Here is a 288,358-nt window from a genome sequence, read left to right on the forward strand (position 1 = left end):
ATCTACGAGGCCTGGCGCGCTGTGAGCCCGAGTGCGTGAGGGGCCCGTCGGCTGCGGGAGCCCCCCAGCCGGGACATGAAAGGAAAAAAAAAGGGCGGCCAGAGTACGGGGATCGACCGAAGGGCTCGAATATTTCATATTCCTGCTAGCTGTCAAGTCCAAAAGCAACAACCCGCCTCCCGCCGGCTGTTTGCAAAGGGCAGCAGCGTGTGTGCGCGTGAGGGGCCGGAGCGCACCGTGCACCGCGGCCGGGAGAAGGGAAGAGGGCCGTAAATTTGCACTTGTAATCAATCAATAATTAACTAATAACAGAACGTGGGCCGAGCGGGCCTGGCAGGACGGCGGCGGGAGCGACCGGATCCCGTGAAGGTGGCTCCCGTGCCTCTCCCATCACCCCACACCCCCATCCCCGAGCTGTTCCGTCCCCATTGCTCTCTCTCCGGGGCCGGTCCCACCTCCCCAACCCCGCTTTCCCATAGACTTTGTACCGGCGGCCAAAATTCCCTCGGGTAAAACCTTGCAAAACCTGCCACGAGCTCCGTTGCCCGGCGAGGGAGGGAGGGAGGGAGGGAGGGAGGGAGGGCAATTCTTCCCTCCCCTCTCCCCATCTCCCCACGGGACCCCCATCCCCGTTGGTTGTCCCCGTGTTCCCCACCCAGGGTCCCCTCGGGGCCGCCCCGCACTGCCCCGGCTGCCCAAGAGATGGCGCCGCCGCCCCGCCGGACCCCCCCGGCGCCGAGCCCCCCCCACCCAGCGCCGGGTCGCCTGCATCAGCCATAAAACCATTGAGGATATCAAGACAGGCGCCAGGTGAGTAATAGACAGGATAATCCAGAGAGATTGCTCGCTGTTTACCTCCATCCACAAGCGCCACAAGAGTTACTCATTAACGTTACTATATACAAATAAGATACACAAGAGATAAAGCCATTTGCAAGTCAGAGTTACACCTGCGGTACACGGATTTCTTGCAAGGGCATGGGGAGGGGGAGGTCAGCGTTAGGACCGTGGAAGGGGGGGATGAATCAATCAGGCCGCACCCCCAGAGCCTAAAACACAACAGTGAGCTCCGGTCCGCCTGCAAAGCGGCTACCTGGTGCCTGCAAAGGGAGGAGGAGGCGGCTGTGTTGCTCAGGATCAGCGCTGAGTTTCCTCTCCGACTCCCAGAATCTATCTCCACTCCCTCCCCCCCCACACCCCCTCACACACACACACCACAACAGCCCTCCCTGTGCGAGAGATTGCGGGGGGACAAGCAGCAGGGGAGGGAAAACAAACAGGCGTTCGTGAAACCGAATGAATGAAAAGAACGATACGGAGGGGGGATAATAGTGTGGAGCTGAAATGCGCCTCTTTGCCGGCTCTAAGGGGAGAAAGTTAAACCACGAAACTGCGGGGTGATCGTACGCCCACGGCGGTTGGTAGGGCCGCTGTGCTCCCCACTCAGGGCCGGCAACCCCGGGGACAGCAGAGGATCTGGGTGACAAGCGACATCCATCTCGTGGGGGTGCAGCCCAGAGCCTGTTTGTTTGAATTGTTGTTGTTGCTTTGTTTTTGCCAGCCCCGACGCCACCTCTCCGTCCATAAAAGCCCCACCTCGCTCCGAGGCACACCGGCACACCGTGGCATTTCCCCAGCCCTCACCTTGGGCAGGCTGGGAAGTGAGGAGAGGGAGCAAAAAACCTGGGGATGGGAGAGATAAAAATTCCGCTCAATTCAAACCCCCGGCGACCTGGCCGATGGTGTGTCCCGGGATTCAAATACACCCCTTAAAATGGGAATAATCCCCCCGAAAGCGAAGGATACGAAATGAACAGGGAAAAGTGCTCGAGGTGCGCGGGAGGGTCCCGCTGGGTGCCCGGCCGATGTGCTCAGCATCCCGTGACCCCTGGAGCTCAGGGGTAGGGACCCCCCCCCTCCCCCGGCAGCCGCTCCCAATCGGAGGTGGGGAAATGTCCCTTTCTGCCGGAATTTGCCCCAAAAACGAGCGGGGCTGGCCGGGCGAGGCGTCTGGGAGCTGCAGCCGGGGGTCCCCCCCGCCCCGCACGGTTGGGCCCGTCGGAGCTGCTTTGAAAATAAGGGGGAAAAAGCTCCGTGGCCGAGTTCCCCCTGAGCACTTATTTCTCTCGCAGGCACGGGACCCAGAGGCCGCGGGCCGAGGGGCAGGCAGAGCATAAAACAGGATCCGGGCTGGAAGTACATCCTTATAATATTTATTACTGGCGGAGGATGAATCACTTTCCAATATACGGGCCACTAACTGTTGAAGGGGGGGAAATCTCTTTAACGAGGAGGAATATATATGTTGTGCTTAGGGATGTGCTCACGGGCTGGCAGCGCTGCAGGCGGGGGCTGCCAGCTCCTCTCTCTGCTCCCGGTGACCGCCCAGCCCACGTCCCCCCCAGCATCACTCCGCTCCAGAGCTTATTCTCAACGTATCCTCAGCCCCACAGCACAAAGTGGCGAACCCCAGGAGAACCCCCCCGACCCCCGGCCAGGTGCTGACTGGAAGGATCCATCCCCTGCTCGGACAGCGCCGTAACCCCAGCGGTTCGGGAACTCTTTACCTGGAAACTTTTGAGGGAGGGTTCTGCATTAAATTTTAACCGATCTATTCTCCGATTCTTCACTTTTGTTTTATTAATTTATGACAGATAAAAGCATCGCTGAGCCGTTCTCATTAACTTTTCAAACGCCACTTAATCTCGTTCCATTAAAAGAGGTGACTTAGTACCCTCTGGATCCGCTTTAAAAGAAGTGTGTTGGGGGGGGGGAGATGGAAAGGTACATTAAGTAGCTTGCTTAAACCGCGGGTTTCCCCGGCCGAATCGTGCGGGATCCTTCCCCGATAAGCTCCGGGGATTGAGAGGGGACAGCGGGGGGGGTCACAGCGCTCGGTTCCCGCTGCCGGGCAGGTGGGGTGAAGGCACAGCACGGGACGCCCAGCACGTTTCAATAAAAATTTATTTGAAACTTCGGCGAGTTTTTAAAAGAGAGAGAAAAAAGGAAAAAAAAAAAAAAAAAAAGGAAAAAAAAAAATACAGAAAGAAAAAATACAGGAAAAAGAAAAAAAAAAAACTTCTCGACATCGATATCGCACAAAATATCCCTTCATTTTTTTTTCCTTTGAACCAACACCTGACTTTCAAGCCAAAAAGATATGCACCCACTCAAACAAAGACAACAGCAAGCACAGTAGTAAAACTTCATTGCGTTTCGTGGTGGTTGTTATTTTCTCCCTTTGACACACCAAGGAAATGGGAAAGAATAACGCAAAGTGAAGAAATTCCTCCAGCCATCATCTTTTCTTTTGCCCGAGCCGCCTGCAGAAGCCCGTTGTCGCGAATGAACGTATAGAAAACCCTTTTTTTTTGTTGTTTGTTTTTTTCCTCCCGTGGTAGAAATTTGAATCGGAAAGTAGCACTTGAACACCGGGGAGAACGAGGATTGAAAAAGCCATAGCGCGGCACGTCGCGGTTTCTCTCGCTGTTCTCTCATTGCGAGCTCTTTGATGAACGCTGTTTGCTGCCCCTCTGCCTCTTCCAGCCGCGGCTCTTTGCGAGGGGTGAACAGCAAGCGGGGAGCTGAGCTCGGAACCCGCAGGTTCGGCCCGGGCTGCTCTGAGTCGGGGTTGGGATGCGGGGGGGGGAGGGGGGGGAGGTAAAGGAGAACCGACTTGAAATGAAAAGAGAAGAAAACAAAAGACAGCTGCAGCCGTATTTACAGAGATATGTACAACGTCAATAAATTAAAGTTTAATTTCGAGTATTCATATTCCACGTATTTACAAGAGTTATCAAATAATTACATAAATACTTTGCTTTAATAATAGTGTCCGCTTTTTTTCTTCTTCTCAGCGTGTTTAAACCTTGTTATTGCATATACAATGAAAGAGGGAAAGCTGTGATAAATCTACAGTCGAGCTACAGAGGTTTTTAGATAAAATAAATCCATTTCTTTTTTTTCTTTCCAGCTACACTTCTTATTGTTGTTGCTACGGGGAGGGTCTTTAAGGGAGAGGGAAGAGGGTCTTCTTTTCGTTTTTATTATTATTATCATTATCATTATTATTATTATTATTTTGTCCCTGGGATTCGAAACGAGCATCAGAAATAAACAACGAAAACCCAACGAAATAAAAACGTAACCCCCCCCTAAAAAAGCAGACTACTACGGAACATGCAAAAAAAGCCACAGAGTGGCTCTCAGACATCACGATAATATTTTAAACACACAGCTTCCCTTAATATCGACGCAGAGGGCTGTCGCTACCAACCCGCCCCGGAAACAACTGGCGAATCACCGATATGAGAGTTGCTTATACAGTTTTCTTTAGGAAAAAAAAAAAAAATCGCTTTGCTCACTTTCTTTTATTTATACGTCCGTTCGGTGTTTTGCTTCGCTGTATTTCAGGCGGTTTTTTTTTTCCTTTTTTTTTCCTTTTTTTTTTTTTTTTTTTTTTCTATTATCATTATTATTATTTTTTTTTTTTTAGACAGTGAAGAAAAGAAGGGGGGAGGTGGGACACGCATTCCGGCGGCCCCTCGGTGAGGCAGCCCCCGGTTCGGCTCCCAGCCCGGCCCTTCCCCGCCCCCCCCCACCCCTCCCCCAGCTCGACACTTTTTGCTGATCAGCGCCCACAAGACGCCGGGCGATTTATATTAAAAATAAAACTTAAAAAAAAAAAAAACCAACAACAATAAAATAAAAAGGGGAAAGAGGGGAGGATAGGAGGGGGGGCTGAAAGGCTTGGCGGGATGGAGGATGTGGTTTCTTTCAAACAAAGTGCATTGCGAGACTGGTTTGAAATGAGCTGGCGGCTACGGGGAGCCGCTGCGGGATCTGTCCTGCTTGGGGTCGAGGCCGCTGACCAGGCGCTGGATATTCTGCAGTTCGCTGGTGGCCGCCTCCTTGTCGGCTCCCAGCTTTGGGGACAGGGATACGGAGCCGGAGGAGAGTGTGGAGGAGCGGCTGGTGAGGTCCGAGGCGGAGTCCAGAGGCACGGCGCCGGGGCTGGAGGCCAGAGCGCTGCCTTTGGTCTCTCCGGAGGTCGCGGCCAGGGCCCCTGGCAGCGCGGTGGTGAGGAGGCTGCTGCCGTCGGGCAGGGGCACTGGCAACGGGTAGGGGCTGTAGCGGAGCCGGGGCCGCACGGCGTTGAGGAAGGGATGCCGGTGCACAGAACTGGAGGCCGCGCTGGAAGCCGCCGCCGCCGCCGCCATGTAGGTGTAAGGGTAGGGGAAGAGGCTGCCGAAGGGAGACATGGCCAAGCCCTACGGGAGGGGGAGGAGGGAGAGAAAAAGTGTTAGCAGCGCGTGCCCGCTTTCTGCCCCCTTCTCCCCTCCACAACGTGAACCACAAAACCGGGCACGTCCCCCACTGCGGACCCCCGGATCCTCGAAGGCTCAGCCTCGTCCCGCACCGAGGCTGCCCGGGGAAGCACTGAGCCCAGAGTGAGGCACAAGGAGCTGGGGGGGTTCCAGCTGGGCCACTCCTCACCGGCGAGGCTTCCCCAAAGCCTCACACTCCCTTCCCCCCCCCGACCCAACTCCTTATGCAGCGAGGGGAGGTGCCCCGCTTGCTTCGGAGGGGCACTGGGGAACCTGCGGCGGAAAGAACCTGCCCACTTGGGGCCGTCGGGACGTACCTGAGAGGCCAGGACGTGCTGCTGCAGGTGGAAGGGCAGAGCGGCTGTGGATGCTCCCGAGAGTCCCTGGGCCGCCGCCGTGGCCATCACCGTGCTGTCCAGTCCCGAGCCGCCGGCGGAAGCCCCCGACACTGTGGCGAGCAGCGGCCCCATGCCCGCGGCCATGCCGGAGAAAGCCCCCCCCATAGCGAACTGCCCGGGGTGCAGCAGCAGCGGATGCCCGTTCCCCAGAGGGTTGAAGAACTGCTGGCCGGCCAGAGCGGGGGGAAACCCCAGGTTCTGCAAATGTCCCTGGCTCAGATGCGCCGTGCTGTCGGTCTGGACCGTGAGGGGGGCGAAGGGCTCTTTGCCCAGCAGCCGGTTCTCGTCTACTTTAGGGCCGTCCCGGAGGGGGCTTTTCAGTTCCTCGCCACTCAAGCCTCCCCCTCGGCTGCTGGAGGAGATGGTGGCCGGGCTATGCCGGGAGTCCGGGGGGGCTTTTTCCGTCCTCTCCCGGCTCCGGCTCGTCGCCGAGTCGCTGGGGAAGAAGTGACTTTTGGAGGGGCTGCCCCCCTTTTCCCGGGGGTCGTCACACGCGGCCGCACCGGAGCTGGCCGGCGCGGGGGTGGTGGCCGTGGTCGTGCTGATTTTGCCCGACTCGCTGGCTTCTAGCAAAGGGTCGTCTTTGCTGTCGGCATCGCTGTCACCCTCGCTGGGACAGAGATCTGCAAGACAAAGGCGGCCCGGGGCTGGGAGCCGGCACGGCGCGTCCCTAACCCCCGCCGGACTGCGGCAGGGTGCGGACGCTCTCTGGCTGGCTGGTAATTCCAATGACAAAGCTGGGGATCACTTCTTAAGAGAAAAATACGTCCACCCCATCCCCGCCCCGGCTCCCAGTGGGAAACGAGCATTGGTGTCAGCGCACAGACTCCGCACAGCCCGAGGACCCGAGGCCTGCGGTACCGCTCACCCCGGGGGCGGCAAACCCCGCCCGCCCGCCCCGTCGGGGTTCGTCTCCTATCAACTTTTCCGAACTTTGGAGCCCTTTCGACGGTAGAAAGTTGTAGCCTTTCCCCTCCTCGGCCTCCGTCGAGCTGAGGACCCCCCTTATCCTCCTCCCCGAAACGCTTCTCCGGATTCCTCTGCACTTCATCTCCTAATTTCAGCGCCCCAGGTGCGAAGATCTGGTTTGCTTTTCGGGTCCCCTCCCAGCTCCCCTCCCCTCGGCTCGGCAGGACTTTAAACAAACGAGTAAAGCAACAACAAAAAAGAGGTTGTTTCCTCCTCCCTCTGCTCTCCCCCCCCATCCCCTCCCCCCCCCCCCCCCCCATTGGATTAATACATGTGAAAGAGCTGCAGACAGCTTCCAACCCCGCACGGAGAGAAAGAGAGGGGGACTTTTCTATAACAAAGTTCGGGACTGTATCCAGGGGAAAGATCCTTCCTCTAATAACAGATTCAGGGAGGAATATTAATGGAGTGACTCCAGTTTTGAACTTTTGCCCCGTGGTCTGTCTTTGCTCCCTTGACTCGGAGCTGGCTCCTTTCTGAAGCGTGGAGGGGAGGAAGGAGCAGGAGAGGGGCCGGCAGAGAGGGAGGAGGGGGGGGAAGAGGGAGAAGGACAGAGGAGAGGGGAAGAGGGAAAGGGAAGAAAGTGCAAGCAGAAAAGAGAAAGAAGGAAGGAGGGGGAAAAGAGAAAAAGAAGGAGACTGGGAAAGACAAAGCAAAAGAAAGAACAAGAGTGGGAGAAAGGAATGGGAGAAGAGAAAGAAAAGGGAGAAGAGAGAAAGGAAAGAGAAAGCCGAGGGGAGGCAGGAGGAGGGCTGTGGCCATGGCACAGCGATGCACGCCGAGCTCCGTGCCCCCGAGCAGAACTTGGCTGTCCCTACTGCCCCTATAGGGCCGGGGCTCAGCGCTCACCTTTGAGGGCGGAGGTGCCGACGGCGGGCACGGCGGGGCAGGAGGACTGGGCGAAGCACTTGAAGGCTGTCTGCTCGTTGGACGATTCGTCCGAAGTGGGATTTTCTTTTTTCTGCCTCTCGTCGTACACCCGCATGGACTGCAGAGTCAGCTGCTTCCTGCCGGGCACACGGAGCTGCTGGGAGAGCGGCACCCTGCCCCCCCATCCCAGACCCCCAACACCCCATAGAGATCTCCTCTAAGGGGATCTCATATCCTTAAGGGAGCCCATGGGTGGGTGAGTGGGGGGACAGGGGCCGGGGGCTCGGGGGAATGCGCTGCTCTCAGGCAGAGCCAAGAGCTTGGCTGCTAATGAGAGGAGATTTCTTGGAAGCTGTTAGCAGCAATCCCGAGTACGGCAGATATTAAAGAATAGGAAGGGGGGCTGAGGGGGGGAGAGGGGGGTGGCAGAGGGAATTGTTCCCTGGAGATTAGCTTTTAAAACGCGAGGATGTTCCAGAGATATGAGCCATCTTAATGGTTGCTAAGATTGCTAGGAAGTGGTTATTTTGTTAGGCACTTTATGTAATCTTTTCACCAACAATTAACCCGGAGTAAAATCTATTTATATTTAGAGAGAAATTAGAAATCATTTCCGTCCTGTGGCTCCAGCATTGGCTTTATTTTCACACTGACGGACAAGAGGAGCTGGCATGTGTGCATGTGTGGTATGCTGGGTTCAGTGGTGGGCATGCAGAAAGGCCTCTTGTTTAACATTACAACCCCCCTTCTCCCTCTTTTTTTTTTTTTTTTTAATTTTTTTTTTTTTTAAGAAAGAAAAGGAACAGATATATTTATTCATTATCTAAAACTGATTGCAAATGGCTAAAATATCCTGTCTGCTGTAACAAAACAAAACGAAGACTTATTCCACATCGAGTGGGGGGGGGGGAGGGGGGAAGAAAGAAAAAAAGATCCCTTTCTCTATTTTGGCCAATATTTTAAAAAAAATAAAAAAAATAATGTGCACTATTCAAAGCTGTCTATCGGTGTTATTTCCATATTCCCGAGGTCCTATCAAAGCAGTTTGTTTTCACGTTTCTCCTCCACGCCTTTCAGGAGAGTCAGTAAGAAAATGCTGGGGGAGATCAGAGCTGCCCTCCCTTCTCACAGCTCCATCCCATCCACAGTGTGTGGGGGTGCGATATTCCTGCCAGAACTTAAAGGAAAACTCATTGCTTCAGTGGCATTCACCACCTTTCCCCTTCATCTGCAGCCATCACTTTCTTGCCGGCCCTCCCGTGCGATGCAAAAAGTAAACGGGGAAAGCACGGAGGAACTCACATGCAATCGGTTTGGCGTTATTAACGACGAGATCCTTATTAATTTTGGCGGGGGGAAGTGTGGTTTGGAGGAAACGCGAGGTGATTTTGACCTCTGGTCATGTTCTGAGCCTTGCACACGAAAACCAAACGAGGCGCCCATATATAATGTTTCCAGACTCACCTTTTTTCCCTCCTTCCATTCCCAGTGTCACGAAAACCTTTGGCAAAGGGGTTGTTGTCAATTTTTAATTGAGTGATCTACAGGGAAAGAAAAAAAGAAATCCAAAAGCGGGGTTGGGGCAGAAAGGAGATTTGATAAAAGAATGACCGACACGACCTCCTCCTCCCCACTTCCCACTGCCCAGGCAGCAGCACCCGATGCACAGGGTGGGATTTGGAGGTGAATCCTTGCATTTTGGGGCTGGCCGTTGAGTCGGGCAGTGGTGGCATTGAAAGAGCCCCACATCGCCGCCGCCGCATTGGAATTCAGTTAGCCGTGCAACGCGATCCATGCGAGTTATGCCTGCGCTTAAACTCTTTAAATGCCATAATTAAACCGCAAAGGAATCATGCCCACCCCCTCGCTATAATAAAATACTTCGTATAATCGCATTATGCCCCGCGCGTGTGCATGTGTTGGGGCTCTGGGGGTGCCAGGACCGGGCTGATTTGGGCTGGCAGGGATTTCAGCAGTCGTTTGGGGGATTCTATGGGATCTGGGCTTGCTCCACAATTTCCAGTTCAGGAGGAGAGTGGGATCCAGTGAGCAAACAGCTTTGGACCCTGAGCAGCACCGGCTCCCAGGTTCCCCCCTCCAACTCTTCCCACACACGTAGACAGGAGAGAGCAGTGAAAACCCTCAGCAGAAGAGGTGAGACCCTCAACTATGCGATCTGGGCAGTGCTCCTGACCTCCATTCCCCAACCCCCCCACGATATCAGAGCATTTGGCCAGAGCTGCTGCTCCATGCTTCCAGCTGTGGGATGGGCCGGACAGCCCCATGTGTAACTCCCTAAGCAAAGACTGCTCTGCACGTGTTCACCTTCCTTTTTCTTGTGAAAAGGTGAGCAAAGCGAGAGCAGTGTGTGCAGAGCACTGCCAGAGAGGGGATATGAGGAAAGGAAGGATGCAGCCCCTCCTTATGCCTGGCTCTGGGCCGTGGGGGATGGCAGCGGACAGAGAGACGGAGCGAGCGGGGTCTGCACAGCTCTGCTCTTCAGGCACATGCACACCAAGTTCTAATTTATAGACAGCAAAATAAGAGCCCCTTCTTGGCTCTTTCACTTCCTTCCACTTGACTTAATTATCGTAAATTCGCCTTTTGCCAGGCTCCCAAATGTACCACCTTCGTTGAGAGCAACAATAAAGTGGCAGAAATGTGAAGGCAGCGTCTGCAGCGCTGCAAACTTTCTCGCCCTGTCTCTGTGAGACCTTCCAGCTCAATTCGAGCGAGATACTCCTCTCTGATCAGAGCATATTTCTGCACCACAAAAAATAATAAAACACTGCAGGATGAAAAAAAATATCATAATATAATAATAATAGGAACCAGACGTGCGCTCCAGCCTTATTGCCAATTGCTGTTAAAGGAGCTAAAACAGCACAAAGGCCAGGAAGAATTACAAAATCTCCAGCCACGCTGCTCTCCCCCCCGTCTTTCGACACACGGATCAGATTCTTTTTCTGATGCGTCTTAGATTAAATCCACACTGAAAGCAGCGATCCCCACCCCATCCTGCCCCGTTTCCCCACACCGGGGAGCAGAAAAAAAAAATGTATATCCAAAGCACCCCCCCCCTTACACACACGCACACAGCCTTCCTTTTAATTGCTCTGCCCGGGGTCGGCTGCGGGAGAGTGCCTTCTCCCCTCCCCCAGTGCCGTCCCGAAGTCGGAGCGGGAGGATTTGGGGGAAACGAGCTAGGGTAGAGGGAAGCGGGACGAGCCCGGTGATTTTTAAGGGAACAATGCAGAGTAAAAGCTCTCTGAAAAGCCAAAACACGTAAAACAAATCCTTTCTTAATCTCCTTACCTTATCATTCTGGTATGCGGTCACTGCGATGAATTCAGTCTCCGGGAACACGTAGGTCCGGAACGTGCTGTAGGGAAGCTTGAGAATATCGTTCGCTCGGACGATGTGGAAGCGGGGCTGGTACTTATGCATGGAGTTTAAAATGGTCTGCGGTGCGGAGCGGCCGGGGGGGTAGGGTGGGGGGAAAAAGAACAGGGTGAGAGCCAGCAGCACCCGCTCGCGCTGCCCCATGCTTTCTCCTCATTTGCGAACCCCGAGCGCACCGCAAACACACGCACACGCCGCGCAGCATCCAGCACAAAGCACTGACAGCTCCAACTCTCCCGCTGGACGCCAGAGGAGATCTCCCGCGGGGGGGAGGAGGGGGGAGGGTTTCTGCGGGGGTTATTTGGGCTTCGGACGCAACGGCTTTAGATTTCAAGGCGAACCAAAAGAAAATAAAAATAAAGCGGAGACAGCAGCTACAATAGCAACGCCACCACGAGCGCCTTGGTCAGGTCTAATTGCTCGCCTCAATCCACTTAAGGCCTTCTGCGAGAGGCAAGAGCGGATCGTCTAATCGAATCATGGGCAGCGAATGCAATCTTCGGCGCATTAGAGATCCCCCGACCGCGGCCACCGCCGCAGCCCCGGCTCCAGACTTTCCCAGGAATAGAAAGAAATGGCGAGGAGCGGCGGGCACTTATCAGCAGTTTGTTTGATTTCACTCGCAGGGGGAGCTTTTTATCTCTGCACACCCAGTAAATGTAAAGGAGTGGATAGACATGAATGGGCAACTTGACCTTTGCTTTTGGTTCCTGTTTATTTTCACTCTGGCTTGCTTTACGTTATCCAGATTAATATATATTTAAATGTTTGCATACTTAGGCCTTTAAGCCCTTTATACACATATGCATATCATTTTCCTATGCTTAAAAAGTGTGATCGTCTCTATTAAAAATATATTACATATATGTATATATATCAAGCCAACGCAGCTCTGAGATATATCGAGTTGCACTATGCTGGAAACGTATCTCTAAAGTTTATTCTGAACGGTACGGATTGGGTGTTTGGAAAGCTTACAGAATAAACTCGCTTGTTTAATCCTGACCTCGGCAACAGAAAAAGAAAGGAACATTTTAACCGGACACAAACACACCAGCCGGCTGCATGCAGGGGCTGTTTATTCCCCATTTTCCACACGTTTGGTGCCCAAATTGCAGTGCCTGGGAAAGCTCAGGGCCGGGCACTGCAGGGGAACACTGCTTGGGGAGAGAGGAAAAGGACTCACAAATCCGTGCTTGTCGGAGATGTTGTTAGTGAGCTTCAGCTTGTGAAAGGTGACGACTTTGGACATCCATTGTTCTCCAGTGGCCGGGCTGTCCGGGTGGATGTACATTCTCTTTGGCATTTCAGGGTCAGCTTTGCCAGCTACCATCCACCGGGAATTATGGAATTTGTACCTACAGTCGTCAGCCGCCACAATATCCATCAATAAAATGTACTTGGCCTTTTTATCCAGTCCAGTGCATCTCACTTTAAACGGAGGAAACATTCTCCTACGGGCAGAGAAGGGGAGATAAAGAAAAGACGAGACGAAAGGGAAAAAAAGAAGAAGAAGAATCACAGTGTTGCAGTGAGCACCTAAAGCTTGGTGGCCCTCGTCCCTCAGAAGCAGAAATCTGCCCCCGCCCCCAATGCAAAGATTTCTCCAACGCTCCCAAGTTGCAGGAGAACGCCGTCCCTCGGGTGGGACACAGAACGTACCCCTGGTGGGCACCCACCTCTCCGTTCCTAAACAGCAAAGCCTCGTTCAGCCCTCTCGGATCTCTCATTATCTATAGATATATTTCCCTCTGTTAAACAATAGGAGCGGATCGCGCTCCAATTAAAAATATTCCTCACTTCTATGACCGGCTCCGTCGTTAGAGAGCAGAAGGGGGGCTTTTTTAATTAATCAAAGAGGAGAGGAGCCCACGGTGAGAGCTGCGAGGTCCCAGCGGCTGCTCACACCTCTGTACAGAGGCTCCCTGAGAACCGCGCTCCCCTCTGCTCCCAAGTCCGGCTCCAAACTGCAACAGGATACCACAAATTTGCTGTTTATTATATCGAGCGGTTGGCATTCAGCAAGCCCAACTTAAAAGGAAACACATGACTTTGCAACACGTAAGAGCGCCTAACATTCGCCGAGGCTTTCGAGCAAAACTTTCGGCCACAATTAAGAGAGAAAACTTGGGGAAGGCAGCGAAGCGGGCTGTTTGTTTTTTCCCCCTGCTGATCTCGGGGCTTTTTTTCCCTAAGCCCTCAGCCTGCAGCCGGCGCTGTGCGGGGCTGAAGCCGCAGCACGGCGACCCGAGGCGGCTCTCAGGAGCGGTTTCTCCCCCGGCCGCTCTCCTTGCAGACGGCACGCCGCTCGTTTGCTGCCTTCCCCAGTGCGCTTTACAAACACGGCCGAGAGAGAAGGGTTCGCTCGCTGCGTGGCATCACATCCATAGGTAGAGTTATAAAAGAGCACAGACAATTAGGAGCGAATATAGAGAGGGATTTCAGATGTGTAAACCTATAAAATGCTGAAATGCGGAGCGCGATACGCGCCGTGTGCGTTCATTCATTCGCACGTGAAGGTTATATAAATACATGGACACGCAGCGCGCTCCTGCAGGAGCTGCAAACCCTTCCTTACAGCAGCGCGGGTGCTTTTCGCCGCTTTTTCTGCATTTCCAGACATAATTACTCAGCAGAAATGCATGCCTGTATCACGGCAGAGACACAGGCACAAGCAAGGCAGCTGATAAACAGAATCTCCCTGCCCTCCTGCAGCTACCACCTCACCAGCAGAGAGACGTCGCTACAAATATTTTTTGCTACATTTCCCCTTCTCTCCATGAAAGAAGAAATACCGCGTGCAGCAAGGCTGCAATCAGGCCGGCGCCTTTTCCAGCCCCAAATTATTTTCTTTCTGCTCCCAGAAAGTATTAAGCTGCTGAACCATGAAGAGCCCCTCTCGCCCCCTGTGCACGCACCGAGAGCGGCCGGTTCGTGGTTCAATAGTTGAGCCTTTCCCCGGAGTGCTCTGCCCGCAGCGGGGCTTAGCAGTTGCCTCGCACTTCTCCTAATTCCTGATGAAATGAGCTCGATGGAGACAGTGCCGAATAAAGCCCTGCTCCGGAGCAGGCTGCCGGTGCAAAGACCGAGGGGGTAGGGAGCCCGAAAACCCAAGCACGACCCCCGCCCCACACCTACCTTCCCGATTTGGTGATCACCATCTCCGTGCCTCTTTTATGGAATTGTTCCCAAAGCTCTTTGGCTTCCAGGTGCACTTTCGGGTCGTCTTCTACTTCTTCTTCTGGCTCCAGAGTTTTTAAAGGCCTCAGATGGGCTGCTGCCTGGTGGCCCAGGGAAGAAAAAGGGATAGCAGTCTCTGCAGCCCCCACTAGCTGATCCATAATGGGCTTAGCCAGGGCCCCGGGGAGGGAAAGGGCGGCCGCCCCGTTGGGGGGCAAAGCCAGGGCCGGGAAGAAGGGGGGCTGATGTCCCAGCACGGCGCTCATGGCAAAGTCCGGTGCCCGGTGAGGTAAAAAAGGATGATAAGCCATGCTTGTCCCAGGGATCACTGGATCTCTCATCGGTATATTCATTCACTCCACTCCTCGATTTTCCTACTCCTGGAGTAGTCCTGGAGTGGTTTCTAACAGCACATCATGAAGAAGAAAAATTAAGATAATAACAATAACAACGAGAAACCACCAAAAAGAAAAAAAAAATAAGGTGGGGGGAAACAAGCTCTAAACAGCACAGTACATGGGGGAGAGGCAGAACTTCTACAGCCTACAACTTCCCGAGCCGGGACACATCCTCGGCCCTCGGGACAACAGGATAACAGGATTGTTCATTATTCGTCTTGCTTTCTGTGTTGTTGTTCTCCCTCTGCGGCTTTTTTCCCCGAGTTGAAGTCCTTGCGCTTGAAAAGCAGTGCCGAAGAAGGGGAGAAAAAAATCCACCGGAGTCGCTGCGTGCTCCCGTTGCCGCGGAAGGGCTGGACAAGCCGAGATCCTTTTTTTCCTCTTCTTCTTTTTTTCTCGTGCTCTCAGTCCCTCTTCTCTTCTTCCGTCGCGGAGGGTGGCGGCTAGAAGCCGGGATCGCTTTTTGGGTCGGCTGTGTTCCCCCCCTCCCCCCCACCCCTCCACCTTTCCTCCGTACGGGCAGGCTGCAGAGCAGAGGCTGGGGAGGGAGGGAAAACAGGGAGAAGCGAACAAACCCACCCCCCCTCGCCGAGCGGGGAAGGCTCCTCAGCAACCTTCAGGCAGCGGCAGCAGCAAAACTTGTAGGGAAATCTCGTTTCCGCCTCGCCTTCCCCCGCTCCGAGCAGGAGCTGGTCACAGTGCCCTGATTTCCATCAGGATCTCTTCTTTCTTTCACCCTCCTCCTATTTTTTTTTTCCTTCCCCTTCTCTTTCTCTTTCACTCTGCCTTAAAAAAAAAAAAAAAAAAAAAAAAAAAAAGTGAAAATAAATCTGGAAGAATGATACTCTTGTCTCCTCTCCAGCAACGCTCCAGCAAAGGAGAGAGGGAGGAAGAGAGAGGGAAAGAGAGAAAAAGGAGGAGAAGGGGGGGAGAAAGAGAGAAAGAGAAGGAGAGAGGAGAGGGAGAGAAGGAGCCTCTCAGCTCTGAGAATTCCCTGTGAGTCTGTGCTCTGCGTGCACCAGATTGTATGGATGTGTTGTGGGTTACAAGGGAGCTGGAGCCTCCTTGATTGGCTCTTTGACGCTTTCGGACCAATTGTGTGGCTCCATAGGCGTGGTTTTGACAGGTCGAGTGGAAGGGGGACAGAGCCGAGTTATAAAAAGAAGGTGTCGGAAACTGTAACGCTGCAGCAAAGCATCACTAGTACTCCGTGCCGTGTGAATATGTCAACATGATCAGAGGGGAGGGAGCAGGCGGCACCGGGCCGGGCGGCCGGGAGCCGCCTCTAGGGGGGGTTCTCGGGGCCGCCTCGCCCCCCGCCCGGCCCCTCCGTGCCCGGAGAGCGGCCCCGGCCCCGGCGAGATGGCAGCTGGGCGCTGCCGGCGCTCGGTAGGAGCTCCCGCCGCTGCGGCTCCCGGCAGCGCTGGGGAGGCGGCGGGGGCGGATCGGGTAGGGGGGGTGGGGAATTGAGGCGGCCTCCAGGCAGGGTGAACAGGGGGTCCAGCCCCGGGTGCCCCCAGTACACCTCAGCCACACCGAGCGGAGGTCTGGCCCGGCCCGCGGGAGTGGCCGGTGGGGGGAGGCGGCCGCGGGAACCTCGGTGTGCTCCCCCCACCAAGTCCCCCGAAAAGCCCCGGGGCTCCGGATCCCCTCGGGCCGCACACCCGTCCCCACTGCGTCGCTCCTTTCGCCGGTTCCCGCTGCCCCTCCGCCGCCGACTCGGTGCCCCCCCTTTCTCCCCCTCCGGAAAGTCGCTGCCTTTTAATGCAGAAAACAGCTCCAGGCCTGACCTCGGGCCGTTCCCCTCCCGACCCCCCCGTATCCGGGACCGAGACCAGGGGTGGGAAGCGGCTCGGGGACGGCAAGGCTGTGCGCTTCGGCCCGGCCGCGGTGCTAGCGGGGTGATGGCTACGAGCAGCCGGGGGCCGCGCTCCGCTCAGCCCCAGCTCGGCGGTTGCTGATCGCCTACGGACGATAAAGCGCTTTCCCCCACACCATCCCCAATTGGGAGGGGCTGAAAAAATTGAAAAATAAAATAGAATTTAAAATTAAAAAAAAAAAATTAAAAAGGGGATTATTTCTTTCTGTGCAGATGGGAGGAGTGCGGCCGCTCGGCTGGCCCCGGCGCCGAGAGGGTTAACGCTCCCACACCCCTCCTCTTCCATGAGGTGCACGGGGAGGAGACGGGAAGTGCGGCTTTCCCCGCGGCCGGGCCGCGGTGCGGGGCAGCGGCGGGCGGGGGGCCCAGGCCCGATTCCCCCTCTCGGTCCCTCTCCCTGCGGGGCAGCCCCCACGCGTGGGTCCCCGTCTGCCCCGATCCGCTTGCCGAGTTTCTGGGAAATGTGTTCCCGGGGCGGGGAGTGGGGGGGTGGGTGACAGTGCGGGGCCAGCAAGACGGGTCTAGTGCGAATGTCAGTGTGTGCGGGGAGTGTGTGTCCGTGGGTGCGCGTCCGCGGGTGGCCGTGCGTGTCGGGTGGGGGCGTGGGTGCGCAGGGCACGCGCGTTTCGGGCGGTGCCAGGAGGTGCCTGATCTCCCCGCTCCCCACGTCGTGCCTTAAAAGAGGGGTTGATAATCCTGCGGGAGGGGAGCTGGGAGAGCTGCCTGCGCGCAGATGGGAGCGGAACCTCTAAAGTGATTAGCTCTTCTAGCATTGCATTTTTGACGCACATGGTTAAGAGCGCTTGGCGCCAGCTTGGTGAAGTCCCTGTAGTAACCAGCGTCTAGGATCGCTTTGCGTTCACCAAAATATCTCCCCTTCGGTCGGGGGTGGGGGTGGAAAGAAGGGAGGAGGAGGGAGGGAAGGAAGCGGGAGTAATGCATTCAAAGAAGATGTAGGGAAAAGACAAGGGCGGGGGTGGGGGGGAGCGTGATGTATTTCAAGGAACTAGAGCTTAGCTGCCCGCGCAGCGTTCGCCTCGGCTGCGGAGCGGAGGGAGCGAGAATTCTCGAGAGCTCTGCTCGGAACCGGGGCCTGGGCTCCCGCCTGCAGCCGCAACGGGAACCCCAGAACCTTCCCCTGGCGGAACCCATAACAAACGCCCGAATAAGCTGTTGTACGTTGGCGGAACGGCTCGGAGAAACTTGGCCGCAATTTGCCCCAAGCAGGCCGCAGCTGTCTGCCAGGGACCGGGAGGTGCCCTCGGGCTCTCGCAGGACAAGCGCAGCCGCTCCCAGAGCCGCCTCGCCCCGCTCCCCGCGCCCGCCCCGCCGGTACGCGCCCTCGGGGCCGCGGTGGAGGCCGGAGCCGTTGGTGCCCTCCGCGCCCGCCCCGCACTTTGCGCAGAGCTCGACACCCACCCGCGCGGCGGCCCGCGGTTGGAAATGAAGCGTTTGCCGCTTATGATTTCCAATGTCAGCGTCTGGCTGATGGCGTGCAAACTTCCGCCAGTTCCGAGTGACCTCCCCGACGAAGCCCCCTGGAGACTCGTATTATGAAGGGAGGCTGCACTAATCTAAGATCAAAAGCGGGAAGGTGCGAACAGTCTTTGTCTCCCTTCGGCCGCCTCGTTCCCCCTCCTGTGTGTGATAAATCTACCCTGGCGCCGACTGCGCGCTGGATGATTAATTTGCAAGCAAACAAAAGGGGACCTGATGGCCAGCCATCTTAGTTAAATATTGGCCAGTGGTTCCAGCTACTTGTTAGCCGCCTCTTTGCCAGAAATAAATAAATAAGCGACGCGCGGAAATAAATAAATAAGGAAGTCAGCAAAAACGGAGAGCGAAAGGGGAGGAAAGAGAGTAAGGCAAAAAAAAAAAAAAAAAAAGATCAGAGCGAAGGGCCGGGAGCCGAGCGGAGGTGGGAACGGGTCTGTGGGGGCTGTGGTGGGGGGAGGCCGGGTGATAGCACGCTGAGATAGCCGCCTGCCCCCGGCCCGTCTGCAGGCCGCGCTGTACCAAGGCCGACACTATCTTGGAGCTTCAAAGAGCTATGAAAGGTCCCCGCTGGCTCCCCGGGCCGCGGCTCTCTAATCTCGGAGCGCAGGAGCCAAAGGCCGGGTCGGGGGGAGCGGCTTGCCGGGTCCGCAGCACCCCCGGCCACTTCCCGAGCCGGGAACATCACTGCTTTTTCCCTGGTTCAGTGCAGGCCGGAGGGAAAGCAGAGTTATCTTGGCTGCTGAGCGGCTGCGAGAACTCCGTTCGCTCAGATTTCGCCCTCCTAAGCAACTTTTTAGCGTTTGCACGAGAGATAGGGGTGTGTGGTAAGCCTCTCCCGGTAGCCCGAAGAGCCAGCTGGAGGGAGAAGGCAGGAGGAAAAGAATGGCAGCGCGACTGCAGAGCCCACACGTCCTCTCCCAAGCCTGCGGGAGCCGCTCCAAGGCGTGTGTGCGTGCTGTGAGCACCGTATGCGTGTGCAGGGGAGGCTGCGTGGGTGTGCGCGCCCCGGGGAGGGGGGGGCCGTGAGCTGAGTGCACCGCAAATCCGTGATCCAGCAGCGAAAGCCGGGGAGTCTCCTTGCACCCCCTGCGTGCCGGGCTGACAGAAGTGCTCGTGGGTGCTGTGCAGGAGGGAGCGGCCAGCACGCATCGCAGCCCCGCACACCGCACCGGTGGGACTTTCCGTCCTGCGTTTCCTTATGGCACTGCAGGTCTGAGCATCCCTCTCCTCTCAGGCACCTCCATCTCCTCCAGCCGCAGCCTCCGCTCGGCCCCCAGCCCTCGGAAAGCAACACGCAGCCGCGGTCGAGCTATGTTTATCCCAAATAAAATGCAGTGGGCTCGTTTACTTTGGCAGCTTTGCCGTAAATACTCGGGGGGCGGCGATGACGCGCTTATTCCGAGCTCTGCTCCTCCAGAGAAAGGTGTCAGGAGCTGAGGCTGGTGCTGGCACTGCTCCGTCCCTGAGCGGCACTGCAGGCCTCGGGCACAATGAAACGGGTCCCTGTAGGGCGAGTCTGTACACTCAGACCTCATGAACTGCTGCGGGGGAGGGAAGGGGGTCACCGCGGCAGCTCTTTGCCTTCCCTTCGGCAGAGCTCTTCCTGCAGTCGCCGGCTGAATTTTAGCTAAAGCCTAACCTGAACGCTTTGTAAAATAACCTGTCCGAGTCCAAGGGAGTATGGCGAGGGATTAGAAATACAAGCAGGAAAAAAAAAACCAAAACAACAAAAACGAACCCGATGCACATTTCTCTTTGGCCGGGCCACCGGTCCTCTTTCCTGAGGCTTACAGGACTGGACGGAGCTGGAGACAATTTTATACACACCTCCCCGGGGCACCAGAAAAAATACAAGTGAAGAGCGTGGTTGGAGAAAGGTTCTCATCCTCCAGCTGTCTCTGGGGTGTGTCCTTGTGGGAAAGACTGCAGTGTCCCGGCACGGCCCGGCACAGCATAGCGCTGCCCGGCCCAGCTCGGCACTGTCCGGCCTGGCACACGGCCTGGCTCCTGTTCACTGCCAGCTCAACAGCCAGCAGGGACACCAGGGTCCTGTATAATTTTGGAGCCCTCCCAAACAACATAACCACATCCTTGCAGCAGGACCCGCTGTCACTTGGTCCCCATCCCCAAACAGCTCTGACGCTCTCCAGCCCCATCCATTTTGCCACGGATGGGAGAAGAAAACGAGAGGGCACTCAGAGGCGAATCCCCACCCCAGAGCACCCCCCCCACCCCCGAACCCGGGCTGCTCCCCCAGCCTTGATCCTGCAGTGTGCTCTTAGCAGAGGCGCAATGAAAGCCCCGCTCCCCCCCCCCCCCCCCCCCCCTCCGATCCTTCTGCTCCCACCACCGCTGGCTAAGCAGAAATTGTAAATAGAGTTCGCTATTTGGATAAAGATTTTTTTTTTTTTTTAATAGCCAGGCGTATACATACAGTTTGCCGCTCAGGAAGTAGAACTAATTGTCGTTTCCTACAGTCAAACAGATCTATCTTTTCAATGCTGTCTTTGTGTGTCTGCATGCGAGAGAGAAAAAGGGAACGAGTGGATACGTTTATTCAATTATTTAAACACACAAACAACACAACAACAATCCCGAGGAGGGACGAGCCTTCCCGAAGGAGCCCTCCAGCTCTCCAGATGCGGCATTCCCCCTTCACCCCCGCCCGCTCCCTGCAGACCCAGTAGAACAAGGCACCCGGCGAGAGAAACTGATTTTATCTGCTTTGACCATCGGCCGTGTTCTTTAACAACCCAGCCCCGGCGCTGGAACCTTGCCCACCTCCCCCGGGGTCTGATCCGACCCCCCGCCCCCGGGCACCCCCGAGGCACCGGCGGGCGCCGGCTGCAGTGGAGCAAGGAGGGAAACCGGGAGCCTCCGGCACCGGCGCTGCCACACTTCGCTCCCATTTTCTTCGAGATGCCAAGGAGCCACCCGGCGATCGATTGATACCTCGGCCCGGGGGAGAAAGGAGGAGGGGGGGAGGGGGGAGAACCAGCTGTTGCAAAAGGACATGGTAAATCTAATAGGAGCTACTGTCAATAGAGAAATGACAGAGAAGAAGAATTGGCTTCTTAAAGTCTGCTGAACTAACACTCATCATGTAGCCGCGGACACGTATTCTCAATCGGAGCCTGGTATCCATTACTATTTTCCTTACTAGGTTTCAATTAAAGAGAGATCTAACCCCCCCACCCCCACGCACGCCCCCCGGCAGGAGATAAATGACAGGCGAGGGGAGGCATCGGACACGTCCTGTCTGCACGACACGTTTGTCACCAAAGCCGAGCTGCCGCCGTGCCCCAGCCAACTCCTCCGGCCGGCCAGGTCTCGCTGCCTGCGGTGATCGCGGTGCGACGGCCCCAAGAGTCGCCCTTCTCGCCGTCTATCTCCGCTCCCCATTTTCCTTTTTTTGTTTTCCCATTTTGTTTAACCCCTCTCGTCTCCGTCAGGGCGGAGAAGCTCCGAACTGAGCGGCTGCGGGTGGCTGCTCTCGCAGGGGATCCTTGGGGTGACACCGCCGCAGTAACTGCGTGTCACTTGTTCCCTCTCGAACGGAAGTTTGCGCCGAGAAGCGCAAACTTCTCGGCACCGAAAACACACACACGCGAAACAATTTAAAAACCTGCCGATTTCCTAGTGGAGGAGGGAAGAGCTTCATTTATTTCCAGTGCCCATCTGAGGGGCTTTGGGGGCACTTGGGAACAGTTTTTCCTCCTCTGCCTGACCCCAGGTATCTGCCCGAAGCCTCAGCGCATCCATCAGGGGGCTGCGAAAGGCACCGAAATGCGCCAGCCCGGCCCTGGAAAACTTAGAGATGGCAGAGAATTTCCCCGCACAACTTGGTCACCGCGGCCAGCCTAAAAGTGACACCCGACGTGCAGGGGAGGGAGGGAGAAGGAGCTGCGGGCTGGATCCCAGCACTGCTCCAAAAGGTGATACTGGACGAGGAAAGTCCTCTCATGCTCCCCCATCTCTTTCCAGCTCTCGGTGCTGCCAGAGGACAAATCCCTGGGGCCAGCAGCCCGACCCCAGCACTTCGCTGCCTTCGGGGCTTCGGGAAGCCCGGTCCCTTCTGCATGTCGGGGAAAAGCTCATTTCTCTCTGCAGACATAGAGATGGGACCCAGCGAAACCCTCCAGAGACGGTCTCCGTGGGGAGCAGAACGAGCTGGGAACGTTTTTTATAAAAGGGCTCTTCTCCGTCTTTAGGGCGTGGGAGGTTTTTTGCAGCGCCGTTTTATTTTAGTTTAGAATTTTGCACAAACTTTAGATTGATTTCCGGAAAGTGCAAATGCTCACACATGGGAAAAGTGAATAAACTGGTCCTTCGAGGTCACCCGAGAGGGGGAGACGGGATCTGTACCCCCTTCCAAAATAAAATAAAATAAAAGTAACAGAAGGGGAAAGATCCCATGCTTTTATAGTTTAAAACTACTTGAAATGATTTGCTTTTAATGGCACACTTGGCTGCAGGAAGGAGAGGCTCTGCTTTCGATCTCGCGCTTGCTCCTCGCTTTCCTGTAGGTGTGTGCAGACATACTTGTGTTTTGCAGCCCCCACCTGATGGCTCTCCCCGTCACCCACCCTTCCCGGACCCGCAGCACGTCGCAGGCCACGCTCTCCCGCCGCTGTGTCTTCTGCCGGGATCCAGAAGCACGGACACAGCCGACTCCTAACCCGGCGTTTCTCCGGAGCAGCGGGGGTGTTGTGAACACTTATTAAACCCAGATGATCCGAGAGTTGGGGCATACGGAAAAGATTTCCAATTAAAGCCGAGAGCAGCCAGCTTCGCGTCGCAGGTGTAAACAATATTTGTGCAGCTCTCGCCCCCCATCCCGTAGCGGATCCTTCCCCCCGCTGGATCCCGCAGGGAGGAGAGGGAAAGGGACCGCTTCTCGTTCCGGGCCCCACTCGCCCCTGGCCGGGCTCCCCACATCGCTCGGTGCGCATTCGGGCGGCTCTGTGCCTGCAGCCCCTGGCCCCGAACATCCACCCCTCCGCTCACCTGTTGCTGCAGCCGCTTCCGTAAAGGCAGGGACTAAAAGGAGAATACAATAGCTCCGGTCTCGGAAAGCGGCGGCGGTGTAAAGCGTTGCGGTGACACGGGAGGTGGGGTGGGACGGCACGCGGGGACAGTGGGCATCACCGCGGGCTGCTGGGTACGCGCTCCCGCTTGGAAAAGTGCTTTCTTACAACTTTGATGCCGGATTTAGAGGAATCTGGGAGCTCAAATGCAGCTGGGAGTATGTTTCCCAGTTCGCCGAGAGCGTTCGGGTTCACGAAGCACCTCGGAGGCCGTGGGAGCGGACCCCGAACAGCTCCTGCCTCGTTAGCGAGACCGGGCACGCTCGCTTCGGAAGTTCCAGTTTAAATAACGGAGAAAGCACTCACGTATGCTTAATTCACGCTTTCTTTAAATACCATTATGACAATTGTCTCGATCCGAGGTCAGGGAAAAATCCTGTTCGGTGGAGACAAGAGGCCGACAGAGTGGCAGGGTGGCTTTGGGAGCGAATCGGTGGAAGCGCCGTGCGGGCAGCTCACCTCCCGCAAAGCAAGGGCGCGGTTGGTGCCCGCCGCTCTTGGAGCCGCTCGCCCTGCCCCGGGGCAGGTTATGGGAGGCACAGACCGCACAGCCCCTGACCGTCCATCCCCGGCAGCGAAGTGAGCAGAGCGGATTGCGAAAGACCGCGCGCACTGGGATGTGGAGGGGGGTCGAGAGGGAGGGTGGAAGGAAGAAAACAGAAGAAAAGCCCGTCCCAAAGAGCTGAAGTGGGCAGAGTATTACATGTACAAACATCCAAACAAGATTGGAGCGGTACAAAGCGTCGGAAAATCCAGAGCAGCCACATAAAAAGAAAAGTTAAGTAGGAAGTGGTGTAAAAGCGTTGTCGTTTATTTCGCCTTCCCTTCCAGATGTTCTGCATAAAGCCCTATCTGCAGGGAGGAGGGAGCGCGCCCGGCAGAACCGAGCTGATGGAGCGGGTGCCGGGGGCTGCCCGGGGCTGCTCGGAGCTGCGGCCACCGGATGGCGCAGCCACCGCCCGCTGTCACCTGCGGGACCCGCGTTCACCTGCGGGTGGCCCCGGGCCCTCCCAAGTGCTGTCGGGGTAGCAGAGGTTGGTGCGGGCACGGTGCAGCACCGGCCCGGCCCCGGCGTTTTTGCACCGGGTTACGGGACCGAGGGACTCGGGGAGTTCGGCTGCAGGCAATAGGAGTTTGGCCGTCAGGCTCTGCTGCATAGGGTAGGGAGGAAACCCCTGAGCTCCGAAGCTCGTCTCGAGAGAGTAATAACGCGTTGGGGAGAGAGAAATGCGGAGCAGGGTTTAAAGGCTGGAAAGGGAAAGATCGAGCTTTGTGGAACAGCTGTGCTGAAAGTATCCGCGGAGCCCCTTGAACTTAGGGCTAGAGGGAGGTGGGTGAGAACTAATATCTCAGGTGACATAAGAAGGGAGCAAACATCCTGCCAAAACTGCGTCTCGTCCTGCGCCGCCCCCTCTCCCTAAATACAGCGTCCACCCCCCTGCCAATTCTCAAGCAAATAAATCCAAAGGCAGGTCTCGCTGTCACCGGCCAGCAAGAAAAAATTAAAAACTCGCTTTTCATGAGCGCTGCCCGTCCTGGCAAGAGCAGGGAAGCAGCCCAGAGCCCCGCACAGGTGCCTTCAGGTGCACTCTCTTTCTCGCTAACGAATTTGCAATCCCAGCCCGCAAGAAAGCGCTAAGGACAGTAGCAGAGTTTAAGCTCAGAGAAAAGCTTGTTTGCTGCTTTATTAGTGTTGAGTCTACTCTAATTACGAGAAATCGCTGCTGTCAGTCCGAAACGGCGTGTTGTCTTGTGCTTGTAAAATACATTTCAAATAACTCTTCTCTGTCTATAAAATACAGTGGGCGGAATATAAATAAACCGCTGTCCATTTGTTTAATGCTATTTTAGCCAAATTGACTGGCCGGATTGGAATTCGACATAAAAGCTTTAAGTTTGCAAAACATCCGCACTGCAACGTCTGGGAGACAGGGCTCGCTCTGCAGCGCGATGGGCACGTTAACTGCATTAAAACCTCTCCATACATTTTCTAGCTTTTGCTTTTCTTTCCCTTTCGCAGCACATCCACCCGCTCTCCCCGCCTCCGGGCGCCCGCGCCTGTTTTTCTCCAAATGAAGTATTTTACGTGATCGATGGAAGGAGTCATTTGGCCCATAATTAGGTCAATAAAATCAATGTTTATTCCTCGGATGGCCTGAAAGCTAATAAATTCCTCTTTTATATTCTCTCCCTCCGAAGATTAGAAACGAGCTGCCCGGCCCCAGCGTCGGAGCGGAGCGCGGAGTCATCCCCGATCAGCGACCATCGCCCCGCACCCGGCGGCCTCAGAAATCCCCCCCCGAAGGCTGAGCCCCTTCTGCACCCACCCACTCCACCCCGGTGCTGTTTGTTTTCCAGCTCGGGACGTTTCACAGAGAATTCAGATTTGCTCTAAATCCCCTCCAACGCGCGCTCCCCGCCTGTCTCGCAGATCACTTCATTTCACTTGATTCCCTTTGGAGTCCCTAAGGGAAAAAAAAAAGAAAAGAGAGAGAAGGAGCGAGGCTTTTCACGAACACCAAAGGGATGTTTGGAGACGACTTGGAGAAATCCTATTAGAGATCGGGAAGGCGAGGCTTTTTAAAAAGGTGGAAAAAGGAAAGCCACATTTTTTTATTATTTTGAACTCAGTAACAGCGAATGAAAAGCAACCCGGTCCTAATCAGATCAATATAGAGACACACAAATCTTTGCAAAGGTTCAGCAGTTTACAGTGGGTTCCAGACCTTTGACATACATTGCGGATTAATTGGGCACTGTTAAGGGGGGGGGGGGGGGGGGGTAGTATGGGGGTGGGGAAGTGGGATTCCAGTTAATTAGTCGAGAAATGAATAAAAACTAAACATTATCGGAATTGTCTGCGGGTCCCGGTTTGTTAGTGGGGATTTGGGGATCAGCTTTTGTGCGCCGTAAATTGGATCTGAGTAGCGTGGTGCTGTCTTACACTGCCGTTTTGTGAACTGGCGACAGCTCGAGTCCATGGGAAAACTTAAAGGGAACCTGGGGCCGGTCACGGAGCCTCATTATCTCATGTCGGATACCATCTTTAGGGGAGAGCGTGTAATCAGCGGTGGCACACCACCAGCCCCTCGCAACCTGCGCGAAGCCCACCTCCTTCCGCACACGCCCCGCGGCCGGGAAATGCCGGCCCGGACCCATATGCAAAGAAACCGACCCCAGCCCGGTGGGGGGAGGCCGCACTCCGAGCTGGGAGGCCAAGAGCCCCCCTGCAGCCACCCCTGTGCTCGTAGCTAAAGGCTCGGTCTCCGCGTTGCTTCCTAGGGTTGACCCCCGCCCCGCAGGAGCCGGGCCCCGCATTCTTGGACGGGGAGGGCTGGCGGCCGCTGCTGAACGGCCGTGTTCTGCCAGTCGGTGCCTCCCCGGGCGGGGGTTAGCGGGGCCCTGCCGTGCTGTCAGTTCCGCTGGAAGGAGGCAGACAGGGAGTTTCCCTTCGTTCTCAGCGAGGTAAATTCCCAAGCAGCCGCCCGCCCTCCGCAGCCTGCCCCGAAGGTTCTCGGTTGGCAGGAAGGGGAAAGAAGGGGAAAAAAAAACAACCAAAAAGCGATGGAAAAGAACGGGAGAGCCGGGAGTAGCTTCTCTCGGCCGCCGAAGTGGATTCTTTACGGGGGAAACACCTCGAGCACTGAACTGAAAGTACCCCCGGCACCTCTTCCCTCCGGCCGCACATCCCCCCACCCCCCGGAGCGTTGCCGGGGAGCAGAGAGGGGGAGCCCTCAGCCCACAGGAACTCCCCCGGCTGGGTCTCCCAGCTCACAATTGGTGCTGGGACAACCGAGAGGACGGACGGCCGGGACCGACAAAACCTCCGCTTCTCGTTCCCGCAGCTTTTTGGTGGGGAACAGAGCGGAACGCATCCACGCCCTGCCCCGGAGATCCGCCGCCTTTCCAGGGCTCTGCTGTCGGGCAGGAGACACCCTCGGCGACACCCGGGGCAGCACCGCGGCCGGCCGGGCAGCAGCTCGTCCTGAGCCAGTAATTGGGCGGGCTTAAAATCAACCCCATTAACAAGCCTGCTGTCCTCCTCACCCCACCCCCGCGTGTGAAACATTGTCATTAGGCGTCTAATATCTCCGGCGCTTCCAGGGGGGAATGGGAAGAGGTTGCTTGGGGAAAATAAAAAAGAAAAAGAAACAAAAAAAAACCCCTCAACAACAATAGAAAGTGTGTGAACTCCCAGCGCTCATATGCGCAGCACAATGCAAAGCGGGTTAATATCAGTTAGCAGCTCTGCAGTGACCTGTAAAGTTGCCTCTTTGGAAAGATTCTTGATGTATTACTTAACATGGCTACACAGTTATCTGTCTCGGCATTAATGCGTCCATTAAATCACTGTTGAGTAGCATCAACCTACTCCCGAGTCTTTCCGTCCCCTGGGAATATGGTTTCTAAACAGGATCAAACATGTGATGCTGACAAGTCATGAGATAAGTTATAATTAATTAGAGTTTGCTACATCCACAGAATGGGTACTTGGGGGAGTGGGGCCGGACTGGGCCATTAAGGACCTCAGCCAGGAGGGAAGATCTATAATATCGAGTTGGGAAACAGAAGAAGTAATAATCAAAGGTGGCCGAAGAAAACTGCAAACCTTTAGCTTTCAGAACTCAGTCGAGATTAAAGTTGTTTTTGATGTGAAACACACCATCCCCTACTTAATGAAAACCATGGGGAGATTGATGCTGAGGATGGCTTCTTAAAGCGGGACAGAAAGCCTCGCTCCAGATTGGAAGACAAAAATCCCCAGCATGATTGGCAAAGGAAGGGGAGAAAAAGCTGACATGAGGGACCTGCCTGCAGAAAAACCATTTCCAGGGGTTGTGACCCCCCTGACACCCACTTTTTCTTAGATGTCCCCATGCTGGAAGCTGCTGAGACCTGGCAGATCAGCAGCTCCTACTGCCCTGGGTTGCGGCCAGCCTCCTGCCCTCCGGGCCTTTCTGCTGCGAATGACAGTTAAAAATCAAACTGCTAACAAGTGGATTTTGGTCTGAGCCACAACAGCCCTTATTTGCTTTGCTTTGACAAACAGTTGGAGCGGGGTGCTTTCAGGCTGGCTGTAAAAGCCCTGCTCTGAGGGGGAAGCAGAGAATGGAGGTTTTTCGGCGTCTTTTCATGCCCCTCTCTGAGTCAAAGCAATGGCTGTGTTTATTTGCTTGCTTTCTGCAATAAATGGTAGCCCTTCAGGTGAGAAGATGTTGGAAGGGTGGAATGACAGGACAGATTTACACCTGTCCTTACAGCTTACTCTGACAATCTCTATAGCCTACAGAAATGACCAGTGGTGCCGCATAGTCTGGGGAAGCCAGCAGGTTCACTCTGTTTTTTTTTCGTTGATTCTTCTCCTTTTTTTTTCTTTTCCTCTCCTGATTCTTATTCCCTTTCCCTTTTTCTTTATGGCATGGAATGAAGTGGAGAGAGATCTTCCTGATAGTGACAGTCTCCCAGCTTCCCATTGCCTCAGGAAGACAAACATCACAGCGGTCCCTGCAAGCCCCTTCTTGGCACTTGAGTTGTGATGAGCACTCTGCAGCCACCACCCCACAGCCTCCCCACCTGTGCAGCTGCCAGCTTCCCCTAAACCTCAGCTGGCCCCTTCCAGCAAGAAGGCAGAAGGGAGATAACCCCCCTTATGTGCTTCCCACAGCGATCCCACCTCGATGACAGAGGCTGTCCAGATGCCTCTGGAATCTGTCTAGACCTGGCTGCCATCTTCATCTGAGGAGAGGACAAAGGCTGCATTCTGAACCCACCAAGAGCCTGTTGCCACTTCCTAGTGTCTGCTGAAAACCTTCCTCAAATCCAGCTCTCAAGTGTGGCGTCTGCTGGAGCCGGGGCCACTCAGCCCTGTGTTCAGCACTCCTGGGTGAAGGGTTGGCTGCCACCACTCATCCTGAGGGCAATGGGGATGTAGTTGAGGGTTCTGTTCCCTTTAGAGAGAGGTGGAATGAATTTTGATAGCCCCTACCCCAAAACATCTTTTGAGCAAGTGCACAGCCCAGAATCTCATCATCCAAACACTGCTGAGCAGGGCCAGTGTGTGTTCTTTTCCAGCCTGGGCACCTAAATGAGCCAGATATAAAGGTGGCATGATGCTGCAGCATAGAATGAGCTCTCTCAATGGATACCATGGCGCCCACATTCTCCAGGACAGAGCAGCAAAGTGTTCGAACATGAGGTGCACCGACATAGGATGCCATGCAGAGTGACTGCCAAGTCCTAAGCAGCCCTAATGGGCATCTGTACCTGAAGTTTGATAGGTGTCATGTTCTGCTCATGGTCTCCAGCTGTGATACCTTTGCCACTGTAAGCAGTTGAGCCAAAACCACCCATTCTCACTCTCTCTCTCTCTCACACACACACACAAGAGAAATTTTCTCGTTTCCCCCCATCCCCGTACCTCTTCTGTGGCCCATTCCAATGATGATTTCCCAATGACATGAAGTCAAGCAGTTTCAACAGAGAAGACAGAGAATGCCTGATGGGAGGACTCACCTTCCCGGGGGCTAGGAAAGTGTAGAAAACCTGTCCCAAGTGAAGCAAGCACGGGGATTTGCAAACAGGTCCCTCTGCTCACAGCCACAGCCCTAAGCTCTGGGCTTGGGTTATGGCCAGAGGCAAGCACTCGAGATTCCTCTAAAATCTTTGGGAACACCTAAGGGTACGGCACTTCTGAAAATCTCTTTAGGCTTCTTCAGATGCCCAGAGAGAGATTTTGCAGCTTGCTTTCTCTTAATAGCTGAGTTTTGATTCTCTGGTCAGAGAAATAGGTGTGCCTACAGTGCACGTCGTTAATGTACAGCAATCATGAGATAATCTCCTCTTCCACAGTACAACTCACCTCAGTGAAGAAAATGGATGAAGATATCAGGAAGAAAGCGGGGTGAAGGAGATGGAGTTAAACCTTCTATAGCCTAGAAGAACCAGAGGTGACTTTCTATGCTGCATCGCTTTCTGGAAGCTGAGGCTTACTGGGAGGATTCTGCCAATGGAAATAGTGCAGGAAGCGATGAGGCCAAGAATATCCTTCAGCAACTTTCAGAAAATGATTTGGGAGGATTTTTGTTTTTCCATCACTTTTTTTTTTTTTTTTTTTTTGGATGCAGTTTTTGCTGGCTATGCACAACAAGCAAAACAAAGGTGAGAGCCAATGCTCAGATAACAGTGCAGAGGGCAGCAGAGCAGGGATGCGGCTGGTTTATAATCTGCAGCATGAATGCTTGGGCTCAGCAATCTGCACAGGACTCCTTTGTGGAGGAAAAGCCTCTCAGGGGAGATGAAGAGATGTTCTTTGGAATTGGTGGGATGAAGAAGAGGATGGAATAAAATCCTATGTTGAATCATGCCTTTTCCAGCCACTCTAAAGGGCTGACATTCAATGTCAGGGTCAAGGATGAGGCTCTGAGCACCTGACTGAGCTGTAGATGTCCCTGTTCATTGCAGGGGTGTTAGACTAGATGGTCTTTAAGAGTCCCTTCCAATTTAAACAATTCTATGATTCTGTTCTATGGTTTAAAGGGAAGCATACAGATGTATTACCATGCAGGGTTAGGCATTGCAGTGCATCCCCCTCTTCATGCAGGCACTTTCACAGACATCACTGGCTGGAATTTTAGGCAGTGCATGAATTCTGCCCATGTTTGGAGATCTCATTGCTTTAACATTGCTTTACACAATGTGGATGCTGCCTTTTGGACAAACCCCATCCTCCCATGTGCTGGGATGACTGGAGGTGCTGGAGTTCATGCCAGAGGTGTTTGCTGACAGCAGGCTTCGTTCAGTGAGAGATGCCTAGTGGGACAACCTACTCCCCACCTCTCTTCACCAAGGCTTGCATTTGCTTTCCTCCTGGTGGAGATGCACTTTTTCCCAACGTGGATTTCCCAGATGGGAACAGGAGCCTGTTCTGTCCTCCTGCTTGTGGCAGTGCTGCTCCCCACTGCAGAGCACACACCACACACCTGAGGCATGCCAGCAGTGCTGTGTGTGCTGCATGTCCCCAAGGCACAGCCTGTCTGCATATATTCAATGGCTGGGAAATGTGGATGCTTTCTACCTAGGCATAATTTCCCAGCATGGAAAAGGGTGTGCTCAGAAACCTCAGACATTTTATATGCCTAACCAAGACTTGCCACGATCAGATACTTTGTCCAGCCAAAGAAGTCCTGGAGATGGAGCACATGGCTGGGAAACATCAGATTTGAAAGAAGTTGAGGACACTCAGAAGACACTTCTGAATGTGCAGTTTTTCTTGCATGACACACAGGGTCACTCTTGTCAACAAATATCCTATTTTAATATTTCATTAAATTTTCATGTTGTACTTCAAGTCCGTGATACAGGCACAGTCAACAAAGCTAAAAATCAATTAATAAGTCCCTAAGCTAATACCCAGTGAGAGGGAGGGAAAGGCTCCCATCAATTTCTCCAGACTTCAGGTCAAGCCCTGAGTGTACAAAGATCAAAAGAGGCAGAGATGAGCATTGCGCAGTCATCGGCGTCGAAGGGCTGTGTGAGGAGATGGGCACAAAATGCCCCCCTGCCTTTTCAGTTGCCCTTTTTGCAGTGAAGCAGCCAGATTTCTTTGTCGTAAAGAAAGGAAATGGTGAAAGAAGTTGTCTGTACTTTCCCCCAAAGTGACAGCTTTCCCAGGGGTGTGTGCGTGCCTTGCACACACACATCTGAGTGCACACATCACTCCTGAGTTCCCAGGAGGATGAGTGACAGGCAAATTGCCTTGCAGCCCTTGCGCTTTGCACATTTCCCCTGCCAGGTCTGTGCTGAGAACAGGTGGCTTTCACACCTAGCACATACTTCTTCTGGCTGAGTGTTAGCAGTGAAATCAAACCCTTTCCTTTGACCTAGGAATTTTGATGGGAGAGGGAAGGGTGTCTTGTTTGAGGAGGTGTGGCACTTCTTTCTGCGGAAGCATTTATCATTTCTCTGCTGAAAAAGAGGCCAATAACCCATACCCCATGCCTGTTATTACTCTGTGAATTCAAAAGTGTCTCGTTTTTAATGGGCCCTTTAGCAACAATGCAGACAACTCATCATTTATCATTTCGTGCTGACACCTTCCTTGATGCACAACGCTCCTGAGTGGCACTTCTCAAAGAGGTTCCAGCTTTGTGGGGTCTTGTATCTTTTCCTACAGCTGAGCATGGGAGGGCCTGAGGCATGAGTTATGGCTTTGCCTGGGAAAGAGTGACAGCACTGGATGGGCTGTGCTCCTCTCTGTGGTGTCTCCAGCACCAGGTACAGCACAGGGGGGGTGAAAGTGGCTTATGAGGGCAAGGAGAGTTGTGGGATGGGGCAACCCTGCTCCTTCCTGCCTTCTGGCACCGCGCTGCAGCCACATGGAGTGGGGACACCCCTGCTCAGCCCAGGCCTGACCCCAATGACTTCCCTTCCTCCTGAAATGAAGGAGAAGCCAAGGGGTGAATCACAGCTCTGACCTACAATTTGGAGCTTGCCTTTTTTCCCAGGGCTTTAAGGAAATCTCGTGTTAAATCCATAACCGAGTCCTAAGGGAGACAGGCAAAACATCCTCTGTCACAGCTGACCTCCTTTCTCTCTATCTGAGAAGATGTTTTTCAAGGAACTAAGCCAAAAACTCAGCTTAGGGAAGTGAGCAGCGTGGCTCTGCTGGGCAGGCACTGCCTCAGAACCATCCCCTATGCAAATCTCTGCCCCACGACCAGCAGCCGTACTGTGCGCCGTGCTCCCTCCTCCTCCTAGCCGGGTTTGTGCAAATACAGTCTGGCTACAAATCCATTAGCAATGGCCTTAAATGACAACAGCTGATTTTGACGCTCACACAGTAAATCTTCCATTTTCCCTCGGAGGATTTGGCAGCGCAACGTTGATTTTCTTTTCAAAACCTTGCCTGGCAAACGTTTCCCTATCTCATAGGGAAACACAACGCTCTGTAATTACTGGGGCCAGAGTCTTTCATTCAAGTGCCTTAAGGACTTTGAAGCATGAAGAATTTTGACTCGGGGCCCCCTGAGGCAAGAACCCAAGGGTTACTTTGCCCAATTTACTTATGAGCAAACTGAGGCACAGCATAGAGGAACCTCTAATTTTTGTGAGTTTGTTCATTCAGTGTTCCTCATTTTCCACACTCACAACTCAAAAATGCCCTAAGGGTTTCAGTATTCAGGACTGCTGAGCAGCCAAATATTTGGCGGAAGGATTTTGCGGCACTCCAGAAAGTCAACTCCGTCATCTTCTAAACCACCCACTCAGAGAAAATCAGGGCATCCAAAACTGGTGGTTTGTAATGCTCTTCTGATAACAGGGCGTGCAATTGCCGAGCCCCAAATCCCAACCGTTCTGCACATTCAACGAAGAGATACCCAGAGGGGGAAATGAAAGCAGGTAATGTCTTCCCCCACTTCTGCCCCACAGCTCAGTGTGTGGGCAATGAGTGAGCAGAAGGCAGATGTTCCCAAACAGCTTCCTAAACATGGACCTTAGTGACATCCATGATGGCCCTTTCTGGGTGCTGTCCCCCATGTGAAGCCTCAGACATCTGAGCAGAAATGTGTGCTTGTTGTAATACCACCTTGGTCCCTCCTCCCTTGTCCTTCGTCATCAATTTTCACAAAAATCTTAGGGAACTTCCATCCTTTGGTTAACTTTGACTGAAACCACTGCTTCTATTTGAAGTACTGGGGAAGGGGGTGGAGGGGCAGGGCAAAGGCACTTAGATCTCCTTTTCTTAGCAGCTGTCATAAGAAAAGGGACTGATAGTGCATTATCCACATGCAGCCAGAGAAGAAGTCACAGGAAAGAATCAATCAAAGAAGGAAAGGAGATTCAGATATTCAAGGAAGAGATTGCTGTGTTGACTTATGATTTTTCCTCCAGGATCTGATTGCAAAAGGCACCGTGCAAACACACAGTGAGAGACAATTTCCTGCACTAGATATATTAAAATCTAAGCTGCTGAGACAGAAAGAGTGTGGGAGGGAAAATAGGAGGGTTAAAGAGAATTGAACTGACTCACCCTGGGTTACCTATCTGGTCAAGAGCAGAGACAGCGAGAAATAATCTGAGTCTGCAGAGTGCCAGTGCAATGCTCTATTCTTCAGACAGGTTTGCCACCACCCAACCCTTTTCTTTGTTCCTATCACCAAGCACAAGGACCACCTCATGTCAGTTAGGAAGGAGACAGAGGGTAGCAAGTGGAGAAATACCAAGACAGGATTGTTGCGGCCATCAGAGAATGCCAAACACTTCTGAGTGTAAAGAGTCTGTTTCCAGAAAAAAACCCAACGCAGTGTCACATGCCCATGGGCATCGGCAGGGTCTGCTCCACCTCATCCATTTCTGGTGCTGGGTAGAGAAGGGAGGAGCTGTGAGATCCATCAAGGCCATACTCCCACCGGGGGAGCAGGAACACATGATCCCAGGCCAGGGATTGGGATGTGTCGGGGAGGATGAGAGAGGGGTGATAAAAAGAGAATAATGCCAGAAGAGTGAGGTAGATTAACCACCCGGAGTACAGGAAGAGAGAGCGGAATCTGGCCCTACTCAAGGTGAATTAAAGCTTCCTTGTCCCCACGACCCCCTGAAAGAGTTAACAAAATAGTAGGAAAAGGAGAACAGAGATTCTAATTTATGGAGAGGTTCAAAGGGCTTTTGATAAAGCCCTTCAGTAGAGTCTCTGAAGGAAATTTTATAATCATGGGGTTGGGAGATAAAGCGCTGTCATAGATTAAAAACTTGTTGAGACAGAAAACAGAAGAGAAAGAAATAAATGGCAAATGACCAGCATGGAAATAATTTAGGAGAGGTGTCCCCAGGATGAATTTGGAAAGTGGTTAACTGTAAGCATGACTGTATGACTAACAGCAATTAGACCTGGTGGAATAATAAACAGAACTGTACCAACAACCCCAGCCCGCGTCCATTGCCTGCATGTGCTGCAGGGAAGAGTCCAATCGACACCAACCTGTCTGCCTTTCTTGGTCACTTCAGGTGCAAAAAAAAAGTCCTTATTTCCATACATTCAGCAGAAAAGTGAGAAACGAGGCGTCCCAATGACAGCCCTCTGTGCCCACGCTCCCCCTGCACGCAGTCGGCCCAGCGGCGCTGGCAGGGAGTACCTGGCAGCGGGAAAGCGGAGGAGCAGGATTTTTTTTTGCTTTCGATTGCAATAAATTTTTCTGAGGTTCCCTCCCCCTCGCTTCACCGACCGCCTTTCAGGATCCTGTACAGGCCGTGACACACAGGAGCCAGCAAGCACTGTGTTTGTTTGGTAACTAAATTGTCTGGCCAAGTTGGGCCTGAGCTGAGAACACCTGCAAATGCCAGAGGGACCTGAGAGGGCAATGCAGCGGGGGCTTTCTGCAGTCCCAGCCCCTGCTGTCCATGGAAAAACAGCAGTGAGGTGGTGAAACACTGCAAACAGCCTTAACTGAGTCACGTGGGCTCAGAATAATTTGGAAACAAATGAACATTTATGCATTTTAGTAGGCAATGGCAAGGCTGGCTGCAGTTCCTACAGTGTATGGTGGAGAGGTGGGCACACAGCACTTGTGTCCCTGGGGGTCAGGGCAGCTGCTCCCTTTGGTGCTTTGAAAGACCCAGGCTGGGAGTGAGGAGGCAGTTGCATGCATCCTGCTTGCACAAGATGGCTGGGTGCCTGGCCCGTCCAGCCCCTCTGCTGTTTCTTACCCAGTGCACCCGCGATGACGGCTCTTTTATGACAGAATGATTTCAGTGACCCTAAACACAACGTGCCTTACAGCTGTAATTCTGGGACTCCTTGAGCATGAATCATATGATGCATAGAGCTGATAGTAAGAGCAGAGGCATTTGCTTCCAGACAGAGGGACAGAGTCAGCCTCCATCTGGCCCAACCAGTGTTGCCACTGCTCCCGCACCTTCTCCCAGGCACTGTGTCAGAGCAGGGCCAGCTCCCCGCTCCCTGCTTGCTATGTAAGCTGCAGGATGTCTGGGGAATCAGTGCTGATGATGAGGGCTCGAGGCATTCCAGTCCATGGTCTGTTGCAAAATCTCATGACCTCGTGTGGGCAAGGCCACAAAATTCACTTGTTCGGCTTCATTCTCAGCCTTTCATCACGATTGATGGGGAGGAGAAAGGGGAAAAAAAGGAACAACACAAAGAATCAGAAACAAAAATTATAGCATAGAGGATGGATCTTGCAGGGAGGGCTATCTCACTGCCCATCCCTCCTGGCAGTGCTGCAGGGGATGCAGTGGCTGTGAGTTGTCACTGTGAGCAATTCAAAGGCTGTGGGGTGGACTCAGGGTGGCCCTTGTGGGCTGTGGGGCACAAGGGAGCAGGAAGGGAGTGGGAGGAACAGACCAGGAAGGATCACTGCTACTGGGATCCCCCCTCAGCATCAGCCAGGGGTTTGTGGTGGTGGGAGAAGCATACATCGCTTCCTCTTATTTTCTTATTTTCTTATTTTCTTATTTTCTTATTTTCTTATTTTCTTATTTTCTTATTTTCTTATTTTCCTTTTATTTTCTTATTTTTCTTTTTTTTTTCCTTTTCTTTTTATCTTTCTTTTTCCTTTTTCTTCTTTCCCTTTTTTTCCCTTATCTATCTATCTATCTATCTATCTATCTATCTATTTTTGTTCTAATTTTTATATCACCACCCTTTCTCTTATTCTTTTCCAAACCTGCCAGGTTCAAACCCACCTATCCAGGCTTTCCAGAACAAAAGCAGCTGAGGAGACCCTGGGACAGAGACATGAGGATCAAGGACTGAGAACAGGGAGGACATGAAGCAGGCACAGGTGCCTTCCCACAGGCAGACAGTGCATTTCCACAAGACCCAACAGCAAGTGGCATCCTTCCACTGACTTCAAAGAAACAATGCTGCCCAGGGTCAGAATCATTTTCCTCTAGCAAATACTCATGGCACTTTTTTCAGCCATGCCGATGAGAAGCAGTGCTGTCCCCACCACCTCCTACTCCCTGACGCATCTCCAACACTTTGCTTCTGTTTTATTTATGTAGCCTCACTCAAAAGGTCATGGGCACAAAAAAATACACCAATTTTACTATTTGTAGGTCATGAGATTTCACAGGTATGAGTGTCCTTTTATAGCGTATAAGCAAACAGCTAGGAACATATTTTGATTACCCTTTAAATCTTGCAATAAAGGTGTTAAAAGGAAAGAGTGTTTTTATGTGCCATGTCAGGGTGTAATCTACTCCATATCTCACACGCACACTCTTCCAGCAGAGTGCAGTTGTTTCAAGTCTGCCTCCAATTTTTTTTTTTTTTTTAAGCAGCACTTGTATAACCAGCAGAGGAAAAGCAGAGAACCATATCTGTGACAGGCTTTTTAAAGCAGCAGCTTGGCATTGTTGCTGTGCTGCCCCAAGGAGCAATGTGTGACGCTGCTCCTGCCTTCCCTTGGGAGGTGATAAGAAAGTTCGGGCTCCAGTTACCAACAGTGACTGTGAACTCCACAGATTGAGCCCTTGGCTAAAAACCCTAAGAAAATCTAGAAATCTAAAAATCTAAAAAGCTGCATGTTGCTTCCCATTGTCAGAGGCTTGGCTATACTTTATGGGGCAGGAACTGTGTATCTCAGCACAGCATACAGCCCCATGCTTAGCCCCACATACAGTGCAGGAAGAGGATTAAGGTCCTTCAGCCAGAATCAGAGGAGATGAAGCACTAAGCTCAGTGACAGAAAATACTCAGGGGTTAAGTCTAGGCTTGGTCTCCCTTTCACTGAGAGCTCTAGCAAAACTGGCATGAGGAAACAGAATATTCCTTTTCCCTTTGGCTATCTGCTGTGGAGTTAGGGAAGGATACCCTCTAATCCCATTCCTACAAGAGAGACCCCCTCCTCAAGTCTGCCAACAGCCCCTTGTACAACACAATTGCTGTGACTGCCAAATGACTCTTGGTGAGGTCATACATTTGCATCCATCACATCCATCTCACCCATTGCACCCAACCCATCCATTGCAGCCATCTCATCCATCTTGTCCATCTCATCCATTGAACTCATCCCATCCATGGCATCCATCACATCCATCCAGCCCATCTCAACCATTGCACCCATCCAATCCATCGCACTCATCCATTCACTGCAGCTCTTAAGACCAAAGCCATTTGTAGACCTGTAAGGTGATGCTCTTGTTCCCTCACAAGCTTTATGTTCACAGAGCCACAACTTGGTTGCTGACCACTCCAAAAACAAACGGCAACTTTCCTAAAAAGGAGAGCTCAAACAAACAATTATCACCTCCCCCTGCTTCTGGATACCAGCGGTGCAGAATGAGCCTGCTGCTCCCTGCTTCTGTGTGGTCTCCCTTATAGACAGGCGAACATAAAGGACTAAGTCCCTGAAACTTAACGAGTTACTGCTCGTTAGCTGAACCACATTAACTGTCTTGTGTGCGCACTCCCCATGGATAGTTGGAGCAAATTCTTTTCAGGAATTGGCTAGGACAGCATCTTCCAGCCCAAGTCTGAGACTGGTGTTAAGAGGTTTGAGAAAGGCACCTGGAAACCAAACTGCTTGTCACCAGGGCTAAACCACCGCTGGGATCCAAAGAAAAAAAAAGCATTAGAGGGCTGGCAAGGCAGGGTGAGAGCATGCCAAGAGCATGCCCTTAGCTGGTTAATGCCGATAAGTGGTAGCTCACAGTGCCTAATTACATGCAACTACCTGTCCGTGCTTTTATTCACGGGTGTGACGAGTTCCTCGAGATAGAGCCGATTGCAGCAGCTGCTCTCTGCTCCACTCATGCAGGGTGCCAAGCACTCAGAGGGAGCCTGGTGCAAAAAGAAGCAAACGAGCAAGCAGTTAAAACGCCCATTCTGAGAAAAGTTTATATACCTGCAGAACCACTGAAGGCCTAGAATTTGTCTGCTCTGGAGGGAGGAGAACTGCTTTCCAGCTCTTTTGATTTGTCTACTTCAGAGTGCTGCTCATTGAGATGCCTTTCAAGCATTTTTTAAGTGAGTAAGAAGAGAAAATCCATGAGGGAGAAAGGGAAGGAGGAGTCAGAGAATCATAGAATCATAGAATGGCCTGGGTTGAAAAGGACCACAGTGATCATCTAGTTCCAACCCCCTGCTATGTGCAGGTCGCCAACCAGCAGACCAGGCTGCCCAGGGCCACATCCAGCCTGGCCTTGAATGCCTGCAGGGATGGGGCATCCACAACCTCCTTGGGCAACCTGTTCCAGTGCATCATCACCCTCTGTTTGAAAAACTTCCTCCTAATATCTAAACCAAACCTCCCGTCTCAGTGTAAAACCATTCCCCGTTGTCCTATCACTATTCACCCTCATAAACAACCGTTCTCCCTCCTGTTTATATGCTCCCTTCAAATACTGGAAGGTCACAATGAGATCTCCTCGTAGCCTTCTCTTCTCCAAAAGGAGAGGTCTGCTCTGGGTGACTTCCATTGGGAATGGGAAGAGCAGGTGCCTGGGCAGAGGTGAGCAGGCGGCAGGCTGCAGCGTGTCCGCATGGCCCTGTGTCAGCAGCCCCATAATTACACCTCTTTCCTGGACATGTGCACAAAGGCAGAGCTCCAGGCAGAAAGCTGCAGCAAACTGTGTGGTGGCATCGCTGTGCCAAACAAGATGCCTTAGTACTGGAAAGAGTGAGAAATGAGCTGTGCAAAGTGAAGCACTGAATGCATCACCAATGCCCTCCCTGCTCACCCTGGGCTGTGTGTCCCCGTGAAGGAAACCCTGAACAGGTGAACATGGGCTTGAAGCCTCTTGGTGTACTTCATGGGGGTCTGAGACACGAGAGCGGACACTTCAGACCACGCTTCTGCTCAGAGGATTCAGTTTTACCATCATTCTCCACTAGCAAAACTTCTCCAAAACCTCTAGGCTGCTGAATTCTCATGCAGGATGCCTGAGTTTGGGTCTCTTGTCCTCTGTAAAGTACTGCAGCTCTATTTCAGGGCTGGAAATTTTGCCTGAAATCCAAGCAGACTTTATGATTCATTTATGTTGCCAGCTCTTTTATTTTTAATAACTCCTGAGATCAACAAAGCAATGATGTTTTCAGAAAAGGTTTGTACAATCTGTCCAAATGTTCAAACACTGATATAGAAATACTCCAAGAAAAGAAGGCCCTGCCTGCTGTCATTACAAGAAACACATTTGCTATTGTACTATTGGCAGAAAACCCCCACTGGTGATCGCTAGAAGTAAATATCATTTTTTATTTGCAGTTTTTCTGGGCCTTTCTGTAAGTCATCTGTCTAATGAACTCACCCCAAGTAGTGCTTCCAACTGCTGCCACACTATCATTTATACTGCTGGACTACTAATTTGATTTTCATTGGGGGAGGGGAAGAAGATGGAGGGACAGTGACGGTTTTACTAAATTGCTTCACTTTGGATAATACTCATCCTCTGGCCACTTCAGATTTATATCTGCCACTGACAATTCCAGTTCCTTGCAAATTAAAGAAAGAAAAATACCCCAATGCAGGACTGAGGGATGTCAGACAGGGCTCAGTGAAGAAAGCTCAGCAGAGCATCTCCTGCACACAGGCTGCTCCATGCCATCTGAAAGGCACATTTCAGGGTGCAGCCACACCGCTGGCCTGGGGGAAAGCACAGGGAAAGAGCAGGTTTCTCCCACTGCATCCCTGTGGGACAGGTCCTGCTGCAGGTGCTTGGCCGCAGGGCCCTTCCTCTTCGTCAGCTCCTTTGGGGCTACCGGAGGGGACCCTAAGTCTCTTCCCCCCACAGCCTAACCATGGGGCTGTCCCACCCCGGGCAATGCTGACTGGGATGGTGCTGAGCAGATACTGTGCTGCGTTCCAGCTTTGGAGGAAAGGAGGAGAGAGAAAAACCCAACCAAGGTGCCATTAAAGTTAATTGTTTTTACTGCTGGTTTAACAGTGTCTTGTAAATCTTTTTATGACCCAGGAACACCAGTGAGGCCTAAACTGCATTGGGAAGGGTGACAGAAGGAGGATGGAAGGAGCACGGTGTCTGTTGCCTCCCCTTCTGGCTCCTTTGGTGATGCGAGGTCCTGGGATGTGACACCCAAAACAGAGTCTTGGTAGCACAAAAGAAGACAGAATAAAGCCCCAAATAATCCATCCAGATCCTCCCTACCAACTCCAGCAGAAGCCTTGGCCAGGCCCACTGAAGTTCGTTTCTGTCGAAACCCTGTGAAAAGGCTGCAGGAACTCATGTATTCCACACCACTGCTGCCATGAGCACGGAGCAGGGACACCTTGATAAGGTCCCTGTAGAGCATGGAAAACCCCTTTGATCTGGTATACTTGCGAGGAGAAAGCTAATCCCATGTTGTGATATAAGTACCAGATGCTTCTTGGAAGAATTATACTGGGGCATAGGGTTAATGCTTGAGCTTTTCTTTAAAGTGTCCTGTGGATTATTCCCTGATTAAAAGGATTGTTCTCCAAATGGCTGCAGTGTCAGCCTGACTGTTATTGTTGTTGTTGATGCATGGGATGGGTGAAAGGACAGTGGGTGCAGGGTGTTGGGATTTATTTCAGCCCTCAATAACCTTTTGCCCCCCTCTGCCTGACCCCTCACAGCTCACCGGGAAAGGGGTGCCAAGGGATTTTTTTTTCCATCTTCTACAAGTGCAACGCAGTGCACATCCAACCATCCTCAGAGCCTCCACTCCCTGCAGTCCTGGGGCACACAGTGGGCACTGCCAGGCTGTGGGGCTGGGGGCAGCCCTGGTTGGCTCCTGATGCAAAGAGAGAAGGACTTGGACCTGGGAACATCCAAATATTTTAAAGCATGACTGTATCGGGCTGGGCAGGGAAGGAAATGGCAGCTTTTGAAAAACAGGGAAAAAGCAACTCCTAAGGAGCACGACGATGGGATGCAGGGATCTCCCCAAAACCAGTCCCCAGCTCCCTCACCAAGGAACTAGCAGAAGTACTTAGGGTCAGGGAGTACCACTCCTCTCTCCTCTTGAGGGACATGAAAATTACCCCTGAGGAATGAAGTTTAGGGAGCATCCCATTACTACTCTGCTCCCTTATTTAAAGGGCTGAGCTCACCCACAACCCGAACTGACCACTCTAACTAACCTAGGGCAGATCCATCTCCCTGGTGCAGGCTGGAGGCTGTACCCAAAGCCTTGAAACTGATTTCAGGGGCTGGTGGGCAGCCGTGGCTGGGCTCTGTAGCCCCTCTGCCCTTGTTGTCCCTTCTAAGGGCTGCTCCATGGTGGAGATTCTTCTAAAGGATGGGGTTTCCTCTCCTAAAGAGTGGGGATTCCACTCCTAAAAGGTGGAGATTCTTTTTCTGAATGATGGAGAGTCTTTTTCTAAAGATTCTCTCCTGAAAGGTAATTATTCGACATTGAAAAGATGACAATTGCTCTTCTAAAGGATAGGTTACCCCTCTCCTAAAGGGTGGTTTTTCCACTCCTAAAAGATGAGTAGCCCTTTCCTAAAGGAGAGCTAATCCTCTCCTGAAGGATGGATACTCCTCTCCTGAAGGATGGTTGTTCTCTCCCAAGGAATGGCCACTCCTCTCTTAAAAGATGACTACTCCACTCCTACGAGATGGGTATACCTCTACCAAAGGATGTCTGATCCTCTTCCGAAGGCTCACTGCTCATCTCTCAAGGGCTGATAGCTCATCCCCCAAAGGCTGACTGCTCATCTCCCAAGGGCTGACTGCTCCTCTCCCTCTGCCCCAGCTCGCTGCCGGCAACCTGCAGCCCTGGACCCGGCCCGGACGGTTTCCCGGAGCGCTGCACTCCGCCCGCAGGGACCGCACCCGGCGGGGAGCCTCGGGCAGCTCCACGGCTCTGTTGAGTCCCAGCTGCTTCCCTGCTTCCGAAACTCGTTCCGTCTGCATCGGTGTTTTCGCGTCCTCTAAGCGCCCAGGGCAAGCACACCGCCCTTATCTGCCTTAGTCTGCATAACAATCTGTTTTATGCATTAAGCACTGTACAGCCACGTACCGGAGAGCTGCAGGGAGGAACCGAGCGGCCCGGCTCCCCGTTTTTGCCATTTTCTGCCCTGCAATAACTCCTGCATTTCCTCCGTCTATCCTTCACATGCTCTCTCGAGGGCTCTCACGGCTTTTGCTCTCTGCCTTTTGAGGGTTTCGAGTTGTGTAAGAACATCAAGCAGGAGACGAGAAGACATAGTAAAACCCGTGAGAAGAGGGGTGAATAGTAAGGCCTGATAAAGAGGGGAAAAAACCCCAGCAGAACCCTGCCGAGCCCGGCACGGAGCTTCTCCAGCTCAGCAAAGAAGGGACGTTTTTTCCACATTAAGTGTCGGGAAGGCAAAACCAGGGTCCATAACAGGGAAATTATAAAAGGAAGTAAATCCATCAAAGCAAATGCAATTGGGAATACAATTAGGCAGAGGGCTGAAAGAACACAAAAGGAGCGGAGCTCGGAGGGGCTCTGCCGCTGATTGACAATGTGCAGGCTGTGAGGGAGCGGGCAGCGGGGAAGGAGGGGGTGGAGGGGAAAAAAAAGTCCCGACAAATGCGATTTTGTGGGAGGCTCTGGGCGAGCACCGAAAATCGATAGCGACTGAAAGTGGGAAGAAAAGGCTGCTCGGCTTCCCCGCTCCGAGTGGGTCTGGGGGCGGTTTGAAGGGAAAAGCGGCTTTCTCTGCATACTGGCGGAGAAATAGCGCTGGGGGCAGCGGGGACAGCCCCGGCTGCAGCTCCCCAGAGGGTCCGAGCTCCAGATATGCCACCTCCATTCTCACAACCCAGCCCGTTCCAGCCGCAGCGTTCCCCGTTTTCAACGCCCCAAATCCTTCTTCTTTCCCACAGCTTCCCCCCGGCCCGGGTAGGCAGCAGGCAGGGTGCGTTCTGTCCCACACTCCCGGCATTGAGGCGAAAAGCTGCTGAGAAGGAAGAGGGGAAGAACCCAAACCCTCCAAATCGCGGAGGCAACGCTTATCCCAGTTTGCCCGGTTTCTTCGGTGAGGGGGAGGGAAGAGGAGGCAGGAAGGGCTGGAGGGTCGGTGGTGAGAAAAGTGAAAACATTTTATGCGCTTAGATCTCTCCCCAAAAGCCCAATTTTCTTTTGTTCGTAATGCAGCCTATAGCACAGCTTTGGAAACTTGCGGAAACTATTTATGTACCTGTGTGGGGCTATTTATACAGCCTCTAATTAACGCATACACGCACTCAGAGCCTTACAAGGCATATATTGTTCAGCTCTTTCTTAAAAACAATGGATCTCTCGTCAGAATTTCCTATTCGCTATGCTTCAACACATCCTCGTTTCCACTGAGGGAGAAGAAACGTGTCGGGGTAATCAGCGCTTTTCAGCAGCAGTGATTATTTTCGATAGGGGTAAAAAAATAAAGAAAGGAAAACGAGCAAATGCAGTATAAACACGCAATTATATCGCAAGAGTTTTGCACAAATGAAGCTAATGAGTAAAAAAAAATATATTTGTACTTAAAGGCTTTGCCCCCTCACTGAACCAGATTAACAGTATTTGTTGCTTTTCTAACTATAACAAAACTGCAGTAATGAAAAATAATCTTGACATCGTTTAACTTCCTTAAGGTCTCTTTCCCCCGCAGACGCTCTGAAAGCTATTAAAGAGATGAGACGAGGTTGTATTGAACTGTTACAACGCTCACTTTAATCAAAATTAGACGGAATCGCTTAAAATAGTAATTAAGGCAAGCTCCTGTTGTTTTTTTCTCTTTTTCCCCTCTAATTGGTTCCTAGCATCAGCAAACTTCAGCATTACCAGTTCCTTCCCAGCGCCGGGAGTTTGGGATGGACACCGAAAGTTTGGTGGACACGGAGGATTTGACCACCCTGCAATAGGAAGGCGCTGGGGAGGTTTGGGGTTTTGAGAAGGGTCGCGGTTTTGGAGATCCTCGAGATTTTGGGAAGCCTCGGGACTCCCTCGCTCCCTCTCCAGCAGAAGCGGCTGCCCGACCCCAGCTCCTCCGCCCCAGAAGTGACACACAGTGTAGCGGCAATGACTTCGGGTCCCACAGGAGCTCCTGCTGCCATCTCCCACTGCATGGAGCCCGGCAGGATCCGGGAGCAGCGGATCCACACCGCGCCCCGCAGCGCCGTGTCAGCAGCTCGAAGCGGACTAGGGAGGCTTGGGTTTATTTTTTTTAGGGTAGAAATCACAGAATCATTAAGATTCCTAAGACCCCTAGGATCGTGTAGTTCAAACATGAGGAAGGAAGAGGGGCGAAGGACTGACGGCAGCACAGAAACCTTGCTCAGGTGGCTGGGTTTGGAGAGGGCTTCCTGCAAATCCCAATGGTTTGATGGGGCTGCCCGGGGCACTGTGACACGGCCGGGGCGGCCCCACGGAGTGGTAACCGAACTTCCGAGCGCATCATCGGGGGAAGCAGCCGCCGCCGGAGTTGCCGCTCTCCGCAGCCGAACTGGGCACAACAGGGAGCTCGTGGGCAAAGGTAGTTCCGCCCCTCCCCCCCCCACCCCCCCATGCCCCCTCCACCCTGCTCCAGATCCCCTTTCTCCGAGGAAAAAGTCATAAGGTAACCACGGTTGGCTGTAACCTAAGACCTGAGGATGGCGGCGAGATTTATTTTTACACTAAGAGCTGCTCGAAGCTGCAAACGTGACTCCCGGTGAGATTTGCGAGAGAGGCACGTGTAGTCATCTCTAGCAACACATCTCAGCCCGAAATGGTGCTGACGCACACATACACACTTGTAGTGCCCCGTGCAGTCCCCAAGGCACACACACACCCGGACGCAGCACCCAAGGTATTAAAAGAAATTTAAGCTCCAGCCTTGAAACCGATCTTTCTTTCCCCGGATCACACTTTTGATCTAATTTGTTTCTCTGTCCAAATGACTTGGCTCAGCCTTCCCCCTGAAAATTCGGTGTACAGTTGACATCAATCATGTCTCAGTCTAGGGAGGGATAAGGATAGAATATCAGAGAGGTGACCATGCATGCCACATGATTCAAATCATCTCAGCATTGATTAATTGGGTTCAATCTGAGTTTCAGAATCATAACAACTGTTGTTCCCCTTCACATAACATCAACAGGGCCTTTAAAGCAGAGTATCCATTTACTCCAAGGCATGTGATGCATTAAGACCATCATCTTCTATTAAACCTTAAAGGCTGGATGGATTTTAGACAAACTCAATTAGCTCAAGATGGTTCTGCAGTGATTAGACACTGTTACCCCTTCCTCTTCATCAGGGATTTTTCTACCCCCTCTACGTCGCAATGTAAAGGGCAAAGTATTTTGACATATGGAAGATGCATGCATGCCTCGAGACCATTCTGGTGCCGCTCTGATTGTGCAGGTAACCTGCTGAAACAAAGGCAAATCCCTCTACGACTCAGAGAGGAAATACCTCTTACAGCATGACCTACTGGACTCAAGGAAAAACTGTGTGTATATCAGAGTTGGGGCACAAGATGAAGCAGGAGCAGCTAGAAAACAATGTGATTTGGAGTTGGCCAGGAGAAGATTGCATCCCAAGCTCAGCAGATGGGAAGAGCCAGCCAATGATCCAAGTCCCCTATAAACTGAATGTCCAGGACTTACAACTCCACCACCCAGCGATAAGTTGAGTTTGGGTTAGGTAATTTCTCATCTATTAACTAAAGCTAAACCAGGACAGAAACACTGTCTGGGCAGGCAGGGGTTGAGCAGGGATGGAGACTACTTCTACCATTCCATATGTTAAGAAAGATGAGCCGTATTTGTGTGTGTTTGATTCTTATCTACCAGCTGGGATCACTCACTCGGGTTGTAAGTGAAATAATAATGATTAAAGAAAAGCATGCATGCCTTGTAATGTTGCAAGCATGGGTCTCCACATCACATACATTCAGCCACGATTGAGGAATGACCTATCACAAACGCAGCCCTGAGCAATCAGAGGAATATCATTTCTAATTACTGTTTTGCAAGCTGAAACCCTATTAAGTACTTCCCTGTTGTGCCTATTATGACTGGGTCTACACTAAGAACAAAAGCGGCCTTTTTTTAATCGTTCCACTTTGCGTGGGAGCACATCACTGTGCCTCTGCTCAGGGACTGCTTCATTTTTCTCTATCCTTACTCCTCCAGAAAGGCCCCCACCTCAAGCTTAAGTTGGCCTCTTGAATGTGAGGCACATGTATTCTCAAGCAGCAAAGTTCTGCAATCACGCTATTGGGAGAGCTTGAAGAGAAGTTTAAGTCTTTACTGACACAAACTGTTCTGCTATGAGCATGCCAGCCATGAAAATGGAGATATGATTTTCACACAATATTATCGGGACCCATGGGACATCCCATGACTGCACCCCAGGGGGGAACCCAGCATGGATCCCTCTCTGGCACCGCCCAGAAGCTGCCACCGATGTGAGTGATGTTGCAATATGTGAAGGTGATAGAACATGAACTAATATGTGAAATGCAGAGCTCTGTGTTGTTTACATGCAGCCCAAATGAGCAGAAACTTCTAGCTTTCTTGCTTTCTAGCTAGAGTGACTGAGTAACATCCTTTTATGCCTCAGTGTATTGGGAAAAGACAAATATCAACATTTGGGATGTGTGTGGATGTGAAAGAAAAACTAGCAGAGATTCCTATTTCAGTCCCTGCACCTGGGACAGGAGGACAGGGTTGTGCCAGCAATCCCAATGGGTCTGTTATGGAGCAACGGAGCAGCAGCAGCCCTCTGCTATGGGGTAAATGAAAAGAGAAGGGTCTGCTCACCTGGAGAAGAGGTGAAGAGGCCCTTCAGTGCACTGTGACACACATCAGTGCCTGCGCAGAGCATTTCCTCACAGGGCGTTCTTTTTCTCTCTTTCCTCATCTCATTATTAATCATCTGTCCCTCCTATGGATCCTACATGGATTCTCAGATTGGAAACCAGTGCTGGCTGCAGTCTGAGAGCAGCATTGGTACCTGGGGACCGGCAGCAGCAGGGGGAGCAGAGCAGCACCTTGGTGCAGTCCTTGGGGGGCACACCCATGCTCCATTCCATGGGGATACGGTTGCTATACATCCACCCCCTGCATGCTGCAAGGAGTGATACGTAGCCGGGCATCCACCAGGAAGCTCTGGGTGGGTGCTGTTCCAGGTTTCCTCTGAGCCCCCATTCATTCAGTGCTCACTGAGTGAGCTATGCCAAGAATGCGCTGGGCTCAGGTCCCAGATGGGGAAGGGGGGGAGCATGCAGCAGTGCTTCTCCCCCAGCTCCCCCAAGCACGCTTCTTTCCCTGCCTCCAGCCAACATCCCCTATGTGATCCGACAAGTTTCTCTAATAAAAATATAGATGTGACTTTATTTAAAGTGAGCGCAGTGAATGTCCTATGGATAATGCGTAATTAATAACAGAAAAAATAGCGTTTCCCCTGTTATTAAATCAAGGCCTCCCGTGCCCTCTCACCCCCATATAAGTGTCTCTGGTTTTATGACAGCACTGGACAAAGTTATCGCGTGTCTGCATGCACACATCTTCACGAGCAAGGGGCTTACCTCACTATTGCTGGAGTTGGTTTAGGGATTTTCCTCCTTTAAGATTAAAAAAAAGAAATGCCTGCAGTAGTTTGTATGACGCTTGGCCCCCAAATGAACTCAATCAGTGCACAAAAGTAATCTGCTTTCATCAAGAGCTGATTCTGCCCTCAGCCTCAGTGCAACACTATCTATTTACACGTGCACACTTGCCACTTTTCGGCTCCCTTGTGCATTTCCAGGCTTAGATGGATGCTCCAGGAATGCATCAATGTTTAGACATATATTTGTGGCACACGAAGAGAAAACAAAGCTGAATCCCCTGGAAGAGGTCTTTTATTTATTTATTTATTATTTATTTTTTATTGTAATGCTGTAAAATCCTTACTCCTTCTCTGTCTGCTTTCCTTGCTTTAACACTTGCAAATGCTCAGCCCCCAGCTATTGCTGCTATTTGGGAGAGAGATACAAGGGAAAATTAGCGAGTTTGGACATGAAAGTACATCACAATGTTCAAGAAATTAATAAATTTGAGTCCAGCCTGGTTCCTCCATAGTCCCCCTTCCTGCTGATTCCCAGTAACGCTTTCCATCCCCAGAGGTCACTAGACTCATCTGCTGCATGTTTCTCTTCTGATTCATTATGTTTGATGGTTGCTCCTCCAGCTCTCAGCTTGGCACAGCCCTCAGAGCAGTGGAAGCTGCACTGGCCCCAATGCAGTAATTCTGAAGCCCTGTGTCCATATCAGGTCATGAGGATAAGCAGCCTGCTCTCCTGGCTCAGAGACGCTCCTTCTGATCAGCAGCAGTGGGGATGAAAACCTCAGGTCCTGTCCTGCTCTGCCCCCTGTCCCCCCAGACCCATCAGTGGTGTGTGCACCCCATGCAGAGGGGACCCCCTTCTATCCCATGCTTCTTTATTTGCTTCATTCCACAAGCAACTAAATCTGTGCTCAGCCCGGAGCTGTGCCTCTCCCAAACTCTTTTCTCTTTGTCATTCCTTGCAGTGCTAAAAGAAGTGTGAATGTTAGATTTTTCCAACGTTTTCCTTTAAGGAAAAGGGGAACTGCTCACCTTACGCACACAGCAACGAGCCTGACCCATCCTACTCCTGCACTCTGAGTGCATAGAAAAGTGCAGGGAAAATTGTTTCCCTTCTGCAAGTGGGAGGGGAATGCCATCACACAAGCAGATACATCCTCATTCTCATCCATAAATACACCTGCAAAGCTCCTCCAGCTCTGGAAATATGAAGCCCTGTGTTTTGCTGGTGCAAACCATCCATTGCAAGGCAGGTTCGAGGATGCTCGGTGCCCTGGGTCCTGCTCCCAGAATAAGGGATATTCAGCTTTGGATGGAGATCCCACTTGAAGGGGAGATTTCTCAAAAGCAGCTGCATGGCTGAACAACAAGCTTTCCTCTGTCAGTCCTCCTGCATTTCAGGAGGGTGAATGGTCCTGAAAGCTCCCAGACCCAGGCAGTGAAGGCTGGAGCTGAGTAGTGCTGTCTGGTGGTACCCAACTGGCTTGGTGCTTGGCTTGAAGAAGTTGCAATGGGACCAAGGAGTCAGGGATGGTCCTCCAAATAGCACCATGCAGCTCATGGGAATGGGGCAACATGGAGTGTGCCTGTTCACATGGTGCCCCACCAAAATCTGCCATTTATACACTGTTTTAACAACTCTTTGCAGGATGAAGGCATGAATGGCTGCAGCTGTTTTGAAGAAGGCAGAAACTGGGAAATTTTCTATCTTCCAAGTCACCATCAAGTCCTCAACATCCTAAAAAAAATTTGCAGAGCAGCAAAACAAACCACACATGCACACACACAGAGCCAGAGCCTTTCCAAGAACACAAATACTTTCAAGTTCAACAAAATGTTTCATCTCAGTGCGCTGTGCACACGCTTTCATCTGGTTTCAGAGTCTCTTATTCAGTTTCTTCTCTATGGATTCCCTTCCAAAAAAATGAAATAAAAAGTAGCTTTCTCAGTCTGAAAAGATTCAAATAAGGCATTTTGCAATTCAAATAAACTCCCCATCTCTCCCTCTGTTTCTTCTTCTTCTTCTTCTTCTTCTTTTTTTTTTTTTTATATCAAGTATTGCAATCAGCAGTGCATTTTGTGAAGAACAATCCTGCTTACATTAAAATAGTGTTTTCTGTTTCCCCACTGCCACCAAGACCCCTCTACCAATCCATGTTCCTATCCAACAACTGCAAGCACACGCACCCAACACAACCAACCCACTCTGTTTACTGATAAATATTTATTCAGCTATTTACTGAGAAAACATGAAAGCTGTGTGTATTTCCAGTATCGGCGCAGCAGGGCGTTCCTTCCAGCTGCAGAATGCCCTGCTGCTGCTTCTCTCTGGCTTTAGGTGCCCTCCTTAGTTCTGATGTATGTTGGCTAGTGAGGGAGGGGGTTTGTCTGCATAAGACTGCGCGGCGCTGTCTCATTTGCTAATATGATGGGCACTTACTGGAAAACAAGATGTCTAAATAGAGCTCTGCTGCCACTTATTATATCAAAGCTGTGGTTTCTTATGTAGGTAGGGAACCAGTTACAGCAACAGATCCCCCAAAATATTCTAACAATGCAAATAGAAATTATAAAGAAAGAAGAAGCGTTCCTGAACTAATGACAGGAATGTTCCTAAAGAAATTAGGCCCAGACATTTGAAAATCTCATACCTGCAAAGATTTGTCCATGTACTTAGGCTTAGCTTCACTTTTCCTGCAGTAGAAAGCAAAAATTCATGAGCGCGTCAAGAAGCAGATCGAGTAGTCAAGCCAATTTAGAAGAAACTAATCCATCACTGCTCAAAAATCACTGCGTGGAAATAAGCAGATATCCTGGTCAAAATAACACAGAGTTTTGCAAGAAAGGCTTTTTTTTTTTTTTGCTTGCATGTTTGTGCCCAGCTATGAAGTTCTGCAAAACCAGAGGAAATGCTCCTGAATTAGAATGAAAGTGGTCGCCTTGGGGTTTCTTCTGTACTTTTTGGGGATACAAAACAGATAAATAAAATTATGAGGTGGCACCTGAAAGCCCACTCAATTGCAGAGGAATGTAAACAGGTTGCTTTGCTGGTTTCCACTGTTGATTTCAGAGAGCCGGGACGGAGACTCAGAAAATGGCTCCGCCGCCTCGACAGAGTTCCAATAATAGATGGTGCAGGCAGATACTTCATCATCCCCAAACCAGGGCTGGCTGTGCCAGACACAAAGCCCTTGGCTCACGGCAGGACACAGTTAAGCTCCTGCTCAGCCTGCAGGCGGCATGCAGCTCCCGGCTCCCCGGGGAGGGGCTGAGTGGGGCTGTTCCATGACAACCACCTCGTGGAAATGCTTTTTCCTCCTTCCTGACTGATCTTTGAGCTTCAAATGCTCTGTTTGCACCTTGCTGTGCCTTTGCCAACTCCACTGCAGTGCTCAGCTGCCTGGTGCCTCAGTGTTACACTCTCTCAACTTCGTGTACCAACACCTCTCCCATTGTATCCTTTCCTGGTCCCAACAAGATTCGTGGTCTCCATGTACTCCATCAGTCTCCTAATTCCTGCTAGAGCTGAAGGAAGAGCTTTGCTGGGTCTGAAGTCCACTCCCTCTTAGGGACACAGATCCCCTGGCCATGGTGACCTGGCTGTACGATGTCAGTGCTCAGCTATGCTCCCACATGCTGGCAAACCTTTGGGTTCCCTGTGTATTGACATCATCTCCTAGAGCCACAGTAATGGGGTTAAGGGAACTGTGTGCCTCATTATTCAGCTGGAGCTCTGCTAGGGTGTCAGGGCAGCACTGCTCCTTTGAGATGTGTGCTGTGGGGTCCCATCTGTCAAGAGCACCCATGGCCTTGTGCCCATGTCTCATCCCTTGTCCCTGGGTTGATGTCCTACTGGCTACAGTCTTGGAATGGATCTGGATGAGCTGAGGTGAATGCTTCAGCTAGCACACATCTGCCTGGCTTGAAATGAATTTGGGAAAGCCTCAGCTTCACTGCCAACACCCCACTGCAAAGCCAAGTGAGCAGCAGAAGCATTCACGTAACGATTCCCAAATTACAACAGTATGGGAAAAGGGAGGGAGCCCTGACCTTAGCACATGGGAGCCCAAATCTCTGCACTCTCTCTGCTCTTAATACTGCAGCTGAGCAGATGAACTGTGGTGCTCCCCTCCTAGCCTCAGCTAAACCAATGCAGCTCTGTGTTTCCAACAGGCAGGATTTATTCCAGGACCCAAATCTTTGCCATTTCAAAAAGGTGAAAAATACGAGCAAAAAAATCCCAATCCCACTCATAAATACCTCTGCTCTGCACCATGTGAGCCAAGCAGACAGAAGCGTGACATTGCTGTAGCGAAATATTCTGGGAAACAACTGATGTGGGAGCAGGATCAAGAAAAATAAGCCGTCCCGAGCCATCCTAGCGGCATCCCGGCTGGCAGCCCGGCTGGTGACACTTGTCCATGGGCTGTCAGAGCCGCTGGTGTGCACCTGAATGGGTGCCAGTGGGGATGCAGTGGGGATGTGGACTCTGTTGGAGCTGTCACAATCTTCGTCAGATGGATGAGTGGTGGAAGAAGAAGCAAAATGAAGGGGAGAGTGGGATTCAGAAGCTCAGAACCCTTCAGTTGCCCCTGGAGAACAGCACAAATGACCTCTCCTCTTCACACCAGATGCTCTGTTGACCTAGACAAAGTGAGCACTGCCACACATTCTCCTCTGTGGGACTTGGAGGCTATTTTGACAGTACAATTGGAAGGCACAAAAGCGCAAAGCAAAGCTTTCAGCATCTCTGGTGCAGAGGGGAAGGGCACTCTCGCTCACTCCGGCATCACGTAGAGGATGGCAAGGGAGCCAAAAGCACCTCTGCTTCCCTGCCTCCCTCTGGTTTCGCTGTTAATATTTGGGATTTCTTTGAAATTATTCATGGAGCTGCCTGGGGATTTTGCCTCCCAGGAGCAGTCGTAATAGGATTAGGTGGCTGCGTTGCTTGTACTGAGTTATTCTCCTTGCTCTTGGAGTGAAAACAGCCTTGTTTATTCCGCTTCCTTTTCCAGCCAGCTCCACAGCTGATGACAAGCTTTGCACTGGCGTTCACTGGGACTGCTGGTGGAGGCAGGCATGGAGCAGTGGCTCCTTGGGATTGCACTAGCTGCTCACTCGCACGCTCCCAGCCCAACAAGACTCTGCATGCAGGGGGACGGGGTGTTCCATGGATCAGGGGGATTTTTAATAATAATAATAATAATAATATTACATCCCTCTGCAACACCTAGAAGACAAACAAACAGACCAAGCAATGCGGCCTGCTGCAGGTTTCAGTTCTGCTCAGACTTGGCTGGCCATGTAATCACACGCTCCCATGCTCATATAAAACCTTGCCTAAGCAGTGAGAAACCCTTGTTCAGGGCCTGATTGCAATGAATTAGCAAGTGTCATTAAGAAATGCCATCTCCCAAAGCCAGCGTGGCCAGTAAGTCTCCCTTTGTCATTCATCCCAAGGAGCTGTGGTTAAAGCAACAAATACAACAGTGGGTATTTTGCTAAGGTAAAATAAAACATAGCACAGTCTCTGGCATATCTTCCTATCGTATATGTAAGGGTGGAGCCTGAAAAGTGAAAGTCCTGAGATCAGTGTTGTTATGGGCAGGTTGTCCACAGCACCTCAGCACATGGGAGCTGCATGCAGGAGCAGCGCCGCTTGATCTGCAGCACCTACATTTGGGAGTGCAGTGTGACCATATGGCACCGTGCCAGTAGAAGGGAAGAAAAAGCACCAAACTAAAGTGGAAATCTCTGTTAAAAAAAAAAACAAAAAACATTGAGAGCAGTGCAAGTGGTACTGCCCCTCTGGCAGTCCACTCTCATGCTGTTCTCCTGACTCTTAGCAGCTAGCATAGTTACCTTCTGCACCCTTCTGTCCAAAGCAGCATCAACATCCCTTCTGAAAGGACTATTTGGGAAGAAATGAAACCTGCACTGGAAACTCCCAAAGCTCCCAGTCAGCATCACTTGCTGCCATCTCCTCGGGCCGAGAGCAGGAGGACAGGCTGGTGATTCTCCCACAAAGCCACTGGCAGTGCTCCCTCCTGACAGCTTGTCTCCTTCCCAAATTCCCTAAGCTGTGGTTTGCAATGTTTTGCTTTTCAAACACTCTCAGAAGACATTGGGGTGATGAAAGCCCTACAGAGAGCTCTCAGTGCGCACAAAACCCATAAAAGATGCTGTCCCCCTCAGTACTCCACCGTGCACCCCACTCCCCTTCCCACTTTTCAACCCCTCTCCAGCACCTGGAGTCTTCCCACACTGCCTCCAGCCTCTGGCCTCACTCACAACACAGTACCAGAGACCACAGTTTTATTTCAGCCTTCTTAAGACCACAAGAAATAGGAAGGAGAGAGAGAAAGAAAAAAAAAAGAAGAAAGGAAATCAGGAAAAATTGCAGCAGTTCTTGTAACTAAATCTGTTGGAGTTGCAAGTGTGGTAAATGAGGCTCTTTGGACGCCTCTGCTCTGCCTTTAGCAGCTGCTGTAATAAACTTCCCAGAAAGTATTGGCTTCACAAAAGTGTTACTAGAAACCCTAGCAGCAATCTCACAGAGAAGCAGCAAACCAGGGAGATAAGCCCTGCTACAATAAAGAGAGATTTAAACTCGGTTTCCTCGATACGAGAGAAAAAATAAAGCTTGCCCTTTGCATTTTAAGGGGGGGGGAAGTGAAAGGAGGTGAGATCTAATTACGATGTCTTGAAATTCCTTCTACGTAAAGTTTCTTAAAGAGCTGCCAAAAAAGCAAACTCTCCGAGATTGCATTTTAGGTGCCGCTCTCAGCTGAAGTGCATGCGGCTTTGCCCTGAGATGACAAAACATTTAATTACAGCGATCCCAATGCCTTCCACATTTGGAAACTGGATTCTTGACACACATAATGTACCCCATGCTGACATGACTATTTGGCAAAAGCCGAGCCTGTGATCTCACATTAATTGCTACACAAATATACTTATTGTGGGCATGGGTTTTATACGGCTGAAGCCTCCATTTGCACATGTTCACAATAAAAACACTTCCCCCTACCCCCCCAGTAACGGTTAATGTTTTTGGGGGGGGGGGTTTTTTCTTTTTTTTTCCTGAGATGCAGTTTTAACGGCATGAGAAATGTCTGTAGTCTTCCATTATCCCTTTGTTCTCTTCATTTCTCACTTTACATGTATTTTTATAAGCCTTTTAAACCCAAGTCTCCCAGTTCTTAATTCTTCTCTCTCTTTACTTTTGTTTTTATTGTAGGGCATCAAGAGTAACAGAAAGATTTTGCTGGATTAAAGACACTGCTGTCACTTGAAAGCCATTCCTCTGATAGTGATCTTATAGGATCCCACCATTTCTTCCATCTCGGGCCTCCTGCAGGAGGTGGGGGGATGGGGACGTGCTTCCCCCTGTCCTCATAGCACTGGAGGTGGCAGCTCCCACTCCACAGGTGGAGCTGCCACAGCCATTTGGGCTCTGCCCCTTCCAATCATGCTAAATGCAACAGTTAACCCCACACAGATGCTGGGACAATTTTTTCCCACAAATTGGAGTTTCTTTTCCTTTTTTAAAATCCCAGTGGAGAACCCAGTGTTGCAAAATATAGATTTTGTTTGGGAGCAGAGGAGAGAGTCCCCACTCCAATGGCCCCTTGGAATGGGAATTGCGTAAAGCGGTGATTGGAAACAAGGAGGGGAAAGAAAAAAACTGTTTCATTTCAATAAGGCAAAAGTGTCTCCCTCGAACAACAGGATGTCTTCTGTAAACACCAGGCGACCACAGCTGTCAGGGATAGGAGGGCTGTGTGAAAGAGTCTCATTTTGTTGCAGCTGAAATGGGGCAGCCAGCCCCTCCTCTGCCCTACCCTGCCAGGAGCCCACCTACTAGGGAGAACCTTTTTACTTTAATGGAAGTTCCTTCTCCAAAGGGCAAGTATTCCTCTAAAAAGGTTGCAGGCGCTTCCCCCCCACGCACATATATGGTGCTGCCAAGTCATAATTTTAACAGCAAATCCTTTTATTTGCTTTTTTTTTTTTTTTTTTTTTGCCTTAAATCACAAGCACTTGGGGTTTATTCCGTGTATGGGAAGCAGCTTTCCTGATGGGAGCGAGTTTTCACACGCGATGTTTGTGTGGTTCAAGCTTATCCCAGCAGAGCAGCAGTGCATGGGCAGGAAGAGCCTCACGGAATGATCTTGTTCCCTCTGGACACTCGGGGTCCCTCCTCCTCCAGCCAGTGCTGGAGCAGCTCATGCCGCACTGATAGCATCTGCAGCATGAAACCTTGCATCTCATCTATGGCACCCACGGCCCACGGTTGCGGCGCAATGCTGGGATTTAGAGCAAGGAATTATCTTTTTGCTATGGCTTATTTAAAGTGTTTTAGATAAACGAGGCGGGCAGCAACCAGCCCCGCTGGAAGGAGGTTCAGGCGAGGGCACGCGCGTGTGCTATTTGTTTGACCGTAGGGTTTTGGGGTTGCAAAGCCAGACATTAAGCTGGCTGAAAGGCCAGCCCTGTGAAGCATTTGGAGCTGGCAAAGTTTGCTTCTGATTTATGTGGCGCAACAGCTCCGGCCCTGGGATGCATCTATAACATTCGTTCCATCTGTCGTCGGTGGGGATTCCGCTCTGTGCTGGCAGCGCTCAATCCCAGACCTGCTGCAGTCAGTGTGGGGGAGGATAGGGGCAAGAGGGGAGGCAGCGGCAGCCCCCATTGGTGCTAATGGCTTCACAGAGGGCCTCAAGTTCCTCAGATTCCTCCAGGCATCTTCACTGCAGTGTTAATCTTTGGCAGCCCATTTGGGAGCAGAAGGGGAAGAGTGGTTTTCAATGGGACTTCAGAATGGATGTTCAACAATGGCCTTGTTTTGTGCCCTCTATTCTTACTTATACTGAAACGCCCTCACAAGCACTAACAAAGGATAAAGATCCGGAAAACCACTGCAGTCCTCTTGGTTTCCTACCTCTGTGTTTCTTTTAGGCATATCACACACCAACTCCCTTCCAGGCAGCTAAAGACCCTGGTAATGTGCATTATCTTCTGAAGCTATGTGCAATTCAGCCTGAGCAGTGCTTATCTCAGGCACAACAAAACACCAGAATCTGTTCTCCAATCCGGCATGGCCAGGGCTGAAGGCAGTGCTGGGGAAACCCCACACTGACAGAACTGAGTGCTGAGTGCTGTGCCATCATTCACATCAAGCACATGAAGCCTCTCCAGCAGATAGAGACTGCTCCTCCTGATCACCTCAACATTTGGGAAGGCTGTGGACAGCCCCTCCACAAACCAGTGCAGCTGTGCAGCAGTCAGGGTGAACCCCCCCCAGCGAAACGCTGATGATGCGATTCCCCTCCGAACTTTGCCTTATGGTTCCTCGCCATTCCAACGCCTCCTACATCCACAAAAAGCTGGAATTTCCTGCCAGCTCAGTGGTGCAATTTCAAATGCTTTTTGGTTTTAGACTGCGCCCTTTAATCTCCAGCCAGCTGGGCCCGTGCGTTAGAGTGAAGCCTGAAAGCTTTGGAGCTTTGGGCAGTTAGTTTTCCAAGGATCTCACCTGTGGGTGGAATGGTTTGCTGCAGCTCTGCATTAAATTAGGAAGAAATGCGTGCACAAAACCATGTGTCTGGGCTGCCCTGCCCCAGGGGAACGCCGCAGGCCAGCCCTATGGCCCAATGCCCCGCACTGGGGACTCCTTGTGCCACCATGGGCACGGGGCAAACAATGTCCCCAGCACCTCGATCAGTGAGGGCCAGAACTCAAATCTCATGAATTAACCTCACGTAGGTATCTGGAAGACAACCTAAATGATAACATCCACCATCTCCATTTTCCTCCCAGTATACAAATGAGCTCTTTTCCCCAATTCCCCATGAGATCTGTGTAGAAAACTACTCCATCTGTGCTGTGCTGCCTGCACATAGGGGATGCTCACAGAGATGAGGCTGAGGTGAGCAGCTCCTCATTTCTTCAGGTCCTGGACATCTTCTGCAGCCTGAGGAGCAGGGAGCAGATGCCAAGTCACTTTGCTTTGATGCTGTTCGTAAATCAGTGCTGGTTCCATCAGCTGAGGAGCTGCTCAAGGAACACAAATGACCAACACCAACATATGCACCTACCGGTGCCACATCATCAGCATTTGAAAATTGACCTCAGGCAGATAAGCCAAGAAAGACACGTGACCCAGAGGAGAGGGGGTATGATGGAGCCCTGGTACCCTGCTCACTCCAGCATTTAAGAAAAAAAACCTGTTTACACAAAGAGATCTGTCAAGAATCACAGCAAATTGGACAAGGAGCTGAATACGTAAAAGACAAAACCATCACTGAAAATAAATTCAATTATTCGTTTTTGCTTAGAGAAGCAACAAAGTTTTTGACGTGTTTGTTATTCGGTCTGTCATTAGAGCTGAAAGATGTCTCAATAATGTTAAAGTTACATTTTTAATATCCACTCTCCTCCGAGCAGTTTGCATATTTTCCACTACGTTAGCTGATCAAGCCATTAGTTACAGTTACTTAAAAATAAATGAGCTTTATATATTCCTTCCTCTGTGCTCCCCATTGTGTAGCTAAACAGCAGAGGGGGGAGCAGGGAAGGAAGGTATTTAGTTTGCAATGAAACAACCCAACAGTAATGGTTAAATGCTCAAGTTCAGCTGTGCAAAATGAGTACACCTGAGGAGAAAAAGCAGAAGCATCTCTCATCAGGCAAGGAACTGATAAGCCTAAACAGCGGCAAAGCAGGCGGAATGAAAAACATATTTGTACAAGAAACTACAGTGGGGAGGCTTATGGCAGCTGAACGAATCCAGCAAGAATGGAGGCAGAGTGGAATTTCGTCGAGTGTGTTGATCCGCATTTACTTGCCAAACTGAGTTTTAACTACAGCTATTCCTTCTGCTCTTTACCCTAATCCTCCCTCCTCCCCATTAGAAAATACCATCAAGTCAGTCCATTCTCGTGAAAAGGTTTCTGTTTTTACTCCTTAAAGATGCAGGTAGTATTCATTCTTCCATCTCCTCTTTTCCAAAATTCAGCCATAAAAAAAACCTCAAAGCAAAACCAGCAGTTTATGTTTTGACTGCTGAAAAACAGAATCTGAAAGCAATTTCACTGTTAATTAAGACTGCAAAAGTGGCAGACCTTCTTCCATGCAGGCAATGAAATCAGCACATCATCTCAGCTATCTGTGAACTGCACAAAAGCACTGGAGAACTCTTCGGGTAGAGAAAAATACCAGCATGGCAGGAAAAAAAAAGGCACATTACACTCATAGACCATTGGACAGTGCTCACTTAGTCTGGATTTGTTTGTGGGATCCAAACTCATCCAACACGTTGACCACCGAGTCACAAGCATCAGCCGTCACACCCAGTCTGCAGCTACTGTCCTCAACCAGCAGACATCCCACTGAGATGGAGTCAGCTACACCAGGCTGCTCTTATCATAGCTTTACCAGAGAAATTAAGAAAAAAGTCCTGCTGCCATGTGTAACCTTATAATTCTGGTCTCTCACAGCCCTGCTTTGTAATAATGAAATTTTAGAGCTAACCATCTTTATAGCCCATAAAGAAGTGCCATCCCTCCTGGTGACATCCTCAGCTCATGTCATGCCACTTCAGTTTTCCCAAGGTTCTCTTCTGCTCCACTCCATGATCTGGGCTTCCCAAAACCCACAGTCAGCAGTGACCCGCAAGCATCTCCATCAACCACCCATTTTCTCATCAGCTTTAACCAACAACTGCTTATGGAAAGAAATTCCAGAGAAGAAAACATCTCGCCAGAGCTGCTAAAATCCTGTAGGCTGATGGCGATCCAGACTCTGCCTGGGAAGTGTATGGGCTTTCACCTGCTCCTGGAGCACATTCTGCTGTCACATGTCACACAACAGCTGGGGGTTCCCTATTTGATCTTTGTCAAAGAAGATGCTGTGACTTTCAATACGAATCTGGAGGACTGGGTCCTAGCAGTGCTATGTTGCACCTCCTGAAGGTGTGCAATTACAGACCTTGGGAGGCCCTTATTTGTAGGGGGAGCTCTTGGCCTTTTTGAGAGCATCACCCCTGCATGTAGTCCTGTGCTTGAGTACATTCTGGCTTTGATGTTCGGCTTTTAGAACAAATAAAGCCTAGGTTTCTGGAGGACCTTTTCCCTAGTGATGCAGGACGTTTTGCAACACCTGTACATTGGGCACTCGTCTCCTTCCAGGTACATCCCAGCACATAACTCAGCTACTAAGCTCCCAGGAAGCTGCAGACACACTGCCCAACCCTTATGAGAACACTAGGGAGTCCAGAATGCCATACTGGGTTCTGACTGAATGTTCCAGGCCCAAGGGGACAGTCTGGGGGGTCAGCCCAGTTTAGGAAGAGCGCAAAGATCCCACGCATGCGTCCTTCATCCCAACCGCACCCTCGGTGCTGGGGTGTGAGAATGCTCCATCCCCTCCAGCTACAGGGGAATTCCCAAGCAGATGGTTAAACTGGATTTCCAGCTTCTCTGCAGGAGCAGAATGGGGGAACTCGCCAGGGCAGAGGCACAGGGCCAGCTCATGGTGCCCAGTGCGCTGAGCTAGTGACAGCTCCGCTGGTCACTGGGGTTTCAGTAGCTACAGTTGAACTCTTCCCTTGATATTTGCAGAGCACCTTGAGACCTACAAGCCTGTCATTTGCACAGAAATATCATACGAATAATGCAATGCATTATGGAAATGTGGCACATTCTGGCTGGGAGGCTCACGCGCTCCTTCTAGGAACTGAATTTCCCTAGAGCCCCTGGGGAAGTGGGAACCCAACCCTCTCAGACCATGGTTCCCGTACTTCTGGGGCTCCGGTTCCTTCCAGGCAGGAGCCTCAGGCAGCAGAAAGCAGGTGGCTGAACACAGAGCCAATAATGTCAAAAGAAATAAAGTCACTTGTTTCTTGCTGTCACTCCCAGGTTACTGCAGTGTTGACTCTCAAGAGTGGGAGAAAGAAAGAAGAACAGAAAATATGTGGACAGAGAAAATCAGACACCTGAGAGAGGACGTCAGTGACGTGCCCCTTGCTGTGCTGATGGCTGGGAGAGGTCTGGGATTTGGGAGTGTGTCCTGGACAGTGGTGCCAGCAGGGAAGAAATATCTGAGACCTCCTTTCCTGTCTAGCCTTGCAAGTCCCCTCACATGCAGGTCTCCAGCAGCTGCTCCTTTCCTTGGTGGCAGGAAGGATAAGAAGAAAAGAACACATAAAGCCATTATGAAAGTTCTTTCTCCCCAGGGTGGCTGCATTTTCACAGCTTTACAGACTTATATGGACCCTGTGATGAAGAATCAGAAGACTGGTCCTCCTGCTGGCTCTGCCCCCGGCCTCAATATACAGACCTGGACCCAGATTTTCCTTTTTCCCCTTCCCCATCTCTAAATCCATAGATCAGATTAGATTTGTCCCTTTGAGACCACCAAGATGGGTGGAAAGAAGGAGGTGAAGCACTGATGTGCACCTCACTCTTCGTTTCTGCATCAGCTTGATTCCTACACCTCATGGCAACATTCCCAGCCATCTTCTCAGGAGCACCCATCACTGGAACCGGCCACACTTCCAGCTCCCCACTATTTTTTTCATAGGGACATCTGGAAAGACTATTGGAAATGTTCTCTTGAGCCCCCAGGGCTTTCTGCCTCTATTCTCAGCACTGAATTCTGGCTCAGAAAGCTTTTCTCACAATATTTTCCATGTTCAGTGTGTATAAGGGTATAAATATGTAGCACAGAGAGCAGCGATGTCTAAGAGAACCGTCAGGGCTGTTTGAAAAAGTTGAAAAGTTGAGGGGCTTGCTGCCTCCTTCCAATCTGTTTGCCCAGGCCAGTCAGTGGTGAGCATCCAAATGCACTGCACAGTCCACACTGAGTTAAGACGGTTGCACCTTCTAAGAGCAAATCACTGGGGGTTCTTCACATCTGTGGAAGAGAGCACCCACACGCAGCTCTGAACCTCAGGGCTATTGCTTAGCCTTTGATTTCCTCCTGTACTGAACAACCAAGCGAGGACGATCCCAATCTGCCACCAGCCCTGGGGCTGCATTGTCACTGGGGTCAGGGTGCGATATTGATTCCTGTTGGTGGAGCTTTGCAGCTCAGTGTAGCTGAGAATCTGGCCACTTATGACTTAAATAGTTTTCTGAAATGTGTCCAACAGGAAATCCTAAATCAAAAACACTCCGTGTTTCATGGAGATGCCTCTCCCTCAGATCCAAACCCAACTTAAAGTTTTGCAACTTTTTCCATTTTAGGAATGAACGGCTTTCTGCTCCTATCTTCCTCTCTTCCCAAACAAATAATCAAGTACACAAGAGCCGCAAACAGGCTGACTCTGAAGGCAGCATGTTTAAAGCTGGTCAGCTGCATTCTGACCAGCTGACAGCAGAGGCCATGGCTGGGACAGCCAAACAGGCGCTGCTCCAGCTGCAAACAAATGAGGCAACACCTTCAGAGAAGGAATAGGATTTGTGGAAGTGGCCACGATTCAACTTGGAGTTCCCTGCTGCTCTTCCAGCACTGGCAGCTGGTGAAGGCCAGATTCTCATCAGGAGTAAACTGGCCACATTGCTTTGCCTTCCCCAGGTTTGGACCTACATGCACCTATATGCACCATGAGGACATGGTGCAACCTAGTTAATGTTTGGGCTTTCCTCTGCTATCTCCCCGTTATCACTTTCATCTAGAAATAGCAGGATTATATGAGAGAGAGAGAGAAGGAACAACATCCAAAATTTGTCTTTGTCCAGAAATGATTTCCTGGAACTTAAGTCTTTTTTTTTTTTTTTTTTTTTCCTGAAAGGAGATAAAGTTGTTCATTGTTTGTCTTGGCTGCCTGCAAGCTCATGCTGCTGAGAGCAGCCTTTGATCACAGGGCTATTGGGAGGCTGACCCCTGACAGCCAACCCACTCCCTGCTCTTTCAGTCTCACCAGCCCAGGCCTGACTTCCTCTTTCATAAAATGCCATTAAAAAAAATACACACACATTATCCAACAGCCCTCACAGCAGCTTAGGGATCCTGATCTAGCCAGCTCAGACAGCTCCAACATGAGAAACCTCAGCGATTCCTGTGACGGGATGGGGATGGAGGCAGCTCACGGTTGCCGCTGTCCTGCCCTGAACACGGCAGTTCCAGCCAAGTTGTGAGATGACAAAGCGTGCATAAGAGCGTGTGGAGCCAACATGCTCTTTAGAAGGAGCAAACTCAGTCCTGCCAGATGCTGCTGCGAGACAAGAGTTTGTTTTGTGCCCTTTTTTTTTTTCTTCCTTTTTTTTTTCTTTTCCTCCACTGAGGAGTTTTTGGACATTTGCACAGGGTTTGTGTGATCTGGTCAGAGCTCCAGCTCTAGCTGGTTTGCTGCACAGCCAGAGCATTTTTACAGCATGCGCTGCCCAACCACAGCGGCTATATGCAAAAAGCACATTCCCTTCTGACACCTAGCAGGGATTTTTTCTACGTAAGCCAATCTGCGATGTGACTCATTGCTCCCACGCTTCATGGAAGTAGCAGGCTTGGTTTATTTGTGCATTCCCAGGCAAGGAGAACCATATTCCCAGAGCACTGGATTTGCAAAGCTTGTGTAGACGATCTGAAGCATGAGCATGATCAAGCTGTGCTTTCCAGCAATTCCATAGGGGTGTGAGAGCCCAAGTCCTATCCTTCTCTGCAGTGCATCTGCCTGAGAGGCTACAAAGTTCACACTTGGAAATAGGAAAAGTAGGGTTTTTTAAGAAAGATGACGCACAGATCTCTGATACTTTTCTTTCTACCAGTATGAACTAGTGGGTTCTGAAAGCTGGGGTGGTAGAATTGGCATTAGCTGGATTTATTAGACATCTCCTTCATGAAAATCTAGAAGACTTAGATAATATCCTTATCTCCTACAGATTCCTTCTACCTGTTGACATCAGAGTCAAGCTTTCACTTTCTTTGCTCTTGAATTCTTGTATCACATTTGAGTGCCAACAGTCCAAAGTCAGTGCCATTCATATGTGCAGCAGCACAACTACATTGGCTTAAAAAGCAGAAAGTTCCTTTTGTGCAGAAATATGGGGTTGCCAAGCTACTGTTAGACCAGGCTCAGAAACATGACAGGTTTAACTTACACTCAGTAGTGTCTGATAAATTAGCTTTGAAAATTATCAGACAACATTCAGACTAACATCTTGCTGTTGTTGCTGGTCATGTGGTATAATGTTAACCTCCAGTTTGTGTGGTCTGAACAGACGCAATTGTCAACAAATTATTTCCAGTTCACAATAACAATACCAGGGCATAGGAGGGAGCTACGTGGCAGGTCTACAGATTCTCAAAAACCTTGAAGCAGGGAGAAAATCTAGCTTGGCTCTAACAACAAGACTTTCCTTTCTAACCCAATCACCTACAAAACCTGGACAGAGTGGCTAGGACAACCTGTTTGTGTGAGATGAAACTGTTGTTTCATTTTCATCTGGGAAGAAGGGGGGAGCATAGTTATAATCACACGAACCGTGTTTAGTTCTGCTGCTGTTTGAGCAACCTGGTTGTAGGAAATACATTGGATGGGGCTCACATGTTCACAGACCCAATTCCAGTGATCATAGTCACACATTTTCCTACATACAGCAAAAACTCTTCCCAGGCCCTCTAGGGAGACCATAAAAGCCACAAAACCTGCAACATACCACAGCAGAGCTCTAAAAGTATCAGCAGTGTCCTAAGCAGATGCATATTACATAAAGATGCCCAGAATGATGAAATACAAATGTGAACGCACGCCTTTCCAGCTTTCCCTCTGCCCCCAAACCCAGCAATTTGTCTCTGTCCTAGGCTACGTGCCCAAACCCCCCAGTATGAGAAGGCTAAATGTTAGCTATGGGATAAGCAAGCTACATGAATCGTTGGGATGTCACAGCCTCAGTGCCGCCTCTTGGAAATCAAAGCAGCAATCCTGAATTTTGTTACTCTTTAAGACTGGGTGCATAATTCCAGTTAAGGGTGAGACACACCCAAAATCCAAACAAAATAAATGCACATGAAGGGTCTGGCCATGGGGACGCTGTGTCTGGGGTTTTCATAAACACATGTTTTTCTTGTTAGCCGCTTACCAGCGTATGAAACAACACATCTGAAAAGTGCCAATAATGCTCCTCAAAACTCATCCTGGGTTACGCTGCTGCAACAATACACCTGTGTGCCACTCCATGCAATAATGCCACCGAAGTCCCCTGGAATGACCACAAAATTGGAACATTTATATTAAACAGAACTCAAACCCTGGCATTCCCTTGCTCCACACCCAGCAGCACCTTCCCCATCCTACATTCCTGCAGGACAGAGAGCTGAAGCCCGAGGGAGGGAGGGATGAGCTCCGCTGCAGGAGACCTCACAGCTGCAAGGACCAAATGGCAGCTCCCAAAATAAGCAGCATCAGAACAAGACACAATGGCAAACACACCAAGTTGGAAACTGCCTAAAATAGCCACAAGGACATTTGGGGAGAAGTATTCATTTTAACCACACTATCCTTTAGAAATTTACACTTTATGACTGTGCATATAAATTGCTCATGTTTTAAGAGACCAGGGCTTTGAGCTTCCTTCAGAAACTTTGGAAACTATTATTCTGTTCTGTCCACAGCAACAATCACTCACAACTGCACTGTTAGTCAGACAGTTTGACATCATTTGCCTTCTTCTTAAAAAGAAAGCATCTCTGCCCAGTACTACTAGTAAACTGAATTGTGCCCCTCTTATCACCTTAAAGATCAGGGCCATGGACACCAGATGGGACAGCCTTCGGGGGCTTGGATGACACTGTTGTGCTTAGTGTAGCAGTTCCTTGACCAGCAGTGGGATGCAGAAAGCCCAGAGACAGAAGGATGTAGAGCTGTGGCAGAAACTGAGCAAATCATACAATCATAGAATGTCTTGGTTTGGAAGGGACCCCAAGGATCATCAAGTTCCAACTCCCCTGCCACAGGCAGGGCTACCAGCCTCTAGATCTGGTATTATCTCAGGTTGCTCAGGGCCCCATCCTTGAACACTGCTAGGAATGGAGCATCCACAACCTCTCTGGGTAGCCTTTTCCAGCACCTCACCACTCTCTCTGTAAAGAACTTCCCCCTGACATTCAATCTACTCTTCCCATCTTGAGCTTAAAACCATCCCCCCTTGACCTAACAAAGAAATGTCCTTCAAAGATCCAGACCTGAAGTCTGTCTTTACTACCTGGCAGTTGAGTTTATGCAACATTCTGCTAGAAGAATTTAATGTCATCTGTATGAGACATCCTTCATCCCTTCCCTCCAACTTCCGAATGTCTGTGTTCCTGGTCCTGCCACTGGATCTACCACAGAGATGCTGGATGGCCAAAAAGAAACCACTGTATTGCTTTCTCATCTGGAAAACAGAGGCACTGATCTCAAAATCCTAAAGGAAATAGTGATGCAAGCAGATTGAGAAAGAGATAGCACCGAATCAGCGTTTTGAGATGCTACATGGTTATGACACAAAGCAGCAGGATGTCAATGTGATTTTAAAATGATGGAAAATACATTGACAGAAGCCTTTTAAAGTGTAACCGAGAAGAAAAGGGATAGAAAACCCAACCAGCTTCACAGAGGGGAAAACTGGGAATGCTCCCTCCTGCATGCCCTCCCTCCTAAGCAAAACAAAACTAGGAGCCAACTACAAGATGGACCTGTTGCTTCAAATCTGAATGGAAAAATCCAGGCAACTCTCCCATGGCATTCGTGCACCAGAGGTTAAGAATGAGGGGCGAAGCAGAAAGGGGAGATGGAAGATAAGTTACTTAGATTCCGATCTCCCCATTTCCTCTGCTTCTTAAGAACTGGGTCACATTATAAACTTATGCAAATGTGTTTACTTTACATTTTATTTTGGTCTTAGCTGTGCAGTTGTCAGCCTGTATCAACATGTCAGTCTGTTTGTGCAAACAATCGTTCCTTCGTGGAACCGTTTCAGTAAAAACAGACAAAATGTTATGACATACAAAAGAACTTCTTAAACATGACAATAAAGGAAAAGACATAGAAAAGGATTTTCCCTAGCAATTACACAGCTTAAAACATAAGAAATCACTCAGTGCATTTGCAGGGTGGGCGCGAGCAAAGAGATGTGGAGCTCATCAGCGCTGCCCATGTGCAATCTGTGCCACCTAATGAGAGCTTCTCCATCTCTTCCCCATGCAGCATCTCCAGATGTCAAAGAGAAGTGGAACTGTCCTTCTGCAGTGGTCAGCAGTGGTCACTAAGGCTGGAGAAATATCAGTGCCCCGAGTCTCTTGCAGAGGATGTGAGGACACAGGAGGGCTGGAGATGGGGCAGCAGAGGGACGGCAGCTGCAGGGAACAGGGGACAGTGCTGGGCCGAGATGCCAGCACTGTGTTTGTCCTGGTGCCAGTTCTCAGCTGCTCTGCTTCTCCAGTGATGTGGCAACATCTGCCCTGCACTGCTGTATTTGCCTTGCGGTGTAACACACTGCACCACGTGATGCGTTCTCAGAATACGAAAAAAAACTGGACTAGCTCCTTACACAGTTTGCCCAAATGAGAGCAGGACTGAGGTCATGCAGGGAAGTGAATCTGTTTCTTTTGAATTTTTTCCCGCTTGGAAGCACTGGTTTGGTTTGTCAGAGGCATCTGCTGATATTTTCTTGCAGGGAAATAGAAACAGCGGAGACTCAACCCCAGGTCAAGTACTGACATTGAATGGCTCTTGAGCATCAGTGATTGCATTGTGCAGGTCGAAAAGCCCAGCACAGAGCTGCAGTGCGTGGCTCTGCTTGGCGAGCCAAAGTCTCTTCTTTCAGAGCTGCACCGCTGCTACCACAAAGCAGATTTCACACGTTCCCCACAAGGCGAAGCACACCACGCTGTGGTAATGCCATGATTTAGGAGAAAAAGCCACTTCCCTGCAGACTCCACAGCTCTTGGTGCAAACCCCAACACATGGAGCTGCAGACACTGAGACCCACTATCAGAGCCCACAAGGACCCACCCAGGTGCCTGGCACTGGCCTCGCTCTTGATGCAAGACTCACCTATGACTAAGGCAAGGCACACAGATGCCTTCAGCTAGGAAACACTGATTGAGGCCTCTCTGTTACCTTAGGTGCTCTCAAAATCTTCCAACAAATAATTAAAAGCATTGTCAGCACGAAAGCACCCCTGTCTGAGACAGGAAGCATGCTGACGGCACCTCGGAGCTTACCTCGTCACTGTGGATCTGCCCTGGGCACCTGGCACCGATGGGATCACGCAGCCCCAGCTCTGCTCCCCACGCACTGGGAACCTCCTGCTCTGTTCCTCTGGAGCCTACAGAGGGCATTGTGGGAAGGCAGAGGATTCCCAAATAATCTGTCTCTCAACGCGCTGGTTGTTGGGTGGGCAGTTTGGGTGAGGTCTTTCTTGGAGCTGCTGGAGCCTTTGGGGGTAATTCTCCTGGCCGAGGAGGTGGCCTGTTGGCTCGGTAACAACATGGAGGTGAGTGGCTCCTGCAAGGCTGCAGTGAAACAGACCTAAAACATGAAGAGAAAAAGGTTTTATCCCTCCCCTGCCAGGCAGCCTGTGTCTTTGTTGCACAGGATTTCAGTTAATGTAATGAGAGTGGTAAGGGCACGGAGTCTAGCTTATACAAAGGCTGCAATCTTGTTATTGTTAGCGGGCTGAAGCTGCCTGGGGTCAAGAATCACTAATTAATTACTAAATGAAATGTAGCTTTCAGGGTTCAGGTCTTCCTGCTCTGCGCACGCGGCACAGAAGAGCAGGGCTGACTGGCTCAGTGTGTGGCAGTGCCCAGCCAGCCCAGCTCCCTCTCCTATCCCCTCCTGCCCCTGTCCTGCTGCCAGCTGCAGCACCTGCACTGACAAACCAGCTCCTGCATCTGCTGGGACAGATCCAAATGTATCTGTAGTGACTCATTCTGCATGGCTGGGGCTGCCGGAGAGCTCCCCTCCATGCGGTAACTCCACCTTTTCTTATTTCTGTACCATCTGGAGAACACTGTAGGTTGTCTTGCGCCTATTTGACAGCCTGTCTGGGTTTCCAGAGCAGGGGTACCATTTTGTAAAGCTTGTTTCTGGTACCCCAGATCTTCTCTGAATAGTAAAGTGGAGAAGCTCACTTTTAAGGGTTTGTGACCTTGATATCTACTCACCCTCTTCACGTCTATCTCTTTGTAGGAAGATTTGGACCCTGGCATTTGTAGAAATCACAATGTATGGTTTCTTGTCCCCTGCTACAGATATTCACATCACTCACAGGATGACATGGCACACCAGGGTGTGTCCAGGGCTCATCCACAAGGGTAGCTGCTCAGAAAGAACTGTAAGCTGTTCACTCCTCTGCTCTCTTATTTGAAACTTCCATAAGCTTCTGTGAGCAATGTGAGCTTCCAAAGACCAAAACCAAAGCATGTTTATGCATTTGGGTCCAAGAGCCTGCTGAAATTTCAGTAGTCCAGACTCTCAGGGCTTCTCTCTGCAGAGCCCATACAGCTGCTTTTGGAACTGGAGCTGTTACTGGTGGTTGTGTTCCCAGCCCATTAGAGGAAGGAGGTCTTGGCTTTTGACAAAAGAATTTTTTATCACAAGAATCTAAATTAGAAAATTAGGACAAGACTTCAAAGTTACTGATAAAAGGAATCTCGTGACCTAATGTCACTTGACTTTTGGGGCTTCGTATTTCCACAGTGAGAATATCTTCAATATGTTTTGGGAGAAAAGCTGTTCTTTTTTCCAAAATAAAGTTCTCGGAAGAACAGTAACACTTCTCAAAATATTCTCATCTCTTCAAGCATAATTTAAAATCTTCAGCGAATTTCGGTGGAGTTTCTTATCAGGCTGGAGTTACCAGATATTAAAGTCAATGGAAGTGCCTTCATGGGGCAGCTGGAAATAGGAATATCTTCATTTCCCACCAAGGGCCAGAAAAGTAGATGCAATCCTCTCCATTCATCTTCCCACCTTATTCTCTGCCTAGGGCTCTACTGTGCCCTGAAGATGCAACACAGACAATATGTGAATATCAAGCTATCCTTTGTTTTGATAGTCTACTGTCCCTATTTCCCTGCACTATAACACAACTTCCAAGCCGTGAAAAGCTTTGTTTCATCCTGAGAAACTAAGTGTGTTTGCAACTTGATCTTCGCTCATCAAATACAGGTTTTGGCAGAGTGAGAGGACATGGGCACACTGCAGGTGGCTTGCAGGTCACACCAAGGCAGGTACTACTGCATCTTCACTGCATCTGTGTCAGTGATAGCTAGTATAGATTTGCCTTGAGGTCTTTCAGGAAATATAACCTTCGACTCTCGTCCCAGCTCACACAGCAGGTTTCAGAGTGCACTAAAGGTTTAGATGCCATGTATTCACATATAAAGAAGGGCCTTTTCTATGGGTCCCTTTACCAGCTTTCCCACTCTAACTGGCCACTGCAGCAGCCAGAGAGGAATCTGTGATTAGCCACTAACAGCTACAATGTCAGATTTGCCTCCGTGGCCAAAAGGAGCCATCAAGGTTTTCTGAGCTGTGGCTGTGTAACTCCCATCCCTTTGGAAGGGCAAGCAATCTTGCGTCTCTGAGTTACAAATGAAACTGTTGCTTAGCCCAGACTGGGGCAAGAACCATTAAAGCTAACAGATACGCCATAAGGGAGCTGCATTCAGCATCAGCCATGTTAAAAACAACAGGAACGTCTCCAAGGAATGATCTTGTAACGTATTTTAAAAGTAGAGAGCAAAATGCAAAATAATTCTTAAAATATTCAGCCTTAGGTGTGTTGGAAGGAAGATGTAGCCATTTTCTGACATTAACTAGCCTAAGTTGTGCACTGTTCCGGCTCCACTACTTTTTCTAAGCCTGTAGATTATTTAATATCAAAGGGGAAGGCTTCAGCCTAACTGAGAAACTGCAGGAATTCAGAGTGACCTGAAGGGAATTACAAGAATGCTGCTCGCTGATCAGATTAAAGGGAGAAGTGGCGGGGCTCCCAAGGGTCTTCTTATTCAGCCCCTGCTGCTTACAATGCTAGGCTTTGTCTCTGATTTCTGCTCTTTAAAATGATTCGAGTTACTGCCCTGGAAACACCACTGCCTCAAGAGGCTCGTCTCCATCCTGAGTTTGCTGGGATGGCAGGAACACCTGGCCAAAGAGAGACGGGCTGGATGCTCAGGTGCCAGCCCCAGCACATGGCTTGCTTCCTGTTGCCTACGATAACATCTAAACGCCGGTAAGCTCTTTTCTAAAGGATCAATGGCATTGTAAACCATTCATTCACCCTCCACAGGTCCAAAGCTGCAAAACATGCTACAGAGAAGGAAGATATCTCCAATCTCTTTTGCAAGTCTGTGGTATTTCTGTACTTGCAATCTTGGCTGGCCTCAAGGGTGGACTTTAGCAAGAGTAGAGATGCACAGCCCTCTCTTCATTTGGGTATTTGCTCTCTCTTTTTTTAGAGTCAAACTCTCTTGTTGTACCTTCTTCACTGCTGCTTGAGGAGAATGTGGTCCTTGAGAACTACCTCCTGAAAGGCTTCACAAAAACATGCAACACAATTAGGAAGTTAAAGACAAGTCTGGTCAGTGGTGCTCATCCTGGATCACGTTGGCTCAGTAGGTGTGAGGACAGAAGAAAGATGCTCCACCAAGCAGTAACATTGCAGACAGGCTGCTAGCACAGTTACTGTTCATGTGTCAGAAGCTATGGAAAGAGCCCGGAATGGCAGAGGTTGGTTTGTCGGAGAATTACACATATCAGTTTGAACACTTCCCTCTGACTCTTTCAGAACTCCAAATCACATTTTTTTTTCCTTTTAACACTGAGGGCCTTTTAGCACTTTTGTCAGGATGTCCAGCAGTCAGTTCTACCTTAACAGCAACGTCTAATAAACAGTTCCACTCTGCATCTACAGACCAACACCTCTTACTCATGCCTCCAATTATTTAAGAAGGTAACTATGCACTTCTGATCATTTTTCTTCTGAAAAGCCAATCTGAGATCCAAAAATGCTCCAACTGAAGGGAAACTCCTCAGATCTTACTGTATGACACAGATGTCCATGACTCACTTCTATTCCTAAGCATCTACCAAAGGCAGGGCGTGTTAAGCCAAATCCATCTCTCAGCTCCGGTGATGCTACTTCAGCAGGCTAAATGTGAGTCACTGAGATCACTGCCAAAGACCACATGAGGAGGAAGTGCGCCGAATTCGCTCACAGCTCTCTTTCATGTGATCCAATATATTTAGGTAGCATCTTTTGGTGGAGAGGCCTTTGATCTCTGACATTTCTGCCCTGTTTCCACGGTGACAAGTTCACCCTCTGTGTTCATGAATGAACCCCATTGTGCTCCTCCCATCGTCTTCCTCCCCAAATTACCCGTACCTGCTAATGCCAGCAAAGTGAGGCCATCTGCACAACTTCCACCTACCTCAAAAGATTAACTGCAGAAATCTACCTTTCCCCTCCGCTCCTGGAAAACAAAATAACTTAATGACTCAGAACAATCCCCTGAAGGAGACCAGGTAATTCTAGGGTTCATCACCGGGACACCCAGCTTTGCCAGCCTCCCCCTCCCCCTTTCACATGGGGATGGCTCCCAGTGAGAAGTGGGACTTCATCATTACCCACCGTGAAACCCAAGAGGGGCATGGGCAAAATCAAAGGGGAGCTGTAGGTGAAAAGGAGGCAGAAGGGTGCCTCCAGGGCCCCCTTTCATGCCCCCCCCCGCCCGACCCACCAGTCAAGGCTCCCGAGCAGGAACAGAGACGCCATTCAGGACAAATCTGGATGTTATCCCAGGGCACCGGGGACACAAGTAAAGGGAAAGTTTTGACAGGTGAAATGACCTTAATATAATTAGCCCTGCCAGCCCCTCCTTCCTCTGCCTCCTTCACCTTGCCATGAAAACGGTAGTCTTTTAATGAGACCCTTTTTTCCCCTGTAATACAATACTGTGGCTTCTCCACTCTTCTGCTTGCACGTTTCACACGGGACATGCATGGTCTCCTCTGCCTGCACTCCCCCCACCCGTGTGCAGCTAGATGGACATCGAGAGATATTGCCATTGATCCTCCTGCTGCTGCTGGGTCGGGTTGTTTTGTTAGAGAAAAGGCTGAAAGGAACCCCGGTAATAGAATGATTTGGCCTGCAAGTCAAATCCCCCTTGATGAACAATCAGACACAAATGTCAATAACAATTAGATTGGCTAAGGGCTCCAGTCACTTAGGACTTCAGTTTTCTGTCTACAGTGCTCGAAATGAAACCCTCAGCACTGTGATCTCCAAATCAGGTTTGGCATCAGGAATGAAAAGACATCAACAATAATATTATTAAAAGGCTGATGGCAGAATAAGAGCAAAAGACAGACAATGGGGTGTGTGTGCGTGCACATGTGCGCGTACCAAGAGAAGGGAAATAAAAAAGTGAGAGCTGATGTTAAAATCCATTAAGATATGAAATCAGTCCTGCCCAAAAGAACCTGAGGGCCTAGCCTCTCCTCCCAACAAGTTTTGTTCCTCTGGGCTTTCAAATTTCCACCTCCTCCTGTCCAAAATATCAAGCATGGGAAGCAAACGGAGGGAAGCAAGCCCTTAAGTGCAGGCTGTATTTTTTCCTGTTCCTAAATTGTAAATATACAGCAGAGGCAAGAAGTGCCCAATCTAATTAGGAGCAGTTGAGAAGTATGGAGACAGGGTCCTCCCAACGGGAATGCTGCAGGTTAAAGAGGTTAAAAAGAGGAATGTTCTGCCTAATGAGGGGAATTTACCATTATGAGCACACTTCCCACTGGTGAGGCATGGGAAGAAGCCATTATAACATGGAAGATGTGGTTCCACAGCAAGAGCAGGCATATGCTTAGTCCCAGTGACAACAAACAATGAATGAGATGTTTTATGTTTGCAGCTTAGCTCAAAACACCTCTCAGGAGGTTCAGGAGCTGCACTGAAGCCACTGCCCTAAGGTCAGAGCAGCCTGTTTTGTGTGCCTCCTCTGCGTGTTTGGGCTCCGCGAGGTGGCTGTGCCAAACCACCAGCACCACGCTCCTTCTGCATGGGGTGACTGCCCAGACCACTTTGTCACATCAGCAAAAAGAGATGGTTTTATGCCAAGGCACCAGTTTGGGAACCAGTGCAGCTAACATCTGGGCATGTAGCGCTATCTCTCCTAGCAAGGCACTGTTCCATAGGAAGAAATATTTCACACCTTGTCTCACTGTACACAAGTTGGAGCTGCGCAGCAGCAGGTGAGAAAGGAGACAAGAAATGCTGTGTGCTGAATATTCCCAGCTTTGAGCCAGGAGAGCCTTCATCCCCAATCCCTGTATGTCAGAGCATGGACTGGGGTCCAGCTGCTCTCCTGGCCACCTTCCTGTGTCCTTGGCCAGGCACAGCACTGCACCCACCATAGCTGTCCCACTCCCTGTGCTACCCCGATCTCACTGTCTTTGCAGCCTGTGATGAGTGCTCTGCTATCAGTCTCCTCTTAGAAACCAGAGATGGAAAGAGTGCTGCTCAGCCAGGCAGATCTTTGGATCTCCAGCTCAGATTAGGCACTTGCCTCCCATGAATGCCCAACAGGACAACATGCCTGAAGCCCTGGGCCAGACATCCTGCCCTGGGGTGACATGGCAGCCCTTGGCAGTGCACAGCTCCCAGCCTTGCTCTAAGCTTTCAGAGTGCTTTGGCATCTCCTGCTATTTCTGCAGCAGATGAAACAGAAGTGCACAACCATAGAAAAGCCCCAGAGCCTTAGGAAGAAACATTGCAAAAGACCTAAAAAACAGAAAATGCAAACCTGTGCTGAGCAAGTAGTGTGGCAGCAGTACTGGGCATCACTGTATGCCACTGGCACCACTCTGCCACCAATTGTCCCCATGGGGACAGTGGCCAGCCAGGTCCCCAGCCTGGTCTCCAGCTCCAAGAGGCCCCAGGGAAGGGACAGACGGAGATAGACTGCTGGGACACATCTGTCTCCACATGGCTGTGGATGTATATGCCCATTCATGTGGTGAAGGGGCAGGGGGAGTGCAGCATCCTTGCATGCTTTGGGATTGCGGCAGCCAGGGACAGGACAGCCACCAACATGCAGGACTCCCTTCTCCCACCAGGGCAAAAAGAGCGTGCATGCTCACTTCTGCATAAAAGAGCTCTGCCCCCTTCACTTACCCTGCAGAATGGCCATGGCCCAAGAAAGTTAGCAATGAGTTCTTGGGAAGTGGCTGTGACTGCAAAAATAAAGTATTCATTATTGCTAAAAACTTTTTTCATCTTTGAGGGGAAAACACATACCACATGATTTCCAAAGAGGAGCTGGTCTGGTTTACAAATACAGTACATTAATAGCTTTGTAAACATTTATTCAGTATGACAGCTGACTGCAACATGTGGCATTAATTAGAAGACTCAGCAATGTAGCATATTAAGAGCTAAGTTAAATCTGAATTAGCTGGGTTTGTTGAGACTAAACACCCGTGGGGGAAGTCCTCGGATCTAATACATTATGACTCACTTGACACGGGAGACCCACAGGCCCGATTCCCAATACACTGGGGGGCCCTTATTCATACTCCATCTCCACACGAGAGCTGCAAACTCTCAAGATACCATAGATCAGAGGGTGTTGATGCTGGGATGTTGCGACAGAATGGGGCGCATGACTCCCTGGCTCCCAGCTGCCCCAACCTTCCCAAGGAGGTAACAGCAGAGAGGCTACAAGCTCGTTCCTCCTTTCCAAACTCAAATAGCAGAGCACAGACCAAAACGATTTTATAACCCCTTGGGCTTGAGGATGTTGCTCAACACTGCCATGAAGTTATCTCCCAGTGCAGGGATGACACAGCCTGTGCCATCTGATGGAGCAGCAGCCAGGGAACTCTGCATTCCCAGGATGTGCTCAGCTCGCATCCTGAGCTCACTGTCCGCCATAGCCCCACACTTGCCTTTTGGCTCAGAGTGTGGAAGCACCTTTGGGCTCTGCTTTGCCTCAGCAGGGTTTTGGGGAGACATGATTAGGAGCTGCAAGGGAGGCCCAAGGAGATGGGAAATCCTTTGTTGTTCTTGGTTTCCCCTCCAGCATGTACTGCAGCTCCGGTCACTGCTGCCCTTTGTTCCCTTGGCTGGCCTCAAGGGTGGGTGTCCCCATCTCACCAGAAAGTGGCAAGAAACACCAGCCTTGCTATCAGCCCTGCAGAGCTGTCACCAGAACTGAGTACAAGTGGTAAAACATTGAAATGAGCATGAATGGTGGCCTGCAAGCACAGCAAGGTTGGTGGAAGTTACTTCAGCTGCAAGAGGGGCCAGCCAAATCACAGAAGCCTAAATGGGCAAATGCTACCCATTAGAGAATTTCTACCTTTCAGGTCCATTCTTATGTCATTTGCGTTACTTCAAAGCAGGGCAGCTTGCCGGTAGCAACTGAACAGAATTAATTCCAAGACTGGAAGGAAGTTATCCATCTTCTATCAAAGAAAGAAGGGGATTACATAGCCAAGCAGAGTAATCAACACAGACCAGAGTGTGTGCTACCATGTCCCAGCTGACCCATGATCACAAACGCACAAAATCCTGGTGCAAATGCACAGGTTGCCCTACTGTGATGGATATTTAGGACAAATGCAGGATAAGCATCTTGGTTTGCATTCAGCCCCAGCAAGAAGATGCTTTGTGAATTAAGACCTTAGAGCCCTTCATAGTCCTCGCTCAGAACAGACTGCAACATCCCTTTGCAAGGGTCCAATGGGCTGGTGGATCTTGAATTTTGGACCTGAGCTGGAATCTGAAGCAACAGAGGCAGCGGGGTCTCTCCTACCAACCTCATGCAAAGCTGCCATGGGGTGGGCAATGGGCAGCTGCCTTGAGGGCTAATGGCTTTACAGTCCACAAGTGATACCTGGGCAGTGTAACACAAAAGCAAACACAGGTGTTACTAACCTCCTCACAACCTGTGCCCGGTTAGCAATACTGCACCCAGCACCCCTCCCATCTGCACCCCTACCCGGAACATGGACAAGATAGACGCATGACCCAGCATGTAGCTCAAGTGCCACTTTATTGCTGTGCAACACTCTGTTATATACCGTGACACGCAACTGCCCCGTGACCCGTGATCCATTAAGCACCACCCAGAACCACCCCCTATAGCTACCACCCACCTTAGCCCAAGTACCACCCCCACCGAGTACCACCCACAATAGGGACTGGTCGCAATTAGCTGGAGCACAGGACCCCAGCCCAAGCTACAGGTTCAATGAGGAAGACTAGGAGGGTGAGAAGTGATGACAGACAAGCCTGTGTCTCACCAGCAATGTATCTGATCTGGCAGCCCCACCAAAGCACAGACATATTGAGCAATGCAGCTATGAAACATCCAGAGCAAGTCTGTTTCCACCTCACAGCATTAAAGCAATTTTTTTTTTTTGCCCTGGGCTCCCTTTGTTGGATGCCTAAAAACTTCGTTTGATTAGAAGCACATATGAAAGTACCTTCAAAGGTGCTGAGTCCACGCATCCTCTATTGAGTCAAACTCATGGTATTAGAGCTGGATGAACCATCTCAAAAGCAATAACATTATTATCCATGGCAGTTCCAGCTCCCCAGATACAATACTACTAATGCTAATTGCCAAAAGCAAATAAAATAAATCTCTGCATGGTTCTGTCTTCTTCATTTCCTTGGATCAGATGCTACCACTCTTATCCAAGTCTCTCCTCCTTCATCCTTTCACACACAATTTTATTCACCATAGATCTGCCAAAAGGAGAGTAAAACTACTAATGTGTGACAGTGACAGCTATTTCTATAATTTAAGCCTCTCTGTTCTTATTAATGTTGCATCAAGGTATGCTCTCCATTGGCCCTCAACAATTGTTTTTGAACTGGGTCAAAACCAAGAGTGAATAACAGTGAGAAATAAAGTAAAAAAAAAAAAAAAAAAAAAAAAAAAAAAAAAAGAATTAATTACCAAATAAATCATAACACTGTGTTTCTTTTATTTTCTCAATTTCAACATGAAATAACAGAAAGATCTGGTCAAAAGTTGAATATTTGTAGGGAAAAATAAATCAGAGACATCCACATTTCAAATAATTGGCTTGGTTTCAAACTGGCGTGAAAAGCCCAAGCTCTCAGACTGTGGGAGAGATGAAAACTGATGACATTTTGTTGCAATTTTTTTTTCTTCAGAATAATTTCTTTCAATCAGAACTGATTAATTTCACTTCAGCATTTCAAGCAGGGTTCAGATCTTTATACTATAAATATTGTTTTCTTTATGCTATAAATAATGTGCGGTACAATGGAGGAAAGAATTAAGGCAAGAGGAAGCTTTTCAAGATCCCCAAAAAGAAATATTCTGATATAATTCTAATTCTTTCCAGTAAATTTTTTATCGGAAAAAACTCCCAACTGCTGCTATAACAGTGATTAGTAGAACTAACAAACACCAATAATAATACTCTTTACACGGCAATTTCAAAGCCATCTAGGTCTTGCACACTAATAAAGTCTTCTCTAAAGTAAAGTAAAACAGAATTGCCAACTTGTGACTTTAACACAAATCTCTGAATTTACTTAAAGGCCTCAACTCCAGGAAACAAGCAATTATGTGAGAGTCTCAGCACTCATTAAAGGAAAATAAATAAATTTAAAAAAAAGCAAGTTTCTTTGCTATTGCAAGGAAAAACTTGAGAGGGTGACTCAAGTACATCCCAAATGCACAAAATCCAGAAGCCAAATAAACAGATTCCTTACTTTTAAAATCTTATTAGCTTTTGATGCTTATCTCCTGGTTTTGGGCCATTTTGTGCTGACAGATGTGAATACTGAAACTTAATAAAACTCTTCAGAACATTTCCCTTCTACTCCCTATTCCTTTTTCCAGAACAGAATTTGAGGTCTAAACTGCGGTTCCCATGGAAAGGTATTTTTAGAAATCCAGTCATTTCCCAACATTTTTCGGAACCAAGAATTAAAAATTAAGAACATCAGGGGGATAAAGCCAATTTCAAGGTTCTATCCAATGGCTCAGAACACATCTCGCTGAAGAGCAAACCCTCCAGCTGCAATTATGTGCCTAATAATGCTGTTCTGCATGACACTTCCTCACCGAGACCTGAAATCAAGGCCAGTTCACAACAGGACAGTGACTACATGGGACCATTGCTTTCCTTCAGGAGGAACAAAGCAGCTCTGGTGACTTACGGAGACACAGTGTGAGATAACAGCATGCTGAATGTACTTCCTTTTCAGCACGGGTTCCTTTGACACGGAGAAGAAAGCTCCTGTAATGCCCAAAGTTAGGCACGGTGAATCCTACAGGAAACTCTTACACGTCCCTTGAGATGGATGCCTACCTCTCTGATCAGTCTGGAGAATGGCATTTATTTTGTAACTGAATGTAGACAAAGCAAACTTCATACAAGCTGACAAATAGGAAGAGGAAAACAGAATATGAACATTCACATTTTTCCCTTAGTAATGCTCAGCACTTAGAGCTTGAGGAGTGCCACAGAAATGGGTAGAAAGTGATATAGGAAAAGCATATGTGCATCACCAAATTGTCATTTGCTTTACTATTCTAAATGCAGAGATATCAAACCAACTGATAACATTGCAAGGTTACCAGCAATGCTCGCAGTGAGATCCTCTCCCTATTGAATGGTTTGCCAAGCCTGCTGTTACTTTGTTCTTTCAGTCACAAGGGTGTATCCAAGCTTTAGAGCATTGCTAGGACAACCAGAACCTCATTCAATGGCATCTTTCACCAAGACCTTTGCGCTGTGAATGCTCCAGCAGTGAGCACTGCTCTGCCAGCACAGAGGGGACTTGGGACAAGCTTACACGCTTGTGCCACCACATTCATTCCATCCACCCATGTCCTGGGAGAGGAGCGAGTTCTGGGCGCAGTGCTGTGCTAACAACTCCTCCATGTGGGAGTTAATGTTCTCCCTTAAATATCCCCATATGACATCTCCCTTCCCATTGAAGAAAAAAGCTTAAATACAGCTTGACACAATTCTTTACCAGTCATCAAGCTCAGTGCTGGCCTACTACTCTGGTTCTTATGAAGTCCAGGGACCTGAAGGTTAACCAGCTTCCTAAATTTCTCAGCCTCTCTCTGCCTTCCATCACCTCTGAGCACCAGCAAACCACCAGCATGATGCAAAGGATGTCCTTCCCATATAAGCATTGTTGCCCATCATGAGTACAGCTCCCACTCCTTGGTACTCAGAGAGGTAATAGATTCAGTATTTCCTATTTTGATGGTCTTTAACACTAGTGTGAATCTAAAGATGGGAGCCAGAAAAATGTTATGATCCTCAGATCACAGAAGATTCAAAACCTAGAGAGTTGGGAGGTCTGGTTCCAATCTTCAGTTTAACACCAGGGTGCAACTTCAGGCAAGCCTGGGCTTCTCTTTCCTCCTTTGATTGTTTTCACTGTAAGCTCTTTGGGGCAGGAACTGTGTCCCATTGTGTTGTTACAGGGTGTAGAACAATGGGCTCCTGACCTCAGCTGGGGAATCAAGAGATTACGAGAATTATTTAGAGGAAATCTGCGGTTAAACAAGGAATTGGAATCAGACCTCAAGTCCCCGTCAAGTGCCAGTACCATATGACTATCCTTTTTTACCCTTCTTTAAAAAATAGAGACTTAATGCACATTTATTGTTGCCCAACATTGGCCATTTTTCACACGTCTGCTCGCCCGCCTACATCTGAGCGCTGCGCTGTGCCGCACGCTGGGTCAGCCTCTCGCTCAGTGGCGGTGCCATCACACTGCTCTGCTTCTGATAAAAGCATCTATCTGGTGGAAGGAAGCGCAAAAAGGAAATCAAAAGGAAGCGCAAGGGCTCGCTGCGCTTGTGTGTGCGCATGGGATTCTTCAGCTGTACGTAGGAAATTAGTTCCAGCCAGGGTGAGCTCTGTGTGGTCTCACTAGCCATCCAAGTCAAACTCCAGTTCACCCCGGCTGCCAAGTGGAGCTGGGGAAGAGAAAGAGGTTCAAGACAACGTGGAAAAGGAACAAAGCAGCCAAATAGAGTGAGCTGTTGGTATTTTTCTCCAATTTTTTTTTTTTCTTTTTTTTTATTTTTCCCCCTCCCTTCCTGTGCCTCTATTTTTTTAAACAAACCACCTGGATTTTAAGATCTCCAGAATCCCATTAAAGGGCTTTTACTCCTTCATGAATTGGATGCGTTTGATGAAAAGGGGCAAGGGGACAGAAGTGTGTCTGCCTGCGGGAGGGAGAGAGGAGGGGGAGATAATGGGGCATAGGAGGCCCTAATTCCTTCTGTCTCCCTGCCGGTAATAGCGCTGGATGTAAACACTGCTCTGGTGAATGTTGGAGAGTGATTACAGGAGAGCTGGGGAAGGAGGAAGCATTTTGAAACCACAAGTAGGAAAGCAGCTCTTTGATGGAGGGTTAGGCAGATCTTTTTTCTCCGTGCCCTTCTCCCTTGCAGAGCAGCCCCCCTCTCCCTCCACGCTCTACCTTCTGTAAACACAGCGGCAGAAATTAGACGTGGTCCAATCTGTTAAATGTTTGAAGACAAAGTGGGCTTGGCAGCAGCTCTCACTCCATTGGATACAAAAGAAGAGGTTAATAACACTGTAATGGGCTCTTCTGGTCCTTTCCCAGCTGCTGAGAGGAAGGAGCCGCATGCTGTGGATGCAGAAGTGCCACTGAGCAGGAAAAACGTTGGGAAATGAAGACTGCAAGCACCACCCAAGTACTGGTGGCTGAGCCAGCAGCAGCTCCAGGGTGTCCATTGACATGGAAAGACCAGAGATGAGCTTAGTGGGGAAGAATTGAGGTTCATCCAAGTTGGTTGAATGGGAACATTATCAAAATCCTACACCCAGATGAGTTCCTGGAGTCTGGTGCTCACTTCTGGCCTGGGAGACACTTGGGTATTCCAACTGCTTTGCTCTGCTTTGCTTTTCCTCATGGCAAGGCAACAGGAGGCAATTATTGCTCTGGAAAGAACTTGTGATCAGTGGCTGAGAAAAGCTGGAAATCACTGTTCCAGCTGTCTGCAAATGCATGGTTCTGCCCATGGGGTCATCCGTCAGCATGAACTGGTTGGTCATCTGCGCTCATACAGGAGGTTTCTGCGCTCCTAAACATCAGAGATGCTCCTGCAATCCCCACCTGTCCTTGAGGGGAAGGGCAGAAAGGACAGAATATGGTCTCTCTTTTCAGGAGCTATAGAAGATTTAGGACAACACCTCCCTCCTTAGCATTTAGTCCTGCAATGACTGCTTGTTGCTTTACTCCTGCTGATCAGAGACAGCAGGAGCTCACAGTGCATCCCAAATATAGTGTTTGCTTTCCAGTATTCAGCAGAGAGCACTTTACCCTCCATGAGCCAAGTCTATTCCTGGCAAAGGCCAGTGATATTACAAGATTGAGGATGAATTCAGGCTTCGGATTCTTACTAAGCACTCCAGAGACTTTAATGAGATATAAATGCCCCCATTCTATACAAATCCCAAAGGTATTGGGTATCTAACTCTGCCAACCTCCACCAAAAATTTGTTCATGAACCTCAGATGGTGATTCAGCTCTAATCAGTTTTTAACTGAATATATTCCTTAGCTGGAAGAGATCATGATGGTCCTTTAATTAAATCTCCTGCTTAATATATCCAGCCCCCCGATACCTAATACTTTTTGCCCCAGGCTCACAGTGTTTCCTTGCACGACAGCATCCCCATGAAAGCCTTCATTTAAACAACTGTAAATAATGAAGAGTACACATCCTGTGCTAAACATGCATGCTTTACAAGCTGCAATACACCGGGCAGATTTGTTACATGTAGAGTCATAGCTATAAAAAGGTCATTATGTTTCTATTGTTTATTCATGTAAGTTTGCTTAACATATATATTTATGTATACATTGATAAATATGCATATATATAAAGCAAACACATATATATTTATATACATACATAAAAGACAAACCAACAGCTATTTATAACCACTCTTCTGTTACGTCTCCTTCAATGCAAAAATGTATGCATTAACTACAGGAACTGACCAAAATGAAAACTGGTAAAGAAAACAAGTCTTTCAAACAAGGTGGCACAACCCCAGTTCTTCTAGGCACCTACCCAGCACTCATTCTTCCCATTACTTTCCCTCTCTAGCACTGTTCTCAAGATCTTTGGTCCATACACCTGCGATAGTTGAGACTGTAGGCTATAATTAGAGACTCTCAGCTTTAGTGCAGTTATATCCTATTTTGTGACCATCACAGCCCTCGGGTTCAGTGCTGCCTTTGGGTGTCTGCCATCTAAAGAATAAATGAGCTACCATTAAATCATTTTTGAATAATTTCTCTGGCACTTTGTTTCAGTTTTCATTTCTACAAAGGTTTTATCTGTTGTAGGCTCAGCAATAATGTGACTAAGTGATGAAGAAACACAGTCCTATGCACTGATGATTCCCGACCTTTCCTTTCCTCCACTTCCCCCTTCCCCTACACCATATAGCACTGTTTCTTTGAACAGGATGGAAATAAGAGATAGTAATATTGAATATTATCTATTATTCCCTCCTTCTTCTGCCTGTTTCTGGTATCTGAATAAACCTTTGGAAGGTTTATTCCCATCACCAAAACTAGAAGAATCATATCAATGATTATCACAAACACTGACAGTGAAACAGATGGGACAAGGCTCTCTATCACCAAAAGTTTTCACATCAGTGCAATCTTACAAGAAGGTCTGGTCCCACTTCAGAGAAGTTTTCCCTCCTGATGAACTGGGATTTTCTTCCCCACTCCCAGTCCCTGAATGTATAGTTTCCCACCCTGGGAACTACCGACCCTGTGTTTCTGAGCCCTCCTCGCAGCATTGGTACAGTGGAACACCACTCTGTTGGGCAGAAATGGTAAGACAGCCACAGGGGCAGATGGAATGACACAAAACAGACTACAAAAGTTGAGGAAGAGAAGGGCAAAAGCAGTTACAATATCAGAGCATAGTGATTTGGAGCCGTTCAGTGCTATGCACCTTTAAAGTCACAGTATGCCATGGCCTTAGCTCTTGTTCCTGATGCCAGAGCCATGTGGAAAGAGAGATGCTCTCCCTCTGCTCCAGGATTTGCAGCAGTAGCAGCAGCAAAGAAGTGGGGCAGGAGCCAGCAGGAGGTTTGCTGCCATTGCTACCACACATACCATACTTCTACCACCCTCCATCATGCCACTTTGCTTTACCTTTTCCTGTCAAAAGCTGGCATGCAGTCTAATGCTACTTTTGTTAATGAACAATCATGATTTAGCCATAAAACAATAAGTGGCGCCATGAGCTCATTAGACATTAACAACACTCTGAAGTTCAAGCATGTTATCTCCAGCAGAAAATTACAGGGAGCGCTTATCATTTGGGGAAAGCTGAGCTGTGGGCTCCTGGGAGGGTTCAAATGTCATCTGTGGATGAGGAGGGCGAGAGGCAGAGTAACTGGAGATGATCAATCACAAAAAGGCAATAACTGAAAACTTAAGAAGATATGAAAGCACATTAGTTCCCACAAACGGCTGAGGATTAAACCCAAGCATAGTTATAGCCAGGAGCACATAGCCAGCCAAGGTACTATTGAGGCGTGATGTTATTACTTCCAAGGGATACCATTAAAATTCTGTTTACAAACCTAATGTGCCAGGGAATGGGTCAAGGAAAGAATTATTAGCAACAAAGCTATTTGATCTCTTTTATGATCCAGTGAGTCATATCACTCTGTACACTAGAAGGTGAATAATGAAAACCTCAAGACTGTTGATTTATACATGTGTCCAGAATCCTGTGTTCTTTAACCTCAGATGCCCTCTTAAGTGTGATTCATCCTAAATCAAATGGAAGGTTGGGTGCTATCATCCACATACTCTCCTCCCACACACTAATTGAAATGGTGATTGACATCATGGTAAAATAAAATACCAGTGCCCAGTGATGGATGGCCAGGGCGGAGAATAGGGTCAAGATACAAGAGTTGCAGATATAACTGTCTTCCTCCCCATATGGGATGGTCCTAGTTTCACCTAACACTCCCTCTGGAATGCTAGACCCAGAGTCACTGAATAATTTAGGCTGGAAGGGACCTCTGGAGGTCATCTGTCCATCTGGACATACTTTAGTGCGGCAGATCTGAGTGGATATAAAAGCCTTTCTTTTCATGTCTCTCACTGCTGTAGCTTCACCAAGGGCATGTAACCATGATCCCAACTGGCTCAGAAATTGCATCAGAAAACTGCAGAACCCCAACAAGTCAAATAAAGAGATGTTTCTTAATGACATGCTAGTCTTAGTGATATCCTGACACAAGCCATGTGGGTTTCCAACAGAAATCCTCCTCTTTATTTCAGGTCATTCTTTCAGCTTCTCAACAGTCCACTGTTGGGCAAGCCTGGTTTTGAGGTTCCCAGAGGAAACCTAAAACTCCTAGCAGGACATTTTGGCTTTAAGAAAGATAGACTGCTCTTCCACCAGAGCAGCCCAGATCTCCAGGGTAAGCCTTGAAAGAGGCTGCAGAGCTCGTCCTCATCCCTAGAATGTTTTAATGATCTAGCTTTTTCCATCATGAACTGTCTGGGCCCAAGGCAAATCATGTTGCATGTGGGACTGGGGGAACATCTGAAGAAGTTCAAAATATAACTTCATTTCAGCATTGAAAATTAAATAAAAACAGGGGGAAACAATCTTGTTTGTGTGTGCTAATAAGAAAATATTTGGCAATCATTCCAAATTTCAAGCAAAACATCACTGAAACAGTTATGGTTTTTCCACTGGTGGATAAATACCATCCAGAACCTGGCCATAGTCTCATCAAACTTCTTTGCAGCATCTATGAGATTTCAGAATTAGCACTTTGTACGTATCATCCATTAGCGCCCAACTAGGGTGCAAAAGTAATCTTCCTACAAAATAATATATTCTCTGAACTTCACATATTTGGAATGAGGAATTCAAAGAATATTTTCTGTCATTTCCCTGCCTATGCAAATAGTTACCGTAGAGATCTCCCCAGGTTTTGGAAATAGAAACCACTTAGTTCAAATTTCTACTCCTCTTCAGAGGTCAGTGTCTCACTAAATGTAAGCACATTCGGTAGAAAGCTTTTATTTCTGAGGAGAAACATGAAGGGTGTAAGAATCTGTTGTTGCCATTGTGAAAGTAAATATTGTGGCTCAAGACTAGGAAAAAGAAAAAGCTGATTTTCTTGGAACATTCTTATTTTCTAACAACATAACATCAAAAAGTTCAATATTCTTGAAATGTTGTATCTTGCAAATTTTCTTCTCTGCGCATCTCCAAGGTATTTGGGACAATCCAAGAAAATATCACTGAAACAATCTGAGGGCAACCAGAGGCCTTACGTTTTCCAGTACGTACATACTTCTGCCCTCCCCCCCTTTCTAATAGTTTCTAATAGTTTCACAAATACCTGGACTTATGTCTAACCCTGGAGGTTTTGAAGCACTTCCAAAATGTATGGCATAACCATGTGTATTTCTGGGCCTTGATCAACTGCTTTGCTGTCCAGCAGAGAAAATATCGCAGGTCATTAGTGGTTTTCTAGTCTGTCTTGCATTATTGTATCCATTTTGTCTGTTTGTCACAGTGCTTACTAAGGGTGTAAAGCAGTTTCGGACACCAAGCAGGATTCTTTTCTGCAGATCTGAGCTCTTTGTAGGAGATACCAACAAAAACCCCAAACAGACTCACAGGATTTGCTAATACCCAAGCTCTGGTATCTATCCAAGATGCATGTTTTTCTTGTGACGAGTGAATGCAATGAATCTTGACATGGTGTACCTTATATTTTTCATTATAATGCAAAATTTTGTTGTTATTTTTTCCACAACTGAAGCCAGGAAGAAAGAGAAGCTGGGATGACAGAGCAAGGCCATGATTAGACTTTAGCAGTGTTAAGAAAGCTATGCAACCAAACTGAGAGATCTTTTGCATTGGCACTGCTTTGAATTTGCTTTTCAAACCTACATAATCCTTGACATTTTTCCCTTTGATAAGCAACTTTCACAAATGCAGAACAGAAGCAGAAATGTGGATTAGAGGGATAAGAGCTGCACTAAACACCACTTTTGAAGAAGGTGCTAATACACAGAGAACAAATAACTGAAGTCTATCAAAGATCAGGAATGATGCTCTACATTCTATACACTGTATCCAGTTATGACAGGATTGGAACAAATATAATCTTTTCACTTTGAAAATTTTGATCAGGATCCAAAGTATACATCTTCTTGGGCTTATCTTGGCACCATGTCACCAAAATGATGAGGTCAATCTATTCCAATTCATACAGATACATAAATCTACATTTTAGACAGCAGGTTTGAAAATGAGCTGATCTACACAAATATATAACCTGTTCATGAAAACATTCTACTGAGCTGGCCCAATATTGCATATGACCTTTGCAGTTTCAAACAGTACAGTGAGAAATGTGTGTACAGCAGAAATTTAAGCAACAATCAATCTGGGATCTCAAAGTTTTTTGGATTAAAGCTTACTCACAGATTGCTTCTGCATAGGAATCCTACATTACAAGTTAGATTCAGAGAACTGTCAGGTATGCCAATCTTGTTCTGGGTGTAGTTTTCTCTAATATCATGAAAATTAGGCCTATTAGTTCTTGTCTGTTGCCAAACCTGGCCAATTAAAGTCTGCTATCTTTACAACATCTCTTAAAATTTGGCAATTCTTCATAGCGTCCAGCATAATCCCAAAATTTCCACATTCAATGAGAAGCAAAAGTCCTGTAGTTCCAGTTAACAGTATTTGACACCAGCCTGCTATCTTCTTTCTGTTTGGTAGAAATATACATACATGGAATTTAGATATTTGTTTTTACTTTTTGGCTACCTAGCCACAAGCATAACTGCCATGTGTAGTAGTTAACAACTACTGTATGTGTAAAACCATTGAAAACTGGGTTTTGGATTTAACCTGCATATAATACCATTGGTCACTGCAAGTCACAAATTATGTGATTTCAGCAGAAGGATTAGCACCATCAGTTCTAACAAGCCACTTTGTTTTCAAGTACGATCTAAAAATTTACAGTGCCTGGAATTGCAATGATTAAGTGGAAAACAGAGTTGGATATATCAGATATAAATAACTTCTAATTTACTACTTATATCCAGTAACCAATCATTAACTATCCAAAGTCCTTTGGTCTTCATTTATCTCACACTAGAATATTTAAATGAACAACAACATAAAAAGATACATCACTGATGTTACAGTACTGGAAAATCAATGACAGATATGAGGGTAGTCACTAACTCCCAGCCTTAGGTGTCCTGTTTCCAATTCTGGCTATGTTGGGGAAAATTAAGAGAAATGCCAGAGAAATGACACAAAACTGAAAAATAAAACCAGACCTACAGAACAAGAATCTTCAACTTTTTCTGATGCAGAAAGCCCAAACTCACATATCCAATTTCAGAAAATTCATTAATCCCATTCCCATGAGTAAAGCCTGGTCACATACCTATAGACCAAGACCCCAGACTAAGAACGCAGCTGGTTTACAAGAGCTGAAGAGCAGTAATTATCTTTAAAGAGCAAAGATCTGAAGAGATGCATTGGTTTTTGATGACTTTTAAAATGAAAATGTCAGAATATTTGTTATACTTCCATATTATTTGCCACGATAAAGAAGCTCATGCAAATAATTCCACTGAGAAAGCATTTTGTTAATAGGGTTTTTAAATTGCTCTGCAGGACTCGATGAGTTTAGCATTTTATTCCTACTGGGAACAATCACTTCCTCCCTCTCAAAATGCAGAATTTCTGAGGGCGTAGAAATTCTCTTTGGTATCTTCTGTACTGCAGATGGCTACAAGGAGGTCTTTGACATCATTTTTTAAGGTTCTCTTTGCAGTTCAGGTCACTTAAGTAACTATAGTTCTACCACCTCTTTTTTTTCCTCACAGAAATGGGTCAGAGTGGAAGTCAATAATTCAGCTTTTATGCCCTTCCTCAAAAAGTTCTTCCTTTTTCCTTACAAAAAGTTTAAAATTTACATGCACCGAGGATTTTACTTATGTCATAGTTTGGGTCAGTTTTAATCCAAATTCACCTACCTCAAGCTGTGACCTCCCCAAAACAGGCCAATCCACCTGGAAAAATTAATACTTCTCTCTTTCTTTCCACATTAAAGTAATGAAATAAAATAATCAGATGCTGGAATGCGTCTTGGCATGAACAACAAACACAGACAGCTAGCTTTATTAGCTGCTTCTCTGGAATAAAGCTCCCATGGCCCTACAAATATTTACTAATATGCACTGTGAATGACCTCAGATCTTCCAGGCCAGGCCAGGGCAAAAGCTCATTTAAACATCTTTATAACTCACTTTATACTTCACTTCATGACTTGCAGGGAAGGATGAAAAAACATTCCCATTGCCTGGGAAGCCAATGGAAGGAAGAACGATGCATTGCAAGCGGGGACCACAGTACCTCACAGACAGGCTGCCACAGCACATGGGTTACACTCAGATTGTAGTGTTTAACAGTCCACTCTATTTTGAGACAGGGAAATGCATGGGATCCCTGCAGAACCCAGTGCAGAACTGCATGATTCTCAATCTTGGAACTGTCAGTGTTGGGGGAAAAAATCGATATAACCTGCTCTGGGGATAGGGATGATCCTTTGGGTTAAAGTGCTCAGCAGTGTAGAAAAGATGTCTTGACATTTCAGTAGCAGAATTCTGTTGTCAGAATACCTCTGGCAACAACTGGATGGCCTAGCTCAGCTGACCCTCACTGCAGAAGGGATCATACATTCAAAATTAGTGGGTTACTAAAAAGTGAGTAGGTAACAGAGAAGTGTCAAACTAGTTACTCTCATGGGAATTGTCAGCTCCACTTTCCCATTGTCCTGAAACTTTGTGTTGAGCAGCTAACAGAGATCTACACTATTAGAGACAAAATCTGTTTTGTCCTGTACTGGGAGAAGTCCCAAATGGAGCAATGGGCTTCCACCAGCCACATGCTTGCACAGCATCTGACCAGCCAGAACTCCACAGCAAATAGGGCAAGACTGAGGGAGGAGGGCTGCAGCAACAGAAAATGAAGAGAGAAAAAATAATTTAAATATAGCTCATCCAAGACAGGAGGGAAAAGATGACCCAAAGGTAAACAAGAGTTGTATCATGGGAAACAGAAAGGAGTTAAATGTGTAGATAGAGGCAGATGACCGAGGTGCAGGGCAAAGGTGGGTTTCTTTAAAGAGCAGAGGTCTTCTGAACTCTGTTCTCATCTAAATCAATCAGCAGTTTCAGAGAGATGTCAGCCAGTGCTGGGAAGTCCTGCAAGAGTGTCCCCTGATTGAAAGGGGCAATTGGGGAAGTACCAACTCCTGCTCTGGCCATAGGGAAAATAGGTGGAGGTGTTTCCTAACCTACTACATTCCTCACCACTAGATGTCAAAAACACTTTGCAAAAGCACTCAAATATTCGTGCCTCCACCACAGATAGACAAGACTACTCCAGTTTCTCCAAGTTCATTCTGCAAACCCATGTTCAAGACCAAATCCAGTGCTCTGACCAAAAGAAGTGTATGCGGGACCATGGATGGCGTCTTGGAGTAAGGGGTCACTTAGCAAACCAATTCACTAAACAATGAAGCCTAGTGAGGGCTTATGATGTTTCAGATGGGTAGTCAAGCCTTGAAAGCAGAACACTGCAGAGCGCAAACCTTGAAAGTTTCTCTCATATAAAATCAAATTGACTAGGCCTGATGAACAGAGTGCCTTACTTATACTCCAGTAACTCCTTTCATTCAAAGGCATGACTTTCAGTGATGTCAGGACAAAAAAGAGTAATTGCAAGTCTCACAGTCTCTGGAGAGAGGTTTGGAAATTTTCTCTTTGAAGACTCCTCATAAATGAAGCCTTAAAATTCCATTTTTCCCCCCAATTCTCAATCTGATGCATAAATATTATTTAAAAAAATCCAACACTTGCACAAATAAAAATATAAATGCATTCTGTGTTCTCTCCCACACCCCATTCTTCCTCCCTCCTCTTTCCTCATTGTTTGTTCAACAGGATGTTGGCTTTGCTGTGAGGTACACCAAGCCATCTGTCAAAAACATGGAAACAGTTAACAACGCGCACACACAGAGGCTGGAACGACATGTTACAGAGCCTATTTGAGGTCAGAATTAGAGACCATGCCTTGAGAGAGCAATCCAAGCCCCAAAGCTGCGTCTACTTAAACCAAATTATAGCTTTTTCCCTTCTTACAAAGAGAATGTCACTTTTCTTAAGTGGTAGCTCTCCTGGGATACACAAGAGCTGGCAGTACAATGTTCTGAGAGGATCACAGGAAGGCCTGGCACATCCAGGAGCAACTGAAGTAGCATGGTTTGCTAGAACTCAGAAGCAGTTGTTCTGCATACATGAAGATACCAGGGGAATGAGAAGGACATAGGAACATTTTTGGAAGTTTATACTGAAAAGAACGGATAATAATAATAAATTATCACAGAATTTTAATCTCTAGTGACCTCTTTAAAACCTTCCACCTGAAGTTAGATGAGCTCTTTGTAGAGTCTTGCTCTTGGTCAATGTTTCAGCTGATGCCTGTGAACATCAGAGACTCTCAGGAGATCTTGCACTGCTCTCAAGTTGGGGAAGATGGATCTGCCTGAAATGAGTGGTTTGAAGCCACATCTTGATTCACTACCCCCTCCAAAGGGTTACAGAAGGGAAAATATCTACTTCAGAACTGCAGTCTTGCATTAGGTTGATTTGGTTGGCAGGACGTTCAAGAACACTGTATTCTCAATCCCAGGCTGAAATACCACATCTAGAGAGGGATGAGTGGATTGTTCCACAGCCTTTCAGTCCTCTGGCATGCTGAGGCCATCCAGTAGAGCTTCTAAGCAGCAAGGTTGCACAAAGAAATATGATTCTCAGGTAAGAAGAGACCCCAGCTCATTCTGTGGCGGAAGAGAGGAGCCAGATGCTAAAGCCAACACCACTCATGACACTGGAGCGAAGACGTACAGGTCAAAAGCTCCATAAACCATTACCAGGAAAACACACAACTGGAAACAAGTGACAGTAAAAATTGCAACATTTAGAGATCAAAAACCTTAAATCATCATAATTTCTTCAATTTAAAAATACAGGATGAATTGAAGTTAAAATGTTCTGCAGCACATTTACATCAACTCATTGTTTTCCAAGCACGTCCCTAATTTATTTCACAGCACAAGTCTGAGAAAGCATTTATAATTTACCACTAAACACAGATGGAAGACGTGGTTTTTATAAAACCGCACTTACAAAGGTTGCTCTCTCCTAAAAATGCTATCAACAAAAACCTGACAGCAATAGAAAATGCAAGTGGCTTTAACTCTAGACATCACTGAGAACCATGATTACCCTTTGAAAAAAGTGTCCCCTAGGAAGTAAGACAAAGAAATGTCAGAGCCAATAGTACCAAGTGCTGATCTTCAGGTCAAGTTTTGTTTGAAATCACTATTACAGTCCAAATTGTGATAAAGGAGTTAAACCTTTTTGTTTCCCTCAGCTTCAAAAAGCTGGTCTGAACAGTTGGCGATCTGTAGAAGGGTTGAAACACCCTGGGCACCTCAAGTCGCCCTCAAGCCCAAGTTCCCCAGTTTTGAGGGCTCCTCACAGATACCCACACACTACCCAGACCCTCACACATCAGCATACCCTCAGCATACATCAGTGATAAAGGAAAACAAGGTGGTTCTTCAGCTACTAGCACTGAATGGAATTAGCTGAAACAGCATAGCAAACGAAAATACAACTGAAATGTACATCAGCATGTGAGGGCTAAATAAAGCCAGCTTCTTTACTTCTGGGTCCCACTCAGTTTTCAACCACTGAAAATGAAAACCTTGCCCTTTCTAAGAAGTTAGACTGCTCTGACAACAATTTATCAAAAGTCTCAAAGAGTTGTTTGTTGATTATTTCCCTCCACAAAATTCTAGATTGCTCTTGACTGGTTTACAGAGCACTTCTGTATTTGAAGAAGGAAAAAAGCTCATTTTGATCCTAATGGCTTGTCTGGTACCTGGCCAGGATGTATGTTGAGTGCTATCTGGTTCAGGTTTTTGCCCTTACAGTGAGAGACATGACAGACTTTTTAGGGTCCATATATCATAATAACATAACGGTAGATTTACCCCAAAACCAAGAAGCCAAATGGACCACAAAAAATATATCAGAATTTTACACATTTGGGTCAGTACTAAGGAACAGTATGGCCCATTTATATTCTTCAGTGCTTCCCAAGAAGCGCACCAAGTCTTACACCTACACAAGTCAATGGGGAACAGGGTCAGACTCCAAGGCAAGCTCAGTGTGGATGTAGCCCATACTCTGCTCCTGAATCTACATCTGGGCTTCACATTTTTCCCTTCTATCCAGAATGGCATAAATGCAATAACAAAGGTCACATTTTTAGTATGAGCGTAGTGAAGGAGGCTCTGCTTAACACCCAGCACTAGCCCAGCTTTGGTAGCTGCCTGGCATTATCTTGTCTACTGGCCTTTGTTTGATGAAATCGGAAGACTTCCAAGATATGGAATGCCAAACCACCAAGTTATTATCTTTCTCATGTACCCTTCCAGGCACTTCCACATGCCCCAGGAGGATGGCAGCAGTTACAGGACATTCATTTGTCATTTTTGTCATTTGTTTTTTTCCTCCAGTGTCTCCCCTGTCTCTATCTAATCAGGGGGATGTTTCCTGTCTTTGTTCTCAACCATTCATCCTACGGGAATGATTATTATCATCAAACAGTATTAAAATAGAAAGCCTGGGGCCAGCACCCAATTAGCATGGAGTTAGGGAAGAAAGCAATGGAACAGACCAGGAGCAGCACAAATGGCAAAGAATGGATGGTTTAGGTGCCATTCAAACACAACATCACCCATCTTCAGAAATAAATCTGGGCTTCAAAGCCAGCATGGACAAGTTTAAAATCAGTACATTTCACATACATCTGGCACATCATCAATAGGGTTCGAAAATGACACAACTGCCAGTCCCTCCAACAATTTAAACCTTAGGCTGCCTGGAAAAGAACTCCAGGTCTCAGAGCATGGGAAATTGGTCAAGTTTCCTTTGTGCATCAAAACCCTGCTTCTAGGAAGCAATGTCAATTCTCTCCCAAAGGAACAGTATGATAATGGTTAGGTCCTCAGGGTGAACGAGTTATTTTAAGTCTAGGGTCCATATTAGAAAAAGACTACTTCTACAACCCCCTACATACTCTTCATTGTTATAGTTAGAAAAAGTTCATACTTGTACTTAGTTTACATGTATCAGTGAAGGACAAGTGGCTAATTGGAAGACCTTTCCAGGTTGTAGGGAGTTGTGGGTAAGATACAACCAAAATTTTGACTGACTGATTAATTTTTTCCTCAGAAATTGTCCCTTCTATATATTAAAAAAGTGTATATTCTTGAGATAATAAAAGACATCATTATGATATTGTTTTTTATTTTTGCAGAAAAACAAATCAACTCACAAAACCAAACTTGCTTTACCTTGATTTCTGATTAAAAAGAAGAGTCAGTAAATTAAAGACAAAATATTAACTATTTGAAGTAGGAAATGAACATTTTACCATTCTAATTTGAATGGTAAATTAGAACAAGGTCAGTCTTTTAAACCTTTTCAAATTAGAATTTTTCCAATCTTTTACAAAGCAGTTTTCATGTAAGCCACCCAGGGCAGTATAGAGGAAGATTTCCCCTGTACTCGGCACTGGTGAGGTCTCTTCTTGAGTACTGTGTTCAGTTTTGAACACCTCAGTACAGAAAGGACATTGAGGTGCTGGAGCAAGTCCAAAGAAGGGCAACAAGGCTTGTGAGGGGCTTGGAAAATATCGCATACGAGGAGAGACTGAAGGAACTGGGGCTGTTTAGTCTGGGGAAAAGAAGGCCGAGGGGAGACCTTATTACTCTCTTCCAATACCTGAAAGGTGATTGCAGCGAGAGCAGGGTTGGTCTCTTCTCACTGGTGACAAGTGACAGGACGAGGGGAAATGGCCTTAAGTTGTGCCAGGATAGGCTTAGGTTGGATATCAGGAAAAACTTTACAGAAAGAGTGGTTAAGCACTCCCAGGGAGGTGGTTGAATCGCCATCCCTGAATGTGTTTAAAAGCCATTTGGATGGGGTGCTCAGGGACATGATTTATCAAAGGGTTGTTAGAGTTAGGGTAGTATGGTCAGGTTGCAGTTGGACTTGATGATCTTTAAGGTCTTTTCCAACCTGAGCAATTCTATGATTTTATGATTCTATGATTCTAAGAGCTAGCAAAGCCCAGCACTGTTCCTGCCTCCCCAGCCAGGTTTTCTCATCACCTGCAAACACAAATCCACCTGATGACAGAGTTGATGGGATGATGTTCTTCCACCACTCTCTGCATTAGCACAAGTTGACACAAGTGCCAGGTCATACACATACATAGGGACAGGTGCAAGGTTGTGCCATCGCTCCTCCTCACTCAAAGTATCTCTGGTTTGAACCTTACTCTGGTCCCTAGTTTCTTCACTTGCTACATATACAAAAAACTACCCCGAGTTGGGACAGTGTTCTGACTTTCTGCATTGCTGTGCCATTATTAATTTAATTGCTATAACTTGTTTCAGGAGGAAAATTCCAAGCACTGGCCTCCAAGAAGTAGAGAAATTGAGAGCTGAGGTTTTGGCTCACCACTTTACTGCCCAGTGGAAAAGGACAGAGTCAGGTTTAAAGACACATTCATAAATTTAAAGTTTGGGTTTGTAATTATTGTCAGTCTATGTGTTTTAATTTTCCATTTTTCCTACTTTTTAACTGTTGAGTAGTAAGAAAAGCTGTAGTGGTTTAAAGGACAAGTCTGTGAAATCACATTTTTCTTCTTTTTTTTTTCTTGCTCATCTTTATACAGCCTGGCGCCAAACTTTACATTGGTGTAAATCATGGAGTTGATGGGAACTTTGCTCATTTATATCCAATAAGCATCCAGTCTCCAGTATCTCCAGATAAAGATCTTGTTGTGTTTAATGCTGCATAAACACACAGGATGATGCGTTCCCTGTTTTTAAGAAGTTTGTTTAACTTTTTGTGTCTCATCTTTAGTTACAATAGCAAACAACGGGAGGGAAGGGTGGAGAGAGGGTGAGATAGCAGCAATGAGATCATGCAGCACAGAATCCGGTAAACTCAAGGGTGAGAAGTCTTTCAAACAAAACTATCTCTGCAAAATCAATGGGGGGAAAAAAAAAGAGGCTAAATTAAGCCTTCATTCTATTTAAAACCCGTATACAGCATCTCACATAATTGCATTACATAAACACAACTGTGTTATATTTACAGTTCAAAACAAAACAAAAAACCCTCAGTTGTAAGACAAAGTCCCACCCTGCTATGGCATTTGCATGCTGAAGGAGCACATCCACAAGTGAGATGTGTCACGCTTGCGGATGTCCATGTCCTGCTGCCCCTCCAAGACCAAGAGCCCTGCTGCAGGACAGCAAGCCCCAGGCACCAGGTACAACCAGTGCCAAAATACAAAAACACCCATCAACAACGTGGTACAAAGCACTGGCCTGTGAACAAACCAAACCACGGGCAACTTGCTCAAGCCATTTCACAGTTTCCAGCCCTTCTGCAAACGGCTCTGGATGTTTCCACAGGAAAATCACCAGCCATCCCCCAGCCAAATTCTTCACTGCCCACTGGAACATCTGCTTACCAGAGTCATCCAGCCTCGCCTGTCACTGCTTTCTGAGTCACACGGGAGGCCCATACCAGTTGCTCTGCAGGGGTTGCACAGAATTCAAGTGTACAGTGGAGTGGGAACATTCAACACCCAACAGCCTGTGGATGCCAAATTATGGCCACTGATACAGCTCCCACAGAGTCCTTTGGATTCAGTGGCAGGGCTGGAGGGCACTTTGCAAAAGTTTCCCAAGGTGGAAGGAATTGTGGTCCTGCTGTTGTGCAACACGTGAAGTCATCAGTGGTTGTATCGAAATAAACCTTGACCAACGTGATGCAACAGCCTTGGAACAGATTTTGGTGTAAATGCTTGCCCTGCAGGGCACAAAAACATTCATCTCCTTGGGTAGCGGTGTAGCAGGGAATCCACAAAGCCCTATTTCTCCATTTCTCTGTTCTGGTTTTCCTCTCCACCTAACTTGCAGATCAGGATTCCTCCAGGTGTTCTTCTAACTCACCTTACAGCTGTCACTGCACTAACACTGGTGCCAGCTGGACTCCTGGAGGACTTTCACACCTTCCTACTTCCTATCTCTGGATCACTTGTCCTCACTTCTGCTTCTATGAAGTTCTGATGTGCCTTGATCCACAAGTGAACTAAGATTTACCAAAAATATTTAAATAAGACCTTAATCTTGTGAATACCTAGGACAATTCATTGCAAGCATCATATTAGCTCCCCAGTTTTTTTTTTTTTAAAAAAAGAAAAAGTAAATAAACCATCTTTTCTTCTTTTTCTCATTCACAGTTCCATTCAGCCCCAGTCCACTCCCTTCCTTGGAGTGCATGGGACCTCAGTGTAACAGTTGTGTTCACTTCTTTCCAGTTTGCCTCTACCATTTCTACTTGAATGAGGTATTTTGCAGCTGATGCTCAGCTCCAGCTGTTTCTAGGCATAAGAGGTGGCTAATGGGATCAGGGACCGACCTTGGCACACCAGGCATGTAAGCATTTAATTCTGCCACCCGATTTATAACCTAGCAGACACTCCTGTGGTGATACCACTTTGCATCTACAATGCAGCCACCAATGCGGAGGTGATAGACACTGCTTTTTAAAAAGACATCAGCTCCTCAGGGAAAAGAGGGAATCCAATTATAAAGAAAATTAATTTCTTTTTTGCCATCATTATCCTCAATCTGAAAGAAATCTCAGACAGAATGACTAATCAGGCTCCAGCCAGCACAACCTCAGCTGCTGGCAGGGAGAAGCAGGTGAAAGCAGAGCCAAGCAGCCACAGGTCCCTCCATCAAACACGGGGATGCTGCTGGAGAAGGGGATTGCAAACTGTTGGAGGAAAGGTGGGGAGTTGAACGCCTCTAAACACCAAAAACAGAACAGAAAAAATCAACAGAAGGGATTCCTTGTAGTCACATGACTTTAGAAATATATTCTAATATATTCCTGCAACATCAGCTGGTGGGAGATGGTGTAACCTGCAGCTAGAAGCAGCAGAGAGAGGAGCCCAGTTTGGAGGAGGGATGGATGGATAGCTAGGGCCTGTGGGTGCTGTGCACATGCTGGGCACATGTTGGTGCACATGCTGGGCAGCAAGCTCTGAGGAGTGCCACTTTCTCCTTGACTTTAGGCTCTGGCTAAATAAAGCTGCATTGTTTTGTATCAGGTTCTGCTCCCGCAGCCCTGCTGGGGCTGAGAAACAAAGGGGATTTCATGCAGGACAAAAGGGGCCTGTTCTACCTAATGAGGACCAGTTGAGAGGTATGGAGACAGCACCCTCTCAGCATCAGCCCTGGGGCTGCGAACAACTGCTGTCCCGCGGCTAATGAAGAGCAGTTGAGAGGTGCAAGTGGTGTGAACAGTCCGGCTGGGGCAGTAGGGCCAGCCCCGTGGGACGGCAGCCCGGTCAGGGCCGGACCAGTGCAAGGAGCCTGATGGGTTCATCTGTCACCGCACTGGCTGCTGACCTGGGGCCCCAGCCTCGCTCCCTGACCTCTGGGCACGACCTCCCCACTGAGGCGTGGGTGCCCGTGCAGGAGCTCTCTATTGACTACCTGTCAGAGGGCACCTGCTTAAGGAATCCCATTGAAATTAAAGTCAGAAAATGAGTCACGAGGGACTGGTTGAGCTGGGAAGCTAGCATTAGTCCCTGGTTGGTAAACCAATCTCCTTAATTATCTGTCAGAAGAATATCTCTTGCTTTTTTTCTCTTTTCTTTTTCCCCTTCCCCCCCACTGCTCTCTTCCCAGTCATCTCTTCTCTTTCACTCATTATCTTAATTTCACATTAACTGAAGGGATTAAAAGCACCTTGTGAGGGAAGGGGGGCAGGCAGAGATTGAAGAAAGAAAAAAGATTCCAGGCTTCCAAACGGAGCCTTTGGGGAACTGAGCCGAGCAGCAATGTCACGAGCCATGGGACTGCTTCCACCCTGGTGATCTGTGTTGGGATATCATGGATGTGGGATGCTGCACTCCGCTGTGCTTTCATATACAGCCCATATCTAGCATAAAAGAAAACAAACCCACAACGGAGCAGGGAAACCAAGCCCTGTTTAAGGGAGGACGTGTAGCTGGTGCTTATTTCCCCACCCTTCTCCCCTGCAGTGTAATTTCATGCAGCTACTGAGGTGTCTCCAAAGCTTGTGGGTGTTTCTCCTCTTGGGCACACTGCAAAAAATTTGCTGTTACAAAGCCCATGGAGATGCTCTCTGCTGCCAGCTAGGCTGGGTCTCACTGTGGCACTCCTTGCACCGGTGATGCTGAAGCTCTATGGACGAGATAGGCTCCTAAGATCTCCCTGAATGGAGATCTGTACTGCATAACATTGCATTACTTCTGCTTTACTCTGATAACATTAGGAAAGGCACAGGAGTGTCATGGTTTGCCAGACTTGGGTGTCTTTTCTTTACTCTCCTTCGCTTTGATGGGACAAAGGTGGGAGTGCTGCTACTCCCCACCATGCAGCAGGGCTGCATAGAGCAGAGAAAAGCCCAGGGTGGGTTTATCTCCTGCAGCTGCCCCCTATGTCCAGCACCTTAGTTCTGCTGACACACAAAGCACATCAGTGGGTCACAGCTGAGGGTCCTCCCTCTAACTCTCTTAAGCCAGCACATCCCACCCTCAATAAGTTCAGTTAGTGTTATGGCCCAAAGTTCATTAAATACATTACTGATGGGACTGATGATAACACTGCACTTCTTTGAGAAACAATATTTTCTTTATGGTTTTTTTTTTGGAAGGGAAGGCAAGGTTAATGATACTCACCCGCCCAACCTCCAAGGAAGCCATCCTAAAGCCACCACACCACTTCAATTTCAGAAAACTCCAGCAGAGCCAGCCAGAATTTGACTGTAGAGCTGAGCAATGATCTCCCACAAGCAACAGGAGTATCTGATCCAAAATCCTTTCCTGAAAAGCTGAATGGGAATCACCTCTCTTTTGGCTGCTTGTGGTACCCAGCGGAACATCCTGATGCATCCCATCAGGATGCCAGGGCCAGCACTAAGAAGCTCTTGCTCTAGAAAGACAATTGTTCATTATGCTCTGAAACTTCTTAATTACAACAATAGCAGACAAATCCCAAATCCCCAAAACAACAACCCCCTAATCTGGGATGTAATTTGTTCCCAGCTCAAGCAGTTGCTCTAAGAAGTGAGGCCAGGTGGGCTCGAGTGCCTCCCCCAAAGGATCATGTCCAAGGGTTTATGGCAGAGATAGCTAGCAGGGAATTTTCACATGGGTCTAGGTTTCAACATGAAAAACTTTGCCTTGTACTGCTCCTAAACCCTTAAAAGGACAGGACTGCATTTCAATTTTGTTCACAAATCTGGCTGTAACCCATTACCCTGTTAAAAGGCCAAAGATTTAATAGTATATAACTCTGTAGCTAGTCCCATTGGATTCCCTGGGATTAGTTTTGCAGCCAAATACTTGCATTAAGTGTGAATAAAGACATCAAACTACAGCCTTACGTGTCAATGATTCATTGTCAGAATTCCTAGAAGAGAAGAAACCCACACAACAGCCTCATAGCTGTGAAGTGACCTAATAACATGTTGTCACACAGATAGGAAAACTGCACCCACGGAGAGAAGAGAAAAAGTATATTATCTAGTGGGGAAGTCACTGGAAGCAGAGCTGAGCTCACCCCAGAACAGTTGGTTTAAGCAGAACTATGACTCTTCTCCTTTGCCCCTAGCACCACCACCAAAAATAAATGTTGGATGCATCCCAGAGCCAGTGCTCCCCTCACACCTGAGGTCAGGTATATCTGGTCACTCTACAGTGAACCCAGGAAGTTAGTTTTGGCTGCTGTTTTATTGGGTGAAAACATTTGCTCACAGTCAAATGATAAGGAAGGCTTGATGCAATGGGCAAAAAGGACAAGGAAGAAAACAGTGGTAAAAAGACATTTTTAACATATTTTCTCCCGGTCATCTTCCAGGAAACTGATAAAACTGTTTTCAGATGTAGTTTTTATTCAAAATGCAACCACATATCTTTTGGTTGAGTAGAACAAAGACTGTAGCACAGGGATGGAGGGAAGGCAGCTTGCCCTGCTTAATGGCCCACAGCCGTGAGAAGGCATTGTAACTGCAGCAGGAAAAGAAAGCAGCACAATTCCCATTTCCCATCCCCACTGGTACCTATGAGGGAGCTGAAGCGTCTCCAAAGAACTGTCTGTGCTTGCAAGGGTCTGTGGTTTTACTAGAGGTACCTGCTGAGAAACACTGTTAGCTTAGCTGGGAACAAATGTCATGAATGCAAGAGCATACACGTACAATTCAGTGTCATAAATGGGAAAAATCATCCTCTGGGCTTCAGCCTGCAACATCAACGGGCCTGAAAACCAAACTCTGAGCAAAGATAACATCCCACCTTAGTGTAAAGACCTTTTGCCTTTTCCTCCCAGTTCAGTCTCCCTTTTTTTCCCCCATTAAGGACTTTGCTTTATCCTCCAATGGAAATTTCATGCATTTTAAACAGCACTATTGAAAAGAAACCCCTTGAAGTGGAGCATTAGGACAACAAAATGGAGCATCAGCATTACCCCTGGGACACTGAGCAGGCCCAAAATGTCAGTAAGTGGGGAGGAAGCCGTGCTCCTCTAAGCTTTGAAAGCATCTTTGTTTCAAATGCTTCTCTGAGGATTAAAACCCAAGAAAACCTCATTTGCTGCAGTCAAAGGCAGCTTTCCTGAGGCACATTTTGGAGTTTTCAGCACCTCCCATTCTTGGGCACTGTGGCAGGGCACAAAGCAAGGCTTCCTGGCTGTCTGAATTTCTAGTGTGACAAAACTCACTTAGATCCCCATTTGGAAAAAAACAGCCAAATTCTTAAAAGCTTTCTACAAAGTAAAAAGTCCCAAAGAGTTTTCATTGGTGAAAACCATGGAGTGCTTTCCTGGGAAGAAAAGTATATCTTTTCTGTTCTGGTAAAATGAAAGTTCTGCTGTGAATGGGAACAACTCAGCTGCTGAGAACTAAACAGAGGAAAGGGAATCAGCTTCTTCTCTGTGCTTTAGGTCACCATGGCTCAAAGTGTTGCCTTGCCTCCAATCACCCCGCAAAGCCAAGGACCTGGCTAATCAGTTCCTTTGGTAGGAGGCAGGCGGTTCCCACCTGTCCCCATTAAGTAAGGGTCTGTTACACCTGGCATTTCAGTATCACTGCAGCACCAGAAGTTTATTTACTCCACAAGAGAAACCATAGTGAAGTGAGATGATAGTGCTGAAATTAAGATTCTAGTCCATTGATGCAAGAACCTTCCGATGGGAAGAGAGCAGGTTTACTGGGTACATGCTCAGATTTGTGCTGCATTTTGCCATACAAACACTGACAAACCTCAGAGGATACCTCTGGAAGAGATCCAAACCTGTGGGCTGGCTCCCATTCCTGCAGGCTCGGATGGGGCAGGGCCACCTTTTGCCTCTTTTTTTTTAACCAGCCTGCATAGAGACATTCTGTACCACAGTAGTGAAATCAGTGCCTTAGAAACGAGTCAACACACACAAAAAACAAGAAACCAGCAGCAACACCTCTTCCTTGAATGCACAGGAGTGAGAAGCAAATGCCAGCAGGCCAAGCTAAGGGTAAGAAACCATGCTGAGGTGGACAGTTCCTCAAAGTAAAGTTTCTACTGAGCCTTCAGGCTAGGTGACAGCTTGGTACAAACCACAAGTCAGAAATAGCAAAGCTGTAAGTTTTACATGTCATAAGGAAAACAAGTGTAGTTGATACCACATGTGAGCAAAGCAGCTGAACTAACGATGTCTCAGCCTACTTACAGTGTGAAGTTTCCAGATCATGTGGGTTGGGTTTCCTGCCCTTCATGTTGCAGCTGAACTACTTTTACAAATGTAACAAGCCAGAATCATCTCTTGTGCTCATCAGAGGATACATAGCAAATTCAGCTTTTGGCTACGCAGCCCAAGCTGTTAGTTCAGGCTGCAGAGAGAAGCTACCAGGGAAACCCCTGATGCAGTAGGAGGTGAGTAGGAACTCACTGCAGATGGTCAATCTCTTCTGTCCAAGACTACAATGCTCAACACCTCCAGAGTCTGAGTTCTGGGAAAGACTTTTGCAGAGATCCATCTCCTGCCCCAGCCACGCACATGCACACTTCTTGACTTCGCTTTAGCCCTGCAACCAGATAGACAAACACCATGTTACCATGCTACACTGGGACATCTCTGATCCTTGCTCAGAGGCTGCGAGAACAGCTCTCTGCCTCTGGTACATCAAATATAAGAACTCACATGCCTTCCTCCAAGAACAGCCCGCTTCTCCCAGAACAGCAGAGACATGGATCCTGCTCCAAACTGGCAAGCAGTGGCTCAGAGATGAAGCCCCAGGTATCATTGCAAGACCTTTCTGCCAGGCCCAGAGATACAAAGGCACAGAAATACAAGGAAGAAACAGGTCCAGATCACCAGTGTTTTATTTGAGAAAAAGGGAAGAGAGGGATTCCTGTTTAAGCACTTGAAGGATGCCCCAAGGTGCTGAAGCCCTGAGGTTCGAGTTCCATCACTAGATGTCCATCTGCAACACTCCCTCTTCTCTTTTTCTTTTCCCAGACTGCTCAGTCATCTCAGAAATGGAATGAATCATTCATGTTAAAACACTGACTGGAGTTTAAAGTGAACTCACTATGTAATGGATCCCCTTTCCCTCCTGGTTGGCCGATCCGTGCTGCTGCTGAGCAGCTGCCGCACTCCATCTGCGGGGCAGAACTTTGGGGTGAGCGAAGAGTCCTTCTGGTGCCTGTGCTTTGGCAAAGCACTCAAATGCATTCCCAGGTTTAGGCAGGTGCTAAAATTCCACCAAAAAGATGTTGAATCAAGGCCACAGAGGGTCCTGCAGATATCTCCAATGCAGTGGCTAAGTACTTACGAGGTAATGGTTAAATGAAATTGTGGAATTTTTCTTTTCTTTTTCTTTTTTTTTTTTTTTTTGGTTTTTCTATACTTGGTGCCAAATGATTGCTGGGATCCTTAGCGAAAAAATAACAAAAAACCACAACAGGACGTGTTCCAAATCAGCCACACAGCACAGCAAATAAATTCAAACACACAGGACTACTCCCTTCAACACTATAAATAATAAAAACAATATACCTAGGCTATAGAAACAAAACCAAGTAAGAAACAAACATGTCTCGAGCCACGGGTTGATCCATATATCTGAGTATCCATCATCCCTCAGTTTCTCTGTCTATTTTGGCATGTGGCATTAACCAGATTTTTAGAGACAACCTTTAATTTGTTCACTCTAAAGCAAGCCTGTCTTGCCAGAGACTTAACAGATGATATACTCTGGCTCCAAGGAGTCAGCGCTCCAGAGCCTTTGAGCTCCAGATCCGGGACAAAGCAGGGCTAAGCACAGCACGTAATACTTCCACTGCTCCCTTTCGGTCTCTTAGACCCATGGAGTTATTTACTACCTGGTCTGGCTGCTGGGAAGACTGGGGAGGGATTGGAGTCTCCTGCGAGAACCCTCTGGGTCTGTGGTATCCCCCGGGCTATCTTCTGGATTAAGGAGTTTCCATTGTGTTTTTCTGGGGGAGATGGTGGCTGAGATTAACAGGGAAAACATTTTCACAAAGCTCAGCTGCCTCCCATGACTCAATGCATGGCCCTGACCAGTCCTGTGTACCCCACCAAGGTACCAACAAGCACTCAGCAATGTGCTCTGTTGCAGTGCTTGGAGACGCCGGGCTTCCCAGAGCCCACCCCTCCTCCTGACCCCTGGTCTGATGGAGGCTTTGTTCTGCTCACTAGGCAGGAGACGAACTCTTCGATCCGTACACGGAGATGGAGAGCAAGAACACAACGTCCACCCCAAAGCCCCAGCCCTGGGAGGCATCTGTCCTGGCCCAAGATCAAAGGCTCCATTCCATTTTTATCCACTGCCCTGCCCCACCTTACAACTGCAGTGCATCCAAGCATGTTTTCCCATCATTTCATTGTGTGCCAAAGGATAAACAAAGCCACCCCCTCAGTCAGAGGGAAGGATGCATTCTTGAGAACTGCAAACCGTCCTCCGCAGATAAGTGCCTTTCCCACTGTGGGCTGCGACAGCTACTGTAAACCTTGACTGAGCCAGTTTTCCTGAGCTTACATGACACTACAGCATGCCAAAGAAGATGGATGGCTTTATTTTTGTTAAGAACAAACCTACAGATGTTGGGTTTAACCAATAGAAGGAAAAAAAAAAAAAAAGCTCTGTGAGTGATCGCTATGCAGTGGGAGGGGAAGAAAGAGCAGTCCAGAGATACATACAGACAAGTAATATATACAAAGTGCTTAAAAATAATGCCAGTGGGAGCTGACATCATTCGTTTACTAACGGTCTGCTTGTGCGTGGCTTTGTATAACTGAGGGGAGGGCAGCAGGACACATGGGGCCTCACCCCACAGTGCTGGTCCATGGATCCTGCAGAGGGACAGGTCATTAGGGCTGTACCTGTTCTTCCTGTAGAGGGCCCAGGAACCCTCCTGTTAGGGGCAGGGATGGACATCCCCATATGGAGGGTGTGAAGGTTGCTTCATCTTGCGTGGGGACCACAGCCAGCCCTAGTGCTTTGTCGTCTCTGAGGTTCTTCATCCTATCACCGCCACCCACAGCAATGTTGAGCGAAACCAGAAAAATATTCATTAGAAGTTGTCATGTTCCAAAATTGTGTCCTAATTATGATGTCTCCAAGAGCACAAAATGGCAAAATAATGTATCCCGTAAGTGACTGGTTTTTTTTTAGGCTTCATCTGAGCAGCTGTTTTCAGATCCGTGATGGAAAGAGAGGGCACATATCCTGGCTGAGGGAGAAGTGAAGAGCATCGATGGTCCAAATCCATTACGGGACCTGAATCAGGGCCAAGGTCCTGCACTTTTCGTTTTGGAATATGCACGCTTTCATTTGTTCTCTCTGTACCTCAGTTTCCCCAGCTGGAAATGGAGATGAGTGCGCAGCCCTACGCTGGAGTCATGTTGCAGATGCATTAATGAAGTAACGCCTGTAAAATGCTTTCCAGGTTCTACTTTGAACCTCTTTGGGGAGAGGCAGAAAGCCAGTGACATCATTTTAAATGAAGTCCAATGCCATAATGTCTTCGATCTGTTTGCAAAACATAAATCTCACACACATCATAGCTTTGACTGCTGACGGGTGAGCATCAGGCAAGGAGGTTCTTGCCACAAAGCATCATTCCTTTTGTATCTCAGTGAGAATAGAAGATGTCTACACAACACCATCACTCTCAGCTACCCTGCTGCCTTCCCACCTTACGAGTTCCTCACGTGTTACGTACACCAGGATCTCACCTGACAAAGCTCCCCCTAGAAGCAAGTAGGCTGTGATTCCATCTCATGGCCTCCTCCAGCCATTGGACTGGCCAGCAGCCAGGCGTTACAGCGTGTTTGTGTGCATCAGCTCCAGGTACCTGGCTGTCAGGAAATGGAGTGAGACCATCCGCTTATTGTACATAAGCCATCAAATGGTAACAACTCTCAGTCACTGGTATTGACTTGAGCTGCAGTTGAAAAGGCACTGGTGAGATGAAAGGCTCTGTATCCCATTACTAATCCCCAGAGCTATCCAGTCCCCCAAATTTGGTAGAAGTTTTAAGTTTCACCATGAAATGTTCATAAAATGAAATGCACATTTTTTGCCAGCTCTGCTTATTCCTATCCAAGCATTTCCTCACACTCTCTCCCTAGGAGCATTAGCAGCAAAGTCTCTGCTGCTGCTGGATGCCATTCTTTCTCTTTGGCCTCTCCGGATACCAGGGCTGCCTACAGCACAGGATGACCCTCTTACCTATCTCAGAAGGCTTTCAGGAAGACACAGTCTTTCTTCAAGTACAGGGGGTTGCAGACAGATTCAGATCCATCACCTGCAGAAGCACAGGGTTGGGCTCTTGCTGCCCTCAGCATCTTCTCCCGCAGAATATCACCATGCCTGTGATGGTGGTCGCCTCTGCCATGCAAGCAGCTTGTCCCGACTGCATGCATTGGGCGTTTGGGAATTTTGCTGAGATTTTGGAGGCCTGTGCCATGCAGCTGGACCCCAGCAGAAGGCTGGGAACAATGTAGGAACATGCAGAAATATTCATGTCCCACTGGAAGGCCTTTTTTATCCTTTCCCCAGATCTGAGCCACCCCCAAAGAGGAAGGCAAACACAATGCTTATTAGCAGCAGGGAAATCTCTCACACATTTTCTTCAGCTACAGACCAGAGAGCAAAGCCCATTTATATCGCTCACATGCTGCAGAGCATCTTCACACCCGTGCAAAGGCTGCTTCTAAATAAGAAACAGCCTCACTAAATATGGACATTGCAGAAACCAAGCTAGTTTGGGATATTATTGCTTAAGAGAACAACCTCTTCCCAGGGAGATAATGAAGAGCAAAACAGCCACAGGAAGGGGAGCAGTTGTACCAGAACCGGATGAGTACCACTCTATCCGCTGGGAGACTTTTGGCAGCACGATGTCCTCCCTTGAGGAAGGGTGAGAGGCCTGCTGACAGTCGTTCAGCAAAGCGCTGTGGTCACTTGGGAGAATTCTGCACATGCTCCAGCAGTGCGTCATTGCCCACAGGCACGTCCTGGTCCTTCAGCTCTTCCCTGCAGACCTGTAGCTGCTGAACTGCAGAGCCAGACCAGAGCGGGGCTTTCTATGAAGGAACCCCTTGACAGTGCTCACCAGCTAAAATAACTCCTTTCTTTTCCTCCACGTCTCTCTCTTTAAATTTATTATTGGCTGATGTTGTGTCCAGAGACACTGACCTCATGGTTAAGAACACCTACAAATTATAGTGTTTTGGGTTGCCTGCATGAAGTGTGCAAAGCTGATGACAGTGCTGAACAGAAGCTGCAAGGCTGATCACCAGCACATGCATGCAGCCTGATGCACCTCTGGGAAAAACTCCCTGCCCACCTTCCTGCAACTCCACATATATTTCTTTGCCATGTCTGGAGGCAGACCTCACAATGAGGAAGCTGCAGAACAGACCAGGTCTGACTTGACTCCAAAGGAACCCATCTCTTCCACACTGGGGGTGTGATTTTCCTCTGGATCAGCTGATTGATGCAGCTTGCCTTGTGGCACCAGGGACAGAACAAAGGATGCAGTGGAATCAAGGGAAGGGTAGCTGCCTATGGGAACTCTGGGTTGAAAGCAATGGAAAACAAAATGCTTGGTGTGTCATCTCACATCTAGCCAAAACTGTCTGAAATCTGTCCTTCTAAGTCTTGCTTTTCTCATTAACCCCCTTCTTCTATTGGCATGAGCACGCAACAAGCTAAGCATCCACCCAAGGATGGATCCACCACCATCAGAAAGGCTGTTTCTCTTTAAAATCAACAACCTTGGAGTAAAGTCCCAATTCTGTAACGCTTTAGACAGATATTTATTACAACAACTTTCTACCTAACTCACTACCAAAGAAGCCAAGAATGCTCTCTGCATTCATAGCAAAGATGCTTAGAGCAGCACTGTTCAACTGGAGACTCATGGCTATTTCCAAACTTGGGGAGTTGTTGGGAATACAAGAAAAACTGTTCAGAGCAGAAGCTGTGGAGCAAGATAAACAGCAGGGAGTCTTGTGGCTCCTCGCAGAAAAGCTGAGGCTCAATGACATTGCTTGCAGTGGTAAGCCCAGCGTATCCCATCATACTCCCCCTTCTTCCTCCATCCCAAATCACTCCCAAATCCTGATCACCCCTCAACTGTGCCAATCCAACTGCTCATGGAGCCACATGGTGAATCAGCTGAGGGAGCTGATCCTGAAAAAAATACCAAACAGTAACTTTGCAAAAAAAAAAAAAAAAAAAAAAAAAAGGAGAAAAAGAGAGAAAAAAAGTGTTCAGTAAGAAGGGACCTTAACAAGAACTGTAAAAATCCATGGAGGCAAACTGGATTTTTAAAGGGTAACTCAGTATTGCAACTACTGCCCTCACATCTGTTTACTGTTATCCCAGCACAAGCGAGGTTCCGGATACCGGCACTACAGGGGCTGAGGCATAATAATGCATGGCACTTGGCTTTTCTGCTCCTATTAGAGCTGATTACAACTGTCTGAATTTCAGTGCTGTGGATCATTCTGGGGGCAGGGGGGAGAATATAAGAAGGAGGCTTTCAGACTGTTAAAAGACTCGGAAAAAGTTCTCACAAACAGCTTTCAAATGTCTCCTTCAAATACCTTGCAGCTCTCTTTTCTCCCCTGATTATCCAAGGGGGTTATCTTAAGGGAGTAATGCTGTGCTCATAAAACCCCACACCACTCCATGCTGATCTGTACAGGTAAAGGGAAACATTCGGCAATTGGAGAGGAAGCAAAGGGAGAGGAATGGAGCTTGCAGACAAATCACCAAAACGCGGCTTTTTAGAAAGTACATTTTTCTTTGCATGAAAGAACTTGATATAAACATAAACCTCTGCCCCTCAACTCCTCCTCTCCATTTCCCTGACACAGTCATTACTTCTCCACAATAAAAATGCCAGATTTATGCAGTAATATGGCAAACAACAGCTGAAATTTATGTTTCAGAGGATAAACTCTTCTCGTACTGAAGATCCAGTCTTGCTCAGGTAATGGTCCATAACTACTGTCCTGTCCCAGGCAGTCCTCATCATACTAGGCAAACCTCCCTGCTGCTCGAAGCTGGCAGCTGGAATCTGGTTGTGGAAAGACAAGAGTGGAGAAGCAGAAGTAGTGAATTTCTGTGCTGTGGGACACTTTCAATTAACCCAGTTTGATCTCCAAGTTTTCGTGGTCATGCTGAACAAGATCATGTTTGCGTTTCCCAAATGACTAGGAAGGGAAAGTTGATTTGTTCTTTTCTTTCTGAGCTCAAAGGGTTTACCACGGAAACCTACAGCTACAATGCAAACATCACGCAGGCAGAGCAAAGGAACAAGCCCCCAAACACCACCACACATCTCCCACAACAAACAGTGGTTGACAGGAAGCCACAACAACGGGAGGGAGAGAGCCGTGGTGGTCTGCACAGTTACATGATAACCAAGAAATCAGAACATGGGAATGCGATGACCACAACAAACAAGCAGCCAAGGACTCAACAAGCACAAGAACAAACCCATCGTCACACATCACAGGCAGAGATGATGGCTACCGCCTGCAAGCAGCCCCATCACTTATAAGCACATTGAGCCACAGTCAGCCAAACCCACAGCATATCCCAGCACAAACTGTTCCCAGTAACTGATCCCAATTGACTAGTTGAGAAACCATCCAATCCTATGACAAAATTAAACTGAGTTTCTAAGACATTGAAAATCATTAGCCTATAAAAGTGGAAAAACACATGGGATATGACAGAAAACACTTCATGTGATCATCTGCATTTCACCAGGGTACTTGGCCATGAATGACAGCAGCTAGTCTAGGAAATTAGGGACACATCAGTCTAAATGGAGATATGCTCCTTGATGTCAGCCTATGTGCTTTTAAAGGAGAAATGAGTGACACAGTCAGCTGGGGAAACTCCTTAAGAAGGCAAAGACACAACTGTCAGAAGAATGATTAGATACACAAAGGTTGTATTAAAGACTAAATTTGCATTCTTCTTTTTTCTTTTTTTTTTTTTTTTTTTTTTGGTTAGGACTTTGACTTTTATCAAAACTGATATCTGTAGTCTAGTAATTTCTGATCCCACACAAAAAAAATGCAAAATCTTTTCTCTGGCAATCAAAACAACCAAAAAGGTGAAAACGGTCCTGTGTTAAGTGGTGGGCTCAAAGACAAGTCCCTGTTATAGGGAGAAAAGCAGTTTACCCTGTGTCAAGCTCGGGCAGTACAGTGAGGTTTGACTGCCCCATTCCCTTGGGGCTGCAACCCAGCAGGTCACGCCTGGCAGGAGAAACACCAGCCCCTTGCAGAAGGTGTGTTGGGCAAGTCTTTGGCTCACTTGCTCTACAGACAGAGGTTAACAAAACTATAATGCAAGCTTATCAAGGCAGCCTGATATAAAGTGGACAATGCCTTGCCATCTTCTTGGTGCTACTTGATCTGGCAATGATGTAGCTCAGACAAGAACTCAGAGTGCTGAAAGTCCAGAACTACAAATAAGAGGGCAAATTCCTTCTCCTAAATGAGATTTTCAGATGGTTTGAGGCTAAATTAGCTGATGATGTGTGTACATTTTGTAATCTAAGTCATCTGAGGGGGGGGAAATTGAGGTAGGTAAGTCAGGATTTAGACACATCTCTACATCTCTTATTGGCTGGACTTGACAGTCTAGTTGAACCACGTGCCCCAACAGCTTGGAAAGAGATCCCAGTAATGAGGGGTAAGTCTGTAAAGCAGGCAAAATCAGAGGTTTGAGACCAAGCTTGAGGTTAAGGTCCATGCTTGTTCCATCTCAAAATTCCACCAGAAAAGCCAGAATTATGTACCCTCAGAAACAAATCCCTCAAAGGCCCTCTGATACTTCTCCTTTTTGAGGAAACAGTGCCAGAGCAGAATAATCCACTTGATTTGCCTTGACATCTACAGAAGGCTGCATCCTACAGCATCCTAAATAGACCCCATTCCCCACATGCATACAAGGGGAGTCCAGATTGACCAGCTTATGCACAGAATCCTCAGCACAGACATTTGTGCACCTTCAGATGATGTGCCCCCAGCACAGCATGTAAGAAACTTGAAGATTTTTGCATATAATTGCTACTGCTCCTATTTAATGGCATTTTGCCTGATTTCAGTCTTTACAGTAATTCTCAGCACAACGCTATCGGGACATGGCAGGATCTGGTCCAGTGCCCTTTTTCAGCCGATTAAAGAAAGACTCAAATGACAAGATCCTAGCATGCACCTACTTGGGGTGCAACCTATTCCCTTTTTTTTTTTTTGATTAAATAATGATGCAGAGCAGAATGAGGGAAAAATCTCTCTTCCAGCATCTTTATCTGAGCTTTTGGAATGCGCTATTTTTAGACGTCCTCCTGCCACTTGCAGCTTCATAATATAAATGATTGCTCTGGGCATCTTGAAGTAAAACAAATTAATTTAGTTAAAAAAAAAAAAAAGAAAAAAAAAAGTGATTTCCAGTGACTTAGTAACAGCACTTGACAGTCAAATAACTCAAGGCTTGGAGTCCCTGAGTGCCCATTGACACAGAAGTCAGAGCTGGCTTCCAGCACATGAGAACTCTGAAAGGCACAGAATGCCATAAAAACATGTTTTTCAAACAAAATAAATGACATCCTGTAATGCAAAAAGCAGTTTTAAAACTTGCACACATCTGCCCCATTCCTCCTCTCGCTCTCACACTCTGTCTCCCTTCCACATAATCTATTTATTTCTCCCACTGGTCTCAGGATGTTTTGTTTCTTGTTTATCTACAAGCATGTCCACTTATAGCTCTGGGAGACTCTGTGATTAGACCTGTGTGAATTTCTTTAGGACTATTTGCATGGAAAAGACAAGTTTTCCAGGACTATAATATATTACAAACGCCTTTTGATACAGCTAGTTTGATATTTTTATTTACTTCCAATGCTCAAGCCAACAAATTAAAGTTTCAACACTTTCAGGAATCATTTCAATTTGAAAAGACTCCTCTATATGTTTTTTTTTTTCATTGCATTAAGTAGTATTGCAACATTAACACAATTGCCACTGTGGAAGACAAACACAAAATCACTCTCTTCGGAGTTTTTGAGCTCTCATTATACATTAATCACTGGTCTTTTTTTTTTTTTTTTTTTTTTTAAATAATCTATTTTGTTTGGGGTTTTCGTTTTGTGTTTGCTGCTGTCCTGTCACAAAACAGGTGCTGAGCGCACTGGTGCTACGCTCTGAATTTATCTAAGAATGGGCAGAAGAATGAAAGCTCATGAAGAACGCAGGGCAGCATCCTGTCCTTTGGACACTTCTTGCACTGCTATAAGCACTAATCCCCCCAGAACCAAAGCAACACAAGAGCTCAGCTGGAAGCACTGAGACTTGGATTGTTGCTTCAGCACATCTATACTTGTGCAAGGTGGAGACCAGCACTCTGCAACCACTCCAAGCACCAGTACAGCCTGCAGCCCAAGAGCAGCTGTGCTGAGCAGGAGGCACGGCCTGCAGGGACGTCAGGCTCGACATGAGCCAGCAGCACATCCTCAGCACAGCCAAGGCAAACCATTTATCCAAAAAAAAAACATGGCCAGCAGATCAAAGAACATTGTTATCCACCTCCACTGAGCACTGGTGGAACCCTATCTGGCCTGCAGCCTCCAGCTAAGGTTTTGCCTGCTCACAGAAGGCTCCAGCCTAACAATACCTCTGCAATTTCACTATCTTTTCATTCGGTCAAATGCTGCCCACTGCAGAACTGACACAAAGCTCAGCAATGACAGCAGTGACACACCAGAGGGACAGAGGCCAGGCTCCAAATGTGGGGAGCAGGAGCAGAGAGGAACAACAACAACAACAAAACAGGAAACAAAGAATGTATGATTGAAAATGATGTTTCAATTAGTGCTGGTAACTAGCAACTGCGTGACATGCATCGAGCACATGGGCTCTGCACGCAGCTGCGAGCATGGCACGAGGAGAGATGCAAGTCAGCAAGCAGCATGGCCAGGAGCGCAACCATGGCTCCAGGGGACACAAGCCTCCCACTGCCCTTCTGAGGCTTGCTGACTGCACCAGGAGATGTATACATACGTGGCTGCATGTGCAGCTGCCAACTGTGCATGGAGTGGATTCCACTGTAACCTCCCTGTCTTGCCCCTTCCTGAAAGAAATTGGGAAATTTTGAAACAAGGGGTTCTTGGTTGCTGAGGGCAATGATTATCGTTCCCTTTCATTCTGTCATACTTGTGGACTAATGCCAAGTCAACACAGATCCTCCTAATTTAAACACCACTGGATTGGGGGCTTTGAGATCTTCCATGAGACAGCGTGTTGCTGGGTGGGGAATAAACAACAACAACCAGACACAGTAAGGACAGACTGTGGACTTTTAATTTTAATTGAAGATTGGGTAACTTCAACCAAATCCCCAGCTGGCAGAAAAGGAGAGAAGCACATGTGCATTTTATCAAAGAGGTGTCTATTTTCCCTTGGCCTTCAAAACGTCATCAGAACAACAGAAGTCCCTCCAATTCAAAACCTCCATTTCTGCACGTCTCTGATGCAACTGTCCCTTCTGGCATTACAAATCAGTTTTGCTCCTACACACAGATACATACAGATGTTATCTATCTGTCACATATACTATGCGTCTAAACACACACGATATTCTCTTTCTTCTCTTTTTCACTGGGAAAGAGATAACAGGTAGGCAGACAGACCAACACATGTAGAATATTAGCTATAGGTCCTGTAAAGCTTATCTTATCAGCTTTATTTAAACCTCTACTCACAGCCTTCTGCTGCCGAAATCTTTAATTCGGAAAATGTGGCGCTGCATGGGGAACCCTGACATGTGCCGAAGAACCGAGCAGCAGTGCTATCAGCTCCCTGCCGCCTCCCTGCCCAAACCACAGCCGCCTGCCCCTCGAAATCCAGAGGCAAAATGAAAGGTTGAAAGGGAAAAGAAACGGCTTGGGATAAAATGGGAAGTTTTAGATCTCACAGGAGGAATGCTGCCGAAAATGAGAACCATTTGAAAGCTCTGGGGGTTATAAAGTGGAATTCCCACTCATACAGTACACAAGAGTTATTAAGTGTGTATATGAGACTCCTGTTTTACTTCATGTACATGATTATTTTATACAGGGAAGTTTGGAAAGAATTATAGACTGAGCCTGAGGCCAAGCCAAGAAGCAAGATGAGCAGCAGCAGCAGCTAAAGGAGAAAGGTTGAGCTGGCAGTGGAGAAGCAGCCGGCCAGACAAGGGTTATTTATAGTGCCTGGAGCATGAGAATGTTAATTGAAATCAATCAGTGGCCATGAGGACACTAAGTTGGAGTGTCAAGCTAGAGCAATTAAAAAGCCCATCTCACGGGATGAGCATGCTCTGACTTTTTTTTTCCATGGGATAGAGATTAAATAACCATTTACTAGAGAGCGAGGAAGATGCAAGGTGGGAGTACTGCACATATATAAGGCAGGAAATCAAAGCACCACTGTTGTTTAAAATACCCACTGGAAGCACCAACAACTCTGCTTTCCCTTGTCAAGTATTTCTATCAGGGAAAATGGTGGACTTGATGAAGTAGCACATAGGAAAATGGCCAATCTGCCAAAAAATAGAGGAAAAAAACTGCTTTAGAGTGTATTCAGTTCACCTTCCCTCTTTGGCAACATGGCCATTTGGCCACTCTGACATCCGACCTGTGTCAAAGAACAGCAGTTTCCTGTTATGACTTAATTATGCCACGATTAAGAGAAAGATGGATTTAAAAAAATGAAGCAGGGGCACTGCGGTGCCCTACATCGTGCCAGGGAGAACAATATTTTGCTATTCAAACAAAAGACCTTAAACTGAGCTCTGTGAGGAGGAGATCGCGCAGTGAAGGGCTGTGCAGCAGCCGGGTGGCGGTACCACTGGTCCAGCCGGATGCCAGGCAGTTGAAGGAAAAGAAGAAAATCAGCATCTTTAGTCCTGATACAGTTATTGTGGAAGAACCAGGTGTCAAAAACAGCTTCAGCATCAGGCAAGTGAACCAGGGCAAGTGAAAAGCGAATCGATATGTATTTTAATTGCACTGTTTCAGTTGTTGACAGAACGCTTCCCACGTCTTCACCTTCAGCGAGGCAAGGAGAGCACTCTGTTAGCTCTCAGATAAGCCACGTGTGTGCTTTGTGTCCTTTTATTTATCAGGGAGATAAGCTCCAATTGACGAGGTTACAAATATTGGGAAATCCACAAAGTGCATTTTAAGTGCTGCTGGGAGGGGGAGGATAGAGGCTTGGCAATGCTGCACATTTGGTGGGAAGGAGCAGGAAAGACTTTTCTCTCTTTGGAACACCTGGCAAATTAGCTGCTGGAATCCTGAGGGAGGATTCCTAAAAACAAAGTGCACTCCATGCCTTGGAGAGAAATCTCTGAGATACCTTTTGTCAGTTATTCACTGAAGAAGTCCTACAGTCGTAAAGCACCATTCATTCATACAAAAATAAATGGCGAACACTTCCTTTTCCCCCAGGATTTTTATTTTTTAATTCTTAAAGAACATTTCTGTACCTGAAAATGGCATTTCCAACCCTTTCAGTGTGCAGGAAAAAAAAAGATTAAAACTCAAAATGGTTCCAGCTCCATTCCTGGAATGCTAATTCTCTACACACGATCGCGTTTCCTTTGAACCAGGACCTCACGCAGGAAGAAAAGCTGCCTCCAGAACCTGCTCTCCTTGCCTTCCCCGAGCTGATACCAGGAACACAGCCGGCCCTGAGTCCCTGGGAATGCGAGGCCTTGGCTGTGACAATCACCTCTGGATTGTGTCTCCAGCACAGCTGGATCTGCACATGCCAGACCTCAGCCCTGGCCAACAGTTTGTACATAATTAACCCTCCTGATGTTGCAACTTGAAGGAAGTTCAGCTGACTGTTGGCAGTAAAACACCCAGAATCTGCTGACACCAACAAATTACACAGTGAAGAAAGCTTTGGGATTTTAGGTTCGGCAACAAAGGACGATTCTTTTCTTCCACCCACACTTTGGAATTTAGATGATGCTGTTGACTCAGTTGCATTTCTCCTGCTCATCAGAGGAGGCTCACACAGGGAGCATTCACCAAGGTGCTTTCGCTAAACTAGCAGGTGCACTGACCGCTTAATAAAGCAAATGCAGCAGATGCAAAGGTGGGGCTCAGCTTCTCAGCTCTTCGCTAGAAAAGTGCCATAACAGGTATTTCTGTATCAAACAGCAACCAGATCAAGAGTAACAACAGAGTGCAGTCTGGCATTGCTTGTGCAAGGATTCCTAGGACTGAGTCAGCAAAAGAGTTTGCAGCAACAAGAATAACTTGTGTGTTGCAGCTCAGCCTGCTCCTTAAGAAAAGCCTATTTGCTGGAGATAAGTACGCGCATGTACCTACGTGCATGAGAAAGAAGAAAACCTCTTTGACAGAGGCTTCTGTAATTAAGTTGGGGTTTGTTTTACCATGGCACCCCCACCTGCTACCCTCTTGGCCACACAAGTTGCTAGATGTTCTGTTGACTCTAGGCGTTTCCACTTTTTTCATAAGCAGGCTAAATTATGAAGGAATTTTCGTATGAAAATCTTTCATTTGAAGAGATTTCCAGTACTGCAGGGACAGTGAAGTTTGCTGTTTATAGACAGAATATGGGCTCATGTGATTTTGAGGGCATATAAAATAACAAGCGTGTTATTCCATATATGTAAATAGGAGGCAATGTGGATTAAGGGGAGAAAAGCAATACAGAGCAAGTAAAAAGCAGAGAAATTGCTTGACCTACTGGGAACAGTGAGATCACAAGCGTGTTGATTTCAGACCAATTCACTTTTCTGAGTCCTTGAACTGTGTTTGTTTTACATCAAAGACCAATGAATTGGCACAGAGGCAGAGGAATGGAGCTGCCTCTTCATTGCTTCTTCATGAGCATCCTGCAGATGTTCACCAGGGCACCATTTACCAGCAGCACATTTAGCATTTCTCACTTGTGTGTGTACAGTGTGTGTACAGTGAAAAAGACAAGCCAAAATCTCTCATCATGGATTCCTAGGATCATCTGATTAAAATTCTGCTATCAAATGGTGGACTTTGCCCTGGTCTTTCTGATACTCCTCCAGCTTTGGATCAGGAGTTTAATTAAGGTCACCACACCACAGATGTCCTTGCACATGTCCTTTTTTTTTTTTTTTTTCTTCTTTCTTTTTTTTTTTTCTTTTTTCTCCCAGAGACAAAAATCAATCTCAGCAAAGACAGGAGTATCAGGATATTGGTTCGTGCAGCAGCTCTAACTAAGCACCCAGATATCTGGAAACACCACAATGAACATGGAGCGGATCCAGCCTTTGGCACATGCCAGACTGCCAGATCCAAAACACATGCACCGCACTGTTAGACCATGTCTGCAGCCAGCAGGTCTTAGTTGGATTTATTATACTCTGACACATCTGCCTATATGATTCCATCCAGGAAACCAAGGCAGAAATTTGCAGGCACTGGGGTTCATCACTGCTGTTCTCAGTGACTCAGTGCTGATGGATGAGGATATTTAGGGAGATTCTAATGAGGGAATTCACCTGCCAGCATGTTTTCCAAAATTTACTTTCAGGGAAAGATGTTATCTTGCAAACAAACACACACTGACACTTTCAGACACACACTCCTGATTGCACAAGCTGAACTCTGTGCTGTGCTATCAGTACTCTTATGTATTTTGCAGCAACAACATATAAACATTTCCAGCAAAATAGCCTTCATTTAAGTTTGTTTGCCAGGTGACTCTCCCTCCTTCCCTGTATGGATTTCTGAGAAAATTGCATTTAAACAGGAGAAGAAAAGCACTGGTACACTGCAACTTTCCTCCCTCAGCAGTGCAAAAACTCAGCTCAGGATTCAACACCCATTTACAGCAGGGGAATGGTAGGAGTCCTTGGAAAATCACAGGCTCAAAGAAAGGTGCCTGAGGCAGCTGTTCAACCTCTCTTTGAGATGCACTTGTTCTAGGATGTCCTTCCCCTACCTTGGCACTAAAATAGGTCTTTTCAAAGCCTTTTCGACTACTGTACTGGTTTTATGCCACGTATTTTCAGGTGCTTGGGTGTACTCCAGTGCACCCGTGCTGTTTAAATATTGTAAGATATATTGTTTTATATTGTAAAAGCTACCAGCAACCTTACTGCACTCAGATTACCTGCTGACACCCAGCCTGGGCATAGCCTGTTTTGCTGCCCTTGTAGTTGAGCTCACACTAAGGAGAAGGTTGATCTCAAGGTTTTCCCCCTTGCTGGCGTACTCCAAACTCATCATATGCCCATGTTCTGGGGGCAAGTTGTGCTCAGAGCACACACAGTCAGCTTGGTCTGAGCAGAAGTCAGGTACATCCTCAGAGTGACTGTACAAATTTAACTCTGCAATACACTCTCAGAGATGTTATTGGTTGCAAGTAAAGGTTCTGAACATGATCAGAAACTGCAGGGCAGATCCTTACCCTCCCTCACAGATTATTTATACGCTCACCCCCTGGTACATAGGATAGGGCTACTTGTGTGAGCCTCCCAGGTGAATCTCTACTAAGCAATGCCTTGGAAACCAAAGGAGTTCAAGCTCCAAAAATCACCTCTTGATACCATCAGTGGCCCCGCCATGGGCCTCTTCACCCAACTGTACCCATCTGAGCAAGGTGCAACCCCTGTTGTATCTTTGACACTCCTGTCCCAGCTCTTAAATCTGAGCCCTCAATGCTGTTGGCTGAAAGGAAAAGGCTCCCAGCAGCACAAGCAGAGAAATCTGAACCAACTATGGTGTTCTGCCTGCATTCATCCCATGCCTCTCCATCTGCCCTGCCAAAACCAGCAGGTTCTCTCACAGAAATGCAGACCACAGTGGAGCTATGCCAAAGATAGTCCTTTGCATATATAAGTTCTAAGTACAGCTAAATATCAGTCCTCAAGTTAGATCCCTGGTGAAAACGGCACATCGCTTGCCATGAGAAATGGTAGGCTTGGCCTTCTGAATTTCTTTTTCTTTTTTTTTTTTTTTTTGCTTAAGAATCCCTAGAATGGCAAACAGCTCCCAGATCTGGCTAGCTAGCATACCACAGCAGTGCCCCAAATGTTTCCTATGAGGTCATTTATTGCTCTATAAGGCTTTGGAAACAAGCAATGACAGAGAAAAAGTGGCAGATGAAGGTTATAGACTGCAACAACCCTTTTATTGGGAAACTCTGCCCCAACATCACAGAGGGAGTGGAAGCGACAGTGACTGCTGCAGACACAGTCCTCCAGGGTCACTAGTGCTTGCCCGAGCTCTGAAGCAATCAAATGCCCAAGAACAGTGCCAAGACTTACTGCAAAATAGATGTGATAACCATCTGCAAGGCATCCTTGTGGATGCTATTTCACAATGCCTGACTAGCAGCTCTCTTGAGCAAGGTACAATACCAGAAATACCCAACAGTGTCAGGGCAAAATGCTGCACACCTTTCTTAGAGTACAGATGAAATACAACATAGGTCTTCTGCTCTGACTGGCGGAACACTTCTGGGGCTCTCAAGTCTCCCAGAAACACACTGTTGGTCTGGTTATTATTTACCTCATTGCGGAGGACCTTTTACTCAGAGCAGCACAAAGGCAGCAGAGCCCTTCCCATGGCTGCCCAGTTCAGCCTACCAGAAGGCTGGAGGCTGTGGGGCCTGTCCCTGCCCTGGCCCTGTGCTCTCCTGAGCTTTTCCCCCTTCTGTCTCCAAGCCACCAAACAGCAGGATCGAACCTCATGCTAGGGAACAACTGGGTGACCCTTTCTAGGGATAAATCCCTGAATTTTATGCCCGAAGGACAATTCCTTTCTCTCTCCCCACAGTTCCCTCCCACTTCCTCCCTCCTCCCTGAAAGAAAGATGAACGACTTTGCTGGAGGAAAGGGTGAAATTTCATCCTGGATCAAAACCATGAGCAGAATACCCATGTGACTGCTCGCAGAATGTGTTTTGCATGCAAATATCATACATGCAAAGTGAAAATGAGTCATTTCACAGCCGCTCTGGCTCTAGGCACTGAGTGACTTCTCCTCAGTGACTCCTGCACTTGTCTGCTTCCCCTCATTCACCAGCTCCGTCCCTGTCATCCCCGGCTCCGGTGGTTTCTTAGGCCTTTTTGCCTGCTTAGGCTTCACTCATTCCAGAGTGAATATTAGGTGGGAAGGAAGCAGGGTGGTTTAATTAATTAATTATTTACTTAAGCTGTTAGTTTTGATTTACGTTCTGGTTTTCACAGCTTTGAGGTTTTCACTCACTGCTTTTGCCATCGGCTTCAGTCACCGTGTTGGCTCCCTAAATCCAGAGAGGCCAGCTGAGTTTTCAAAACACAGTGGTGGTATTTGTATTGGCTGCTGAGCTTGCTTGGGCAAGGACATGGCTTGGCTTTCTCTCCCCGTGCACATGAGCTGATTTCTTTCATTATGGCTTTTATTGTTTGCTTTCAAGATCTAGGTATGGGGAAAATCAATATAGGAACAATCAAAATCAGGAGAAAAAAACTGGGCTCCTTTCCCCCCTTCCCCCCTCTATCACCCCCTTTGTCATTAGCTGATCGCACAGACTTGGAAAGCAAGGGCAGGATGAACCCTCTGCACTCCATGTTGGCACATGGAGGAGAGGGGAAGATGGAGGTTTTGGCTGCCTGGATGGAAAAAAAAATCCCTTCCCACAGATGAGCTATTCACACTTTGGATTAATTCTGGCAAAAGCCACCTAGGAGCTCCTTCAGTGATAATAATGGGTCTGAAAAGATCAGAGTGGACCTTGGGGCTGTGAAGAAGATTCCTGCTGAAGGTTTGCATGAGTCAAGATGCATGCGAGATGTGGAGGGGAGGGAAAAGCATAATGAGAAAGAAAAAACACACATGTTTTTTAAAAAATTACAAACCTGCAAGCCAATACTAAATCCCACTTCTCTTAAATCAAACAGTAGCTAAAATAGCAAAAGAGAGCCCCGGTTTCACTTGGAAAAGCAAAGCTTTAAAATCACCCGGCCATTTTTCTGGCAGCAATGCAAATCCAAAAGCCAGCAACTAGCACAAAGAACAAGAACGGACTGTAAAAATGAGCGACAAGACCTTGGATCTCAAGCAGGCGTCCAGCTAGTCTGTACAAATGGAGCGGTTCAGAGCAGCCATCACATTCAACCGAGAAGCTGAAACTATTTGTCTGCTGTTTACCTCCCCACCCCATATCCCCCCCGCCTTTCTTCCCAATTCTTCCCCACCACTGACCTCCTCCTCCTGCCCTCCCCACCAATCAGCCAAGCTTGCCAGCACAGGGGTTACAGCATGACATAATTGCAACATGCATAAACAACATTTGCCATTAAGGGATACTTTTAATGAGAAACAGAGCTGCGAAGGGGAAGCATCAAAGTGGCTCACGGAAGGAAACCGCCTGGAACAAAATCCTACTTGATGCCCCAATTAATATGTTCCCTAATTCTATTTCCTGCACTTGTGGTCCCGCAGCCTCCTTGCTTTAATTTCTTTGGGAGGATGGAGAGGAAGGAACCTGGAAATGCAGCGTCTTCATGGCTGACTTGATGTGCAGGCAATGCGCATATTAGAACAAATTAGAGAATTAAAAAATAACCGACGACAGACTGAGGAAATGTCATCCCCAGGATAATAGTATTAATTGAGACCTGGGTTTTGCAGGCCAGGCCAGCTTTCGAAAAAAAACAAAGCCGAAAGCTGGAGTAATATGACTGGATTAATTACACTGGGAGGTATTTTACTCTGCCCAGCTTCGATCTTTAACTCAGCAACACTGTTGTGTGTTACTGCGGCATCCTCTTGGCACAAAGGCAAATGTGTTTTCGGCTCTCAGACATGGCAGGAGGGAGCTCTGCAGGGCTTCTGTGCTAAAGGCTATGCAGGTCCATTTGTAGCGGAGCCTTAACCAAACTTGGATGCATCCTAACTGACACGGAGACAACGCCTTTTGCAGATCTGCCGTGTTACGAACAAAGCACAGCTGAGCACCTTATGTTTTCCTGACCTTGAGCTTGGCTCCAAAGAAAAGGGTAGAGTATACTGTTTACATTAGCATTTAACATATGTATTTGTACACAGCTGACACTCTGTAGTCAGAAATGAACTCTGTCGACACATCAGATGTCACTACAGCAGGTATGTCCAATGATTCCTGACTCATGAGCCACAGAGATATATTGAGAGTAAAAGAGAGAAAGAAAACAGTTCCTGTTGATAAAACGCTCAACAGCTGAGCATGGAAGAGGGAGCAAAAGAAACAGGAATACCCTTATGAAAGGAGAGACCTGGGAAGATGAACCATGTGGTGAACATCTCTGCTTAACCTTCACCAACAGCTTGAAGATAAACAGAGTCAAGACTCAGCAGTGATGTAAGCCTTTCCTTTTTTTTTTCCCTGATTCCTATGGAGACAAGACTAGAGTGATCAGGGTTTGTCCGCCCACAGTTACCTCATCATCTCTGAGCCAACAGATCTTTATTTAGTTGGAATACTTGGTTTTTCAGGAGGGTAGAAAACTCAGAGTTATGTAGTTCTGACAAATATTGCACATACAGGAAGCCAGGTGGAAAAGAGCTCCCATAGAGGTCCAGAAAAGGAGAAAATGAAACCCTTAGCAGCCACCAGAGAATCCTACAAGAGAGAAATTCACAGCAATTCAGATTTCATTACTTTGCTCATTGAACAATTCCTTTTAAAGGGCTCTGCCTTTTTCTGCAAGTCTAAGCTATAACTTAGAGCAGCCAAAATTATCACAAAGATGAATATTGCCTTTGAAATTCTAGCAGGAAGTGGACGAAAATCTTCTGAGAAATCTCACACAGAAGCTTGCTTTCTGCAGAACTTCAGTCATCACATGAAGTGCAAGCAGACTGCATGAGTTTAGATTAAATTCCTACTTATGATCACTGAAATAAAAAACACCCTCTTCCACCTGTGAAACACAGCACAAGTGACAACCAGCTTGCAGGAGATCCCCTAATCATTTATTAGATAGAATAAAGAGTAATTTGACAGAGACTGGGCTCAAAAGAGACGTGACTCAAAACCCTCATTAACATTTCCAGTTTTGGTCTCAGCATTGTGAGGAAGAGGATCTGGGGAAGTCACAGTCCCCCACATCCCAGGGATATCATAATCTGTGGGAAGTTGTAGGACAAAGAGAAATTAAAAAAAAAAAAAGAAAGAAAGAAAAAAAGAAAAAAAAAGAAAGGAGAGAAAAAAAGCCGGAACCAAAGAGCTGGAGGAGCAAGCTTCTCCTGGTTTGCAGCTGTTGAGAAGTTCCAAGTAGACATCAAAAGCTCTGCTCACACATTGCACTGCCCGGTCTCCATCCCAGCTGATACCGTAGCACAGCCATTGAGAAGTTAATGGACTGTTGGGTATGGTAACATGGTAACACACCTGCCAGCCTGCCTTGTGCTCTTCAGGTCTTATGCACTGGACACAAAGCTGCATCTCCTCTTCTCCTGGGTTTGATTCATGAGGTTTGACTTCTGCTCCCAGGCTCTCTCACCAGAGGTGCGGGAATGGAGAGGCTCTGGCAGCTTTCAGTATGTGCTAAGAATTTCACAGAAACAGCCCCAAATCTGCATCAGACTCTGGATGACTGGATGGCATGTGCACTGCAGACAAGCAGCCCTTACTTCTCTCATTCTGATTTTACTCATTTGAGATTTGTTAGGGAGACCAAAGCATTTGTTTATGGATACAAAAGACAATGACAGCTGGCTTAAATTTTTGGCATGAGAAGTGTTTTATGTTGAAACCAGTCCTTTCCCATTTTCAAAAACAAAATTTTTAGCCAAAATTTCTTTTTACTGTCGGCATTTTCCAAAGTCTGCTGGATTCTTTTGGTATAATTTATCAGTATCTTTACTGAACGTATTCAAACTGTTATCATAACAAGAGTGTACTTTTAACTCCTTGCCACAGCCGCTGTTTTCGGAAAACGAAGTTCACTGTAATCAAAGATACAGAAGCTGATTACTAAAATTAGTTTGCTAAAGCTATTTGAGAAAGGATTGAGATTTAAGAACATTTCAAATCTTGTGAGCTAGAAACAATCTGAAGTTACAGCTTTTAAAATATTTGTGATAAAATCTGTCACCAGCTTTAACTGGAAACTTGTTTTGCAACAAGGACCTTTTCTCCTTGTGGAGTTACACATTTTCACCTCTTTCACATTGAAACAGATTGAAACTAAATTTCGAAGTGTATTCCACAATGTAGGCTCAGGTCTTTACAAGGAATCTCAGAATATGACAATGAGAATTAGCATAAAGAGAAAAAAAAAAAACAAAACTTCCTGAAACTTTGCAGACTCTGTTACCCAGAAATCATTTCAAAATGGTGTTATTATATACTGAATTCACTAGAAGCATTGGACTCCTCACTTACTGAGAATATATTTAACATATGGGAAACCATTAAAATGCTTCATAATGAAACAAGAACCTACACAACCTTTCCTCTTGGTTCAGGTTGAGCTCAGGACTATCACAACATGCAGTGGATCCCACAGTGGCTGCAGACATACAATGCTCCTCAGAGATACCACCTGTCTGCATGTATGTATGTTCTGCAGAGCTTTCTCCATCTTTCTCCATTTTTTAAGATGCTTGGGCAGTTTCTTGTTCCTGGACAGGCTGTTAGTACTGAAGTCAATGTCCTGAGCAAATGCAGAGAAGTACTAATTGCTGGCTTAGGTCCTAGCATGGTCAATACAAACAAGATAGGGCGAATTTTGAATATAAGTGGACTTAAATTTGGAAGAAAATGGGTGATCTGAAACACCTAGGAGAAACAGCAGATTTTCACCACAGTTTTCAGATGAACATAAAACTATGGGCAATTCAACCATTTCTGTCATAATACAGACCTAAGCAACATTAAAACTTAGTACTTTCAAGCAACTTTTCCAAGTCTGAGGATTTGAAAATGTAATTCATCGTAAGGCAATGGGAGAAATATTATGACACTTTTTATACAAGTCCTGCTGCCATTCTGACAGTCTCCAAATCCACCCATTCATCTAAAGAGAAGCATCAGCAAGTTAAAGGCTCTGGGTATAGGAAATCAGGTCATGAAGGAGAATAAAAATATAGATGCTTCTAACGCTACATCAGCATTTTTCTTAGGTGATTTTCCTGTACCTTGCCTATTGCTTGACACATCATTACCTGGTAATAGGTCTCTCAGCTCTGGGTGGGAACCAGTGGAAAGAGGTGCTGGGAACTTAAGGACCATGGCAAGTCGTGGGCTTAATAAAACCAGAGATGCATGTCTGGAAAAGGTAGAGCAGACATATAGAATTGCAAAAGAGGCCCTTGCTCACATGAACTGGGGCTCAGCCCTGCAAAACTGTCGAATACCTCCTGCAATGAGTGGGAGTTAGAGGTGCTTGCATGACTTTACCGGATCAGTTGCTCATTCATTGCTCGACTCCTGGTTTTACTATTCTCCTTAATGGACTCAACTTCCTCTCTTTTCCCTGTATGAGTGTGTTGAAAGGATCGGACCTCCACACGGGCTGACTCAATTGGAAAACACTCCATTATAATTCACAGGGAACTCTCTCATCTGCTGTCTGTGACACCTTCCCACAGAGGATGTGCTTTGTACTGTCCTGCATGGATAAAAAATATTGCAAAACAAAACAAGGACAATCATTTTCCTTGTTTAGATTTCATTGGAGCTGCCAGAAAATCCAGCTGGTTGAAACATATTACATGTGTTTTGCAACTATTTTCCTTAAAGTTTTCTTTTGTAAAACCTCTTGAATGTTTCTTTTGCACACACAAAGAAAAATAACGCCAACGGTTCTTAAGAGAATTTTTGCAACTTCTCTTTCTAAACTTTTACTTCAGAAAAGAAAACTCAAAAACTTCGAACAACTCAGGGTTTACTTTCTTCTGCAGATTTTTGTTTTGAGTGAAGGTCAGAGCCTTTTAAATGTTTTCACCCTTCACTGAACAAACTTTTGATACCAATATCCATCCACATATGAATGCATGAAACTGTTCGCTTTATCTGGGTTGCAGTCTTCCAAGACATCAAACCCTCAGCTGAGAAATGGATGCAGCTACCCTGCTTTAGTTTTAGAGCAAGCAGTGACCCCGCCTGGCTTGGCAGTTCATGGAGAGAAATGCATGCCTTGAGGGACACGAAGGGCAATTTCCCCCCAAGTCACTTGCTTCTCTTCAGGGGCACATGTGGGAGCTGCTGCTGACTGGGTGACACATAGCTGCCTACTACCAGAGAAGCCAAGCCTGCCAGTCCCGTTAAATGTTTCTGGCACTCAGACAACCCAATATTCAATGATTAAAGAGCTTGCCTTGTTCTTTCTTTCCTCGAGACAGAAATTAGCCACCTGAGGTTTCCTCATTGCTCTCCACAACCCCAAAACAATCAGAAGGCAAATTTCCAACCTCATAACCCAGACTTTGGGAGTCACTCCCTAATCTCCCTGGTTTATCAGCCACATCATGAGATTACATCATGGCCTGGTCTCACCCAGCCTAGAGCCAGCCAGCGGGCAGCCACACTACCATTTAGGATTGCTTGTTGCTCTGTTTCTAAGGAATAAATTGAGCCTCTAGCATATGCAATGAGGCTGAGCAATGGCTGGTTAATTTTCATTTTCATTTTATTTTTAATAACCAGCTCATATCCTTTCCTCTCTGTCCCTCCTCCCCAGCATGGGCTGACTGCTACAGTAGCAGAATTGTACCTTCTCTGGGTGCTTTCACTTTCAGACAGGATTAACATGGCTTCTTAGAAATCATTAATATTACCAGAAGTGAATCTGCAAAATACGATAATTCAAGTCCAACCGGTTTAATTTGGAAAAACATCAAGAAGATGCAAGTTATCAGATTCTACTACATCTGAAACACTACTCCAAGTGCAGGAGCTCAGCTGCTTTAACTTGGCCTCAATAATTTACAGGAAATATTGTGCCTCCTCCCTAGTTCCTCCCCACCTTTAGAACACAGCGTTTACGTATAAGGTAAAAGTGCATCTCAGATGTATGTTTTTAAAGCCACTTCACCTGTAAGAGCTCAGCTTTGCTAAGAGCTCTGCATAAATACATTTTGTCTGGTAAACCTGGCAAGTCAATGACAGCACATTTCTCAATATCAACAGGCACAATCCTTCCTTGCTAGAAAGCAACATAGCTCGTACAAGATTCCCAGTATCTGTCAAAATTACTTCCAAGTCATAATGCCATGCCTGGAGATGCTAACAGATCCCCTTTGAATTTCCTGTTTCAGACTGGACCCTCCTTTTGGACTGCCCTTGTCATTCATGTATTTCAGCTGCCAGCTGCTGGAAGCAAAGACTGGGAGTGCGCCCACTGCCCAAAATTTTGCAGGTGACTTCGCCTTAGCTAGTGCATCTGTGAAATTACAGGGAAATGAGACGTCTCAGTCCGACATGACTCAGTTTTCCAATCTGAGCTCACTTTCTTCCTCCACCACCTTGCAAGGCTTTGTTGGGAAGAGAAGGGATGAGCAGAAATGAAGTTGTATACGTTTCCAGTTGTATACGAATTCCAGCCTTCTTTCATGGTGTTTCAGAGTGCTGAAAGACCTCAGAAAGCTATCACACACAGCACAGCCCAGTGCCGGAGTCACTTCTGCAGCTCAGCCCTCGGCTCCCCAGCTCAGGAACTTGGCTCACCAGCCGTTTCATTACATGTGAATGGCTTTTGCATTACCAGATATCAGGCCTGTTTCTCCACCTCCCAGCCCCCCCAACACCCCATGTACCACCCCTGTCACTTCCTGCAAGCAACAACACAAGCCTGGCTTCAACCCTCCAATTTGTCTGTTTAGTGTCTTCATACAGGAGGTAGAAAATGAAAGAAAGGCTGGGGGAAGGGGATGGGATGACTGAATGAGTAACTTGTCTCTTTAATTTCTCTGCGTGCCCCCCCATGCATCCCCTGGGGACACAAGCTTCAAAGTGAGCTACAAATATTTACTAATTCTATTAACAGGATACAAATTGTTTTCAGGGGAGCATCAACCACACAGACCCGTGTCAGTCCCCTCCTGATCACAGACCCCCGGCGCACACCCCCACACTGTGCAGCCACATGCGCTCCATGGCCGGCCGCTCCTTCCCGCCCCCCCAATTTTTCCTAAGTTCAAGATGAGTTGAAGGGTCAAAAAGGCAAAGGGTGTTTCAGAAGTTTAGCAGACAGCATTTGGTAAAGAGAAGGCAGCGAAGGGCGGGAGGGGGCGGGGGGAGAGGAGAGAGGAGAAATCTGGCATGCATTAGGCTGAACAGTTCCAAACATCCATCCTCCACAGACTTGTTACTTTCTTTCTTTCTCACAAGAGGTTTTTTTTCTTTCTTTCATAATTTGTGGTTTATTTAAGATTTTTTTTTTCCATATCAGCCAACAACTGTATTGTAATCTCCTTCTCCCACTCTCTTATTGTGCCTGCTTGCTTCCAAAAGCTCACTTGCAATATTCGACAACTCTCCTAGTGAAGCTCTCAGACACATCCTACATGTGCTACCAAGTAGCTGCAAGGACTTCAAAACAGTTGCCGGAAACCAGAAAGGTGAATAAAATGCTCTACTGTGGATGAGCAAGGTGCACAATGTGCTTAGATGCTCTGTTCCCAGCAGAACTGGGGAGGGGAGGCACAGTGCTTGCATCTGGGCTCATCAAGAGCATCCCAGCATTCAGATGTAATGCCACTGGTGAGCTCTCTAGAAAGGAGAGCAACACTCACTGCTTTAGTCAAAGGCTGCAGTTGCTGTTACAGAGTTCAATGGAGTATAATTAGAGCTAATACCAGCTAAGCCTTCGGCTCCACAAAGTCTTCCAGGATGTAATTTTCCACAGGACTTAAATGTTGACCCATATCTCGTTATGTTTTATGAGCTTCAAATAAGAGCAGCACAGGCTACATATTCAGAAGAAATAATACTTCCCAAATGTCCAGCTACCTAAAGCAGATCCATCTGGTTGGCTGGACAGATGACCAAAGCACTCCCAAGGATGTCAGGATGCCATCAGTTGGGGCTGTTGCATGAAACATCTGACCTCTGGACACTGCGTTCTCCACCTGAAAAATTATGGACAGGACAGCACTGTGGACAAAGTGGACACTGGAGAAAGGCATGGGAAGTGACTTGTAGAAGATATGTCCCTTTGCTACTACCAGACTGCCAGGTGGGACGCAGGGGAGATCATTCTCTTCCCACTGAACTGATGTCATGGGGAGGAGAAGGCTGTGCATCACTTTATTTTTTAACCTTTTCTGGCATGCCAAATATTTTCACTTTTGTTCTGGGTCAAAGAGTGCTGAGGATGCAGCAGAGTGTTCAGCATATTGTGGAGGAGCTGTTGAAGGACCTGCCTTCTGCCAACCAGATGTGAGAGATAGAAGCTGTGGCACATGGGTTTGACAAAGAACAAACAACCTGACCAAAGACCCCTCCAGTACCACTTCAAATCTTGTTTCTTTTCTTCTCATGGGACATGAACCTGTCAGTCCTCCAGAATATTTTCTACAGCCAGAGAACAAATAGATAAAATCTTATGTTTTACTGGAAATCTCTCCTCTCTTCAAAAAAGAGAACTCCCCCAACTTTTGGAGGGAGGAAAGGAAAGGGCACATGCACTGTGTGGATGATGAAAGGGAGAGCACTGCATCCTGTTGTACATCACCCAACTTCAGTCACACGTATTTGAAGTCACGTTGCCCCTGTCTTATCACTGAGAGAAATAGGTACCTACAAAGGGCAATTTAAACCTCAGGTGGATTGAAGTGCCCTTTGGCACTAAGCAGTTCAATAGTGCCTGAAATTAGCCAGGATGAATCTGGGCCTTAATCAGCAAATGGACTTTTCATTCCATGAGAAGTGTCAAGATTGCAAATTATTTTTCTTCCAAATGAGAACCAGAAAAACCCCACCAACATTTCACTTTTCCCATGATTTATATTTAAATTCGTTTGAGCTAATCAAAATATATATTTTCAGCCCCGTCAAAACATTCCAATTTAATTTTACACATCTTTAATTTGTCTAAATATAAACTACATTTTAAAAATTAAAATTCCAGTCGTCCCTCCCCCGCAAAGAGAAAGAACAAACTCCCTTAATTTGGAACTACTGAAGTTGGACTTCAGATGTTTTTTTCCCCTCTTATATTATTTAAAACAAGAACATCTGAAAATGTAACCATTTGCCCATAGAAAAATAATCAGTTTTCCATCAAGGTGATGAGTTATTGGAGAAAAAACAGATACAGTGGCATTTTCCTAATCACTTACAATGGGCAAGACTTAATTACCCTATAGAGGAAGATAAGTCAAGGGCTGGATGGGGCTTTGATGAATGTCAGTTAACCCCAGCCCAGGATACAGAGAAGCTGAACACTTTCCTAGCTGCATGTGGTGAGCTACCTACGTTCCTCCTAATATGTGCTATCGTGTTTGACTGTTACTTGAGCAACGTGGACCTGTTAGGAATATCAGTCTACATTAGAAGTCTTCTAACATACAGTTTAAGTGGGAAGGAGGGAGGAGAGGAAAAAAAATCTAGCACCAAATTAGTTCTCTGATTGTTTTCAAATGTTCAAAATGTCAATCTCCTGGCAACACCTGCACATGGCACATAGACCTTGGCTTTCTGGAGTCCCTGTAGCATCTTTTCGAGTAATCTACAGAATAGAAGGATGTGGCCTTGGAAAAAACCTCCTAAGTGCATAAACAGCTGTGGCCACATTTCCTATGTCTGACATCTCAAGGTTGCTGAAGGAGGGGAGAATGAGGACAAACAAGGCTCTGTAATAGATTCACCACAAAAAAGTATTATTCATGTATTAGTTATTCTTTAAAGAGCACAACAACTAAATTTGTAGAAAGATTTTAGTTGCTTTTTGGTAGTTTTTTTGCTATAGCAGTGGGGTAGAATATCTCCATGCTGCCTACTTACAAACATTTTTGGTACCTGGATATAAATGATATATGGATATTTGGGTAGATAAAGTTATGGATGTGTTAAAACACAGTAGTAGAAACATTCTCGTTCATACAAGTGGACTTATGAAACGTTAATATGACCACAAAAGTCAAACTCATTACGAAAGTGAGAGCATTATGCTAACAGCAGATAGTCCCAAAATTAAACTAGAACAGCTTCAGTTATGATCATATCTACACCATCTGTACCACTTGACAACATACCAGTACAACTGAGGCAGCAAATCATTTCCAATTGGAACCAAGCAGTCTCTCTCTCGGACGGATCCGATGACAGCACTCACCTGTGAGGTGGTGCAGTGGATTCAAGGATCTGGAGCAGTGATTAGTGGTCTGGTTAGCTCATCACAGAACTGGAAGACATGAATGCTGGTCCAAGGAGGGCTGTCTGTGCAATGCATGCTAGCACTGAGCACAAGTCTGTGAGGGGCTGGGGGTTCACAAAGACCAGTGTGATGTCCAAAGCCACAGGCTGCAGGGATGAATATTGGCAGGTGGGCAAGGATGGCACCAGAAATAATGCCTTTGGCTGACACAAAAGCAATCCGCCTGCTAAGAGCGATCTCAGTCACTGACTCTTAAATTTGAATTGCTACACTCTAGAAATCCAAGCCCTGCACTCCTCATGCTATCAAAGAAAGATAACACTGAACCTAGGATGCAGATCAGAAGTACAGATGTGAATAAGTCACTTAAAGAAGGCAGCTTTGAACACTGCTGAGCACTCAGTCAGGGACTGAAGAGCTGCAGGGGCTGTGGCAGGTGAAGCCAGCTGTTGTGGAAAATGAGCAGAGCGTGAGGGGCTCTCCATCTATTCCCCTTGCTGGGCTCAACTCTCCATAATCCTTAAAAAGGGAGGAAACAAAACAAAACAAAGCCTCTCTGCATCAGCCTGTTTTGGCCATACATCCTCTCCACTGCAATGGCACTCAGACCATCGCAGCAATCCAATGAAGTGTTGCTGTAATTAAGGTTTAATGGAGCTGCAAGGCTATGTCATAGCAAAGAGCCTTATAACAGAGGTGGAATGCAATTTACTACCCACCAGGTATAGAGCAATAAATCTGCAATATTTATTGGCAAGAGAGAGAAATGTGATCCAGAATTCCATATGCTGGGTTGGGGGAGGAGATGAACACCACTTCCAAGGGGAAAACTTCCTCTGCTACTCTGCTGATACATCCTATAACAGCATTTACGTGTAGCCATTCCAGAAGATCCTAAAGCAACCTCCAGACTGAATACATGCAGCACCAACCTGGCTGCTTCAAGGGCAGGGAGTGGCAGCTCCCTGTCCCATGGTACCCTGTCAGTCATGGAGGAAAGGGAGCACAACAGCCAGCACATCTGGCCAGCCCTGCATTCTTGCAATATGAGCCCCAGGATAATGTGAACACAAAAACCTTGGGGCCAACTCTACAGCTGGTGTAAGCTAGCAAAGGCATACTGATTTGCACCCACTGAGTGGCCGGCCTGGGGTTCCCCTCCACAACTTCTCTTGTGGGTATGCAGTAAACTGCATGTTATTCAATTTATTGTCCTCAGAAGGGGGAAAGGCTGAGCAAGCTGTAGAGCTGAGCCTGCTGTTCCCAAGGAAAATTCCTAGCCTGCTTCTTGAGGCCATTGAACTATCCCTTCTGATACTGAGACCAACTCCGGGGAAACCTCTGTGGAACCCCTAGAGCAAAAATTTGGGTCAAATCACACTGCAGTGGCATACAGAGTGCAATGGCACTAGGGAAGTGGTGGGATGAAGAGGCACTGACCTATTCTTGAAGCACAGAGATTCCGAAGCAGTAAATAGAGAAGATCCATGTTTCTCAAAAGTCAGACACTGCACAAACAATGACTGTGCTTTCCAGCTTACACAATACACATTTCTCTCCATTAATTTGTTTTTAAGCCAAGATGAAGGGATGGGGATGCCTGTGTGCAAATGGGGCACAATACATTTTTCATTGTCTGGAATTGGATGGTCAAATGTCAATAGCTGAGAAATGCTACATTAGACAAAAACAAAATACAGAACTACTTCCAGGTGGAAAAATAACCAGAAAAAACTCCACAGCATCATAGTCCTAAAAGGCGGTGAGTACCTGTGCTAGAGACAGTGAGAATGACAAATTTCTAGTCCCTCCCATGGGACTGAATTAGTTGTTTCCTATGTGTCCAATAGACATTTTCTTTCTGAGCAAAACAACTAGCAGGTGGCTAGTCCTGCCTTCTGAATTGGCTGTGGCAGATGCAGGGCTGTGCTGAAGGGGAAGCTAGAGTTTCACGTCCCTTAATTCCCTGCTAGCTAACTGGGTTGTCGGAGGGTCACCAACATTTGTTTTTCTGCATGTGTGAGTGTGTCAGAGACAGAGCAATGGACAAGAGGGAGTTTCCCAGCAAGATTAATCCTTTACCAGAACTGGCTGTGTCCCAAGAGTGACTCTTGGAAATGCTGGCATAAATTGGCAATTAATATTGTTGCTTCAATGGAGTTACTTGGGAAGCAACTGTTTGGCCCAGTGGGTGCTGATCCCATGGCTTATGCTCTCATTTTCCCCCTCTGAATTTTCCACATGGATTTCTTACTCATTTCTACAGTTCAAATGTTTAGGGAACAGAACTACTTCACTCTATTGGAGTGATTCCCATCGAAGACCTCAGAGAAGACGCCTTGGCAGCAGCACAACTCATACCTGGTACCAGCTGTTGTACCTTCATGATGACGTTAGTGCTCTGGCTCTTTGCAGGCAGGAGGAGAGTGAGGTGACAGGGCCAGGGGTCCCTTTATGTGGTTTCAGCATTTTAGCATGAGTGCATTGCAGACTCTGGCAGCATTTCAATGTAGCGTTCAAGTTCACTGAAGACGTGCCAAGATGATAACCTTGGCCATATCTGCTGAGGCAAAGGTTTCAAAGGCTCTTCATGAGTCTGACTTCACGTTGAAAAAGCCCATCATTTATTGTCTTAGGGAAAAAGCCTTATTACCAGCGGGGAGTGCACTTCAGATGGGTAACCCTAAGAAACTGTAAATCTACCCAGTATGCAGACTCTTGTTCTAAGAGGTGTTGCATTAGCAAGCAGCTTTTCAGTCCACTTGGCATGGCAGCATGCCTCTGTGTTGTTGGCAGACGTCCCCCAGCCTGCAGGGGCTAGACAAATTACAGAGCTGGGCAATCACCAGCCACATGAAATGTGGCCACAAGAGAAAGTAATGGATTCTGCACCTGGGAAGGACAAACTCTGGCTATACACACAGACTGGTGGGTGAGACACTGGAGCAGCCCCCTTGAAAGCAATCTGGGAGTCTTGGTCAACAACAAGTTGAACATGAGTGTATCCAGGCAGCCAGGAAGGCCTACTGTATCCTGAGATGCATCAAGCATGGCATTACCAGTTGTGTGAGAGAAGTGATTATCCCTCTCTACACCGCATTGGTGTGGCCTCACCCTGAGTAATGTGAGCAGTTCTGTGCACCAAAGTACAAAAAGGACATAAAACTACTAAAGAACACCCAAAGGAGGTCTACAAAGATGGTGAAGGGTCTGAAGGAATGACTGAAGTCCCTTGGCTTGTTCAGCATAAAGAGGAAACTAAGGGGGAGACCTCACAGTGGTCTATGGCTTCCTCATGGGGTGGAGCAGAGGGGCAAATGCTGATCTCCTCCCCTTGGTGACCAGTGATAGAACCTCAGGGAACAGCACGGAGCTGTGCCAGGGGAGGGTCAGGCTGCATATCAGGAAAAAATTCTTCACCAGATGGTAGTTGGGCACTGTTACAGGCTCCTTAGGGAAATGGTCGCAGCACCAAGCTTGCCAGGGTTCAAGAAGTGTCTGGACAGTGCTTTCAGACATGTAGTCTGATTTATGGGTGGTCCTGTGTGGAGCCAGGAGTTGGACTTGATGATCCTTCCAACTCTGGATATTCTATGATTCTATGGTTCTACCATCCTATCCTGCTCTGCCCTTGCTGCCAGTTCCAAGGGCTAATTACCATTACAAGGTTAATTTCAGCCTTCAGACCCCTAGGACTTCAAGTCTAACACTGGACTGCCTGTAGTGGGCAGCCCAAAGACTCAATTTTTTCATCTAGATGATGGATAGGACCCGCTCTGGGCCAAACATTCTCCCACCTCTGCAGCTCCCACTCCACTTCTGCAGCTCCCACTCCACTTCTGGCTGTACAGCACCAAGGGCTAACCCTCCTGAAATGAGCCCTTTCTGCTCAGAGAAAAGCCCCATCTCTGGCTGAGGGCAGACAACTCCTCCTTCCCGAGGGCCCTCTGAAGCTGCATGCTGCCTAAGCATAGCAAAGATTTTGTTGTTGTTTTTTGTTTTCCCCTCCTTCTCACTGCCTACAGAGCCAAAGGGCCTGTTTGTTTTCCTTTTAGTTATCAGAAAGGTTTATTTGCGATTGCTTGAGAGGGGAAAAAAACCCTCTGTAGCCACAGGCAGACAAGCTCAGTGCTCAGGAACATAATGGCTGGAGCCTGCAGGCCCATATGCTCGCCATCCTGCGAGGTGGAAGGCCAGCTCCGATCATCTCCAGCTGCTCAGGATACAATTGATCAGGTATGGCTGAATGTCAGAAAATGGGGTCAGGTTGGCTGGGGGCTGCAGCGGGCAGGGGAATGGGCAAGGAGCTATTTAAAGCGTGTGGCAGAACTGGGAATGTTCCTCTTTGGAGATGTCAGGGCTGCAAACACAGACACATACACAGTCCCCGAAGGGAGGGAGGGAGGTTATATTTTCCCTGTCAGCTGCTATAGCATCTTCTGAGCTCCATGAGAGAATGGACTAAGCTTTCATACTGCATTGAATAATTCCTGCATTTTTAGGTTCCTATTTCCTCCTCCCCAATGAATTAAGACCTAGGAATTCAGCTTGTTTGTTGTTTCTTTTGTTACCGAATATCCATGAAAAGCTCAATGTCCCTGGGAACTAATTAGGTATTAACCCTGCATTATTGCTGCATATCAACCATGGAAACATGCCATTTAGATAAATCTCCTTGAAACATGGAAATACTGAGTGATCAGGTGGAATGGCTAAATAATAAGTTAAAAAATATCGGGTTTCTGACACAGGGAAGGAAATAAAGAAGGAAGTATTTCTAGTGAAACAACTACGTGGTATTCTTGTACACAATTTCTATGAAGTGACGAGACAAAATTAGCAGATAGGAACAAAACTGTTTGCAAAAAAACCCAGTAAGGTCTAAGCTACCACTAGGAATAGTCTGGGAGAGATGTGGGTGGGTTTCGGAGCTATACAGGGTCCTACTCCAGCCTAACATGTACATTTTCCAGTTGTTTTGTGCTTAGCACCTCACCCTAACCTCCATGTATTTGTGATGGACAGTTTTGGAAGATCATCAGGTCAAAGACTGGACCGTTAGTGACATTAGGTTTTGTGCAGGCAGTGATTTTGTATTTCACAGGATCTCTACACACTGCAACCTTTCACAGCCCACTATCACTTGATGCAGAAGCACAGACCGCTAATAGCATGAGATGAATAAGTGAGTACGTATCTATTTTTTATTACTCAAGCCATTTCAAGAATTCTCATAATTAACTCTGAATACTTTTTCATCTGTTTTCCCTCAAAAATCTTCCCATTTGACTTAAAACCCTTATTTGCGGTCCAAGCAGCAGCACACTTAATCAGACTGAACAAGGCACATCGGCTCTGAAGATGCCTTAAAGCATCTGAAGAATCTGAAACCAAGACGTAGGAAATAGGATTGCTCTCACGCAGCCTTTCCTTGACTCAAACAGCGCCCCTCTCCTAGTCTGTAGTAGAAACAGCAGAGATCCCGACCCCAGTGGCAGGGGATCCAGCACCCCCAATTTGGGTGTTTCTACACCATAGACAAACAATGACTCAAGGCAACACACTATGAACCAAAATGTTTTGATTTGATGAGACAAACTCAAGAGCTGTTTAGACTTCAGCTGACCAGACTCACATGGATGTTTCCTTTTCAGCTTCCCCTGTTTACCCTCATGCCTGCCATCATTCTGTTTGGTGATGGCAGCCAAATACATTCCCTTCTCCTTGCCTCCAAATCCCTTCCTTGAACCTCAGAGTCCCAGTTCTTCTAGATCATCTCCTGCTGCTTGCTTACAGGAAGACAATACAACAGGACTCTGGATGTCTTTGGGAAATCCCACATGTGGCTTTAACAATAAATTATTATTTTAGTGGTTTGCTTTCAAGTTGTTGTACAAGTACTTCCTACAACCCACTAAGGAAGTAAAAAGCCTCATTTCAATTGGTAAGGGACTTAAAGAATTCAGTGGGCCTTGCCAAAATGCCCTTGTCTACCTATTCCAATAAAATAATCCTGCCCTGATCACAGCTACACCCAGCCTGCAAGTTCCCTTACACAAAGCACTCTTGAGAGCTCGCAGTGGGAGGTCTATTCTCACATCAAATTAAAGCCAGACAGAATCAATTAAAGCAAAAAGGATGGGTTCTACTGAGATGACAGAAGGCATTTGGGGCAAATGCTCACAGCTGAATGAGGAAGAGGTGCCATTGATCAAGCTTTCTTGCTCCTCCATGAAAGCTTATGAAACAATACACCTTCTCCAGAGGACTGGTGACCACTGGTTGTAATGTTTTGTGGTGCCTCATGATGCTGAATAGCAAGAAGAGTAAAGTTTAAGACAAATAGAAAAGGATATGAATGGAACATCAAAAATTATCAGAGGAGGGGCTTTTAGACTCTCCCTTCTGTTATTCAGAGGTGAGTAATTCCAGTGCAGGCCCTGAGATAAGAACAGTGAATTCACAAAAAATGCCCACCAAACTCACAGATGGATTTCATTCCTAGGTAAGACTCATTCTCCACAAGATCTGTGTATTTACACTTACTCCGATAGCCCCCCATAAATGCTCTCTGATGACCCAAAGCCATTCCCCTGGTCTTGCCTGAAGCCAGCCCTGCCTGCAGTGGCTACAGCAGAGCACTTCAGCCAACACCTTCATCAATAGTTGCTGGCTTTGTAACTCTAACTTCCTCCCAGCCATACCCTTCTCTTCCTCATCTGGTGTGTTCAGCCTACAAATTGTTCAACTTGTTACCTGCAAGGGAGATCAGGGATCAGCTGGGTGCTGAACATCTCTCAGCTTGGGGCACCTTTAGTCAATTCCAGCTTTCTCCACCCCCAAGAAAGGTGTTAGTTGGAACAGGAAAAGAACAAGAGAAATAAATTTTCTTTAGAGAGATGCTGACACAGGCCCCAGTTAGTGAAGGAAGATTTTTCGGTGCTGTTTCCCTCCCTCTTCACTGTAAATTCCCCAGTGTTCTAACAACAACCCCCTAATTCTCAGACATCCAGGAGGGTCAAATGCCTCTGCAAGATCCTGAGATTCCCCAGCTTCTATTGAGAGCAAGTGAGCAGCATTAGCTCTTCTGAGTTTGCCTTGCTGGGCTGATTTGTGGTGTGAACACACACTAATTAGCCATTTAACTTAGGAACTAAGACTCCCAAGAGAAAAAGATTTCAGAAGGGAATTCGGAGCTCTTCAGACTGAAATCATCATCGAGTGCCTAATGTAACTGTTCTGCTTCTCCTTTTCAAAACTTCTTTCCCTTCATCTGACTATTAAAATAGGCACAATGAATGTTGCACATCTTTGCCAAACAATGGGTGGTGTATCCTCTCTTGAAGTCACTTGTGTAAATTCACAACACATTTTGTCTTCTGGATTTGGGTAGGGAAAAGGAAGATGTCTGTACAAGAGATAAGCAACAAGAGATACTTTATGCCTCTTACACAATGGTTGGCAACTCATAGAATATGGTTAAAAACTCTAAGTCTACCAGCATGTAAAGCAACTCTTAAAGATTAAAGATTCTCTGAACACCAGGCTTGAACTAGGTTGATGATCAAATCTTAGTTTATATCTCAATCCAAGCAACAAATTGGAGTCTGCATTTTAAAACAAGTCTTATGTTAACCGAACATTCACAATCATAAAAAAATCTCTTCAAACAACCCCTATGGAGTGCTATTGTTGGCCTCTTTGCTTATGTACATCCAGAGACTGAAAAGGCTGTATTTATGGTATTACCAATTCCAGCATTGCCAGGCCAACCAACTTGAGCTTAGCACAATACTTTCCCCACATTGTTCCCTTCCTGACAGAAAAGACAAGAGACTTTGTGCATGGTTTGGAAAGCTTCCAACTAGTTTAGCAGGACCCTGTTAAGTGATTTAATTCTCTGAAAAGATATAGGCTGTGCAATTTTTGGCTTTACATAAGATAATAGCCCAACTTACTAACTGTAAAATAAAACGTACTGGGCATGCTAGTGTACTGGAGGAAGCCCCAGCGTGGGATTTGGGAGACTTGCAGCAGGATTCAGATCACCCAATCAAGTACCTAAAGCATGACTTTGTTCAAACACCCAGAATATCCACTCTGAAGTGTTTCCTATTTCAGAAGGTCCAAGATCTCATCAACACCTATTTCAGCATGCAATACCCTCCCATGCAGCTTCTGGGTATGCAGATTACAGACATAACCCTTTTTCTGCTCCAGTCCAGATCCAGACAGTCATCCACAGTTCCTCACCAGCTTAAGTGCTCTTACAAGATTCCCAGCTCAGCAGAAGACCACACCATGATGCTTATGGATGCATCCAGTTCTCAGTTAATTCTAAAACTGCCTAGGCACCCTCATGCCATTGTTTTTGGGCAAACATCTACATCAGGTGCTGCAACGCCTAAGGCAGGCATGTAAACTAGGTATTACAGTATGAGGTTGGGCTTCCAATCCTGAATTTGAAACTGTCCTGCAAGATGATTTTGAAGACACTTCATCTCTGAGTGCCTCTCTTCAAAATGTTAAGACAGGTAACATTCACAGTGTATTGGAAGTAAGACAGCAATTAGTTCTAGGTGCTTGTGAATAAAACACGCTTTACTTAAGACACTAAGAGACTCCATAAATGGGCTGCTAACTGAATCTGAAGACCTACATGATACCAGATAATTTGGCTAAGTTATATGATAGTATTAGAAGGTAAAACCAAGCAGATGTCTTGGTTGCTATTGTGACTCTACAGAAATAAATTCTTGTTACCAGTAAACAATAGCCCTTCCACTTCTAACAAGAGAACCTGTCTTTAGTCTGCCACAAAACAAACAAACATACAGACAAAACCCTGTTAAAATCTTTTTTGATGTTGCTTCAAGCAAAGTATGAAAAACCTGCCTTGATGACAGCTCTCCCCGTCTTTGGAGCCAAGCTCTGCAGACAGCCAATATCATGTGCGTCCACATATGATGGATCTTACTTGGGCATGAAATTTTCATTAGTTCTTGAGCAGTGCACAGATGCAGGGTTTGACCAATCTAATGAGCTAACACATACCACTGCCTGGCTGGTTATAGCTGCAAAAAAAAAAAAAAAAAAAAAAAAAAGCTAAGAAAGAAATCTGATTGATCCTGTATACCACTCTTGGTATATTTTTCCACCTTACGCTATAACAGCATTACCAGATCTCCTTTCCAGTTCTAGAACAGAGAAGAGAATGCTGCAGGCCAGTAACTTGAGAAGATCTTTGTTTCCCTCTATAATTCCTCTAGACACAATAAAAATGATTTTTTATGTTTTTTAATGAGAAGTGACTCTGATTTGTTCTTCAGTAGGACAACTTCTAGAGGAAGTCCCGAAAAGACATAAAGCAAGGGTGTTTGTTTTTGTTTTCTGAATAGAAACTGCCAGAAAAATCCTCAAGCTCTCTAATACATGGGAAATCTTAAGTAATCAGTATCTCTTAGAACTCTGAGCTGGAATTAAAGACCATAGAAAAGACTCTTCAGAGTACAGTAAACTGGCAGTTGACTTCATCTCACCTATTCCTCCTCTTCAGTATGGTGCCCATAGGAGCTGAAATTCTGAAAAGAACCCATTAAAACTAAGTTCTTCCTTCTGTGTGTTCTTACCCCAAGCATACCACTATGCATAACAGAAAAAGGATAGCACCCACTCCCAAGAAATTAAATCTCTGGATAGCCTCTGAAACGTTTGAATGTCATATTAATGTATCTTATACTCTTAGTCCCTGATCTCCCAGCATTACCAAGAAGGTAGTAACAGCAGACAATACAAGAATACACAGAACACTTTTTAAAGTTCCTCTTGTGTCATAGCTCTGGACACCAGAAAATTCCTGAGAAAGAAAATATTCACATATCAATGAAAGGAAAAATAAAGTCATCATCACCTCAAGATGGGAAGAATTTCAGCTGACATAAAGATAAAAGTAACCCATAGATTGAAAAAGAGCAAGTTTTGTCTCAATAACATTTGAACAAAAACACTTGTACTTGAAATATCCAAACCAGGGGCATGTTTCCCAGCGAGGAATCCTGTCTGTCACTGATATATAAAGGTCCAGGGCTTTCTCCTCTAAAGACTAACATTCAGACGATGATCCAATATACAACAGTCCAGTTTCATTGCACAAGTCTTCACACAGCTGGACCAACAGCCCCCTCAGCGGCAAATCACAGAAAGAAAGGCTCTGAGTTCCGTGAGTACTTTGCAGCTCCTTGCAGAACACGCATTTCCATGCTGACAAGCACTGCCTGCGATCTGCAGGAGCGACTCTCTTTCTTTTGCCCACGAAACCGCCCGTTTGCCCCGGCCCGCGTCGCGCAGCCACGCAGGACCATGGACAGCAGTCCCGCGGCGTGGCACGGCGCTCGGCCGCCCGGCCCCGGACCCCGGCACCTGGCAGCTCCCAGCCATTCCAGAACCAATTCTGTTCATCCTGAGGTGCTGCAGTCCTCCGGTGAGCACACGTTAGTGCAAGGAATATCATTAAATGGAAAGTATAAGAAAGATGGAGGTGCTTTTTTTTTTTTTTTTTTTTTTTTTTTTAATGTGGTCTGATAGCCATAGGAGGAGGACTGATTTTAAACTAAAAGAAGGGAGACTGAATTTAGATGTTAGGGGGAAATTCTTTACTCAGAGGGCTGTGAGAGAAGTGTGGGTACCCCATCCCTGGTGGTGCCTAAGGTTACATTGAATAAGACACAGGAAAGCCATTCATGCCTTGTGAATTCACAAAACAAGCAAGAAACATTGTGACAGTGCCTCATTTGTGTATCAACTATTTTATACAACTGCATTTATAACTGTGTCACACTGGGTGTATATATCCTTCTATAAGGAAAGAAGAGATGGTATCTTATCTCTGCCTTATTACAATATCAATGTCGTTTTACTGAGGACTAATTATGAATTCTCTCACTTACAAATTTGCACAGCAGACTGTAAGTGGACTATCAGCCAAATTTAACTAGCTGCCAGCAGCCACTCAGACAAAGAACACATTACTAAGAGTCTACAAGACCAGTGCTCCTATAAGGTTTCATTCTCATTCAACATCCAAAGTTCAACTTGGAAGATGAGGAAAATGAGAGAAATGGCTAGTGACAGTAAGCCTTGATGGGGTCATGGGCTTTGCAACAGCTTCAGCATACAGGCGGGTGAAAACATCACTCACAAAGTAAAGGGACAGAGGAAAGAAATGAAAAAGGGGCAGGGGAGGGGAGGGAAGGAAAGAAAAAGGGAAGGTTGATGGACAGTTGGACTTGTTGAGGGTGAAATCAATTAAAGTGCATCAAATCCAGAATTCATGCTTTTTCAAAGTGACAAATATGTGCTGGAAACTGAGAAAGACGAAGGGAAAATAATGTCTTTGACCTCCCAGAGACCGGCTGTTCCTTCCGTCAGAGGAGCCAAAAGTGAAGTGAGATGCGTTCATGATAAATTGTAACAGCCAGGCAGCCACCTTAAAAAAGAACGAGGTGAAAAGGTTACAGAAGGGACCCAAAATGCAAAGAATTCAACCAAACATCAAGATAAATCAACTCAGGCCCTTGTGTATGCGTGCCCAGCCTTCACAGAGCTGCTGCAGCTCATCTCAATTTGTTAGTCTTACTTAAAGTGTAAGAGACACGCACAAACACTGCTTGTTTACCAAAGCTTTTGTAAACAGTGTTCCAAAAGATTGATTCAGTGAAGGCTGAGGCCTTTCCTAGCCAAAGGATGCACTGACCACTTGACCTGTCATTCTCTCTGTGGCAACTGCTAAACAGCTAGAGAAGGTCTTCAGCACACACAAACACCTGCATTCTGCTCTATTCAGATGAGTTTTGGGTAAAAGTTTTTAATGAGCTAGAGACCTCACTCCTAAAAAGAAAGGAAAGCAAATATTCTCAAAGCTTCAGAAAGGGAAATCTTGGTGTATGCCTTATTTTCTCTCACATTTACAGATAATTTTCTAGTTCTCAGCTTCAAAGCACAATAGAAATGTTAGTCTGGATGCTTTGCAACTTTAGATCTTTTCACTTGCTGGCAATCAAGTGCAATTCAGTACACTTGTTCACATAAGGCAGGATATACTCAATACAACTCCCTTTCAGATGCTCATACTCTTCCAGACTTCTTGAAATTTTAGTAATAGCAATTGATATTTCCATGATATCTTTGATTAAAAGTGACCCAAGCTACCCTGGCCCAAGCCAGTTAGATCTTTGTAGAGGTCACTGAAGAAGGCATGTGTGCTCTCCTTTCTTGGTCTGTTGCTGGCACTGAGGGGACCACAATAGGCAGTTCACAACAGTCCAGATACCATCAGTTGAGCCTCTTAACAAAGAGTTGACTGCTCTGTGGATGGTCATGCTTGTGTAGTCTAAGCGTGGGAGATGCAGGAGATTCCCAGTTGCACTGGGGAATTTCTGTTGCCTGGGATTCAAGCTGGCATCAAGAGCTTATTGCTGCAAACACTGGCACCAAGGGGAAGGAAGCTTGTATTGACACGGTGGCTGTGAGGAAGATTAGCTATCTAGTCCTAGCTGGCATCCTCACAACTCTGCCTTCAGAAAGCACTGGTCATCTCGCCAGCTCCTCCTGACAGATGCCCACCCCACTGTTGCATTCCTTTTTACGACAACCCTCTCTGGACAGTCCCTTCCCTGAAACAGCATGATTCTCTCAGGGAGACACGAGTTCACATCAACAAATTCTTCCCGACACTGCCCTGAAGCACTTTCGCTGTGATCAGCTATTCAGAGTGATGGGACACACTAGTTAGATCTCTCTGTGTGTTTATCAATCCCTTCTCAGCCATTTTCCTCTGTAAATCCGTCAAACCTCTTTTTTCAAGTTCTGTGGGAACAGTTAGGAGCTATCTCCTCAGAGGTGCCTACCCTGCCACTTGGATTTCATTCTCCTCTGGAGGAGATGGCTGCCAGCAGCCAGAGGACTGACCCATGCAGTGCAGGCACAACAGCAGTGCTGTTACTGCCAGTGTTCCTGGAGTGGATGGGTCCTCATGAAAAACCCTTAGGATATCTGCTGCTCCTGTGCAGGAGTCAGAGGAGGCTACTCTTCACCTGGGACAAAGGGAGAATGGAAAAAGCACAGGGAGGAAGTCAAGGGAGTGGGAATTCTGTAATCCTTCAAATCAGACACAAGCACCTTGTTCCAAGTTGAACCAGGATACAAATCAAACTGCTCCACAGGACAACAGGATTTTACAGGATTTCAAGGACACAAGACCTACAAGTACATTTACCTTTTCATGCATATCAATATTTCAACTCTCCATTGCTATGATCCTTAGCCAGTATGATGCAAGACATTTAAATGGTACCAAATCAAGAAAAGAATCAAGTACATTGCTACAACAAGTATAAGTAAAGCTACATACACCACCAGGAGATTTAGGCCTTGTAAAATTCCTTTTATTCCTCCAGGAAACTTGCAGCCTTAAAAGATGTGCATCTTCCCTTTTCAGTAGGGACTATTAGATGGTGTTTGCCTTATATTAATGCTCACAGCCTTCGTGGATGGCAGTGAATTGCCAGGCAGTCTAATTCATCATACATGCTGTCCCATGAAACTAGAGTATGCAGCCTATATACAGTTTGATTGTGCAGATCTAGGTCAGCATCCTGCATCCTGACAAACGTCAGATGAGAACACTTATTTCTCCTTTCACACTTGTCATCAGCCGGGCTGGTTATCAGCCCCATTTGCAGCCGTGGAATGAGGCCCAAAGCTGCAAAGTGACTTGCCTCAGGCTACTTTGCAAGCCAGTGCCTTTGGGAATCAAGCCCATGGAAGCAGCCTCCAGGTCCTCAATGCCACCACCCAAAGCCATTCCACATCCATAGGAATAACTCACAGGGCAGCTGGGAAGTTATACACAGTGGAGGGCCAATAAATGCCATTTGTAGAGATCAGCACTTAGATTTCCTAATCGTCTACCTGGTGAGTATACCACCATGCATCTCATGGCCTGTATAGCTTTCCTCATGATAACAAAAAGACTAGAATTTAGGGCAACACCTACTGTGTCCCAACAAGCTGCATATTCTTTCTTTGCTCACTAGCCAGAAGGTTTTGGATTCCTTTCTTCAAGCTCTGCAGAATGGGGCATGAATCTCACAGAACAACCTTTCGTGCTCTATTTCATCAAAGCCACTGTATGCAAGCACAGAGACAAACATGAGATTAGACATACGAAATCAATGGAACATTTTACCATCCAAAAAAAGGGCTCTGTCACTATGACTGAATAGCTTCTGCTCCTGCTTCTGATGTTTCATGTCAGGAGGGGCAGATGAGAAAGAGCCACGTGGCAGAAACAGCTTCACAAAATAGAGTCTGGTAACTGGCGACCAGACAGCTCCGTATCAGACACATCCACAAGGAACAAGAGGTTCTCAAGAACCAGACAGCAACTGTTAGCCTTTTAGGAGTGAAATTTGTCTGTTTGTCCAAAAATATTTGCTATCTGAACATCAGCAATTTTTATTCCTATTTTGGAGATTTTGTTGAATTCCACTAAATTGCTTTCATTCACTGTACAAAACCTTCCATCTACTCAGTGTTTCGGTTATTTTTTCCATCTCTTCTAACCCCTTTTTCCATTTTTGTGGATTTGAAAGTAATTTGGTGCTGATATATTTTGAATGAATTTAGAATGGAAAAAAAATTCCCCTTGTAGGGAAGAAAATAAAGAAATCTTTTTTAAGCTATTGTTTCATTGCTGCTCATTATAAAAATGAAGGGTTTTTTTTTTTTTTTTTTTTTTTTTTTTTTTTTTTCCTTTTTAAAGGAAAACCATCAGTAAAACGTGACCAAATAAAAACTCTTTGCTGATCCATGATGTTTGGCTTCACCACAACTGCTGTCACACAAAGCCATACTAGACATCTGGGATTTAGTTCCCAAGAAAGGTAAAGTTTTTTTTGTATGTATATATATAAAAATATACATGTGTATATATACATATATAAAAATATATGTATAAATATATATGTGTGTATATATATATATCAGCACAAGTTGCTTTTTTCCCTCTTCTTGAAACAACACAGACACCTGGTAACACACCTAATTTGCAGAATGACAAGGTTTGAGTCCCAGCACAGATTGATGAACGTGAATCTTCCAGGTGAGACACAAAGGGAAAGCCCAAACACAGGCCCAGGCTGAAGGATGAGGGCTAACCTGAGCCTCTGGACCAAGGAGTGGAGTGCTGATAAATCCAGATTAGGCTCCTCAGGCCTCACTGGTGCATTCAGTACAATGGTAATTGTTACTTAATTGCTACTCATAGAAGATGGGAATATATTCTTGGAACTTCTAACTAACGAAAGTTCCAGATTTCTGAATGGGAATGGCCAGAAGACCAAAGAGAAACGAGTGGACTTCAAATCCAATCTAGATGTCTTTCAAAACACAAGCCTAACTACTATCTAGGAGTTCCAACCAGGTAGCCAGGCTGGTTTTGAATATGATTATGCTTATGAGCTAGCATAGCTCCTCAGGACACAATGTACTTCTGCTTCTGAAATATCCCAACTGTTTCTCCTTAGAGTCAAAGCATCCTTTAGGCTTTTGACCTTAAGCAAGGCCTTTTCTTTTGCAAGGGAAAGTGGACCCAAACAGGGCTGGTGAAACATCTTGAGAGGAGGCCCTGATGTGAAACCCTCCCAGAACACAGCCTAAAACCCAAAGATGGACAAGCACAGGGGAACAAGGAGCACAAAAGGCCGTAATTTGGGTTCCTCATCAAGGTGACAGCTCTCCAAAGGCACTTACAGATGGCTCAGCTTGCTGGGATACCACCCTGCCTCCAAGGCAGGCTGTAACCTGCCTCTTCTTTCACTTGCTGTTTGCTTCTGCTTCTCTGCTTCTCTGCCCTCTTTGGCTTCACAGAGTTCAGAGATGAATTAAGCACAGCAGCTAGGAATTGCTTGTTTTATGATAGCCTTTTCCTTTCCTTCATACTCTCCTCACCCCACCATCAGCTGCCCCCAGATTGCTCCTTGACACTTTGTACTTCTCCTTGCTTTCTCTTCCAAGCCCCCAGTAGCATCCTCCCCCCAGTCCTGCTGCCTGCTATGGCAGCGTTCCTGCACCAAGAAGATAATAAATACATCAAGCCTGTCAGAGTCGTGTTGTTTTGGCTGGGAGAGGTGCCCCCCTGCTGGGTGAGATCACTTCCCTCTGAGATGTATGGCTTTCCCCTCACTGACAGCTCTCCAACGGGGAGTAATCGGAGTCCAACTGTGAGGAGCAGGCAGCTAACACTGCTAAATGGAACTCAGGACTGATGAGGGCAACGAGAAAGAGAAAGGAGCATTGCAGCCTCTCTCTTGCTTGTGTAGTGTGCTGACAGAGAGACAAACTGGATCTCCTTGCTGGCCCTGCCAGTGATTTCCCAGACGGGAGATGGTGAAGAGAAACATGGAAATTGATATTGCTGCTTGAGTCTCAGGGCAAGTGTCAGCCTTAATCCTACAAGAACACCTGTGGCTTTTAGAGTGAAAATGTTGTAGTTAATGTGAAATTAAGAGAGGAAGGATGTCAAGAAAGAAGGACTGCCAGAACACCTGTGTTCAGTGATGGCCAGCCTCCCCACAGCAAAAGCTCTGGCAAAGACCAGCCCTGAGCTGTGCTCCTGGCACAGGGCAGATTTCTGGGACAGGAGATGGCAGAGAAGTAAAATTCACAAAAACGGATTTCCCATGAAAAAAAAAAAAAAATCAGAAAAAAATTGATTTGGTATCTTTGCATTTTGCAGATGTCTAGGATGTTTAGCACTATCTGAGACACCTGGGCACAAGCAGCAGGTTTCTCACTTGCAGGTCACCAGCTCACTTCAGAAACCTGTCATCATTGTGCTGTTGTTTTTGATTAAGCCAGGTGAATTAGCTTTGTATCCTTGGCTTTTTTTTTTTTTTTTTTTTAATTAAAGAAATATAAAAGATCATTGAGACATTGTGACCAGACTATGCGATATTAAAATGAGTCATCTGGAGTTTCTCTACTTCTACACCAGCCTCTTCAAAGACACTTAAGGGAATCAATTGCCCGTATCCCACTAAAATCCTCTCTGTACGTGGTTCATGAAGCTCTGAGCTCCTTTCCCACCCCTTCAGCCTCCATCCCTCACCTCTGCAGTCTCTCTAGTCCATTATTCTTGAGGCTGATTTGTGAACAACATGTTCACTTTCCGTACAGCCTAATGAAGATGTTCCTGCCCCTGAATATTCTATATGCTGCATGCTTAATGGAAAAAAATAGCTATTATTATCATTGGAGGTTCAGATGAGTTTCTTGGCAGTGAGAGTGGTACAGTTATGTGGACAATCAAACAAGCCAGTGATTATTGCCAATGCATTTTTGAAGAAATCATTGCTGTTTAAACTCCAATCACAACAATACCTCATTTAAAAGCATAAAAGCTTTCACTCAGCAGACCTATTTTTTTTTTTTTTTAATAGCGAGACAATTAAGTAAATCTCTTGGCACTTAACCATCATTTACCCAACAGTCAGAAAATGGACTCAATGCCTTCACATTAGTTAGATTATGATATTAAAGCAGAAACTGAATAAGTACAAGCAGGTGAAGGAAGACCTTTGAGGAGTGTACGCAGAAAAATTTCTTTTGGAGGGGACAGGAAGCCGATTTTTTTTAACTCATTCAGATATAAACTACAGTCCTAATACATCATAAATAGTGTTTCATAGATTTCAGCTTTCTTGGGAGAATGAGAAAGCTGCTCCTCCTTTTATAAACAAAAAACTCAAGTACAGTGCTGATGATGCCATCCTGAAATTCTGCATCTGAACCAGGAATTGAATCAGGATGTGGTAAAACTATTCAGCACCATAACCTTTCGACACTTAAAACTTATGCAAGCTCTGTTTTGTTATCATTTCCATTAGAACTCATACATGGAAACTTGAATGTAAATGTGGATTAAAACCCAGGAGGTCAAAAATTTTGGGATCTATTGCATGTTTGCTGGAATCTTGGGAAAGATTGCTTTATCTTAAAAGACAGTCCCAAAACTAACACAGAAGCAACTGACCCTGAACAGGTATGAACACTGTTGACAGATTATGGGGTTTTTATTACCGGTGATCCTAGTGGAGCTCTTTATTCCTGGCTCTAGCACTTCTCCCTCATTAGGATCCTCAGGTAAAGAGTATGTCCTTCTGGTACCATTCTTCAGAACCCAATACTAAATAACTCCTAATTTTATGACATTCAACCTTCAGCTACCAGCGTGTCTGTAATAGGAGCCTTTCTCTCCCCCAGGTAAAAATAGTGATAGAACAAAATCCCTGTTTTCTGAGAAGTGTTCAAGTTTGAGATGGATTACTAAATATTCACAAACCTATGTTAAATTTCATGGTCACTTTCATAATATTTTGTTCAGGAAATAAATAAATACATAAAATAACATTGATCCAGTCTTATGCTAAATAACTGACATCTACATAGGCAGCTAATTGCTTCCTGACCCCTGTTTATTCAGTTTTTAAAGAGTTCCCATAGATAAATTTTAGGTAAGTGGATCATTGTTTTTGCCTCCCTCCTTGCCCTATACTTATGAACTGTACCCTCACATTGCAAAACAGTCACAATGGGTTGGAAAGAGTTAAAACCTCATCTTCCACTCCTCCCTCTTTATCGTTTTAATTGGCTGTTCCGATGACCTGACCACCTCTTTGATACGCATCAAATGCCGACCCGTGAAATATGGAGTATGTCAGCCTGCTGAACAAGGGTCAACCTGATTGTCAATAAGGCCATCCATCAGAGCTTCTGGCATGGTGGATCCAATCCAGACCCAAAGTCCCAGCTGGAAAAGAAGTAGCCTCCTGGTGATAACAACGTGTGCAACGTAGGCCTGACAACTGGCACCGGGGTCACTGGCCCAGAGGCCAGAAGGCGGCGAACTTCAAACTGGAAAAAGGTAACAGTGAGCAAACAACAGAACCTCCAAACCAACAAAAAAGCAACTCTCTCGGCCAACCCGACAGTGGCTCCAAATTAAAGCAGCCCAGTAAGGTGAGAGAGATGGGAGGACACACAGGGAGTCAAACGAGGCAGTAGGGATACAGCACTGCAGCACATGTTGTGCCTCACATCTCCCACCTCTGTGTTTCTCCTCTTCCCGTTCCCACAGGCAGGGAGGGGTGACAGCACCACGAACCAATACTACAATTGCACAAGTATGCCTTCCTACCTCCTCACCTTCATTCATCTCATGATAAAGTGAATCAGGGAATAGATCTAAGGTAAAACCAACCATAATTCTTGTTGGAGATTCTTTGGGACTGCACAACAGAGCTTTCTCACCTGTTCTAGCAAGGAAGGAGAAAGCAAGGATTTATGAAATTCCTGCTTGCCGTGTGCTCACAGGGTGTGAGGGCCGCACTAACCCTAGCAGTGTCTTATTTTTCTCCAGATAGTCACTGTCATTGCATTCACTTAAGATTCTCTACTTAGGGATGGGATGTAGAATATGGCTGATAATCCAAACGATTCTGAAAATAGAAGTAGCTCTCAGATGTCAGTCATTTCAGAAGTTGGATTTCCAGGTGTTCATCTGAAACATATCACCACAGCACAGGCACTGGGGAAAGGAGTTTCCTCTTGCAGGCTGGAGGAAAGACTACTTCCTTCCAATGAGAAACAAAATGGTATAGAAAGGCCTGAAGACACCATCCATCTTAAGCAATTTTCTGGCTCCATCAGGGGTTGGCCTGCTGTGAAGGGGTAAAGCCTGAATCCTCAATAGATTCAGGGCACAATGGTAGAAAACTCAAGACAGAGTGCCTCACTCACCTCAGTACATGTCACACAGGCAGTATACACCTCCCTGTACACCAACATGCCCACTCATATTTCCAACCCACAAACACACAGAAGTGTATGCACGTAATGTATTATTTTGAAATGCAAAAGCCTCAAAATAAAGATAATGCCAGAAAGCAGCACTTGGCTTGGCGTACCACACATACACCCCTAATGCCATATCCTCTTGTCCTCATTGCCCCAAGTGTTGTTCTGAAGACCAGGGAGTCCCTTACGAAGTGCTCCAAGCCAACTGCCCCAGCTACTGTGTGCTGGTTTCGCACCCTGTGGCTTCCCACCCTGCACCTCACCGTGTGGCTGCTCACGTCTCATGGCTCTCAGCCCGGTGTGGTGCAAATATTTGCTGCACCCTGGGAGGAACACAGTGCACTGGCCGCCAGGGGCAGGTTGTCTGCATATTTATTCTGGAATAGCAAACAACACGGTGAGCAAAGAAGGGAAAAAGCCAGATAAGATAAAAGCCTGTTACCGTGTCTAACAACATAAAATCAACAAGGACCACAGAGAAAAGTTATCTGTAAAGACCAGCAAACCCAGCAGCAACTGATTCTAGCAGAGGAGCCCTTTCACAGGTTGGATCACTCAGATGACTGGCAATATAAAGCAATTTGTCTCTTGGACCACCCAATCTCAGGTCTGTTTCATGATTTACATGAAAATATGCTGCAGCCAGCACCTTCATAATACAAAGCAGAAGTAAAAGACTTCCCCACGCATTATAAGATAATTATTCCACTGCAGCAGCTAATTTCTAGTATGGAGTGGGACTGAATGTTTCTTCCAGGAGATAGATTCACCCAGTTGTGAAGGTTTCCTCTGCCATTTTAAAAATAATACTTGATGAAGTTTTGATTCATGTATGTGATTAATTTATAAAGTGAAACAAAGTGTACTTGTTATATAAACTGCACAACGATGAGTCCACAGGGGAAAAATAGAAGGAGGTACTAGGAGAACCACATGTGAAAACCATATGGAAGGGTGTTCCAGCAGCTTGGAACCAGATGGAAGAAAACACTGTCCCTGGACACTGTACAGAGTCCTACTGATAACACATGATAAATCATTCACTGAGTGTAAGCAGGAGAGTGAACATCACCACATACCAAGCTGTGCAGGGACAACAGGACCAAGAGCTGGAGAACCAGAGAGAAAAGGACAGCACTTCATGCTCAGATGCTACCCTCTGTGTAGATCTAATCGAAGCTACTATCAGCAGTCACAGTCAGAACGAAAGAAAAAGCACAGCAGCAGTGTTTGAATGTACCAGAAAACCTGTAAAAGAGCTGATTTTGCAATAACTGGAAATTGAACATCATAGATACTGGAAAATTGGCAAAATATTCACCCCTACAAAAAGGACACAAATTTTGTCCTGTACCGACTTCTCTTTGTGACCTTTGATAAGTCATTTAAGGTCCTCCTAAGTGGAAGGACATCCTCCCATTCACTCCAAACACTGTTCACTGGCTGCTTTCTCAGCCACGCTTCATTTCCCAGGGAGAGAGAAATCTCTTCTATGCTCCTGTGAGTTTGAATTGAAGATTCCTAGGAAGGACAACTGCTCCTGACACAAGAGGAATCCAGATTTGACCAGGTCTGATGAGAGGACAGCAGAAGACACAGCAGTGACTCTCAGGGGGAGGCTGGATAGAAGGAGGCTGTGCCTAACATTCAATAATTCATATATAGTCATGAATATGAAAAAGCACAGATTTCTGTGGCGGTTCTGCTAGAGGCAAATGGGCCGTTACATGGATGAGGAATTGCAGATCTCAGACTAAAAACTTGTCAAAGCTTTATATTCATCTCAACTATCAAATTCTGATTACGGCCTGGAAGGTCACTCCTGGCAGTGACTCCTCTTCTCTTGCCAGTCTTTCCATTTCTGCTTTCACAGGGAATTTTCCTATCTTGATGGAAGGGAGCCTCACAATAAACATGACTATTTTGTGCCCTCAGTAATTGCCATGTACAAAGTATTTGTATAGGCACAAAATGACTTCCTGCCCTAAGAAGGGCCTGAAATCTCTCTTACAAGTGCAGGGGTATTTTTTTTTTAATGGTACAAGCCTGTGAAACAGACCCAGGAGCAGGATGAGACATTTTGAATAGAGGCATGCAGACAAGGAAACTGACCAGAACACATGTATGCAGGACCACCAAGGATGACCCTAAATTAGACCACCCAGCCACTTCATTGGCCCCATTTTGAGGAGCCAGAATCTCAGAGCTCAAAAGGGTGTCCTCTCCCGGGTTCCTTGGCCTGTGTTTTAGACCATCACGTATCTCCAGTCACTTCCTGCTGCTGACCTCTTTGAGTAAATCATCCTCCTCAGCCTCCCTCCCTCCTGGCAATATCCTGTTCCTTTCTCAAAGAAAACCTCCCACTCACAATCCCAAGGTTTGATATCAATCTTAAATAAATGCCTCTCTAGACTCAGCTGCATTCCCCAAGCCACCTTTATCTCATGCCTCTCTAGAACGGCTGCAGTTCAAGAAGCTTGTGGAGAAGCCTCTGATGCCTTTTTAATTTCAATTGTTCTCTAGTGTCTTCTTTCTTTCACATTTTTTTTTTTTCTTACAGAGAAGTAAATTATCTTCAGGAGAATATAAACTGCAATATATGTGTGCTTATTGTTACTTGGAAAGGGAAAAAATGAAAGGCCCAGAAAAACATATTTCCATATGAAATATAGTAAGAAGAGAATCTGCAAGTGAGGTTCTGCCCCAACATCTTCCTCCTCTGGTTTCCCTCACTTCATGGTTTGGCCGAGAGGAAGCTTGTCAATATATCTACCCATCAAAGTCCCATTTTCAGCACCTAGAAGCTGAATCGCTCTGACTGTTCCATTATTTCATCACTTTCATAACCTTTTCTGTTAATACATTTTCATCCACCCTCAAATCCTTATGCTCAGTGCTGTCCAGGTTGTAATCCTTTCCATAAATGGAAGACACTCAAAAGCAACAAAATTTGCCTGCTTTTTTCACATTTTCATGGTTAAATGTGGTACTGTTGCTTACCTGCTCACCCACACTTCATTTTACTTTGCTCTACACTCAGCCATCCTTGCCTTTACAGGCTACAAAAATGCTCCAGAACAGCTACACCAGCTACACGGAATGTATTCCAGTGAGGATCTGTTTCTCCCTTGAGAGAAGTTCCTTGGGTCTCCCCAGACTCACATCTCTCTCTCTCTTTTTTTTTTTTTAATGTAAGAGTAATCAACTAATTCATTAGCAGTTCACTTGATTAGTGAGCCAGTGACCATGCAGCTATGAACGAGCAGAATTCCAAGTCAGAGAAAAAAAAGCTGGAGAATAAGCAAAGAAAATATGTTTTAGTCAGAAAACCAAAATAGGTGAATAAGATGGCATGGCAGGCTCCTAAAATGCCCTCAGAGTTCTTAGAGTAATCTTATTCCAGCGCACACATCCCTCAGATGCCCTGCCTCTCTCCTTATCATCCAACTCGCTCAACCATGTCACTGACATATGTACTTAGCAGCAGTTATCGTCAGTGGCACATAAATAAATGGCAGGTATCAAAGAATCAAGGTCGTCAACTCGTCATGAATATTTCAGAGAGAAGCAACATGAAAAGCTCGAGTGTCCCAGCCTCTCACATTTCCAACAAAAGGAAAAAAATTTAAACTACAGGCAGGCAGGCATGCGCGCACACACACACTGGGTCTGCTGGCTTGGCCATCACATGCACGTAGTTCATTTCAAGGCAATACCACATATGTTACGAGACAATCTGTCACATTTTAAAAATATATAAATATATATTGTACGTCTCCTCTGTATAATGTGCAAACTCTAAGCGGCTGGCAAGAGGGCAGTGGTGATTTAATGTAAGAAAACTGCGCTTTGCTGAAGGGGCTATGGACTAGATAGCTTGGGCTGTAACAAGAAGCCTCTTTGACAAAGGCGCAGAGTGGCATCTTTTCACACAATTATATGTGGGTCACATTAACCTCTGCTGTGCAGGATTCCCTTAAGCTGCTTCTGTCTGCACATCGCTGCAGAGAAACGAAAGCAGCAATTCCTCTCTCCCTCTCTTTTGCTGCATAGGGCGATGCAGCAAAGTGATGGAGAGGGAGAGGGGCTCCAGCTTGTTGCAGCGAACAGGTCGGAAAGGGAAAGAGCATTCTGCTGAATGCAGGGGCAAACTCCACTCTTAGACCAAGCACTTTCATTAATCAGATGTGTTAATCAGTGGGCAGATTTGAGATCTTGAGCTCTTTATAGCACTATAATATTTGGATATACGGTTACATATAGCAGGAGACATTTTAAGTTTCACTTTCAGCACATATGCCAGATGCTGCTGAGAAACTCTTTGAATTCTGTTCTGTGAATAGAGAGATGGATGGATGGAGGCAGGGGAGGCATTTTTTCCACAGACTTTGGAGATACAAATTTTCTCCTGTCAAGTTCAACTCAAATCTGCAAACAGAAATTTCATCAGAGCCCTCAGGATTTATTAAAAAAAGCAAAGGTTTCTTTCACAAAATCATTTGGTTATTCCACTGTTCTGGTTTTTGCCTTGTTTTTCTTTGGTCTGCAGGGTTTTTATTTATGTATCAGAAAAATTCTGGGAGCATACACCAAACATACAAGGAACTTAGTTTCCCACTTTCTTATGTCTTGAAAGTTAGATTTTAAAAATTATTATTATTGTTATTATATTCAGGCACCTCACCTTCAGGTTACCTACAGATCTAGATGGCTCAATGTGGCATATGGCAGATGATTTTTATGTTCCACGGAAAAATGGATTTAAATGACAAGCTCTTCCAGATCTGAGAAAGTCACCGTGGAATTCTGCTTTTGTTCATTTAAAATGGGACCTATTGAGATAACAATGCAAATTCATGGTGGAAATGAAGAATACATTTCTTGCAGTGACAGCTGATACTAACACTGCCATTCAACTCCAATTGTTTTGTTAATCCCCCTGCTTTCAATACCAGTGTCCTGTGGGGTTTTGAACCTGCAGAACACAAGAAGCTGGAAAAGTCTCAGAAGATGGCTGGAAACTGAGATAAGGACACAAACTGGAAGCACCTGCCAAGGCAACTACCACTGAGGTTTTAAGACTAACAATTTTAAAGGCATTTGAACATTTTTCACATGTTGCAATCAGTGCCAGATTATGGTCTGATATTATACAGTACACAGTGTCACTACAGGAATCAGTCATTGCCGCTCACCTTTCACCTTCTGTTGTTCATTTTTACTCCATGCCAAAGAGCTCTTTCCACTCACTTGTGCCAGTAAAACTGTCTGCATGACCAGGCAGTGAACCAGACTGAGCAACTTTTCTTGCTTTAAACAAACACTAGGTTTTTTCTTTTCCGGCCAGGTTGGCTTGCTCCTCCCATCTGGTTCCCAACCACAAGAGTCCTTGTGCCAGCAGAGCAGTGCAAATGAAGGGCCAGGAGACAGCAACATCTTAAACCAATGCTACCAACAAACACTCTGCAAGATCAAACCACAGGCTAAATCTCAGCTAAGAGCTTTTTGGGTTCAGAGTGAACACCTCTATTAAGATGAATTAAGCACTTCAGTGTTCAGAAATGCAGTTTTGAACACAGCTAAAATCTTTATTTTCAGCACTCTGCCCTGAAACAGAAATGGCTTGAAAGAATCCAGATAGGAAGGCCATTAGGCCATTAACTCTGGGTTTCTGTTGATGAGGTTTTTTGTGCAACCATTTTGTTTAATAGAAAAGCATAGCCCTGCACTGCAGCCACTGCCACTGTGACTCCACTGTACTGCAGAGATACCAGAACTACCTTAACATTAGCTAGTCCAGGTCCCGATAACCATCTAGTCTCAACAGAACAGGCTCAGCATGGACTAATTTGTCCTGACAAGATTATTTGCAAATTAGGTGAGGAGGTCAGACAGCTGCCCTATAACCATGTTAAAATGGAGTAAACATTGGCTCCAAGTTTATGCCTTACCTACCTTTTAAATGTTTCTCAATGGGGCACTCAATTCATGTACCCCCTTCAGTGCCAAGTTTTGCCTTCTTGTAGGCCTCTTTTCAGCTCAGAAAACGTTTAAATGTTCTCAGTCTGATACTGCAGGTGTGTACTGATGCAAGTCAGGAGTCTTAGTGAAAGGGAGACTGGGAAGATGCCTGAGCGATGACATTAAATCACACAGAAACAAGATCACAGGAATTAAACATGTAAAACCAAGCAGAGTGGGAGTGGGTTTTGCAGAGAACTAGGGGGAAAAAAAAAAAAAAGAAAAAAAAAGAAAAAAAAAAAAAAAAGAAGGCTCTTGGATGTTTCTCTGTGCATATCTGTGCAAGATGCAAGGGCCTGCCCCATCTGGAGGGCTGAAAGAGTCAGATGATGTTACTGTGAGAACGGTTTTGGATCACAGTCAGAACATTCTCCTCTATTATGCTTTGCAAAGGGTCTGTCTGTTTTGTCATGAGGAGATGTGAACTGTTTGTCAGTGAAATGAGCACAGTACCGCGGGTTTTCCCACGCAAAATGATTCAAAGCCCACGGACTCACATGAACCCATCCAGATGTCTCAATGGTTTGTCCTGACACGTAGCATGAACATGCCCAAATGACAGAATGAGCTGGAAGAGGGCTTGCTGTTAATTCTAAACATTGTGGGCTATTTGGAAAACACATTTCTGGATTTTTATGCCTAATTTTTGGAAGGAAACTGTTCTTTCAGTCCAAGAAGCACTAACAGAAACAAGGCTAGCTGGCTGGAGCCACTGCAAGACCTGCAAAAATAAAAATAAAAAAAAACAACCCACAAGGTACAAAGGTAACGTCCTTCTAAACTTGTGTGTAGAAATGGTGTCTGACCACTCACACCAGTCCCACTGTAGTCATATCCTACATGTCAACATATGTAGATAGGCAGGACACAAAAGCAGGCATGCAGACTAGACTGACAGAAAAACTTCTGGTGAAACTTTCCAGCTAAGTCACAAGAAAAAAAGGTGCAAGAACTACTTAAAACAAGAATAAGAAATGTCATGTTGCATCAGACCAAAAATCAACCTAGCTCAGTACCTGATCTCTACCAAAAGGCAGGAGAACTCGCAGGAGAAATGTGAGAGCTCACAGGACTGCCCTTTCCTTGTTATAACTGGCTGTTTTTTTAGTAATCTGCTTAAAGACCCCCCTACATCAGGTGGCTAGCAGAGCCACCTATTTACACATCCAAATGTTCTCTGAACATATTTTTGCCTTTGGCCATCATATTTACTTCACAATGACTTCCGCAATTTATTTAGCCACTAATGTTGCAAATTGTTTCCTTCTATTTGTTTTAAACTTATTACCTGAAGGGTTCTTCTGGTCCTTCTGACTCCAAAACCTCCTTATGAGAGCTGCTCAGGAAATTTTCCAGTACAATTTCATTGGGAAAGGTCAATTAAGTTTAACTGAAATTTCTCACAAAAAGAAAGTAAAGAGTTTCAAAAAGAGTATATTCTCAGTTCTTTGATGGACTTTCTTTTGTCCCTCCATTCTATACCTTTATTTTTAGGATTACCTTGTGCAGTGTGGTGTACCCAGCGTTAATTACATGCTTCTCACGATTATTTTGTCAGGTACACAAATCCGAACAATTCTATTGCAATGTGGAAGACTCTGGTTCTAGTCTACGGTACAAACAATGTAGAGCAGAGTTGAGTTTTGGTCTTCTATCTCATGGCCACATGCCATTGGGACTGGCTTATTCTAGAGTGATTTAATTTATTTTTCTGATTTTGAATGACCACAGGTTTACCCTGAAAGAGAATAGACATGAAAACACTTTCCCAACTCTGTTCTGTGTACATTTCCTGTTCCTTTCTTCTATCTTTAACTTCCTCATTAAATGCACCTTAATTGTGTATCAGAAATTTCCATTGATTCTGAAGTGAATCACCGAACTGGAATTTGCATAAATAAAACATGTAAATATCTGCAATGTAAACACCTAAACTCCTGTAAAAAAAAATCCCACTTTCTGTCTTTTCTACGACTCCTTGTGGTTACAATGCAACAACATGCACTCCAATTAGTTCCTTGTCATGTTGGACGCTTTAACAGAAATGAATGCTCTCAAAATCCTTAGTTCCACTGGTACTGCCTTCTTCTCACTTTCCTTCTTTTCCTGTTTCTTTTGAGCACCCTTGTTTTCCACCATTCACTCCAGCTGGTATCTGACAAACTTATTACCCAGAATTCCTACTATCCAAGTCTTCTTGTCCCAGAATAAAACTGAAGACAGTTAGGATTGAGTTATAATCCTTAGAATCATTCTACAAGCTCTTTAGATAAAGTATTGAATTGGTTTCTGTCTGAAAAAATACCATGTATGAATAGGTATTTTCATCAGAAGGTGGCATAACCCAGATGTCATGTTGACTTGACACTGACTTTACAGCACTCTACAGAGAGGAAGAAACTTCCCCTTGAGCAGCCAACACCCAGGACCTCTCCTGCCTCACTGAGAACTCCCCATTGCACTTACCTTCCCTCAGACAAAATGAAATGTTGCCCCATATACATCATTCATCAAAGCCATGCCCCATAATTAACAGCACCATCCAGGGGATTTCAGTAGGTACTAAAATCCAAAGATTCAAAGCTTGGATACTGTCTTACTGCAGCTTGGGTAGATAAAAATGTGTCAGGAAGATTCATAGACATGTGGCACAGGAATCATTCTGCCTCTAAAACGGTGTGTAAAGATGTGTCAAAGCTATGAGATACTGCAAACCAGGTTCTCAGCTCCAACACAGAGGACACTAAAAAGGAGTGTGTCACCTGAGGGGGATCAGCTTTTGGTGTTTTGAAGTAACACTGTAGATTGGAATTGTCCTCACAAAAATTGAAACAGGTAGAGCTATAACGAATACAAACCCCCAGCAATCAACATGCCAGGAGCAGCCAAGTACACTGCAGGCCGGGTCACACTTTTTCCTTTGGCAACGTCTTCTGGCCCAGCAGTAGGAAGAACAGAGAGCTCCCTGTGAAGAGTTACTGTCCAGATCAGAGGTCCAGTTTAGACTTCACAGCCAGTAACACAGCACTCATCTGGGAACTCTTTCTCCCTAGCACAGCAGCACAGAATGGCTCACCCCAGCACAGGACCTCAGCCATCCTCTTATAACTCCACAGCTTCTCTGAAATTATTTTTTGGGGCCTGTGGTTTTCAGCAAAGAGGAATCTAAAGAACAAAACCTTTGTTCATTACATCATGGCTCCAGTAATGTCTAGGAACATTTTTACATTTGATAAAATCTCCCCAGATTACCTTTTGAAAGCCTGCGGTCAAGTCACATGGCTGGAAGCACAAGAATGATGTAAGTAACCACTGAGTAGCCCATAGATCAGTTCTCTCATGATGCTAGCACAGAGGCTTGAGAGAGGCATCACTCCTTCAAGGGAAGGATTAGCTGAAGTCAAGGAACAACTGTGTCTATAGAGAGACAGGAAGAATGGCCTGGAGTTATCTGTGCTTCTTCTCACTTTGTAAGAATTTGAGGCTCAAGTCAGCTTGCAGTTCCAATTCTCTGCATTAACACTGCCCATCCCTATCTACTCCTCTGTGTCCGTTTCCTCTGGGTATGTTGCCCCATTCTGTCTGTGGTTTGGAAGCTCTATGGGGAAAGAAGGTGAAAGACCTATCTTTCACTGTGAGTTTGTGGCGTATGAGACTTTGCTCTCAGTCCTACTTCTTTTAAGCAGAGGTGAGCCTACCTTTCAGTGAGAACTCAAATCTGAAGTCTGAATGTAAAGCAGGTGGTCGGAGGACTTCTCTTCCAGACAGCTCAATTTGGACAAAAACGGCAGAGAAAACAGGGAGATGAACATGCCAAGCTATGCAGGGAAAACCTGAGGTAAACTTTTCCAACAAACTAATTACTTTAAAGGAAATCACTGTTTCATACTTGTGTATTATGCCTTCAGGAGAAAAACACTTTCACAATCTATTATTTCCAGGATAAGCCCTGTGCTTTGGTGGCTACTGTAATCTGCCTTTCATAGACAAAGCATGAACCTTCAATCTTCAAGTAAAGCCACGTAAGTACAATTTGTATAGTTAACAATGGAAGGATGGGTGGGAATCATCTTAAAATTCTGACCTCAGGTGACTTCTCTGATGTCAGAAAGTCAGAGACAAATTGAGACATAGTAACCAAGAGTGCTGATTTCCAGACTGTACTTGCAACCACTAATTCATGCTGCTTCTCATCAGAGCAATGTTACCATGAGAGCTTTATTCAACTGAGAAAGCAGTTCTCACACAATCTTTGTTGTGATTGGCCTCTAAGCTTTCCTTGTCACACCATCATTAGTTAGCTGGACTGTGTTACTGCACTTGGGGTATTCATTCGCAAATGCATTTGGATGGCTATTTCAAAGACAAATCTCAAAAGAAGATTGAGATGTTTCTCTTAACTAGGTGACTCATCCATTTCGCCTACTTTCTGTCATGGACTTAAGGCCTTTATTTTTGCTTTGAAGACTCAAATCCATTGGAGTTCTTGTTGTAAGCAAGAGTCAGGGAGACTACCTATACTAAAAAGCTGGCTGTCTAGAACAGGTACCAAGCAAAGAAAAAAAAAAAAGTATCAGTATTAACATTATTTCCCGTTCTTTTTAAATTGAGAAAATAGCCAAGAGGAAATGAAATGACTTGCCTTATATCACTATAGCTGCATCAGAACTCAAAGCCCTGGGTAATGACTTAGCCAGAAGACCACCCTTCCTCTCGAACAGTAGCTGGAGGTCTAAATGTGAGTAGCCTGGCAAAGGAGGGGATTTGTTGTTCACATAGCTGAAGATTTCTGGACACCCTGAGGCTCATGGGATCTCTGTCAAAGCAGCTAAAGAGAAATGCTCCTCTGGTGGTATTCCCAGTGGCCCATCTGCAAGCTTCAGTGCTAACTTCCTGGTAGGTGACTCCCTTTCAAACTGGAATCCAATTTACAAAGCCTTTAATTTTAAACTTTCTCATCACTGACTTAATAAAACTAAATGACAGGTAATGGTCCCAGAAGCCAGGAGCTATTAGATCCTTCTCAACACTAATCAGGGCTGATCAGATGCTTGTGCACTCCTTTTCCAGCTCACAAAAGCCCAGCTCCCCAAGGACTCTGCCACCGGGAGGGAAACAGGAAACCAACCCTCTCACAGGCAAGTGAAGAAGGGCAAGGGAAGAAAGAAAGAAAGAAAGAAAATAATCAGGAAAAAACAACGTTAATGTGAGCACTTACAACTGGAAACTAGTAGCAGGATCACCATGGATAATGCCTGCTCTCTCCCTGGAGTTCATCTGGGGCCCACGTGCTCGCTCCATTTCCCCACCAGGGCACTGGGGGCTCTCAGAGGCGCTACAGGCATCATGGCTACATGGAGGCATGTAGCAAACCGGCTCTGATTTCTGCCCAAAGGCATCAGTGTCATACCGGTCGGGATGTCAGCTTGGGAGAATGTCAAGGCAGCAGTCACGGTGTGCTGTCACAAAGAGAAATAGATATCATTTCAAACACACAGCTCTGGAGAGAGGAGGGAGAGGCAGAAAAGAGAATCCCGTCATGCACTTTTAGTGGGGGGGAGAGAAGAGGAGGCTTAACTCTGCTTTGGCCATACTGGAGGAGGCAGAAGGAGAGGATGTACCACATCCTCACAGCCACCATGCCACTAGGCTAGGAGGGGAAGTGCTCCAAAGCAGACACCATTCTTAGCTGTTTTATTCACTTGGTTTCCAAAGGAACTGGAATTGGCCTTCAAGGATTATTTCCTGCTTTATGGGCATCCTTGGCCAGTAGGAAACTTTGGTTTCAGTGCAAAGGAGGTGGATAGTGACATGGTGGCAATGAACGGCTCCACCAGCTTTTTTTCCTCTTCAACTTACACCTCCACACACCAGTGATAAAGGAGGTTTAAACCCAGCCTCCTTCCTACTTCAATTGTCTCATTAAGAATCAGGCCTTGTAGCAGGCAGCCCTGGCTTATAGACATTGCATGACACCCGTCTCCATAGGACGGAGAGCCATAGGACAGTTGTTAGAGTCAGATCTTCCCCTGTTACATGGGCCTTTTTTGGAGATATTGCATCTACCACATGGGTGAATTAGACTGCACTGTTCCTGCAGCTGTGAAGTTCCCAGGCCTTGTTTTGCAAAGGGAAAACAAGATGGAGGCATTTTATCCAGGTGACATAAAGCAGCCGTGGCGCAGCCAGGACTGAAAAACAGAGCATCTGAATCTCCCTCCCTGCTACAGGACCATGCAGGGCAGCTCCTGTCTCTTCCTTTCCCTTTCTTTCTATAAATAAAACTTAGAAAACCAAGTTTTGCTTTTGTTTCACTGCAATTCAGGATGGCACTAGGTCTGCTGCTAATTGTGCCTGCGAGACACATTTCTTTCCTGGTTGGTGGCACTTGTCACCCAGTGCATGCAGCTGGAACACTTCTCTGTTAGAAGGGAGAGAGAGTCTTCACTCCAGTCCCTTTCTCAGAACATACAGTATATAACCATATTTTCAAAGCAGGAAACATTTTTGAAATAAGGCCTTTTGGTGACACAAAAGTGCCACCCAAAGTGCACATGTATTTTAAAGAAAAGACAGTGGATTGATTTAAATGTTGAGAGAAACACAGCATTTCCCAGACCAGATTATTCCTCCTTCCTCTCACAGTATTCTCTTTCTGTCCACGTGCACAGAGGGAGCAGCACCAAGGAGTCTGAGGCTTCATCTTTTAAGGCATCCCAGTGGAAGGCTTGGAGACGACACAGTGAGCGTATCTTATTACCCCCTGATATCTGTGTAACTTTTTTGATATACAAAGTCTGTATCATAGAAAGCTCTGGAGCCTGCTGTAATATAATTAATGTGATAGGAAAACTTGAACTGGAGCACAGCCAGGATTTTCATCACACTCAAGCCCCACTCAGTAACCACTGGACTTTCCATTCCTCCCTCAGCTACCCACCTTATTTGTCTTTGCTTCCCATCTCCTCTGAAGCACCTTTTAAACCCTATTGACATGTTTGTTAGCTATAGTAGCATGATGGATCTATGAAGGACGCCCTGTCTGGAGCAAATGCCTTGCTTGCTGGCTCATCTCTAGCTTGAATCAAGGCTCTCTTATCCTTGCATATGACACTAGCTCATATAGCCTTGAAACCTCTCACTTCCCTATTCCCTTCAGACTTTCTTATACTTAAAGTAGTTCCTCCTCCCTCGCTCTTGTCCTTTTCCTCCCAAATTTGGCATTCTACATAAAATTCTTCAAGCTTTTCTAAACTGTGAGACATTTCCCAAGACCCTGCATTATGCTGCTTACCCCATACTTTTCTCTGTACTTTGGATCTCTCTGATAATAAGGTGTGTAAACTGTATATCACAGCTGCAGAAAGAAAGGGGATATATAGATGTGGCCTCTTCTAAGTGCAAGACACTGGCCTGGAACCTCTCCCAACATCTGCTCTTAGTCTGGACAAAGGGAATGGAAGATGTAACAAATTTTGTAGCTCATGTAAGAAAGATCTCAGAAGAATTGCAATAGCACACTCCTAACCCACAGGAAACAGGTATGGACAGCCTCTTGGAATGAGGTGTAGCATTAACAGGGATGTTCTATCTTGTAGCACTACCTTTTTCACTGCACTTTTTAGTAGTTAATAGCAAATAGCATTTGCATTTCTTCTTACAACACTGTATTGTTGGACAGATAAAAATATCTGTCGCCCATCACAGACAAGGTTAGTAAAAGGGCTTTTCCACATCTGCAGGGACAGTAGAGTGAAGAAGAGAAGCTGGTGTCTAGGATTACACAGTATTTATCCACATATGTTTATTATTTTGAGAAAACATAAACTTCTTTTGCTCTATTTCTATCTTCTGGTTACCAGTGGGCTACATCAAGCTGTCACCCTCATCCTGGTGCTGGTTCACTTCATCCAAAATCTCCTTCCATAGGCAAGAATAAGCCACCCCTTGCTAGTAGTTTTGACTTAATCTAGCTCTGAAGCAACTCAGCTCTTCTCAGTAATTATTCTTTTCTGTCCCCCTTATAGGGTTTCTGTTCCTGGTCAGAACACAAATCTAACTGTCCATGTAAAGCTGAACACTTAGATAAATCCATAGGATTGTATAAAAATTTTCTTGGAAAAAGGTTTTATGTGTCTGTTTTGGGCATGATCATATTTTAGGCTAGAACAAAAGTAAAGTCTGTATGTCGGTTCACTTTACAGAAGACAAGTTGGTCATAAAAGGTTCATTATAAGACCACTAATTTCACAACACTCAGATTAAAAAAAAAGTTCTAGATGCTGGAATTCTTTTGTATCTCATCTGAAATGCCCAAAAGCCAGGTTTACCCCTAGATCCGTAACTGCAAGTTACCCGCCCTCAGGTTTTTTTTTTTTTCCATGGGATTTCATCACTTCAGATACTTGCCTGAGGTTTCTCAGCAGTGTCTGTGTTGGACCCCTATCAAAAGCACAGGCAAACAGCTCACAGGTGCTGATCTCATGTCTGAGTTGCACTGAAGTCCCTGGGTAAGTAAATGGAAGCTCTCATCTCCCAGTATAGACTTTGCAGATAAAAAACCAAGGACAGCAGGATTCCTTTTATGAGCACTATTGATAGCTAAAGTTCAGGTTAGGTATTTCATCTACTACAGAAAATAATGACTAAAGGGGGCATTTCTGTCTTGAGTAGAGAAGAGCTGAGTTGCTGTCTTGATTCTGCTACCACTTCTTTTTTTAGATGGGGGAAAAATGTTGTGTCTGCAAATGGGACACAACAGCTATGTATCTCACTACCTCTTACCATTCACTCTCTTGTCTACCCAAGCATTTCACAAAAAGAAATAGCAAGGTCTAAGTGCAATGGCTTCAGCCTTACAGGAGGGGCAAATAATAAACTACTAATAAACTAAAGAGAGGAACTGTTGGTCCCAACAAACACAGAATGAAACATGAAACACCGTAATTTGGACAAACAGATTTACACCCATGTCTGTGCCATGGCCCATTTGACTTTAGGAGAGGTGCACAGTATATGCATGAAGCAGCTGGATTCTTGTTTTCCAAGCATAACCCTGAGACTTTTGAAGAGAATATTAGCAGTAGGATCTCCCTGGTTGTGTTCTCCTTAAACTATTATCTCTTGGAAATCCTCCTTCCCTTCTCCCCTCCCGAGACTTTACTTCTTGAGTTCCCAGGACCATTTAACAAGGTGTAGTTTTCATAGGAGCAGAAGCATGACCAGATGATCTGGCAACACAGAGCTTATAAAAAACAAATTGTCCACAAGCAGAAAACTTAGGATGAGCGTGAATATTTGAAACAGCTCTAAACATAGATTTTAAGGTGCACCGTTGAAGGAAAGGTGGAGGGCCTGCACTGCTTCCCAACTAGTACCTACCCAGCCACATATATTACACACACACATTCTTTTCATTGCTTGTTGTCTTTTCAAAACACAACAGTGTCATTGTTCAGATGGCAACTTCACAGCAAAAGGCAATTGTCACATCCCTCGGCTGGAATTGGCTGCAGTTCAGATTTCAAAGCCCAGAGCAAGGTTTTTTCACTGAAGCTTTTCTTCTGGAAGCACGCTGACAAGCAGAGTGGCTTACCCTCAAATGTGCCAGGCCATAATAAAATCACCAGTCACCCAGGATCTTCTCCAGACCAGAAAAAGGTACTGCAAGGGCAGGCAAAACAGATGCCCTGCAAATACCAGAAATCATGTGGTGTTTACTGGGGCTCTCAGCTTTGTTCCTGCCACTCAGCTGGAGCAGCTCCAGGCGTTCCGGGTTCACACTGGACTGACTCCAGATTCAACGACAATGTAATAATTTATGTGCATCTCCACGCTTTGGTTTTCAACCCTACAATTAAAAGGATACAGGGACACAGTAATTTCCTTGCTGAATCAGACCTGTGGGCCCATTAATGCAGGATCCTGCATTTCCACTGGTAAGTGGAAAGTTGACAGCATAGTTCTCTATGTCCTGGTATTTGGCAAACTGGTGCTTTAAGAAGGACGACAAAGGAAACCTGGATAGTGAGTGAAAAAAAAAAAACAAGGTTTTCTGAAAATAACAGGGAACTCCTGCTGCAGTATTTTGAGGATATTTGTTAAGCGAGGATGGTTCAGTCTGTTTGTATAACTGCTGCTAGGAGGAGAAAAAGAATGAAGTTCCATTTGATAAAGAATTTTGTGCTTTCATTAATCACTTCTGTTTTGCTTTTGAAAAGAACCCAAACAATCTCATTATGCCCTCCATAACTTTGTTTTGGGTCTGCCGGAATACACTGCAAATGTCTTATACTCTATTAAATACTACTAGAAAAAGAAGCAAAAAGCAGAACACCAGTTGGAAAGAAAAAGAACAACTAAATAAAAATAATGTCTTCAACCCAGTCAGGCTCATATTTTATTGTTCCTCTGAAGACAAAATAGAAAAACAAAACACATAAACAAACAGTCAAATCAACGTGATTTCCTCAACAATTTTCTTTTTGTCAGTATGTCATTTTCCAATGGAAAACCACACTGTCAAAATGTTACTGACTAATTCTATGTACAAAGTTCCTAGAGAGCATCTCTGTGTGCTGTGATAATTAGGACAAGATTTACAAAAAACTAACTACATGGCTGTGAGGAAATTCAATGGCTGCACATGGATAATATGATGCAATGCAATTCCTACCATTATTTTCACCTTCAGCTTTCAAGATACCAGCTGAGTACAACTTCTATTTTACTGTCAGCCAAGAGATGTAGCTTATTAGAGAGGAAATACGTATATCAAATAGCAGCTGCCATGAAAGCTTTGTTCTCGTTCTATCTTCTTTAGCTGTTTTCTCTTAAAAAGTCATTAGACCGAAAGTAAATGGTCACTCTTTATGGACTAAAAACATTGTGTATCCTTAGTTCATCAGCACAAAGAACACAAAACATAATGGATATTTATCTTGTCTAGATGCCAATTAAACTTCTATAAAAGTGACCAGAAATTATTCTTACCAGCTCAAGAGAATCCTTTCTGGGGAAGATATTTCATTGCTAACAGCTTTGATTATATGAAAAATACTTGCAGAAGTACTTTCTCAAGACATCTTGATAATCCAGCTGCCAATACCAACCAGACAGAGGAATCTGAGAAGGGAAGGAAAAATGCGTAAGTGTTTGTGCAAGATGGTGAGCTCTGGGGCAGCTTGAAAAGCAGTGCTGTGCAGCTGCCCTGCTTAGCAAGAGCTCCTGCACAAAATACTACTTCCACAGCTATTTCCTACCAGTGGCAAGTTATTCCTGGCATACAAAAGCAGTGAATTGCTTCCTGGCCCCACACTGGCTCAGCTTCTTGGCAGAGGAGAGGTGAGAGGCCATGCTCTGCCTCTCTTCACCATTTTTCCACCCAAAAGCTCTTTTAAAGCATTCCCACCTTCTCCTCTGTGCTCAGACACAAAGCTAAGATAGTACAGATAGATAGCAATACACTTGCTATTCCAGCTCCCTGGGCATAAATACTCTGCTTGACTCAGACTGGTGGTGCTGCAGTACAGGGAGATACACATAAACGTGTCCACCTCTTCCAATGCATTTATTTTCATGTTTTTCCAGTCCTTTCAATCCTTTGTTTGGTTTGGGTTCTGTTTAGAACTTGGCTGAGAGATACTGCCAGTTGCTTACCTGCACTAACTCAGCCTGTCCATTCCTGTGAATAACCTGGACAAACCCAATCCAACCCAACGACACGTTCCTCTGCTGGGCTGGGAAATGACTTTCATATATGTCTGAAGGCTAGAAAGGTCCTTATCTCCACACTTCAAAGAGCCTCCTCCCATTTGACAACTTGGTGTCTCCCCACGGATAATTTGAAAATCTTATTCTCAACGGTTTTAAGCCTTTTGATCTTCATAAAAGCCAGGTCACAGAACATCTTATACCGTATGCCTTAAGGAATGCCATAAAGTCTGAGCCATTGCCACATCCAGGCCTCACTACATCTAATCTCGCAGTATTTATGAGCTCATATTTTCTTTGAAGGGACACAATCTACTTGAAAATCTTGTATTAAAATCACCAATGTCAGCACCAGTGCCTCATTTTACATTAGTAAAAGGGGAATAAAATCCATAATCCACTCATTTTTCTCCAACCAGTCCAACTTTTAAGCCATTTGCATTTACTCTCCAGTAACAAAAGCAGATGAGGAAATTTCCAGCCAGCTTCGTTCTCTGCAGATGCCAGTTCTATGAACATTGTATTGCAAATATTGCAGTGAGTATTTTAATCTCAGTAAAGACAATGTCAGCCTCGTGTCTTTAAAATACATGCATGAAGCTGTTTTAGAAAATCTTCATAAGGCTGTTATAAATTCAGGATATAAGCTCGCTGATGACGTACATTTAAGGAACTCAGAAGATCAAAAGCAGAACGAGAGGGATTTATTTCCACATATTCTTATGACATCTTTTACCCATCTGTCTATATGTTAGCATTTCTGAAAGTGCTTTTCATCACCCTGTTATCTTAGGTCATGATCTCTGTCCATAGCACTGAACAGTCCTGAGGTGCAGAGGGCCCTCAGACTTCAGTGATTACATTGGGAGCCACCAACCTGCACTGATGGCAGCTTTGCCAGGTACAGGCACAGTGTCCCAAATACTGTCAGCAGCTGTCACCAAATATATCTTTCTGCATTTCCTGATGTAAAGCAAGACATGGAGCTGATCCAGGTGGGAGAAAGCAGTAACATATCCTGAACTCAAGACATTACTGAACTCCAGAATTCATAGGGCAAATTGAAGGAATGTGCCACAGATCTAAAATGAGACTTGTAAGATCAAACTATGCCTCTTTTCCTTCCAAAAAGAACAGCGAATTGTGAAAACTTGTGGCATTTTTACTGATTAAGTCAAGCACAATACAAGTCTTCCTTTTATAGACAAGGCCGTGGAGTTAGCTCCTTCCTTCCTGCTGGGTCAATACTCATAGAAACATTACATTTGATTTGGATTACAGTGATGCTTCACATTTCATGGAGTATTCTCCATCCCTCATCCACAAAAGTGACAACGAGCAAGTACATCCCAAGTCATGAGGGAAAAGATGATGAATGTTAAGGGAATCTATTGGAATTATGCTGCATTACAGAGTAAGGGAGAAATGCTTCCGATGTCATTAAATTTCTCATTTGTCTAGTGCATTTGTCTAGATCATAAAAATCACATCAGAGAAAAAAAAACTAACATCTACACAAAATCAATAGGAAAAGAGGAAGGAAAAACTGATAAAATTTGCACTACCCAAGAGCTAAGATCACCCAAGATGGCAAGTTTGACATCTTCTTTCTCTTCCACTTTTAAGCGTAGGTTAAGGCAAGTAATGAAATTTTATACTCAGTGCAGAGAATGACAAAATGGGAAATAAATATTAAAAAATGAAAAGGAAATAAATAATCAGGGTCTATGGGATGATGCTAGAAAAAAAAAACACGAGAAGGGCATTCCTCTTGCCAGTTGTCAGAGACATGAAGGCACCTAATACAACCTTCATCTATAACGGCTCAGATCTGTATCAGGAGACAGCTCCAGTGGTTTGAAGCCTAATTTATGATTTTCAGACTGCCAGCTGTGACATAACTCACTGGGCAGCAAGACTGAGGTCAATATACGTTTAAGTTAAAAGGTTTTTTGTAAGCTTGTGGGGTCAATCAGGAAAAGCTGCCATTATTGCATGGGAGGGAAGATGGGGAGAACGGATGGGCTGGCAGGGAGAGAAGTGACCAAGCAGTCAATTCCTGTTAAGTAACTAAGGCTGTTTTATTGCTAAACAGCAGTCTGGCAATAAAGCATGTCCTGGAGTGTCTGAGCCAAAGGACCTGCACCCCTTGGAAAGAAATATTCTACCAATTCCTCTATTTCTTCTTCCCTGTTATCCTCTAAGAACCTTCTTCTCAAGCACAGTTAGAATTCAGATTCAAGGGCTTCTTTCAGAAAGACAATTCAGAAAACTACTCAGCCACCTGGACAGGGTTTGTTTCAAAAAACCTAAGATCCCTGTGCATGAAAAGCACATTACAGGCCCTGCCCAAGCCCTGCACCATGGCTTCATCTCCCTGTCTAACCTGAAAAGTAAGGCCTTCCAGAAACCAAGGTTCCCAATTTTACTTGCACTTACCTTGCAGCCACAGTGATGTTGTTCATACTAAGACAGTATTCTTCTTAATTCCTACTTAGTAAGCACCTATATATAATCATATTTAGGCTGTAATATTCTTTGTGGACTGCTCAGTAGCAAAAAATCATGGCGCCTAGATCAACTGATGTAGCTTGTGTCTGCTCCTCGAAGGAGAATGCTCTCTGGTGCAGAAGTGGTTAGTTAAATGTTCCCTGGCCAAATCTGAAGCCTGCAATGTGCATTCCTGATCCAAGCCAGGCCTGTATACAAGAGAACAAAACCAGTATCTGTGGTCGATCCCCCCTTCCTTAGAAAGTATGGCACTAGCTGCGCATGCTCAAGTTGCCAAGATGAGATCTGGTCAATAATGACAGACTTAGGAGATTGAGCTGGAGTCTCTGCTCTTCTGTCTGCAGCAGTCCAAAGGAACAGAACCCTTTGCTTTATCTGACAAATGTTTAGAGGAGTAGAGCACTGGACACAGAGGGAAAAGTGCCCTGTTGGAGCACAAAGGGTGGGAGAGATTAACAAAGTGAAGCAAAAGTTTTGATACCTTTTACTACTTGTACAGTAATGCCTTGAGAAGACTTCAGAAACAAAGATAATCCATACCAGTGTATTTATAGGATGACCACGAACAGAGAAAGCATAGAAATCACCTTCCTGTAGACCGTCTACGGTAAGACCTGGTAGCTGGAATAGGCCAGCAGGCTCTGGGTAACATCTTAACTGGCTGACAGCACAAAAAAGCCTGGGAAGCTGCTCTCCAGCCAAGCTGGATTGGGAAGCAGTGTTACTCATCAAGATTGCACCAGTGCTGTTCCAGAGAGCACGGACATGGCCACGGAGTCCAGCTTGGTTTGGCACAAAGAGGTGGCTGCATAAACAGCGGTTAGAACGAGATCCAAAACCAAGCCTATTGCTCCCACAAGTGAAGATGGCACGACACAAAAGAGACAGACCGCCATGGGCAGCGACCCAAGGCAGGGCGTAACAAAATTAAGTTTCATTTCTAAGGCTGGGCCATGACTGCTGACAGGGCTGGCATGTCCTGAGAAGGCACTAAAAAGGAAGTCCAGGTTTCACCCATGAGCAGAAATGTATATTGTGACTATTATGACTTTTCAATTCTAATGCAAGACCTCACTCTGACTCACCACACGAGCTGCTTACTGTTCACACTCAGTTTCAAATTTACTTTCCAGCTTGCTGGAGGGAAAGCATGTTGGCAATCATTTCTTTTCCTTCTCTGACTGCTTGAATCTATTGCTTTATAGTACAGAACTGGCTTTTTTTCTCCATACTCGGAGGTTTCTCTGCTCTGTGTAGGACTGAGAGCATCTTCAAGAAAACCCCTTGTTGCCCACATTCTCCTGAGACTTATTTCTGTTCCAGGTAGCTGGGTCATCTGTGTTACAAAAAAAAAAAAAAAAAAAAAGAAAAAAAAAAGAAAGAAAAACAGTGTGAAAGCAATGCTTTTATAAAACTGCTACATATGAAAGAAAAATATGATAGCACATCCATTTCAGACGCAAGCTCTCTCGAGTAACAGGTATGAGTTGTTGGTCGAGGTCTCTGTTTTGAATAACTGAAATGTAAAGCAGCGCATGAGGCTTTGGAAGCACTCGATTTCAGCGTGGGACTCAGGAACACGGCTCTTGCACATCCACAGTTGAAGATTAGATACACCTACCATCTCTGGGCTGAGTACTTTTGCTACGTAGCATTTCAGATGGACTTTTGAGAACCACAGCTGTGAGGTGCATACAAGATTCAAGTATTCCCCTCATTATTATTGCAGAGGCCGTAAATGGCAAAAGCAGCTCATGCTTTCTCCTGGTTTCTAACTTGCGGGAAAGCTCGTTATCAGCAGGGCATCCTTGAAACAGCAACCAAGAGCATTAACTTTTAATATTTAATGTATTCCTCAGGCTCTGGGAGAGCAATGTGAGAAATATCCCGTAAAAATCTATTAGTGTTAATAAAATACCACCCAACAGGTTGTCCATTATCAGCAATTAAAGTTTTCAAAGCAGGTCAGATAACTCCCTGGAATGATTTGTGTGGCTTTACATCCGTTCTTCTCCTTTATTATTTTTTTTTTTTTAGTTATTAAACTTTCTCAACTCTTTTTTTCCTCCCTCCCACGGCACAGACTGAGCCCTAACCAGTGAATTATAGCACTAATGAGGTGTTTATACTCTCTGCCCATCAATCACAGATGTGTGTGAGTGAAAGCGCCAGCCGATAGTCGGGAAGTGCTGCAGCCTTTGCTGCAGCCAACAGAATATTAGACTACAGTTAGATAAATCCCCGGCTCTCTCTGTTGCTCATACTACAGTGCATGAGCACATACACTCCATCTGATTTTCCAGCAGTGTAAAGACGAGGGCATCACTGTAGGTCACATCTTTAATTTCTTTCTGCCCCATTTGCCTCACTTTAACCCTTAACCAGAGCATTGCTTGCCTGCAAAGTGAGAGTCCCAACGACTGAAGGGGCAGATAATGCAGCACTGTGAGCTAAGGCACCTGTGAGCAGGTGCCTCTGCTGCTCTGACCCCACAGGTCCCACTGCTGGCACCCTGAGGGCCCAACACCCAGAGCATAATTAAAAAGTAGTTAATTTAAGATTTGTGTATCCTTAAAAATAAATTTAAAAACAAAATAAACCAAAACGCACTTGGACTTTTAATAGTGAGGCTTTAGCTTTCTCACTGGTAATGAATTCATCTTAGAGAAAATCAAAGCAAATCTAGATGAATAAATATCCATGTTTATACCTTTATGCCTCAAATACCTCTACACCTACACAAACACAGTAATAAAATGAGCTCTCTGTGGCCACAGTTTAGCATAGACTGGCAGCTGTGGGAAGATCACAAATATGGTGTTCAGGTAGAATTCCTCAAGGTGTGTTCACCTTGTGCCTTGAAGGTCACAGAAGACAGCAGGCTTCAGGATGATAACCCCCAGCCCTGCACAAGAATAGAAGGGTCTCTTATGTGATCTTTAAGGAGCTGTGAGCAAGCAGACCGAGTTGAGGGGACTGAAATCATAAAGTAGCTGCTTCTGTTCTGGTTTGAGAGGAGGATCCTCACAAGCCTGAATTCCCACATTCCCATAAAAATGGGGACACAGGAGCACATGCTGGGGTGCTGCATATTGGGAACCCTGAGCAGTATGCACAGCACTAGCAGTCCTCCTCCCAGGAGCTGTGGTTTAAGTCTCACATCAGGGTGAGGTTCTTCCTCATCCTGTTGAAGGATTGGTATGGAGGGCTTCCATCTTGTCCTGAAAGAAAGCTGTGTTTTCACGGGGATGTGGTTGATTTCTGTGGTGTTTTTTGCAGCAGTATCCCCACACCCTTGGATTTCACACAAATAGTGACCACTCATCCCATCTCCCCCACTTCCCACCGTATTTATCTCACAGGATCCTGTTCTATCTTTTCCGTTTTATGCTCCACTCCCATAAATAATTCTCCTCTTAGCTCCTGCTCTCTCCACACAGCCCAGGTGCAGACCCACACCATGGGCAGTTCCCTGGGTGCTTCTTCCCTCCCCTTGCCCTGCAGCTGCTTGCCCATCATCCGTTGTCCTTTTGGGGACATCCTGCTCCCTTTGGGATGGAGGTTTCTTGCTTTCCCCCAGGTTCATGGCTAGGGCAGAGGTTTCTAATTCTTTTCAACCTGTAACCTCCTAGTATTTCTCTAAGGAAGTTATAGTTCCTTGTACAGCCGATTTGCATCAACTGCCAAAAATCACCTCTCTGTAGCTGCTTGAGACAAACTCTGTCCTAGTTAAGGCTGCCAGGACCAGCCTGCTGATCGAGAAACTTAATGATATTTTCCAGTGGGAATAATAGGTCAGCTACAGGGACAGATCCCCATGGGGACTAGCTGCAGACTCTTGGGGGATACCTACCCCACATTCAGGGGCAGCTCACCTTCTGGCAATGTCTGTAAGCACATTGCTCAACAACACTGACAACATCACCCTACAGCCAAACAGCTTCTGGTGCTCAAACACATCTGAATGTAGCTTGGGTGCCTCCCCCTCCCACTTTGTCTGCTGTACAGGCTGCTGAATTAGAAATTGGTAGGGATGAGAAGGGTGGGGAGGGAGACAAGCAGACACTGGGTTTTGTGGTAAGCAGTGGGGAGGGGGACTTGGCAGCTCAGCATAGCAGGGCAGGAAGTCTTAATGCTTGGAGCCAGTTGAGTAACCTCACTGATGACCTTCCATCATAGGCGCCAGTGCTCTCACACAGGGGAAAAAATAACAGAAGGAAAGAAAGGAACACAGGCTTAGAGAACATGGTGCAAGCAAGCAGTGCAGCGCACAGATGAAAGGCACTTCATGCTCCAGTCACCTGCAAATATGGGGGAATACTAGGAAGCAGGACAGCAGATTTCCTTCCTGGGTGCACCTCACAGATTTGATTTCTGTGAAGACTTAAGTTTATATTTATGCACCAAAGCAAGTGGGTGGATTTTCTCAAGAACTTGGCATGTTGAGAAAATGTGGCTTTGAGTGTCCCAAGGGCTACATGTAAATCATGGGGTAGGTGTGTTGTACAGCCTCAGCCCTGAATCACTCTGCCTGGTGACAGGATCAGAGCACACTGCAGCTCCCTGACTCACATGCCCAGGATTCCTTCCTGTGGAAACCAGAGCGTGGGAGGGGAGAAAACAGAAATGGTGCACGGCCACATCTGGGAAGAGAGGAGACAGTCTTTGACACAAGAGTTGGGAAACACTGAGTATCCCACAGTTCAGCTAAAGCCCCAGGGAGCTACTGGGTGAGAAGTTCCCCTAAGAACTCAAGTTCTGAAAGTCTTGTCCTGACATCCCAGACACCAAAAGAACAGAGAGAACAGGGATACCCTACTTCACTGCATCCATGAATGAAACAATCTCTCTCTGTATACATTTCACATATTCTTTCTGTTGCTGAAACAGAGCACTCAAAATATACATTGTCTCTGAAATATTTTATATATCTCCTTCTTTTCCCTTAGTCCCGTGTAATGAAATGTATACAGAGAGTTTAGAAAATCGTTTCCTTTCATCACAGATATGCAGTCACCTCTAAGTAGGAAAAATTTATATGCTTAGCAATAAAACAACATCTATGGTGGAAAAATACATACAAGTATTGATGACACCTGTGAATGCTCCGAGACAACGTGTGCAAGGACATGCAAGAGAGCCCATGAGGCTCTCCTGGTGGATCCCACTTCCCCAGCTACCCACCCACCTGTCTGCAGAGCAATCCACCTTGTAGCAGTGTCAGCAGAGAGGAACGTGCCTCTATGCACACTTCAGAGCCTGGGAAATAGGGAGGAGAGAGTGTGCAGTACAGTAGTTTATGGGTAGGACTTTCATGTTTAGGACAATACCAGCAGTCAGCTGAAAATCATTAAGATTGGTCACTTGAGCACTTTTGCAATCCATGCCATTGGCATGAGTCTGAGGCAGCCATGCCGCAGGATGATTCATGCAGGGAGCATGTAAAGATCATACATGCAGAGTGGCTCATACAACAGAGCCAGATGTGTAAGGTGTAAAAGAAACAAAAGTCTAATTAAGGTCACCCTTACATACGTCACAAGTGACAGTGGCACTGATGCATTTCATATCCGTTTTGAACTTGCACTATAGCCAGGATGGCAAAACATGCACCTTCCAAAGACAACCAAGATCTTTTGAACAATGCCCAGGAATTCATATGTTGGGTTTATACCAGCAAAGCTAGGTAAAAACAACCCTGCACAGCCACAGCAGTGGGTAAGTATGGAGCCAGCCTGGGCAAGCTGGAGTAAAAGTCATCAATCTGTATAAATGCTGGGGGCAACACTGAATTTCCTCTCCTTGTTGTATTAGAGTATATGGAAATGAGAGTGAATTTGGATTGAATTCCATTAGACTATATGGAAATGATGATGGGATCAGGGAGAAGAGAATGGGGGGGAAAATCATGCACCACAATGTTAAGCCTCAAAAGGTAGGAATTAATCCCAGCTAACAGTTTGATTTCACCTTATATTTAATGGAAAAAAAAAAAAAACCCAAACACTTATTGACGGAATGGAGTTTCTCCCATCTTGAATTATGTAGAATACATATTCAACCCAAATACTGTGCTTAAAACTTAAACATGGTGAGATGAACCCTGCCCTAGATGTCCTACTCAGATCACAGTGACAAAGCCAGGAAGAGACTCCAGGAAGATTCCCACCTCCCCAGGCTCCCTGTCTTCTGTTTCTGCTGCCTTTTCTCAAGCTGATCTTCACCCAGTGCCCTGAGAAAGCCAGTCAGCCTGTCAGTGGTGAAGTCTAACCTGCAGAAATAAAGGCAGGATTTGTGGGAACACAGGGATGAGAAGTGGTTGGTTATTTCAAACAGCCCATTTCAATTGCACAAGACTGGGACACTTTCTCTTTGGACAGCCTCTTTGACATATTTCTAAGATAGACGAATTATTGGGCCCTGATAATCCACCAAGGACAGCAGAGCTTTCTTCCCAGCTTCCTCTTGCTAACAGGCACAAGAGCTTCAGACCCAAACTCCATCTCTCCTCTACCTTCATGTACTCTCTGCACCCCAGTGCACACACACACCCATGGCGAGCAAAGCTCAGCCATTCTGGGATGGAGAACAAAGGCAGCTGCCAGCAGGCAGGGCTGCCATCAGTTCCTGAGTGCCAGGGGGGTGCAATTCACCTCTTCTGTGCCAGGTTACACCAACTCTGCTATCCATGACATCCCTGGCCTCACTCAACAGCTTCCAGCAAACTGCACAGACTTGCACTGATACAATTACTCTTCCTCAGTCCTGGAAAAGAAGAACTCGTGAAAAATTGCGTTGAAATCCTACCTCTTGCAATGCTCACAACTTCCTTCTTTTCCTCCTTTCTTCATTTTTATTTCTGAAATTATTTCTCCCCCTTCCTTTTCCCACCTCTTCCCCCATTAATAGGGGGGAAAACACAATAAAGAAAACACAGGCAGCCAAAAGCTCATTAACATACTCGACCTTTCTGAAGAAAATTAATTCCAAATTCGCACATACCGGCTGTGTTGCTTGGTTTTGTCAAAACGGTGGCATCATTAGAGAGGAGAAGAGATGGCTCAAGGGGACGAGATGTCTGCCACCTCAATGGAACTTGCACCGAGTTACTGAGTGCTGGCACAAATAAAGCAATGACATGGGCCATTCTGTCAGCTTTTCACATGAAATTAATCTTCGTTTCGTTGGCTGTGTAAATTTTTATCACCATGGAGTAGGGGGTGATGAATATACCAAAGCATCCTGACAGCTATGGCCTGAAAACTCGAGATTGTCTCAGCATCTTAACCGCAGTGGTGCTGGAACAATTCTCTTCCCCTAACATTCTCCCCATGCGTGTGCACACGTGTGTGCCTGAGTGCGGGTGTGCGTGGCTGTCGATCTGTGTGAGCGAGCTGCTGACACTCTTCTTCGATTCAAATGTGCTGCGGCCTGGGAAATGCTTGGGGTTTGGATTTCCTGGCTCGAGGGCAATGGCAAACAAATTACTGCTTCTCTCTCTCACTCTCTGAGTCCCAGTCCAAAAGCCAGTGTGGATCCCGGCATGCTTTGCTGGAGTTGGCAGGATTTCCTAACAGACAAACAAAAAGAGCAGCTTTGCCTTCTCCTGTGGCTCTGCAGCTTGTTGGCGCTGCTGCTTGTACAGCGCGTGTCATGTCACAGCCCAGGTGGAGGCGTGACATTGTTTGCTGCTAGCAAGGATGTGAGAACAACACACCCCTCAGCACTGCCTCATCCTTGGCACCAGAACAAACACTGCTGAGGCACCAACGCACACACTCAGCCCCCCCCATTGTACACTCAGCCTGATACATAGGGTAAACGCAGACCACCCTCACTCTACACTCAGATGTACTCACACACACAGGCCCAGCTTCACCATTCCCCCTGCACCTAAGCTGTCGGTCAGAGGCAACATGCTAGGCAGAAACTGTGCTGCTGACACTGCTGGCTTTACCCAGAAAGTCAGGATTTGGTTCCTGGATCATAGAATGGCCTAAGTTGAAACGGACCACAATGATCGTCTAGGTTCAACCCTCTGCTTTATGCAGGGTCACCAACCACAAGACCAGGTTGCCCAGAGCCACATCCAGCCTGGCCTTGAATGCCTCCAGGGATGGGGCATCCACAGCCTCCTTGGGCAACATGTTCCAGTGCCTCACCATCCTCTGAGAGAAAAACTTCCTCCTAATATCTAACCTAAACCTCCCCATCTTAGTTTAAAACCATTCCCACATGTGAAGCACGTGTCGGTTCCCAGAACAACCAACACTAATTCTGTCCTAAAATGTGCACACACAGAAGTCTGGAGAAACTTGCAGATGCTGCGCAATGATGGAGGCACATCCTGACATGTGTACTGAACATCCACATAGACTGGCAGAGTGGAAGGATGCATATACCACATAAGAAACCCATCTTCACATGTAGATAGATGTCTTCATACACATTAAGTGTACACACATAAACATATAGACAGACAGATGTCCACTTTTTTGTTTATTTGAAGATAACCCACAAATAACCATTATCAATTTCTGAAAAGTAAACATAGGTGGAAACACACAATAGAGGTCAACTGCTATTTTTAGTTATTATCAATCTTCTGCCATTCCAACAAATTTTGCGCCTGAGTAAATCTGTAATGGGAACCAGAGCTGAGCCTCTCTGAAACTGAGCCACAAGCAGCTAAAAAGAAGATACATATAAGTACATATCCATGCACGTATGATTCACATCTGTATGCTTTCTCAGCTCACCACTGCACGAACCTCTGGTCAACGATCACTGTCATGTACTCCTACACTGCTGTCCCTTGCACTAAGTAAAAAAATAAAAAAAAAATCAAAGCCACTTCAGCTTGTAGTTCTTACCTCATCTGTGGCAACCAGATTCCTGTCCTTTCTGTTTTTGTGGAGCAGATGAGAGTCTTAAACCTTGAGCTCTTTCAGCAGCAGTAGAAAGTCCCTGGGGAAGCTCATCTCCCTTTACTTGTGGACAAAAGAAAAGAGTCATGAAGAGCTGGCGAAGAGGAGTGCTCAGGCTTCCAGCCCCTGTCCTGATCCTCATCTGAAAAAGGAAGAGCTACATGAGAAAGAAGCTCCATAGGAAAACACCACAGCAACACCTGTGCTCTGCTCCAGATTTTCTCCCAGCTTGAAGATAAACCAAATAACCACGAAGACACATCTGTTAATGCCCACCTCATAAGTGTTCCAATCTTCCCATTGTTAGTGTTGGATGAAACCACCATTAGAAACAGAATAGAATCTGATGTTGGGAAAAATTTTAGCTGAATGTTTAGCCACCAGAATATTGTATTATCCAGATTTGGGTAATCCCATGGCATTAGCAAAATTTGGTGTTTGGCCATAGAAATAGAAAAAAAAAAAAAAAAAAAAACACTAATAAAATGTCAGTTTCCTTTATTTTTTTTCTTAAGATGAAATTTTGCAGTTGTTTATTTCAGCTTTCCATTCACCTGAGTGTTTCTGCTCAGGACTTCCTTCTTCTTGTAACTGAGAATGGAGGAGGAATCTCCTAACTGGGGTCCTAAAGGACCTGTAACAATCAGAAAGATCAATGAGATGGAATGATGATACAGGAGATGTCATGGCAAAGGAACTAGCACAATGGAAAGGTATTACAAAGGAAAAAGGAAAGTGCTCACCAAACTCTGAACATCCAGGACAATAGATTTGTAGTAGTCTCTACAGAACTGAAAGTTCTTCCACACACTAGGTGTTGTAAAATGACAAAATTCAGATTTTTCATGATGTGGATGAATTCACAAGTACTTGGTGCACAGCTCTTATCTATGTTGGATACAGTGATAGTACAGGAGCACTAACACTGTAAAAGCACAGTAAGCTGTGTAAAGCTGTTCCTTGTGCCAGTGATTGTGGATGTCTAACTAGTACTCCTTATAAATGGTGAGACTTGAACAAGGGCTTGTGACCAATACGGATACCAGCTACTACTAAGACAGGACTGGAAGAGAAGGATCCTGGCTGAACCTCTCCAAACATGGGGAAGTAAAATGTTCAGTGGGTCTTCAGAGCCAGAAAGAAGAGCAACGAAGCTCATGACCATGAAATTATGAGAGATCTGGTAGGTCATCTTACCTACCCTGTTCTCTGATAGCTAGATAAGTCCTGGGATCCTAATATGGTCATGGAACTCTTTGAGATCTCTACATTTTAGCACAGGCTGGTAAGAAACAGTGCTCGCCGTTTGGTTTACTTATTTACTATTTTGTTATCAATTCAATTATAGCCAAGCACCCATGGTTACCCAGCTGAGAAGCACCCGGCAGCAATGGAAGCTAACCGCATCCTGCGCTGGACTAATAGGAGCACAGCCAGCAGATCAACAGAAAATATTAACCCTCTGTAAATTGTTAGACCCCATCTAGTCTGTGTCCAGCTGTGGGCTCACAAGTACAAGGAAGATGAACAAATCCAGAAGATGAGAAGGAGGCTGGAGCACAGGTCCTCTAGAGAGGCTGAAGGAAGTTTGTCCAACCTGCAGAAGGCTTAGGGGGTACCTAATAGCAGCCTGTCAATACCTATGGTGTTATCAAGTAGATACACACAAGCTCTTGTTAACATCTGTGTCAGAGGAGCAAAAGAAATAAATTAAAGGTAAAAATAAAGGTCATAAATTGAAGGAGTGAACACCTTGCTTGGACATAAGGAGAAAAAAATTGCATTATCAAAACTCTGACTGCAGGAGGTTTTAAACATCTGATTGGATAAAGCCCCAAGCAAAGCTTTCTAAGCACATTGTTGAGCATGCTTGGACCAGGAGCCTGCACTAACTCTCAGGAGGTCCCTTTACACCTGATTTATCCATCTCTTCCTCCACATTCTGCAACATCTTTGTGAGGTGAATAAATGTACCTGTATCCCTGCGTGCGTGCTTGCAAGGCAGAGGCTGCATGTGTACTGATGGCAGTAATGTGTACAGCAGCATGTGCTGTTGGTTGGAGTTTGCATGAGTGTAATGTGCTCAAATAAGAGAATTTCTCCCTGTGTGTATGTGTAAGCACAAAAAAGGAAAAGTATTTGTGTATGTTTAAGTGTGTCAGTGTACTTACACATCAGTGAAATTGCTGCAGGAGAGAATGTGTGTATGTGCATGCACGTAAGCTCAGGAGAGGAAGAGTATGTTTCCAGCTGCATGGAAATCGCAGAAAAGATCTCTGAGGAAAGCTGTGCTAACAGAGGATCCTTCTCCCTCTTGCCAGCCCGTTGTGGCTTGTTGAAGTAATGTAGTTTTTGAGGAGGGAAGTCTTATATCTTGAGACAAACCACATACCTCCAGGGTGTGCATCCAGCCTGGGAGAGAGTGGAAGTGAGACAAGAGAACAGTCCAAGTCTCTCGGAGGTGTCATTGTGCGCGCTCTGAATGCAATGACTTGGCCCCATCGGAAGCGATGGGGTGAGAAGAATGAGCGAGCTTCCTTGAGAGGGCTTCAGAAATAGAAACAGGACAATCCAAACACACATCCACTTGAAATCAATCCCCGTGTGCATCACCAGCGTGTCAAGGATCTTCTAATACGATTGCAGTTGAAAAAGTTGCTCAAAACCAGGCTTAAAGAGAAACATGGATTGCAGTATTAAAACATAGTGTCAGAATACATGTGTAAAATAACATTTGACATCAAATACTCTTAACCTAAATATTCACAAAAGAAGGAGCTGGTTAACCTTCAATGCTTTAATAAACCTCTTGCCAACCTGGGTAGGAGCAGAGAAGTAGCACTCCCAAATTCCACAGAGATGAATCACTGAGTAACCTGGGGGACCCTGGTCATGCTGAGGTGAAGGAGAATTGAAACAGATTGTGGAGGAGCACAGAGGCATACTGTGGGAGGAGAAAGACACAGAGCTAATTGCAGTGCATTCAGCAACACACATTCTGCTGCAGTCTGTCACACACAGTAACGTGAGAGGGATAAATCCCATCCAAAAGCTCCAGCTCTGATTTGATGGAGGCTGCTGCTTAACAAAGGAGGTTACTAGGCAGCCCTGGGAGCCCTTTGGAAGTTCTGAGTTGTTGCTGTTCATCTGCTGGGCTATGAGCAGTGAGCAGTGTATGCAAGCCAGGGAGTTGATATTGAGCTCATTTCATTGGATGGGATGGGAGAAGGGAGACTCCTGACTAGGTGACCAGAATAAATGATTTACCAAGGCACTAAAAGATCAAGGCACTTATTTCTAAAAGATCTCAGAGCACCTAAGGCCTAAAGTGTTATGGTGTTTTTAGGTCTACCCTCAGGCTGTCAGCCTTGCTCCAACTTCTTGGAATAAGTAATCTGTCCTGTTCCCCATTAGCCAAGTAGAAGAAAATCTGTTCCAAAAGTTGCTTGCTTACTCCCCCAAGAAAACAGGCATGTGATAAATATCTGCCTCTTAAGAACAAAGAGCCAGGAAGAAGGATAAAATTTCCACATTTTGCAGTGCCAGGAGTATGAAAAAAAGAAAAAGAAGGAAAAAAAAAAAAGGCATTTGAAAATGCTTTTTCAGCGTCAACTCAAATTCTCACTCCCGGTTTCACTTTAACACAACAGAAGGTTCTATGCCTTGACTCACTCTTTGGTCCTTCTTGATACCCCCTTCAGTTCACAGCTATTTCTCTGATGATGTGACCATAACACCAAAACCATCTAGTTTCTCCCACTGAACATGAACTGTTGGGCCAAAGGGACTGTAAGTGCAGCCACATCCTATCCTGTTATGATCACTATGGACTGCGAGCATTTTGTGATTGTAAGAAGTCCCAGCAGGTTGGTAACATGTTGCTCCAGAGCAGGTTGTATGCATTGGGAACGAATTTAATACCTCAGCATTTTAAATGACATTTCTAAATGTTAAACTAAAAAGCACTGGAGTGAAAATGGCTGCTTCCATTTGCCGCAAGGCACTCATAAAACTCTATGTGGCCAGTCACTAGAGGGGGCCAGAAAGGCACCTTGTGTCAATCAACAGGGGCTGTACAATCATTGTGGACCAGGATTTGATCTACCTTGACTTGTGCAAAGCATTTGACACTGTCCCACATGACATCCTGGTCACCAAGTTGGAGAAAAATGGATTTGATGAATAGACCGCTTGCTGGATAAGGAATTGGCTGAATGGTCACACTCAGAAGGCTGTGGTCAGTGGCTCAATGTCCAAGTGGATACTGGTGAAAAGTGGCTTTCCTTAGAGATTGGTGTGGGGACCAGTGTAATTTGACACCTTCATAGGAGACATGGGCAGTGGGGTAGAGTGCACCCTAAGCAACTTTGCAGATGACACCAAGTTGAGTGGAGCAGCTGTCATGCTAGAGAGAATGAGTGATACCCAGAAAGACATGGACAAGCTTGAAAGGTGGACCCGTGCCAAAATCATGAAGTTCAACAAGGCCAAGTGCAAGGTCCTGCACTTGAAGAAGAGATTCACTTTTTCAAAGTCACATTAGTGCTGATGTCAAATTGCCATGCAGACATGTCACATGACCCAACCAGAACCCAACTAAGTTCTGGTTGAAACAAGAGCATATTTTCTATTAATTCAACTGGGCACCATGACAGTATTCCTGACAAAATCTTCTGTCCGCATCTAGGGAACCAGAATAGAAATTCTGCTTTTGGTTACTGAATGCACATCCTTGGGCTCTGCTGAAGAAGGTTGACCCATCTCAAGCTGTTCTCAAACCAGCCATTTTCCCAGATAATTTTCTCTTTTGACTACACCAACAGCATGAATCTCAAAGCAAAGACCAACCTGAGACCACAATCCCACTGACTGAGCTCCCTCTAGATGCAGGTGTACTGGAAGGAAGCAGTGGCATTCTGACTATGTTGACAACCATGAGGGCTTTGGCCAACAGTGTTTCTGTTTCTCACCCTTTGGCTCACATGGAGAAAGGAGGTTTCTGGAGAACCTGTAAGGCCTTTGTGAAAAGTGACCAATATAAGTTCTTATGAGGGCCTACCTGGACAATTTTTAGGAATTCACAAATTGAAAACCTTCTCTCTGCTTAAATTCACTTCTGGAATTCAGGCTGTAAAGATGTACCATGTGCTAGGAAGGAAGAGGATCTACTCCACTACCAGACAGCCCTTCACTTTAGCTCTTCGTTGGCATAATACCCATAATGCAAAGCTATGCCATAAAAAGGTCTGATTTAAGTTATGAAAAGCTGTCAGTGATGAGAAAGGTAAGATTTGCTTTTCAAGTCTTTTCTCTTAAACTGTCATTAAAAATGATTCACGATAAAGACAAAGTCTAAGCAACTACATGGTTAGAACTGAAACCCACCATAAATTCAGGCTTTTCTTTCTGTTCTTACCCTGTTGTGCTGTATCGGGTTACCAGAACAGAATAACTGTATGAAGCCTGAGACAGCCAAGTCTGACAACTGAAACTCAACTGCTACTTGTTTAAAAGGTAAGCGATATCTCGAGAAACACATGTTGGCTGTGTGGTTTAAAACAATGGATCCTTGTAGAAAATAATAAACCCCTAGTTTAAAAAAAAAAAAAAAAAAAAAATTAAATTGTAAAATGACATTTACCATAAGCAGCAGACTGTCAGGACACTGAAACCACGTGCTGCAATACTTTTTCAGCACTGCTCAGGGGGAAATGAGAAGAATTGAAAAACTGAGCACTCCTAGAATGCATGAGCTATTGAAAGAGGATGAACAGAGAATGCTTTTCTTCATTGTTTCTTTCTCAGAGAGAAAATGAATGAAAATAGAAAGTGAGGATGAGTAAAGGAGCAGGGGGAGGTATAGAGATGAAAAGACTGGCCTTCCTTCCTTCCTTCTTTCCTTCCTTCCTTCCTTCCTTCCTTCCTTCCTTCCTTTCAAGTATTTAGTTATAGCTTAAAATTTTTAATGGAAAAGCCAAAAAATTATGGAGCTCAAACAAAATCTTCTCATAAATATAACATCAGTCACAAACAGTAAATAATAATAAAAATAATATAATGTTTTATTATGAAAACTACATCACAATCATATACTAGTTAAATGCCACCTGCATATTCACCACTACTAAACAACTTCAGATAACATTAAATAGTTTGGCAAATTGTGTTCTGGCAAAAAGAAAGAAGAGTTTCATTTGCAGCTTAAGGAACACTGTGGCCCAGCAGTACTAAATGCTGGCTCCTGGACACAGAGATACTAGGAAGCACCACGTGAGAAGAGCTGAGACTGTTAGCTGAAGCACAACATCTGCCTGTCTCGCCCATTGTTTAATCAAAGTCAAACCTCTGTTGTATGAGGTGCAGAACCATTTGCTTTAAGCATCCATTGGTGTGCATATCTGAAAAAAAATCCTTTTGCATGAGATAATTGCCACATTTCTGTAAAGGTGGGTAAAGTTCAGATCCACCTCCTAAATTCACAGAGACTCTGCACAATGCCCAGTGTGTGTACCTGTACAACAGCTCATGGATTTTTCTCCCAGATCCAGCTCTCTGGTTCTCACTTCCTTGCGTTGATACCCTTTCTCACTGGGTGCACAGGGCTGGCAGTATCACTGCAGCGTTACTGGCCCTGTTTGCACCAGCCATCTCCACTGAGCCACTGTTGCTGTAGATACTGCTACAGTAACATTAGAGTTTCCACAAAGATGCTGCAGCAATTTACTGTGGCGATTAAACTGTAGCCACTTATTGCATAGAATAAATAACGGGATAATGGTGAATTATGGGGCTACGACTCCATCGATGGGTTCTGGTGACATCATAAACCACAAGAACCAAGCTCAAGTCATCAGAACTCCTGAGATGGAATTATAAGGTCCATCATTCAAATTGTGCTCTTTAAAGACATCTGATATTATATATGGAGCCAAAAAAATAGAGAGGCAGAGACAGCTCACCAGTCTCTTGGGCCAGCCATATACTGTCCTGACCACCACGAGCCTGCAGCCGAGACTGGGAACAAACCAAGACTCTCTGCTGGCTGAGAATTTTCTTTTCTCTTAGATGGGCACATGTCCACATTGCCAGCCTGTTGTAAACTACTGACATTGATTTAAATGAGCCAAGGCTCTGGCTACAATCCTACTGTGCAGGGATAGCATTTACCTGCAACTGATGGCTGTAGAGGTTGAACAACATTGATTGCTTTGTACGTTCTTGCCCATTAGATGTTATTTAAAATACTGATGTATCAGAGAACATAACAATCTATAAGATTAGTGACAGCAGATGACTTTTCTCGCTTGTAAATGTTGTTTGTTTGACTTCAGTGCTTACCAAAAGTTATCTTTAGCAATTAGCAAATTTGTAGGGTCTTTTCCCTTTCCCTTTCCCGTTCCCTTCCCTCCCCTCCCCCTCCCCTCCCCTTCCCTCCCCTCCCCTCCCCTCCGCTCCCCTCTTTTTCCTATTTGATTGCAAAAAAGTCCCTGATGGGAAATCACAATAGAAATGTCAAATCAGCACTGGCTGGGACAGATGAAATGGTGAGTTCTACATTGCTCTCTCTCCCTCTCATCTCCATTTCTCAAACAGAACTTTAGCATTACAGAACTTAGTCTTGGTATAGTGATTCCTCTTTAAATATATATGTAAGGGTAGTATTTTAAAAATCACTCATCGTTGACCTAAAATGTGATATTATTTGAGGTCAACATTATATTTTCCATTGGGGACAGTTTGACCAATGTTGAGTACTTCTAAAATTTCCACCCATACATACATATTGAGAGAGAGGGGGAGAGCGTAGAATGAGATGTGTATCTTAATGTACCATACTAGACATAGAGACAAAACCACATTTTTAATAGCTTTCTATACTGATTTCAGAACTATTTATCATGTGACTGCAACAGCACACACTTGCAGACTTTTAAAACTAAAGCTAAGCTTCAAAATGTTGGACTCAATCAAAATCTCATTGCAAATTTATAATGCCTCCAATGAATATAATTGCCCCAGTGCAAGTGTGATCAGAAACAGGTAGTTTTGTTTCATTGTGTTACTCTTTTCACCTTCTTTTGGATGGGAAGTTCTGTGCGTGATCAACTCACAACTGTCCATACATTTTGCAAGTTGGCTAAAATGACTCCTTGGAGATGCTTTTACCTGCAGCAGATCTAAATTTTCTCCTCTTCATCTACCTTCACTTCACCTTTCCCTGTCACACAAACACACTCATTTAAGTTTTACCTCTCCCGTTTGGCTTTTACCTTCTTTTCTCTACCAGGGATCCCAACTGTTCCCAGTATTGCAGCTTATTTTTCCTCTTGGTATTTCCTGGACATTTGCAACTGACAGCATGGGCTTTAAAGGTGTGTTGAAATCCTGACCTATTTTTCAACTCCAGTTTCTTCAGCTGTCTTAAGGGGAAAAAAAAAGGCAGGGTGTGTGGTTAAAAAAAAAAAAGGCTCTACAGTTTCAAAAGCAGAAGAGCTACCAGTGAGCCTCACCTAAAGCCAATGCCCAGTCCTGCCATTCTGCACATACATAACCCAGAGTACCTCAACCTGCCCCCCCAAAATGCTGCCTGTTCTGGAGTGTTTGTAAAGTTGCTGATAAAATGCTACATATTTCACCAGTTTTAACACAAACATCCTGAAAACTTGAATAGAAAAACAACCTTCCCTCAGCTGGAACTGTTGTTGCTTAGACCACAGGTAAGCAAAGAAACAAGAAGGGTTCTGTGATACCACAATAGGAACTGTGAACAATGAAAGGTAACACCTGAAAAAAAAAATGACACTCCTTGAAGAAACCTATGCTACTCAGCTAGTGACCATATCCAATGTAAAAGTGTGCTGGAATTAAATATTAGTTGACAAGTAATTTTCTGCTTAAAATAATTTTGTCATTAATATCCTTTGGAAAAAGGTATTTATCAACTTCTACCTATCAATGTGCTCCACTGATATTCAGATTATCCATACATCTAGTACAAAGTAAATGCATTGTCAAGATGAGCCAAAGATTATGAGCAACCGTTCCTTCCTCTGAAGTACTCAAGGGTGGTGGAACAGTTCTCCTGTGCCACCCTATCCATTAGCCAAAATGTTCCCACCTAAGCAGTTTAACATGATCTGAGGCATAGGTTGCTGTTCCCTGTTTTACTCTAAGTTATTTTTATTGCAGGTCAATTTCTCTAAAAATCTACACAGTAGGATGATGAATTGCTGTGGTTAATTAGTATTTTGTTGATTGTGTGTTTAGCAACCAAACAGGATCTATACCAATATGAAACATGGCATACTCTAACTGGAAAATAAAATAATGGAAAGAAAGCATATGAAGCAATGTATTTCACAAATACAGCACTCAAAGCTCTCGAGCATCACTGCAATGGGCAATATCTCAGTAGCATCATGGTAATGGTAGTTTTACAAATGGCAGAAGTGCAGATAGGGTGATAATGAGACTGCCAATGGACACTCACACTTTACATAAGGAAAAAGTGGCCATGTGTGCAGGGTGAGAACATTGTCCATGACATCACAGAGCATAGGCTTTGGGATCATTTTTAAAGAGACCCAAATTGTTCTAAAACAACATGATGCCAGCAAGATAAAAAGCAGAATCACAGCCCCAGCGTTTAGGAAACAGACTCTGGCCTTTTCAAGAATCTACTCTGAAGTACTGGAGGGATTCTGGTGAGAAGAGTCTAGGAAACCTGGATGATTTGCGAAGATCCAGGACCCCTCCTGCAAGTGCAAGAGCAGTCCATCTTGATAAGCAGTAAACTGAGCAAAGGCAGCAGGAGAACACGGAGATCCTGACAAAAAAAATGAGAAGAAAAAAAAAAAAGAGAGAATACAAGAGGCAGAAGCAGGGAAGAATATACAGAAACATCATTTAAACATGCTGGAAGTAAGCTAGGAGGGTTAATGCTCAACTAAGCAGTTGAACGCAGTGAGAGAAGTGAAGCAAGAAGAGCTCCTACGTGTGCATCACCAGCAAGTGGAAGATTTTGGAAAATGTGGACCCACTGGTAAACAAGCAGGAGATGTGGTGAAAAGGACACAGAAAAGGCCAGGGTACTTCCTCTCAGTCTCTACTGGTAAGTTCCAAGTAACCTGGTGTAGCTGAACCTACTTGGAGCAGAGTGTCAGACTAGACAACGGTCCCTTCCAACATCAGCTGCTCCGTGATTCTTTGAGAGATGAAAGGAAAAACACCACTTTAAAATCGGAGTGTTCTACTTCTAGCAAGGGAATTAGGGCTGAATAAAGGAGATGCTTCCACAGAGAAGGATGCAGGATTTAAAAGATCTGAATCTCCTCTTTTCATTAGTTCCATGTAGACAAGGCACTCAAGCTGACTTACCTATTGTGCATACATGGTGCATGTGCAGTTGGAAAGGAAGCAGGAGGAACTGCAAAATGTGGCATAGCCTTTAAAACACAGGGTCTATTGTCTCACTTGACCAAATCTGCCTTAATCAGGTGCTGGCTCCGTTTCTCTTCTTGAACACGAGCTCCTGGAGCTGCAAGGCACACAAGGAACTTTAAAACCATGCAAGCTCTGGCCTAACAGAAAGGGAAAAAAAATACCAACAGCAAAATACCTGAGATTGCTCTTTCATGTTACTTCCTTTGCCCAGGTGACAAGACAGTTTCACCTGGCCAGAAAACAGAAGAATAGCAATAGGAAGATCAAATGGAATAGGAGGAAGTGAGAGCAATGTAAACTGCCAGTTGTTTTGTGTATGCTTTTTTTTCTCCTCCTTTAATTTCAATTTGAAAAGACAGTGAAATGGAAAATGTGCCTCTAGTTATTACCCCTCTGTGCTTCCTAAAAGCCTTTCTCTGAACTTTTAAGTCTCCTCAAGTTTCAGGTCCCCTCTCTCTCTCTCTCTATTTTTCCCTCTTTCTTTCTCCCCCTTTTTTTTATTTAAACTAATCTAAAAAAGCTATAAAAAGCCTCTGACACTATAAATTTCCTTGTAAACTCTGGTTTTATAGGTTTAATTGCCTCATTTTACTGCCTTGCATGCTTTGTTCCTTCAGTATTTTAGAGAGCTGCCCCAGTATTTAGCAGAAGCAGGCATCTCGGGGAAAGAGAGGCCATCTCTGAGCCCTGTACTAGAATTTGGATGTAGTCAGAGCTTTGGCACGGTTAACACCCTATGGAGACTGAGCCTTGAAATGGCTCCACTCAGACTCATGCATGTGGGAAGTTGACCTAGACAAAAATGAAGAAAAACCTCAGCACTGGGAAATTCAAGTGTCACTTGGCATGGGATAAAATCACGCTCACAAGCCTTGAGGGTATGAGAGAAACCACAAAGGATCTTTCACAGGGGAAGGGGCTATGGTAAGGTTCTTCTTGGTATTTCTATTACATAAATAGTTCATTTTCTGAGGGTTTCCAAAGTATAATGCAAGAATCCCAAAGAATCCCAAGAAAGTAGGAAGGACAATCTTGTGCTAGGTGCTGTACACAAAATTGAGAACTTGGTTTAAAGAGCCCCGTGTCTAAATAACTGTTCTCTTCAAAGGGAAAAACAGGCATGTATGAAAATCCTACCAAGATTTCCCCTTCATTCTTTGTAGTCAGTAGACTTGATCATAATTTTGATCCTAAAAACTTGATGTTGCAAGCAATCAGCAAAACTCACCTTTGCTTCAAGCACATGATTTCCTGATCATGCCACTGTCTGCTGGGCTGACTTCCACAGATCTTAACAGGATACTGTGCCTGTCCTGTGTCCCACATCAAGTGGTGCAAAGACAACAGAAGCACAGAAAATTCAAATGGGAAACCAAAAGAAACCTTTGTAACTGGAAGGGTGGAAATGGCTCCGATTTTCCACCATGCAAGCAAGTAGACAGGGCTGGTGCTACTGGGGAGAGCTTCATGTCAATATCACTACAAGTTGTGGAGGAATTTAGTAGTCTGCCTTAGGGGAACCCAAAGACCTCGACAGCCAGAAATGATTCTAGGAGAGTATTTTGGAGGGCACTTCAGAAAGCTATGCAATCCACCTTTTAGTGTTTTGCACTCTCAGCTTCCCTGATTGCCTAGCTTGGCATTGGCATGATCTTGGTTTACTGCCTGATTCTAGCATCCATGGACATGGTAATCTTTTACCATAGCTAGCTCAATAATTTCTGTGAAACCTTATGTGCCTAGGGGTTCCAACTCTGCAATAGCAAAGGAGAAAAAAAGCATCTGAAAGATAGTCAGTGGGCAGAATACTATGAATGTTTTATCCTTATCCAAGGAGAATAAAAAATAAGAAATAGAAAAAATCCACTTCAGAGTGGAACAGCAATTGGAGCGCACCAGGAAACTCAGTTTTGAATCCTTCCTCCACGTGAATTTAGAGGATAGATTTAGCCTTAGTCTTCAAAAGACAGACATCTCAAAAAATCCATGCTTGGTCTCCAGTTTTTTCTGCATAGTAGGACTTCTGAAATATGATCTGATTTTCTTTGTTCTCCTAATAATTTAGGCTGTGGTACAGACTCCTTCCTTTCTTTATCAGTTCTAGTTCAGGCATGGGAAACAGAAAGTACTGGATAGAAGGGAGAAATAAATGAAAAGGCTTTCAAACAGTTTGGTTTTAGCTTAATTGAGGAAATGGTGAAGGGACCCAAATGTGGGTTTTATTGGCAAATGAAGGTTTTTGTTGTTTTTTTTTCCTGTGTTTTCTTAAAGAAGCATAGCTTGTGAATCATGATGTGTATGCATCTGTCACTACTTTCTGGTTTGCAGTAACTTGAGGCAATGTTGAGCATTCTTAACCAAGTATGTCAGAAAGAAGTTTTGAGATTATTAAGTGTCTATAAGTTTCATAAATGCCAGTCAGCCAGTAAAGAAGTAAGATACAAATTTGTTTCCCCATGCTAATGGGGAATCTAACCTTATAGAAGCTTAAATTTCCTCATGCTGTTCACCAAGTTACCATTCCCTAAAACAGCTCTCCCAGATATGATTATAGGAGAAAGGAACATACACAGTGTGTGAAGAACTGTTACCTTTGGTTTCTTCTGAAAGTGCTTTTTCTGGAAGCAGGTAAGAGCAGCAATCAACTCATTTTTTCCAGGCCACTCATGATTTTATAGCTTTATTCCTCCTCAGCTACCTCACAGGCTGAAGATGTCTGGCCTGTTCAATTGTTCTTTGTAAACACAACACTTTTCACTCTCCTCTGGATTTCTTTTGTTAGCTGGCTTCTGTGAAGAATAAAGAAGAAGCATTCCTTAGTCATGGAAGAACTTAAAAGTACGTGTTCATACATATGCTATTCCCTGTGAACAAGCAGAGCCTGACAAAATAAATTGCTTGCTGGCAGCAGGGCAGGCAAAGGGAACAACGACAGAAATCTCAAAAGGGAAGGGAAGAGGAGGGAGAGGCACTTAGAGGATCAAATCTAGAGGAAAAGTATGTTAAAAACAAATGAACTGAAGAAAGAACTTGTTGTTGGTGAAGTTGATCCTTCATGCTGCCCTGCTATCTTGTAAAAGGAGTTTTATTTGCCTTTTTGTGGGAGTCCTGGGAGGAAACTATTAAAGGAACAGGCTTTAGGCAGTTTGTGGGGATGTGTATATAGGCATGTGCGCAAGAGTGTGTGCGTGTGTGCTTGTGCGTGCATGACTGTGTTTTCTCCCTCCCTTTTACAAGGGCCGGTTAGGTCGCAAGGTTAAAGCCAGGGGGGACTTATTTTGTGTTGTAAGAATTTTTACAAAGTGTAAAGGATCAAAGTAATTAGCTAAGGGTGAGAGCCCAAGACTGTCAGAGAAGTAATGCAGCCTCTGCCCAGAGTCGTGATCACAGCCGACCAGACTGAAACTCCAGATACTGGGAATACATTAACCAACAGGTCCAAGCAGCATGGGGTATGTTGCTAGATATGAGACTTGTAAGAAAGAGGAAAGGCAACACTTTGGATGGAGCAACTGGAAAATGTTCCAGAAGTGTGGCTGAATGAAGCACAGGAGCTTTTAGGTGCGAACATTTTAAAGCCAGCTGTCTGCTGCTGCATGGGCTGCCAAACCACGCTGGCACTCCTCGGAGACTGGGCCACTGCTTCCTGCTCCCAGCTAGCTGGAACTGCTCTCTGGAAGCGAGTCAGGGCTCCCAGTAAGAGCTTTTCCTCTAAGCTTACATCAGTTTTCTCAAGAAAGAACCTCTATGAAAGTATGTCTTCTGTGTCTATGAAAGTAGCTCTAGTTTTCATTGCTACAATGATGGTGGTATATGTGCACACTATTCACTTCACAGCAAGAAATTCAAATACTATTTGCATTGCACAGTCTGATCTACTGTTCCAGGTTTCTCATTTTTCCATTTTCCTCTTGTGAAGAGAAATATCCAAAATTAGGAAATACATTCTTGACACACATTTTTACATAAAGGGATGAGAAAAAGGGAGTAAAGGGATAAGAAAAGGGATGAGAAAAGACCTCTCAAAGAGACTGTCCCACCTATACATGACTTCCTCAGTTTCAGGAGTGGCTTCTGTGTGCAAAAAGCCAAATTACAAGGCAAACAAACATGGACTACACCACGGAGAGTCTGCAAATCCGTGGAGCTGCATTTTTGACTGACAGTAGTAAATGAGAAGAATGGATTATGTCCTGTCTTGGAAACAGAGACCAAGGTCTTCCAGCCACAGGGGAGCTTGCTGGTCACTATACACTTCTACCAGCCAGGCCACCAGATCCATCACCTCCAAGCATCATTCAACAAAAAGTTGATAAGCTGCCACATCTCACCAAGGGGATTCAAGGGGATAGGAAGGAATTATGGAATGGAGCTCCAGCTATCTTCTCTGTATCACAGCTAGCAATAAGCCATCTGCACTACACAGAGCACTGGGATGGCAGGAGAAGTTGTCTCTACACCCCATCTCCCACTGCTGTTTGAAAGAAATATATTTACTCCTGGAAAAACTTCCTTTTTAAAGTACTGCATTAATTTTATTAAATGTTCATCATCTACGTTTCACCTTTCCTCCCCAAACTGTGCTCATCTTTGAGAGAGAAAAATAAACCTTGATGCCTAACCACAAGTTGGCTCGGAGCTGCCTTCTGTCTCCAGCCCCTGTGAGGATGAGTTAGTGCTTTGGAGCTGCTATTGATCTCCAGGCACAAACTGTCTGGCTGCACGGTCCTTGTGTCTCCAACCCCGCACCACTCCTGCCACCTGAGAGCTTTCTTCGTTTGGCATCCCTCTGCTTCTAAGCCTATTTGAAATGCAAAATGTACAGCTGGCAGGTGTGGCTCCATGATGGCCCGCAGCCATTTATCACACAGTTCTCAATAAGCTAATAGCCCTAATGTGTGAAAATTGATTTCTGGGGTGAATGCAAAAGTCCCAGTGATTTACACTCTATTTCCAATTGATGAGGCTCAATTGATTTCAATGAGTACTAAAATATTTACCATAGTGAAAGGCAAGGGGGAGGGCTGTGGTGTAGTACTGGGAACAGGGTCATCACTCATGGAGAGGCATCCAGCAGTGCCTGCAAACCGTCAGCCCATGGAAGGGCCCATCAGGAAATGAGGCTTTAGGTGCACCAGGAAAACTACTGGCTCTGCACTAAGTTACAAGAAGAGGGAAAGCAGTGGCAAAAAAGAAGGAAAAGCCAATGTGCTGTAAACACAGACTTCCAGCTTCAGGGTGAGCTAAGATTCACAGTGAAAGAGCCATCACTTCAGGAATCCTCTGCTCTTTGCTGCTGTGTGCTGCCAACATGAGCTCCAGGAGGCTTTGCCCTTTGAGTCATGTAGCCTCCATGAGCCTCATGACAACAAGGCTATGCTTGGAGCTTCCCAAACACCTAACCACAACCACTGTCCACTCTGAAGAAACTTCTCCAGGCACAGCTTTTCATAAGATAGATCTTAGTGCTGACTGCACAGTTTAATGGTCAGGGTGTCAGAGGGCAGCCCCAAGTAGGACACCTCCTCCCACTGCCTAACACCTAAGTGTCATGTCCCCAAAACAACTGCCCCAGCAAAACAGATTAGTGTGCTCAGGAGAAAGTGGGGAAGGGAATGGAGAGAAACAAAAGCTGGAGCACTCTCGTAGCCCACAAGATCATTTGCTTCTCTTTTCCTCAGCCCCACAGACTTACTACTCTTTTCTCCTGTGTCTTCTTCCTGAATCTGAACCACCAAACCTAGCTCTTGACTCCCACTGATCTTTTCCAAGTCTTCCCCTATTTATCAATCTGCTCTTCTTCCCTTGTCTCTACAGGGTAAAGTTCCCATTTACCAGATCAAAGGTTAACACTCCTCAGAACAAAAGCTGTGATAAGCATCTCAGCAACTAATCATTTCCAAATTTGGAGCTGCCCTCACATCTTTTTCTTTGTCACTTTGAAGAGATTCAGGGTTAGAGGCTTGTGAGCATCACACAGAAAATGATGACAAACCATCTCTCACAGTGGGGTCAGACCTAGACCTAGGTGTGAAGCTGCGAACAGTTATCAGGCAGGAGGGGGCAACGGGACTCATCCATTGCACACTGCACCTGTGGACCCTACCATGGGAATGGAAGTGCTGCCCCCTCCCAGCCTTCAGAATCCTGTCTGCACTGGGACTGCACCTGCAAATATAACACTTGAGTCTGTACTTCCAGGTCAGTGCCACCACAAAAAGCCAATATACCACAGTTTTTGGGTCTATTGTGGCATGATCTATTCTGAGATCACCTCTTAGTATGTGGTTGTGTATATCTCCAAAAGTCTGTCTTTTCCGAATTTTGAAGACGCTGCCATAAGCAGAACTTCTCTATCACTTATCATCCAGCTACTCATGCTCCTGTTCACCCATGATGACAAAATGTTCTGGAGACTATGAAATATCAATAAATAAAGAGAATAAATTCTGCTAAAAAAGATATCCTCTTTCTACCAACCTCCCAATGCAGCAATGTCAGAAGATCAGGAGCATGACACGCACTGAGCTTAACGTACAGAGTGCCATGACGTTACCCCTCCAAACCTCCTGCATTAGCCTATTTGGAGATGTAGCACCAGGATCTCAGAAGAAGAAACTCAAGACAACTTGGTAAAATCACCCAAATGAGAATCTGCTTTAAAAATACTCAGTAAATCTTTAAAAGAAGCAGCCACAGTTTTCAGCCCTTAGATAACTCGACAGCTAAAGCAAAGCAAGAAGCCAATGGAACTGTATCAGTCTGTAGCAGGCAAGTCACTGAACCTTTACTTTTATGATTAATAATTCTTTGCAAACTCCCAGTCTTTCAAACATGAAGGAAATTACTGACCACTATCTACATTATTCACCTGTGCTATTCTGTTCTTGGAAAGCACAAATGAAAACACCAGCCTTGTTTTTTTTGGCAGCTTTTTTTTCCTGGTCTTAAAGTGCTCTTCAGTCTGAAAGAGCTCAGTTCTGAACATTCAGAACACCTCACTGCCAAGGGAGTCTTTGAACTAATATCAAAACCTTGCCCTTTACTTCTCAGCATACTGAATGGAAGCACAATTCTTCCCTGGATGTTTTCTTCCCCTCCTAGCACTCCGTGGCTGCTCCTTTAGAAGAAGTTATTTGACCACGCAAAAGTACCTCTTGCTGCTAGAAAGAGTCTTTCTGTTGTATTTGTTTTTCTCATTTCATTTGAAATGTCAGAAAAGGAGAAAAAAGGAAGATACTGATGTTACCATCAAGTGTGTCAGCTACAGCAGTGATGAGTTCTGTATAACAGCTAATCTTCTCTGTCACCTTCTGATTTTCCAGTTCCCTATTTCAAATAATTCTTCATTTTTTTCTCTCAGTATATACAATTCAGATGATCTCTCCCTTGCAAATTCAGAAGATAAGGATGTGCCAAAAAAAGAAGAAAACAAATATACATCGCCACCCACAACTAATGGGCAAAACCAAAACAGTTGCAAAGTTTTCTATTTCTCTGCCAGGCCTACTCTGTGACATCTAAAGACCTCATCAGTTTCTGCTTTTTCCCACCGTTCTGACTTGCTGCAGACCTGCTGCATTTGGATAAATTTGGTGCAATAAGCTCTCACCAGCATAAAGCAGCACTAATTGTTATTCACCTTCAGAAAAAGATGACGTAGTGTTTCATCAGCAAATGTCCCCAAAGACAATTTAGCTCTCTAGGTGAAAAATGATACTCAAGTGCAAAGTATTTTTAAAAAATACTGGAAACACATTTTATAAATAATAAAAGAGGAGAAACTTCCATTTTAGCCTATGTCTGTTCCTCTGGCCATCCCTGCTCCCCTTTCTCCTGCTCACTCTGCATAGCTGTATCGAAAATCAGAATCCAGCCTCAGCAAATCCTATTGACTGTCTCCTGTCACTCACCTGATTAAAGGTTCCACTTACATCCAAATGGTTAGAGCCATGACTCCGAGCCATTCATAAAACTCCTATTGAAGGATTAGCTTTCACAAACTTTGCCTTAATGATTATGCATTCTATTGATCAGTGGGGGAAACTATAAAAATTGACACCAGAATAAACTTTGAAGGACTGCTCTCACTCAGCAGAACTAGGATCAATTTGAATCGACCGGGATGATAGGGAAGGGGGGAAAAACAACTGCTCTCCATTAGCTGGGTGTAATTCTGATTAGCTAAATGTTTAGGGTTTTTTTTCTTTCTTTCTTTCTTTTTTTTTTTTTTTTCTATCTGTCCCTATTTGACTGCTGAAACCCAACAGCATTTTAGTGTGATGCAGATTATCAGACCCCGAGGTTAACTCTAAAATGCTCTGGTGTATGCTCATTCCACCTTTGCTCCACAGATAAGCCCTCATTCATGACTACTTTGATGCTCAGATTTTCTTATCCCACTTTAACACAATCCAACACACCCCACAGATTATTTTGTTCACAGAGGGAATAGGTATTAGCCATTGATAACAAAAAGGAAACAGAATGTTTATATGACATTTATTCCTAAAGTCAGTCAGGAATTCTTTGTTTTTTTTTACTCCTCGAATTCTTTTCTAAACCCTTTTTAGCAAGCATAAGTATACTATCAGGTATCCAGTTTTGACTAGCCTGTCCTAAAGAGGAGATGACTGGAGGGAGATGCACCCAGAAGTTCAGTGGCTTTCCTAAATATTTCATTTGAAAAAAATATATATATATATCTGCATAATATTATATTATCTATTGTATATACATATACTATCTATGAAAATACTATCTGTAAAGTTTTCCTCTTTCAAATTTTAGACCCTCATGGATACAATGGAGAAAATAACTCAATTTATCTGTACAGTTTTCCATTGAGCAGACTGTTTTCCAACTGCTAGCCCAAAAATCCAAACGTACACAACTGACTTTCTCCAAGCAATTGCAGGTTAACTGGGAATACCCAGTTCTAGTTTTGCATCTTTGTATTTTACTGTCTAACCACAATTACCCAATGTCATTTCAACATAGTCACTGTTCATCCCACCTGAACTTTAGGAATTGCCAGTTCACGGTACTGAGTTTGAAACAGAAGTTGTGGAGATGGATACATGATAATCTCAAGGCATTTCCCCTTCAGTGCATGGAGAGGAGGAACAGCAGCAGCTCCCCAAAAGATTTTACAAGAGCTGCATCCAGAACTTGGCTAACGTTTCCATGTTAGTTGCTGTCTTTTTTCCAAGAAGAATGGATAAGACCCAGTCCAAGGAAGCAGGTATTTTAAATTACTGAATGAAACCTGTCTAGAGCCTAGCCTTCATGGCCACTGGAGTCCAGCTCAAGTTTATATTACGCTAAGAGATTTTCCCAGACTCAATTTCCAGGTGGTCATTGAAATTCTTTTTGGTGGTCTCCTATTTACAGTGAATTTATTCACAGGATTAGTGACCTGTTTTCTCTTGTTTTGATACTCACACCTACCATTTTACATGGCAGCCCAGACAGTTAAGCTAGTCTGTGGGGACAAGTAATCAAAAATGAGAGCTGAAAATGAGCTGATAGACATGGGCAATTTGAAGCACTATGGTACTTCCAAAAAACCAGGGTGGTTAAGACAGAATTTTCCCTAAAGACATTTCTAGTGTTATACAAAATAGGTGACTGTGACTGAGGAGGATTTGTCACAGCTAGCTGCAGCAGTTAAAAAGCAAGACATGGCCAAGGTAATCACCCCAGCTCTTTACTGAATTAATGGCACAGGCACCTCTAGGAGGTAGTACAACCCATCTGTTCTACACGCCTTTTTCTGGGACAAAATTGCTTCCCTTCTAAGCAGCATGCGCCAGACACAATATCTGAGTAGCAGGTATGGGTTAGAAAGAAGAAAAAGTATGGTCAAAGCAAGCAGCCAAGGTCCGTATGATGAATACAGGCGACATTTTAAAATAATTCTTGGATGTTTTCAAAGATAAAGGCTCAGTGAAAGAACAAAATGATGCAGTCAATAACTCAAATGCCCCAAAGACAATCAGAAATAAAAGTGGTGTCATGAAAAGGAGGACTGATGCAACTTAAAGTAAAACAGTGGGTGGACTATGTTGACCAGAACCTGCAGACTGACATACCCACATTAGCAGTTAAACACTCAAAAATCATGGTAATTAACTATTACAACAGACAGCTAGGAAATGTTGTACATCATCTATTTCTGAAAATTTGGAAATTTCTCTGGAAGATACGTCTGGTACTTGTAACTTAATGTATTCAAATGTACCAGAATGCTTTGCAGAAGAATTCAGACTAGATGATGGAACACCTTGATCGTTAATTTTATGAATCTAGGAAAAGAGGCTTATTTTCATGTTTGGAAAAGAAAAGCCACGTAAGTAAACGTATCTTCTGACATATGCAATTTAAGTGAAGGCATAAAATAAAAACTTCAACACTTAAAAGAAATGCAAACAGTAACTACCATAAATAAAAATATTCACAATCTTAAGTGCATGCAAGCTGCAAGTAAAGATCAAGTCAATGTCCTAAAGTACACTCTTTGAATGTTACTTAAATAAGTGTTGTCTAGCATTCATTTCACTCCCAAGCTTTTCTAATAGTTTCTAAAAGCTCTCAAAGTGGTGACTTTAGAGTAGATGATACTCTCATTTAGATCAGAGGATTGAAAAAATATGTGGGTAATCATTAGTTTTGCAGCAGACCAAAGAAACATATCTATGGTTGAATTTGAAAAAAAAAAAAGGAAAAAAATGTAATAATAATAATAATGATAGTACTAACAGGAGTGTTTCATAACGGATGCAAGCTGAGTAAAGATAACTTAATTGCTGATCTAAGGAAAGCAAAAACGATAGCTAAAGTGTTTCACCACACAAAGCAAAGCAGGTAGAAAGAGATATATGAGGATGATAAATTGATTTGGCAAAATTCACTCAAAATCTATAGATGGTCAATAACTCCTTGTGGAAATTATTGGAATATGAGATTGGTAGCATTCAGCAAAAAGACATTAATAGACATCTAAGTGGTTAAAATAATTTATTAACAACATACTTTTAAAATATTATGACATGACTAAGCTGATTGCATTGGGAGCACTGCTCCATGCAGGCATAAAGTGTCTGTCAGACTTTTAAAGTCATTCCCAAAAGTTCATCTCATTAATGCAGTCCTCGGGATAGCATGGAAAGGTGCTAACCCCACACATGGCCTCCACTGGGTCAGGGCATTTCTTTGGCCTATTTGTTGGTAAAAACAATAAAGGAGTGCTCTAAACGTGAGTTTCATGGAAACACTTCTGGGAACCTCAGACACTAACCCCCAAACATATTTTTTTTAAAAATTGTTCCCTGGCTGTTTTCTGCTCATCACATCACTAAGCATTGAAAAGGATCTATCCAATAAAGAGTTGTGATGGTGAAAATAGAACTAAGAGGGAAGCTCACCCCTCTAGACTCTGATCAACACCTCTGGTTGACCTTCTTGGTCAACCATTTTGACCAAGAATGAATGTTGTTGAGGAACGATCACAAGGAGGGGTTACATCTGAGCTTCTGGGATATCACCAGATAGTAGTGTAAGTATTTATCATTCTAAAGAGCAACATGGTAAAGAGTACATTCCCTTTGCAGTTGCCAGTGATAATGGATGCTGTGTGAGCTAAAAACCCAGAAGTTAAAAGCTACATTTATTATCGCTCTATCTCACACCAGCAAATTTATGATCCCTTCCAGACCTAAAACATCAAAGCAGAGCAGGAGTCAGAGCCTTTTCAGACTGTTATTTTTTTGTTCTTCTTTTCACATAGATTGCTTTATTTATTTTTTAAAAAGAGGTGGGCATTAAAACCAAAATCTGACCTTTGATCCCCTGAGGCAACTCATTACTTACAAGGGCAAATAGGGAGCTGAAAGTTTTTCCTGCATGAAACCATAAATAATTCTTACATACATCCACAAATCACTCTAGGTTGGTAAAGTAAATAGTAATTGGTGGGTTTCTCCCTAGAGGCAGGTCTGAAAGAGGTTGTAGATTAGAGTTAGGGATTTTTTGTAAAAAAAAAAAACTTTTAAAACCGCGTTCCCCCCAGCTCAATGTTCCAGATGCTCAGATAATATGAGAAGTTTTGGAAGTTTGCGTATGGTAGAAATGCGGGGAGGGGAAAGTTTGGCTGTTTTTCTTATGTTTAGCAATTTCTCATGTTGGAATTTAAGAGATTCACAACTTTAGGGCAAAGGGGAGTATTAAAAAAATTAAATGCCACATGTGTGCTGCAGCCTTTTCCCTGTACAACCCAGGATTCAAGAAGGGACATTCTTCAGATCTCCTCCTGAAGAATCAGCCCCATTCATGAGTTTGCAGAAGCAGAAGATTATTGCCTCCTACCCTTCTTTTTTAACGTGAATGACCCACCATAGTTAAACACAATGCATGTGGAGCACACATTATCAGCTTTCAGTGTTAGATAAACTCTACCTGCACCATCTTAAGTTTACCAAAGATCAAATCCCCTTTCAACTGTTTAAATCGTTATCTAAATGCATTTATTCAATAGCAGTCATTCACAGAAAATAGAATAGAATATCTGTACTTGTTACTGGATGTACACAGTTGTTACAGCTAATAGAGTGAGAAGGTACACTAATATTATCAACTCCAGTTGACATCTTCCCATGCTGTACCAATCAGACCTGCCTATCAAAAAAATAGGATTACTCAGTGGTGCACCGTTACAGTGCAGTGATTTTCTCTGCAGGAAAATTATTTAAGAGCTTGCTGATAGCATGCCAAAGAAAAGCCATCAAACAGAGCCGCCCTGTGCAAAACACTGTGGTCACAGAAAAAGAAATGCATAGCTGTTACACTTTGATGAGAAAAGTCATAATCATGAGAATAGCAAGAAAATGGAGCAGGAAAAGGGATGTTTTTAAGTGTGACTGACACGTTTCTATCTGTATGGACTGACTACAGGCAGACACAATTATTTGCAAGAAGAAAACATGTCCCAGGCGTGATTCTATTTCCAAGAAAAAAAACAGGGGCCATAAATCCACCTTTAATAATTGAAACAAATGGCCTGACTTTCAGCCAGGCTGAGCACAGTGCACCAAAGAAACCTAAGGTATTGATTAAGACATAGGATTTTTCTACCTGGCCTCTGAGGTCTTCAAAAACTTCAACGTCCAAAGCTAAAGCCATGTGGAGTTTCATCTTAGACAAGATTAGGTTTGAAATTTCTTAGGTTTCCTTTCCAGCTTCCTTCAGCCCTGAGACCTATGGCCTACAGCATGTGCCAAAAGAACTGTTAGGGGCTCTGCTGATATCCCTGAGACATTACAGTAGAACATGCAAGAGTTGCACTGATCTTCCTTCACAGCCTCTTTTATTACATACCCCATGTTAGATATAGCCGGTTTATAAAACTGCAATAATTTGAACAACTGAAAATGGGAGTAGCAGAACCACTTGGTATTTCTACCTCTCTGATTTACAGTTTTCCCCAGAAAGGATTTACACCCTAGGGCAGGAATGGCAAAGCCATACACGGAGCTGGTCCTGAGCTGCTGCAGTTTGTATACAAAATTACAAAGGTAAAAAAAAGTAAGTGTGGGTGCACTTTAAATAAACTGAGTTGAAATATATCATCCATTCAGAGTGTGTTTCACAAGGAGTTCAGTCATCCTTTCTGAAATAATGGGAACTCAGGCTTTTATTTTTCAAGTACATAACAAGAAAGTGATTTACTTTCGCTCTCCCAGCAAATCAGGAAATTGTTGCTATTCCTAGACACAGAACAGAGGCAAAGGAAGATTAAACACTCAAATATCACACTAGAAGCCTTTGGCAAAGTAGGAAACCAAACTCACCCTCCTTTCTGAAACGTACCTCAGCTTCTGAAACACAAGAGCATCACTGCAGCCCTCACGTGGTCACAGACAGACACCTTCCGCAGGGCTCAGGAGCACGAGGCAGCAGTCAGTAAAAGATTCCCGCCAGCTTGGACTTCAGTCCTGTCTGATTTCAGGAAACAGGTTTCTGGTTTCAGAAAGCACTGAGCTGAACTTTGCTTCCATCAGTTGCAATCTTTTCAATGAAACAGAGAGATTTTTCTCCAGCAAGTAGAGCTATAAATCAGGACATCTCCTGAGGTTCTTTCTTTTGTTTTCCTTCTTTTTTTCCCCCTAGTTAGTGTGCCCTCCCTCCACTTTCCATCCCTCCAGACTTACTTCATAAACATTAGCTTTCAAGCATCTCTTCCCCCAGAGGACATATCATAAACATCATGTTAAATATTTAGAACAGGAAACCACCTCACTTTTCTAGCTACATAAAAGCTATCTTGGGAGGGTGCACTTTCTGTTCTTAAGTCTTTTATTTATTTATTTCCTTGTGCAGATCATTTCAGTACTCAGGGAGCTTACATTGGCCAGGGACATTTGACAACAGTGTTAAGAAACTGAATCTGGCTTAAGGGGGTATGCTCCTGGATGCCTCAGGGATAGCCAACCCCCCAAAGCACTGTAATCCTCACAGTGCCTTTGCGGGCCTCAAATAAGATACCACCATATACATAATTATCATTATTTAGGCCGAAAGAGATCTTCAACATCATCAAGTCCAACTGTCAACCTAACACTGCCAAGCCCCTCACTAAGCCATGTCTCTTAGTTTCATATCCACACATTTCCTCAATATCTCCAGGGACAGGGACTCCACCACCTCCCTGGACTGCCCAATCCAGTGCTTGATCACTCTCTCCATGAAAAAATTCTTCCTGATACACAGTCTAAATCTTCCCTAGTTCAGTCTGATGCTGTTTCCTCATTGCCTATCAGTTGTCACCTAAGGAAAGACACCAACATCAACACAGGGTAACTACAGGGCTTGGAAGAGGGACTCAACAAGACAAGGACTCTTAGGGAAGTCGAACTTCCAGCTTGCCCATTCAGCATTTATGGGATGACTCTCTCTTCCTACTCTTTCTCCTGCAGGCCCATGCACAAGTAGGACAAGTGTCCCACCTGAGTATGTGGCTGCAGCCACAGGGTCAGGCTGGGAACCAGCTGTGGGCTACTCATTTCTCCACCACCTGCCCCTTCCTCTGCCTGGCACAAGGGAAGGCAGTGCAAGAGTCAGGCAAACCACAAGGCCCTGCTGCAGTCCTGTTTTGAAGATTTAAAAGGTGCAAAGGGGTTGATGTTGGCATTTCAGATGTGGACAAATCTCACCCATTGTACTTAGGTGAATCAAATTCTCAGTGATGTAAACTGAAAATTCTTGCCAAGTATGCACACAAGAGAAAGAAAAACAAAGACTATAAAGATTTATAGATTGCTTTAAAACACATTCACCCTAAACTATGAGCTGCTCCTAAAAGCACTACCAATCTGGCTTAAAAGTGAAGGATTCTGCTAGAATGAGTGCTTTAGTGAAGACCAATAGAATTTAAGAGCTAAATTCAGATTATTAGTTCAGTAACTCAAAACAAAAACACTAAAAGTTTAATATCTTTGAATTACATGTTTAAACTAAGAAGGACTTCTTACACCCTAGAGACACAGCACCACAGCGGTCCACTTCTTTATGTTCACACCTAAAACATCTCATAGAACTGCATCAGCTGTTTGCTGTCAGGTCTGCTGTTGTGGCTCCGTCAAAATATATCCCTTCAAAAAGCAAATCCAGCCATCAGGGTAAATCTTCAGTCATTCACAGGGCTAGATCTTCATGCACAGTTTAACAAGAGTATGCAAACTCCAAGCTGGCAAAACCGAGCTAAAAATCTCTTTAACAAGAACAAATTCCCTTGCCACAATCCCAGTGTTTCCTGCTTTTAGTTGGGATAAAAATGAGGAGCAGTCTCTATGGCACTAAAAGCATGGTCACTTCCACTATGCTAGAAGTGGGATCATGAATAGAAGTGTGTGAAAATAAAATGACCAAACATCAAAAAATAACAACAGATCATATTTTGCGATCATTTTGTTTCAGGCATGAAGGCTGAGGCTGGTTCTAATTTGAATCTAACTGTTGGCCAGGCCCTACCTTATATATTATCTTTGGAATGTGAGTCATTTTGTTGGCTTAGTTATTTCTTCTTCTGTAACATGGCACTCCTGACTACAGTGGTATGTGGAAGCTATTTTTATTGGGTAGTAGTGAAAGGAAGTGATGGATAGAGCTGGTTGGGAACATTTCAACAAAACATTTTTTCATTTGAATTTCCTAGTTAGTCAAATGAGAAGTTGTTCACACTGAAATGGTTGGTTCCAGTCTTTTTTTTTTATTTGAAAACTAGCAAATTCTAATGTTTCTAGACCAAAAAAGTTTCAACTGCTTCAGCCAAAAATTATTTTGTTTTAAAATTAGAAGAGAAAAATTAAGTAAAAATTGAAAAAAAAAAAGAAAAAAGTTATTTGAGAAAGACCAGGCAGGCCTGATGATGGAGCCTTTTCAAAGTATGCAAAGCCAAACACATCCTCTGCATAAGAATGAACTTGACTTTTTTCCCTTCCAATCTTAAGTTCTTGAATGTTTTCAAGGCTTTGGCTTTTCATCTTACTCGGAACAGTTGCTCCTTTTCTTCATGGCCTCTTCAAGAATTTCAGGAACATCAAAACCCTCCACTGGTTTATTTGGCAGAACAAGAACACTGCATGGGCATGGGCTTGGGAAGGCAGGATCCTTGAAATACTTCCTGGTCTGGGTCATCTTGGTTCTGTAGCACGCGGTCTCTACATGATGTGGTGTGGTCAAATGCAGATGGTAAACCACATGTTGGAAACCTACCAGTCCCAGGTGCCCACAAAAGCCAAAAATTAAAAGGGTGTATCCTCAATGGATGACCAGCCACTCCTGAGACCTTGCCTTTCCCTGTGGGCTTTTCCTAACAGCTTTCAAAAGCACGGACAGCTATATCTTAAGCAAAGCTGGCCAGTGATCTAGGAAACTCTTCAATTATAGATGAGCACCAATAAACAGCCAGTGATTTGCTGGAAATTATGAAGTATAAATAATTGAAAAGCAGGGAGTTGGCCCTGAGGTACCCTTCTCTCTTGCTGATTCGTCTTAATGCATTTCCTTGATGCAACTCCCTGCTGTGTACCTAGCACTGAAGGGAGCAGCAGGATAATGGCCCTTGAAGAATATGCTGACCTGCTGGTGCACAGAGTTATAAATACATGAGCATCTCCCAAATGAAAGGTGTAGCTATGGAAAGGGAGTTAACTCGGTGAACCCAATTCTCACCCTGCTTCAAGTAAGGAAAGCAGAAATTCTGAGTAAATAGGAGTTCTCCAGACCCAATGGAGAACAGTGTCTGGGAGAAGTTTACGTGAAAGAACTGAAGTATTTATTAGCTGCTGCTTTCTCATGGTGTCATTAAACAGGAGACTCGATTAGTAGAGTGCAGGAAGCTGCCCTCAGTTATTTAATGGGCTAACACTTGGAGCCCTTATAGAGGAGAGAGTTAACTTCAGAGATTCCAAGCTTCCAGCCCTGACAACTATGGTCTGCAATGGCTTTTCAAACAGCCACATCCCCAAATGAGGAAAGAAAGCCTTTCTAGGGGCTGCAACACTGGGGCAAGGCATGAAACAAACACAAAAAGCTGAGTCTGCAGCTCAGCTCTCCAGAAATGTTTCTTTGTGGACAAACAGGATTTCAGCTAGAGTTTCTTCTTTATTACAAAAAAAAATAAATAAATAAATAAAAATCCATGTGGATGCACAGATAGGACCATCAAGAATATTCATAAAGAGTCAGGAGCACCTCTCCAAGCATGGATGAATCTAAGGGAATTTTGCTGTTAATACCCATCACTTAGCAGCTGTCTTGCATCTTGATGCTTATGCCGCTTTAATGTTTAATGTAACTGTGGATGCTGTCACAATCTGTATAAAATCTTTCGTTCTGTAAACACCGAGGTTTCACTTACAACCAGTAGCAATGGTTCCCGTTCAGTAACAACATACTGGGTCATAATCGTATCTGCTTTCAGGAGCTTTAAATGAAAATCTTTAATGAAAATCTTCCGGCTCTTGCACTGAAAAGTAAACACCATAATTATCTCAGTTGTATAAGCTGGGAACAGGGAAAGAAGTGCGGGAGAGGGATTGTGGAACTCAGTGATGACTCGATATGAGTTAACAGCTAAGTCCAAATTTAATGGGTTAATGCAGCAATATATACGCCAACAAGTACCCTTGGCCATATACAATTGGTTATATGAGTCCGTGTGTATCCTGTCACCGGATGAATCCTGTCACCGTGACAATGCGGAATTCCCCGGAACTGCCTATTTTTTCCAGCCAACCTCATCATTAGACACAACTCAGCAACCATTTGTTTATCTTGAATCCTCACAAAGTCCCCATGTCCCTAACATTTCCAAAGTGGCCTCGCTCTTCAAGCCACCCCTCCACAATTCCCCCTTTTTCTTTTTGCGCTACAAATACTGAAGGAGCAAACTCGTGCATAGTTTTTGTAACTGATTTAACAACAATGTTAAAGCCAACAAGCATCAAAACAGCAATTAGAACCCAACACAGCCCTTCCAAAAGCAGGCTTCGTATCCATCCTGAACCACGTAACTGATGGGACCAAACTCCTGCAGGGCCTCCACCAGGTTGGCTTCCATCTCCAGTCTCATGAGGTGGCGGTTCTGCATTTTCCGTCTTCTGGCGTTTCGGAGCTCGGCCTCCATCGCCCTTCCCTCTGTAGTACCTTGCCAAGCCACCTCCTCCTGCTGCCATTTTGCCCATCTCATCCCCTCGGCCACTGCCCTCCATGCTCTGCAGGCCCCACTACCGCTGCTGCAACATGGCGCCCCACTCCGCCGCACCACCTCTGCCACCGGTATTACTGGGAAGGCTCCACTAGACAATTTCCCTACCACCTCCCAGTCTCCTTCCAATACTGCATCATTCATGATAGCTGACCATTCCCCCCCCCCCGGCGGGTGAAAACAGACTCCCCCCCACTCCTTAACCCTTTGCCTCCGGTTTCGTAATGGCTTTTTGTCATTTGAGGATGATGAGGTGTCCAAAGACTCTCCAGTATCAGGATCCTGAATGGTCACTTGACCCCGTATCCATAGGCAGTAAGCCTCTGTCTCCACTGGGGGTGGGGGAAGGTCCTCCACCTTTGGCACCGGCAAGGGCAGCAGTGGAGCTGATGGTGCCGCCCCCACTGCCGCTTGAGTGGTGCCTGGATGGCAGACCGGGACCTCTGGAATCATGGACGGCGGCGAAAGGTCAAACAACGACCTGGGACTCACCCCAAATAGGCCTTCCATGGTCTTAGGAGGCTCCTCCAGCTGCAAGGCTTGCAATACATTTTGGGCAGTCGAGCGTTCTATATGATACTTCTTCAAACAATTAATTACTTCCCATCATAGACCCTGTAATTTCTTAGCCCATTTTTGTCCGTCCATTACTGCATCCCAGATCATATCGCCATAATTCTGCCACTCTTTGACTTCAAAGAGGGCAGCAGACAAGTCATTAAAGTGCACTTTTGCCTGGCCCATCGCTACCAAAGTCGACAGGGCTTTGGCACGAAGCTTTATTCCCAGCTTCTCTAAGAAGCTAGATAATAGCGACTGGGCTACCTCCTGCTCCATGTCATCTTCTCCACTCGGCTTTGGTACGCACTACCTGGCCGATTCTCTCCCTGGCTTTGGTGCGCTTCCTGGCCAACATCCTTTCCCCCGCGGACAACTTCCCAAGGTGCAGCGTTGGAATACTACTGCACATAGGCGAGTCCCTGTTTGGGTGCCATTTGCAGAAGCAGGATTGTGGAACTCAGTGACGACTCAATACGAGTTAAAAGCTAAGTCCAAATTTAATGGGTTAATGCAGCAATATATACACCAGCAAATACCCTTGGCTGCGTATGATTGGTTATACGAGTCTGCGGGTAATCTATCATCGTGCGTATCCTATCACCGGATGAAACCTGTCACCGTGACAACGCGGAACCTCTCACCGTGACAACGCGGAATTCCCCAGAACCGCCTATTTTTTCCAGCCAACCTCCTCATTAGACACAACTCAGCAACCACTTGTTTATCTTGAATCCTCAAAAAGTCACCATGTCCTTAACATTCCCGAGATGGCCTCACTCTTCAAGCCACTCCTCCATAAAGAAGAGCTGAAAGACAAAAGCAGCCTCCATAAGGAGAAGTTACTAATAAGACCTTCAAAGCTGCTAAGGATGGGTCAGGATCTAAGGATGCACAGGATGGGTCAGATCTAACTAAGATGTCAAAAACTGAGGGGTCTACTTCATAGCTCATTCCCCTTTATTTTATTTCTAGCGTTTGCAATTGGGCCATTTGCCTCACTGCAAAACAAGCCTCCAAGACTAGTCACATGAACTGCCCTCTGGAGGTGTCTGATTGTCACCACTGATTCACATGAAGTGACACCACAGTGCTCAGACTTTCACTTCCAAAGTTCAGACTTGTAAAGGAAGGTGACACAAACGGACTGTCTAAATACTCCAAAGACACGTTTTCAGTTCTGTCACAACAGGCAGGTCACTGTGAATAATGTGCTTCAGCCTCTGATGGCCAAAAAACTCACTACTGAATAAAAGACGAAAACCAGGAAGATTAAAAACAAAACAAAACAAAAACACACACACAAAACAAAACAAAACGAAAAAACAGTATTGTCAGGAAGTGGGTGGGAGAGAAGGGTTGGGATGGCTATTGCTTTGTTCATGGGTCTGCCTTCACCAAGAAATGCTCAGAAGTATGGGGGTCTCTGGGGATTCCTCCAGGCAAAAGAAATAGGTTGGCACATAGGGAGGCTGGATTTCAGGGAAAATGTTTTCCTTGTTCTTCTGGAGGGCTATTCCACTCATTCATGGCATAATATTGTCTTTCATATGAAGATCATAATGATAATTTTGAAACAGCTGTGTATGGTGAGTTATAAACAGAGGGGTTAGGATTACCTGGTCATCTACCAGGTGGAAAAAATTACATGAATGCTGTCCACACAACCCCCTCCTGCTCCTGTGCAGCATTAGTGAGCAGTGTGCAGGAAAGCTGACTGCAAGAAAGCAAACATGAAAAGGAATGGGGCGGCCACAAGAAACACAAAATCCTCCTGGTCTAATGAGGTGGCTGCAGAAGGGAACTTGGAGCTGGCAGTGTCTCTAAGGCCAGCATCAGGGCAGGATGGGCTGATGAAGTCTGAGTAGATGCCACAGCTTGTAGCTTTGAAGACCTAAGGACGCAGCGTAAAGGGACATGGAACCAGGGCTCAGTATGCAGATTTTGCTCCATTATGTTTCTGAGCTGTTTTTTTCTCTTTTCACTCCCAGCTATGGAAGACGCCAAAGCTGTTAAATATCAAGCATGTATAATGGGAATCCCATGAGCTGGGGGAATGGCCAGGATTCAAGGATATGTCCAGAGCGGAAAAAAAAAAAAAAGAGAAAAATAAGAAAGAGAGAAATAAGCATAGAGACGTGGGTGGAAGCGGGGAGGAGGGGGAGAGCTTAGACCCATGACTTCTCTTTGGTTGCTCTATTTTTTTTGAGGTCACAGCTTAACAGCACTAGAGTTTTATTGCTGTTTATACTATTGTTATTATTACATTATTTTCTTTGGGTCCTGAGAATCTATAATGAACACAGCCCCTTTTAAGCTGAATGCTGCACGTGAGCACACAGACACACCACTGCCCCGAGCTCTCCTGGGGCAATCTCCATGTTCTGCAAGCTATGATTTGGGCAGAGCACAACTCATTCTCAGCCCAGGACCAAAGGAAGCAGGGGTCACCCTGGCTTTGACACCTTCCCATAGAACCATGGCACTGGAGGAGCCTTGTCCTGACCACAGAACACTGCACTGCTTTCCATCAGAGACAGCTCCCTCCTGGGCACAAGGCTGTGTCATTAGTGCAGTGAGAGCAAAAAGCAGTTCCTGGGGGCAGCAGGTTTGTGCTCCCTGTGCATCCCAAGCTGGGTGTCGAGGTAGGGAGAAGATAAGAAATGAGATGAGAGAAGGGTGTGTGATACAGTGCTTTTCAGATGATGTCTCTGACAATTTGGCTAGGATCTCCTTATTACACAGGATTTTACTCAAACCTCAGAGAATTCATACAAAATATATAGACCATAGAAAACTGCCTTTTCTATGCGACTTGCATGCGCTTAATATAGGACACAAGATGAAGTGGGAAATACCACCACTGCCCCAAGCCACCAGAGCTGCCAGCATTAGATATGCAGGCTACGCATTAGGTGCAGAATGCTATGAGGAATAGGAGGGCAATGGGATCACTAAGGACCTGGCACTCTCACATTGTAACAGCCAGAAGCTACTGGCATTTGCACCAAAGGGATCATGAATGCACTCAGCAAGGAACAAATTGTTTGGGTCTGCTCCTGCTTTCCACCTGAGGTCTCTGATCCCATTCCGTTCTGCCACTGTCAGTTGGGATCCTTGGCTACCTAATTCTGAAACCACTCCTCAGTATTTTCCAAATATATTCTTTCTTTCTTTCTTTTGTTTAGCAATTTCCACAGGCCTTGGAAAAGCAAAGATTGCAGGAGAAAATCCTCTGGAAGGGGTAACAGTAGAATGAGACAAAAAAGTTCACAACAAAGAAAGATAAACTGAAGTTACAACAGTTCATGGTACTTCACTCAAGATTGAGCTGAACTGTGCTATTTTTAAGCATTTTCCTTGAAGTAAATACTATACTCTGCATTTTAGAGATGGCGGAACTGAGATACCTGGGCAAAAAAAGTGCTCTGCCCAAGGCTATAGAAAATGGAGGCAGAACTAGGACTCCAACCCTGATGCTGTGTGCTCATCCTAAGGCTCTCCCTTGGAAGTCATAAACTTAAGTTTAAGAATCACTACATATGAAATATACTATGAAATTTTGGCTTGAGGATGCTCATCTGTCACTGTTCACAGGGAAAATACTTTTAAAACAAGATGAGTTCACTATTAAAATGTTTAATTAAAAACAAATAAAAAGCTCTCAGCTTGCAAAAAGCCTGGCATGGCTGTGGATAGGCTGCCAGAAAAGGCAGCAGTTCTTCCCTTCCCATTCCACTTTGCCTGAGTTTGTATAGAAAACACTATGCAAAAGGAGGTGGGCAAGAAGAAGAGCTATTTTTATTTCCTCAGCCACTTAGCTAAGAAATGCATCCAAAAATGCAGCTTTGCTCAGGTCTGTCAATTCTCCTGAAAAGGCTCCTCCTCCATTTGTTTCTGCTGGTTTGCTTCACTTGCACAGGTGAACCTGAAGTTCAGTCGCTGCTGAATCCCTGATGGAGCCATTTGATCTCAGCACAGCTCTGATTAAACAAGCGGCTGTTTTCGGCCCATCAGTCAATGTCAAATCTCAGACTGAGAGACAAGCACACCACGAAACCCCATGGCTTCGGCCCTGCTCCCTGGCCAAGCCCTGAGCATCAGCACCGAGGTTGCATTTCTGGAAGCTTTTTATATCCCACACAACTAAAGGAGGTGGGGAATCCCCTCACGGTGTACCAAAGAAACCCACTTTGGAGCTGCATTGTCTCTTGCACTCTCAGATTCATTACAAAGATTTAAGAAATAAAGGAACAATTTAATAGGATGACGAGATGCAGATAAATCTACTGAAAAAAAGACAGATATTTAGCAACACAATAAGAATCACTGCCTCTTCCAAAACCATCTCTCTTCCCTTACTTTCCTGAAACCACTTCCCCCTTTTCAGGCATAAGTCCAGAAGGAGAAAAATGATATTTTCCCCCCTTCTTTTTGATAAAATAATCCATTTTACTGCTTCAGACAAGCCGTTATTCATCTTGAACCTGTCCATCCCTCCCACTGGGAGCACCAGATTGATTTACCAGCTAATCCAGTTAGCAGCTCCTGCCAGCCACAGCATTCCAACATCCCCTAATACAAAGCAGAGGAAAAACTGCATACATACCTATGCGGGTGAGACAGAGAACACACATATGCTTGTACACGCGTGTGTCTCCGTGTGTGTTTTTAGGTCAGAAAGAGAGAGAAAGCCACCAAGAAGTTACGTTAGTTCAAAATTTCTGGCTTGTATAAGAAATAGTGTTGCCAGCATGAGCAGGGGGTTAAAAACAGATAATCATTATGATCCTTTTCAACCCAGGCCATTCTATGATTCTATGATTATCCCCCTGTACTCAGCCCTGGTGAAGCTGCACCTTTAGTACTGTGTTCTGTTTTGGGTCCTTCACTTCAAGAAAGACTCTGAGGCCCTGGAGCGTGTTCACATTAGGGCAGTGGAGCTGTGAGGGGTCTGGAGCGCAAGTGTTATGGGGAGTGGGAAAGGGAACTGGGATGGTTCAGTCTGGAGAAGAGGAGGCTCAGGGATGACCTTATCCCTCTCTACAGCTCCTGAAAGGAGGTTGTGGTGAGGTGGGGTAAGCCTCTTCTCCTATGTAACTGGTGATGAGAGGGAATGGCCTCAAGTTGCACCAGGGTGGATATTAGGAATAACTTCTTCTCCAAAAGAGTGGTTGGGCACTGGGATGGGCTGGCCAGGGAGGTGGCAAAGTCAGTGTCCCTGGACAGTGTTGTACTGCCAGACATGGTTTAGTGGGAAATATTGGTGGTAGGTGGACAGTTGGACGAGATGATCTTGGAAGTCTTTTCCAACCTTGGTGATGCTGTGATTCTATGATTCTAAGTTTCTTTTCACTCTCACAAAAGAACAAAACTTCCAAGCTGAGAAATGGAGAAGCTCTAGCAGAAGGTTTATTCCTGCCCACCAACAATTCCCTTCCCTTTCCCTGGGGTCCAACAGTTGGTTACATTACAAAAAAAAATTCCAGATTCCAGTTCCTTGAAAGTAAGACAGGACAGTTGGTGTGGCTATGAAGAAAAGGTTAATCTATTTGGAAGACCATGTAAGAAGCAGAAGTAAGGACAAGTGAAGAGGATGCACATGCAAGACAGTCATGGGTGTATCTGTCAGAGATAGCACGCATGTCCTTGCTGAGCGTGGGTATGTGTCAAAGGGCCTGGATGCTGTTTCAGGCACAAGGGGCTGTACAAGATGGCTCCAGATCGGTGGGTCACCCCTCAGCTGCTAAGCCCTGCCACTCTGTGTTCGTTATTCTTTTACTGAGAATTGCTGTAGCCATATACCGGGAAGGTAGAAAAGCAGAGAAGAGCACTAAGTGGGAAATGAGCAAGTGTCACGAAACAAAATCAATAGCCTGGAGCCAAAGCTGTTTCTCTCCCTTTCCTGTCTCTGATTTGTGTATGTGCATGTGTGTGTAACTGCAGGGTGTCTTTACCTCCTCCATTCTCTTCTTTCCCCACCACTGCAAACGTTGCAGAGCATGATAATGAAAGCTGGTGTCCAAGCCACCAGACAAGCCCATCACTGCAATCAAAGCAACTGCGAGAGATGGCAGCCTGCGGGCTCATCAAGCTGTCCTGACACCGGCCAGCCTCCTGCACATGAAGATGCCAATCTCGCCTCTCTCCCATTCCTCTTTGGCAGCCCAGTCTCCTCACCCTCCTCCCGCTGCCACGCTCCCCTCCTGCCCTCCCCCTCTGCTCGTCCACGCACAGCACCAGGAACGCCAGCCCGGGCCACATCCCAGCCGCTGTCTCTTAACGATTCTGATAGAAAATGCCCAGCAGGCTGAATCTTTCCTAGAAAAGCAAGGGGAGGTCGGAAGGCATATGGTTGCTGTCCTCTGAGCTCCGGGTGACAAGGTCTGTGATGCTGCATCGTTCCCAGGCAGAAAAGGGAAAAAAAGAGAGGGAGAAAGAGAGAAATATCGCCTGCTTGGGAAATCACAGGCTGCTCCCTGCAGTAAGCAAACCTCTCTGACCCCGTGCCGCACTACTGGGAACGTATCACACCACGCTGGCAGAACAGAGGCTGGCACTGTCCTAAAACTGGAATTTAAAAGTGCACAGATACTGAAATCTCTCAGTGTCCTTTAGTAGAGTCATGGTCTGCCCTACCCTTGGGAGAGAGCAAGCATCTGTCTGCCTCTCCTCCTTGGCCTAGAATCAAGAGTTTTAGCACATTTAGGTCCAAAGACAGCAAAATATCCCTGTATCTTTGCAACTTCTGTTACCATTACCGGCAGATACTTTGTCTGGTTCTGCTCTTATTGTGACTTAAAACTCAGATGGAACCAACAGTTACCTGGCAGTCCATGCAGCGAGCTGGGCTAAATGTCTGGGCTGTGGTTTGTGGAGAAGAGATCACCACCTGTGGGGAGATGAAGGTAGGCACTGGGCTGCACTCCTCCCAGGGCTCACTCTTTCATCAAACAACTGAATTCAGAGGCTGCAAAGATTCAGGACAACACTATTTCCAAGTGCTTTGTAGAAATCATTGCAACAAGCCCTGCCCTACTCATCCGTACCATTGGCATGGAGGAAAGTCTGCAATTCCAGAATGCATTTTGACCCTAGCTATAGAGTAAGTATAGGATATTACACTGCAGGACTTCTACAGGTGTGTCTTTCAACAGCAGCATGTTCTCATAAAACACAGAATGGAACTACATGCATTTCCTCACTAAATGAGCACAAGGGCTCCTCTTTCATACAAATGAGTTCTCTCAACATACGAATTCACTGATCTCTCTTGCTACACCAACATAAAGCTTCTTTCCAAACCATAGACCTCACCTTTAATAATCAATATTTCCTTTCCACTTGCTCAGTTTTCAAGGTCATATGTTGAACAGATTAATCACACTTTTAGAAAATCTCCTTTTCCTAGACTGATGCTAGCACCGACATTATGAGGAATTTAAAGCAAAAACACACTGAACAGGGCTTGTGTTTGTCTTACCAATGGAATCCTGGGCCAAAAAAAAGAAACTGCTGTTTGTCCAGAATAAAAAAGGCAAATAAAATTATTTCCAGGCTTTTAAAGAAGCTGTTACACATAGCAAAGTAAAACAAAAATTACTTGATGACAGTGGCCTTTTACAGCCTTACAGAGAGCAGGCGCACTACAGCGTAAGCCAAACACTCTCTATATTCTGCTGCTCTTCCATGTACTCCTAGGTCCTGCTTTAGAAAAATGGCCATTCATGGTCATGGTACTTTATTTGTAACACAGAACAATTACCTGTAATCCTAGATGCTATCATCTCCATTGATTCCATACAGTACCTTTTAAAAATATTTATCTAAATGGAATTTCAGAATGCGGTAATACTAGCCTGCATTTGGAAGGCAGTGCTCACTATAAGCAGCATGAAACAGAAGTTCAAGAACTATTTGTTGTCTCTCTTTTAAACACAAAATTCCTCTATTATCAACATGATTTGTATCCTAAAATCAGAGAAACAGAGTAGTTACACAAGGTGCCAGTGAGCACCATCACCTCTAGGAAAGCTGTGGCTAGCCACTGTGCTAAATGAGGTATCTGCTGTAACAGTCAGAAAGATCAGCAGGATGGAATGGTGATACAAGAGGTGTAATGGCACAGGGACCAGTACAATAGGAAGATGTTACAAAAGGAAAAGTGCTCCCCTGTCTCTGAAAATCTAGGCTCATAATACAATCACCACAGTCTAGGGAAGGATCTGGCAGTCAGCTCTTCAATGAGGTCTAAAAGAGGTGCAGCCAGTGAAGGTGCAGCCTTCACCTGTGCTCTTATGGCTAACCAGGTCCTTTTCCCAGGTGTCAATCAGTGGTTCAGGCCAGGACTCAACAAATACCGTACATCTGCTGTAGTTGAGCTTGAGCTACAGTCTCTATGCCTACATTGGGAATGCATTGGTTTGGACAGCATTGATTCCAGCAGAAGGAAACAAGAGTCTGTCAAGCATAACAGCCCAAGTCTGTTCAGTCTCAGTGTAAGATGGCCCTAGGGTTCAAATATTTCAGCACTGATACCGATTTGAAAGGGAGCTGTTTCCTTGAAATGATTTAAATGGAGATATCCCCACTGAAAATTTTCAGTGAGATTCTTCATGTGAGATTCTACATCATACCAGGACCACGTCTCTCCAGATGTCACAGGATTCCTGCCTTGATTCAGCCTTCATCCTGGAGTCTCTGTGCCCAGCTCTGGAGCCCATCAACTCTGGAGGACCACTCTACAGTACCACTCCACTGTTGACCACTGTTTTACTTTCGACAGCATTTTTACCCAGTATCACATCTAATAACTCCAGTCATCCCCTTTCTTGGAGGCAAATAAAACTTACTGCCTTTCTGTGGCAGACAGGTACATTACTCACAATGAGCTGACATGAGATGGAGAAGGTCAAACAGTAATGAAGTGGCAGTGGTTTGGAGTAGAACCCAGAAGTCCGGTAGTCCAGACCCTGTTTAATCTACTAGACTTGGCCAAAACCAATTTTTATGTTTCAGAAGGAAAAGCAGAAGAGGAACGACTGTGACTTATCAAGTGTCTAAAAAGAAGTAGGGGGAAAAAAAACCAAGTGTGCTAGGCTGTCTGACTATTACAAAATGGTGAGCACTTCTGCATCCATTCCTCTTGCCATGTCACTAAGAATTACAGTCTGCCTTCAATGCCTAAGCACATTGAGAACATATAATAATAATTATAGTGTCAGAATTCCCTTGGAGATCTGAGCAAGATCTTGTTTCCTAAAGTAGCTCAGGGAGAAGAGACCGTGACTACAATTTGCCCATTCTTTCATAAGCACTAAAAATGTGGATGTGTTTTCAATTCCCGTTGAAGGGGCAGAAAGGAGCCACCTGTGCAGTGCTGCTGATAGTAACAACATGTTTGTGACACCGCAGTGAGGGCATGTGACAATGGATTCTGACATTGCTCCATAATGGAGGCCCTTAGATTTGGCAAGAGGAACAAATTTCAAAGTCTAGAATACCTGAATGTGTCTGAACGCTGCATCTCAACTTGGCAAGCCGGTGGCTCATTTCATGCTCAGAGTCTTCCATTTTAATGATTTCTCCATTTTCTGCTCTGCTAGAGTGTGACCACACCACTTGCCAAGGAATTTCAGCTCCCCTTGCTTTCAGAGGGGAATGCAAGTTCTCTGTCCCTCCACGAAGCACTGCTCCCTTGGAGGCTGCCCAAAGAAGCCTTCAAGACATGCACAGCTCCTGCCTACCAGTGCCAGATCTCTGCATGCTTTCTGGGCCAGGAATGGGTTAAAGCTATCAGGGCAACAACAAAAGCAAAGATCCTGAACATCATTTCATGCAAATGACCTTTCAGTGGCTTCCTGTTCGTTCACTGTGCTCTTGTCTGCCAGGGCCCCGGGGCCTTCAAAACCTGCGGCTAGATTTTAACTCATCTCCCCTTATCTGCTTGACTGACTGTCAGCCTCGCACATCTCCCTGCTTGTGATGAAGGCCTTAATTAGTGCTTGTCTGTTTACCCTTTTCCTATTGCCACCTCTCTTTTCCTCTCCCTCCCGCTATTCTTCTCCTTTCTCTCTCCCTCTCCCATCACCCTCGGGCTTGTTTGCTTAGCTGGGCAACTCTTGTTTACTCAGTAGGGAGGTTATAATATATGTAAATAAAGTGAGCCAAAAGTCCATGGAAAGTAAAAATATAGATAAAGAAATATCAACACAGAAACATATTTTCACCTTCACTGTTAAAGCTGGCCTCTCTCTTTTTTCTAGCAAACAAAACATTTTGCTGCCTTTTGAAATCAACAGCAGTTAGGGAACGGAGCTGCTTCCCCCCCCCACACTTCCTGTCTTTGGAGACTTTATTATCACGAAACACAGACAGCAATGATCACCTACTGCCCACCTGGCTCGGTGTTTCTGGAGAAGACACTGCCCACTTCAATCATCTCAGGTTTCCTGCTTGGAGAGGACATCAAGAGCTGTGGAACCTGTCCAGTTTCCAAAAGATGAAGGGACATAAGATGCACGAAGATGAAGCAGGTTTCTCCTCCTTCAAACAATCCTGCTGGCTACCAATGTGCCATAAAACTATCCAAAGAAATTGAGAACAGAAGAAAAAAGGCTTGCAAGTCAGACTGAGCACCCAACTTCCTAGCATTAGCTCTCATTTTTTTTTTAGAATCACACAGTCATCTTGCTGCAGAGGTCTGGTCAGTACATAACTGCAGTCTGAAGCCCTCAGACAAGATCTCAAGGCAGAGACAAATACTTAGAAACCACAGATGCCTTGAAGATTTCTTGAGCAAGCCAAAACACAGCATGGAAGATAAAGCCAATCTCATGCAGCAGTTTACTGTCAGCCTCAGAATCAGAGCCCAAACCTTCTGAACACCAGACTAATTCTTATCCATCAAACTTACCCTCTATATGGACTGTGCTGTAAAATAACACAATAAAACTTGCCTGCTTCCTACATCCATTCAGCAGACAGGCCTGGAATGCCCTGCTCTCATGCAGTGTCTCTGCCCCATGCCCCAGCCTGCAGATGTCTTCTCCAGGCTTTCTGTTGTTTGGCACCACAGGAAGCCTTTGGAAAATCTGTGCCAAAGAAGTCCTATCACTAGGACTGCTTACAGTGTGTTTTATTATGTGTCCCCTCATGAAACAGCTCTCCATAGACAAAATGCTGAAAAGCTTTGATGGAAACAAGACAAGTCAGTGCCCTTCTGCAGAGGAAGCAATGACAAAATCAAGAACTTGTGATGCTGAGGATAGGTGGCCATGGTTTACACATCTTCCCAATAAGCCGATGACCAGAGCTAGCCTGGGCGGTGAGAATTACACCTTATATCCGTTGATAATGGGATGCAGCATGCATTCCTGCAGTGACATCAGACAGCTGGGAAATCTTACCTGCAGAGTTTCTCCTGACACATTCCTCCCTAATAAAAGCTGCTTCATGCCTGTAATATGGCTCATAAAATTTGCTTTGTAGCTAGATGTTTAGCACAACTTCTGCAAGGCTTACAGGAAAGCGTGTAGGTGTTAGGATCAAAAGAGGACCCGTAACTGTTCACGCAAACACATGATATGGGCTGGAGTTCTGAGCTGCTCGGGTCCTTGCCAAAGGAGTTTCAAGACTTACCAGACTTTGCAGGAAGTAGTAAAGCTCAGTGGCTGCCAAAGAGTAAAGGACAGAAAAGAACGGTTCTCCCATTAGCAAGTAAAAGCCTTTAGATTTAACAGAGTGTCAGGCTCACATCATGTAAGAGAGGAAAAAGGGGAACTGGATTGAAGAAAGTAGGGAAGGAAGCATGGAGAAAAGTGGAAATGAAGAGAAATAAAGCAGAGGAAAACCTCTCCTCTCTCTGAGAGTGGATTAGCAGGATAGAATCATTCATATTTGTGAATAACTTACACGCTGTAGTGGAGTCTGGAATAGACAGAGATGGGGATTCTGAGGTGAGGAAGAAAGGGAAAGACAGACAGACAGACAAGAAGACCTAGCATAAAAGAGAGAAAGGAATGTGGTAACACAGGGATAGATGGAGACAGGGCTGGTGAATGTCCAGAAGACAGTCATAGGCCTGGCCAAACATGTCCTGACCTATACAGCAGCTCAGCTCCATACACAAGGCAGACTGCTGGTCCAGATGCCGGGCTGTGCCACTGGCTCCCAGGAAGTGCAGGGCTCATCCCGCTCACTGCAGCTTTCTGGGACCTCACTGGGAGTAAGATCCTCACAACAGATCCAGTGAGGTTAACAAGAACAGAGTAGAAATATCAAGGGAAAGAAACAGAGCCAGTAATATTTCTTGTGACAGTTTGTAATATTTCTGGGTTACTTCTTGAAGACTTGACATTTTTATGCCTAAATCTGTCAGTGGATCCACTCCCAGCTATGAACGGCTCATGAATCAGAGATGCAAGGTCATTTTTAATTGGGTTGAGAGATGTTTCAGGGTCAATTTGCAAGTATTTGTAAAAGGTGAAATTTTAGAGACTACTTACTCATTAACGGGGTGTGTGTGCAGGCAAACAATTAACTGCATTTTAAAAGATGATCAGGATTGCTAGCTGCCTGTTGAGGCCTGAGCTTTAAGATCTCCATTTGTCCTGATAGTATCTTCTAAGGCCTGAACATTGCAAGAGGTTGCGTCACTCTGTGGATTTAAATGTTAGTGACATACTAGGTGAGAAACACCACATCTCAATCATAGGGTGAACAGAGCAGGGATCCACTCATTACAGGCAGTTATTTCCTCTTTGCCTCTAAGGTTCAAGGGCTGGAGCTTCCTCATCCTAAATCCCACATTCTTCAGGTCTAAGAACGCTGAAAGCACTGACATCAAAAGGAAAAAACAGACAGAAAATAAGTCCTCGTGCATGAGCTCTTTCTTGACCCAGGGCCTCAACATGCATGTGATCCTAAAAAATATGTAACTGAGCAGAAACATACCACCAAGCTCTATTTTACAAACAGTGAGAACAGACCTGCATGGACCGAGAAAAGATTAGAGGAAAAAGGGAGCAGAAGAGTCCATCCCTCCTCCCTGCTCACCTCCAGGCAGTCAGGGAAGCTGTTATGGGACACATGAGCAGGATTAACACTGGAGCTCATGTGACAAAATAAATATCGTCTGGCCACAATCTCTTGACATGGGTTGGGGTAACCAGGAATTGTACAGACAGCCAATAAAGGCTGTCTCCAAGAGTTGGTTTTACATTTTTCTCCATTAAATAAATAAATAAATAAATAAATAAATAAATAAATAAATAAAATGGGTCAGTTGCAACTAAAACACAGCATCAAACAAAAGCAACAAACCCAGCCTGATACAACTAATTAGGAATAGAAATAACAGACATAGGGATTTACATTATAAAGCAAGGCAGCAGCCCTGAAACCCACCATCCCCTTTCCCTGACAGCTGACAAAACTATTCTGCCTTGTAGTGGGCATCTGCCAATACCTACTGCCTCTGAAGCAGACATCAATGCTTTGCTGACCACAGAGCTACTTTTATTTACCAGGTACTGCCATACAGCCCAGGAGCTTGTAATTCCCAAGACGACATGCAGTACAGATCAAGGGGGCTGTTGTCCCTCTCCTGTCTCCCCTTGTCTGCAAGGAGTTCACCAAAAATGAAAACAAACAAAATAATAAAACCAGCATAACTTTCAGAAATGACACTCTAGAATATTAACTGAAGGGCTAAAAATGAGTTGCCAAGTAAACCCCACAGAGGATACTTGCTTAAGTGCAAACTAGAACCTTCATCTTTTATTTCTCCAGAGCTCCTGGATGCAATCCATTTGGTTCTCACTGAATACTGCTTCTTGACATGCAAGTGTCTCATCGTTATTACCTGAAAAGAGTTCAGCTGCAGCAGTAACTACTGCCAGCATCTGCTGGAAAAGAAAAAAAAAAGAATATTCAGCTGCTCTGAAATATTCCTTTTCTTTCTGACTGCTTCCCTTCCTCATGCAGTGATCTAAAAGATGCCCATTAGCCCTCGATTCACACTCTCCTATTCAAAAGCTTAAGAAGTTTCAGAACATGTTCCATTCTTCAAATTTATTCTTGTGGCTAATAAGTACTCCAGACCAAACAACACACTCATCAAGTTAACTTTCCATATACACTAAGTGCAGTTAACAGGAGCCAGGCGAGCTCACCTTAACACTGAGCCATAACATCACTAAAGAAAGAGATGCTTCATTTATTTTGCTACTTTTTCCTCTCAAATCATGTATTTACTCTATTCATATTACTAGGTCTCTATTTACATAGCATTTCTGAATCCTATTGAATAATGTTTTACTTTTGCATTTCTGTTTTACAGCTAACAATGGTGATGTCTTCTATACTCAACATTCTACAAGGACTGCTCTGAAAGTAATGCCTCCTCTTTTATGATGTTGGCCCATGAAGTCAGAGGCAGATGCTGGTGGCATGGCAGTAGGGGTTGAACCTTCCCACCAATATCCCATTACATTTTGTTGATGTGTGGCAGATGTCAGCAGAGGGGAACACATGGAAGTGTTCATGAAGCAAATGGGTGGAATTCAGTTCCTCCCTGTGGAAAAAAATGGTACCCACTGGCATTCACTGATGGTTGCTGAATGGTGATGGAGACCAATCAGTGGATGTAGCACAGTGAGGGGTGGGTGGTGCCTTTCAGCAGTAGTGACAGTGGCAGTGGGTCACCTCTGCTGGTGCAGACTTCTACGAGCACAGCACGCAGCTCTTGTTCATTGCTGGTGAAAATGAAGAGCTAATGGTGATGACTGTGCTGAAAAACAGTGTTTTGTAGCTGAGAATGTACTCTATAAATTTGTGTTATTGCATTCTTTGTATCTGTTGTAGTTTCTATGGAAATAAATAGGAGGCATTACATTCAGAGTGGCCCACATCATTTCACCAACCTATAGAAATACATCTAAACACAACCATATTCTTTCAGAAGCACTTGGGAATGTGTCAAAGCCCCCATCTCTAATACGTTTGGTGTATTTACTATCATTTAACAGTTCAGAGTTCTTGCCAGCACTCCATTTACAAAGAGTACATGTTCACATATTCTCAGACAAAGCAGAGCAGGACAGCACCACTGGGTTCATTTAGAAAGTTCAAAACAGATAAACACAAAAGCTCTCGCACACAAGACTTGATTAAACTGGGACACTCATTGCTACAGGAGCCACTCTTACATCCATTTCTGAAGTGCTGGTTATTGGACATTCAGAAATGAAACAAAGCAGTAGTGGTCTCTAGGGCTGTCTTATCGAGTACTTCTGCCCATGCCTTACCCCTGAGACACAAGGGTCTTCCCTCCAATGCAGCCTGGCAACAAGCACAAGTTCTATATTATTTTTAACATTTAATCACTAAAAAATTGTATTAACACTGCTGGACTGTGAGACAGGCTTCTCAAATGGAAAATGTTCCACAGCTCTGTCTTGTAAAGATCAGCCGCAAGCCATTGCCCTGACTCCACAGTCTCCAGCAGAAGAAAAATGCCAATTTTTCTATACTAATTAATGCTCACCAGGGCAAATTAAAGAGGACAGTTATTGCACAATGCGCCACTTTGAACTTCTACAGATGTCTGACAGCCCTTTGCAGACACACAGCCAGCAAGCTCTGCAGTCCCCCTACCAACCAAGCACAAAGTCCCACTGCTGGGTTTTCTCTGGGAGGAGGTACATGATGTAACCAAAGGAAGAATAGAATGAGCCTATGAGCGGGCCAGGAATAAAACCTGTATCTACTGATGCTCAGTTTCAGTGTCTCCATGGCAGTGCGATGCCAGGGCTGACATTATAGCATGCATTAACCTTCTGGCTTCTACCCAGCACACCACACAAGGAGAGATAACCCATTTGCTACTGCTGGGAATGATCAAGGGCAGAGGGCCTGATGCGAGCAGCGGATCTAAACATGCACCTTGTTGCGTCTGTGCTGGTCTTCCACTGCTCCAAGAGAAGGCAATGTGCAAGCAGTGCTGACTGTACCTAGACTTTGTTTTTTGGCATGAAAAGAATACAGCTAAATAAAGCAAAATACTCCTGGATGGTGCCAGTTACACAAAGGAAGGCGTACCCAGTCACATCTAGGATCATAGAATCACAGAATGGTTTATGTATCTAAAAGATCATCCAGTCCCAACCCCTGCTGTTGGGCTGGTTGCACCCCACTGCATCTGGCTGCTCCATCCAGCCTGGCCTTGGGCCCCTCTGAAATGGCACACCCACACTGCTCTGGGCAACCTGTTTCAGATGGCTGTGAAGCCTTTGGGGCTTTATAACCTTCCGAAAATTCATCACATTTCTCTTGTTGTGAGTTATGGGAACACTCTAAGAGCAGAAAGCCATGGCACCAAAGCAGCAGCTGATGATTTAAAATCTCTTGAACAATTACACAGATCTGCAAAACAGAAGGATGTAGCTGGTTGTGACACAGCTTCATTAGCAGGATGAACACTTCTTCCTTTACTAGAAAATCCTTCAGACACATCAGGATGGGACTGTACCCAGCTAGTACATCCCATTACTCAGCAGAAAGAGTTGGGTCAGATGCTAAATTCAAATACATCACATTTTGTGGGTCCTCTTATCTAATTCTCTATGATGTACTGTAAGATAAAACTGTCTGTGCAGGCAAAATGATTTCGGAGCACACCTTGACTAAAATTGGTCTAAAAGCAGTTTCTGTATAAATTTCCACAGCGGAAGAAATAAACTTCCTAATTGTAATGAACCAGAACAAGAAACTAAAAACTGAGAACTACCCCAAACTGATAATCCTGAAGAATGACAGCCTGTTTGGTAGAATGGAAAGATTTTTATTTACATAACAACAATTATATTTTTATTGTATTTAATATTGATTTAATTGTACAGTACATATGAATGCAATACATATACCTCAGAGTTAATATTTTACCACGTCGTAAAAAAAATGAAATGGAACTACTTTCAAAATATGATGTTTCAATACTGTCAATATTTACATTTTGCTACTCATAACAATTAAGGATTTAGAGTATTTGTGCTTCAATACCTCCACCGAAGCTGAATGCTCCCCAGAACCTCTGATTTTCAAGGAACAGTGCATTTAATCAACATCTTCTGTCACAAGACGTTCTGTCCCCAACACGTTTTAGTTGGGCATTCCCTTTTTCTCCCTCCTCCTTCTCTCCTCTCTCACACAACAGTTGCTCCCAACGAGCAGCCAAAATGCTGATGTTGTTTTGCTTCCACTTTCATGCCAACCCTGCTGATGCCATTACCTTGGCTTTGGAAATGGAATTTGGGCTTGGAGCCAGCTGGCACCACCTCAGCAGCATTTTCCTTTCTGGAGCTTGGCGTACACCACACCAAAAAGACACTCTCCTTGATAGGTTGTGCAACACTTTGTGGGAAAGTCAGATTAGTGGACAATGTCCCTTTCAAGTTCACAATGGCTCACACTGGAAAATGAATTAAATATTTTCTTCCTGCCACCTGCAATCAAGAATCACAAACTGTCTGCGTTCTTTCTAGTTTTGGTTGGGGATGAAGAGAAGGTTTGTTTTTCCTTCTAATCATTACTTTTTTTTTTCTGTTTTTTTTTTTTTTTTTTTTTTGGTGGGGAAAAAAAAAATCCAAACAAAGGAACAAAACCAGAAATACCAATAAACCAACAAAAGCAGAATGTACTGAAAGAAAAGAAATGATTCTGGGGACGGGAGCCCCCATCCATGTAGACTATAACTCACTGCTAGGTAAAAGTCAGCATAATACTTAATCCCTGCTTCGAGGTCAGCAGTGAGGGTAAAGAGAGCATAGGGAATTGCTTCTCTTCCACATGGGGTAAATTCATTTATGAAGAATAATGGCTGCACCAGTTCTGAACACGTCCCTCCCTCTGAATAGCTCTTCCAGCCCAAGCAGCGCTGAGCTTGAAACCTGGTGCTTTTTCCTTCCCACCTGAATCAATAACAGGGATGAGCTTTCATCAGACAAGCTTCTTTAGATACTGGCAATTCCATCTGTGTACCTGTTTTGTACCAGCTTCTAAAGTCTATTAGAGAACAACTTTTCTAATAATTACAGCTAGAAGTGAGGAGGTGGCAGAGAACTTCTCTGTCCCATGAACAAACAGAGACCCATTTTCTTTTTGAACTCAACTTTTCAGAAGGAGGATGTGTGTTCCAGTAGCAGGTTTAAGATGGAGGGAAAAATGTAGAAAAGATATATAATATTTAAATTCAAATCCTCATTATCCATTACTTTTGAAATCTTACTGCTCTATGGCTTGCCCTGCTGCCAGGCTTATTGCTGCTGGTTTGTATTTTCTCGAGCACAAACCTCTCCCTTTTGCCACCTTTCTACAGACACCTGGCAGGACAAAAGCTTCAGAGGAGGAGGCAAGGAGGCACAGATATGAACACAACCTTTCTGTTTCCACTTTGGGTTACACTGTGCTGCACCTTTGGCACAAGCTCCACTAAACGTTTATTTTCCCACAGCTAGCAGCATTTCAAAATCAGGTGGCCTACATCAGCAGCTGGAGAACAACTCTCAGAGAGAGCGCAGATGGGTTGCTCTCCTGTACGGGACCTGCACCTCATAGGTGGGAATTTGCTTGGTGTTAGGCTCCTCTACGTGTATTTTAATGTTGCCCCTTCCCCCCACCATGCACTCATGCCAGGCTGTGGGCAGAGGTAATGGGAGAGGAAGAAAAGCTGCGCCTAAGGAGTATCGGTGCAGGAAGCAGCACCAGGAGTTTCACTGAGTGTGATGCACTTGAGTGCAGCTGACAAAGCCAACTGCAGGAGACTCCCTCTGATGCTCTCTTCCACTCTTGCCCTACTTCCTAGAGCAGCGAGTGCCCTATCTCTGCACAGCCAGAGGTTTCTGAACACTATGCCAGAGCTACTCAGGAAGAACAACAAAAAAATCTGACAATGAGAACAGACTCAGAGAGGGCATCTCTAAAACTAAACACAAGCAGCCATTCACTTTGTGCATGGAAAAGCCCCGCAAATCCAAAGAAAAAGGACCTCATGACTCTCCCCACAGCCTGAGTACACTGGCATGGTCCAAAGCTCTGGCTGTGGCTGAAGTCATTGCTATCTGTTGGCTCACATGTTGCCTGCTATGAAATGTATCTGTTGCTTCTTGTTTCCAGCATGGACTGCATTGCTGAACAACCTGTCTTAAGGGAAGGTGAAATGGGTAGAAGAACAAGAGCAAGCTGTCCTCCCCCAGATTCTCCAATGCAACATGAGAAAAAAGAAAAAAAATAAAAAAGACAAAAGGAAAAATGCCAAAGGAAAAACAGGAAGAGATCCCAGGTAAAGAGGGCACAGCCACAAATGGAGGAATTGTACACAGAATAGATTTGTCAGATGTTGGTCAGCCTAAGATAACTGGCTTTCAATTCCCACTAAGAGGAGTTCTACAACTCCCAAGGGATCCTCTAAACCTCAGATTTACTGAAGAAATATTTAATTGACTAGAAACTACTGGAATCCGAGAGACAGTAAACATAAAGAAACTGTGTTTAGGAACTCCATCAATAATAAAAAAATGGTTTTCAGTTGATGTTTCAGGATGTAGCCAGTGATTGTATTTGAATAAGCAAATAATTTCACAGGTCATTCTGATGTAAATTGATCAAATTAAATAATAATTTCAGGATAACTGAATTACCTTAAACATAGAGGTTTGAACTCAGAGATGCTATGGGGTGAGAGTAGGTGCTCTCAGCACCTGTCAGGATTGGCTTTACCTTACCTATTCCATCACCCTGTGAAGGTAGTATCATGTTTGATTTAGGTTATTCTCCCTTAAAAAATGGATTAAATACACAGCTGCCAGCTTTATTTCTCTTGGCTTTTCAAACACAGATAAATTTGCCTTTTAACCTTACCTACAGAAATAACTTCCTACAAAGTTACAACAGTCTCCAGTTAGATTTTGATGTCTCCATCTTCACTGTCTGTATTAATTGCACAACGTAGCATAATATAAAAACATAAAAACAAAAGAAGTAAACTTACAGAAAAGTTCTAGGTAATCACATGTGATGCAAGACATTTCTCGTTACCTGCTCCAGTCCATCAGTGCAGATTAACTTCACCTGAGCCCACTTCATGCACTGAGAAAGTAGCCTGTCCACCTATAGATCAACATGAGAGACATCAGGACACCAGCACAAACACCACATTCATCTCCAAACACATTAGGTTCCTATTTCCTGCTTCTGTTTGGGAGATCCACCTGTCCAAACCTTAAGAGAATATCTGCATTTTTCTCATTTTTTAATCACAAGGAGCATGCCTAGTGCTCAGTTTACCAGTAATTATCAGCCCTCACCATCTTTAGCCATCACTGTGGGGCCACCTCCTGCCCATGAAGCAGAGGGTCTACAACATTGCCAGCATTACTCTGATTCCACAAGATTTGCACTTTCCTGTGCCTCACATTTCTCAGATGAAAGCTTCTGCACCATTTATGTACAGCAGTGCTTGTGTGGGCTGCTTGCACTGCCTTTCCTTGAGAAGGTCTAAATTTCCATGTGTGATTTGAACCCCGATACCCGGGAGGTGCCATTCTGTAAATCCATCCCAGGACACAAGTGTTTGCTCAGCACTGGAAGTCTAGGTCAAACACAGAGAAAAACAGCCTGCTGCCTCATTTCAATATTCAGTGAACACGGCAAAGATTAACATTTCCTCTCTTGAATATCTAAATATTTGCCCATAATCCCCCTGCTAATGAGCAAAGACAAGTGCTGGTAAGTGGCAAGCAGCATTAAGCCTAGAGTCAATCAAATGAGTCCAACAGGCCCTTCAGCGCAACCACAAGGCCCGTGCAAGCTGAATTCAAAGCTGGTGGCTTGCAAATGGCCCTTCTCTCCCGCTAACTCTCCCCCCCCACACATTCCTCCCTCTCCTTTCCTCTCCACCCCCTTTTCCGCTCCATAACCCACTCGGGGGCATAAAAAACTGGTACTGAGAAACCTGCCAACTGCTTTAGACTTTGGAACATAGGCTCCGGTCTTGTCAGCTCTGAGCCTTCCACACAATGGAAAACATTACACATTTCGTTAGCTAACGACCGCGCTGCTCATTTACATGTCGTAGGCAAATACTAACAAGGTCGCAGCCAGAAAAGTGCGGTCAGGAGCTGCTACCGCTCCTGGCAAGAGGTTAGTGCCTGGAAAAGGGCTGCACGGGAAGCTCTTTAAACACCTTGGAACATGTGCTAAGCTGCTGAAGTATGAGGTGTGGTGACAGCAAGGTGTTGAAACAGCACTTTTAAAAGCTGCCAGTCATCATTAACACATCTCCGCAGAGTATTGGCAGCCAAGGCAAAGCCAACACCTAGAGCATCTTCTTGAGGGGCGGGTGGGGAGAAGAGAAGAGGAAAGGAAGCAGGTGTGGGGAAAACAAAGGGAGCACACAAATCACGCGGAGGGGTTTTCCCTCTTGTTAGCGTGTTCAGAAATTCCCATCCTTGCTTCTCTTTGGCATCAAACAGCTGGGCAACCTGAGAGGGAAACTGTGAGCCTCTGGGAGGTTCTGACCCTGTCCTCATTACTTTGGGATCAGGTGTTTCTGCTACTTTTGAGTTTCATGGAGCAACCAGCACAAAGCTGGGAGCAGCGCGAGGAACTGGGAGCTGCTGGGGAGGCAGCAAAGAGCTGTCAGCTCAGACAGCCCAGGCCACCAGCAAGAAGTTCTCAGCGGCAGATGGCCAGGCTCAGAGCAGTGCAGATCGGAGCCCATCATCTGTGTGGCTGTATACAACATCTGCTCTGATAGAGGTACGCAAAGGCCTAGGAAAGGAGTTTCTACTTACTATGCTCAGGCAGTCTTTGTATTTCCTCTAGGTAACTGCTACTGGAAGTGCCTTGGAGGAGGAAATCCATGAGCACAGAAGAAGCCCACAGCAGCTGCTGGCTGGATATGCAGGGAAACAGCAGTGTTCAGCCCTCCTGTTCTTCTATTACTCATGGGTCACCTGAAAACACACAATCCAAATTCCAGAAGAAAATATACTTGTCACTTCTTGTGTTCAACAGAATTTGTCCAAATTTTATGGATCTTTTCCTGTCAAAGTTTTGACTGATACATTTTTTAGCTGCATGCTTCCTGAGATTAGTTCCACCTTTATTGAGAATTCTCTCTATCTCTGGCTTTATATACCCAGCCACTTTATAGAAGACTCAAGTCACCAGTATGAAATCCTGGGCTAAACTGCACCAATCATGATCTGTTCCTCAGAATAAAAACTAGAAAATGGAAAAAAAGAAGGAAAAAGTAACACTACAAAGCAGCTGGATACCAAAGTTTGTGTGAAATAAAAGAAAATAGACAAAACTAAATGCAATTCTATTTCCTGAGAGTCTAAAACTATTGTGCATCAAAATCTTAAATATTTATTTGAAATTATGCACCCTAGTTATTCCATATTCTAAACCTGTGCAGCAGAGAGGCTGTAATTGTAATGGATTTAATAAAAGCTATCATATTCCATAATTCAGCAGGAAAGATTATGCACAGCTCCTAGATGCAACTAAGAATAGCTAAGTTTTTTTCTTGCTAGTGATTGCTCTGAGAACTAAAAGAAAGAAAATTATACTTCTTTTTCCTTTTTCTCTCTAAAGTACTCAAGAAGCATCATGTCCTACTGATGTGCAGAATGCTCTGTTCCCCTTTCTTTAATGAGCTTCAGAGCAGTTGATTCGTTAACCCTTAACAAGCACAGGGTTCCTCAATATTTAGCAGATTTCACCTCTAGGTTTCCAGGATGTTGTTCTAAGTAAAAAACAGTCCTTGCCTGACTCCCTAAGAAGCAAATATTTAGTGTGATTGGGACCTTTTAAGCCTGTGGTCCCACCCCGGGCAATCCTGAGATGGGGCAGAGATATCCAGCACCTTTCCCAAACAAGGCAGCTTTCCCAAGGAAGGCAGCTGAAACCCTGCAGCTCACCTGCCAGAGCTGCAGATCCCTCTCCAACCACGGTCTGATTCTTTGCTCTGCCCAAGCGTGATGGAGGACTCAGCAAGGACAGAAATGTCATAGAGTAATCAGATGTGGACTACATGTCTGTGGGGAAACCAGGTGGTGTTCAATATGCTACTCATGGAAAAAAAAAAATGTTGCTTCATTCACTTCCTTTCTCTTTTTTTTTTTACTAAACCTTAGTAAAACTGAAGCATTAAAATAAAAGAAAAAGATAGATTTTTAGAGATATTACAGGGGTTAGGTACTTCATTACTATTAAAAAAGTCTGAAGTGACTTGCTTAAAGATACAGAATGACTGAAGCACATCTCTCAGCATCCAGATTTTCAGCAGAATCACTAAAACTTTTTGATCATTCTTATCTTACTGTGGATAATCACTACTGGAGAAGAAAGGTGAGGTTAAAAGAAAAAAATTAAAACCCTTCTTCAAAGCCAGAGAAATTAAAATCACCATCCAACTTTCTCCTTTTCCTTCTGTCTCCCCTACACTCGCACATGCTCACATACCCATCTTGCAAACACGCTCCATCAGCGTGATGGATAGATGCCACACCTGTTCCCAGCCCCTGTAGGGAGGTTTTCCTCATCCATCTTCCAGGCAGGGACTGTCTCTTCATTTTGTGCCTGTGAAGTCCTCAGCACAATGAGGCTGGGCCCTCTAGGCACTATCAGCATAATAAATAATCATAACTCAGGAGTGTGATGCTTTCAGATCCCAAACTTACATTCTTCTGAGCTCCCACCATGCTTACACACATATACACGCCCTTCTCTCTTTCTGAATTTGACCTCTGCTCTCATTCAAAGCCGAAACCTGTTTCTGCAGGGCTCAGGTTTGGAGGGGGATTCCCGGACAGCCCGCTCAGGCTGCATATATTCCTGTGCCGCCAGGTGGGACAGGATGGCCATCAATCTGTTCACACCTTGTCAGCAAGGGGCCTGCTCTGAACACATCCCTCCTCTGGCTCTAGGAAATTGCTGCAGATGATGGCAAGGAGCAGCGAAGAGGAGTCGCGCACAGCTGAAGAGACATCAAAGAACATCTCGCACCTTATAGTCAGTGCATGACTCTGAAATCTGGGGCAGGGCGAGACTGAGAGGAGGCTTCTGTACCTCTGGTTTTGGATACCCTATGAATTCTGGGGGTGACTACTCCTGAATCCCAGAATTACCATCTCCCTTTTCTCCCCAAGGACAGACAATAGACCTGATGACTTGAGTGTGGCTCTGCCCAATAATCTGTGCCCGCCATGCCTTCATGCCGCCCCACACGTCTTCCCTTTTCCTCTCCCTCCCCTTAATTGTAGCACTGTCTTCCTCCCCTCATCTGGGGTTTTCTCTGTGTTAAAACTAATCGGTTTACCACATGTTGGAAAGCAGCAAAAGGAAGTGGTGAAGTGACAAATGGGACTGCTCATGCTTTAATTTATTATGACAGTCGTGCCCGGGTCCACAAAGTAAACTGAGTCAACAGAGAAGGACTTTGTGCCAAGTTATTTATCCACTTCTTGAAGTGGGGGATCTCTTTGTCCCAGCCAGCCGTGAGGCTGGTTAAACTCATCAAATTTATTGATGAACAGAAGCAGCGGGGAATTTTCTCACAAAACATGTTGTTGTTGAAAAACTTGGATTCATCCAAACCAGAACCTTTCTTCTAGGAATGGCGTGGTGTCATTGAGTTTCCAGAGCCAAGGGGAAAAAAAAAGATTGGGGGGGAAAAACCCAAAATAATCAAAACATGCTGGTAGAACATTTACTAAAAAGACATTTGCTTTTTGTTCAAAATAACATCCTGTGCCGTCTAATTAAATTCTGAATAGTTTCATTTCATTTTTTTTTTTTTTGTTTCTTTCTCAACTTTTTCATGGAGATGTCCAAACATAACATTTCAACTGAGAAAAACTTACATATTTTTTTTCCTTTTTGTTTGTCAGCACATGGCATTTCTCAGGATTTTCACTCCAGTCCAGCATCACTGAATGTCCTAGCCAGCCATAGTCATGTATGCCTCCTATTAACCCACTGAAAGTGAACCCAACTACAGTCAGTTGTCCTACATGGCTGGTGGATTATTTGTCCAAAACCTCAGTTGTAGGAAGGCCAGAAGACAAAGTGCTGCCCAGCACATCACTAGCAGATCAAGGCACTTGACAACCTCTGCTAATTACATTTTGGAAGTTTGCAGAGGCATTTCTTTTGTAATTAACTAACTGCCCTTAGTATTGCCAAGGAACCTATTTTTGCCCCACTTTAGCTGTCTGGCTTTTCTCTGATTATTAGTGTAAATCTATTCCTGGAAGTGCTGTCCCTGATGGAGGTCATGGAATGATTTCCTTCCGACCCAGGTAAGTTCTCAGCTAACTACAGCACCTCATTTTCAGATACAGTTTTTCAAGGGGAAGGTAAAACTGGACAAACCTAACAGAGGAGCCAAAGAAATGCTGAAGAACTTTAGAAATCACCTACAAAGAAAGATAGAAGGAGCTGTGTCTCTGCAGCATGTGTATGGAGTACAAGCCCAGAGCCATGCAGACTTCCACTTGTACCCTGAGCATGCAGAGATCTGCATGATACCCCTTTAAAACATTTCTGTGTCTTTGCTACTGAATCACATTCCAATATCGTGACATAACCTCCAAAGTAGTATTTTAACAACCTGCAGTCAAAACAAGAAACCATTGTTTGCCATCCTGCTTGCACAAGCACCCTCGCTATTGAGCTGGAACGTACCCACATCCGGATAGAGGACACCAGGACTACCAATAAATATTGCATCCAATAGAGAATAACGGGGCTTTGATCCAGCAGGTATATCAATCAACAGCAGCCAAGTATGCCAGCTCAGTCTAGAAGTCTGCAGTTTGACCAGTTTGTGTGGATATACCTCTCACTGCTCCTGCTTCCTAGGCTGAAATGAGGCAAAACCAGGATCCAGGCAGAACCTATGTGCTCCCCTTTGTCTGCATCTCTATGGCCTTTGAAAGGAGGGGAGAAGTTTGTGTTTGCTGAAGATTTTGGTTTTAGATTGTCTGCAGACTCAGGCAAACGCTAGTTGAACTCCAGCCATATTTTCAAACATTTCTTCAGATCTATGACAGCTGAAAACCTTTGTGTATCTGTTGGGAGTGAAGGAAAATGAAAATTGAAATGTTGGTCTTCTGAGATTAGAGGTCAGACATTTTCCATCTGCTGTGGGACAGCTACATCCGTACCAGTAAACTCCACATTTTTTTTTTTTTTTTTTAATCATAAATGCAAGGAAACTGGCATTTCCAGACTGTGTTTCTTTATCTAAGCTGCCAGGATGTCTCCTGTGGGATGCATTGGGATGCGTCATTATCACCACTGCAGTCACATCAATTCAGATGAAGCATCCAATACCGTTGCTGTCCATACTCTGATGGCTGAAACCTGGCCCAGCTGCTGAGGGTCTCCAAGTCTGACAAAGCTCCAGAATGGACTGCTGCCATTCCTTCTCAAGGATGACATGAGACAACTCCCTTTTTCCTAAATATGGACCTCTCTCAGTCTCTCTTTACAAGCTGTGCAAGTTACTGACCTCTGGAGGAGATGCTGGACTTTACCCAGCTGGTGAACCTGTTGCCCAGTCTATTGGCCTGCTCCTCCAGTGGGCAAAGTAGCAAAGTTTACCTTTGGTACAGCTTCCTGAAGTTACAGCTCATATGGTGAAAAAGCAGAACATGGTAATAAGATTTGCCTCCTTCCAACAATGTTAAAGAGTTATAATTCATAACTTCCAACTGAATTGACTGTACAGCCAAGCGTTTCTAATGAATCCTCTTAATGATCTCGCTCTAATGTTTGACTTCGTTATGTCACTTTTGCAACAGTTAAAGTATAGAAGAATGTGTCCTTCTTTCAGTAAGGATCATTCAACTCACCCAACCTCTTCAGCTGTACAGAGAGGTGGCCTTGGGGAATCCTGCTCTTTCCCCAGCCTCTGCCAGAAGGACATGCCACAAAGAAAGATACAACAGAGCTGGAAGGGCAGCATTTCCCAGCTGGTCCTGACCAAGTCTTTTCGCCAAAAGTTTCTTCACCTCAGCTGTCCTAAACACACCCTTCAGATATCCTAGGAAACTTTCAGTTACTTCAGGAAACTTTCAGCTACTCCAGTCCTTGCCTTTCTATTAGGGATGGAGCAGAAATTCATTCATAGCAATTTCCAGCTTTAAAGTGCTGAGAATAAAAGCTCTAGGCTTTTTTTCTTCTTTTTTTCTTCTTTTTTTCTTTCTTTCTTTCTTTTGTAGGGTTGAGAGATTCAGAATTAAAGATGCTCCTGACATTTTTTCTTGTGCATTACTCAGCCCAATCTGTTTAATGGGTCTTCATCAGTGATTGTGATTGCTGATTCGTGCTGGCGACATCATTCAATTGGACATAGCTTTGAAGCAGAAGAATAATTATTTCCCATCTTCCAAAAGACCATTTAATTCATGCTCCCCAATCTCAGGGAATAGATAACCCATAGCCCTTCTAGTTCATTAACTCTCTGGGGCTGTCATCAAAAGATTGTCAGCTGCTCAGAGGGAGGTTGCACAGTTAGGAATTTACAGAAGAGAAGAGTGGCTGAGAGCCTGCAGCATCCCTTGTACCAGGACTTGGCATATGTATCCCCTGCTATTTATCCTGTCCCATTCAACAGCTTCCCAGAATGGAAGGAGAAAGAGGAGAGCAGGGGGATTTCAATTACCTTTCTTTATTCTACCAAACCAGAACCAGATCAGCATGCAATCCAGCAGCAGCTGTCCCAAGGAACACTCAGTGCCAACACAGGAGAACACAGCAAACCCAGATACCAGCAAAGCCCCAGTGAAAGTGGTGGTGATGTGATCAGAAGAAGCAATGACAGTGCTGGTATTTGGGATCCAGTAGGATGGGCTCAGGGAAAGGACACCTCCACCATGGCTAATAGTGGAACCCAGCACCCAGACAGGCCAGCCTGGAGCTACAGCACAGGACATATCTGAGCTGGCCATCTTTAGTGAACACAGAAGTAAGATCTGGCAAAAGATTATTTTCTTGTTTCTTTTCTCTTTCTGCCAAAAATACCAAGATAGCTTGAAAAAAAGGATGACAACAAATAAACAAAAATGCTGCTTTAAGACAGGAACAGAAGCTAGATCTGCGAGGAGCCAAGAGCTCTAAACCCAGCTAACAGCATGCTACAGAGGAGGTGGGTGCCACCATTTCTCCTTGGTGAACAAGGAGCTGAAGCTGCACATGAAGGCACATCGCTCCTCCAGCTCCCCCAGCTGCCCCAGGCAGAGCAGCCACCAATGTTGTGTGTCCTGTGCCCGCGTCAGCATCCATCTCTCAACTCAGGCACCTCCATCCTCAAATTAACTTCAGGCACTGAGTGCACTTGGAGCTTCTTCTGTTAGATGGTAAATGCGCAGACATTGCAGCCAAAAAACTCCACCTCTTTGAGATTATGAGTGGAAAGAATTTAGCTAAGAGGCTTCAGTAAATCAGCCTGAAGCCTCCTTTCCTCGCTTGTATTATTTATCTCCCTATCCCCTTGACCACATTAAATTCTTAAAGGCATCTTGGCAGTATACAAACACAAAGAGGGAGCTTATTGAAAGTACTAAACATGTCCTAATTGTTTTCTCCTGCACTACTCCACTAAAACTTCTAGTGCCATGAGTGGAAGCAGAGTTAGAAAATTACTGAGGCACTTCGAACGTGTCCTTAATGTATGGGAAGTGTATGTATGTAAGTGAATGTATGGCGAAGTTTAGCAATGCCAGGACCTCTTGAATTCAAATCTTTGCTTTGCAATTCATTTTGCCTTTCAAAAAAGACCTTGTCTCCCCTTCTCCAGCAGCATTTGGAAGACAGTAACCTTGTGTCCCTAATCACAGGATACTGTGAGGTTCTCTTAAACAATACTCATTAAAAAGCTTTGAAAATGATAAAGTGCTAAATAAATATTCAGTTGGACTGCAATTAAATTTTTGGCATGTGGTTTATGTGTAAGTGAAGAAATGCCATCAATAAAAGTCAATGCATTCCTTTTCCCCCTCTCTCATTCTTACTTTCTTTGACTTTCTTTAGCTATTCCCCAGATCTCTGTCAGTGTTTGCTGAATTTTCATAAGGGAAAAAATTACTTCCTAAAATGTTCAAAAGCTTTTCCTTGGTTTGTTATTAGAGCAATTATCTAGCATAACACAGTGAAACAGCACAAAGTATTCTAATGGGAAACAAATGTGCCAAAGAAGTGACCAAACTTGGAATCTTTATTGAAAAATGAGGGGAAAGCGATTAGCTGAAGAGGCAGCAACGGAAAGATTTTCCACCTGGCCTTGGGCAACACATCAAACAGATCTCAAAAGGGTGCTATTTATAATTGTTGTCTGGCTGTCTATGGACCCCCGTCTGTCTGTCAGTCTGGTCTGTTGTCTCCTCCACCCCTCCTCTGCCACGTGTCCTGTCTGTGATTTGTTTATACAGCACGTTTTCAGCGGGAAGGGTAAGCACTGGAACCCACAGCAAGGATTCCGATCTCACAGCCCTATTGCTGTGGAATGACTCCATCGGCTTCAGTGAAGTCACAGTGCAGTAAACAAGCAGAAAACTTCCCCAGACACTTTTCTGCACATCTGCTCTGTCTCCCTCAGGATACAGAAACTCCTGACCTGTTTGCGTTACTACAAAAGAAGACAGACATGGGCCACTGAATCATATAAGAAGTACGATATCTTGTCTGGTCATTTCCCTCAAATAAAATCAGTTCAAACTGGAGGAAAAATGTTGGCAGATCAGGCAGGTCCAATTTCACCTCCACTTTGCTCTGGTATAAACAGCTATGCAATTTGTAGGTCAAAGGCCCATCAATCCCAGGGAGTTTGCTTTGGTATAATTCAAGAAGCAATTACATTTTGCAAATATTGAGATGATTTATAAGAATATCCGTACAAGTTTTAGGACCTTTGGCATGACAAACATAGGATGTGAAAGAATCATAATACTAATTTCTCACTACTCACTAATGGTCGTTTATCATTCTCCTTTAATGGTTTCATTTATTCAATTTAAATTGGAGAATAAAGGAAACACTGAGTATCTAGATCCTCAGCTAGTATAATTTCTTGCAGTTTAATCAGAGCCCCTGAATTGGAATCTTACAGCAACTAAGGGGCTGCTCTTCTTCCTACCAGTATTTGTAACAAACCCCCAGCACCAGCACAAATGGAAACAACCAAAAACAATGTTAGAGTGACCAGTTTGCAGACAATACCTATAAGCTGTCTAGGAACTACAAGCAAAGATAACATTAATGGAAAACAGGATAATTGAGTGACAGATCTGTGAGCAAGTAATGGGCAGCACATTGGCAACAAGAACTATTCTTAGCAGGTGCCAAAAGACGGAGGCGCACAAAAACCCACAAGCATGACACAGCTTCATTAACAAAACTAGGGACTTTTGAAGTTCAGACATGAAAAATAAAGTTTGATTTTATCTCTCCTAGATTCCATTTACCCAAAGATGTCCAAACCTCAAAAGAGGTCAGATGTTCAGTGCAGATAACCACACAAAGTTGGGTGTGTAGTTGAAGTCTATCCAAATTATTCCAGGATCTTGAGGATGAAGGATGGGAAACCTTATGAGAAGAGGTAAGAGACACCACCAGAAGCTTTCTGGTACATTCTGCTTTCACTCTGATCATAAATACTGCAAGAACAGCCTTCACTGTGGTATTTTAATGTTTCCAACTTCTCTCAGCTCTGCTTAGAGCTATGCAGTTATAAATGCTTACAATCTCCAGGTAAAACTCTGCACCTATGTTGGAAGAGCAATGAATAGCAGGAAGGATCTATGCCCTCATTCACCCTATTTCCCATATACAATGAGCCATCCCAGAACAACAAAGCCTCGGATATGAACAGAATTTCATGGTGGAAAGGAATGGATATATTCAATCTCATGTTCTCCCTCTGATCAACAAACGACCAGATGAGGAAAATTTGGTAGTTTTCCTCCTCTATCCTAGCAAGAAGGGGAACAATTTGCTTTTTACCTACATGTGTACCTGCAGTGAAGCTTCCCATACTGTGCTCTCAGGACATCAGTGGGAATGAGGCCATGCAAAGCATTGGATTCTGAGGAACTGTCCCACACAATCTTGCAAATATTCTGGTGGTCAATGAGAAAATGTTGGTGCCTACAGCAGGGGATATCTTGAAACACAAGGATTTCATGTTTTAATTGAAAAGACTATACTCAAAACTTCCAGACTGCAAATGAATTGCCATAAAAAAATGACATTGTTCTGTTTACAGTTTAGCCTCATTAGTTCAGCTTTACACTTCAGCTGTACCTGGGGCACTAACTCAGAGGAGGACTCTGATCAGACATGGAGGATCTCCTGTGAGATTTCTGACTTTAGCAGTCACTAGATAGAGGAAATGAAGTGATGTGCCTGTGATCTCACAGTAGGACATCAGCAGAACCAAATAGAAAGTTCTCCTATTCCCTTGCACATACAACTAGCTGTATAACATCAAGGAGAAAATCTTCACTACAGCAAATCCAGTACTTTATGATGCTCTCCTGTAGCAAACCTGCTCTGAATTTATCCTTTGTATGTCTTCTGAGGGTACATCAATACAGTGGGCATTCAAAGAAAGGAGATTAGCTGCAGATGCCATTCTTATCTCACCTTTGGCAGGACAGCAAGCCCAAAATCCACCCTGACACATACAGTGAGCCAACGACATACACATTATAACTACAGGGATAAATGCAGTGCTCTGTAGTATTTTTCACCCTTCAGAGAAAGATAAAAACTGGAAATTGATCTCAGATCTATAAAATCACTCTCTGAATAACCCTTGTCAGTCTTTATGGGTAAGAACTGTCCCACATCTGTTTACAGTCTCCCTTCAGCTATGGTCCAAAGCTTATCTTCATGATTAACCTATAACTTCCTTAATATATTTCTTCCTTCCCTCCCAGACACGCCCTGAAGCACCTTGTCCTTTCTCCCAAACCAAACTCAGCAGCCTCACACATCACATACTGAAATATTTAACCATTCACATCTTCCACTGAAGGGTGGCTACACAGGCAGGGTTTTCCAGGAGACAATGGCCTTATTTTCTCTTCTTCTGACAGAGTTTATAAAGGGATATTATATGTTGTGTGAAGCATGATGACTATCAGCAGCTTAAAGCCCTGTGGAAAGCATAAATTTCAAGCACATCATCTACATTCTTACTTCCAGTTACAGAATTGCAGCTATGGCTCAGGCTCCCTTAATCAACTTGCTGACCACTGTGTGTGCTAGAGGAATAGTTATACAAAAATAATAAAAAAAATCTTTTGTATTTTCAAAATTGCTTTAAAATGAATGACAATGCATCCAGAAGACCATTAGCCCTCTCAGGCCGCAAGAAATGCCATGAAGACAGCCCAACTAATGCCAGTGACCAGTATGGGGTCTTTCTGAAGGTATAACTAACATTTCCTACTTGTCTTGTCAAAGATATTGCATATGAAACATTTTTCCTTGTAGGTCTACTTTTGAAACTCAGTCAAAGTCATTACATGTATTTTCCTAAACCAGAGCTGCACTCATGTCTTCCTAGGCTTGCTATACTCTTTAAGAGTGACATCATACCTACACATTAAAACACTTCACTAGCAGTCAGGTAATCTGCATTCAGGTCCAAGCCTCACCACAAAATAAATGACCATGGTTTGGCTGAGCAACTTAGCTTCTGTTTTTCTTCAGGCTTCCCCTCTTGTCTATTGAGATTGCGTGCTCTGCATGACAAGAAAAATGTTTTCCTCAGTGTTTACTCAGCAGCCAGATTTCATCATGGTAGGGCTGATAGTTACCATCTAAAGAGCTGTTATCTAACCAAACTGTCCCCTACCTGTTCTGGATAGTGATTTACTGTCTGCAAGGGAGGTTCTGATAGAGCAAACATGTTCTGAACTGACTTCACACGGAGACCTCTTCCTCATGTGCTGGAGTCTGACTAGAGCAGGACTGCAGATAGCAAACCTTGAGTAGCTAACTGAATAAGTGAGTGAAGGGACAGCATTTCAGTCACCTGTGAATGCTTGTCCTCAAAGCCAGTCTCTGGCTTTCTCTCTTGTTTAGAACCATGAGAAGGAATAGCAATGGCTGGGAAATTAATTGAGTTTGTGTCCAGTTTTCCAGTGGTAGCAAACACAGTCCCTGATTGCTGCTGTTAAGAACTTAAGGACAACAAGATTAACATTAAATGCATTAGATTTTATATTAATAAATTAATTAATAGAATCTTAAATATATTAGATGCACAAGATTTATTAATTGTGGGTTTTTTGGTATGTTAAATAATCCAACAGTTTCTATATTTGAGTTTCAAAGACTTCACAACGTGTACTCCTAACACTTTCATAAGTGGAAGTTTTATTTTTGTTTTCAACTGAAAAGCTACCATCCAGACTAAGTCCCTGATAAATAGCAGTGTCTTCACACCACGCAGCTACAGGATTCCAGAATTGTTAATTCAACAGATATAGTTCTAAGAAGCAACACAAGCAGCAAGGATGCTCATGAGAAGCCAATGAGATAAGTACAGCATGAAACCTACAGACAGAGAAGAGAGCTGCCTCCCTAACTGCTCTTTCCAACCCCTTCAACCATCTGAACTCACAGCAGCAGTGATACATGCTATTTCCATCTTTGATGGAAATGAACCCTGCTGGGTTACATAAACATACATAGCTCAAAAGATGTCACAAGCCTGACCTCCGCCTTTCTTGTTGGATTTCTCAGTATCTGACGCTGGCTGTCGAACAGAATAAATGACGGGATGCACAGAGAGAAACATCAGTGAGACCAAAGGAACTCTGACCAAAAAAAAGAAGACAACAAAGGACAGTGGAAATGATCTAAGGATGTCACTTGGCAACGTTATTATTGTCCTGTTCTATATGTATGTCTGGTTTAGGAAAGCTGGTAATAGTTCATATATACCTGTTGAGATTAGAAGACCAAGAGGAGAGAAATATTTTTTCAGTTCTTTCCAATAAGAAGAGCAATACCATCATTCTACCAGGTAAAATATCTTTTTGTGTAACTCCAATAAAACAATGAAGTTTTGTCAGTGTTAAATTTGGTCCAGTTTGTCATGATGCCAAAATAGCAATAAATGTGCTGCTGTTGCTGGCATCTCTGGTGTGAGCAGCAAGGTAAATAATGCCCTGATATGGTCTCCTTTTCAGAAAAACATCTGGATTTCTACAGCTTGCAATTTAGCTGCATAGACAATGAAAGCATTATTGTTGCAAAAAGCATTAGAGGGTTCTACAGCGCTGGCCATATTCAAGTGACCTTCAGAAGAACCAATTTTAAAAGATGGTTTTAGCACACACAGAAAAAGATGAGAGGCACCTCATCACAGCTACTTTCTATGCCACTTACTGGAGTGAGGTTCTGCTACATCAGCTACCAGACGGTTGTATAGGATTTAGTGATGAATTTAGTAGGTCTCCAGAGGATTTTATCATTCTTCTACAGAGAAAAAAACAAAGTCTTACAAGTCCTGATGCCAGTAAACATATAAAAATAACTGATGTGCCAATATGAGGAATGCTGTACAGCTGCCTTATTTGTACAACAGAAACAAACTTCTGGAAGCAGAGTCTCATGGCCTGACTTGCAGAGGGCATTAGGGGATTTCATTCTGCATCAGCTGTTACTACTCCACTGATAGCAGTAACAAGGTCACAGATGATTCTCTAATGCTATGAATTCTGTTCTAATTAGGATTGGACTGAGACCACCAACTCACAGATCAACATTCTTTCATTCTTATCAGGAGCTGGGGTTCTTATCAGCTGAAAATCCCACCCAGTAACCAGCAAGCCACTGTGTTTTCAGCTTCCGAGAGCTATATTTTTGTTCCTTCCCTGTGGAATAACATTGAATCAAAGAGCTCTCTTGAACACATCATGTCTGACCCATACTCAAGCTGTAAACTTTACAGGAGAAATATGTTTAGTTTCAGCTGTTCTCCTTCTTTTCCATCATTATTTTGCCTTCTTTGCAGAGAGGTCAAAAAATCAGGGCTTCCCATGTGCTAGAGAGCATGCTACCGCAATGAGAATACAACTGCTGGCAGCTCTCATCCCCAGGAATGATTCTGCCGTTCATAACCTGGATTAATCCATGACTCAACAGTCTCTAGTGCCTATATGTTCAGCTGCCTCATTTTTCTCACAAGACATTGCTACTTAGTTTCTCAACTGCTAACAGTAAAGCTATTAGCACCATCCCCACACTGCTTTCAGTACTGTGGCTTACAGATGTTTCTGACCAAAAAAAGGACCTTGGGGGACTTGTGTCTAAACTTCCTTTTGGGGTGAGAAAAAAAAAGAAAAAAAAAAAAGGCTGGCCTGATCTGGACAGCTCTAATTTGATTCCCAAGAAGGGAAATCCCTTTTCATTTCATGCATCCCTCTCGCCCCAAGCAGTGCAGCTGTGCAGTGGGATTAACCCAGGAGGACACAGCCAAGCGCCCTGCATGGGACTGCCCATGGCTCTGCTTTCCCACTGTGTCTCTCCCACCAAACACATGATACTGCTTCTCCCCTCGACACCTCTCAGAGGTCATTATTGGTTGTAGCAAGAAAAGGAAGTGAGTTGTCAGTACTAAAACGTAAACCATCTTAACTTATCACGGTCACAGCGTGTTGTTAAGTCTTCAGCAAGTGTTTTTCAGCTTCACACCAAAGTCGTGAAAGATGTCGTCAGACTTCTACAGCACTTTAAAGGGACTATGAGAAGGACCGCTACATCTACACATTGCTTGTATACTTACTTAACATTTCCTGGTTCTGCCTTTAAATGCAGATTCCTACCAGGATGTAGCTGATGCTAAAATGGTTCATGTTTTTCTTTACATTCTTCTTTCATACATTTTAAGGTATCATGTAGGTCCATCAGGTATGTTAGCAGTACATACAGAGCCAGATACTTCCCAGTGAACCTACAGATGTCATTAAGAAAAGAAGTTTACTCCCCTATAGAAAACCCAACTCTTATGGTTTTCATAAACATTATTCTAACCTGTGGGGTGCTTTCCCACATCATTTTGCTTCTTCCTTCACAGTTCAGTGAAAATCCTAGTTCCCACAGGAAAGCACTCTTCCCAGAAAAGAATGGTGTCATACTGTGGCTCGAGCAGGGGAAGTATTCTTCTTTCTGCCTTGGTGGCAGTGGCAGTCACAGCTCCTGGATGCAGGGTGAGGCATGCACAAGTGAAGAAAAAAGCATTTGTCTGTTGAAATTTGGAACATTTGGTAACTGTGGCTTAGCAGGATCAAGGGTGACATAGAATCACATGGCTGAGTACCACAAACAAGGAATGCAATACTAAGAGAGTAGCAAGCAAAGTGAATTAACCAGCAACGTTTGGCTTAAATTATATTAATGCCACAATGTCAGTCTGACATTTTAAAATATACACAGTCATCTGTTTTGTTATGTCTTTGAAGAAAGCAGAACATGTAGGAACAATAATCGCACCAGGGTCAAGAGTTGAGATTGTTGTCATTCTTTATAGTTTGGCAGTGCAAGAAGCAGCAACCCGGACAGAAGCTTCCCTGTGCTGGGCACGGGACTGGTAAGCAGGGGAGGGGAACAGAACAGAAGGACAGAACACCAGGTAGGTCTCCTGAACAAGAACTCTCTAATCACCCACTGTTCACTTGGTTCACTACCATTCCAGGACACAGAAATGAGAAAAGCACATCTCTTCCCAGATTAAACTGTTTCATCAATTTTTTTCCTGTTTCCCTCATTGCTACAATACACACAGGGAGACTCTTTCTGCTTTAATTGCATTCTGGAGGAAGAAAAAAAAGCAAACAGCATGGAATATTTTGTTTCCCGTATGTTGCTGTGTTTTCCCCAGTGAGGGGAAAAAAAAATCCACCTTGCGAAAATAACACCTTGTTCCTGCACATATTGGCACTTGCACTGCTTCCGTGTCATGTTTGCTCTGTCAAAACAAGTTTTCCTCACCCCTCAGGGTCAACCTAGCTTTTGAAAACTAAGCTGTCGTCTCCAGGCATCATCACTAGCAGTAGCCAGATAACAGACTATGAGTTCACATTCCAGAACGGTTATGACTAGTGATGAATGAGCCAGCTCAGAGACAGAAGGAATTTCCTACAGGTTAGACTGACCTTCCAAGAAACACTTTTGTCTGACCTAGTGGAGGCAACAAAGAGGATGCAGTAGTGCAGGGGGGAGAAGGAGGAAGAGAGGAAACCCCGATTACAACAGAGCGGGATATGATACAGTACATATCATTATTGTTCAATGGATCTGCATCTTTACCCAGAATGTTCCAGGTGCCTTATCAAACCATAGGTAAAATAACTATATAGTAAAGCAACACAAAGAGATAATTATGTTCTTTACACTGTTGTAGAGGAAAATTGAGGTAAATGTGGTAGACTATAGGATAACTTGGAGATGCCCAAGGTCAGGTAGGACAGGGCTCTGAGTACCTGATCAGCTGTGAATGTTCCTGTTCATTGCAGGGGAGCTGGGCTAGATATGGCCTCTAAGGGTCCCTCCCAATTCAAATGATCCCATGATTCTATGACAAGGAACAATGTGCTGGACAGTATGACCATTTGCAATTAACTCACTCAAACAACAAGAGCAACAAATTGACAAAACATCCCCATCTTCACAGTATTACAGGTGTCATGCTCACCCTGTATTGTCATAGTCCTCACCCTCTAGCTATACAGGGGTTTCCAATCTGAGATGGGAACCAGTCTTCACTGCCTGGGGAAAGCCAGAACCTACATCCACAGCCACATCTTTACTGCTGTGATTGCCAGCTCGGACTGCTGTTTGGACAGCTTCAGAGTATCTGAAGGCACACCAGGCCATCAATCCAAGAAATCTATTCCAAATGTCGCATTTCAAATAGTCTATTCATATAGTGCTTGTTATGAGATTATGACTAATCCATCAATTGATAGCATCTACATTCCCCAGATCTCAGCTGCAGTCCTAAACCGTTCCGCAGATCTAACGAGCATTAATTCCCCATCGATCACTACCACTTGTGACCACCACACAAGGATGAGAAATGTAGCTCCTCTCTGTCAGCCAGTCTTGAGTACGTTACCAGTCCCACCTCTACCCTACTGTAGACAAAGCCACCACCCAAAGCTCAAGGTGAGTTCACCAATGACAGAAAGGACAACAGAAGACTTTTTGCCATTTTCTGCAGAGCTCTGATGCAGTAGTCCTGACAGAAAAGAATATACAAAAGATATATTCAGCTCCAAGATACTATCATAAACTCAGGAGAAGGTATTCAGAGGGTGTCGATCTGCATAGTTTCACTAATCCTGCATCAGCTAACAGTCTGATTCTTGTCATTCACCAGCTCATTTATTGGAGACAACACCAATGCAGAAGGCACCAGAGAATGAAAAATTACCTTTAGGACTAGTGAGTTTGTAATGCTTTGGGACAGACTGCACATTTCCAAAATTAAATTTTCATATTTAACCAAGGAGAGAAATGGAGACTTCAAGGAACATGACATGCTCTCACCAGCTGTAGAAGCTGTATGTAGCATTTTGAATTTTACAACAATATTTAAAACTTCAGAGAAATTACAAAAGAGAAAATTAAGAAAATATTTTCATTTACAAACTACTTTTTTAAAAAAACCTTTTATGAATCAATAAGTCTTGCTCTTTGCTGAACCAGAAACATGCTGAGAAAAAAGTTTTGATTGCGCTATTTCAGGATTTCCTCCCACAGCAAGAAAGAGGGAGTGATAAAAAACCTTTGGACTTCAAAAAGCATTACAGTGAAAGTTCAACTCAGTTCCCATTGTTTTCTGACCTGGTGTCTGTAATGACTGTTAGAGTTTCATAATACACAAAAGTCTTTTTTTTTCAATCACAAAAAGGCAACACAACAAATCAACAGATTTGCTGCCATGAGAGAATTGTGTCCAATTTGCTGCCATGAGAGAAATGTGACTCGCTGCCTACAGGTCATGAACATTCTCTTAGAATGAGCAACAGAAATAATTTTTAAAAATATGGACTAATGTCCATATAATGATAGTCAGAAAACATCACTAACAACAGTGGTGACATACATTTGTTCTAATTCTACAGTTTTCTGTTGCATGCTGGCACTACACAAGGGTATGTCCAAGCCCACAGAACAGCCAGCAGAGAATCCTTCCACACATTGCTCACAGGGCAAGGGGAACAAACGTGTGGGCTGTCATTTCTGCTTATTCTGCCCAGTTCTCTCTGCACTTTGTGCTTCATCACTTGCCATAGTCAACAAATATCTTCTGAAGGACCTCTACACACAAGGGGAAGGTTCATTCCAAGTCCTACTGAATGAGGTTACAGCAGGGAGGAGGCATACATTTTGAAAAAGGACAGATGTTTTGACCCTGAAGCAGCAGTAGCCCTGCAGGGACCCCCGATCTGAGTCCCTGTGCGCTAGGAACACTGAGTACAGGCACCTCTTACACCAGCAGGTAACAGGGACTGCGAAGAATGCGGTGATGAAACCGTGATCCAAAGGGAGAAAAGGGAAAGGATGAAGGGCCGGGATGATGCCCTTAACCCTAAAAGTCACACTGAAGCACAGTGCTCAGGTCAGCTATGGTAACATCAATTTTTTGAGTACTATAACTATTTCCACTCCTCTTAACTCTCCAACCTTCTCCCCCTCCCTGCACACTACATCACATCATAAGACTAATGAGTTTGACCCTTCTCCAACCCCTATCTGCAGTCTCTCATGGCTCCGTCACTGTGTGCTTCCTGCCTTTATTAAATCAGATGGGCTGTGTGCGCTGTGAGTCCCAGGGCCAGAGGAACACAGAGAGACAGAGAAATGAAGGCCATCCTCTGCAAGCCTCCAGGGCTGTGTGCCTTGTGCTTCCTCACTATATTACTTCAAGGATGTTCCACTCCATCATTTTTTCTCGCTCCCATGATAAAATCACTGCTTCCTCCTACTAGAAAGAAAAGGAAAGAAACACGTGTCTCTTCATCATGTCATTCTGTATTGTGCAGGACTGCAGTATGAGCTTTCCAGGATATATATTATTACACTGCCTTACTTTAGCAAGGGTGATTCCTGCAGCTTCTGTCCCTTGCCCCACTCCCCATTTCTCTCTTTCCTTGTCTCACCTCCCTGCACCTTTCACCTTTCTATTCCTTCTCCCTGTCTAATTCTCTTTGACCATTTGACCCTATCTTAACATCACTTACTCATCCCTTCAAGGGAGACAATTACCAAATCTCTGGCAACCTGAGGATTTCTAACGTTTTTACTCTACTTGCTGTTTACCTCCCTGTGCTGGGATGGCTAATTCACTCTGCTTTTCTCACTTGTGTTTGGATAGTACCAGGAAAGATGAAGTAGAAGAATTCCAGCTTAATACTTCTCTTGCAAAATCAAATGGAAAGATTCAGCAGGGACAGATGAGTCTACCTCATTTCTCATGTGAGGTGGGAGATCTGTCCGAGCCTTGGCAGAACTGCCTACCTGAACTTCTGCAGAAATGAGTGCCTGAGGACTTGCAGCCCAGGTCTCAAAGAAAACCCATTCCTTGCACTGTCCCTGTTAGTCTCAATGTTAATGAAGATTTTCAAAATCCATGTATATCAATTCCAATTTGAACAAAACCAAATAGACAAACATCAGCAAGCACACTGCACAAAAACAGTTACTTCTTTCTGCAAGGCTCCAACCCAAGCAGCCCAGTACTAATGCCATCATGCGCTGCCAGCAGCACTCACCTGTCCTGACAACATCTGGCAGATAAATATACATAAGTGAGAGATTTGTGTCACTCGTTACAGTAAGTGGGACTCAAAAGTAGATCCTGGAATTGAATGCCACACTTCCTAGGGTGGCGGATGTATAAATACTGCATGTAGAATCAATAAATGATTACTAGCTCTGTTAACAAGTGGCTAATGTCTCGTTACAGACTTTTATAGAGTCCAGTTGGTCAATAGGTTGCATTTAACCAAGACTTATGATCACCTACATCACATAATAACTATGCCTGTAATATGCTTACACAGTCAATTCATCATGCATTAATCCTTTTAAATTTATTTATTAATATGCTCTTATTCTAATGCTTCACCAAATGGAATAACAACAACTGGCAAAAGATGAAGAGCTGTGCATTGTGAAACCATGTTTTACCATCCGCAGAGAATAAACCCACCCCAGAGATTAGACCCGGAGCATTAGCTCAGGCTGGGAGCACACTTGGAGCCTGTCAGCATTTGGTTAGAGGGAATACGGATCAGCCATCCCAGAGAACAACAAAGCAGGAAGCGCACTGAGATGTCTGTGGGGTAAAAGCCATAGACAACGAGAGATTAAACAGTCCAGAAGTGAAAGGAGTAGAAACTATTGCAAAAATCTCTGCTTAATCTCTTTGGACTAAATGCTCTGCCTACAAAGTCCTTCATTGCAGATATGCAACTCTTTCACGTGAGGAGCTGTGCAGCCACATGATGCACCCACAGCAGCAGTGAGAAACAGGAAGCCCCTTAGATCGCACATCTTCAAATGAATTATTTCATATGCAGAATACATCCTGTATTATGAGGTCCAGCTTGTGCCTGCTGACTTGCTCTTACATTTGTTAAGTGCATGGATTGGATTCCAGTAACATTCTCACAGACAGAATAGAACAACTTTGAACATCAGTAAGTAGCCTTTTACACCAACGTTGGTTCCCTCCATATCCTTCTGGGAGCAAAGGCATTAAAGCACAAGACTCCACATCCACTTTCTTCTCTTCCTATTGCCAGAGTGGTGAATGCAAGTGTCAGTTATAGTGCATACAGTTGTGAGGAGTGTGAAACTTTGCCTATCATCTTAAAAATCAACCAGTTAGAGGGTATTTCAGAAATACTTAATGGGATTTTCCCACCAGTAAACCTTGTGCTCAATGGTACATTTTAATAAGAACAGAATCAAAATCTCATTTATAGACTAAGAAGGTTGAGGGTAACGTTAGGGGAGGCTTTGCCAGAGAAAACAGAAGACTTAATAAGAGCCGGGCTCAAGAGTATTAGTAAGAAAAGTTGTGAGCTGCCTACAGGCTTTTTCTCTTCTGGTATCAGAGTGGAAGAAAAGCCCCTGTGGTTGATTCATTATGCTGTTTCATTTCTTCATATATAATTTACATGCAATGTAAATACGGTAAATTATTATTTCTGGATTGCATTCTTGGGCCCTGATCCAAAGCCCACTGAAGCTGAGAGAAAGTCTTCTAGGTTGCAAAAATCAAACGTTATTGAGAAACAGGCTTATTGTCAGCCAACATTCATTAGAAAGGAGTTTATATTCTAGCAAGGGTTAAAGACCCAGACCCCTGCTCAGCAAAATGTTAAGTACATGCTTAACTTTAAGGTTACACTCAAATCCCAAGTGGATCTAAAGCACATGTTTAATTGCTTTGCTGAATCAAAGCAAGTACAGATTTTTATCTGAATTTAACTGCTACCAGCAATAATCTGGACTACTGGTAGCTGATACCACAATGAACTTTATTGAAGACTTTAGGAACTTATTCTAGACCCATCTAGACGCACACATACAGAACCAACCCAATCAACCAAATAAATAAAGAAAAAAGAAAATAAAATCACCACCAGAACCATTAGAATTGTTTTGCAGATAGGGGGAATGGGGAAAAAAAAAAGGTTCTGTGTCATTTTAGTTCTCAGATGTAGGCTTGCATCTGCTTTTCTTTCACATGAACTTCTGTGTTCCTCACTGCTGTTTTGATTCTCTCATCTTGCTGCTCCCAGGGCTCAGTGGGTAAAGCTTTCTGCCACAGGAGCAGAAAACACTCCTTATTTGGGTGGCAAAGCAAAGCCAAGTGTCCGAAATGTCTGTGCCTTCTGATCCTAATAATCCACTGTTGGAACAAGATGACCTCAAAGGTCTTTTCCATTAAAATCTTACAGACATAACAGTTCTTTTGGATAAAAAGCAGTAGTTCAGATGCTCATGGCTTATCCACCACTCCCTGCCTTACCTTCACTGTCTTGCATTAAGGTGGGGGTACCTTACTGTCTTCACCTCCCTACTGCAGCCTGACTGCTACAATTTATCCATCATTCCACTCTTCCCATACTTGAATTTAAAGACAACTTCACAACCTTCCATCCTCTCAACACCTTCTGTCAGGCAACGAAGAGCGATTAGTCCTGTTCCTAAGCTTGGGAACCAAAAGTCTGGCAAGTTTAACTATGGACAAACATGCTGCTGCTCCAGTTACTGTGCAGGTCCAAACAAGCTTGCCTGTTCTGGGAGAGTAGCCTTTTTAAAATTCATATTTCAAAACTCACAACCCTTGTCACAGAAACTCTCAGCAATTTCCCTGGGACAACACAAAGCACAAGCAAAGCAGTGACAATACCTTGGTCACAAATCCACTAACTTACCCCGGTGCTGAAACATCCAGCTCAGCCACATCCTTGATAACAAACCATTCCCACAAGCTCCTTCTCAGGACAGGCAGGTGTTTCGCAGCTCAGCAGCTCCAAAACCTTCCCTTGCATTTCTCCATGTGGAGAATGCTCTCAGAGAAATCTTATGCTTTTCTCCCTCTTACTCCGCATATGAACAGCAAGTCCGGTGCATAAGGACGGCTGCAAACAGAGAAAAAACTTTATACTGCATGCACAGATCAGATATCCATCAGTCTTCCTGCTCGGGCCTTCTTGTCACCCTGCAAATTCACAGAGCCCCCAGTGCACACCCTGTGTCACAGCCTTTCAGCGCCCTTCTGTTGGCCATGGCTGCTGCTGCTTTGGGGGATCTCTTGAGAAGCACAACAGAGTTGTACACTGATTTGTTAATGTCATCAAGAATGAGGAAAGATTGCAGGGGCGAACTCATACATATTAAAAACAGAGAGACAATGCTGACGTGTGTGCTGGAGGTCTTTCAAGGTTAGCATATACCACTGGATTAATCCCAGCAGTCTTAAGACAGAGGTGAGAAATGCTCAAATTATTTGACTAACTTCAAAAGGAAAGATATTTATGCCTCTACCTTTTGGCATCCTTATTCTGTCCCAAGCCAGGAAGAGCTAGAAAACTTTCAAGAAAGCCAGCTCCATAGCTCTGACCAATAGGTTCCAAAAAGTGTTGTAATCTTGGCTCACTTAAGCCAATTTCAAGAAAAAAAACATCTGTGTCAGACTTACAATAATTGTCTGTCAGGAGCCTCTTTGTTGCAAGGAATATTTTTTGCATTTAAGTGGAAAATGGGACGGCAATGGAGAAATATCAAAGCAGCATTTTGCACCAGTGAAATCTTCTGACCAAGAGGCAACAGCTAATTCCCTCCCCATTTATTATCATTTTAAACAGTCTCCTAGAAACACGTTGCGACTGTTAGTGGTTGCCCACAGAGAATGATTTGTACTGACCCTCTCCAGATGACCAAGAGTTCTGATTTGCCATGAAGCAGCAGAATTGTATTCAAAATATTTTCAGTGATTTTCTCTTCTCCGCTTCTGCTCCAAAGCTGCCCCAGCTGCTGCTCCCCAAGAGGCAGCGGAGGATTCAAAGACTCTTGGGACTCTAAGTCCTCACTGTGCCCAATGACATCTTCAGTTAGAAATTGCACAGGAGCAGCAATACCGTTGGGGTTCAGCTTCCCAAGCCTTGCTGTGCAACCAGCCTGCTGCTTAACCTTTTGTAGCAATGGCTTTTGCTCTGGCTGCCGGTCAGCAGGGAATGGAATAGCAGGTATTCCCCTTTTCCAGAAATGGAAGATAACATACCATTGCTGTAGGTGCAAGAAGCTCACACTCATAAATCAGGGAAATTAATTCCACAGGATTACGTATGTGCATGGCTTACCTCCCATAATCCCACCCCAAGGAGAGCTTCCCCACAGCCCCAGAGCCTGTTTTACAGCTCTCTCCGTGCCTTCAGGTGCGGCTGCTGCATTGCTGCGGGGGCCATGGGAAGATTTACAGCATGCAGCTGGGGGGCTGCAGACCAGCACAGGGCAGAGCCCCACACTGCCTACACTGCCTGCTGTGCCACCTGACTATGCGGGCATGCAGGGCAGAACCTGGGTTGTCTGCAACCTGAAGGACAGCCTCATGCTCCTGGGAGCAATGCTATGTGGCATCTCCAGATTAAAAAACACCTTAGCTTTAAATTCAGCTGCCTACTGTGTAAATAATGTTCCACCTAGATGCTTTCTAATGAAAGCTAGCAAATCTATTGAGATGGCAGTTTTACAAAACAAACAGAGAAGAGAAATGAGATGTCTACAAAGGGTTAAGCCAGAAATTGCTGCTGTTTAATGACTAGCGTGCAATTTTCCTTTCTTTGGAAATAAGTTCTTTCTTTGCTGGAAATTATGAGGAGCATGAAAGTGAAGAGATTACTGAATAAAGAACAAAGATAATCTAAAAATGAGGTGGAAAACATCCCACCTCGATGATATCCTGGAGGCTGGCAGAATTCCTTCCAAATCCGTTCTCCCTCACTTCTCCTCCCTTGGCCACCTCTCCTACACAGGCCACCAGAAACATTGGGTATACCAGTTATTAAAGAAACTGCTTAGACAAGAAAATGCTGGGCTGGAAACATCTCTGTGTTATAGGAATAGGCTGATGGGTTTCTTTCTGGCCATCAGAACAGGCTGGATGTGAGCAGTGATTGTAGGGTAACACACACATTTGCTTTCTCTGCTGCTGCCTTCTTATTGCTGCAATTTTTCCCCTTGTCTCATGTTCTAATAGTCACTGCTTTCATTAGTTTAGAAATAATACACTGTGTTCTCTAGGTCAGTAATTTTGCGTTTGTTGTCTGTGCTGTCATTAACATCATGCAGCCTCAACGGAAAAAGCTAAGCACCCTTCGCAGTTTACAGTAAAGATCAGTTAATAAGAACTAAACACCACATGTGGAATCTGAGGTCTTGCCAAGAAGAGATGTTAAATTTCTCCAGCAAGTCTTCCTAGTCCATAAACAGCTGAATTGTCACACCACACGGTAAGACACTAAACCAAGTGGCTATTTGCAGGTGTGGTGGTTCCCAAACTCTCCCTACAGCAGCACAGAGGCCATTCACCTCTGATGGGATCCTGTGCAAAAACCTTGCTCTGAAACCACCACTCTCTAACTCACACTGTCATTTCGTTACGCACTTGGCTCGCACCAAGCCTGCTGGCCGCAGATACATGCCAGCTGCGTAGGAAATTGCAGTGTACTTCTTTCATGCCAGCTTTTAGGTGTTGCAGACTTACTCATGCTCGTACCATCAAGCTGACATGCTCTTGATTTGCCCAGACTCGAGCTGGCATAGCTTGGGGAAAGACATTACTGGTCAGCTCCAGTTGACTCATTCCCAGTGGTTGTGCAGTCAACAGAACTGACATACATCCTACACAGAGCTTAAACTTTGCTTTACCTCTACTGGAACAAAAGTGGTTTCTCATCCCTGTAATTACGTACACTACAGTGATCTTTTCATATTTCTGGAAGATCTGGTTTCTTATGTCATGTGTATTAGCAGCTATCCCATTGTGGGGAGACTTATTTTTTTTCAGCATCCTGGCTCTTTAACAGGTTCTTACGTATCTAACATTTCCTGACATCACCCTGCATTTTCTCTAGACTCCTCCCATTCTCTAGTACAGGTCTCTTAATTTCACTCCTACATTTTATTCATCACAGAAATGTTTAAGCCCGTTAAACCCGCTGGGTAGCCATGACACACTCATTAGCCACCCAAACCTCAGTGACACCTGAAGCAGCCTCTTGGCAACACCTGCTGCTAACTGGGTCTTCACTACACTACTAGAAAAAGTGAAACTGAACTCACAGCAAGATGGGCCAACTGTCAGCAGTCATTTTGTCTATGCTGGGAACACCCTCAGAGTCGATTTTTCTGTATCAGATCCCTAACAGCCCGTTAGTGGAAAAACAAGCATATCCAGATACCTCACCTCATCATGCTCAGCATGGAAACAAGTGCCCTAACTGTGCTCACGCACACATACATGTACATGCAGTTGAGAGAGCAGGAAAACCTAAATTGTGCCAGTGAGAACTTGGAGCTGATGCTGACCTAGCAATGTCAGTATGATGTCTGTATCCAATTCAACTATGGGCATCAGTGCTCATGAACACCAGCTAAAATTAACAGGAGGAAAAAGATTTTGAGTGTATTTGCTTGCTAAATTTCATGACGGCGAATTTACATGCAATATACAACTATTTAAAGTGAAATCAATGTAATTTCCTTTACTCAGAATGAGAGAGCATATTTTGTAAGTCCTGTTACAATGAAGCATCTGCTAAGTGAAAGCAAATGGCTCACCTGGAGGTCAAATTTGAAAGCGTTTAACCAATGTTAACAGAAGATCCAAAATCTCAAGCTTGAGAATACGAGAGTTTCACCATGATCAGTAACTCCAAAGAGGCACGTTTTATTAATGATAAAACTCTCCTAGCACAAACGCCTTTGTGCAACCATCTTATGACAGTCTCCCTTCAAAATGAATTAAGGCTAGAAAAGGAAAGAAGTACCCTCGTGGTAACTGCATCCATTTCCTTGGAAGGAATTTGTAAATCCATGAATCCTGAGACACTCCTATTCTGTACATCTGGGGCTAGGACTTGAGTTGAGAAATGAACTTTAACTACAGGTACATAATTGCAAAGTTCTTCATCCTGAGGAACTCATGCACTTGCACATAGAGCATCTGGTATCGATTTCATATGCCATTGACTGAATCCAGTACAGCGATTCCCTTGTAAACAGCAATCATCTCCTGACATTATCTTCATTAAGTGGGAACAGGAAGGGAGAATAGACAGGAAGAACTAGAAGTCAGATTCTTAAAGTGTTCAAAACCATCAACTCAGCAACGGATTTCAAAGAACTTAGCATCCCTTAGAGAAGGGCAGACTTCCAGCAGAGATCAGATGTTGGCAAATACAGCAATCACAAAAGCCCACTCACCTGTTCAGATGGCCAAGCAGCGGTAAGGACTTCCAAAAAGGTCCAACTCATATCTGTGGCAGTCAGAGAGACATCAGAGGAGGAAAGTACTCATTGGCAAGAGGCACGATGATGCAGTGATGGAAGTAATTAAAAGAATCCAAGAAAGAAGACTTAATAAATGAAAATAAGTTAAAAAAAAAAAAAAAAAGGGACCCCTAACACCAGTACTCAGCATTTTTTATCTGTCATTCCTGAAAACATAAGGAAATAACTAATGGTTTTGTTCTGGGTGCTGGCCAGCTACATTTCTCTGACACTTTTTGCCCTGTCCTAATCTCCTTTACCTCACTTCATCTTCCAAGTGGTATTAATTTCAGGTCACTCTCATGCAAGGGACTGACAAATTCAAAGGATTCTGGAACTAGAAAGAATAGAAAGCTATAAGGGCTTTATAGTACCCCAGATAATTCTTGGAAGAACCCATATCCCAGATGTCTGTCTGCCAGATCAGGCCAGTATCAGCTGTAAAGACCTCAGCAGATAACACTGCAAGACAAATTGATCATACTGACCAAGGTGAAAGGAAGCATCCCAAGACATAACCACAGAGGAGTTAATGTCAGAAAAGGTACATGTGAATTTTTTCAGTTCTCCATGCTGGAGAAATGCAGCTGATGCCAACCATTACCCAAAATTAACTGAACTATCCATTTGTAATATATGTCTTTTTTTTTTCTAAAATATTCGCTTTTCTGTAACACCAGACTTGCAAGGGAACATTTTCCTTGTCAATCCTTAAATATCTCTTTATAATTAGGAAGTATGTCATTCCTGCCCTTGTCTCAAGATTCCACCAACTACAGAGAAGGTCAAGGGGCCAAAGACCATACCTCGGGCACTTAAGGTAGAGGTCTAAATGTTAAAATGAATGCATCTTCCCAAAGCACAGCGCTTTCTGGAGTGCTTAGATGAATCAGGTGGAGAAACTCTTGGAAGTCAATCATCCTTATGTTTGTAAATGCTTTGACTTTGCCATTACTCACCCGACTCCAGTGCTTTGTGCTCTTCTCAATATATCAATATATAAACCCAGGTCATGGACAGATGGGTGTTACAATGCTTCCCCAAATATTAGTGATTTATTCCCAGTCTCTGAGATATTATTTTAATATATCTTACTTTGTCAATATAATTGTGATGGAATGCCCCTTCAGGTGAGTTGTAAAGGTGAAAAGAAAAACACACCGTTCAAAGCAGCAAAGAAATAAAGAAAAGCAAACAAGCAAGATGTGTTAGATACTGTCTCAGAAACACCTGCATTTCAACAGTAGTTAAATGGATGTAGACACAACGTCTATCAGGGCAGGTTTCAATCTCAGACAGCTCTCCCACTGCACATTTCTAACACATTATTCTGTGACAGCTCATGCAGACTAACAGAGACTGGGATATGCTTGACATGAAGCAAAACATAGGCAATAAAAATACTTGTCTCACAAATTTTAGAGCAACATGTACCTGGAAAAATCCTATGGAAAGAGAAATGAATGTTTCTTATATGCTTTAGCTCAAAGATGATACATACTTACATACTACAAAAAATTGTTTATACTAGAATACTGAGTACAAAATATAGAATAAGCAGAAACAGTGATACAGTTTCACCATTTTAAAAGCTCACAAGGAAGGAAATACAAATACAAACTAACTACAACTTTCATTATTTTCTATGGTGTAAGCACGGTCTTGAATGCTCCTGCATTTCTTACCAAATATAGGACTTCCTATAATACTCTTCACATGAAAAGACGTTTCTGAAAAGACAGACATGACATGCAATCAGCTTGAGCAAACATTTTGGTTCATAGTTTGTATTTTTTGACATTTTGTGCAGCTTTACTATTAAATTAATCTTGTTCTATTGCATTTAATGGAGCAATAGTTGGAGCTGACAGCTAAGTTGCTACCACCATCAGAGCTTTGGGATCTCAATTTCTTTTCAATTAAGCCTACTTTCTGCAAGCTTCATTGATTTCGGTAGAACTTCCTGGTCATACCTTGATGATGACAGCAAATGAGGCCCAATGTCTTTCAGGGAGCTTTTCATCACCTGACAGGTAACTCGTTTTAAACATGTTCTGTGAGAAGCAGATTAAATACCTTAAAACCTCTTTTGGAGGCTGTGTCAGCTCCAAGCCTTAAGCACTTTCCGAAAACCTCTGGATCCAAGAAACAGCCATCAAAGCCAACAGCATCTTATAGGAAGAAAACCAGGCCTACCTTTATCTACAAATTGGGCCCCAAAGCTTACCCACCCTGAGTGTCAGGCTGGATTAAGCGTAGCTGACCAAAACCAACACTCTCTGAAAAAGCCTCATTATTACTTGATTCTTTTTTCCCCAGTAATGGACAGGGAAATGCAGCAAGGGATAGGAGTACAAAATGTAAATGCAGATGTATAGTTCTTCTATTGCCTTTTTCCTCTCTCTTTCACTGTGTATAAATACAGCCTCTCTCTATATAAATATATAACTATGCATCTTTGTGTACTGGAGCCCAGGGCTAATGTTGAGCTGACAATAGTGGCACTAATGCTAATGAATTCTGATTATTCGGATCGGTCATTAAACTAATAAGCCCATCTCCAAATTAGCGTGGCTGCTTCAGCCAGCGAAAATTTAATCAAATCTGCTTCATTATTTCAGACGTGGTGCACTTGGCGAAAGTGACTGCGGGAAAGGAGAATGGGACCCTCATCTGATAATTTTATCACTTGACTGCCAGACCATGAAAAAATCGGTGTGATGAATTTTTTTTTTTTTTTCTGGGGGGTGAGGGTGTGGAGCAGAGGGTGGGTGTGGGTTCGTGTGCTGCTTCAGCTTTCCCTTGTGCTCCCTCCTAATTAAACTAAACCCATCCTCCCTTCCTCTGCCCTGTAACTGTTTTGTTTTTCCACATCTTCCCCACCCCCCTCAATATCTTTGCTCTCTTCTCTTCCTTCCCCCAGGTCCTGCTGTGCCCCATCTCCTAGCCTTTGCACGCATGACGAAGGAATAGAGCTTTCAGCATCCACGACAGAGGTTATATAGCAATACAGTCTATCTCTTTCCCAACCCCAGTCTCCCTGTACGCAGATTTGCCCCCCTCTCTTTGTCCTCTCACCCATATTTTTCCTTTAATTTCTCGGAAAAGCAACAACAACAACAACAAAAACACAGAAGAAACAAACGTGTCCCCTGGCAAAGAAAAAAAGGCATTTTTTGTTTCCCTCTTTTCCTTGGATTGCTAGTATTTTCAGTATAATGGGGAACATAGAGTCTACGCACTACACATGTTTTTATGTACAGGAGCATAGAGCAAAGTAAAGACACAATCCCAGGACACATAACCAAATACATAAGCACTTAGTTAAATGCAAACTCAGAATTACCTTTAGTGGTTGCATTTTGTAGTATTTTTACACTTGTGTATAAATTAGAAGCAAATTTCTTGGCTTCAAGGACAGTGCTGCAACTTCACTCTTTATCCAAAAACATTTTTTCTGGGCAGTCTTCTTCCTCCTGCACGAGTAAAGCTGCTCCAAGAGTAAAGGCAAGCAAGACTCACCTTTCGCATTGTCCACTCACAATGCCTATAAGGGAAAGAGAATCATTAATTCTTCCAGTTACTAAAGAGAAACAAAACATTATGCTATTCCCCAAATCAGCTGTAGGTACAAAAACAATACTCCAAAGACAGATAGTAAATAAAATATGAAATAAAATCAGGTCTCATTAATGTGCAGCATGCTCCATGCTCTTATCTCAGGAACTGTGTTCAGAAAGATAAATCTCACACTCCTTTCAGTACTGGATAGCCCAACTGGAAGTTAAATAGAGAAATACATCTTGAAAGTAGTAAAGCACCACAATAGCCAGGAGGAGGAAAGGAGTCAAAGCAGAGCACTGCCTTCTCCAGTAATGAGCAATTGTTCAAAATCCAAGAAGACGTGTGAAGGAAGAACAGTCATTTAAAACAGCACTAGCCATTCCTGCTACAGCACGGAGATTTAGCAGCCCTTTGTTGACAGTGGTATTGAAGCACCTGAAGATCTCACATTGTTTCCTGAGGATTCAAATTATATTAAGACATTTACTCTTAAAAACTGACACTCATTTGTTACATTTCACGTCTCATGACTTTCCAGGTGTAATCTAGCCACCTGCACAGAACTGGTGCTTCCAAAAGGCTACTCCATGATTTCAGTCCTACATCTTCCATTTTAAGATGCGATGAATGCTCCCTATATTATTGCCTATTCACTGGTTACACTTGAAATACAGACAGTTTAGTTTGACTATAACTAGGTAAATTGACTTCTGGACCAAGGAAAACTTATGTGTGATGAATCTTGGCCTGACAAGGCCTAGTGAAGATCTGGAACATCTAGGTGCACAAGATTGATCTGCAACAGAAATTATTATAACTGAAATCAGACACTGAAGATAAAATTGACTGGCAGCCGACCAGTCTGTCAAAAGCATCAAGCACAATTGTACAGATGCTTTCCTACTAAAGGTACCAGAATGATATTCTGCCATCAAACATATGAGCTCTAAACACTAACACGAAAGGAGAAAGAAAGGCTATGAATCTACTGCTATCAGCTCAATGAGGCAAACAAAATGCATGCCCTACTAGTTGAATCTCAGCCTGCTTACTGCTTACCAGATGCCAAGTTTCAGTATGTTACATTTTCCTTTTTGCTAAAGTACTTTTTTTCCAACTTGCACATCTCATCTAGACATCCTTACTTGTGCAAAACCCAACCTGTGGACCTCCTAACAAACAGGCATCTCATCTAAACGCTCTTTGGATTTGCACAGTGGGTTCCAAACAGAATGGTCTTCCTAGTGCAGACAAGCAGCCAAAGCTCTCAAACAGGACCTCCCTTCAATCTCTCTCCCCTGAGCTCACTGAGACAATAAAGTGGTTCAGAGCAGTTCAGCTCCTCCTGCCTGCTGCCCTGTTAAGCTTTCTGAGCTCACTTATTCAGTAAGACATTTTGATCTAATTTTAGATTGGAAGAACTGAAAAGCTAAGAGAAAATTAGTCTTACTAAGGCTGTATAAGGTAGAGCTAGGAAAGGAACTGAGACCCTGTGACTGGCCATTTTAGCTGTTTGCCAACTTTTTCTTTCAAGATTCATGTCGATTACACTCAGAGAAGTATTTCTCTCACTAACCCATGTAAAAAAATGCCAAGGCGACAGCACAGACTGGTGCCCATGTCCAGACTGCATTAGAAAGAACGTATGCTAATTATGAGAAACAAAGCAAAATGAACTAAGCTTAGAGTGGAAACCACAACAGTATTGACTCCTCAAACTACAGAAAGACAAGCAATCTCAAAAACAAATGTAGAGAATGATCTGTGCAAATCATATCTGAATTTTGAGAAAATAGCTAGAGAGAACACGAGCAGAAGTTCACAAACTAGGATGGGGAAACAGGCTTTGTTGTTTGCTTTGATGAGTTTCATTAGAATACTCACAAATGGAAAAAAACATACTTCTGGGCAGAAGAACCAAGTAAGTGTTAAGTAGGCTGAATCAGAGACAAAATGTCTGCAACACACAGAATCAGAGAATCAGTTAGGTTGGAAAAGACCATGAAGATCATTTAGTTCAACCATCAACCCATTCTCACCATATCAAGCAATCGTGTCACTCAGTGCCATATTTACCCTTTTCTTGAACACCTCCAGGGACAGTGACTCCACTACCTCCATGGACAGCCTGTGCCAATGCATTACCAATCTTTCCAAGAAGAAATTTTTCCTAATATTCAACTTGAAATTCCATGCAGTTCTCAGCATCACCGCAGTGTCTGAAAAAAATCATGATTTAGCAAAATAACACAAAGAACGTTCTGGATGCTAGCTACTAATAGTAGTGATATTCTATGACCTTTGGGATATCTTTTTCAGCTACCACAGTCTAAGACCATGTCAGTTCCATCCACCCAAAAAATTAAAATAGCATTAGACTGGAGCTAGAATCTTGATGTGCCCGGAATAAGAATTAGAACCTTCCTTTTTCAGTCACCCGAGAGCAGAGTTGAAAGCATTCAGCAACACACAAAAGATGTAGCACGGACTTTCCAACACTACAGGAACCAGTGAATACACCACTAGAAATGAAGCTCAAGAACTGCCATGCAGCCATGCCCAGCCAGAGATATGCTGAGCACTATTCATTATCTCCCACTTTTACCCACTTGTGAGAGGTACACTACAGAAAGGGAGCCAGAAAACACTTCTAAAGCCATGACCACAGCAAGGCATTTAGAAATGCGCTTTCCTAAGTGAGGCGGGCTGACCCCTCTATCTCTTTGAACCCACGTGGCAGAAACTATTCCTCTTCTTTTTGTCCTGGTGTTGGTGACAGCCAGGATACAGTACACAGAGTTGTACACCGATGCACCCGCAAAGCAGGTCTGCAATGAGAGCTCTTGTGTCCTATCGCCTGGAGGAGGCCAGGACATTTAGACTGTCTGCTGAGAGGGCTGGGGAGACCTTTACAAATGACACGCAGTTTAGGAGCCCTCAGATTCAAAGAGACAGGTATTCTGGTGGCCTTCTCAACTTCTCAACTCTCTTTTCAGTCGTCAAGACAAAACCCCAATGCAGAGGTGAACTATCCCCTCCTCGCAAAGGCCTTGCAATAGATCTGTGTCAACAGTGATTAGCTGTTGCCTGGCACGTCATCCATTTGCCATTTGTTAGGCCAAACATGCCAACATTGGTAATCTAATCTATGGCCAGCAACGGCCTCTTCCAGGTTAAATGTATTAAAGGAGCCGAGGGAAGTGGGCTTGTTTCGCCGGCTGTGGCCTGCAGCTCTCAAGCAGGCCTGACCCCCCTTCCCGCCCCCGTCCCCTGGAGATTGCAGAGGTCAGGACCCGCACAGCATGGAGCTGAGTAAAACACTAACAGAGAGAGATGAGAGGATATTGGAAACATATTTGCAAGGCCTCAGCGCTTTGGAAATCTGAGAAGAACATGAGGCGTTAAGTTAGAGCTTTCACTGCTGGGTTGTGTGCATGTGTGGTTTTTTTTTTTTTTTTTAAATAAAACATGTTTCAACAAGAATTTGATAAAGATATCAGTTAGAAGGACAAGGCTGAGGGTTTTAACACAGCAGTAGCAAAAATGTGGTGCTCTGTTCATGGGCACGTTACAAGACCTCTTAACCTAGAGCTCACGTGTTGGGAAGAGGGATTGCTTGATTTTAGAGATATATCAAGTAAATCTTCTCCAGCAAAAATGTTCACTTTGGACTCTTCCACACATCTGAAATATCCAAAGCTCACAGCACTTCTTGGTGCTGTGGGAAGAAATGTTCCTGGAGATTCCTAGAACAGAACTGCACATCAGAAGCTGAGCAAATTGCCATCAGGATTCATAATTATATTTTCGCCCTGAGAAGTAAAGATGCACCTTGTCTGTTTGTAATATCCTCTTGAGTTCCATCTCAGACACAAGGAACAGACCAAATTCCCTAACAAGAATGAGAAATGAACAGAAGGCTTTAGCGCAATGAAATGTATACAGGACCGTACTAAATGCCAGCTAGTCACTGGAACAGCCTAACATCAAATCACAGATGAAAATGCATATGAAAGATTTCCCAGAAAGTTTCTTGCTTTGAAAACAATATTTAGGATGTTTCACAAATGACGGGAAAAAAAAAGAGAAAAAAAAAAAAAAAAGAGGGGATTTCTCTGGCTTTAGTCCATCACAGCAGCCAGGATTATGTTGATTCCCAAAAAGCTCATGGTCATGAGCTGCCCATTCTCATTATCATCATTGTTCTTGCTTTTATGGGCAGTTTTCTCTCCAAGCACTAGCTTAGGCCATGCATATTCTCTGTCCTGTAACATCTGTGAACCTGGAGAAAATTTCATACTCACATAAGAACTGTGTGCAATCAAGTGCCACTGCATCAATGCAGTGCCAATTCTGAAAAGAAGACAGCTTTCCCGTACAGTGGCAAACTCCATAATTACATGATTTGAGAATTCTCTTTCTAGTATCTCAGCACAAAGTAGCGTTTGCTTGTTGGAATTGGTTCTTCCCTTTGGGAAAAAAAATATATTGATCAAACTAAAACATTTATGGCTAGATGTGGCTTGTTCCTAGGCACTGATAGTTCTGAGATGTTTACTGAAAGCTAACTTCAGGAAGCCAGCTCTTTCTTTGTACTTTGCTTGGCATGAATGTGTATTTTTTACTCAGTTATTTCTTTAGTGCTAATTCATTCGACATCAAATAGTCTGCTGACACTACCACCAGTGGGATGGGAGCCAGATACAAAGGTGGAATCAATCAGCGAAGGGAGATGATCAGCACAGACTGTGCTGGCAATTCAGTGCTAAGCAGACAGAGCCTGACACCCAGAAGAAGGCATTTAATACCATGGATGCTAAGTGGAACAGACAGGATACAGCAGCTGCAAGCAAACTTCACTTTCTTTAATGCTGTATTTCTGTTTAACATCCCCTTCAAGAGAAGAATGGACTGGAGGAAATGTCCGTGATCTGCCTTAAGAGATGAGAGGATTGGGTCTTCTGGGGACTGCTAAGGGACAATGGCTGTGGGCAATAAAACATTAAGTGCTAACCCATCCACCAGTCAAACTTAGCATACCAGTTGGGTGGCTCGAGCATCCAAAAATCGCAACACAGATTTATACCTCACTGTTTAGGCCTGCCCTCACAAATGCAAGCATTATGAGAACAAGTGTTTTCAAATGAGATCATGCTGTGCCACTTAAATTCTAGAAGAACCACTCTCTGTGTTTTCCACTTTTTGATTCATGCTAAGAAGAAGGCAAAACTACTTCAAAGAAAAAGAAGAGCAATTTACCTTGCTGCTTAACTGCTTCCCTCTAATTTGCAATAAAAACTTGTGTCTGAAGAACTTACTTTACCTACAAAATCCAATTGCAAAACAAACACATAGCAAGATTCCCTGAGAAAGATCATATTCTCATGTGACTCAAAGTCCTGAGAGCTATAAAAAGTAATCTCATTTATACTGAGGACATGGGAGCAACTGCTGCAGAGACCAGCTGATATGCTCCAACCATCAACCCCTTAAGAACAGGTCCTTCTCAGGTCTGGACTCTGGAAAGCACTTCTGTTTTACATCCTCTTCAAATGATCTGCAAGATCTGGCTACAAAGCTTACTCTCCCTTGCATTTTATTTTTCCCTCAGAAAGAAATGTTAAGAGAGTTCAGGAAATGTTTTCTATTTTGGACAAAGGCACTGTTTTCCCCATTCACAATGTGTATTATCTGTGCAAAGCCAGAGCTGAGTAGGATTGTATTTATAAATATGTTTACTTCAATGAATTTGATGGGATAACTTAACATTTCCTGATCTGGCCCCAGTCCATCCTTCACAATATCATTTTCCTTGCTGCTTTCTGGATGAGGTTTTATGTTTTGTTTTGCTTCTGTTTTCTAACTGACAAGGCTCAAACACATGAAATCTGAACCAGACAAATCTGAGATCTACTGGTGCCAAACAGGTTTGGTATCAGATCCATATAAAGACTGACTAAATGTTTACTGACTTCTGCACATTTTTGGACCAGGCCCTGAAACTACAGGCACAGTTGTGTGGGTTGTTTTGTTTTTTTGTGTGTTTTGTTTCTTTGTTTTGTTTTGTTTCTTTCCAGAAGGAAGCTGTTTAGGGCTCTTTAGTGCTGTTAAGAAACAGAAAGGGAGCTGCAGTGGTGAATTATTGGCATGACATTACTCTTGGGACCCCAAAAAAGAAATCCTATTAAATAGAGTCCTTGTGATCTCATCGCTGCGTATTTCATTGCTCTTCAAGAGGTTCTGCTAAAGTCATTCACAGAAAATTTCCCCTGGAAAGGCCCAGGGGACAAAGGGGTTGGATCACCAGTTGGTCTGTTTAGCATTTACTGCCTCTGAAAGCAAGAGTTTTTTCTACAAGCAGCACCACTGTCAAACGATGCATGGAGATTCCTGGAGGAAAAAGAAAATGTAGCCAGGATGCAATATTTCACAACATTCTCTTTTTATAGGGAGCCCTCAGGTCACAGTACACCTTCACGTATTAGAAGTATACTACTGACATTGTTCCCACTAATAAAAATTACCTTTGGTGTACACAGCTAGCCAAAAGTCATAGTGCAGCGTGACAAGGACATCCCCTACTAAGAGTCTGAAATCCTGCTGGCCACCAGCCCCAAGCAGAGAGCGAAGAGCTGTCTCCAGGATGTCACCAACATTTGTTTTTATGGAGGAACCCCAAACCACTGCGTTCCCTGACAACTAATGCAGAGGTTTTAATGAAGTTCTTCACAAAAGGGCTCCCTGGATAAAAACCCTCTTCACCACAGATCTAATCCCTTGGGATGTTTCCCGTGTTACAGATCCTAATTACTGATTACATTAGTTCAGCAATTGTAGGAAATTAATTCTTACCAAGATGTGATCTGGAAGCACTCATCCATTCTCATTTTTGCTATATTTTCTCACTTTTTTAAGCATAACAATCAGGTTAATGCCAGAATTTAAAACTATTCTTACTGCTTAAACAGCCAAACTCAAGTCGGTGGCATTCCCAATAAGTGCAGCTGGAAACAGTGAGGGAAGATGCAATAATAGCCTTATCAGAGCCTATCCCAATGCTGCTTCACAGTCTTGCTGCAGAATCTACAGACCCAGTCCCTCCAGAGAGCTGCATGCAGGCATTGAGACAGCTTGGTGGGTTGGAGCCTCCATATTTAACCAAGATGCCAAGGACAAAATCCAGAGACAAAGATGGGCATAGGGTGAAAAAAACAGAGAGGGAGAAATCTGCTATATTTTGTTGTTAGCAGATATTTGTATTCATGCAGTTATGTTAGCACCAGACCCCTGACAGGAGGCCAAAACTGGACTTCCTCCCTGAAGTATTTGTGCTACCAGAAAGAGTACCACATCGGGGCCTCCTGAGCACCACTGTGTGGTCTGAGTGAGATTTAAATGGGCTGCAATGAGGAAACAGGAATGTTTTCAGTTTCACAAGTATAGAACAGGAACAACAACACAGTCCGATGGGGAGAGTTCCTTTGTCCCATGCAGGGATGGCAGCAAATGACATGGAGGGACTACAGGCAAAGCCAAACCAAACCGTGAGGATTATTCAACAGAGTCACTAATCCTGAATTCTCTCTGCTTTTCCAAAACAGTGAGCTCATTGTCAGCAGCTCTTGTATCTTAATGAGAATACAGTAGAGAATTCTCAATAATTTTATCTAGGTTTATATTCTCTCAGATGAAGATATATTACTTGTGTCTTGAAAATATCAGAAATATCAAGTTGGCTTCCTTGGGTTTACTGGAAGACTGCTTGCATTTGCCGGAGACTTCAGTCTGCCACTGAAGGAAACATTCAGATACTGCGCTGGCTTAGTGGGAAATGTTGGAGATAGGCAGATGGATGATCCTAGCAATCTCTTCCACCCTTGGTGCTTCTATTATTCTATGAAATCAGTAGCTACAAAGAAAAATATTATGCTAGTGCTACTAATTGTTATTTTATATATATATACATATAATCAGTACTAGATTTAAGAGCTACACAAACGGTACAGCCTTACAGATTGATATCAGCATCAGGCACTCTCAGTTGAGATGACTACTCATACCAGACATATCTCATACTTTCTTCATTGTGACATTTTCCACAGGAAAAGTGGTGTTGTAAAGTTCAAAGCTCAACACCATTTGAAGCACAAACGCTGCAAATGACATTTGACTGAAGTGCAAATGAAGCATAAAGTAACAATAAGTTTTCTTTGCTCACCATCAGGTACTGGCAGAGAGCTCCCTTGACCTGACCACTACTGTGGGATGTTTTCTCCCGCCACAAGCAGGTATCATTAGAAATCTTCAGCTTTACAAATAAATAACTGTCACTGAAATGGTGACATCAAGTGACACAAAATGCTGGAAGCATTCAAGAGCAAAAGGAATTTAGTTAGAAACCATTTAGTGTTTTCTGGTTTCTGTTTTTTGGGGGTTTTGTTGTTTGGTGTTTTTTTGTTAATACTTACCACTATTAACATTAACATATCAGACTTAAGTAACTTTGTCTTAAAAATCCTTCTCTCTTCAGTTAGGAATCTAGAGCACAGTGTCTCTGACAAATGCCAGCAGTCTTCCAGTAATACCCAAAGAAGTAAAATTCATATTTCCGATATTTTCAAGATACAAGAAATACAACTTTTTTTTTATATATATATATATAAAAGAAACACAAAAAGAAAACACTTGCAGGTTTTCACTATAAAGAATACTAAGGCAAACCTCAATTTAAAAAAGAAAAAAAAAGTCTTGCAGGTCATCTTCAACTACACATCTGCTTCATGCCTACAGAAGGCCACCACAATAAAAACTCTGTTTTCGTGTAACCAGCACCATTTGTTTAGAAACTGGGTCAACCAAACTGTCCTTGGATTGTAGCTACAACACTTCTTCCTCTACAGATGTGAGGGTTGTTCTCTCTTCATTTGCAAGTCCCCATTTTTCATGCAACGTAAAGGAAATGAAATGGAAGTGGGAAAATGAAGTATTAAATTTGGGAAATAACAATTGATAGAAAATATTCTCAAAACAGTCAAATCAGATTGATCTTTACCTACAAAACTGTTATTTTAGTGGGGGGAAGGAGGGAAGTGTGTGGATCCAGTTGATACTGGAGTTTTGCTTTTGGCTGTGAAGGAGCCTACAGACCCCTCTGAGCAGGAGCTAACAGAAGTTAGTCCCACTGATCTTGGTGTGTGCTATCAAGGTAATGAAAATTAGGCCTGAGGATGTTTATCTTCCCCTCCTTTTCCTCTTCTCCTCTCTTCAGAACAGAAAAATTCTTCAGTGTTGTCAGTCTCAAGGGAGAATGTGGGGAGAGGGAAAAACAGAAAAAAAAAAAAGGGTAAGATTATAGTTCACCTAGGTTATGAAGTCTCTGCAGAACAAAACTCTGTGCTGCTCCATCTTAGGCATTGTCTAAAGGATTTCTTCCTCTGATAATCTGTTCCTTCCGGTGAGAGTGCTCCATACGTGAGCTTTGCCTACAGCTCCCTTCACATCCCATAAGGAAAGACAATATATCCTAAATACCTTCTTGATATATGGCAAATGGCCGCTTTCAATTTCCAATCACTCTCTTCATGTTTGTCCATATGTTGATTGGAATCTACTCCAAGATGATACGTATTTATTTGCTGGGCTGGATACAAAGGGGAAACTCACAGAAGTTAACTTTCCAGGGAATTGAAGAAATGGCTCTAAATTACAGCTGAATGGAGAGACCTTCCGATACAAATCTTTCCCCAAACTTGGCAGTAAATCACCTGGTAGACATGTCTCATGCAGCTGTAATACAAGCGAGTAAGCAAGAGGAGAGGATGGTCTTTCTTATCAGGAATAGAAGTTACAAAATGTTACATTGGGAAATAAGTCAGAGAAAGATGATTGAGGAAATAAATGGAAACTTCAATCTGTACAGAACAGTCACTTTGTGAAAGGGTCAAGGGAATACAAAGGTTTAAGAAAGAAGGAAGAGTGCTGAATCGCTGTATTTTTAACAAGACATTTCTTGGCAAAGCTTTTTCATCGTACGGTAGTTTGTCTCTCCCTGCTGCACTGCCTCTTGTAGGAAAAAAACACAGATCTATGGACAGTTTGTTACATTTCAAAGCAAAGAATGTGCAAAGAAATTTTATTCTCCAGTCCCATTAGTGTGAGGAGTTTGATGCTCTTGGGGTTATTTCAGCACAATTTAGTCAAGGGATTTCTGTTGCTTTTGTAAAATTTCTTACAGTGTGGCAGGGATCTTTGCAAATTCCCAATGCTGACACCATGATACTATATTTAAAGAGAAAGAATTGTTACTGAGACATTTATCCCTGATTGGATTCCATATTGCCTTAAATCTCATCCTGACACAGAATCCCTGATTTTATACAAAAGAAAACCAACAAGCTCAGTGCAACCAGATTCATGCTGTAAGGAGCCTGAGGTGAAGAACAAGGTTATCCCTACAAACTGAGACAAAGCCAGGCAACAAATTGAAACGCAAGATCAGAACCTGAGGAAGTGACGAATGTCATCCTAAACACTGTTTCATTTCAGCTTCACATCCTTTCTTTTTCCAGTGACTCCTGCTCACAGCTGGTCTTATTAGAAACAGTCAGAAGATTTTATTTAAGAAAAACAAGTGGAAAAAGACACTGGTTTCTACTTTGTTTCTTTCTCGTAACATGTCTGCCTTTCAAAGATTATAGTCAGAACCTCATTAGCAATTTCCATCCAGTTTAAATTAAAAGCTCATTAAAAAAACCTTAATTTTTTCATTCATTGCTTTCCCAGGAAGCGAGGACAACAGTGTTTCTCTCACAACAGACAGCCGACATCCACGCTTGCACAAGAAATAAAACTCATCCTTCCTGACTTTTAAAACTTATTTTGTAAGCGTAAATATTGAAATAACTTAAAATTTGGGAGTATATCCATTTGTTAATTTATTATTTAAAATCAGTCAAGCAATTTTTATAACCCTTTTCATGACCTCTACCTAACAAATGACTTGTTACTAACCCTTCAAACTTTCCACACAATTAAAAAATGATTAAAAGCTGATGAATGGGCTACAATTCAAGAAATTAGGTTGCAATTAAGAAGACATTTAAATGAATGCTTAAAACTACTTGGATTATAATTAGAACCAGATCAACTACGAAGGTCACTCTGGAGTGGTGTTCTTGTGGCATTAGAGATAATTCAGACAATAAAGTTGAACAGTGAGATTTCAGTGGTCACTGCTGACATGGGATCATGTATGGCTGAAACCTGCTCACAGGATTAGCTGAGCCCACCAAAGCCAGAGGCTAACCTTAAAGGTGACCTTAATGCTGCAGTTGAATCAGTGTGGTCCTTTCAGAAGCGTTTCTCTCTTGATAGCATCTTCAATGTTTTACCCAGAAAGGGCAGAAGAAACATCATGGCATGAGAACAGCAAGAAATACCAGAATCAGTCAACTTTTCTAAATAAGAATAGTTTTTCCAGTCATGGTGACAGAGATTTCTTCATCAGCATATGGCTGAAAGCAAGGTAATTGTGTGTGAAGTACTCGGAATAGATTATTCATGGTCATTCTGCTAATCTCAGACATATTTCAAGGCACTCACGGTAAAGGATTTTCTATCTGGACACCCATTTCAAATGGCTTAAGGCAGTTTGGAAAATCTCAGCCAAGAGCTAATATTTCCTTCTAAAAAAGTTACCATCTGTATTTATTCAGTTTATCATTTATGCACATCAATTGCTCTACACAAAGACAGTCATTATTAAATTCAATTCAAGAAAAAAGAAAAGAGATTCATATAACTAACTTTGGTGGTCACACAAATAATTCGAGAAACTAAACACTAAGAAACATCCAAATAAAAAAAAAAAAAAAAAAAGATCATTTTGATCATTCATTTTCTTCACAAAACTAACCAACCCAGTACTGCTATCAAAGCATAAGAACTTCTACAGATACATCGTGGTCTGTGTTTACCCTAGCAGTCATTCCTTGTGACTTTTCCATCTGGCCCGCTGCCACTGACCAAAATATTGCCTTTTACTGCACTCATGTTTCCATAATTGTTTCTCCCTCCTCAATGCCAAAAAAAAATGACATCACATTTTTAATTGAATTATTACCCTAGAATACTCATCTTCTGTGAATTCCTTCCATTTTTTATGCTCTGGAGAATGAGTTATGCCTTTCTTTTGTATCTTAAACATTTCCTAGCAAACAGCCAGGCCTTACCAAACAGCAGAAAATACGGCTGTAGCTACTGTCACAGCACATGTGCTTCATCAGGCTCCATAGCAGAGCACATTTTCCAACGATACTGCATTGGAGCACCTGGGAACATCTTCAGCAACAGGGCCTAAAGACCCTGTTGGCCATGTTGACATGTCCCCAGAGCCCCAAAATGCTGTGAATCAGCTTTGTATACTCAGATGCCTGCTTCTTAGTAGCAGGAAAATGTAGGGCTTTGTAGATTTAAAGTGGGTAGAGAAAGTTATATAAAGGAGTTTCAAATCAGATTGAGGTTTGTTTTGGGGAGGTTGATTCTTAAAATGGAATGCAGCAATATATATCTACAAACTGGCATGAACAGACATTTTTAGGGAAAGTAGAGACCAGACATCTGTAGTAACTACAGATGCCTCTGTTCACTCATCAAACACAGGAGAGAGAGAAGGTATAGTAAAGAAGACTCTGCTAGATGATAGGAGATGAGAAATTCAGCAATCCTGTAATATCCCAGACTTCTTCAAATCAGCATCACCAGCACCTCTCTTTCCACGGGGTTCAATATTCACTGAATTCAGTGTAAACTTGTAAAATGTAGGTCGGAAACCAAAATAAAATGACCCTTTAAAACCAAATCCACAGCTGAATCAAAGCCTATGGAGAACTTCCAGTTTCCCCTAGGCCTGAACTGAGCTCACACCATCCCATTGTCCCTTCTGATGTCAAGTTGATGGATTACAACTTCCTAATGCAGGATTGATGCATTATGACATCCTAATGTTGGGACGATTGATTGTGACTCTTTTTTTAAGTATGGCTTACTAGGCAATTATTGACACCATCCATGCATTAGAGCCCTAATTCAGCAAAAAAGGGCTGACAGACCAGTGCTCTGGGAAAAGATTAACCTATTCTAAATTTTATAGATCAGGGTGAGACGGGGCTTGTTCTGGGACAGGGCCACCCTCTCATTACAGGCCTTTGGAGACAGCAGAAACTAAACAGTTTATGCCACATCTTGAAGAAAATTGCTTTATTCCTTCACCTTTAAGTGGATTCAGACACTGCCAGTTGACTTGGGAGTGCTTTGGGGTCAGTGCACACACGCCGGAACATGGAGAGAGAAAAAAAATCCAAATAAAGGAAAGAGAGAGGTAAAAGCCAGTGCTGTCAGCTCCTACCCTCTAACATCTGTGAATAATGGAAGTGCGGAACCAAGGCTGGGAGGTGAAGGGAGAAAGGGATGGTTGTAACAGTGACAAACAAGTCTAAGGGGACTTCTCTCCTCTCAAATGTCACTGGGGGAAGCAGACAGGAGACGGGGGAGGTAAGGAAGAGAGAAGGTCATGGCTGTTATACCCAGAGCGAGTGGACAATCAAATGTTTGCAGCTGGGCTAGGAAATGGCAATCCAGTTGCAGAGCACATCTGGCTCCCTTGCTGCACGCCATGGGGGCCACCTGGTTTTAATCATGCTGGGATCACCTTTGAAAAACAGAACTTAATCATAGGCCTAGTCCTAGCAATAGTGTTACATCCAGACTTCTCTCCAGGGGAGCAGAGGGTGGGAATGGGGGGAGGAGATTAAAAAAAATATATTATTCTCTTTTGCTCAATCAAGGCTAGAACTTTGTCAACAATTTCTCTTTGTCAGGTTCAAGGGAGTCCCTTTTTATTTTCTACTTCTTTGCATTTGATTCCTGCTTAGTTTACACTTTCCTTACTCGTAGTTATTCAAGTTAGCTTAGTAGTTACTCAAGTTACTTGATATGTGTACTGCTGAAGAGCAGAGCAAGTAGAGAAGCAGCTATTTAAGGAGTCACTGTCTTTCTGCCCACTTCTTCCCACCACAGACATAGACAGATGCATCATCTTTGGGACTGCACAGCCTTACACCTTTCCTGGGCAGTCTTCAGGAACTCACCCTATGGGTGTCATGAGGAAAAGCCTTAGCTGGCTGAGAAAAGGCCCAAACAGCAGCATGATTATTCCCTGTAACAGCCACACTCTGTCAGACCAGAAGTCCCCCTGCCACCTGACTTTCCTTCCAACACTGGAAGCAGATATTCAGCAGAAAGATAAAATAAATTTTCCTAACAATTTGTTTCACCAAATTTTTAATGACTAGCTTTCTCTCCCAGATTAACTGTAGTCAATTAACACATATAGATCTGAATAATGTGGCAAAAAAAATAAAAGAATACATGCTACTTGACCTGGGATATTTCCTTGAACATCTTGGGATGATCAAAATCAATTCAGCTATTGCAAAATATACATATTATTTGCTCTTCTATTAGTATCTAGAATTCACTTACTTTAAGGAAAAAAACAACAAATCTACTGCTCTTACTCACCCTCACTTTCTTTGCCTTCCTTACCTGGTTACTTGTCTCCCCATATCTAATCTCTAATATTTCTCATTTCTAGAGAAGAAGCACATAATGATACTGGACACAGTAGAAAATCAGCTTTCACTGTTTTTTGGTAATGCCTTTTCATAATAATCTGAGAGCATCAAATGAAGGTAGCAAATGTCAGCAGGTTCAGAATAACAAAGGCAGCACTTCTTTAAACAAAACACTGTTAAATGATGGAAGTCTTTGCCACAGGATGTGACAAATTCCAAGAGTTGATATGGACATAGATGATTAAATCAAGTCCCAGAAGGTAAAAATATCCACTGAGAGTCATTAAACACAGAAATTTCACCCTTGTCTCAGGAAACGCCCAGGTCACTGGAGCTGGAGGGGTACTTCTAAGAAGTATCACTCTATAATTCCATTATTGGTATATCCTTGCTTAAGCTTTTGCTTTTCATGACAGAGAAGTGGTCTAGATGGATCTTTGATGTGAGCCCAGTGCACTCTTTAATCACCAAAGCAACTGCCATTTCAAACAAGATGGCAACTGAAGAGCAGAATAAGGAAAGAGAAAATTCAAAGGGAGATCAGGAAGCAGGGAAAAGATACAGTCTTGAAATAGAAGTTTTCTATGGGCAGAAATCATGATAGTGGAACCATAGCATCCTCCCACAAAAACCAGACCTTTCTTGCTGACCAGTTGTTGAAGTAGCAGTAGCTCAGCCAAGCTCTCAGCCCTACTTTGCCATCACAGAGACGAAAACTTATTATTTCAAAGGAACTCCCACTTGAGCCAACTACTGTAGCAGAAACCTGAGAAAGATTCACTAGGCTCACAGATGTTTTCACAAACAGAAATCCTCCATTCAGTTCTTCACAATTTAACCCATACTGTAGGACCAAGAAGCACTCTGGATATGAGTGCACATGAAGACGTGACAAGACTCAAGACATGCACTTTACATATCCTCATAGTGGAAAGGAAACCTCAAACCTCCAGTCCTACCAATGAAATGCTTCAAACAAGTAACCTTTCAATCAGAGTTAAGATCAGATAATGAATAATCTGTGCATTAAAGTTCATTTTGTCACAGATACTGGGGATACATTCACTGAAATGCTTCAGCTACTTCACACTTGTCATGCTGCAAAGCCGCTTCAACCTCAGCTTAACCACACCAACCACAAGCTGTTTTATATCTCATTAGAAAAATGACTTAATTTCCAGTTATAATCTTGTACAGAAGTTCAAATCTGCAACAGAAACAGAATGCCTATTGTAATATAATCTAGAAATGTTATAACAAAAATAAACATAGTCAGAGACTATTTTACAAATGTTAATTATTTCTAGGGAAGAAAATCCTGTCAGGCAGGTATGCGATAGTAACAGCTATCTTATTTTACAGGCAGGGAAACTGAGCCAGAGATTAAGAAGTTAAGTGACTTGCCCAAGGCCACGAAGAGAAGCAATGTTAGGGCAAGGACTTGTAAGCAGGAATTCCCAGCTGCCCTGCAGGCTATACGGCCCTTTCAGTGTACCTTTTTCACAGTTCCCGAATCAGTTCCACTCGAGTCCAATGGCTTCTGACGAGATCTTCTGATAACAAGAACCGCCTGAGAGAGAACACATAAGGAGTGTGCCTAAGACTTAAAGTTATCTTGATTTTTAGGAGGTTGACTGCACGTTCTCTCCGAGCTTTATCTTGAGAACAGTGCAAGAGAGCACAAAGTATCTCAGCACAGTGGACAGAAAAAAACTGTTTTCTCTGAACATGTCAGAAGAAAAGCTTTGGAAACAGCTGAGAAAAGCTATGGTGTTTTGATAGCCAGCATATCATACTAGCCTTTTTTTCTGTACATAAAGTCTTTCCTATCGCAGCTGGTTTTGCACTGGAAAATGATAGGAAAGGAAGACAGTGACTTAGTTCTGTGCAGAAACACAAGGCTCGCTGTGCCACCTGCAGGGCGAGCCTGAAAAAAATGCTTATTGCAGGGATTAACACTGTCTCAGAAATCAGGAGCCACTGTTCTCATCCAGAACGACGTAACTTTGCAACATGTAATTAGCTTGGTGAGCAAGAGCATAAAATGGACTATAGAAAGAACCTGTCTAATTCCACTGGGATGTTTCATTCCATTCCTGCATGCACTCACCTACCTGGAATATTCTCTTTATTATTGAATGAGAGAACCTAAGATAAAGGAGCATGGATGCGAATCTAAATCAGTTACAGCTTACACACAAGTTCTGTGGAACCCTCTCCTAACTATATATACCTCCATTTCTTTCTACAATGAGCTGTAGTTATCACTACATCGATCCACTTTGGATTTAATGCAAATGTCACCATATAATTAATGAGCAATATTTCTCCAAAAATACACTTCTTTTTTCCCCCCAGTGTATTGCTGGACTAAATAAACCAAAATAAAGAGTTCAGGATTCAGCCTAAATATATACCTAAAAGCAATTCAGAAGAAGATGGAAGGTATTTTGTCATGGTTAAGAACAAAGGTTGCATTTTGGATAAGTCTTGCTTTAAGTTCCTCTTTGGTTGTGAGAACCTACAATGGAAGGCAGCGGCAGCCAAAGTGGAAGTTCTGTTAAGTCATTGTCCTTTTGTTCATAGCAATACAGCCTGGACAGGCAGTCCAGAATAATGAAGACCTATGTATTTGGTCCTCTTGCTAACCTATGATTATTCTCCAACATACTGATGGCTAGAGCTTTCTGCAAAGTAGTTTTACATGTCACAGGGGATGGGGTGTCTACGACTTTCATTAAGAAACCCTTCACATAGCCTAGTAGATTTGGTCCCTGGGGAGATTTTTTTATTGTGTTTCACTGAGTCTAGAAGGTGTTGGTCAATGATTGACTATTGTTTGTATTGTGGTAGCACCTAGAGGCACCGGCTGAAATTGCAGACCTGTTGTGCTAGGTATGTACGTGTGGGAAGGAAGAAACAGGTTCTTCCCAGTCACCTTAGAGTAAGAAGAGTAAAGTCCAGCAAAGAGGTACCAAGAGTTAAAACGATCAAGCAACAACATATAAAAACAATCAGGAAAGGAAAGAAATTGTTATGAGTCTGGGTCCTGTGCCTCAATGCTATCCTGCAGGCACACCTAGGTACAACATCCAGAATCTCAACTTGAGTATCCAGACAAACCTGAGCAACCCATGAAAACCAAAGCCCATCAGGCATGAGAGTCGCTGTACATTGCTCCTCAGTTCCAGCAGAAGCCACCTGCAAAGAGATGCACCTTCACTGCACAATTCCCCCACTAGCTGTGGGGAAAAACAAAGAGAATTCCAAATACAGTAACAGAAATGAAGGAAAATAAAGGAAATACCAGAGGTTAACTCATTGGAGGAGGTTGTAGATGTGATCCTCTTGAATTTCAGTTCAATTCTTTCCTCCACACTTTCAACAAATCCACTTTTGGAAACCCATGTCTTCCTTCCCATTTGCTCTCAGATGAGGTTTATTACTGGAGACAAGCAATCAAACAAAGCATCATTCCAGAGTTAAAGTAAACATTTGTTGTCAGCCTGACTTCAAAAAAGGCAGAGGAATCATGGTTAACACCTTCATTCAACGAAGCTCTCCATTCAGTTCAGGAATCACCCATCAGCTCTGCAAACTGAACCCAAGATCTCAGTGATTTTGTTACCTCGTGAGTCTCATTCACAAATCACCAGAGAACAGAAATACAGTACCACTTCTGAATAGTAATAATAATAAAAAAATACTGTTCTGTGGTGTCTGTTAATCTGGTGGATGGTCAAGACAGAAGTTAAAACCTGAGATGCATAAATAACTGATTTTGTATTTTGTTTCACTACACAAAAATGAATGAAGAAAAACCAGTTGGGCAGTAGCCCAAACTCCTTTTTTAATTCAGACTTTTTTCAGTGAACTGAAAAACAAACAATGACATCTTGGGCTCAAGCAAAATATTTGAATGAAAGAAAACAAAACTTACAAAATTACACTGAAGTTAATTTCTAATTTCTCATCTGAAACAAAAATACCAAACAATTTTTTCTTCCCAGTGTCTAGGTCAAAGCATTTTGACTGTTCTCAGACCTGGTGGCATAGCACAGAGTCCATGCTTCAACTAAAGTATCTCCATATGAGATACTTCCATATTTCCTGGTGTGGAAAAGAGAAAGGAAAAAACAGAGGAAAAGAGAGGGAAAGAAGAGAAAAGAGGATTTTGGCCAACAACTGAGTTTTGGTTGGTGCATGTTGTACTTGCCTTTCTCACTACTTATTACAGTAGTAAAAGAAAAGTGAAAAGCAAACAGTTACATTCATAAGATCCTTGTTTTCCTGGAGACCTAAGCACGTATTTGTTGAATTTCCCTCTATCATCTCTAACCAAAGGCTTTTCTGGCTGCTGATAGCACCATGCTAGTCTTGCCCACTGCACTGTCCCTGTGGGGTTGGTAAGCACTGGCTGCAGTCTTGCTGGCACTGAACTTCATTGGCTGCTACCAGTTGTGTCACCATTAGTTCCCCCATTTCCCAAGTGTGCTTGTAGTATTGGTCCTCAGCAACAAAGAAAAACAGAGGACATGAGAATTTTCTCAAAATATTAAAGCTCCCTTTCTTGTGTTGGTGTTAGATGAGCCCGGAAAGCACACTGAGGCATACTTAGCAATTTAACCACAAAGATAAGGCATGCCGGATTGTGGGTTAAGGGCTGGTTTTACTCCCAACGTCTTTCCTGCTGTAATTTGTCCTACCAGAAGCATCTCTGGGGAATGTTCTCAGTCACAGCATATGCCAACGTCATTTGGATCCTCCTTTCTTATCCTTGAGCTCTATTTACGAGGCTGAGAAAAGCTACCAAGAAGCCCATGATAATCCACGGTGTGTCTGAATATCCACAAGAGCCCTCCTCAGTCACGAAGATGACAAATGTGTACCAGCGAGAGCTGTTCCCCACTCCTTCAGTTTCAGCCATTCAAAACGAACATTTAGAGCATCGTGACCCTGCAAAGCCAAACAGCGCGTCCCTTGAGACCATCTCATTTCTCTCTCCCCCTCGCTGCAGCCCCCTCATCAAATAAAGCCAAGAGTATGTGCGTCATTCCGACACATACCCTTCAGGAAGTGATGGGAATAGGATAGATTTTCTTCCTCCTAATGCCCTGACTATGTCCCTACAGCACGAGGTCCCTCATTCCCACAGTAACAGTCCTCCTCTCGCACAGCACCGGCGGGTAACCTGAGCAGCCATGACCAATGGGATGTCGGATTAGCATCGCTCTGTGACACTGTCAGCAGCATTTTGCGGGCTCTTTAAGAGAATATCCTGCTGTGATTCACAACAAGTCTTGTGTTCAGGAGACACAGAGATCTCACCCAGCAAATTAAAATGCGCTACAGTGAATTTCAGTCTTTCTGCTCAAAGGTCTCCCAGGGAATGACCTAAGTTGTGTATGGTGTATCAAGGGCAAAAGCCACCTGCTCCCAAACCCATCCCTGAGCCACTATGGTCCACCTGTGACAAAACAGTGCATGGCTGGGACCAGGCTGCAGCCCCAGACACTGATCTGCAGCTGGGCAAAGGATGAAATAGGTTCATTTTGCTGCAGCAATTTGTCTGAAACATGTTGGATCACATATTGGTAATTCTTCAAAATATTCTGCATTATTCACTGACATATATTTGTTATCTTAATTACTAATTACAAAAAGTGGCATGATCCATTCCCAAGATGGGTTAGAGAGACCACTGGTTTTACCAGCCCTGCCAGCTCCATTTGCTGAGCTGCTGGTAGCTGCACAAACAGCTGGCTGCGAAGGAATGGCAACAGAACCTACTGTCTCAAAACCTCCTCACTTCAGTCCATTTCATCTGCCGTATGACAGACGAAGCATTAAGTATCGAGCCCGGAACAACGAGCTGAAACTCACTGAAATATTCATAACATTCTGAGTTTGAAGAAACACTGAACAGTGGATGAAGGAATGCAGGAATTGTTTGCATTTTTGACAGACAAATTCCATAGTGCTGGAGAAAAATGCTGCATCCCTAACAAGCAGCAGCATAAGTGCATGCAGGAGGAAACCCTGCTTTAGCAAGGGAGTTGGACCCAATGATCCCCAGAGGTCCTTCCCAACTCCTATGGTTCTGTGATTCTCTGACATGAGTACCTTAGTGAGTAGTAATGGTGTCCAAGGACAGTTGGACTAGATGATCTTGTAGGTCCCTTCCAACCTTGTGACTCTACGATAAAGAGAGGAATGTTATTGTTTTCACTGGAACATGCTAAAGATACAGGCTTTAATACGTCTTTTCTTGCAAAATGAGTTCTGTATTTCCTCTAATGTTAGAAATGTGGTTTTGCATCTCCTTGGGAAGTCAGCGCTCACACCAGTGCAGCACATGCTAAACCCAACACCGACCACTGCTCCTCTTTTAACTGAGAACCAAGTGGCAGCACTCTCCTTGCTTGCCATAGCGACACTTCCCATGGCAAATGCACACAAAAAATTACCAGCAAAGCATGCCCTGCTTTGTTTGCAGGAGCCAGCCATAATTGAGCCCCAGGTAATATACCTCCCAACACATTCTGACTACCCCAAAAGAACAAAAACCCTCAGCTGTGCCGCGGCTCCTCCTTTTTTCTCCCCCTGGCCTCCCACATCACAGATGAAAACAAGAGCGCATCTGGCATTTGCTGAGCGTCAGATACTTGGCCGAGACCTCCAGGAAAAAACGGCCCCGGCTGCCCTGCTCTGAGCTGCTGAGAGGTCTCCAGCACGGCGCAAGGGGTCAGACCTAGGAACTGTCAACAGCTACCTAATGTATGCTCTTTCTCTGGCAAAGGGGGGTCCCAGGTTTTATAGCCTAATAGATTCGTTAATCGGAACACACACAGGCTGGGAAAGCCACTGTTTGTTTTCTCTGACAGGTTTGGCATTTTCCTCCTGGGAGCCAGGAAGCTTTAAAGGCGTAAGACTCTCCTGCTTAAGTGGACAAGAAAACCAGTCTGGACAAAGCGAGACATGTCACTGTGTCTGCTCAATTCCGAGCCAGAAGGTGCCATTTTAGAGACTTTACAACGACATCAATGTCAGGGTAAAGGAAATTAAATTCCTCTCCCTCTCCTCCCCTGATGTCTCCATTTTCTCCATGTTCCCACCCCTGTTGCTGGGGCCAGAAACTAGCTACCACAGGCACAATACATGTAATTACGCTGAGGACAGTGATGTTCAGTTTAGACAGCAGCTCTAGGGAAGCATTTAAAGCAAAGGATAACTATCTGGTACACCAGGCAGAGTGCCCACAAACTATGCCTGTTTGTTCATGACAGTGGTTTGAAACATGGGAACATGAAATGGCAAGCACAGCAAGAAAAGCTCCTGCGTGGAGCTATGCACCCGCCATCCACAGTTCACAAGTTGTGATGGAGTATCTGCCAACACAATAAGGATTTGCTATCAATAACCTGTGTATAATCATAAAGGTGGAATTCAAAGTGTTTCCAAGGCTGTGCAGCAATTGAAAACAAGAAGATGCATCTCAAAGCCTGAGTTTAGTTACTACAATTTAAAGACCTGGAAGAGACATGAAAATTCTATGCTAAGGTGTTATGCCATCAAGAAGAAGACATTAACGGAGGGATTTCAGGAAAAATAAATCTCAGTCTCTTTCCCTCAAGTCTGGCCTGTGACATGGTTCCTGCATCAAGACCCAACCCTCTCAGTCTGAAGGCATCCCCATATTCCTGTGGTATAAACCACAAGAGCTGTGGTTTACACACAGGGGCCAGCTCAGCAAGTCCCCCAGGCACCGACCCTTCAGCACTTCTATATCTTACACTGTTTGCCCAAGTACCTGCTGTAAGGCATTACCAGACACAGCTCCCACAGACTGGTGGATCTCCACTGTACCTCTCACTGCCAATGCCCTGGTTCACTGGTACACTCACTTTCTTCATTCCTGCTATTCCTATGTCCTTCTTCCCCTTGACTAGAAACCAGCAGTCTCCACAAGATCTTCTTGCTCTCATACTCCAGCTACTACAACACTGCATGGCAAGTAAGACTTGCCATGGAAGACAAAATAAGACTTGCCAAGGAAGCAAGGAAACCAAGGAAATAAGACTTGCCAAGGAAGGCAAAATAACATTTAATCCAGCAGCAGTATCTTGCAGGAAGCACAGTCAATCATCATTCTTTTGAATGGAAACTAGCTTCAACTTTGATTTTTAAACACTCCCTCCCTCCTCCAAGTCCTGCAGTCACTTCTCCCACTACTGATAGAAGTGATGCTTATGTCTTGTTGAAGTCGAAGTATGTCCAGTCAAAGTTACAATGAAACACTGTGCTAAAGTGCTTTGCTGAATCAGAGCCATCATAACTATCCATTAGGCTTTGATCTGGTTAATGTTTGTCCAAATATGGCCCCACAACGGGAAAGCAATGGACCATTATTAAAAGAAGGAAGGACAGCTGGAATTATTTTAGTGTACAGCTATATGCTCAAACATACACCAAGTAACAGACTGAAAAACTGCTCTTTCTACTGCTCAGATTACCCTTCTCTCAGTACCTAATTACAGAACTGATAATTAGGGCCTTATTTTTGTTCCCCCTACATTTTAAAGCACTCAGCACTCACCCAATTTGCACACACAGTTTATCTTTGTAAAAAAAAAAAAAAGAAGAGGAATCTCTGGGCAGACGTGGAGGGGAGAGGTGTTTGTTCGATGGGAGGTGTTTTTTCAGTGGGAGTCAACAACATCACTCAGTCACTGCAGAACTGAAGAAGGAGAAAGACGAGGGAGACTGCCTCCTGCTATATATATATGCCACAGAAATGTGATGTGCACAACTGGAAAGTAATTAAGTGAAAACTTGCTGATGCTTCTTCACTCATGCACACAAGTCTATTCTTTCCATTTATTAACCAGAAAGAAAAAAAAGAAAAGAAACAACTGGCCTGTCCCAATTCAGTTTCACGAAAAGCAGGTTAGCTGTCAGAAAACGCAGAAAGTCCTCAGGACTCCACCCATGACAGCAAGTTTAAACAAGGCAAGGTCCATCCTCAGCAAAATCAGTGACTTTCTTCCTTTCTGACCTGACATTGTGCTCTGTCTCAGGTGACATAAGACTTCCATCACGTCATTTGCTTGCACAATATTGATGATGCGCTAAGAGATGTTCTCTGCTGCCCACTCCTGGCCCCTGGTTCACATGATGGAGATACCCATGGAGAGGAGTCACTCCCTACCTCAGTACATGGGGAGCTCCAGCACATTCATTTGAAGGGCCGCAACAGTGAAACCATTGTTTTCTGAATCCTCCTGAGCTCCTTTTCATACAACAGCAGTGCAGGATTTCACCTTTGCCATTGCATAGATAACATATGTTCTATTTGGACAGCAGAGGCTTAAGAGATAAGGTAACAAACTTTGTGGTGTGTTCTGATTAGAAAACCCAAGCACAAGGCTCTCTTGATCTGCTTGGTTAGGCTACTACAGACAAGACAATTCAATGATCTCTCATTCACCCACAGTTGATGAAGAGGAGATTTTTAGAGGACTGTGTGTTGGAGCAAAAGCATCTGTGCCTGTGTGGGGATACCTATGCTCAGTTCCCCAACATTCCACTTCAAATGGGACCTCATATGACTGTTTCACTTCAAGGAAACATAAATATCAAAGGCAAACTTAACAAGAATGTGAATAAAGGAGCTGCTTGCCATAAGTTTGACTTGGACAGGAGATATCACCCTGCCCATTTCCTGTTTTCTACTGCTGCAAGAACTCCCATTCCCCTGCTCCAACCCCAGGTCAGCAGCAGAACTTCACAGACATTGCCCTGGGGAGAGGAACTGCCACACACACAAGAAAGGGCCAACTGTGTGGCTGCTCACAGATACGGAGAGACTTCCATTTCACAAAGTTGACTATGGCATGTGATGCTGTGGCCACAGCTCCTATATAGGGCTGTAAGGTTTGAATTGCCTCTCCAGCTTTGCCACCAGCTGTGGGACATTGGGCCTTCACAGCTGCTAAAGCAGTATGGCACTTCTGGCCTCATGTTTCTCAAGCTTGGTGTCCCCATCTCCAGACTGGGGAAAAAAAGCATAATTTGTGCCATCCCTGTAAATGCTTCAAAAGCCAGTGACAGGACATGCTAAGCACCCACACCACCTCACTAAACTTTTGGATCCCACCTCACCAGGAAAAGATTCCAGTCTTCCCCACAAGCGCCTTCTCCTGGCTGCTCCAAAGGGACACCTAGCATCACTGCCCCTGGAGACCACTGGGTTTGGCATCAGGTGGAAAGTCCATCCCAGAGGAACATACAAAACTGCTTCACTGGCTCAGTCCCGCAGTTCATGAATTTCAATAAGATGCAGTCTACTCCAGCTCATTTACTGGAGCTGCTTTTTTTTTTTTTTTTTTTTTAAAGCTTCTTTCCATTCAGATTATAATTCTTCATTTCAAAACAGAGCAATGAAACAAAT

The 288,358-nt window shown here is 44.9% G+C and overlaps 1 protein-coding gene and 6 long non-coding RNA genes across 8 annotated transcripts; 3 read left to right on the plus strand and 4 right to left on the minus strand.

Moving 5' to 3' along the window:
- Positions 1-3,719: 3,719 nt before the first annotated feature.
- On the minus strand, positions 3,720-15,330 carry TBX3 (T-box transcription factor 3). The gene is made up of 8 exons (XM_090152592.1): positions 15,124-15,330; positions 14,105-14,549; positions 12,153-12,420; positions 10,880-11,026; positions 9,029-9,105; positions 7,544-7,701; positions 5,645-6,348; positions 3,720-5,270 (listed from the first exon to the last, which is right to left on the minus strand). Exons 2-8 carry the CDS (start codon positions 14,497-14,499, stop codon positions 4,821-4,823), a joined length of 2,199 nt encoding a protein of 732 aa, XP_090008718.1. The 5' UTR covers positions 14,500-14,549; positions 15,124-15,330; the 3' UTR covers positions 3,720-4,820.
- A 9,958-nt stretch (positions 15,331-25,288) lies between these two features.
- Positions 25,289-169,741, minus strand: LOC149915493 (uncharacterized). Its single transcript, XR_016472067.1, has 4 exons — positions 169,625-169,741; positions 163,851-164,091; positions 68,702-69,008; positions 25,289-25,472 (listed from the first exon to the last, which is right to left on the minus strand). It is a non-coding gene; the product is annotated as an uncharacterized LOC149915493 (long non-coding RNA).
- Positions 136,778-138,510, plus strand: LOC149915494 (uncharacterized). The gene is made up of 3 exons (XR_016458677.1): positions 136,778-136,933; positions 137,802-137,886; positions 138,352-138,510. It is a non-coding gene; the product is annotated as an uncharacterized LOC149915494 (long non-coding RNA).
- Positions 169,742-173,956: 4,215 nt separating the features above from the next.
- Positions 173,957-192,290, minus strand: LOC149915495 (uncharacterized). Of its 2 annotated transcripts, none has more exons than XR_016472073.1 (5): positions 192,160-192,290; positions 190,053-190,202; positions 184,175-184,452; positions 181,729-181,924; positions 173,957-174,191 (listed from the first exon to the last, which is right to left on the minus strand). It is a non-coding gene; the product is annotated as an uncharacterized LOC149915495 (long non-coding RNA). The 2 variants fall into 2 exon arrangements; XR_016472072.1 differs by lacking the exon at positions 173,957-174,191 and adding an exon at positions 180,079-180,425.
- Positions 192,291-194,822: 2,532 nt separating this feature from the next.
- Positions 194,823-261,410, minus strand: LOC149915496 (uncharacterized). Its single transcript, XR_016472070.1, has 5 exons — positions 259,646-261,410; positions 255,094-255,300; positions 233,401-233,562; positions 231,597-231,715; positions 194,823-195,014 (listed from the first exon to the last, which is right to left on the minus strand). It is a non-coding gene; the product is annotated as an uncharacterized LOC149915496 (long non-coding RNA).
- On the plus strand, positions 218,371-223,013 carry LOC116228304 (uncharacterized). Its single transcript, XR_004166745.2, has 2 exons — positions 218,371-218,457; positions 221,815-223,013. It is a non-coding gene; the product is annotated as an uncharacterized LOC116228304 (long non-coding RNA).
- On the plus strand, positions 248,754-262,726 carry LOC149915497 (uncharacterized). Its single transcript, XR_016472071.1, has 3 exons — positions 248,754-248,977; positions 262,333-262,426; positions 262,635-262,726. It is a non-coding gene; the product is annotated as an uncharacterized LOC149915497 (long non-coding RNA).
- Positions 262,727-288,358: the final 25,632 nt, after the last annotated feature.

Source organism: Phasianus colchicus, chromosome 18 (assembly GCF_987193195.1).
Source record: "Phasianus colchicus chromosome 18, bPhaCol1.hap1.1, whole genome shotgun sequence".
In the NCBI taxonomy this organism is placed as follows: Eukaryota; Metazoa; Chordata; class Aves; order Galliformes; family Phasianidae; genus Phasianus; species Phasianus colchicus.

Coding starts and splice junctions, on each gene's coding strand:
- TBX3 (XM_090152592.1), bottom strand. CDS start 14,499: ATGAATATACCGATGAGAGATCCAGTGATCCCTGGGACAAGCATGGCT. Junction 11,027..12,152: donor TCTCCGACAAGCACGGATTT/GTGAGTCCTTTT, acceptor TCCGCACCGCAG/ACCATTTTAAACTCCATGCA. Junction 9,106..10,879: donor CCGCATACCAGAATGATAAG/GTAAGGAGATTA, acceptor CTTTCCCTGTAG/ATCACTCAATTAAAAATTGA.